Raw genomic sequence first — 231,224 nt, forward strand, 5'->3', positions numbered from 1 at the left:
CGGCCCCCAGTTCCATCCCACAATTTTCTGGTGTTATCGGGGTTGCCAATGGAGTTTTGTCTGGAAGCAATTAAAACAGAGCATTAGACATGCACTAGATCCCACATTTATAGAAGTGGTGTTTACATTGTGTAAAAGATCACATAAGACGGGAAAATTATTAGGTAAGGAAACACTGGGAAAACAGAATGAGTACTAACGCTGCTTGCGGGAGTGGGGAATCCAATGATTGTGCAGGGAAACTGTTCATTAAGTCTGACAATACCCATGTTTGGTTGCATTTATTTATTTCATAAAATTTATATGCTGCTTGATTGTAGAAAAAAACCCTCAAAGTGGTGTATAAAGCTATTTGTCCCCTCACAGATACTTTTAGCTTTTTAGAGAGCATCAGAAGCACATAGTAATTTCAGTCATTCTTTCTGCAGCAAATCAAATGATCTGCACAAACTTCTTGCCAAATAGCTGATAAGATGAACTGGAACATTCTTTATGTAGGGTGGGGGTTAAAGCCAGACCAAGCCATTATTAGAAACCTTAGCAACTCTTTGGCAAGCCACATGTGAATGGGAGCAACCATTTATTTCAAGAGTTTTCTCTGTGATCAATACCTTCCCACCTCCCCTCCTTCTTTTCAAACTTTTCCAGTAAAGATTAAGAGATTAAACTCTAAGGAGAGTGAAGGGATAGCTGGATAGCTCAGTTGGTAGAACATGAGACTCTTAATCTCAGGGTCATGGGTTCAATCCCCATGTTGGGTGAAAGATTCTTGCATTGTAGGGCATTGGACTACATGACCATTGTGGTCCCTTCCAACTCTATGATTCTATTATGCTTTTGCACACCAAGCAATTTCACATTTATCTGGATTCCTAAACATTTTAACATGCATCATGGTCAAAACCTCTAACAAGTAGCGTTAATACCAAGCAGATACACCTCAAGGAAATGGCAGGCCATACATTCAGCAGTTAAGAGTGCCTGCTGTTTCCTATTTTTACGGTGTTCTTTCGTGTTACAACACGATAATCAGCCTAAGTGGGTAGCTAGTTTGATGGAATCACTTTGTGGCTGAGCACTTAGGACACAATCTACTGCAACTTCCTTTATGTCACAGAAAGTGTTTTAACTATATCACTATCAAACTTTCCATGGAAGCTTTTGAAATGACTGAAGAAATAAAATCCGCACAGAACTTTCCCACCAATAATAAGCTGGTTACTCCAATCAAACAATGTCCACTGCCTCAAACCCTCGAGAGCCGCTGTCCACCAGTGTAGACAGTATTGAACAAGACTAACAGTCTTTCACATTGATTCTGAGGACAGGAACATTCCCAAGGAGATGGGAACAGTTGAAATCCTCTGTGTTCCATTACAGCATATGGAAATGTGAGTGATATTCTGGGCCAGTATGAGGTCACACAACAAATTCACAGCTACCTCCATATTCCATCTCATATATTCTATCCCACGTACACTTAATACAAATAGGTGGGTGCCAGGAATCTTCCCCCGTGAGGTACTGAAGACCTTAAAGCATTGGCTGAATAGGAACCAACAAATGGAGAAGCAATGCGGAGAATAGAGGAAGCCAGGGTTCAAAATGGAGTGGGCATGCTGTGGACGTTGTGGTTGGGCAGAGAGAATGGCACAAAATCATGACCACATAGGAAGCTGCTACCTGTGTATGACTATGAATTCCACTATTACCTACTCTTAAGGTGCTTCCATATGGAGGCTTTATATTGTGAATGGGTCATAAAGATCTGGTTTTTCTGTCTCTGTACATTCAACACTTTAGCTTGCAGTTTCCTGTTTTTTCCCTGGATATTCATTGCTACTCTGCTTCTGGCTGTCATTCACAATAGTGAGCAGAATTTGACAGACTGGGTTGTGCTTTGTTTGCCTTTCATTCCTCCCCTCAGTCAGTGCCCAGATCTACAGTGCCCAGATTGCTTTGAGGGGAGAAATATGCTTCAAAGGTGCTTTAAATGTATAGTGTGCACACAACTTTAAACAAGTCCCATTGTTTAAAAACTTGGCCCCCTTTTTCTATTTAGCCATTAATTCTCAACATAGATATAAGTAGTCAAATGAGGGAAACAAAACAAGGCTTTTAAAATAACAACAACAACAACAACAACAACCAGAATGACATGTTTGAGGGCAGTGATAAAGTTATGATGATGTCTTCAATAAATTTAATGTCACAGGAAATGCATCAGGAATTACACTTATGTAGGTGCTCTCAGTGATAGGATGCAAAACTGCAGCATGGGGTTGTATGCCCATGTACAAAGGGTAGATGAACATAATATTGACAGAAAGGCAAATGAGAGAGAAAATGATTAAGAAGCCATTAGAGAGACTGTTCATAAGGAGGCAGAGTTGCAAGTACATCAGAACAGAACAGAAACATGACATGAGCACAACTGCACTCTCCCCACTTGTGACCCCCCAGCAACCATATACTGTCTGGCAGTGAAAGGAGAACATCAGTCATGGATAGTAGCCATTGACGGCCCTATTCTCAATAAAGGTTCTAGCAAGGTTAGAGAAGGTTGCCAACCAATCTGCGGTCATTTTCACATGAGACGCTAAGCGCCAAACTGTACGTTATGCATAAACTTGTGTAATAAGTAGCTCTTACTTCACATGAAAAGCCACCTCAGGAGGAGGTGAGTGGGAACAGAGAAGTGGCAGGTGGCTTTCCCACTCATTCTTTTGTTACCCCAAATTCTCTCTCTCTCTCTCTCTCTCTCTCTCTCTCTCTCTCTCTCTCTCACACACACACACACACACACAGTAACTTTTACAGCATCAGTTTCAGAGCTTTTATGGCACAAAACTTCAATCCTAAACATTCGAGTAGTATCTTGTCATTTGGCTCTAAAAAGGGCTTCCAGATGTCTTGTGCTTTGCTTTGGTCAAATGCAAAAGACATTCAAGCAGGCCAGGATGTGGGAGAGAGATTTAATGTGCATGATTGCCAATGTAAGTTGCACATTTTTCCTGAATACTAATTTAAGCCAGAGTCATAACTGGCATATATGAGATAGCCCTAAATTTGGAGAAAGAGAGTTTAAAAATGAGTTGTAAATGTGTACTACAGTAGGCTCTTGGTTTGTTTAGTGAAAAATGGGTGGAGGTGTGTTCAAAATAGCCACTCAGACAAAATCTAATCTTAACACTTCCCTCAAAGATGTTGATAAATCCCTCACAATTTATCTTGCACTACAGCAGTAATCTTTTCATAAGGATAAACTGCCTCCCTGTCTTTAACCCTTTCTTCAGAGACCAAAACGTAACCACACATATAATCATAGAGCCAGAAGGGACCACGAGGGTCATATTTTGCCCAGTATGGGACTCGAACCCATGACCCTGACATTAAGAGTCTCATGCTCTACCAACTAAGCTATCACATTATATCATGTATCTAAGTCATGATTATGATGACCAAAAGAAAAGAAGGTCTGTTTCATCTGTAGAACAAAACACGGCTTGGTCATTTGCAATTTTAACTCATTATTACCATGATGTATATATTCAACCACTTGGTATAAACTGCTTGTCTTTATTGTCTCACTCAATTGTATTGCCATCTAATAAAAGGCTTAACGTGTTCAATTTCTGCATAGAAAATAAGGCGGAATCAGGGGGAAAAACATTAAAGTGGAAGGGGAAACAGCAGCTCTTTAGGCCTCTAGGAGTTCCTATTGACTGGGGTCCAAACAACTCATCAGTCACAGTGTTGACTTCCCGCATTGGCTAAAAACACTGACAGGAGCAGGCAGACTTGCACATTTCACATAAATTGCTTAGAAGGGTGACTTTCTTTCTAGGATGGCTAGAGGCTTACCTTTTTTAAAGAAAAAGAAGAAGAAACATTCAGTGTATGGGGCATCTGCATGAGGCTCTGTGGCACCTGTGGGTGTGAGGCTGGAAATCCCTGGAACAGAATCAGGCCCAAATCACAACTATTCAGTGACAAAGTCATTTACATACTAACTTCATTCCCTATGGGGGGAAGGCACACCTAATCAAATGGCTTTATCTATTCTTATTCTTATTAAATATCAACAGTCATATCAAATTCAAATTATACTGTCTACAAACTATGAGCACATGCGTCTACTGGCTGTTTTGTTTTTCTTAAAGTTGCATTGGAACTAACCAGATATTCATCATCTTTCCTAAATTACCACCGTCATTATCATCTAGTAGTATACAGTACCCTACTAGGAGAGACACAACATTTAGGTTAGCCCAATATACTACTTTCTTCTGTAACTTTTTCTTACACTTTGGACCAACATGCATACACTATTTTCAAGCCACATGGAAAGTAGATTAAGAGCTTTGCATTCTTCCAAGGCATTAAAATTGGGAGAGAGATTTCTTTCCTGTGAATACTTTTGAGTCTGCCTATCCAAGCAGGCACATGTGGCTTATTGTTGCATACTTGGGGTTATTTCGCAAGTAGCTGATAATGAGCAAATAAGCATTTGCGGATTCAAAATGTTTGCCTGCCTATGAAATAATATCCAGGTCCCTGCTTACAAAATTATTTGGTTTATTTTGTTTGCCATGATTTATAAACAGAAGGTTAAATATGCTAGATATAACACAAAGGCATTCTGTGGTCACTGCATGCACGGTGGGGGTAAAGAGTTGCCAAAGGGTATTATGTATTTCATAAAGCCATAGATAATGTCGGGGTAGCATCTGAGATTTGTGAAATCCAACACTCCACCTGCTTCTGGACTAAGTTCATCAAAATTATCGGGATCAATGATTCTTACAGTGTAGCACAGAAATGTCTGTCAGATAATAGAAGGAAAGGCTGAAGTTATTTAGAACAAGCAGGGATGAACAGCAGATTGAGGTCCTTCCCTTGCTAGAATCAGTGCTATTGAACTGCAGTCAAAAGCAGGTCAACTACTGCAGTTCCAACACAGCACAACAGTGTGTCCTGTGTCCCATTACAATCCTGCTAAACCTGACCCAAGGCAAAGACACAAACTGGTGGCCCCTTACAATATCACCCCTAGCAAACCCAAGCAAAAAAAGGTTTGAACCAAATGCTTATTATTGAGTGAGTGAGTGAGTGAGTGGGTGGGCATGCACACTTCTTGTTGTGTTGGAGTCTTGCGGGTGGTCAGAGAACGAGGTCACAGAGGAATAAAAATGTAGAAAAAATTACCTGCACTAGACTTGGGTCTTGGAGAAAAAGTTCCATATACATGATGCCAGATTCGGGGGGGGGGGGGGTTAAGCTGCTGTGGAAATGTGGGAAACTGAATTTATAATTGCAAGAATTAAAAACAGAGACAAAATGAAATTGACAGATCCGTCCATTCTGCCTATACATACTGTTACCCTCTTATCTTATAGATATTAAACAGAAATCTAGCATATGATCCTCTATGACTGGGGCTGGGGGGAGCTCAACATTGTTTTAAGCAGAAAGTTCAAAAAGCTGCAAATGTAAAAACCACAAGTAAGATGAATTAGGAAACATTTGTAAAATCAACAGCAAACAGCTGTTCCACACAGTTCCAATCTATGAAACATCATAGAACAGATGTCCTTCTGACAGAGGACACAGGCTACCTCAGTTGCATGTCTTGACTGTATAACTGTTAAACTGTCATGGGAGATGCCAAAATCTGTCAACATATTCCCACCTGCTTCCTCCAGCATTAATATATTGACAGATAGATTTTCCCCTCTAAGAATTTATTCACATTATAGAAGCCTAACTAACTACCCAGCAATCATTCAGTCAATCAATCAATTTACCAAGCCATAACATTTCAGTTTTCTGCCCAGCTGCCAAGAAAAGAAAAGACAAAGTTCACATTTCACCAACAGCAGCAGCAGTTAAAAAAAGAAAAGCCTTCTAATGGTTCAAACAAAAGTATGTAGGTGAACAGACAACTTTTTCCTCTGCTCTCTACTACTAGATTCTACCCACACAACCAAAAATCCTAGGGGTGCAGTCAGTATTCATTTCAAAATGAATGAAAATCTGTAGTCAACAATGGGACCATTTTAAAACATACACATCAATTATTATTATTATTAATCAAATTTATTAATATTAAATTTTTACACTGCCTTTCATCTGTAGATCTCAGGGTGGTGCACAGTATAAAAATACAAAATAAAAACACGAAAAACAAGAAGAAAAACAACACAACAACCCCATGCCCCTCTGGAGAAGTCAATACTTTTATTATTTATTATTACATTTATACTCCACCTTTCTTCCACGTTCCTCAAGGAGATGTGCATTGTTCTCCCCTCCCCTTTTTATCCCCCACAACAACCCTGTGAGGTAGGTCAGGCTGAGAGGCAGGGACAGGCCCAAATCACCCAATGAGCTTTTTAGCCAATTTGAACCTGGGTCTCCCGAGTCCTAGTCTTAACACTTTGCATGACACCACACCACACTGACTTTTTATTATTGACCATTTGCAGGCAGGAGGGATCATCTTTCCCCAGCAGTGGCAGAGCTTCTTCTCTCAACAACTGTTACAGGGTGGCCTTCATTTTATTTACCCAGACTGCCGAGGGACTTTGCATTGTTTCCAAGGCACTGTGTGCATATAGTCATGGTGGCAAAATGGCATCCACCAGTGGTCTTTAATAGCAAAAATGAACAAGATAACAAAATAAACGGGATGGGGGTGAGGTGGGGGGGAGACTCTGGCCCCCTCAGACCCACCCCTAAACACTGAGCTCTGTCCTGTGACAAGAAATTTGCATTAGACTCCAGCACTGGGCCTGTTCTGGGCCTTACATCCTGAGTAGTACTCTCCTGCCATGCTACCAGCTTTTTTCCCATTTAAAGTGCTGGCAATCCTATGCATAGTGAACATAACACATATTGTGTAAGGAACTCGCTCTTCCCCCAGTCCACCCACCTGACTATGTGAAGGAATGCTCTTTCCTGCAAACACAATTCTGCATGGAAAAAGCTGGTTGTGATAGGGAGAAGGCCAAGCTCTCCCCTCAGTATCAAGTTTTCTGTGTGCAGGAATAATGTCTTCCAGGGTCCTTCTGCTACGCAGGGTGAGGCAGGTGCCTCTGGTGGCAGCAGCTGGAGGTGGGGAATGTTGCCCAAGTGTTTGATGACAGAATTGTGTGTACCAATACAGGCTGCGGTGGTGGATGTTGCCGTCTCATTGTCAGTGTTGAAGAAAGAGTCAACTGCCAATCTGGCCGACGTCTGCACGTTGGAGGATGCCATCTTCTCCTATGCCTCAGGTCACAAAACATCTTGGCCTGACCCCGATTTTATCGTATGCAGTATCATTTAGTCATGTAAGCCCCATTTGCAGTTCTGGCATGATAACTGTTATCACCTCATCTGCTGTTTCCAAGAACAAGGCCATAGTTATAGGCTATGCTTCTTGTCGCTTTGTGGCTTAGAGGGAGTTTTTTGTGCAAGTTACTGGTTTCTCACTGCAATTGCTTCATGTTGAGGCTACAACAGACGTTGAGCAGGTATGTTGCAAAGCCATGCAATATGAACCCCTACCAAATTTAACTACTTGCAGCCCACTCTTATGCATGTTTTCAACAGGTCTTACTCGTCAGCAATTGTACATAGAACATGCCAGCATATCAATGACTCCTGTTGTGTTGGGGAGATGCCATGATCCTATAAATTACTGCATCATATTTAGGAGAAGTGGGCAATTAAGGAGAGCGGGGATCATTAATCAACAAACACGCTTATCTCTCCCCAACCCCACCCTCTTGCTGCAACTTTCGTGTAACTTGCAGTGTGTGTTTTTGGGTGATATGTGATGAGGTATGCTCCAGGAAACCTTGCCTTATTTTCTGATAAGAGAATTAGATCTACAACACCATCCACCCAAAGCTAAGCATCCTTTTTTATATTTCAATGGTGCATACTAAAAATGTGCATACTAGAAATGTTGGAGGCTGCCATACCAAGTTAGACCAGTGTATTCTCTACACTGACTGGCAGTATCTCACCATGGTTTCAAATGAAAAACTTTCATAGTCCTACCTAAAGATTTCAGGGATGAACACCTGGGACCTTGTGCTCTGTCACTGAGAAAGCCTCTTGCCCATAACTCTCTCACTGAAATTGATACAACTAATTGGTAAATAACCTTTGGCTGGCTTGTGCCCTAATTAAACAAAGACTTTCCTTCAGAGCAGCAAAACTATGTGTATGCCAGCGGTCACGGTGAATAGATTAAACTTGATTATCAGCATTGCATTTCCATACCAAAACCTAACATTTACTGACATCACTACCAGTTGGGAGAGGAAATTGTGCGGTTGGGATGTGCAGCTGTTGTTGCTAATATTCTCCGAACAACAGACCAAGGACATAAAACCGTTATTTTCATTGATAGATTTTACATAAACAAACACACCAACCACTCAAGTGCTCATAAAGTTTTTCAACGGAACAGCTTGCCTGGGAAGCTATGGAGCGTTACAGCCATCCATGCCTAACTTTGGCAGTCATCTCAACTGACAATGGTCTTATTAGACTCCAAACCTAAACATGCTCACTAGAGAGTAAGTCCCATTGACCACCAGTGAGACTTGCTTCTAAGAAAATTACATGCATGCATCTGTGCTGTTACACTGTTACAGTGCAACAGGAAATTGGGAAAGTTGCTCCATAACTTTTCAACACAGGTTAGCCCACTGGATGTTCACATAGCAGTTATGGTTTCAGAAGTCCACACAATGTTGCAAAAAAAAAAAAAAAAAGGCTGAGGGGCCACTATGCCTTGAGTCCAGCTTCTCTTTACAGCCAAAGTGATCCTGTTCTTTTGTAAGCACATAGGAAAAGTACAGAATTCAGCTTTCTGAAAATCAGTAGTAATAAAAGTTTCTATCCCTCAGTAGCCAGAGGTGTTACTGAATAAAATCTCCGCTGCTTGGGGATGGGGCCTCAGTGAGCACAGTAGTTTCTTTTCCCCTCCCCACAACAAAAATATTAAATAAATATTAATACAGGATAATTTGTGATTGGAAGAGGAGGTAATTACATTCACTAAACAATGTTCTTGTGTGCCAACATTGACCAAGACAATTTAGATTATGTGCAGCTGAACTGCTGCCACTCAGAACAAGCAATAGTGGCCTAGATGTACAAATAATGTGCCCAGGCATAAGGCAGCTTCCTAAGACTGAGCAATAAAGGAATACGCTCCAAACAGTTAGTCACTGACACTAGCCTGAACACAGCACTCTGAACAAGCTGTAGTCTTCAGACCATCTACAAAGGCAGTACCCTGTAGATTACATATCTTGTCCTATGCTTAGGGCTCTCGGTGGCTTGCTAAACAATTTGCAATTGTACAACGGAAGAGAACAAAGAGCAACCTCTCTCGATGTTCCACAGAATGTCCCGAATAGCCAGACCCTTAAGCAGCTGCCCACAGCAACCCAGCTGGCCTTTGTGATGTGATCAGTCTCTCACTAGGGCAAGAGGAGGCGGCGTAAGCTCTCAGCAACGGTTGCTCTGTGGGCGCTGCCTGGCAACTCTTCCCCCTTTCCTGATAAGAGCTAAAAATGGCAAAACATAAATTTGCCTAGTTCATGAAAAAGTATTCCAGACTGCATCAAACAAATAACAGACCCTTCTAATTCCAGAGTAACTGTTTATGGTACTTGACCTATCATTGAAGAATTCCACAGTGCATCAGTCAGAGATTGTAGCAGCACCAGCAGGAGCACAGAGGGGAGAGGGGGTTTGTAGGCAAGCTAAATCAAATATATAGTTTTCCCAATTATACCTCACTGCCTTGTTACAACCAATATTTACCCACGGTGAGCTTGCAATTAACTTACAGTTTTAGCATCCTGCTGCTATGGTGTTTCTCTTGAATAGTTATTTTTTTCAAATGGTTAATGTACTGCGTATAAGAGGGACAGATGAATGGAAGTGTAATGTGATCTTCAAATCTACCCATAGCTCTCCCACCCTCATCAGGATGCAAGGAACACTGAAGATGGCAGCCCTTGCTCCCCCCCCCCATTCTATTTCCCTAAGGGTACTATATTTAGTAACACAAAAAATGAGTTGCTGGCAGAACTGCGAAATCAATAACATCCAGCCCAAGCTGCAGCAAACATGTTGCTCATTCTTGTCTTGTGGTGGGCTTGTGGTGACTTGCATGCAGGTGAATGGAACCCCTTTGCAGCTGCTTTGCTCCTCTTGTGCAAATAGCTTAGCAAGCCAGGATTCAGCTCCTAACCAGGAACCCAGATAGGATCCAGGAAGTTACAGGCAACTTACCTTAGCATCTGTGCTGGGAAGCTAAAGGAAAACACTGTAAAGGCCGAATTACTAAGGGTATAGAACAGGTCTTACCGAAGCAGAACCAGCATGGCTTCCGCAAGAGTAAACCTTGTTCCTTGAGTGCCAACAAACATTGCCACAAGTTGATCCATCAGATATTGTGTACTTAAAGATTGTCAAAAAGCTGCTGATGAAGTACCTCACCAAAGACTCCTGAATAAGCTTAACAGTCATGAAGTAAGAGGACAGGCCGTCTTAAGGATCAATGACCGGTTAAGAGACAGGAAGCAGAGAGCAGGAATAAATGGGACTTTTCTCCTAATGCAGGGTTTGGGGAAAGTGGAGTCCCTAAATGACTAGTATTGGGTGGTACCTGTGCTTTTTTATTTAATTATTTTATTTAATTATCTAGAAGTCAGGGTGAGCAGTGAGGTGGCCAAATTGCTTTGGATGTTTAAAGGTGATTGAAAAGATCTCCAAAGGGAGCTCTCCAAACTGGGTGAATGATAGTAAAATAGTAGGTGTATTTTAGTGTAAGTGATGTTCACTGGGGCAAAAACAAACAAAACACAAACCAACAAACCCCAAACTTCATATATAAGCTAATGGGAGTCTCAGCTGCTGTTGACTGACCAGGAGCAAGACCTTGGGGTTGCAGAGGACAGCTTGATGGAGATGTTGACTCGCATGTGCAGCAGCTGTGAAAATGGCAAAGTCCATATAAGGCAGCATTAGGAAAGAGGTTGAAAATGTAACTGCCAATGTCATTAGGCCGCTAGACAAATCTATGGTGTGACCACACTGGGAATATTATGTACAGTTCTGGTCAGACTTCAAAAGAGACATTGTAGAGCTGGAAAATATTCAGGAAAGAACCAGAAATGATCAAGGGACTGGAGCAATTCTCCAATGAGGAAAGATTACATTTGGGGCTTTTTAGTCTGGAAAATTATTTGCTTCTTGGGAGAAAAGCGATGACAAACCTAGAGAGCATCTTAAAAAGCAGAGACATCACCTTGCCAACAAAGGTCCATATAGTTAAAGCTATGGTTTTCCCAGTAGTGATGTATGGAAGTGAGAGCTGGACCATAAAGAAGGCTGATCACCGAATAATTGATGCTTTTGAATTATGGTGCTGGAGGAGACTCTTGAGAGTCCCATGGACTGCAAGAAGATCAAACACATCCATTCTGAAGGAAATCAGCCACCTCATGAGAAGAGAAGACTTCCTGGAAAAGACCCTGATGTTGGGAAAGATGGAGGGCACAAGGAGAAGGGGACGACAGAGGACGAGATGGTTGGATAGTGTTCCAGAAGCTACCAGCATGAGTTTGACCAAACTGCGGGAGGCAGTGGAAGACAGGAGTGCCTGGCGTGCTCTGGTCCATGGGGTCACGAAGAGTCGGACACGACTAAACAACAACAAAGTCTGGAAAATGGCAAGTATGTGGGTGGGAGAGAACATGACAGAAGTGTTTAAAGGTATGCATGGTTTGGAGAAAGCGGGTAAGAAAACGTTTTTCTCCCTCTCTCATAACACTAGAATTCATGGGTGTCCAATGGAGCTCCATGTTGGAAGATTCAGGACAGACAAAATAAAGTACTCCTTCACATAAGAGGCATAGGCAAATTCATGGAGGAGTGGCTGCTAGCCATGATGCTTAGATTCTAACTTCACTGCTGGAGGCAGCATGCCTCTGAATACCAGTTTCTGGGGATCACAAGCGGAAGAATGCTGTTGTATTCATGTCTTACATGGTAGTTTCCCATAGGTATCTGACTGGCCACTGTGAGAATAGGATGGTGGGCATTTCTTAATTTTCACCTCTCCCTTTCAAAAACCACTATTAATAAGAGAATATGTCATTGAACATAGATGTGAGCTGCCAGAGAATTTTTGCTTTTATTGTCTTTAAATGTTCAACTCTGGTCCTTACAGATGGGAATATGAACTTCAGTTGTAGGACGGGACTAACAAGAGTCCTGGCCTATGGTTTGGTAATAGCTGGAATGTATTTAAGACTCAGGCTGTAACTTGTGGAGAAAAACTGGAACAGGTTTCTACTGCCAAACAGGTAACAACACACACACAAAACGACGGCAAGAGAATGTGCAATCAGGCATGTTTGTTTATTGATCCTATTTAACAGGATTCAAAAGGAGGACAGCTAACATATACAAAAATAAATATGACGCCATTAAATTAGAGATATGTTAAGGTTTTTTCCAGGGACTGTTAATGAGGAAAATAAATTCCACCTACCTAAGTCTCTTATTTTGTGGGGATGGATTGGGCTGTAAATACAATGTACTCAAAAAGTTCCCTTTTGGAAGAAACAGTTGGGAGAGCAGCACTACAGTTGGAAACTGGACCACGTAGTGGAAGGAGAAAAATAAGGCAGGAAGGTGCGTATGTCAGTACGGAGCAAGCAATACAGAGCACCAGTTGACCATTCACTGTATACTTAATATTGAAGTGTGGGAGAATTACTACACTTGACAGTTTTCCATTTTATACGGGTTCTATGCTGCCTGTCACAGTGGGAGCACACAACAGATGTCGGATGACTACAAGGCAACTGCCATAAGGGAAACTGCCTCTTTGGACAGCGATTGTGTTAATTTTGCACATTTCCACGGGAGGAAGGAGTTTAAGTGAAAGTAGAAAGCTTGGCTCTGAGCCTTTCCATTCTTGTTGGGAGAAGCCCAACCATCTCTCTGCTGAGCTCTAGCTCAGTTTCAATGGCCTGGACGGCATCTGTGTGCTTCTCGCAGTAGTCTACCAAAAACGAGTAATATTCCAACGAGGTCTGCATGTTCTCCAACTGTTTCTTGCCATCCGAAGTAATAAGCTTGCCATAAAGGCGGGCAATATGGAACTTGGCCACCATTGCAGGGCGCAGGACATCCTCCTCTAGGGTCTCGGGGAAAATCTTATCAGGGTTCCTCAATGAATCCAAAAAGAGTTCATAGTATTTCATGGCCATCTGAGCAAGAGAATTTATTTTCTTTATTGTGTGGGAGTCAAGTTCCTCTAGCTTATTTCCAATGGCCACTTTTAAATCCATCATCTCGTAATAGGTGTCAGCTAATTCAAACTGAAGCTGCCTACTGAGCAGAAGGTAATACTGAGGGTTTAAGCCAGCATATATGGGCTCCAGCATATCTATCCTGCGCTTGTGCATCTTGCAACGCCTCTCATAATCTTCTTCAAAGAATGCCAGCACCTTGAACAAGGCACTGTGATCCTGAAGAATTTCAATGTGGTCAGTGACATACCCATCTACCTGAAAGAAATCTTTTGCTTCATTGACATAATTCTGACCCACTAAGAAGACTTCTCTAGCTTCTTTGAAGTCTAGTGGAAACACACAGCTCACTTTTTCTTCCATGGCCAAAATAGAGTCACACAGATCACTAGTTCCAAACAGAACAGCCTTCTTCCTGTCCTCTTCCTTCTCATCCTCCTCTTTCTTCTGCTGGGCTTTAAGCTCCGACTGCCTGTCTGGATCCAGCTCCCCAATGTTGTCCTAAAACAAGAACGCACAGTGTGAAATACTTCGCCACGAGATGTCAAAAAACTAGATACCGCCAATTTGATAAATTAATCACATTCACAGTAGCAACTTCTGTTACTCCTATGTTTGCATGACAGAAAAATACGTTTTGGATTTCTAGAAATTATTTAGTACTTCCATATATGATTCTTATTTATTTTGATAATTCAATGGAAACACAAGCTGAGCTTATAGCAGCAACTTAGTGGAGGAGGCATGTTTTCAACAATTCTCCAAGCAGTAACTCTGAGATATTTCCTTGACTTCATTTAAGTATTTCACAGCAAGTGGTTGTCATTCTTGAAATTTTCGTTAAACCACTCCCAATATATTTGACATCTTGTAGGGTTCTTTTTCCTTTCGTATCCATTCTTAGTACTACAGTGGAACCTCGGGTTGCGGACGTAATCCGTAACAGAGGCACATCCGCAACCCGCAGCGTTTGCATCCTGAAGCACTGTGTCTGTGCCGGCGCAATTTGGCGCTTCTCCACATGCGTGAGTGGTGAAACCTGGAAGTAACCCGTTCCAGTACTCATGGGTTTCCTGTGGTCCTCAACTCGAAAACACGTAATCTGAAGCAGCTGTAACATGAGGTATGACTGTACTATGTTATCAGACAGTAGGAACTGCTTTCCCAAATTGAAAATCTCAACAGCTTACGTATGCTGCTAATATTTTACTGTTATCTTAATGGTGTTTTGTGATTCATAGTGATATTTTCTTTTCTTTTTAATTGCTTTGGGGTCACTTGGGACAAAAAGCAGTATATAAGCACCACAACAATTTAAGGAAAACCTAACAAGGCAGTGGAAATTACACAGCTGATTTTTTAAAAGATGAGATGCTGACATCTTCACGGCCACTGGGACATATGGGAATACCTGCCTGCTTGCCTATCTCAGCTGCTAAATAGCCACTCTGACAGGACAATAATAGGCAAGTAGAAAATTACCGAAGAAGTTGAAGTGTAAAACTGTGTAAACACAGAGTATGCACCAATGGCAGACTAGGTTTAACAAAGAAAACTCTGCTTTCTTGATTAGGTAATGTATCTAGCTCCTACTGAAACCATTTGGATGCTATCAGTAAAACAATCAAGGCCCATGATGCAATCAAGGTGATATGGTCAAAACTGGCAAACACAAGATTAGGTGTTCTACTGACCAAGCAGAATATTGCTTGAAGGTTTAAAAATTAAGCAGAGAGTCCAGCACTCAACTGATTTTGGTTCCTATCTCTGTACACACAACAACCTTGTGACTTACACTTACTATAGCCTTGAGTCTCAGCACCACTAGCAGCTGTTGCGACTACTGTGTTTAGTTACTCCTGCAAATGTTAAAAAGGTTATTTGCGCTCCGTTTCTTGATTACCTCGAGCAATTTCCTGGCTCCCTGCAACAAGTTCAAGCAGTACTTAATCCAACACCTTGCAATTTCAGCTCTTCTCTGTCGAAGGTCTTGCTGATCTTGTTCTGTTTCATCTGGTTTAAAATATTACAATATTCATTAGGCTAGTTGACAGATTTTGAAAAGCCATCTCCGGTGGGGGGGGGGGAGAGGGATAAGTTAGCCACTTAAAATTACCTGAAGGACTACACAGAATTCAAGTAACTAATACTACTGGAATCTATTAAATGGTTATAAGGAGGAAGGTTTAACTTTTGGTCATAATATTTTCTAATCCTGAAGCTTTTCCATACTGTAACGGGGATCAAACAGCTTCAAGATACTTCTACTGGAAATGGAGGGAGACATTTAATTTCAGGAAAACAGGATGTAAAGAACATCTTAGAACACAGTTTTCATAACATAGTTAAAATAGTTTAAGCATTTCTAGCATTAACAACCCTAAAAAGTAAAAAATGAAACAGCGAGGTATACTACCAATACAACTTATAGCAGGTTATAGGCAGCTGCAAAAATATAAGAAGTGGGACACCTGGAATGTCGATAATACATGTGAAAAGGATCTAAGGGTCTTAGTAAACAAGCTTAACAGGATTCAACAGTGTGATGCAGCAGTAAAAAAAGCTAATGCTATTCTAGGCTGCATCAATAGAAGTCTAGTGTTCCTTTCAAGGGAAGTCTGTTCTTCCCTGGGCAAACCACACCTGGGGTACTGTGTCCACTTCTGGGCACCACAATTTAAGAAGGATATTGACAAGCTGGAACATCTGGAGAGGAAGGCAGCCAAGATGATCAAGGTTCTGGAAACCAGGCTTTATGAGGAATGGTTGAGGGAATTGGGTATGTTTAACCATGTAAAGAAGAGATTTAGAGATATGATAGCCATCTTCAATATCTAAAGGGCTGTAACATGGAAGATGGAGCAAGCTTGTTTTCTTCTACTGTGGAGGGCAGGACCCAAACCAATGGATTCAAGTTACAAAAAAGAAGATTCTGACTAAACATCAGGAAGGACTTTCTGAGAGTCAGAGCTGTTTGACAGTGGAACGGACTCCCACAAGAGGTGGTGGACTCTGCTTCCTTATAGGTTTTTAAGGACAGGGTGGATGGCCATCTGTCATGCATGATCTAGTTGAGATTTTTGCATTGCAGTAGGCTGGACTAGGTGAGTCTTGGGGTCCCTTTCAACTCTACAATTCTATGAACATAGGAAAACTGTACATCTTCTCTCCCTCTCTAAAGTTGAAATATCGAAAGCTATTTCCTCGGCACCACCACTATGTTCCAAGTCTGCACCGTTAAGTTTCAAAGCTGTACAAGCCCATTAGAGAAGTGTAGCCTTGCTGAAGGGCACCTCTTCACCCTCTCACATTGCAACTTCTTCCCCCAGTCCCACAAAATCAATGCAGCACTGGAACGGACAGCAAGCAGAGAATTCAACATTGTTGCTAACCCATATAACTCAAAGCCACTACAGTGAGGATTAAAAGGAGATGACTTACTGTCCTCTGCAGATGGCACCTGTCCAGCTTGGCCAAAGATGACACTGGCAGCTGCTAAACAATGCCTGGACTCCATGAAACATTGCTGTAAGGAGAAGACATGGTGGCATTTGATCCTGGCACGCAGTAAGATATTTTTCTCTTAATATTTAAGAATGAAATAATTCAGTTGCCCAATTGTTTGCCCAAATGCGTGATCTTTGAAGGATCTGGGGATATAATCTGGCAACGCTGTATAGTAAGAAAGCTGAGGACAAACAGGTAAAGGTCTTCTAATGAGTCTCCCCACCCTTACATACACACTCATATCATAACAAATTTGAGGAATAAATTCCTCTAATGCACTTATCCTGAAACAAGACCCTTTTGTTATTCATGTTTTTGGCTGTGAGTTCGACATCTGTAAATGCCAACAAAGCTAGGAAAGAACATTGACTTACAAAATGAATGAGGCAAGTTAGTCATGACTTTCAGTCCCATGGATTTCAAAGGGAACTTAAGTGCAATTAACTTAGTGTGGAAGATTATGCAACCCAATGCCTGCCAATAAGACTCATACCACAGATAACAATAGCTTTTTGAAAGCTGGTCAAATAGCAACTCTGACATTGGTAGCACCTTAACAAATTAGGTACACTGAAGAAAACATTGAAGTGACTACCTTTGTGAGATAATACTGAGACAAAGTAGCTGCATTGAGAGCCCATTCTACTGGATAGTAGCCACTATATTCAAGCTGCCGTTTAAGGGTGGTATGGCAATACTGTGCAGCCTTCTCAATCATCTCCAGGTGCTGGTAGACTTGGGCCAGATAATATAACGTATGAGTATAGACTTTCTCAAATCTGGGGAAACAGAGGGTTTAGATTTAATTTTAAGACAGAAACACCCCTCCCAATCTCTGACTTTACAATTCAACATATACCTTTTTGATCTTTCTTGGTCAGTAAGTTTCTCTTCTTCATCCATAAAATGTTCACTGGAATCAAGCGGGGGATTCCCATTCTGCAAAACATAACATATACGAACTTAATAAATACATACAGTGGATTTGTGCTCTCTACAGGCTGCACTTTGGTACTGCAGAGAATATTAAGTTAAGATGCATCCAGAAATATGTTCTTATTGCACAAAACATCTAAGTATCAAGACATCCAACCAGAAGACATATCTCTTTCTTAAAAATCCGTTCTTCCCTATTGTGTTGTAGAACCTGTAATCATGCATCTCTAACTGCACATTCTTCTAAAAACCTGTTCTATCCTCTTGAACAGTTACTTCTCCTGAACTCTGCAGCACTGACAGAAAGAATGTGATGCTTTTAAACAAGACTTTCAGTAAATGTAACAATATAGAAAAAAAGAAAGTTTACCTCAATGAACAAACCAGAAACTCTGTAAGAATATGCATTCAGAAATTTTTGCTTTATGTGCTACTCACTGCACTCAAGACGAAAGTGGTTGCAACTAGGTACAAGACATCACACAGAGGTAAAAACAACACAAGAGAAATATATCCCACTGAACGAACAGCATATTTAATATTGAGATCCAGTTATTAGTTCAAGCTCTTGAACAACTCTAGAGCACAAAGTAGTCACATGTCCCTGTTATAAATTTATTTCTCAAGCTTAATTTGTAGCTGTTTTTATTCTCTTTGCAAATCACTAAGGCAGCTTCTTTTTTCTGCTTGGGAACTGGCGGGATAGTGGCAGATGCCATTTTGAGTTAGCCCCAGCTCTACGCCAATTAAAATGGGGCTAACAGAGATAGAGGAGTTTGCAAAATCAGGGAGAGGGCAGCAACTGGTCCCCAAATACCCCTTTTAATGTTTCACCACATTTCTACCTTTAATAAGTCACTTTGAGGGCATAATTGCTGAAAAGCAAGATAAAATTTTTAATAACAATAAATAAGACCCATATGTATAGTTAACAAATCCAACAAAAGGTTTCTGGAAATATGTTCTGAATACAAATCTGGTTCCTCTAGCTCCATTTCATTTTAGGTCTTTCTGGAGCTGCAAACCCTTCCATCGTTATAGGTGTGATTAACAAGTCTGGACTCCCACGATTTCTTTTGCCACCACTACCTCACCTCTTCGACAGGGAGAACTGCAAGCGCTTTCAAGTGAAACTCAGACCAGAGCAGCTGCCTACAATCACCTTTATCTATCTCCTTGTCACTGAGTTGCAGCATTCAACCTGTCAATTCATCAATCGTTTTGTTGCCCTATGTCTGCATGTGTAGCATAAACCACTGGCCAAGCACAGAGGAACACCTGCTCCTTGCACTGTCAAAGTATCTGGTTAAATAACAGGTTCAGAATTAAGAAGCTTTATTAAGATCAGGGACAGAGAAAAATGGGGGAGGGGAGAGACAGTTTCATAAAGAAATAAAAGCAGCTTCCTCTCTAAATAACCTATGACATACAATATCACAATGGTATCTTAAATGCACTTGCAAGGGGGAAAGGTCACCCGTCATATTTGGAAGAAGGCAATAATTCTTATTTTCAACCAAGCAAAACTAAGGGAAATGAGTTGACAGGGCATGAGACATTTAATCTCAAATCAAGGATGATCAAGTGGGACTGGACACACCTCCCAAGGCAGGGTTTTGACACTAGGGAGATGGCAGGTTTAGCATGAACATAAACCAGCACACAGGAAGTTGAGCCACTGGTACCTAGATTCAACAATCCAGGAAGAATACTCTAAATGTGACAGGTAGGTTGTTAAGAAACAGAGGAACTACACTGGATTAAACAAGAAGGCAGGCATGTTCTTCTCAGGCCTTTCTCCAAAGCATCATCATCTCTAGTCAAAAGCAAATTCAGCAAAATAAGACAAGAGCGTAAATATGAAACAAGTGAAATATTTTCAGCATCACTTTTTAGAATTTGCCAAAGTGCAGCACTCCACTGGTTTCATGGAAGCCATGTCGGAGAATGAACAAACACTGGAAATGCAGAAAGGCCGTGCAGTGCATAAATAGCGCCCCCGAGGGTATAACAAAGGTTCCATTGTGCTAATGCTATGGCACAGCAGAGTCAACAACTTAGAAGGCTGCTTGTTATGCATAAGGAGTTTAGCTTGTTATAAGTCCTCCTGAAATACAGAAAAGCTCTTTTTTAGAAAACTAATTCTGCACTGCATTTTAGCCATACAGCAATAAGTCAAAGTGTTTTTAGAATTTTCCAGTTATTATAGCTAATAATGGAAGTGTCCCTAAGCTGTTTTATAGATGCTTTATGTGGTTACAGAGGGATGAAAGCACAGCTGCCATTGTGAGTTGACACTGATTTTCTAGTCAGCTGTTTGCACAGAACACTCTGCATAAATGCCAACCATTTTGAATCTATCTAAAAATGATATCTGAACAGTAGATATATTTTTCACTTAGTACTATAATCATTTTTCAGAATTCAGGCATGAAAACTCCTGACAACACATATATTGTATCAAAATGTCTCATTTTATAACATGAGAAAACAGGCCTCTCAACTTGCAAAACTCAGTAACAATTAATCCAGAAAGCCTGTTTATTATTTAATGATTGCAACTCATTGATATTAGAACTTGCAATTTTTATTATGCCTTGAGGTGCCACCACATTACAGAAACATAAGACATGCTCATACAACACATTACCTCTTTCATGTACTGATTATATAAAGCCTCTGCAGATTCCAAGTAAGTCTGAGCTGTTTTAATGTTATCTCTTTCTGACCACAGGATGCCCAGGTTATTCTACAAAAGAAGAGGGAAATTGAAACATTTTTTTGTAAAGCTATGAATAGCACAAATCCACCATCACTGAATAGGGAAGAGGGGTCACCCCCTTACATATTATACAAGAACCAGACTTACACTAGACTTATTCTGCCTTAAAGACACATACTGGGGAGCCAGGCCAGGGATGTGCAGCACATTACCTCAATATAAGCTATCCTTTCCAGTGCCTAATATTTATTTATTGAATTTTGTATCCTGACATTCCTCCTAAAGGAGCCCAGGATGGGAAACATGCAAGCAATAAAACAATTAGTATGAACATGCAAGAAACAGAAGAAGTTTCAAGCTAGTCCAAAAGGTTACAATTCTAAAACTCAAATCATTTTATTATTGGTCACTGGGAGCCACAGTGGTCTAGTTCTAACACCATTGTAGTTTGCGAACAAAAGCCATCTGGACTAAATGTCATCATCCCTTCCTTGCTACTGCAGCCGTGTACGCCCCATACATTTAAACCTCATGCCTTTCCCCAAATAATTCTGGGAATTGTAGTTTACCTCTCACAAAACTACCATTCCTAGCACCCTTAACAAATTACTGTTGGAAGAATTTTTGGGGGAAGCCTTAAACATGCTGTGTACACACAGCCTGATACTGCCACACAAATTATTTTGATCCACAGACTCTCTTGAGTGGAGTTACTCAGCTCTCAAACTGCAATAGTAAATAATCACTGTGAGCCCATGAACTGCAAATTTGTTTTTCATTTCTTGAAGTAACAGTGTTACTGCCTTGCAAACCAATATTCCAGAGGATAGTCTGCCATCACCACCAGCTCAACCCTCCCTTAATACTTTGCACCGCAGCACTGCATTTCTCCAATCTGACACATGCCACCCCCTTGCACTAAAACAAGAAGAATAGACACATAGCTGCAGCAGCAACAAAACACAGAAAGCCTTCTGGTTTTCCAACTCTGATATGCAGTTTCAACAATACTTCTATAGAATGGGTAACAGTTCAAAGGTTAGTCTTACAAAAAGGCAAAACAATGAGAAGAGTGGGGAGGAAACAACTTCATTCATTGATGGATTAAAAAAGTGTGGACAGTTAATGTTTGTTATGTAACATTCCACACATCTTTTGGGGGCATCATCCAATACTTCAATAAGAGTTCCAAAGTGCCAAATCAAATAACTTGGATCTTGAGATCCTGTGAGTTAAGTTACTGACAGAAATCTCTGCTCAAAGAAAAGGAGAGAAGGAAAGAATATTTTTTGCCGATTTCCCCTTTCCTCCCCCCCTTCTAATAATGGAGGAACACCGGAAGTGTGGGAAGAGGTGCAGGAGGATGAGAGAACCAGCAAACGTTGCCTGCTCTCTTCCGCTAGCCATTAGATCCGACTTTGGATCCAAGCCAACATATTATTCGTCTTAGATGCCTATTATGCATCGACTAGATTTCATAATGAGGAGAGATGCCGCAGAATCGATTAGGCTAACAAAACTAAAAACACAGCCCTTTCCGTAAGGAAAACTGCACACGTCAGGAAAGCTCATTCTCCCCAGTTGATTTCTGACTTCCAAATGATGCCATCTCCCAGGACAAACGGTGACTGCCCAGGCCCAAGAAAACCTTTGCTGTTAAGACGGGTGGGCGATGAATGTACACATTGCGCCACGTGCCCGGGCTGATGTTTAAATGCCCCGGCAAGTATGCGGCACTCTGAGGTTTAGGAACCTGCATTATCCCAAACAGCGCGAGCGACGCAAAGAGGTTTGACGCGCGTGTGCTGGGGGGGGGGGGGCACACGTTCATGCACCGTTTCTTATCCACCGCTCCTCGCAGCTGTGGGTCTGAGCCCCCTTTTGGGGTGAGCTATTGAGAGGGGGGGGGAGCGACCGACGACCCCTTCCTTCCTTGCCCCACCTGGGCCTGGATGTAGAGGGAGACGCACTCCCGGGAGAGGCGGTGAGGCTCCAGCAGCTGCGCGCACTTCACCAGGTGCTCCTCGCCGGCCGAGTACTCCTGCGTGTCGGTGTGGTTGACCCCGAGCTCGTACTCCACGGCGGCCAGCGCCACGGCGCGCTGCCGCTCCCGCTCGTCGGCCCCGGCCGCGCCTCCGCCGGCGCCTCCCGGGCTGCCTTCCGCCTCCTCGGAGCCCAGCTGCTGCTTGATGCCTTCCAGCAGCTCCCGGGCGCTGTACTTGGAGCGGTACGGCTCCGTCTCCGGGTCTTTCTTGGACTCCACGTAGGAGAGGTTGACGGCGCTGCGGAACTTCTCGCACAGGGAGGCCCACTCGGCGGGGGTCGCCATCTTCCCACTGAACGGGCTGCTGCGCTTTCCTCGCTCGTCTTTCGCCTCCTCCACTCGCTCTCTCTCTCCCGATCAGTTGGCTTTATGCCCGCCCAGAACCCTCCCGAAGGGTAGTCCGCATGCGCGTCAACCTCGTTCCCTCAGTTAAAATGGAGGCGCGGGGAGCGGGTGACGTCACAGGCGGCCGAGGGACGGAGGAGAAGCGAGCAGAGGCCGCGGTGGGCGCCAAGGGCCGCGCGCGCGAAAAGCACGCGGCTGCAGAGGGAATTGGGCTCAAGCGTAGTTTTGTGATTATCTCCGTGAGGGGGAATAGGGATCTCCCAGTAACTCCTGGCACCCTACAAGCTATCGCTTTGGAAGGATAATTTGCGCGGGGGGGGGGAGCAACGACTGTTGTTTAAAGTATCCTTAAGGGGTGTCACGACACTCTGTCGTCTTTGGTTGAGTACTGGATCTAAAGATGATTTTTCATAGCCCAGAGATTTACAGTGGCTCCTAACTTGGAACACAAAACCCTCAAGAAGAGGGGAGGGAACCCAGGAGAATCCCCATGGTTTAATATTTAAATATAAAATATTTATCAGACTGGTCAATAAACTTGGGAAGGATTTTTTCTCCACACTCGAATGTTGTGATTTTGCAATCTTGTGTTGCTTTATTTACTGATCAATGGCACTTCCCTTCTTATACTCCTCTGTATGATGCATTTTCATGCTTTTAGAGGGCTTTGGGCAAAAAAGCAGTACATAGTAGTAGTAGTAATAATAATAATAATATTATTAATAATAATATAGTGTATTATTAATGTGTATTGTTATTTTATTACCTACCCTTCACCAGCAGGTCCCAAAATGGGTTACAACAGTCTAAAACCAAACATCAAAACATTAAAAGCCACCCACACCCAGTGTGGCTGGGGAAACCCAGCCAGATGGGCAGGGTATAAATTATTATATTATTAAAAAATATGTGCAGCTAATAGCTTGTTCTGGAGTTTAGTGATATAAATGTGCCCTTTGTGGGCTGTTGGGTGAACCAAGGCTACAATTTTCAATGCTATTTCAGATTCACAGGGTTGTGATAATGGGATTGGCTGAGTGGGGGGGTGGGTGGGTGGGTTGCATTGCATTGCACTGCAGCCTACCTCTCCCACTCTCAACACTAGGTGTCCACCACAGCTTGTGCTGCTTACCAAACCCACCTACAACTGTGACCCACAACAACCCTTCCCCTCACCAACCCCACACACTTATCCATTAGACCAGGAGTGAGGAGCCTGTTTGGCTCCAACCCTGTGGGCCTACTTTGACATATGGGCAGGGCAACCCATCACATGACATAATTGCAATGTCACATAACTGAAATGTGATTGTCCCACTAACACATCTTGATCTGAAATATCAAACGGAGATTCCTAAGCCTGCCCCAGGCCGATAGCTTCAATGTTCTTCAGTCCATCCTCCTGCTCCCCACCCCATGTCAAGAGGTACAAAACAGTGCCAAGGCGCACCAACCCCACCTCTTCCCCACAAAGCTCCCACTTCCCTCCAGGCCTCACCAAGTCTCCCACACTCAGCTGAGGCCTTTTGCAAGCAGAAGACAGGTGAGCTGTGGAAGGACACTCATGATAGGACAGCTCCCTGACAACCGTACTGCTCTCCTGTCACTTCCCACCTCTTTGCCTTCTGTCACCAAAGCTGAAACAACATAGTGGGTAAAGTGGGCAGCGGAGCAGGACATCTGATGAGCAGCTGCCCTGGCTAGTTGTAACTTTATCCAAAGCTTGCCTGGACCTCCCACTGCCACCTCCCTCCAAGGCTACTACAATGGCCTGACACCTCTCAGAAAGCTGTAGGTTGTGGTGCCATCTGTCAGCAGCCAAGCAAAGTGATCATGATTATGGCCTTAAGAGTAATGTAGAAGATTGGGGTTGAGCACCACTGCATTTAGTACAGCTGGCTCCTGATTCTACACCACCATCCACTCACATTAACTAGCACAAAGGGATGGCATAGCAGCCCTTGGGTTGGATCCGGACTTTGCATTCTGCAAACACAATGGCTCCTTTTGTCCACAGCTTTTTGATTGAGTGGTGAAATCCTGCTAGTGGAATGGGGGAGAGGAGAGAAGGAGGCAACATTTGTCAAATTCCCCACTCCCTGTGCAGTCCCCTAGAACCACATATTGTTCCAGAGGATCCTCTAACCCCACCCAGAGCAATTTTTTTCAGGGGGAATTAAGCAAACTCTGGACCCAAGTCCTTATTGCAAAATTACCTAGTAACATTCAAAACTAGAACGATTCACTCCCGTTTCCCTACCCCAACAAGTGAGTTATGTGGCCAGAATTGTATGAATGAGACAAATCTAAGAAAGCAATAAAAAGCACAAAGGAAAGTGTAACCAACTTTACTTCTGATAAAACAAGTGATTTAGTCCCAGCTGTGTATGACATATTAACAAATGATCAAAAAGCCCGGCTATGGCTTCTTTTTTGGCCCCTGTTTCTGAATCTGTCATGCCTGTTGGAGCCGCCACCTCGCCTTCCGTTCCTGAAATCCGAGCCACCACTTCGGCCGCTGTCACGTGATTCTTCAAGCTCGGGCAATTCCGTTGCCACAGAAAGTTGCCAGCGTCTTGTATCCTGCCATGTTTGCTAATAAAAAACAATTTTTTTCTACAATCAGCACTGAATTTACAAACCAGTATTTGCAAACATCACATAAAATAAAGGGATAGAAGTTTTCTGAGCTACATGGAAGATTCCCACCCACCCCCCAAGGCATCAAAGTAAGTTAAGAAAAGTATTGTTATATTGGCTCTTGACACCTCAAGGTAACCTGTTATTTCCTCCTATGTTTCTTCCATACAATGACCAACAAAAGTTGGTTTAAAGGAAGTTTCAAAACTTCCAAAAGCAAGCATTTCTGTAAAAAAAGAAGCCATGTTTCTTACTTTAACTAGTGTTTTGATCAGTTTCCCAAACTTGGGCTTCCAGCTGCTTTTGAACTACAACTCCCATCATCCCTAGCAAGCAAGACCAGTGGCCAGGGGTGATGGGAACTGTAGTCCAAAAAAACAGCAGGAGATCCAAGTTTGGGAAACAATGGTTTAGGTAACACTTTATAAATGCTATTCAGCCATTGAAAAGTTAATTACATTGCCTCTAGTTATTGGACATAATCTGATAAAATACATGTTTTAACCACGTGGTGGTGTTCTGAATGGAATCAAACCTTGGGCAAGAGGTATTTAATGATAAAAAAGAGTAGAAACGATCAGGTTCCATTTCACCCCTTGATTAAATTTCTTAAACCAATTTATTCCTTCCTAAAATGCAACATTTCCAATTTAATGTTTTTATAATGATAGCAGCTCATATTTCTTCATTTATGTATTAATAATGAAGTGGAAAATACTTAAAAATCCATTAAGTAGCAATTTCTCACCTGTACTTTATTTAGTTCAGCAACAGGAATATCAAAGCACACACCCTGAATACAAGAGAGAGACACTGACCGTCAGGCATTAAACAAAGAAATCTGCAACACTTTGAAGAAGGCAAACTTATTAGTTCACATATTAAGATGCAACAGTAAGTGCCTGACAAAGTGCCGGCATTTGATTTGTATAAAAAAATTATAGAGCAGCGTTTAAGTGTTCAGGTACTGGCGAAGGCCAAGTATTTTACAGACCAGCATTAAGAACCAGAAAAGGCTACTAGTTTGATGAGGACAAACACAGATGGCTGGTTTTTCAATAACTAAACACAAGTCAAATGGAGAAGGAGGAAAGGATTTGTCAGCCATTAACATTAACAGAAGTAATAACTGTACAGTACTTGAAAAATTTCCTGCAAATATATGAAGTCTACACAAAGAAGTGCTTGTATTTTATTCCGTCACTTATAAAGCAGATCAAATAACCCTTACTTCCAAACATTTTATAGATGTTACAACATGCTCTGTAATCCTCATTCATAGTAATTCTAGAGTACATAATGTTTCTATTTAAAATGTTTGAGAACTAGGACTTATTCACAGCCACATAAAAGTGATGATTCAACTCTGCATATTTCCAACATAATATGTTCTATCCTACGACAACACTAACTCTAATTATAAAATTCATCCTCAAATCATTTCACCAATACCATTTTGGTTTTCAAGTGCAAAACCTGTGCTTTGCATGTTTATCAGAACAGATGAGGAAAACCAAATACTATAAAATGCTCAACTAGCAAATACCTACAAAATGTCTAGGTCAATATTTCTTACCGTCTTCCCCTTAAGAAAGCGCATTCGGGACACTTTGCTGTCAATGTCCTCACCCAGCTGTTCTTTCAGACCTCGCCAAGCATAGCCAATGGTGTGCATTTCTACTGAACACTGAAGTGTCATGGTCACAAAACCCTTTAAAAAAGCAAGCAGCAATTGACATTTACAGTAACAGCAGAGGGATATAACCGGTTAATTGTTAAGAGTTTTTGATAAAGGTCTTTACATTACAACTAATGGCTGCTAGGTTGTAAGCGGGGCAGCCTGATAAGAACATGTGCTACCAATCCTGAAAGCACCACACTGGCTGTCAGTGAACTACCATGCCAAATTCAAGGTGTTAGTAGAGTACTAGCATATATAAAGCTCTAAGTGGCTTGGGACCTAAGTATCTAATAGAGTGCCTTCCCCAATATCAACCATATTTGGACCTTACAATAAGGGAAGGCCTTGTTGGTGTTGTCAACGGGGGCTATCTGGTAGGGGGTGATGCACGACAGGGCCTTTATATTGGGAAGATTTGTCGAATCTCTGTTTGTGGAATGCTTTCCCTGAGATTCTCCTAGGACCTTCATTATACAACTTTAGGCACCAAGTGAAAACATTCCCATTCAACCAGGCTTTTGTCTGACTGACATCCTATATATTGTGTTTTTGAGAGGGAGTTGGGGTTATTGTTTTGTTTCTTGTTTTTATTGTGTTTTGTGTTTTTATCTTGTATTTTTATGCTGTGAACTGCCTTAAGATCCACAGGTGAAGGGTGAGGTATAAGAATTTGATTATTATTAATAAAAACAACATAGGGTACAAAAAGGGTTCCACAATAATTCAGTGAAACTACCAAATAGACTGCTTAGCTTTTATAAATCCAATCTATATTTAATTTCCTTAATACATCCTCATTGGGAGGCCAGTCATACAATTAGGGCCAGTGCAGATATAAGCAGCATTCAAATTCCAGTTAAAAGAGAATCCTGGATAACCTTAACAGTAGTTAATATTGTTGCCATGACAAAATTCAATGTCTATGAATGTGTGTGTTTTATCCTTGGTGGTGGGAGGAAAAGATCCCCTGCCAAAGAAGGAATTACAGGGCCCATGCACGATCACTTAATTATGGCTCAAATATTATTTGTTCATTTACTTAGCTTGTTGCATTTATATCCCACCTTATCCTCCAAGTTCAAGGTGGCGTATGTGGTCCTCTCCCATTTAATCCCCACAACCCTGTGAGGTAGGCTAGGCTGAAAGGCAGTGACTGACCCAAGGTCACTGAGTGAACTGTATGGCTGAGTGGGAACTTGAACCCTCCCAGGTCCCAGTCCTACACTCTACCCATTATACCACACTGGCTAGTCCTTTGTCAAAAAGAAAATGTATTGGTACATTCAGTATGTCAAGAGGGGGTGTGTGACCTTGTGGGTGTGGCAGTTTCGCTGTGTTCTCACCCAGATAATGGAGAGTCCTTTCAGGAAAGTTTGACTAGGATTATCCTTAAAACAGATCTTATATAGACTATATAAATGTTATGCAACTGCATGCATATTTACCGCATCCGAGTTGAGCAAAGAACGCTGTTCAATGGAAGTAGCTCCAGAAATATGAGCCAGTGCGGCAGCCAGAGCTTCCACTGCCCCCTTTTCCTCTATCAGCCGTTCAGCTGCCTGTCTGAAGTGGTCAATGGCAGATGGAGGAACGGAATCCAAAGATCTGAGCAAAAGATTAGTCAGTATAAGTAAACTGCTGAAATGAGAAGTGTACATTTCATAACACAGGAGATACTGAAGCTTAAACAAGACTGCAATCCTGAATACACACTGGAGAGCAAACCCCACTATTTTGGGGCTTACTTCAGAACATGTACAGGATTGCAGCTTTGGAATTCTAGGGTTGTATTCAATGGCTGACAGAAGGTGACTTGCATAATCTTCTCCTCTTCCCACTTTGCCTTCTACAAAAAGATTCTCCAGAGGTTTAGGGAGCTCCACTCAACAGTATATGCTGAACTACAACAGAAATGGGTAGATAAATCATTTCCCTCTCCCCATGTTGTTCAGGCGAGTGCCCTCACTCCCCAAAACTCTGCGTCAGCCTTTTGAGGAGCATGCAGAACACAGAGGGGGAAGACCAGCTGGATGCAACCTCTAGATTATTACCCAAACTTCCCCGTATGCCTCCAGTAATTTGTTTCTTGGTTTTTCCTGACAAATTCAGATCAAATCAGTACACCCCCCCACATACATATCTCCACAGCTGACAAAAGTGCTGATTATCATGCTGCAAAGAAACAAAAATGTGCAACAGTGCTACTGTTCTTGTGAGCTAAAATAGAAGGCTGTGAAGCAGAATCTGTAATCTGTCTTCATTAAGTCAATATCCTGATCTGATCTTGGACAGATATGGTTAATGGAAACTCGTGACATGCGCTGGACACTGCATTAAGTTCAAAATATAAACAAAGAATGAAGTACCTGAGAGCATCTTTACTGGAAGCCTTAATAATGTCCGTTGCTGTAGGAACACCCACACGTTTAAATGTAATCCCCTGAAGATAAGAGTAAGAGTATGTACATTATTCAAGTGAAAAGCCACCCTTGGAGACACATGCCAATGGCTTAGATATCCAACATATAAATGACACAAAAAAGTTGGAAGATGATAATTACCGCTTTTTGTTCTACTTGTCTCAGCTGATAATCTTCCTTGCGCTGATAGAAACAGATGCACATCCCAGTTCGGCCAGCTCGACCTGTGCGCCCAGAACGATGAATATAGGACTCTACATCCTTCACAAATGAAAAGTCGTGGGAAATGCTTATATTAATCTTACGAAAAAGCTACAGAGAAGCCAAACATTCACATTTACTGACATGCAAGAGTGCTTAGCTATGCAAAATGAAAGACAGATTGCACGAAACACTATATGTGGCATCCACTGTTGTGTGTCACTTTAAGTAAGCTACCTCTGGCCTGCAACATGAACATACAATTAAAGGGGTTTCTCTCCTTTCCACTAGGAACTAGTAATTTACCTTTGGTGGTGAACTTTGTATTACCAGATCAACCTCTGGGATATCTAAACCTCGGGCAGCTACATTGGTTGCAACCAGAACTCCAAATGATCCATTGCGAAAGCCTTTCAGTGTAACTTCTCTCTGCTTTTGTGGAATATCACCATGCAAAGACTGTGCATCCTAAGTACATAAAACAGAGTTAATGGGAGATTATTGGCAGAAGTGACAAATGACAAGGATCAGTTTCCTTCCCACCCCAAAGCAATTTAAATGAGCTCTGACAGATCTTGGATGCAAGAGAATATTTTCCCTGAATTCTGACATACCCATTTTCTATTCCCCCCCCTTTACATGAAAAGTGTGATGTCCAAAATATCCATAGCTGCATGAATACATTCATGCAGAAAACAGGATACTTGCACTGTGAGACTGCCAAAATGGCATCCACTTCAGCAAGACACCCTTTCCCACAGTCAGCTCAAGCTAAGTTGAATTTGTAGCAATCCTTTACAGAAATGAGGGTCATTGCACCTGTTTTATTGAGGCATTCAGGGCCAGTTCAGTTGCTTCTTTTTTGGTCTCACAAAATATGATGGTACGTCCATGACTACCACTGTAGACTTGAATAACGTCTCCAATGACTGCAGCTCTCTGGGACCAATGACATTCAATAGCCAAATGCTGTCAGAAAATGAAATTAATGCTGGTTAGCAATAAAATAAGCTATGACTAAAGGCTAAATTAGTTGAACATTCATCCCACTAAAATCAATGGTACAAGTTAGGCTGGAATCTTAGCCCTGTTTACCTGGGAGTAAGCCCCAGTGAATTGAGTATGACTTGCTTCTAAGTTGACATGCCTAGGAGTGGGCCATAAGTTATGACTTAAATGCAATTGATTTCAGTTTGACCGAAGTATAACCAACTTTGGATCCAACCCAATTATCTTTACTGTGGGTTTGCTTGCTTTTTAAAGAAAAGAATTACACTTGGTACACACAAATTTAATCTTGTTTCACTGGAAGAAATTACTTACTTCTACATTCATTGCAGTCTTTTGAGTCTTCTTTCCAATAAGATCAATTTGCTCATATCTAGATTTCATGTATTTCTTTGCTACATCATAAACCCAATGCGGGCAAGTTGCAGAAAAGAGTAACGTCTGTGGATTGTCTTCAGAATCTTTAACACAAAACAAATATTGTGCCATACAAAGTTAAAGCAATTAAACTAATTTCCATGATTAAAAATAAAGGAAAATCTATAATCATCGTATCCATAATAGAGGCAAAATGCCACTCAGAATAAGTGAAGAAATTACATTAATATTTGTGCACTCTTACTTCCTGATAATTCTCAACATGTGCACTCAAGGTATTACTATTCAACAGAAGCAGATGCAGAGTATAAAATAGAAACCCAAATGAATGCACATGTCTTGTATATCCAATGTCTCATGCTTTACTTGTGAGCATTTTCTTGTTCTACTTTTAATAAGCTCCAATTTAAAAAAATATTGAAATGCCATTAGGAACACAACCCCATACCAAACCTTTTTAGAGCATCATTCCCTTTTAGAAGCAATGTGTGACACTGGGTATTTCAAAATACTTAAAAATAACTTTTATATCTAAAAATAAAGTATAATAATTTTAACCCAATGTACATATAGCTCATTTTTTCATTTATATGCTATATTATGCACTGGACTCAAATTATATTTAAAGTCCTCTGACACTGAAAGAGAGTAAGACTAAATTGCTTTCAAATTTAATCCTCCACTACAGATTGACCAATGCTCCATAGTACTTTCAATTCAGGTGAGAGACTAAGGTGGACTGTACAGTGTCTGCTGAGCAAACAGATCCAGATACAAAAGAGCTCTATGGCTTGACATGACAGGTGAACAGAAGAAGTAGTTACCTTTTTTATAAGCATATGCTAAAATTTCCTCTACTTGTTCCGCAAATCCCATGTCCAACATCTGGTCAACTTCATCCAGGACAACATGCTTTAGATTGGAAATGTCCAATTTGTTATTTTGAAGATGGTCTTTAATTCGACCTGGAGTCCCAACCAGGATGTCAATGCCATTACGCATAAGGTCAACTGAGAAGGAAAGTTAATGTTGATTATGTATTAAATTGCTGAAGAATTAGTTTCACGAATTGTGACAAAAGTGTCATGTGAAGATGAAACAGCTCTGCAGCACATTTCTAAAAAACGGTTTCCTGTGACACATGATCATATCTACGACAATGTTTGCAGGAACTACTTTGGTAGCGCTCCAAACCTTCAGGCATGCTACTCTCCAAAATGTGTAACTATTCATTTGGACATTTGTCAGTGCTTCCATTAATCCCTTTGCTTTAAAATATAATCTAAGGCTGCCATCCTATGCTTACTTAACCTGAGAATGAGCTGCACTGAATACAGTGGAAGTTAGTTCCACCCAAGTAAAAAGACATAGGACGGAGCTGTAATTATTTTCTTCAGTTTTTTATATCCCTTCCTAGCTATTAAGCAACACTGATTTCCTATAGGTAAGTTTCAAGTTTCACCACACACCTCTGAACACAAGAAAAGTGAAACAGTGAAGTACAGTCAAACCTCGGTTGTCGAACGTAATCAGTTTCGGCAGCCCGTTCGACTCTCGAAACCATTCGAAAACTAAGGCACAGCTTCCGATTGGTATCGGACATTCAGCTTCCAAAAGACGTTCGAAAACCAGAACACTTACTTCCGGGTTTTCGGTGTTCGGGAACTGAAATGTATGGTAACGGAGGCGTTCTGGAGCCGAGGTTTCACTTTACTTCAGACTGTTGTGTTCTGTTTTGTTTGAAAGGGGGACCAGTACCACTTCAGTTTTTTAAAAAGTACTTTTTAAAAGCAGTGATATAGAGTGAATGTGTCTTTAGCACCTAATAACACACCACCAATGCTAATATTTATGTAACAAGCAGTAATAGAGCCTAATCTAAAGGTAACACTATTTATTCACATTTTAATGGTATTTTCTCCTCAATCACACAGATAACCTTCTTTCTTGCTTTTTTTAAAGTACTACTACCACAAAAAAACACTGTTGTGATTTCTTACGTTGTCCATTATATGCTGTTCCTCCATAGAAGCAAGCCACAGTGAGTTTCCTTGTGACATCTTTGAAGTCTCTGGCTACTTGCATTGCCAACTCTCTGGTTGGAGTGAGGACCAAAACCTAAATATTTTGTTGAAATGCAGTTAGTTATTTGAGTGTTGTAAACGTATAGGCTAAAATATTCTTTTATTTAAATCTTCAGAATTTTTGCAAGTTTATTTTTATTTGAACATACACAATTATACATGGTGGGAGATATTCAGAGCTGCATAGGTGAAAATCTCCTCCTCCTACCTGCCCAATCTGCTCTGGAGGGTCTCCCAACTTTGTGGAGCACATCTGGGGGCATGTGGGGGTGGCAGCAGAGGTGGGGGAAGAAGCAAAAGTCAGTTTCACTCACCTTTGGTGTGCGGCCTCTTTTTCTTTCCTGGGGATCTCCCTGAAGTTTTTCAATTAAAGGAATGGCAAAAGAGAAGGTTTTCCCAGTTCCAGTCCGAGCTTGGGCTATCACATCTTTACCATCAGAAATATGCTTGTAAGTCTTTACTTGAACTGGAAACAGGTAGGTAACTCCACGGGCTGTGGAAGAATACAGTTAAGGCTTTTATATAGAAATGTGTAAAATCATCAGTATTCAACAGCTGACAATTGCTTATACGAAAAGAACCCAATTCATAGCATGAAAGTAATTCAAGTGTTTTTATTTAAATATTGGAGGAAACCGCTATGATTCTGAGATCTCTTTCCTTGGTGTTCACAGCCAAATTAGAATGCATGAGGGTATTTGTAAATTTTGACTATTGTTCCAATGTGCATCATTCTGTACTTACATGGAATCTCATCTACTATTGCTCAGCCACTGTTCTAAGACATAATGAAATAACCAGTCCTGGTGAGAGCAAGATGAAAATGGGCAGGGGGGGGGAAGAGGAGTGTTCTGCTTCAGACTGTAAACATTTAAAGAACATACCTTTGAGAAGGTCAATTGTTGCTTTAGAGAGATTAAAGTTGGCAAAGTCTCCTTCCTTTTGCTCTTCAGTCAATTCCTGTTGGGATTTTTTTAATGCAAAAGATTAGTTATAGAAAATCAATTTAAAATATTCCAAAAAGTGCTAGAAGTGCCGGAAGGAAAAATGTTTAATATATCTGGTAAATGTTTTCACAGATTCGAACATCTTGGGGGGAAATAAGGAATGGAAGGCAAGAGATACAAAGATATCCTGTACATAAGGCTCTCATAAACTTGTAGTATAGATGAACAAGAAAAGAACAGAAAGCTCAGTACAAAACACTTACAGCAAGCCCATTATATTGAAAGTGCATTGTCAACAGACATAATTTATCAACAGAACAGCTAAACAAGGGCAAAACACTGATGATGTGGCTCAGAGACTGCACTACATATTTGAACGGGAACCAAGTGACAATTCATAAAGGAAATTATTTTAAGTTCCTCATACAAAGTCTGGTAGCTTCCGAATCAGACCACTGGTCCCTCTATCTCAGTATTTACATGGATTGGCAGCAGCGTTCTGTGTTACAGAGACCTTCTTCTGGGTACCCCACCTTCTAAAGCAACCACAGACATTTTGACTGCATCACCTCAATTGTGGGACTTTTGCTAGGGATGCTTTCCAAACACTAACTCTTATGTCTTTTCACTGTCAACCTTTTACACATCAGATGAGCTGTTTTTAAATGAGTCTGGCGCTACTCATCTTGATGTTACTGCTGTTTTCCCTACTGTGGTGTTTACTGTAGTTTCAGTCCATTTAGGAGTTAGCCGCCCCTACGTTAGAGTATTTTTTGCCATAGCATCTACAAGAACAAGGCCCTTTATCCTCAAACTGAACTCAGAAAATGGACACCTTCAGCCTGTTTACCCAAACCCTTGGGTCTGTGCACTTGGAAGTCCCAAGGTTAATAAAATGCCCTTGCCTCTCCAATGTATGGAATATTTGGACAGAACTTTCCAATGCTGGAAAACATAGATGTGTGGACTAGACTGGGAAACATTCTACTTTTAATTATTATTATTTCATCTATACTTCCCTTCAGGCAATATCTTAAATAAATGCTGTTTCCCAGGGTGACCCACAACAAAACCCCACCAAAAAGTTTTTACAATAACAAAAATGAAACATCACAATTAAAACCAGCAATTGATATAAATAATTGAAACAGTTGAAACTTGGAACCTAGAGAGTCTGGGAGAAGTTTAAAAAGTCTTCATCTGGTGACAAAAAGATTATAAAGTTGTCACCAGGAAAGCCTCCCTGTAGAGCAAGTTTACATTAACAGGGTGTCACACCAAGGAGGTACTTTTTCTCATTGCAATCTACATTTCAGGTAGTGATGGCACAAAGATAACAGATAAACTAAGCCCCCGGGCATGAAAACAAAGAAAGGAATTCCTTCATGTATCCAACTCCCAAACCATGTTAGGACTCAAAAATTATCAACACTTTGAATTGTGCTTGGAAAAGGAATTATGACTACACCTTGCCTCAGTACATGGGTTAGTACACTTACCTTTCCCAACTTCTGCACTGAAATTCCATTGAAATTAAGTATACAAAATGAAAGGTCTGAAGGTATCATCTCACCTGATCTTGGTCACTCTCACATTCCGTATTTGATTCTTCAGCATTACCCTGCTTTTTTGAGTTGCCAACCCCATTAGTGGCGGAGGATGTTGTATTGTGTTCCGCAATTATGACTTCAATGTCATCAAAAACTTCTTTCTTTTTCTTACTTTTCTTTGGCTTGGGTGGTTCCAATTCTGTATCAGACAGTTCATTCTCCTCTGTTGGTGTTTCTTTAATTTTCATTTTATGCTTTTTAGATTTTTCCTTTTTATCCTTCTACAATAAACAAACAACCTTAAATTAATATACACAGACATATCTACCCCTCCCCGGCATGGAAAAACACATTTCCCCCTATATTATTTGAAGCTATGCAGTTCACTGTGTTTGTATGAAATTACATCCTTATGTAAAGTCCCACTGACCTCAGTGAGGCTTACTTCCGTTGTCTTTTAGAAGTAGATGGGATTTTCTATTATGTAACCCTGGCTTTAATGTATCTACGGGGGTTTGTTTGCTTGTTTGGCAAGATAAAGTGAATAACAAACTTAATGAACAATAATAACAACGTACTGCTTACACTGCAATGCAGCTCAACCATGCATCTTTCGAATTACACGCAAGTAACTAAGAGCATAAAGAGCCTGCTGGATCAGGCCAATGGCCCATCTAATCCAGGATCCTGCTCTCACAGTGGCCAAGCAAACACCCGCGGGAAACCAGGGAACAGAGCAGGAGCTCCCGTGGTTTCCAGCAACCGGCCTTCAGAAACGCCGCTGCCTCCAACTGGGGAGGCCGAGCTTGGCCACCGTGCCCAGTAGCCATGGATAGCTTTATCCTCCCGTTGCATAATCCTCTCAGAAAGCCATCCATGTTGGCGGCCATCCTCACTGCCTCCTACAAACTATGCACTGCGTGAAGAAGCACTTCCCCTTTTAAAAAATAAATAAATAAGATTAGGAGTGCTTGGTTTTTTTAAAAAATAAATAATTTCGGCCGGGGGGGGAGTTGGAGGAGCGAAGCAAGACTGGCGAGGCCCACGTTGTTAAAGGCAGCCGCGTGGCAGCGGCTCGCCCGCACGCGCTCTTGCGCTTCCGAGAAGCGAGAATTCGACTACGCGGCCGCCGAGGGCCGCGGCTGAGGAATAGAAGCCGCCTTTGGCTCCTCCTCCTCCTCCTCCCGGGCCCGGCTCGCCTCTCCACTCGCGGCCACGAGGCCCAGCCGGCCCGGCGTCTTCTCCCGTTCTCCCTCTCCCCGGATACCTTGCGCTTCTTGCCGCTGCCCTCCAGGGCGGCCTCGGCGTCCATCGGGGTGCGGGGCTCCATCTCTTCCTCGCTCTCGTAGTCTGGCCGGGGGGCTGCGGGCATTTCCTGGGACTCTTCTCCGCTGAGGTGGTGGCACAAGCGGCTGCTCAAGGCCGACGCCGGGGTAAAAGGAAAGAGCCCCGCCCCGGCGGCGCTGCTGACGAGGAAGCGAGGCGGCGCTTGGCTGCGGGAGGCGGCTCTTGGCCAGGCCCAGCCCCGCCAACAGGGGGAGCGAAGCGTGGGGAGGCCCGGGGCTGAGGAAGCCGACCGGTCGCTGGTGGCGCGGGAGGAGGGCAAAGCCCGGGAGCGGACGAGGCCCAAAGCCTGCAGGGCCGGCGAGCGGGCGCAGTGCTGCGTGAGGCAGCGGCCGAGGCAGCCCATTCCCAGGCGGTGAGTGCGACTGTCCCCGGCTAGCAGCTCCCGCTGCTCCGCCTCCCCCGAGGTGAAGCGCGGTAAACGGACACTCCCCCCCTCGGTGAGTCATCGCCGTCTTTCTCCGCGTTGGCTCTGCTGACGCCGCCGCACTAGGTGGCAGGCGAGAGGGCGGCCTCGAGGGTGAAGCCGAAAGGTTTCCGTACCGTTCAGCACCGTTTCCCTCTGGCCCGAGTCCTGTCGCTGCTGCCGGAGGCCAAGCAGTAAATCCCAGCGGTGAAAAGAAGAGAGATATGTGGCAACTTGGCTGAATCAAACTGGGCTGGCACCCCCCCACACACTTCTCGATTATGTGCTGCAGCCACCACCGCCACCCCACTTCCCACGCTTTAAAGTAACCGAATGTCTAAACTTTAAAATGAGTAGGGTTTTGGTAAGGAAACGCCCCCCGCTTCGCTGAAGAATTTGCACTCTGCATATGCCCAGAGCAGGGGGGCCAACTTGAATAAAATATAGAGGGCCCTGCCCCGCATAATTGAATCACAGGATGAGGCGCACACACAGTTTGAATGGCAATGCCCATCAACTTGGGGGGGGGGGCTGGTCCTCTCAAATATTATATTTGGGGGGCGAAGACCCCTCCGCCCCTTGGAGTTGGCTCTTTTTTTAGGATCATGTATTTCCTAAGCTGACCTGATTCTAATGATACCTTAGGAATCTTAAGAATTTCTCAGAGACAAATCTAGTCTAGCATCCTACTGCTTCCCACAGTAAGCAACCAGGCAACGGCTCTCTTCTATACTGTATGTCCTCAGCAGCTGGTATTCAGATACACTGCCTCTGAACACAGATATTCTAGTTAACTGTTGTGGCTAAAATCAGCTAGACTTGTACCCTGTGAATTTGCCTAATTCCCTTTACAACGCATCTGAGCCAGTGGCCATCATCTCACCTTGTGGCAGCAAATTGAAATAAACTTGTATTATATGAAGATGGGACTTCTTTCCTGACCACCAAATTCACTGGAATCACTGCACAGCTAAGGGTGTGTGTGTGCATGCGTGCGCACTAACTCCTGGTTTGAGGTGCATCAGTAAATACCCTTAGGATCATTGCTTGGACTGACCTAGCACAGTCATGGGACTCTTGGAACAAGTTGGCATCCTAAATGGTTTGTGGAGACAATTGGAATGAAGTGCAACTTGAGACCATCAATTCTGCAATATAATTTATTATTAGAAATAAAACATTAGAAAAAGTCACTGGGAAAAATGCTTATTACAAAGTTTTAATACATCTTATTACGGAATATAATGATCTTACCTACTTTAATGTATACGACAGTTCAAAGAATTTACAGTAAATATATTAACATATTTACAAAGGAATTATCAAAACCTGATAAGAAAAATTAAACGTTCATGACTGGAGTCAACTGAAGCAAGGAGCTTCGTGTCAGAGTCTTTCCATTATGTATAGTCTTCTCTATGCCTTCCAAGTTCATGAGAAAACTTCGTCTTTTCTTCAGTCCATCTAAGATGGCAGAATTCGCAGATGCCAGACTTTGTGTTCTAAAAATTATTATTTTGTAAAACAGAAGATTAAATAAGAAACCTATTTTTCCATATTCAAACATTCAGAGTGACTTATTTCTCCATAAATTACCAAAAGAAATATTGGGTGGCTAAACAAGTACAAAAAAGTCATCTTTATTTTGAATCAGCTCAAGAATATTATGGAAATTATACTATTTATTTCAATTGAAGGGTAAGGAATATGGAGTCATAATACGATGCAGCCAGCAAGTGTTCCTTATACATCATCCTTCACCAACCTGATGCCCTCCTGATGTTTTGGACTACAACTCCCATCAGCCACAGCCAAAAACATCTGGAGGGCACCAGGTTGGTGAAGGATAGTATACATTATTTAACTTGACAGTTTACCCAGACCCACTTACTGGGATATCTTTCCTGGCCTTTTCTTGCCTTCCTGCAATACCCGATTTCCGCTTTTCTTTAGCAGTGCTGTTCCTGAGCAACAGAAGCAAGTGTACAGTGACAGTACTGAGAAGAGGACTTCTTCCACCTGCTGTGCTGCAGTAAGAGTACTCTGTACTACCACCCACTATCTCTGCAGACACTTGGGCATGTCGTAAGGTCGCTTACATCAGGATTGACTGAATACAATCACCTACCTTTGCCATTCAGAATTTGGTAGTGGTATACATGATTTGACCATTCATACACACATGTGACAATTAGAGCATTGTATTTAAAAGGTTGTTTAAGTGGGCAAAGTTATTCATGAGGCATTCATGAGGACTCCTTGCATTCAAGGACAAGGAAAATGCCATGTTTCATTATAGGACTGTGCTTTCCCAGCCTTGCAAGGTCCTGAAAGGCCCATGTGAACAGAGTTGAGAGTTATCTATGCCAATAGGCAATCTGCATTTTTCCAGTGCAGAACTGAAGGCCCTGTTAAAAAACCCCTTAAAGTACGATTCACATATGTGTACAAGAAATACCATTAACATTCTTTGTGTTTAAGAAAGTCACTTTTAACAGTTGTTCTTACCTTGGAGAATCTATCCCGCTGTCTTCTGTTATGCTGTGGTTTCCCGTCCCTTCCAAGTGGTTTTGCTCATACTGGACACACTGATCTAGAACTGCAGCATCAGTTTTATCCAACAACTGTTGCTTTCTCGTATCATTTGTCTTAATTTCCCAGCCTTTTGGCGGCAGCATCAGGGATGCTAATTTTCCACCCACTTCATTTACTGACTTCTGCCAAACTCTGGTCTCTGCCTCATGCACATCATAGAAATCAAACAAACAGGGTTCAGCAGCATCAGGTGTCTGCCCACGTTCATAAACATCCTCTCGCTCTTCATTGCTTTTGTAGGCAAACTGAGATAGCTGGTGGCACACACAACTTCCTCCTTCTAGGCTCATCTTCTGATACTCTTTTAAGCTATCCTTAGATCTAGAAAAACCAAGGAATTCATTTTCTTCACACTCACAGGGACCAACGCCATCTGTATCAATTCTGTACCTTGAGAAATGAGAACTAACACGTCCATTTCCCAACACAGTTGAGCCCAGTTCTTGTTCTATGTTGTTCCATTTCCCTGGATCTGAAGAATTATATGGGAGTTGGCTGGATTGCGGCTTGGACAAATCCACATCATGTTGCTCTTCATCACCATGATATAGAGAACTACAAGTGTTACCATCATCCAATTCTTGATACGGAGTCGGTTTATCATAAGTGAATCTTTCATTTTGTGGGTTAACAGACTCAAGCCATTTGTTCATGTTAGTACACTCACTCTTTAAATTATCATTTTGTCTGTGAGCAACAATATTTTCAGATTGTTTAAATTGTTGAGCATCTGCCTCACTGGGAAGATGGGTATCAGTTAGTTGGAGTGCTGTTTGACCCAGCAAGGCAGTTTGATCACACTGGTGAGTTTGACTGGAGTTCTGAGGATGCATTTTCTCCACTACTGCTTCATCCACAAATGCAGCAGAAGTGTTAGACACTGCCTGCATCTCCATACTTTTTGGGGCTGCCCTTCTATGCAAATTACCTTTGCAAGCTGCACTTTCCTCCAGACAACTATATTTGACTTCTTTTTGTAAAACCTTGCATTGTAGGTAATTTAACTGTTTCATTTTGTCGTCTTCAGCATCACATTTGATGCTGACTGATTGCTTAGCTTTACAGTCCACAGTTCTTGAGGAATCCAGAGACCAGGACTGTGGGAAATTCTTCTCTGATCTTGGAGCTCCGAACTTTACATCATAGTTTTTCTGACTCCTATGTCCTTTTGCTGACCTATTCCCTTTACAAGAAATATCTTTAAATGGATTAGTAACTTCTTTTTTGTATATAAAGTGAGATTCAACATTGATTGCATCCTCACACAACTGCTGATTGCAAACTGTAGTTTCATTTGTAATACAAGATGATGGATGTTCAATACAGTTTTCCAGTTTGCTATTAGCTGGTATTTGGTCATCACTTTTAAACTCCCTTGGTGACTTATTAACGTGCTTTTCTTTGTTGGACTGCAGTTTCCTGCGATGCTTTGCAGCTTTATTTTGTTTCTTCTGAGTGAACCCTTTGGGAAGATGTTTGTGCTTCATTGTCAACACTTCTGTAGAGGTTCCTTTACTGATATATTTTTTCTGCTCCTCTATTTTTTGCATCAGTGCAGTGTGCTTGGTTAAGTTGTCCACAGTCAGCACAGGGTTAATGCGTTTGATAATTTCATGTTCAACATCACGTGGGATATTATCCAAATTATCTTCATCCCTGACTGGCCATTCTTCAGGAGGAAACTGGGCGGAAAATGAAGTGTGCACTTTTTTTGGTTTTTCTTTCTTGGAAGTGTTGCGCCAGAAAAGGCTAAGACCAAACTTCTTAATCTTCTCCTTCTCTTTCCCTGACTGCATATAGTGTGCAGCTCCACAAGAACGGTTCTCAACAAGTGTACTGGTGGCCTGATTCTGAACTGAAAATCTGGATTCACAAGACCCTTTTTGACTTTTCCCATTAGGCTGAGGGCTGATATGTTGCTCATTGACTGCAGTCTGCCCAGGGAAACAATGGCAGGATCTGCAATGGGATGCAATAGGGAAATTATTTTGTAGAAGTTCTGCAGCATCTTCCACGCTTACAAGGTATGTAACAGAAGGCTCTTGAGGGCAATTATCTTCCAAAAGGACCCTCTTGTTGTTTTTCATAGCATTATTACAGATAAAATATGTATTTGGGGTCACTATGAAATATCCTTCCCCAGTGTGATATATCTTCCGTTCTTTAATTAGCATCCCAAGTGTACTATATAGAATATCATGTGTGGGAGTTGCAATACCTAGAATAAAAGGGATGATATTATAGTATTAGTCATTTCTGTGGCATAGTCAATATGAAAAATAGTTTATAACTATTACCACATTTCTGGGTCAGAACAAATTTATGCCGTAAACCACTGTTGTAGCCTGCTCCTTGTGTGTGCTTTCTCAGAATAAATTACTGTTGTGTTTCATGGGAATTGTTCCTGAGTAAGTGCACATACAACTGCAGCCCCAATCTTTTTCCAAATGGAAAAGAGGGGGGGGGATTACTTACAGCGAACTGATTTCTGACTTTAATTGCTTACAGCTAACTGATTTCTGACTTTAACTTATTCATATGGATGCACCATAGATTTTTATATGGAACAATTGTCTTCCTTTAATGCTAAAGGCAATATGTCTTCTCCTGGTTGGACAAGAGGGGGCAGCAAATACACACTAAAGCGGTTGCTTCAAAACATGAACAATAAAATACACTTTTTAGGAGGAAAAAAGTGAGTGTTATGGTGCAAAAAATACGGTACTTATTTAGAATGCTTCCAAACTGAAGGTTTTTCAAATGCGTGACCTGCAGACAAAATCCATCATCAATGCTTACAGGCTCATTGGAGTCTCCAGGGTGGCTAGTGAAACCCCTACCACACAAATTACTGAGCCATTTTTAGGATTAAGAAGCAAACACACTTAGTAGGGCAAAGGGGGCTTACTCAGCCTTGACACCCTACAATACCCTTCAGATTAGTAGCAAATTTTGACTCAAGAGTATGGGCAGTACAACAAAGCAAAGCGAAGTGCAGAATTGGCAGTTTGCCAATATATTTGCAGCCAAGAAAAGTGCTTGGACCCAAAAGTGGAAGTGCAGTCAGGTTCTGATTTCTGCCACAGTCCAGGAGGGAAAGGCACATTCTGCACAGATGTAGCTAAAATCATTGTTTTAATATGAGCCACCTCTCACAACTTCATTTCCCTCAATTAGACTAAGCAAAAGGCAAGTTTACTGCTCCAGTTCAGCAAAGGGTGATTTGTAAAGGTGAAGCCTCATAACATCCATTTATTTGTAAATCAGCAAACTGCCTGCAGTTATGATGAGTGGGACATACATGGAAGGAAGACTGACACAGGAGTCTCTTGTGGGGAGGTCCTTGCATGCTCTCCATGCTGCAGACACAAAGTGTACAAGGGCAGGCCATTAAGTGCCGGTATTTACAGCTGTCTCCAGCATGCTACTTTTGCCACACAGAATGACTGCCATTCATTCTGATGAGGGGGAAGTAAAAAGAGGTGTATGGATCTGCTCCATCTCTAGTGGTTTCAGCCGCTGAGAATCAACCCATCTCATATCTGCACTGCTTCATCCTGGGTTCTGTTCTCACTCATGATAAAGCTGGGGTAGGGGAACAGAACCTGTGGCCCCCCAGAGGTTGTTAAACTACAGCTCTCATCTCTGACCATTGGCTGTGCTGACTGCAGCTGATAGGAGATGAAATCCAACAAAGTATGGAGGGATGCAGGCTTCTCATTCCTGTGCTCAAGTGTGAAGGAAAGTTGGATATTATATTATTAGGCACCTCGGTGCTGCCTAATGAGGGATCTTTTTAAAAAAAAAAATCACACACACTAAAGACTACTTATATGTTTTTGGATGCAAATATAATATACTGAAAATGGAAAGTGTTACTGTGACAAACACATGTATCATGTAGGTTTGCTCATCTGGTATATTCTTGGCCCACATTGTTTTCACACAACCATCTTTATGCTCCTGATATCTAATTCCCCCCAACCCCCATGGAATTTTGATGACTGCAAGCTGGCAGCCCAGATTTGTAATGCAGTGTGAGTTAGAACACTTAGATCCTGTGTTTTGTTTTTCATCTGCTGATTTACAAAGGGAATTCTAATTGCTTTCCTGGTCCCAGACAGCATGCATTCTTTCACTCTGCTAGCTGCAAACCCCCTTGAGTCCAATGTTTATGTGAAGTGTCAACAACCCATGATTTAACAGATTACCTGGGTAATGTTTCCCCAGCTGATCCAGTAAGGTTTCCTGTGTAACGGTAATTTGAGCTGCATTCATATCAGATATAGCACAACACAAGACTTCTGCCAAAGGAACAAACTGGGACTGTGAAATGGGATTCATGTGCACTGGCGATACATCACCTAAAAGGAATAGAGAGGGGTGGGGGGAAAAGAAATGAACTTCCTTTCTACTTTGGAATACAGTATTTCTCTCCCCCCCCAATTGCCCTTTCAAAATGTTGGCTTCTTTTAGCTTCAGCATGATGGATAAATGATCATAGTTCTAAAGAAATAAAAGCCATTTTAGCAATTATTAGCTCAAAAACAAACATCTTGAAGCATGTTAAGCAGATGCTGCAGGCAGATATGTGTCTTCGGATGCTTAGACCATCACTTAAGTTCTCTGGTTTCTCCCCAAATACATACCATATGAAGTGAAAACACTAAGTTTTCCTTGGAACTATGTGAAACACTCAGTCTGTTTAAACATTTTAGAAGGTGTTACAGGACTCTTCCCAAGACATTTATGCGATTCAATGAGTAATGCAATATAATTGAGGTTTAAATTAAATGTAGCCTACTCAAAACAGCTGTCTTGTGTTAACAGCTAGGGCAAGAAAAGGTCTCTTTAGGATTATTTTCTCTTTAAGTCAACAAAATAAACAACAGTCCCTTTTGAAGAAGTTGTTAAACACTTCTTGACCTCTGTTTTACAACTGGCAATGGTTCTGTTTAACAGAATGTGTTTAGAGAAGTTCCTAAGAATTTCCTCTATGACGTTGCTAAGCTACTACCAGCAGGTGTATAAATCAGTGTCAGCTTGCTTTGTGTGGAACGGGAATTCAAGAAAAAAATACTGTGAATAGTATAGCATTGGTGCTAGTTACTGTAAATGGAAAAGCTGGTTTCACATTTCTTGCAAAGCACACCTTAAAATGGCTATTTTCTATCTTTGACAGTATTACAAAGTTAGTTTTCCAGGAAAAGCCAAAGTTCCAAACAAGGTAGACCAGCATCAGCATGTGTGGTGGCATAATTTCTTCCCAATGACGCTTCTCTCGGGCTATTGTTAACACATTGCTCAAGCCCTCATATTTATCAGCTTGACAAACACAGCAGAACCCATCATGAAAGGGCATCTTGAAAGATCAAGATTATCCATCTGTTTATAAAGGTTAATCTACACAAATGAATTGTATAGGGGATAAACACACACATCACAACAGTTGGGGTCATTGTTCATATCCATAGCTATTTTGGATTGCAAACACTTTGAGCAGGATGCACCTAACAAGTCCCATCAGCAGAAACCCTGCATGAGGACTTCTGTTTGCACAAGTCTGTACCATCAGCTTTCAGAAGTACCATCTTTACTTAGAAAGTATTCCACTCACTGGTGTATCCACAAATCTAGTTTGGTGTCTGTACAAATGTGAACATAAAGTCATATCTCTGCTTCAACAATCCTATAAATATGTTGACCTGGCACCAGAAACCCATGCACCTAGTAATTCTTGGTTGGTTACCAACAGGAATATAGTGCTTACCATTCTGTGGTGGCAGAAATGCCTCCTGGCATGGCACTTCTCATAACAATATATTTAAAGTTTAACAAAATATTTGTTTTGGCCCAGAACAAAGGAACCTGGCACCCATCAGGTACAGCAAATGCAAGCCCCATTGATGCAAAAATACAGCTCAACCTCTACAGTGAGCAAAGTAACTTTTTAAAAAAAGAACCTCACAAACTCCAGCCTAGGCAACCTGCCAAAAATTCATGTATTATTGACCCTCAAATGATTTTACCAGTCTACTCAAACACAGATAATTGTTTACACATGCGAAATCTGAGAACGCATTTTCAGAGCATATACCGAAACTCAATGTGGGAAAGTCATCTGCAATACAAGAGTCAGATAACAAAACATAGGGAACAAAAAGTCTCCAGATACGCTTCACCAACATAAAAAGATGTTTTGTTCTGTCCTTGTAACTTGAGTGTTGCTGGATTAATGGTGCCTTCACTGGGCAGGTAGCACATTTCTGTCTTCCCTTCAACATTCCGATTCAGATGTAGAGTGAGTCGGCGCAAATCTGTTATGGTCAACAGATCTGCTGTACACTAGAGCTCAACTTTAAGGTTATTAAAGCTGAACATACTTGGTAGTTCACAATACTGATTATGCTTAGGAGCAAATTACAGTGTGCAGCCTAAATCAGTTTTCATCAGCAGCACAAAGATAAATAGGTCATTTTCATTCAGCTATCACAGGCTTCCTCAACTTCAGCCCTCCAGATGTTTTGAGACTACAATTCCGATCATCCCTGACCACTGGTCCTACTAGCTAGGGATCATGGGAGTTGTAGGCCAAAAACATCTGGAGGGCCAAAGTTGAGGAAGCCTGAGCTATCATGACTCCAACATCTCTTTCCTGGCCAGGAACTACCAGTCCAGACTCTATTAATGCATAAGTGAAGTTAGGATTTCTTGTCCCAGGTACATCACTTTTAATTGAGTCATATTTTCCATTTTAATACCCATTTACCCAATTTTAAGAGATTCTTTCGAGCACCTCCCTTATGCACTGAGTGGTAATGAGGACAAGCAACTTTTCTCAAAAAAGAAAAGGAAGCAAGCGGACACTACCAGAGAGCCACAGCTAGATTGTATGTGTGAGGAATAAATATAGCCCTAGCCATTAGAAATTAACGGCGAATTCTAACAAGTTTTGCAATGTAGTGGTGAGATTCCCAAGTCACATAACAGAACGGTTTGCTAATTATGTCATTTGGACCACTGCAAAACAATAAATGCTTAGAGAAATATAAGCTCCGGCCAGATGGTAACTGGAACCATCAGTGGCAACTTGACATTATAAGCTGAAAGGTGGAACACTCCCTGTTAAAAGGGCAGGATGATTTTAGTGAATGATCACTTTTAGTGTGCCGCTATTGATCTTAACTTTTGTACTTGCATGAACCATATTTGTGTTAATTTTACTGCTGCAAATCACTGACTTGGGTAGAAAGTGGCAAATAAAATAAATATATAATAAATATGTGGTGGTGGTGGGAGTGAAGTGGTAGATTGTCAACCAATTACAAAGCAAGACATGTTGCAAGGGGGTGTCTTTCTTTTTTTGGCCCAGATAATTCATATTTTGTAAAGCCGTCCACCCCAGTGAAAGCAGTGAGGGAGAACTGACTATGACAGCGTCAATGTGGTGTAGTTGATGAGCCCAGTCCTGAAGCCTCTTGGAGGAATGAAGAGACTCCTTTGATTCCAGCCCACAGAATGTCATTTCAGGCCCTCATGTTAGCTACTGCAGGCAATGCCAGAGGACCTTTTCGTGGGTGTAGTAGATGTCCCTTGCCCTCCTGGGCAAAGCTCCTTTCCACCAGCCGAGAGGCATTTCTGCCTTATCCTAACACTCTCCAGCAAGCTTTGAATCTTAGGGAAAGGATGGCTCTGTAAAGTGTAGCTTCCTCTTTCTTGTTTTTAAATTGGCTGTAGCATTTGTATAACTTTGTGAAATTGCGTTTTGTGCATTGTATCTTTTGAGGAGGTGGTGCTTCTATTTATTTATATCTGGACATCAGAATTAATAGTTTATTCCTTACAGGACCAGCTTCCTGGGGTGGGGGGTTACGACTGAAGATCAGGATGGAGCACAAACTTGACAGTGTCCTCCTTTCTACCAAAAATGCTCCATTCTACACAAGACCTCTGCCTGTTTGCCTCTAGTTCTTCCACTGCCTCAGTTCTTCTAACACAATGTTTTGCATTGCACTCAAATCCAAAGAAAGTCACACTATGAGGTCCCATTGAACTTAATGGGACATATAATAGCAGCAAGTAACAGGTCCTCCTGATTTCAATTGTATATTAAGCTTTCTTTGGATTTGGGCCACATTTAATTAGTATTTTAATAATGTAGCAAGTCTTCTTTTGAATTTGTAACTCAAAGAGCTTCACAAATGAGGAATCATATTAAATAGATGCTCCAAGTCTCCCAATTGGCTAGGAGTTTTAAATGAAGCTGTAAATTCTTCCAGGCCAGTTTAGGTCCTGGGCATTCCATTGGTGATCACTGTTAGGACTTTCCTGCAGCAACTTGCTGGACCGATTCACTGCAACCTTGCCCTCCTTCCTGCTCTGCCTGTCACTCATTCTACTGCTTAACTGCTGCCTTGGACTTCAACTTTGTAGAGTCCATTTGCTTAGGATAAATGGCAAACCCCAAAATTCCTGCTTATGAGCTTCCTTCCCACTACATTCTCTTCACTGCTGCAGTGTTTGGTTAGCTGCTACATAAGTTAGGTTTGACTTCAGTTTCATGTAAACCGCTTAGTTTTCATGATTATAAATCTTGTTAAATATTTTTTTTAAAAAAAAATTGGCACCAGATCATCCAAGTAAATTAAAATAACCAAAACCTTCTACTGTACCATGACATAACTGGATTCGATGACTTATAAAGCACCATGTATTAGATAAGGATGCTTTTGCAATCATTTCGGTTATTAAAGTTGTGGTAAAAGAAGTATGAGAATGAAGCTTAATCGATTACAGTGGTACCTCTGGATGCGAACGGGATCAATTCCAGAGCCCCGTTCGCATCCTGAAGCGAGCGTAGGACGTGACTGCGCATCTGCGCGTGCCGCGTTTCGCCGCTTCGGCGCATGACATCATTTTGAGCATTTGCGCATGCGTGAGTGGCAAAACCCGGAGTAACGTGCTTCGTTACTTCTGGGTCACCGCGGAGCACAACCCGAAAATATTTAAGCTGAAGCGTATTCATCCCGAGGTATGACTGTACTTGGGCATCTCTGCTCAGTTAAACAACTACCTTGACCACTGTTCAATTGCTTGCTTGAATGTATTTATGCTTAATTCCACATTTTTAGATTACATCAACATATGATGGCATGTCATCGTGTTGCAGATTGCAACACCACACTTAGTCCTTTATTAACTCATCTGCTAATTAAAAGGGAGAGAGAGAAAAGGTGCAATGAGAGTATTCACAGATCTGTCCGGCAGTGATAGGCGATTTATTAGGTGACTGGCTTTCTCTTGCCTCACCAGTCAAATGGATCAAATAAATCCTTATACTCCATTAACAGGAGTATAGGATTAACTCAGGATTTAAATAGGTGAATAATGACTGATGCCAATTCCATCTCAAAGTTAATTCCCAACCAACCAACCCCCATTTACTTTTTAAAGACCATGGCTTTCATCCCCACCCCACCCCCGGCCACCTCTCCCTGTGGCCAAAACTGGTTAGTTTTGTTTTATTTCAAACCAAGAAGCACAGATTTAAAACAAACTCCCTACTCTGTTAATTGTCACAGGATGTTGTTCTTGCCAACAGCATAAAGAGAAGGCTCAGATCAATTCAGGAGCTTAAACAGTATGTTACGATGTAGTATACCTCTTAAGTTCGAAATGGTGTGAACAAACAGGGTTGGTTGTTTTCATTTTGACCTGCTTGCGGGCCTTCCCTGGCTAGCCTTTTAATGAGGCAGAAGCAACCAGCATTAGCAAAAGTATTTGGAAGACTGTTTCAGCAACTATTTGATCCATTACAAGGATATTCTGTGGATTTCAGACGATGTTTTTCATAAGAGTATCATTAAAACGTACGAATGCATGAAATGATTATGAATGGTTTTCAAAACAAAAGAGGACTTCTTAAGTCCAGCATTAATGGGCCATGAGTTTTCAAACCTATGGCTCGTTTGCCAGGTGGGTTCAAAACACGGATGAAAGGCAGGCAGTCATGGAAGGAATCCAAGCAGCACAAAAACACACAACCGTCTGCTCATTTGCCATCCCTCATTAAGCTCATGCGGTATTGGTAGACGACATGTCCCACGGAACAAGTGGCTAGAACAAGTTTCATGAATATTTCGGCATTTAAGCAAAGCTCAGGTGTGCTGCTAAAAACACACACATTTCGCTTGCATTTTAACATCCCAATGTAATGCTCCTGACTGCACGTGCTGCCCAAATATTCAAAATGATGATATACATTTTGATTTCCCATTACCAAAGCTGTCGCTTTCCCTCATTATCAATTACTTCTTTCTTACCCCCCCCCCGTTACCCCCCTATTACTTGTTTTATGGTGTTTTTTTTAACTAATGCAGAAAATGCCATAAAATTTAAAAGGTGGCCACTGGCAAAATCTTATTTCAAACAGAAATTATGAAAGATGAATATTAAAAAACTGGCACTGAAATTGAATCAATCACTGCCAGTGCTACTTGGACCAGGGAGGGGGCCGTTTCTAAACCTGTTCCCAACTTTGAAACCAAACCAAGCCAGCATTACAGTTGTTTACTAACAACAAGCCTTTGTGGCATATAGCAGCAATTTCACTATTACGGTAAGCATAACATACCACAAACATCTATCATCAATAACCTAAACCCAGCACTAATTACAGGGTCACTAGTTGACATCCGTTAATTTTCTGCCTTTTAATTATTATCCTCTGCAGATAAAGGTTTAATTTCAAGACCAGACAATTAAAAGGTGGTTAATTCTTAACCAGGTGAAAATTTTCTCAGTTCCTTTAACAGAAGGGCAAAGAACTGGTTCATGAACATATAAATATTCCCCACAAATAGTGGCTAGGATCTAAAGTGTTATGGGATAAGGTATCTTCTGGCACCCCTGCCAACCTTGGTTCTCGTGCTCCCCCAAAACAAACTGAAAGTTGGGGGACCCTCAAAAGTTCAGTGCAACACAATGGGCTGCAGTCAAAAAGGGAAGCTGGATTTAAATGCAGAGAGGGCATTTAAATTATGTTTAGAGGACGCTCCCCCACTTACACAATTTTCACTTTTGCATGCAGGGGACCAGAACATAACCCCCACATAAGTGGGGGGATGCCTGTACTGCAGGAAACAGTGTGCTGCACAATCTTTCTCTCTTTTTTGGCTAATTAATTTCTTATTTTAATTTATATTCCCCTCCTCCAAGAAGCTAGAAATGGCACACACGGTTTCCTCCTCCCCATTACCATTTTATCCTCATAGCAGCCCTGTAAGAAAGGCTACCCTGAGAGGTGATGAATGGCCCATGGTCACCCAGTGAGCTTCATGGCCAAGTGGAGAGTTGCACTTGGGCCTCCCTAATTACTGATGTACTTTCACTCCAAGAAAACAAAGGAGACTGAGAGAGGCCATGCTATATAACTCACTGTTTTCCCCTCAACTCAAAAAAGGTTATCTGGTGCCACTAAGGTTGTATCAAAAGACGGCTAGCTTATGTAACCACTAAGCACATTACTGGCTGCTTTTCTGTGAGGACCCCTATTTCTGTCGTTCCATGTCAAATATTTTATGAGAGCTCCACCACACACACAGAGTATGCTTAGGCACATTGTTCTGTGGCTCTGCTGCAGCCCTCAGGAAATCAGTTTGGCACAAGTAAATTGTGATCTAGTCCTGGGCAAGGCAAAGGAACTGTTTGTGTGGTTAGCGATCATATGAACCAGTCCTAATTCTGAATAGGACTAAGAAAGCGTAGCAGAATAGGAAAATGAAGCACAAGCCATCTCACAGGACTGATATCTTTTAAATTACTGTGTCAGCAACTGAAAGGGGCCATTGATTTTTGAAGAAACCTAAAACCAAAGTACTCCAGAGGATATGCAGGAATACCTAGAACACGATACCAAGCAATAGCTAAAACGAGGAAGGAAGGATTATTTGGGCTCAGCAATCAAAATATGAGGCACAAAAGTCAGCGGCAAACGATTGTGTTCCTGAAGCTTGTATATAACATAGGCCTTGTTCTTGCCCTTAAGGATATATTTGGGGTGGGGGTGGTTAGTGAAAGGAAACACAGGTTTAAATTGAAACCATTTCACTCAAAGCCCAGCAAACATATGGAAAACGTTATAAGGTAAAAGCCACAAGGGCAAGTCACAGGAACGTGTTCAACAGGCAACTGGATGTTTTTATGGAATGAGGCAGGAATGAAAGACATCACAGGGAGCGGGGAAACACAAAGGAACAGATGTAAGAGGAGGAGATGGCTTACTGGGCCAAAGGAGTCTGTCCTGTGTAGCTTGGTATGCAGCTCTAATGTTAGTCCTGAGCTTTGAAAGCACAATATTTTCAACTGTTGTAAAATTAAAAGTGTGGGGAAAGCACCTTGGCTTGGCTTGCCTGGACAGCGGTGGAATGTCCTGCACAAATCCTATTCTTGTAGACAGGAATGCCACAAGAGCATCGTAATGAGGCTTGCACAGGAGAACTTCTCTGTGGATATCACCATGGCCCACAAAACATAAAAAACAAAGCAGTATTAGAAATAAGCCAGGCACCAGGCACGTTTTGCTACTGGTGTGGGTCCAATTGCAACCATGTGGAGATCTCTGGATACCAGGTTGACATCTCCATCTGGCTGGCCCCTCCAGCTTTCTTAAGCAGGTTAGCAGAAGAGCTTATTTATTGCATTTATATCCCACTTTTTCTCCAAAGAGTACATGGCTCACCCCCACTTCTCAGTTAATCCCTACAACGACCCTGTGAGGTATCTTAATAGGCTGTGATTGGCCCAAGGTCACTCAGAGAGCTTAATGACTGAGTGGGGATTTGAACCCTGATCTCCCAGGTCCTAGTCCGGCACTCTAACCACTACACCACGCTTGCTTCCTAGAGTACTTCTGCTATGGGGCAGCTATATAAATTACGCAGTAAATAAACATGGGGAAAGCAACATGTCACTTAGAGAAGGATCTGAAATATTTTCCTTGAAGCTTGAATTTGTTTTATTCTGTATTGTTTTATTTGATGTTTTAATGTGCTGTAAACCGCTTTGAGATTTTGTCTTTAAATTACAAAGTGATATAGAAATTTATTATTATCATTGTTAATAGAAGCAGCAGCAGCAGCAGCAGCAGCATTATTGGGGGAATGGTGCCTAAACAATAACCCAGGTTTAAGATGCCATTTGGCAATTAGCTTATCTATCTGAGTTTCTAACACTGAAACAAAGGTATTGCCAGCAGGGCTCTGCAATTTTGAGGTCCTTGTGGTTTCTTTTTCCTTAACTTTCTGGAAGCTATGCACTCTGCCTTTCTAGTGCAGAACTTCATATCTTCCTATTTTAAAAGGGATGGAGAAGTAGAAATATTATCCTTCTGTGCAAAGCTACACTCCCAGTACATTACGCAGGTGCTGGCTATCGTGCCACTGGCACTGGACCAAGATGGGGCTATGAAGAATAAAACAGGGAGGGGAGCACACTATCGTCTGGAAGGGCCCTGAAAGGACTCTCACTGGATAAACAGCTCTCAGCTTTCACTTCTGTAGAAAGTTATTGTTCCAATTTTTCCTGTGCGAGTGTTAATAATTACCACTTTATAAGCTGAGGTAGTTTGTTGTAATATGTATACACCTCAGATCCACAGGCTCAAACAAGCCTGTAAATTGACATAAAACTAGGATATTGCTTAATGATTAACTGCTGTGCATAACACATCTGTTACCTTTTTCTAAGACCACTCTACGGACTCTACGGACTGCCACATTACCATGTCAAAAGTGATCCAAGATAATCAGTAATCCAAACTCCAAAGCACCCTCCTCTGTGCTTTGTTAAGGGAAGCCTCAGTATAGTAATGTAATCTAGGGGTCGGCAAGGCTTACTGGGCACGGGCCGGATCACTCCCGCGGAGATCCTCCATGGACTGGACCGGTGCGGTGTAACGCCAGAAATCGCATCTGCGCATGTCCACGGCGCCAGAAATCGCTTCTATGCATGCCCAGATGCCAAAAATCTGGAGCCGTGGAAGAGAGTCCCCACATTGCGCTGGTTTAGCGAAGCGCACGGGGACTTGCTGAGCAGGCGGCTCAGTTTGGGGGTTGCTCGTGAGCCGGTTAAACAGCCTCCATGGGCCACTTCCGGCCCATGGGCCTTAGGTTGCCTACCCCTGCTATAATCCAACTGTAATTTGTTATGGACATGCATGTATGAAAATATTCATGTTGCAATAAAAGAAAAGGTAAAGGGACCCCTGACCATTAGGTCCAGTTGTGACCGACTCTGGGGTTGCGGCGCTCATCTCACTTTATTGGCCGAGGGAGCCGGCGTACAGCTTCTGGGTCATGTGGCCAGCATGACTAAGCCGCTTCTGGCGAACCAGAGCAGCGCACGGAAACGCTGTTTACCTTACCACTGGAGGGGTACCTATTTATCTACTTGCACTTTGGCATGCTTTCGAACTGCTAGGTTGGCAGGAGCAGGGACCAAGCAATGGGAGCTGACCCCGTCGCGGGGATTCGAACCGCTGACCTGATTGGCAAGTCCTAGGCTCTGTGGTTTAACCCACAGCGCCACCTGCGTCCCTTGCAATAAAATACCTATCGACTAATGAAAACACCACAAAGGGTAAAAGGGTAGCTGTTTCTTGCATGTAACAGATAAAGAAAAAGAGAAAATATTCTAGCAGGCAATATTCACACAGGCAAGAAGATAGGTAAATCTTTCTCAAGTGACATGGAGAAGAAATCAGTGTAACTCTTAAGGAGATTATTCATTTAAAAATGAAGCCTTGTAGTGGAAAAGTATTGGTGCCTCTGTTGCAGGGGCGCCGACTTATAAAAAATATTGGGGGGGCCCATACCGGGGTCCTGCCGCTGGTTCGCTCGGGTAGCCGGGAGAACGCAGTTCGAGGTGGCGGTGTTGGGGAGAGACCCTCGCTCAGGGCGCCACTAGACTTGGCGGCCGGCGGACTATCTGGGGGGTTTTGGAGCGTATTTCGGCGGAGTGATTGGGGAGGAGGGGGCTTGTTGCCGGATTCTTCAGCTGAGCCGGAGATCCGCTGCTGGGGGTCCCTGGGCCGAGTTGTGAGCATGGCCTGCTGAAGGGAGATCCAGCCGATTGCGCGACGGGGACGGCCGGGGCTCTCCGGCTAGGGCGCGCGGCTGGCTGGCTGGCGAGGGAGCAGGTGGGGAGGAGGCGGGGGTCCTCACTCTCTTAGGAAACGCACCCGCGCGCCCGATTGCCACGAAGTCCGAAGGGTGCGTGTGTGGAATTAAAAAGCAAAAACGAGATACGGGCAGGGCAGGCAAAGAGTTTTCCGCAAGAGGATGGAGGGCAGGTTGAAGAGAAAATCACTCAGGATGAGACAGTCAAATCAGCCATGATAAAATGGGCTCAGGATATTGGGTATAACATCATGTTTGAGGACTGGGAAAGGTTATGGACCACCGGAATGAAATTCACGGCATGTAATGCCTTGAAGGAAAATATTATGAAAATGATTTATAGGTGGTACATGACCCCAGTCAAGCTTGCAAAAATATATCACCTGTCTGATAATAAATGTTGGAAATGTAAGGAGGCTGAAGGGACATTCTTTCACCTCTGGTGGACTTTTCCAAAAGTGAAGGCCTTCTGGGAAATGATCTATAATGAGTTAAAAAAGGTATTTAAGTATACCTTTCCCAAGAAACCAGAGGCCTTCCTCTTGGGCATTGTTGGCCAGAAAGTGTTAAAGAAGGATAGAACTTTCTTTATGTATGCAACTACAGCAGCAAGAATACTTATCACAAAATATTGGAAGACACAAGATTTGCCCACACTGGAAGAGTGGCAGACGCAATTGATGGACTACATGGAACTGGCTGAAATGACTGGCAGAATCCGAGATTTGGGAGAAGAAACAACGGAAGAGGACTGGAAAAAATTTAAGGACTATTTACAAAAACAATATAAGTTGTATGAATGTTAAAAATTTACACGATTCGGAAACTATAGCTTCAGCAATTAGATTTGGGAAACAGGAAATTATATTTTAAGTAAGAAAAGGTCAAAATCTAAGGTAATACTATGTTTAATTTAAGATATAAGTAACTGATGAAAAGTATGTTAAATTTAGAGGTATAGTATTTGAAAAGTACAAAATAAGGTACGAAACAAGGTAATAATTTGCTGATATCTTTATTATAAAGAATGCAGGGTAAGGGAGATGCGAGGAAGTCCAGTTAGTTATATAAAAAATGTGTTGAATGGTTGGTTTTCTTTTCTCCTTTTTCTTTTTTTCTTTTTCTTGTTCTTTTACTTTTTTCTTCAGTGTATGTTTCTAACTTTGTATTTGAAAACTTAATAAAATATTTATATATATAAAAAAGAGAGAAAATCCTTTCGCTTTTCTGGGGCTCAGGGAAGTCTCAGAGCCGGAGGTTGGGGAAGGGACCCCCTTTGCTCTGCCCTCTTCTCCCGTCTTAGATTCGCATGGGGGTCCCCGCCCGAGCTTGCCTGGCCACCGGGCCACACAAGGGCCGCGCTCTACGCGGCACACCTTGCTAGCCGTGCAGCTGTCCTCCGCGGCTGCGGAGCGGCCCTGCGCCGGTGCCCAGCCCCTCTGGGCGCCCGCTGCGCTGCCAATGACAAGCGGGCGACGTCGCGGGCGGGGAAGGCGTCGCTTTCTTTCCCGATCCTGCATCCTCCCAGTCTTCCAGCCCTTTTTTGGGTTGGAAGCTCGTCTCGTTCGCCCTTCTCCTTTCTTCACCCTGCGCGCAATTTTCCTCCCTCGTCTCCCTCCCCATTTCTCCTTCCTTCCTTCCTTCCTTCCTGACTGACTGGCTCTGGCTCTGACTCGGGCTCTGGCTCTGGCTTTGGCTCGGGCTCGGGCAGCCACAGCGTCGGCGGTGTTGGCGATCGGCGGCGCGGGGGGATGGCCCTCCCGGGGGAGCCGGCGCTGCTCAATGGGGTTGCCAAGGAGACAGGCCGGCCGCACTCCTCCCCCGGCCCGGCGCCCCCCGCCGCGCCGGTGCCCGTTATCGAGCTGGTGCGCGCCGGGCGCCCTATAAAAGCCGCGGACGCGCCCACCGCCGCCCGAGATTATTGGGGGGGCTGAGCCCCCCCAAACGAATTTTTGAGGGGGCTCGGGCCCCCTCAAGCCCCATGGAGTCGGCGCCTATGCTCTGTTGTGCTTTAAGTTGTCTCACCTCATCATTCTATATATAGGGGTTCACTGCCCACTGACCTTGCCACCTTCTAGTCTGACTCCAGAACTGGCCATTCTTACATACTTGTTGCATAGAATGATAAATGTGAAGCACTTAATAGTTGGCATTTTTCTTAAGAATGTTCGTGATGTTATTACAATATTAGGAAACTCCTACAGATATGATTAGCCAGAGATTCTACCAATATCAACCTCAACCTTATTAAGATGGTAATCAGAGGCTGAAGCAAGGAAGTAAGGAGAATAACTCCCAAATAATCAAGGCACTTTTGCCTTATCCTGTTTCATCTGGACATAAGAAGTCACACAAGAGCATCATCAGTACAGTTCTTGAAACTCATTCATTCTACATTAACAAACTAAGATAAACAGAGTTGTAGAATTAAGCAAGAAACCTGGAAATACTAACTTTCAGCTACTTTAATTGGGAAAGTTTTTTTTAAAACAAAGGATGCTGTGCAATCGTCTTCTCAATGGATTTTCAGCACTTGAATATGAGACCACTTGCAAGAAATTCCTGAACAGCTAACACTGAAGGAATTGTATTACTTGGCGGTTAACTTCAGCAGGACTCTGTATGGGCACCAGAGTCTCCCATATGGATCCAATTGCAGGATCAAGGAGATAGCTGTTAAGTGAAAACTTACAACAATGTTTATAGAATTCTGCATTTGTAACCATTTCCTTTATATGTTGGCTTTACTTAATATGGCACCAAGAGTAACACACCAGAGGGTATGGCAGAATATTGCTACATTTATGGGAGCAGTAATGTTTTCTCTACAATACTGGGTTTACTATGCACACAGGTGTCACCAAACTCATACAAGCTCCCCATTTTGCAGGGCCAAGGGAGATTAATATTCACCAAAGTGAAACCACACAAATATAAATATTTAATTGTCTAGGTTTATGTAGGAAGTCTTTAAAAAATTCTTTTACTGAGGCGAGGCAAAAGATTGCTAACATCTCAGTGGTTAAAACAAGAATATTTTCATCCTGCTTGAATGCCTTTTTTTCCTTTTCTTTAAAGAAGTTAGCTGTTTATCAAGAGGGCACATGAGTGCCCCCGGAGGAGCATATTTCTCTCTGAAATAAAAGACCCTTCCTCTTTTTCAATTAAAAAGCAGTATGCTCTCCCTAGCTCCACAGAGACAGCAAGAAAGGAACAGATTAACCTTCGGAGCACCTACATTGTGTGACAAATCCTTGTTTACCCTTCTCCCCACCCTCCATCTCCCTGCACACAATAGCATGACCGCAAGGTTCTTTCTGTGAGCTAAGGAACCCATTAGGTATAAAGCAATGAAGAGATTACAGTCAAAATGGCATCCCCAGCTGACAGGAAACATTGGAGGATTTTTGTTTGGTTTGGGTTTTTTTTAGCTTCAGATCACTTAAGCCAGTGTTTCCCAACCACTGTTCCGTGGCACACTAGTGTGCCGTGAGATGTTGCCTGGTGTGCCGCGAGATGTTGCCTGGAGGGAGGCGGGCGAGTCGGGCGGCGAGAGGCGGGGCGGCGAGGAGAGGCCGCCCAGCGCGGGGCTCTCGCCGTCTGCCTGCCTGGCTGCCTGCGAGCTCGGCGGGCAGCGCCTCCGTCCGCAGCGCCCGCCTCGCTGCTCTCATTCCCTGCCCCTGCCAAAGCTCACCCAGCCAAGCCGCGCTCTCCTTCCTGCCTCGCTTTGCTGCCTCCTCCCCCCCACCCCCAAAGCTTGGAGGTTCCCCGGCAAGGGGGAGGGAAAAAAATTGAAACTTACACTTTCGTGCGTCCCTCCCAGCGTGACGCTGCGCGCTGACGTCACGGGGCTGTAATGGTGGTGTGCCTTGAGATTTTTTTCATCAAACAAGTGTGCCTTTGCCCAAAAAAGGTTGGGAAACACTGACTTAAGCCTAAAAAGAAATGCCTAGTCCAGGTGCTCCTTTCCACTGGTTTCTTTATTTAATAAAACCTTGGTCCTCTAATGGATAACAGCTTACCGTATTTTTCGCTCTATAACACGCAGATTTTTTCTCCTAAAAAGGAAGGGGAAATGTCTGTGCGTGTTATGGAGCGAATGTGTGGTCCCTGGAGCCGAAAAATAAAGCAAAAATCAAACCGCGCTTCAGGGAGAAGGGAGCTCCGTGAGACAGGAAGTTGCTGCTTTCCTGCATTCTGCCTCAGGGTCTTACTGCCCACCCTGCTCTGTTTCGTTGCTGTGTTTGCTCAAACGGAACAAAGAGCAGGGAAAGCCCCTCCCCTCCAGGCAAGAAGAGAGGAAAGCAGAGCGTCCGAACAAAGAGCAGGGAAAGCCCCTCCCCTCCAGGCAAGTAGAGAGGAAAGCAGAGCGTCGCTCTATCCTGTCCCTGCTCCGGAGGGAACAATGTATGTGAAGGGAAGAGAGATTACAGGTTCGGCTTAAAATTCTGATTTAACTTCCTGCTTTTTGTTTTTGGGGACACACAGCATTCAAATATGCTTTCTTCCATTTAAAAGGATGAAATCCTTAAACAGTGGCTGGCTTGGGTGGGTGGGTGGGGGAAAACTTTTGCCTTCCTTTCCTCACGTTATAGCCCTCTCCTGCATTCTTAGCCTTCTGTGTTTTTCCTTCCCTCCCCACTTAAAATGTGGTTACAAAGCATGGATCCACATGGATCCTCAGGATCTTTGCATTGGGTCACCCCAAATTCACCATCAGAGCACACAGCACGTCCATGGCTACAGCCTGCCCCCCCAAAATCACACACCCATTGTTGCCTGGGGCTGCAATGGTGCAAAAACGTGGTTACAAAGCATGGATCCACATGGATCCTCAGGATCTTTGCATTGGGTCAGCCAAAATTCACCATCAGAGCACATAGCATGTCCATGGCTACAGCCTGCCCCCCCCAAAAAAAATCACGCACCCACTGTTGCCTGGGGCTGCAATGGTGCAAAAACGTGGTTACAAAGCATGGATCCACAGGGATTCTCAGGATTTTTGCATTGGGTCACCCCAAATTCACCATCAGATCACATGTCTGTGGCCACAGCATGAAGCACAAAAATGATACGTCCACTGTTTGATTCAGAATATTTTTTCCCTTGTTTTCCTCCTCTAAAAACGATGTGCGTGTTATGGTCAGGTGCGTGTTATAGAGCGAAAAATACGGTACTTCTTGCCCTATGTTTCTTTGCCAGAGTTACTGTAGTCAAGGGCTTCTCACCACACAGAAGGACAGGAGTTTGGAATTATGGAACGAAGGGGCTGAAAGAGAGAGAAAGGAAGCAATATTTTCTGAATGCATGCAGACCCCAGATGTATGCTTGGAGGCTGTTTAAAAAGAATTTAGATAGTGAACCGTTAACATGCAGTGCCTCATTAGGGCCATTCAGTCTACACTACCACAAACATACACAAGAGAGCGAGTTTTTAGTACCAGAGAAAGTATTACACACCACAGTGCATCACATAGGGATAGTCCCCATGTAGAGCAAATTCTACCTGGTAGCTGTATCAGGTTCATCAGTTCCAGCCAGCGTCCTTTGATGTTGCATTCCCAAATGTTATATAAGGTCTGTGTTCACTCTTCACACATTAACTGTTCATTACACATGCAGAAGGCACTACCAGGCTTTTTAAAACAACCCCTAATACTTATCACTCATTTTTATATCGTATCCAACACTGTGCATGGGGTCCCACTCTTTTCTCTGCATGCACACCCTCAGAATCTGCTCCAGAGGGTCCTCTAGGGAGAGGAACATTCCATCACAGAAGTGGAAGCCTTCTGCACAAGCAAAACAGCAGTGAGGTATACGACCCCACGTGTAGCTGGAACATAAGTAGTCTCTCAACCAAGCCCTGGGCAGATCCAAACTCCTTAGCTTGGGTATGTTGGTCTAGCATCAGAAACCCTAAGGCGAGAAAACTGGCTGTACATGAGTCTGGAACTGGAGAAAAACACTCAGCATGTGCTCAAAACGCACTTCCTTACTATCACACGTGCTTTAGGGCTCAGAGCATCCTTAAACAAACAAAAAACCTGAAGGGCCCAGAATCAGCTTAAAGCAAAACCTGGCAAATAAAGAGTCCAGGTTTTGGTTGAATCCGGCAGAGAAAGGAACGGAGCCAGGATCGGACCCACAAGGTAAAGGGAGGAACCAAGAGAGAATCTGACGGAGCTTGGCACGCGCGCTGGCTTCTTTTCGGAGCCCCAGCTGCGCAGGTGATCTGGTGAAGCTGCGCCCCTGGCTTGGCCAGCCGGCTTGCTTTGCGCGCTCGCTCGCTCGCTTACCCACAGCCCTGATGAGGAAGCCCTTGGGCGGGCGCAGCGCCCTACGAAGCCAGGCGTCGCGGAGGAGCTGCAGCGGGGCGGCGGGGCCCTGCAGCAAGAGCACGCCGCCCCGCAGCCAGCCCTGCAGCCACACCCGCGACACGGCGCGCGCCAGCCCGCCGTTCCAGTAGCAGGCGGCGTTGGCGCGCCGGAACGCCTGGAAGACGGCCGCGCCGCTCGCCTCGTCGCCGCAGCTCTCCGCCTCGGGCTCGCCCGGGGCAGCCGCTGCTGCCGCTGCTTCTCCCTCCTCCTCGTGCTGCTGGTGCTGCTGCAGGCGGCGCAACACCAGGGCCAGAGAGCTCGGCGCCAGCTGCACGGCGCGCCGAGGCGGCCGCGACATCCTGGAGGTGCCTCAGGCTCTGCCCGTTATTCCCGCCGCTACTGCGGTCGCTACCAAGGGAACCGAGCCCTTCTTGGCAGGGGGCGGGGAAAGAGCAGGCCTGTCTCCACACGGTGGGCAGGGCCTGCCGGAGAGCCGCTGCTGCGGCCCGACCCCCCTGCCCGCCTCTGGAAATGGCAGGTCCTGCTCCCTTTCAGTCAGGCTCCGACCCTATGAGCGCGCGCGCGCCTGCCTGGGAACAAGCGCCGCCGAAGCCGCAGCGGGAACTTGGCTCGTTAAGTTGCGCTGAACATCCTCGTAGGGCCGTAGGCAAATGAGGTCGCGCGCACGTTTTCTTCCCAGACTGCCAAAGGGCAGGTCCTCACCAAAACCATTCAGGACCTTGCGCACCAGTATATGTATCCTGCTTTTTTTTTATTGGCAGCACCATCAGCCAATTTTTAGCTGTTTAAAGACCAAAGGGTCCTTGTCACAATACTTTGACACATCAGACATGCATAAAACAACGCAAGTGATGCAAAATGGGCTAATGCTGGGAACAGAGATGTTTATGTACCTTCGCCATGACGAGATAATTGCATGTTCTTAGCTCCTTTTTTATTTCTGTGTGATTTTTGGAATTGGGAATTGTTTTTCAAGTGTTCGGCTGATTTGCAGAATATTTCAGCATTCTGAGCTGAACTTCAATTTAGTTGTTTGGGTTCTGTGAGCATCCTTCCACCATGTTGGTTTTTTAATGTATATATTTTTTTAGTTGAGATTTTTACAGTTGAGATTGAGAAAGAAGTGTTTTGTGATGACGACCATAATAAAAACTTTGTGTTGCTGTCACTCGTATTTTTATATCCAGCTGGAAGATTACATTCTTGAAAAACCAGCATGCACATCTTACGCTCCAAAGCTTTTGCACTTTATTACATCTGCACTTCCATTAAATTAATCCCGTCCATTTAGGAAGCTATCGACATAGTACATTAGGATTTTAAAAGGATCTTTATATGAAATTGCTCAGATTTTCTTACACAATAAGAAGCTTTAACAGCTGTTTAGTTGCAGGATATACTTAGTGGCATAAGGGTAAGTAGTGATGTGTTACTCAACCATTCCTACTTCATTTATTATTTTTCTACCTACTTTTAACATCAAAACTAGATACGATAATATGCTGGGAGAAGAGTAAGAATGGGTGTGTTATTTGTTGTTGTTGTCGCCCCCCCCCCCCGATTTTAAAATCATAATGCAACTCAAATAGAACAGACCCAGTTAACACTTGGGGGATGGGAGAGAAGCAGGGTATCTTTGCCTAGGTTGACAGTTAATTAAAACTATAGTCCTATGGGAATAAATCCCAGTGAACTGTGCAGTGAGATTTATTTCTGAGTAAACATGTATAGAATTGCACTGTAATCTTAACCAGATTTACTAGGGAGTAAGCCCCATTAAACTCAGTAGGATTTATTTCCAAGTTTGGCAACTGAAGGTTTTTGGGGCTTTCACCACTGTGAGCTCTGGAAGCAAGCTTTTAATACAACTGTTTAAATTTTATTATCCAAAAATGTTAATAATTGTATTGGTTTTGAGGATTTTTGTTTTTATCGTATATATTGTACACCACCTTGAACATCCTAGCACATGTCCACTGCATAATGTAAGCTGTCACCACAAGCACCAGTGTCTTAAGTAGCAAATACAACTGCCTGCACATAAAATGAACTGGCCCTTACATGTTCCAGTCCTAAATGCACTTATGGTGGTATCCAACTAGGTTTACTCAGAGCAAACCAATGGGCCTAAGTCAGTTATGTACTCATGTTCATTAATTTCAATGGATCTACTCTGAGTAGGACTAGCATTGGGTACAACCTAGTTTCAAACAAGCTCTGTGGCAGTCAGTAGCCGTTACTAAGACAAAAATATGCTTAGAATCAAAATGTTAAGAGATAATGATCCCACTGTGAAAACCACAATCTTAAACCTGCTTACTCAGGCGTAAGCACCAGTGGATTCAATAGGACTCACTTATGAATAGACATAGTTAGAAGAATGCTGTAAATTTAGATGTAATAAGATGGTGCTGAGTTTAGATTGTGCTGGAAGTTGTTCAGATGTTTTATTCTTTTTGCAAACCACTTTGAGGGCTTTTTTTTTTTACAATCAGGCAGTATATAAATTTTATGAAATGAAGTAACTTATTTGTAAAGCTGCATTATTACATCTAAACAGGATTTTAAACTGAGAAAAGGCCAATCCTATGGCACACTGTGCTAATAAAGCAGTTGACATAAATACTGCTGCTGAAGGGTTAAAGAAACAGCATTGGGCGCTGAGCCAGTATCTTGTGTTTGTGCCCCATTTGTCAAGTGGGTGGTCATATGTCCTCCTAAAAAGCTGAAGTCTCAGCCCTAAGCTTATCTATTCAGTAAAAGTATCCAGATACATTTTAGCTTCCAACAAAGGGAACAGGGAGGCTTTCCAATTATGGCACACTCCACATTTGTTGTGGATAGATGCTTATATGGGTCAGGTATGTCCCTATATTTAATGATACTTGCCAAGTATTACAATTGGAAAAATAAGAAAAAGAACCAACACAAGTATTTCTGTTCTAATCAGGACTTAGCACAGAACGGAAGAAAGGTAATTTTTTTATACACGTGTTTGGTTTTCTTTTCCTCTTATAGTTAAATACAATGATGATACTTCTTTTGAAACATAGCAATCAAGCCACCTCCCGTCTTTCAATCCTTTAGTTAAAAAATATTTTAATAATCTAAGTCTGCACTATCTAGTACTTTGGTCTCCAATAATATAGAAGTTGAATTTGTGGCAACACATTTGGCTTTTTTATGCAAATATGGCTGGCTGTTAGCCAATTCCTTCTCAAGTGTAGCTGAGAAAATGGGATAATTATTCTGTAGGCTTTTCTGTTCTTCAGATGACAAGAAAGCCTATTCAAATCACTCCTTCTACTGGTGTGTCCTACATGCAGATGCACTAGATCAGTGCTTCCCAAACTTAGGTCTCCATCTGTTGTTGTTTTTTTGGACTAGAATTCCCATAATCCCTGACCACGGTTCCTGTTAACTAGGAATGATGGAAGTTGTAGTCCAAAAACAGATGACGACCCAAGTTTGGGAAACACTGTAAAAGGCAAACTGGACCATTAGGTCCAGTTGTGGCCGACTCTGAGGTTGCAGCGCTCATCTCGCTTTATTGGCCAAGGGAGCCGACGTACAGCTTCCGGGTCATGTGGCCAGCATGACTAAGCCGCTTCTGGCGAACCAGAGCAGCACACGGAAACGCCGTGTACCTTCCCGCCGGAGCGGTACCTATTTATCTACTTGCACTTTGATGTGCTTTCGAACTGCTATGTTGGCAGGAGGCGGGACCGAACAACAGGAGCTCACCCCGTCACGGGGATTCAAACCGCCAACCTTCTGATCGGCAAGTCCTAGGCTCTGTGGTTTAACCCACAGCGCCACCCAGGAAACACTGTACTAGGTGCCAAAATGTGAAGCGGTGAATATGCATACAAATACCTAACCCAGAAATAGTACCTCGGGTTAAGAACTTTGCTTCAGGATGAGAACAGAAATCATGCTCCGGCGGTTCTCTACTTCTTTCCTTTAATTTTAATCCAGAAGTTTCACCCCAGCCATATGGAACACAATCTGAATATACTCTTAAGTGTTTTTTATATAATTTTATGATGCTTGGATCAAATAAAATAATTAATTGAAAAACTAATGTGTAAAGTATGATAAACCAGCCAGTTTTCCTTATCCAAAAGCAAAATAAGATAATTCTGAAATGTTAACTGCCAGTAAATATTGCTAAACCAAAAGGACTCTCTTTCACAGGAAGGTCCCAACACTTCAAAACACTCATTATCAAAGAAAAGTGGCAAAATTCTGCAAATTAATACTTATTCTAACCAGGTTCTTAGAAAGTAATTTTTCTGTGTTTGGCTTTGTCCCTCAAAGGAGTCAAGTTAATAAAAAAAGAAAGGCGAAGAGGGGACTAATTTTAATTTAAAGTAGAAGTCTCTCACATTGCTCTTTATGTATGATAGCAAAGCACTCAGAACAAGAATATGCAGCAAACAATTCTCCCTGAAATCCAGACTTCTCTCTCTCTCTCTCTCTCTACTATTGGTAGTGATTGAGTAAGTAGTGATCCTTTTAAGACTTTTCTTTTTCTTGTAATCTGGATTCAGTTTCAAAGTTGGGACATCAGTATGTGCCTTTCTTTCCTTTCATTCTTAATGCAATTTACGAGAGGCATTTACGCTTATTCATCTTAATGGTCTGCCCTCTGTTTTTCTATCTGGCTGATTTAATACAATTGCACCTAATGAATGTCAATGTGGAACTAGAAAGGTAGAATCCATGGGTTATGTCCTTTTATATTGTAATTTGTATAAAGGAGGCCTTAGAAGATGACTTTTCCTTTTATTAAGAACACAGCCTGGAATACCTACACAACCATCTTTTTGTTTAAGGGATCACCCTCCTATGCCCCCGAAAAGTTCAATTTTAAACTTTGAACACAAATTAGGAAGCAGATGGTAAGGAACTCTTTGGCTCCTCTGTGATGATCATTATTTTCGTTGTGTAATTTTTAAAATAAAATTTATATACACTTTGTTGTAGGAAAACTTCTAAACTGTTTATAAGAAATACAAAAAGTATCAATAAACAGCTGAAACAATGAAGCATTTTAAAATAATTAAAATTAACCAAAAAAAAAATTAAAAGTATGTCAGCATCTACATGTCTGGATAGTCCTGCATAAACAAAGAGTAGAGCGAAGGGTTCTACCTGATGTCGAGCGTTCCAAAGTGTAGGTGCTGCCACACTAAAAGACTGAATATTTACAATTACTGAGCAAGTATTTTGTGGCACCAGTAACAACACCAGTTAAGGTCTTTTTATACTTGGACTTGGCCTGGTAACAAATCTGCAACCAGTGCAGATCTGCGAGCAGAGGTGCCATTCCTGTCAGCAACTGTGCTGCAGGTTTTGCACTAACTACAGTTTCCAGGCCAAGCACAAGAGAAACCCCACAGTAATACAATATTTAAGTCGCCTGAACTTCTGTGGTCAAGTTCTCTGGGTTCAGGAATGATCACAGCTATCACATCAGGTGCAGCTGGTAAAAGCACTTCTCGTCACTGAGGCTATTTGCACCAACTATTATTGGTCTGTGAATTTAATAATAATCAGAATAGATTTGATAATTTAAGAGTCCTATCCTCAACAGAGATTGCTAAGAGTGGGTGGGTGGGCTAGCAAGCCTAAAACAAACTTCCTCTATCAAAACAGGTAACTTCTTTATATGAAGATATGATGTACCTCCTTGCATGTGCAATAGAACCACAACTTAAGGACAAGCAAAACGAACTGGGTTTTCCATCAGTTTAGAAAACAAATTTAGCATAATAAACCTATAATAGTGAAAAGACACTAACTGCAGCAGCTGTTACAAGAAGGGGGGAAGCAGTTAGCTGCAGCATCTTGGAAAAGAAGGTACGCGCTACAAGACAGGTATGCACCTTGCTATAGCCCTGGATTCACAATTCTGATATGAATTCCATAACAGAGCCAACTAATTTGGAGCACTGCTATAGCATAAGCATCAAACGCATTGTTTTCAGAATTTATATGCCACCCTATAAAACCAAGATCTCTGGGCAATGTACAGTAAAAAGCAATGCATGATATCCAGTGTTGTGCAAATGAACATGACAATACTTCCCTCCCCCAAGCCTCTCACACAACCCCCAAATTTGCTTCAAAGGCTCTCCCCACCTTGGGGGACTACAAGGGGAAGAAGGGGAAGTTCTACTGTGCAAGCTGAAATACCATTAGATGTCACCCAAAGTAAATCTGAAATGAAAGCATACAATCAAAGCAAATTAAATACAACATTAAGAACAGAGCACACAACACCTCCAAGATGTGAATAGTCTTCACTGCAGTGTGTTGGGTTTTTTTTTAGGAAATGCGCAAACTTTGTGGCGTTTGATCTGCAGTGGTTATTTCACACTTACAAATCATCACATATGTCCATGTGAAGCAGCATTCAAGGCTTTGTCAGAAGTCTCTCTCCCCTGTCCTCCGTATAATCCTTTAAAATTCAAAATGTCAGCCTACAAAGGGGGCTTTCCCATTTTTAAATGTCACAGGAAACAGGAAGACAAATATGCAAACACGTGAGTGAAAGGAGGGAAGAAGCAACCCAAATCTCACTAAAAGACATTTACATTTCATAGGCTCAGGCTTACAGAAGCCAGACATTAAAACTGCATGTAAAAAAAGTTAATCCCGAGGAAAAACAAGGAGGACCAGAGGCAGCAAAATAATTATGCAAGGTTGCGGACTACAGACTCCTTACTTCCACCCCACCCCCAATCACATATTGTTTGCTGCAGATGTACCAGACCTTTTATTTAGGTCAATCACAAAAGCTGCCAACGTTACTACAGTACTGAGATAGAGTTATGGGTAAGAAATTAGGCCAACGAATACAGTTAATTCTGTACAGTTAAAGGGATGAATAATAAAGAGGGGTGCTCTAATCGGACTGCTTTTTATGTTTTCCTCTTCATAGGTTGCAACAGGTCTTCATGAACCATGAAACTAAATAGGTAGCAACTAAGCAACAAGCCTTGTATTTAAACAAACAACCAACAAAAGCTTTGAGCATTGCGGTGCCCCCGTTTTTTCCATTCTGTGTATGTTTTAACTGCATGGTGCTCTCAGCTTTCAAAATACCGGGCACATAAAGAGAAACTCCCACATTCTACAAATCAAAATCCAAGGCGTTAAATTACCATTAAATTCTACACACTTAACTTGGTTTGATCAGAGCTTAGGAAGGCAGTGACGGTACACCGAGTAACAATCAGTGTATAGACCTTGCTACTGCACTGGTAGAAAGCCCAACTGCTGCAACCTTTTCCTCATCGGGGAGTTGCTCCACCTACTTTAACATTTTGGTTGCCATTTCCTGAACCTTTTCCAGGTCTATGGTATCCTTTCTGAGGTGCAGCAACCAGAACTATACCTATTATTTCAGGTGCAGCTTTATTTTCAGTACTTTCCCCAAGGTTCCCTAGCACAGAATTTGCCTTTTTCTCCACAGCTGCCACACACTTGGGTCAACATCTTCACTGAGTAGCCAACTAAAACCCCAAGGTCATGTTCCTGCTTAACTTGAGTAAAGCTCATGTACCTACACACTGTCTCTTAAATACCACCCTCTGTTTTCACAACAAAAGTGCTGTCACTTCTTAAATTTAGATCTTTTAAGAAGTTGTGTGAAATGTATGTAATACTTTACTCACTTGGACTTTTTGAAATCTTAATGAATTAACACTGGAAAATAAACAACCAGTTTAATGAGAGCCAATAAAAAAGTAGTAGCAATCCCCACGCCCACCCCCATAAAGCATTATAGTGACATCTACTGGCCAGTTATGCAATTGTACATTTTCATACTTAAGTGTCTGGTATATTAACGCAGTAATAATAAAAAATGTATAACAAAACCAATCTGTATTTTCATATAAATCCCAATTTACCATTCTGCTAAGTTCCTTACTATTTTTCTTAATCACTGGGCACCAAAACAGTAATAAGAACAACTTCCAAGTGAGAAGGTTTGATTTAAAGGGAAGAAACTGTGACAAGAAATTCAAAATTTTCTTTAAAAATCTTTACTTGCAAAATTAAGCAGCATGCTATGATTTATACCTGAATTTAAAAAGGCTAATTAGACTGAAATAAAAACCTAAGAATAGCATTTCTATAAATAATGGGGGGAAAGTCTTCACTAGACTTTAAAAGGAAAACATTTGGTAATTAAATACTTGCTACTTTCCACTAAATTGATGAACTTTATTAGCATTCAAACTATAACGAAGTTTGCCCTAAAACATATTTGCAATGCAAAATTATTTTCACTCAAGGAGTGTCTAATAAATTGAGAGCTATGAATTACAAGCAATGCTTTGAAGCAGGCTCGCACATTTATAAAACTTTTTACATCCTTTGCTTGGACTAAGGTATTTATACTACTCAAATCAAACATGCACCACTTTCATACACTCCAGTTTCATGATTTATATTACATTATGTGACATCATATTCCCCACAGCAGCAGCAAGTTTGTCATACATTTGCTCCATTTTCTTTGGATTTCTGATCTTCAATCTTCACAATATCCTGTAGAAAAGGAGGAAATACACTAATGAAGGGTTATATCAACTGAAGCCCTAAGTAACGTATAATTTCATATACAGCATTATTCCCATGCTAACAGCAGGTTTTAATCACCTGTCATCAGCCACTTAGTGATTAATAAGCATGGATCTTTGTGTCTTGTGCTTGAAGTGCCAAACTATGACACTATACACTTAAAATGAATACCTGAATACCTAGGAAAACCAGATTTCAATAGCTGCAAATACTAATACAATTTCAAATACTACTCTTTTACATAATGTGAAATCACAGGTATTTGCACATTTTTAATATGCTAGGAGACAAAAACCAAACCTACTACTCTTTTCTCCCTCTTCTTTCCCTCTCCCTCACCTCCCCTCTCCCTCCCACATACACACTTTCAATGCCAGGGCTGGCAAGAAAGTAATATAACTGAAGCAATATTTCAATTTCTTGAAGTTCTTTTGGGTGTTATCTTCCACATGTGTGACAGTATCCATTGGCTCCAAAGGATATTGATTATATTGTTCCTCTTGCAATGTGGCTTGACTAAAGAACCACAGTGGGGTCTCCAAGTAAACAGTCGGTGTCTCTTTAAGGCTTGTTTTTTGATGGAAGTGGGTATTCATCATATAAACATATGAAGAGCCCTGCTGATCAGGCTACAGTCCAGCATCTTATTTGCACAGTGACCAACCAGATGCCTAAGGAAAATCTGAAAGCAAGATTTGAGTACAAAAGCACTCTCTCCGCTTCTGATTCCCAGCAGTTGGAATTCGGAGGCAAGCTGCCTCTTAAGAGTGGAGGGGAACATAAGCCATCAACAGCTCTATTTTCCATGCATTTCTCTAATCCTTGTTTAAAGTCATCTGAGTTGGTGGCCATCACTACCTCTTGGGGGAAGAGAGTTCTATGCACTATGTGAAGTACTTTCTTTGTGTTTGTCCTGAATCTTCAAACATTCAGCTTCGTTAGAACCCACGAGTTCTAATATTACGACAGGGGGAGAACCCAGTTTCTCCATGCAATGCCTAATCTTATACACCTCTTTCACAGGGATGGGGAACCTCAGGCCCAGGATCCAAATACAGGCCTCTGTGTGGCCTTCAGAACACCCTCCAGGCCACAGCACCTCCATGGTTAGGCAAAGTTTAATAAAGTGCAGTTTGTCTGGTTGCACAAGCAGGCCTCGCTGTGCCCACGCAACAGATTAGTTGAATCCCAACCAGAATGAGAAAAACATTTACCTTTTTAAGAACGCTGTGTATTTCATCCATAACTGTAGTCAAACTTTTGATTGTCTTATTCAGCTGCCCCTCAAACTGCAAATTTGTATCTTCTGATGCCTTCAAATTCTCTTGCAGCTGGCCAGCATCTTTTTTGACTTCTTTAAGTTCTGCAGACAGACCTTTATTCAGATTCTCCAAATTCAATATAGTCTTTTCATCTTCATCTGAAAACCCCCAAAAAAGATTTTAAAACACTTAATCTTTTACTTTCGGTTTTTCTATATTCCTTCAATCATTACAGAACAAACAGCGTTAAAGATGCCATGTACCTAATTATACAGCTGTATCACCTAGCAGAGCTCGTAATGCGATTTGGTAAGATGTGTCTTCTTTATTCAGGCCAGAAGACCTGAGTATTCATACACTCCACCCAATTCATAGGAATTATAATTGTTTGGCTTTAAAGTATTTTTCTGTTTTAATAATAAACCTTTCTGAATGTGTGAAGCAATAATTCAAATCTCACTCTCCCACCTGTCTTTTCTTCTAGTGACTGAAGCTTTTGTTCCATCTCAGCTCGGGCTTTTTCACTCTTCTCTAGTTTCTGCAAGAGACTCCCTACATCCACCATAGCTCCATTGTAAACAATGAGGCCAACGTTTTCTTCTGAGCTTCTTGGTTCTTGTTTTATAGCAGGTGATGGTAGCAGCAGCCTGTTTCCTATATGGGATTAAGAAATATCATTAAAATCAACATGTCTGGTGAGTTTTAAGACTCCTACAGTACATGTCTGGTGAACTTCAAGACTCCTACAGTAGAAAATTAGCAAAGTCCCACGTTTTCTCAAGAATTTCAGTGTACTTGCATATTCCAAGAGTGAAACAAAAGTTTCCCTCCCCCACATCCTCAGTCCCAACATAAGGAGTAAAATTCCCACTCAAAAAACTTTCAGATTGTCCATAGTGTTGAGATCGTCATGTTGGCAAAATATGGGAAAAACAAAATAAAAAAATTCCTTCCAGTAGCACCTTAAAGACCAACTAAGTTAGTTCTTGGTATGAGCTTTCGTGTGCATGCACACTTCTTCAGAAGAAGTGTGCATGCACACGAAAGCTCATACCAAGAACTAACTTAGTTGGTCTTTAAGGTGCTACTGGAAGGAATTTTTTTATTTTGACTATGGCAGACCAACACGGCTACCTATCTACTATGGGAAAAACAGGATGGGATCCAAATGTGCTGTGTGCAAGCACACAGGGACTTCTGCTCATTCAAAATGGTCCCCTCTCTGAATTTCACTGCTGCAGCCTTTACTACCTACCACATTGAAGAAAGAGTACATGCTATTAAAGTGACACAGGCAGAAGATATTTCACCATACATAATGGTAGACATGTCTTCATAGCTAACAAAATTGTGTCACCTAGCATTTCTTCCTGTGGAGTTTCAATTTCTTCTTGATTTTCTTCATCTTTAGAAGTATCTGTCAGTTTTCTATAAAAGCAAGATTCACGAAGCACCACCTTATTAAGCAGCTTCTTAACCTAAGATAGCAGGAGACCAAATTCACATTAATGGTTTGCTCAACAAAGGCATGATTCTCATGCATAATATAAGCAATACATTTTTACAATATAAATACCTTAAAAAGGAAAAAAAAATCAAATCTCAAAGCTTGAAATATTTTACAGCAAGAGAGTAATTTTACGTAAATTCTTGACAATAAAATTCTTCTGTATGCATGTGGACTTCAATCATTTATCATTTTTTTCATCATGAACACCCCCTTGTTTCCTCCCTTTTCTCTAGCAAAGAAAATACAGATGTATAAAAAGTGACTGGACAAGTCTTATTTCTCTTTATTATACTGCAGTTAACCAGAGAAAAAAACCCCAGAGTGATGCAGACTGAGTGCTGCAAGGCCTTCCCTTTTCTTCATTCCCATACAGCTTTAGCAACAAACCTGAGCTCGTGAGAGATGCAGTCCAAGTGTGTACAGTATCTCTTCCAAATCCTTTTCTAGAAGGTATCCACAATGGCATTGATCAAAATAAACGAAAGCCATCAGAAGATCGCGGTTAACAGTTATCATCTGTGTTTTGTCTCTTTCCTAAAAAACACATTTTATAACAATAAGGCTTTCCTCCCTTTTTTTTTAATCCATTAGTTATTTCAGTATTAGAAAATATGTGAAGTACAGCTTCCTTAAAGGCATGTGCATATATATAAATTTTCTAAAGCTCTACAACACTAAGCACTTTCATAGATGGTTATACAATTTATGAGGACAAGAGATAGGAGCAGCAGGATCTGACAGAATTTTTTTCCAGGAGTTAGTTCCCACACTGATTACAGGTCAGAGCTACTAGTATATTACGTAAAATGGAGACAGTTTTCACCTCAATTGGTTTTTGACACTATCTCCAGTAAACAAACCCTTCAGGAAACAGAACTTAAGACTGATGAAGACAGTTTTGGCAGACAGGCTATTCCTTCCTAGTTCTCTAGCATCTTCATTGATTCACAGTTAGGAACTCACAGCACTAAATACCTTATCTTTAGAAGCTCTCTCTTTGCAATGCCGGTTTCCCTCTCTTCTGTCATCTCGTCTGTTCATTTCCTCATCATCCCTATCTATGGAAACAAACATTACCTTCAGCATATTCATATTACGTCAGCGCTTTATACTGCTATTATACATATCTTAGAATGAAGATGCACACAGCTCACGTGATGTTATGGGCATCTTACAACATAGAAAGAAACAGCAGAAGTTCTGTTAACACGCATGTGCCAAAGATATTATTTCTCTTCCGGACCACTTTGGTTCAATAATCTTAAGTAATAATTGTAGTTTTATAGATTGGATTTTCACATCAAAAGGTACAGAAGTATTGTACACAGTCTGTTACTCACTGCAAATTCACTAGTGTAAATCAACACACATAACTGAGGGCTCTACAGTTTTGCCTTTGTCTGCACCTGCCACCTTTTAGTTAGAGTAATCATCCCCATATACCATCATCTTCATCTTCAGCATCCTCTGCTTCCATTGGATCGTATTCTTCCTGGTTATTGTCATCTTCCATTTCATCTTCATCTTTAGCATCATCCTTCCTCTTATCTTCTCTCTGTAATTAGTTCATAAATATTAACACAATCCAACAACTGGCAGCAGTAATTTAAAAACCTTCAAGCCACACAAATTGGGGGTGATATCCATCCAACTATGTCTGCCCAACTGGGTAATCTGTTTCTGCTTGTGTAATGTGACTATCCCTTCTTCTCCTCTACCCTGTTCTCCCTTGTATATCTCTAAATCCACTATAGAAGAACCCTCAGCCCTCTGGAGCAAATTCTGGAGTGCACAGAGAGGAGAGGAAGGGGTAGTCCATTCATAAAACACTGGATCTCACCCTTGGTGCAAAAGGTTCTAAAACAAATCAAAGAGATCTGGGATTCAATCCCACTCCCCCAGCAAGAGGACGTGAAAATGGATGATGATATTGCTTACGTTTCTGTATTTCCTATTTGCCCTGAAGAGTGAACCAACAATCAGAAAATTATTAAGCTGAAGCAGTGCTCCAGTTGTTGTCATTGTCTGGGGTAGGGGAGGATTTATTTTTTTCATATAACAATTTGAACTCCTTGTAAGGGGAGGAAATCAGTTATAGAATTCCTATCCGGCAAGATCTGATAAAATTAACCAGCATGAGAAATAAAATTAAAACTGATGATATTTAGTAACAAGCCCTTCCTCCACAAACGTTCTTAATCCATCACCTGATTAGTTATTTCTTCTAATGGCCACTAACCTTCCTGTCATCCCTCTCATCTTTTCTTTCTCTCTCATCTCCAGATTTTCTTCTTTTAGGCTTTGGGTCATCATTTTCATCATCTCGCTCTTCCTTTTTCTCTTTCTTCTCATCTTTTTTGTTCTTTTTATCTTTCTTATCTTCCTTATCTGGAAGCGACAAGAGGGATCTGTATATTCGGACACCAAAGTCCCTTTGAAGCATTTCATTGAAAAGTTCAGCAAATAATGAAACCTGCACAGGAAGCAACAAACTAGAATTAACAAAGCACCGAAACAGAATTACAAACAGTACACTCGCATAATCTTGTTAAAAATGTAATTAACTCTGCTTGTACTTTCGTACATTTCATTTCCTTCAACCTCACTGTGTACTATGCCCCACCCTCAATATACCTACAACTCAGGATAACATTTTATACAGCTGAAAAAATGGACTACTGTCCATGAAAACTCATGCCATAATAAATTAGTCTTTAACATGCCACAAGACTTTTTGCTGGTTTTGCTAGAAGTGATTAACACCTGAGAAAACAGTTACATAACATTCAACTTCAATACAAGCAATAATATCAAAATCCCTGTTCATTAAAAGGATGCAGAAATAAAAAATTAACCTTGCACTTGAAATTCTGCAGTTTTACAATCTTTTCTTTTCCTTAAACAAAATTCTAGTGAGGAAATTCACCATATCCTCATTTTACAGAAACGCAGGCTGAAGTTACATAATATGGAGTTGCCCAACTATATCCCCTGATTCCATTGCAAAGTTCAACTTTCTTATAAAGTAGGCCCCACTTGAAGATCGCTAAGCCACTGCATGTATGGTGCCAGGCTACAGTAGAAGAGAGGGATACAATTGTCATAATTTATTTACTGTTAACAGGAGCACAGAAGTCTAGCTTGGTGCAAATCCAATTCAAATGAATGGAGGTTTCACAGCTGTACTGCTGGTAAACAGTGTCCTTTTTTCTTAATCTGACGTAAGTAATTGAGCTGGCCCTGTCTCATCACAGAACCAAGATGGGGGCATAAAATCAAAAGCTTGAAGAGGCTGCACTCTTAAGAGAACAGGGGCGCCTTAATTAATTGTATCCAATGCCGTGTGATCAGAAGGCTGATCACGCAAGCAGTTATTCAGAAATAGTGAGGGGAGAAAGTTAGGTGAAGAGATGACCTCAAAAGAATGCTCTTTGTTATCCTCCAGCCTGTAATCCAGAAGAACACTAAGAGACATAATACTGCAGTCAAACTTTCCGCTTTTGGCTGCCCAGTTCGGATGCACAATGATTGCTGGCTCATCAGGCAAGATGTATCGCCTCTCTCGACGTTGGCGTTCCACTTCCTCTAAGCGTTTTCTTTCTTCTTCCTAAAGAGTTGAAAAAAGGAATTTGGAGTGGAGACGTCATAGTATGAACTTCAAATATTTACTTCTTGAGCGGGGTGAAAAGGCAGGGGGAGTGGGGAGAGCCACAAACTCAGTTGTTTACTGGACACTTCTATTCCCTTGCCCTATGTGAATGTTATATGCATGCTAGCGAGGACACTCCATGACAGAACCTGGAGAGGCAGCCTAGTGTGGGAGTGACTGGGGAGACCCAGGTTCAAATTTTCACTCAGTGATCAAGATCCTCTGGTCAATTTCTCTTACCCTAAGACACCTAAGATTAAGGAGATGAGAGATGATGCATCCTGCATTTGAGGAAAAGGAGAGAATATTTCTTCTCTACAAAGCAAAGGCCTAACCAACACTACGTTGTGGCTGGAAATTTATTTAACTCTAATGTAACTTAACAAGCCCTGTTATTTAGTGTTCTTGGCACTAGCAATGTTTATTGCAACAAGGAAGATTCACATGTAAATAGAGATGTAGACATAAATGGCTTAGCAGCTCCTTCCCATGCTACCACCACCTTCCCTCAGGGGCTAGGTAACACTAGAGACAAGACCCTGTAGCTTTTGGATTGGTATGGCAAGAAGTTATGAGAAAGCAGCCCACCACAACTACCGTGTGCATGCATAAGATCAGTCCTTACTCTCATTATGAAGATCTTCCTATCACACACAAACACACCTGAAGTTCTGCTTAATAATGAACTAAACATTTACTAGTGAACATTTTCCACTAGTAAATCCACTAGACAGCTACCTCTTTGTCATCTTCAGATTTCCTCTCTTCCTCCTCTTCATCTTCCTTTTCAGACTTCTCCAATTCTTTCTGTTCTTCCTTCTGCTCTTCCACTTTGAGTTGCTTTGTTAGTCGGGCTATCAGCTGGGATTTCAAGCCCTTTGAGCTAAGAGTTCGGCTTTCTAATTCTTTGCGCAAGTCATTAACCTAGTTGATAAATATTACAGTGAGCCTTCAATTCACAATTTAGTACTTATATAATCAAACCTATTCAGAGACAAGTACATCTCAAATTACTGAAATATAAGGCAAGCAAAACTTGGCAAAAATCACAAAGCTTCATTTTGTAAAAATTCATAATACATTTGCCCCAATATAATGTGTATCAGTGATTTTCAAAGATTTCACTCATTTAAAAAGATCAAAGCAACACAAATTCTCAATAGCTGTACTACCTTCAGAAAAGAAACAATACTGCAATATTTACTAGACTTTGTAATGTAATGTAAACATCCTGAAGTCTTCAGCTTACCTTCATTGCCTTTGGGTCAAGTTTGGACCAATGAGTAGGAGTAGAAATCTCTTTTGCTTCCCCATCATCCTTCTCCTCTTCATCCTAAAAAATGAAATGAAGTCATCATCCTTCAGAAAGCTTCAAAATGAATATGATTCTTTCTTAAATTCTGCAGCTGACCTGGGCAAGGCCACAACTGTTTCATCAGACAGTCTTCTCCTAAAGTTACCATTTCAACAAAGCCACATACACACATTCTACTAGTTTATAACAGTGCCCCTCTCATCAGCCAATAAGAGCCATCTCTGTGAAACACAAAAGGGTGATAAAGAACAACAACACAAAGCTCATCGGGGACACACAGACACTGCTGGTCACCACCAACCACACAGTGTATGATATCCCCCAATTTTCAAACCACCCAAAATACTCCTCATTTTGTTAGACCTTTTTACATTTACCAAGTTGCCAATCAGCCAGATAAGATTCTTTTAGGCTATGTTATTTCAATGTCTTGCCTATTTCAAAGTACCATTATTAAAATTATTTTTTAAAAGGCTAACACATGGGAGAAAAAATAAAAGTTTTTTGTTTTTTGGTAGAACGGCAAAATGCTTAACACAACTTTTAAAACTGAAATCTTAACTCAATAACTGGTCCCAGATTCCAGCAACTAGTTCTAAGATTACAAAGATTTGTGCACGGAGCACACAGCTTAAATTCCACTTGTTGCGTCAGTATACACTTAAGTTGGTACACTAGCTGTAATTAAACACAAGTAAGTTCTACACTGCTGAAAGCTGGTTTACCAGTCATTGTTACCCATTATGTTCCTCCTAGGTATGTTTGCGGTGTAGCATGTGGTGTGCATTTGTGCCTGTGTTCCTGCGCCTGTGAGAAGCAGAAATAGAAAAAGGGATTAGCGTTCAGTGCCTGTTCTCCATCAGCCTCCTTGCGTTCACCCTGAAGCTTCTCGGCCAGCTGCTGCTTGTATCCTCGGGAGAGGGTTTCCCACTCTGAGCGGGTGGGAAGGCAATGCCAAACATCCGGGAAAAATAAAACCACTGTCTCCACATGAGCTGGAACCGTACGCCCCTTGTGGGTCTCCTCAGGGCGATGGTAGCGAATCTCTGCAAAACGGTACCTGTTGCAAGGGAAGAAGCATGTTGGAAAAAAATTCTACAATACATTTTACAGAGCCTAGATCACTGTAGCACATCAAGTAAAGCAACTTTGCTGCGACAACCTGAATTTTTTCTAAAGAAAAAAAATATGAAAGCCATATGTTCTCTTTGAAAAAACTTGTGTACGATGCATTATAAGACATCTGCTAGGGAATAAATTTAATACTAAAAAAGCTGAAGGCAATTGTTTTTGCACTTGGCACTAAAATGTGCCATTTCATCTGACTCGGGAGGAAATAAAAGATAAAAGTTGAACTCTTTTTTTTGTATTTATTGTTGGAAGGTGCTCATTCACAAAGCGATCGACAGCTGATTAACACAAGTAGTAAATCGACCAAGAGAAAATATGGCTGCCCCAAACATCTAATTATTTATAAACACGAGAATAATGAAATGAAGTTTCCTTGGCGATCTCCTCCAGCTATGCGTGAAATGAAAGAATATTTTAACATACAAGCATTGCAAAGTTCAAACAACAAATACAAACACATTATTTAAAGTTCATTGTTCTTCAAACCTTTTGGCACCAAAATCACATTTGCGTTGTCAACTAGGATATCACTTTTGAGTAGTTGCCTGCACAGCTACTACCAGCTGCTGATAAAGAAGTGGTTGATTTTGCCCAAATCATTTCCATGAGGATTTTAAGCATGCTGCTATTTCATCAAAATGTTTTTAAGAATGTAGTACTTACCATTGTGTGCATACACTTAAATCAATCCCTGTTAGAGCCCTGCAACAACGGATGGCAGTTTTAATCAGCACAGATGGGTCCTTCTCCGGCTCAGGTCCATCCAGTGAGGGAGACCAGTGTCCACCAATAGCCATGGCTTCATCTTTACCTTTCATACCTACTAAAAACTAGAGAAGAAAAGGCTACTTAGCACTTTCCTTCCAAGAAAAAAAAGATTATCCAAACTGCAAAAAAAGGGTAGACTCCTATGCTGCGATGATTTCCGACTGTTCAACTGGACTCCACATTCTTCTTCTGAATGCCCTACAGCAGGCTTTCTCAACCTCGGCCCTCCAGATGTTTTTTGGCCTACAACTCCCATGATCCCTAGCTAGCAGGACCAGTGGTCAGGGATGATGGGAACTGTAGTCTCATCTGGAGGGCCGAAGTTAAGGAAGCCTGCCCTACAGTCTCCCAAAACCCTGGAGAGTGATGAAGTCCATTCTGCATTGGATACAACCCATTAAAATTACACATACCTGTTTGTCAGTTTACATGCCATCACAAGCAGTTATCCCTAATCTGCAAGAATGACAGCACAATTCTATACATGACTACCATGGGCATAATCCCAGGTAAGTGAATACAGTTTTGCAGCCTAAGTCTTGCTCAAGAATGAGTTCAGTTTCTTTTTTCCACATTGCATTTCAGTAATGGAATAGGTTTAAACATCATTACTCATTCATTCTGCAAGACTTCGGAACAGTTTGTCATCATATAAAAATGCTTTAAACAACAGATTAAAATAATATTCTATACTGTAAAATCAGGGGCTTATAGAATTGTATAAACATTCACTGACATAACCTTGAGAGTTTAAAAGTATTTTAGCCAGAAACATAAGAAGGTATTTTCTTGGAAGTAGGTTCCAATGGAGAAAATGAGAACTTGCTTCATAGTAAATATGCATAGGATTATACTGATGGTTTCACGGTGTCTATGGGAACCCCCTCCCCACCACATTTCTCTCAAGGTGATGTTATTTGCTTTCAAGACGCACAAAACACTTTACTAGCTTGGATCTAAAGATTCTGTTGTGTGAACAAAGTCTCACGGAAGATCCAGAGCAGTTTGGGAGCAGGGGGCATTGGCGAGAACCTTCTCTCCTCCTGCTCATTTCTCCAATGCAACAGATCTAAGTCCATTTTAAAAAATGAAACTAGTCTTATAAATGGTTTGGAAGACCACATGCTTCAGCAGTGCTGAGAGCAAAAAACATGCAAACCATGTTAATAATTTGGATGGGAGACTACAGGGGGCCTCCTGTAAGAATAATATATAAAACACATTTCAAAAGTAATTATTTGTGTCCATATAGGAATTCTATGTCCCCAAGATAAAGAAAACTATGTGGAAAGCTTGTACCTGCATTAATTTTCCAGCAAAATTTTTAAGTTTATGTTTGTTTGCTAGAAATGCATATTTTTACCTTTATGAGTCTAGCGGGATGTTGAAAACCATCCCGAAGCTCTTGTGGATCTTCAGCAAGAGCACATGACTTGTGATAGAGATCTTCCATGCTAGGACTGGCCATGAGCATCACCTGTTAAAGTAATATGACCAAAAAAAAGACAAGACAACGTAACGAAGCTATGATTCAAAGCTTGGTATCTTACACTTAACTGCTAAACTCAATAGGACTAGAATAATGCATAAAATCAAAAAAAGATACACCTATTTTGAAGGGTTAAATATCCGAAAATATCAATGAAATCATCACTTGATTTTAAATTTCTAACAGCATCTAACATGCCCAAAGCACAAAATAAGACTTGTCTAAATTAGCAAGTAGCCTGCAGATCCAAAGCTTCTTGAATTGCCACATACAGTTCATTGCAATCTTGCCAAGATTTTATGCACACACAACATGAATCAAGGGCCCAACTAAAGAATCCATGGAAAGATGTCACCCACTCTGGAAAAAAATAGTTGAAACTGAATCTGGTCCAACTGAGTTTACTGTTCAGTCAAGATTTGCGACAAAGGTAACATCACTGAAAACCTATGCACATAAGACAATGGGAATCCCTTCAAAGAAGCATTTCCAAACATTTCTATGCAAGCAGGAATGATTTAGGTTGTTGGACATACCTTTGCACTGTAAAGATGATCAGCATCTGGTGGATCCAGTACAGAAGTGTTCTTATCCAAAGGATCTACCTCTCTATGCATTACATAGAAATTGCAGTAGTTTCCTAGCTGAAATGGTCTTGACATAGGAAATGCATCCACCCATGTAAACTGAGCATCAAAGAAGTCACTTGGGATGTACAAGTTCTGATATCGCCGTCTCAGTTCCATCATATCACAGCTAAGGCTTTAAACAGTAAGAAAATATATTTTACAACAATAAAAAGAGCTGGGGCTTAAAAGCAAATTTGTAGCAAGATGTAGAATGAGAACTGAGCTCAAACACTCTTTTTATAGTTTTGCTTCTACTTTTGACATTACTGAAAAGTAGCTCCATTTTGTGTGTGGATTTTACTGCTCCTTGTAGTATTGTCTGTTTTTCATCCAAGTCCTCAATTCTAATCTGTTTATATAGAGCTGTGTGAAACAAACGAACAAGCAAACAAAACAAAGGCTGGTTTTTAAGGCTCTGGGAAACTGCCGTCACTGAGCTAGCACAGTGGGCCCAGCTCAGGAAGCTCCCAAGCCTTGGAAGTGAAGGAGTTGGACAATCTCCTGCACATATGACTGGCAAGAGCTCAGATATAGCCCACCTTATTACAGTCACAAGGGTTTGTGGTTGGGTGGAAGAGCAAACACTCAAGTTGTATATGGAAAGGAACTCTGCATAAGCTTTAGTTTGTTCATGTCAGGGAACTTCCTCAGTTTGATCATACATGCTCAGGGATTGCAGAGCTCATAGGAACATACAACGAGGCTGCTGGATCAGGCTAATGGCCCACCTAGTCCAGACTATCTAGGTCAACCAAATGCCTTTGGGAAACCAGGGAGCACAACATGAGCACCAGAGCACTCTCTGCTCCTGTGGTTTCCAGCAAGTGCTGTTTGGAAAGCTCCTTTTTTTCTCAAGGCCAAAGAGCTTCCCCTGAACTGTGCCCAATGGGCTGCAGCTGCAACAATGCACAGTTCTTTAGAACATCAAAAGCCAGCCTTTGGAGGCTTTTGCAGAGCTCAGAGCCGTTAGTGTCCACATCTTGGAAGAAAAATACAGTAACTTAATTTTGGGTAATTTGGTTTTGTTTTGTTTTTGGGTAATTTGGTTTTGTTTTGTTTTTGCTTGTTGAAACGTTCTCTGAAACAGAACATGCAAATTTTGAAACAAAAGTCAAGACTCACAAAAGTTTGGTTCAGCCCTTTGTGGAAGCTAAGGTACTTTTTGTCATAGCCATTAAACTTTTATCAAGTATCAGAAATATCCAAAAAATGTTTTAATCAGTCAACAAACAAACAAATAAACCCAACCAACACCATTTTTTGTTTTAGGGCAAGTTGCTTTTCCAGAAGCTGTTGAACAGTTAGGCAACTGTCAGAGTAAATGGAAATCACTACAGTCCAGCCCTGATCAGGCTTTAGCCGAGGTTGGGCAGAAACTCCCTGTTTTATCATGATAAACTGAAAGTACACTCTTAAGGTGTATACCCTTAATGTATCATATAATAAGGTACTATAGATTTCTCAGAATTCTATAGCCTATACCAGTCATGAAAATACTGCATTCCCTTCACATTTTCAAGCCTTTGTTCTCCCCTTCAAGGGTTAGAAACACGTTCTTTCAAATTAAAGTTGAGATTCTGAAAGCACTGAATTCTGCACCCAACTTGCAACATGTTACAGATTAGCTAATGCTTTATTGCCAGGTAAACTGTTTCAGCTCTCCACTTTGCAACATATCTGGCTCCAAAATTCCTGCACAATGTCCACAGCCACCCTACACGCTTGTAAAAATGTGTAATACAAAGAGGGTCATTGTGCAGCTGAAAGTTTAAAAAGCACATCTCCTTAATTTGCACAAAATATTCTGTCTACAGTAGATGGAGGTGGATGGAGAAAGAACAACATTCAAGTAAAACTGAGTTACTTTTAGTAACTTTAAAGTCAACAAAAATGAAGATATGTTTCAATCTCTTGGGTTTATTTAATGCATCCTTATTTCATGGCAGTAAAATACCTTCCACAGAAAAATATGAAATCGCAATTTGACACCAAGATAACATACCAGTCTAATGAGAACTTGGAAAACTGGACCGTGTAACGGGGTACAACACGTCGGGGTCTTCGGGGTGATCGTTCCCTCTCTCGCCGAGGTGATCTTTCTCTAGAGCGTTTTCTCTGGGGTGATCTTTCCCGTGACCTACGTCTCTCACGCTCCCTTTCACGACTTAACCATGTGTGAAATATAAATGTCTTGTTTTAGCGTCTACCATTATGAACGCAGAGCTCACATGCCTATAACTCTAGAACCAACATCAAAACATACAGAACTTCCATTCTCAAATCATCATTAACAAAACTGAACAGTACTTACATTCAAACTTCAAATACTTAAATTATTTGCTGTCTGTAATATGTACAGAAAATTGAGAGGAATTTTTGTATCACACCTTCTGTCATCTTTTCTGTTAGCCATGGGATCTCCTCTGTCATTTCGCCCTGAAAATCTGGGTGGTGGATCTAATCTCCGTGCTGGCTGAGGCTGTGAAACTATTCGAACAGGGGGCTGCAGCAAACCAGCTAGGAGGGGGGAAAAATTCCACAAGTTCTTAAGAATTTCATATCAGTAAGCAAATTATAACACAAAAATGTAGCTTATTTCTTGAACTATCAGTTTTCATGCTTTTTTAATAGCATAGAATATTTGCTCATTTGTTTTGCAGAAATGAATGTGGCAGCAATCCAACAATCAGCTAATAACAATAGGTATAAGCAACATAAGGTTTCTCATATTTAATCCAATGGGATGCATTCATTTAACTCTTCAAATTATATAGGCAAGATGATGAATTTTTCTTCCTCAATGCAAGCCTCATCATACTGGGATATGCAGCTAGTTTCACTTTAACAGAATTCAAGTGGAGGGACACTGAACAAAATGGTTCAAGAGAACATTATATTGACTGAATGCTTTAAACCTACATTACTCAGAAAATATTAACATGCTGGAAGATTTTGACTCAACCATTCAGTTTCCAGCAATGTGGGGTGTAAATCAGCGTCCATTTCAACAAAATACTGCTCTTGCTGTTTATTCTGAAGGCCAGTCCTCACTGTTTGTTCTGAAGGCTGTTTGTTCATCACATGCCCCCTGCTTAACACTTCTCAATATCTGATAGGGAAGCAAGTGCACGTAATCAGGCAGTGACTACATGCTGGAGAGTCACTGTTAATCAGTAAGCATCCAGAGACATGCAGCTTGCCCTCAAGCATGACTGTTGTTCACAAGAACACACAAGATGGGGAGGAAAAGGTCACAAATAATTGCCAAGTAGTCTGAACTGGCCCTCAAATCATCAACAATCTATCATTTCTGTTGCTATAACTCCACAATGATTGCGTCATTAAGCACTGTGAGAGGGCAATGCCATAAATTACAACATGTACAACAGATAGAGGTTACTCTCATCAACTGGGCAATCCACAGTTCTCTGCAGCAAAGGAAAAGAGGTCTATAGATTAGACCTCAAGCTGTAGGAAAGAAGACTGAGCAACAGTACTGTACTCAAGAAAATGTCTACCAGAGCATATAACAGCATGCAATTGTGCTAGATGTCACACAACAGGATGAGCCTCAGAAATAGTGCAAGCAAATACAAAGTCCACAGAGCAGGAGGCCTAAGAAAGAACATGCGGGCAAAGCAGATTTAAAACCAAACCAAACAAGGTAACTTCTCCTTAATTCAGATTGCTCAAGTAAAGTCCAAAACATCAACAGTTTCTATGTAGACACTAAACAGGTTCTCTTGAAGGTTAAGGCTCTATATGAAAGACACCCATCTTTTTTATTTACCTCTTCAGAAACCACAGAACTAGTCAATTTACCAGCCCTAATGCCAACCTATTTTATGCAAGAAGTAACTGCAAAGTGATTATGAATTCTGGTGCTACAACTCTTTTTATGGAGGCCCGTGGAGGGGCTCATTTTTATTCTTTAGAAGGATGAAGCAAAGTATTCTACAGCTGATGTTAAAATGCATATATATTATGGATACTAACAGGCAACACAAACAAAGTTTAGACCATAGTTATAAACAAAATCATAGAATATCCACAGAGAACCTTGATTACAAAATGTGTGGCTGGGTTCTACATTCCAATGCTATAATAAACCAGTTTAACATTATGAGAATGTGCTATGGTGAATGTCAGGTTTATGAGCTACATTCCCACCTTTTGCACACAAGACTTCCCATTGCAGTTTGCAACAAGGCAGTTTCCCATTTCATCTGAATATGGGAATGCGTGGTTTATACATTTCATAGCTATTTAAATGAGAATTGAACCTGGTTAAATAACTATGGTTTGTAAAAACAGTTTTCCATACTGGGATAAAATTGGAAATTGTGGTTACAAACAGCAATTGGAAGCTTTAACAACTATACCTTGCGTGTGTGGGAATATGCAAGCCTGAAGTTCCCATAACAACATATCATGGTTTATTCTGACTTCAGAATGCAACATCTCTCTTGCACTACAGCTACTAGGCAAACTGAAGACCATATAGCCTTGATACTATTCAGTCAGTTATATTCTTCTACATTTTTTTAAAAGAAAACATCCAATATATGTCAAGTACTGAAGAAATACCTTTCTGCTGTGGCTGTTGTAACAAAGGCTGTGGTTGTGTCTGAAGCAAAGGTGTAATAGAAGCCGCTGATATCTGTGCCTGTAGCAGCGACTGTGGCTGTGGCTGCGGCTGCACACTGAATGCAGTCTGCTGTGCAATAGGCTGAAGTACAGGTGGAGGAGTCTTGAGTAAAGGCTGGGTTTGAGTCTGGTTCTAATGAGGAAAAAGGGAACAACTTGTGAATCAGCTTTACACTAAAGGTGCCGACAAGAGTCAGACTGAGTGGCTGTATATACCTGATTTGGTAGAGTCTGAATTCTCTGCGCATTCCATTTGAAAGGCATATTAGGGTTATATGTTGCTTCTACCAAAACTCTGTCTCCTACTTGAGGACTCTTCCCTTTCACAGCACTGCAAAATGAAAAGAGTCGCATGATTAGACATCACACTACCATAATTCTCAATAAACTTCTTTCTCTATATTATTTCTCATGCATTTTATCAGTATCACCACTTCTCCACGTATGGTAGAATTAAGTTACCTGAGCTGGAAGAATACATCTTCATCCACAAAACCAAACGTGTCATGTAGCTTGGTAACTACTCCAGTAAAGACACGCTGCTTCTGTGGTTGGCTCTGCTGCTGACTTGACCGAGGTGCTGGATAAGAAACAGTTATCTGTGCTGCTGGCTGAGGAGTAGACAGGCTAAGGCTTGTTGGCAGTGCCACAGCTGGCTGCGTGCAAATAAAACATGAAATTATGTAAGCATTGACAATCTTCTAAATAGTATAGCTGAAATAATGATAATAATAATTTGTATTTTTTCAATTTATTACCCATTCTTCACCATCAGGTCCCAACAATTTAAAATTCAATATTTAAAATGTTTTTAAAAATTACATCCACAGGAATAGGGTGGGGTCTGAAAACATGTCTCAGGTGTCAAAGGCCACACACTCTTTTCATTATTTTGAACTAAAGTTGCATTGTACGAAGTGCAAAAAACTATATCTTTTTACATTGGGGGAGAAAAAAACAGATAAACCTTGATTTTTCTCCTATCAAACCGCAGTTGCATAAGCTGGTTCAACCAATATATCAAAACCCCACCTGCTTATTATGGTAGCCATTTCTTCCAAACCATTTCCTCAAACCGTAGGCTTATTTGTATTTCTATAAAAATAACCTCAAACATGAAAACTGTAAATGCACATCAGAACACAGAAATGCTTTCAGACTAGCACCAATCATGATCTGGAAGCAGAGATTGTTTTTCAGTTGCTATGTAATTGATGTTTTCCAAGAACATTTCCAGATTTTGAATTTTGCTTCTATTATTTAATTTGTGTCGATTATCTTTTCAGTAACCTATTCTTTCCTATGCTATATTTTGACCTCCCTAAAGTGGTTATGCACATTGAAACATATGTTTAAAACGTTTTCTGAAATAATAGCACACAGACAAAAATATGAATGAATATCTTACATTGCTGCAAAATGTTTCAGAATTTTCAAGTGCAATATAGGCTACCTTACTGGGGGGGGGGGATGTACGTACCTTTTGTCCACTACTTTTTATGAACATAAAATAATTACTTTCCTGTCCTAAGAAAAGTCTCTCCAAATATCTGTATACTACTTATAGCACAATCCTATGCAGGTTTACTTAGAAGTAAATTTCATCATATTCAATAGAGATTACTTCGCAGTAAGTATGCACAGAATGGCAGCCTAAGTTTCTAGTCTTAATCATCTAAAAACTTAAAAGCATCAATAGAAGTCTAAGAGAAAATATGCATTAGAAATACCCCTTCTAATAACATGAAATTAATATCTCTCTATAACAGTAGAACTACAAGGGCACTTATATTTTGGTTTGGGAGGGGGAGGTAATCAAAGGGATAAAGAACACATTGGACTGAACTACCAGTTGTCTGTATTACATGAGACATAATAAAGGTACCATTATGTTTAAAACTTTAAACAAAAGCAGAGCTGACAAGTGCACAGGCAAATTTATTATACAGTGATGAAAGCTTTAATAAAACTAACCTGGGTTAGAAGAGTTTGCTGAGGTTGCTGCAACTTAAAAAATACAAGACCATGAATTACTTTTTATGCTTTGTGCAAGTCCAGCTTCCTCTTTAGCCATATTTAGCTTTGAGAAATAGCTGCAAAATGTTTTCATGATTGCCTATACCTGAATTCTAGCATATTATTTATCTATACAATAGCTGCTCTTTATGCAGTTTTGGCCAACACTTAGCTTTCCTCTCTTGCAGAGTAGTCCAAACTCCCTTTGGGCTAGGCTCAGAGGGGATGAATTAGGTGGTGTCCCTCTGCTCAGCAATACTGGTCTTCCACCAGCTGCCACCACCAGGAGGACAGAAGCATCACTTTGCTGCCAGAATGGGTGTATGGAAGGAACGGCGTTTCCGTGCGCTGCTCTGGTTGGCCAGAAGCAGCTTAGTCATGCTGGCCACATGACCCGGAAGCTGTCTGCGGACTAAGGCCAGCTCCCTTGGCCCATAGAGCGAGATGAGTGCACAACCCTGGAGTCGTCCACGACTGGACCTAGCGGTTAGGGGTACCTTTACCTTTTACTAGCATGACCCCCACCAGCAGGAGCCAGCCGAAGGTTCCAAAATGGAGTATTCTGGAGGTGGGGTGGGCTGAGCTGGCCCAGGGTATGTTGGATCCTGAGCAGATATCATTACCATTGTGTGATGGCATCAGGCTGCGTCAAGTTCAGGCTCCTGCAGCTAGCACCCTACCCCCACAACTTTTGCCCTGGCATGGTAGGGCTGTGGATACAGCAGTGACTCCACAACTTCATAAAACCACACAGACCAGTGGCTGGGGTTTGGGATTTTCCCTTTTATGTAATACAGGATGAATCAAGGCTAAAAAAGGCAGTGACAGGGCAAGATCACCATGTATCAACAGCAGATGTCTATTGTCCAAAGATGAGTCCTTGAAAGCACATTTTCCAACACTACCAATATAGTTATCCCATCCACAAATTCTAGATTATAACGTGCCTTTATTTTGTGGCGCATTCCGAATTGCCCCAGTGGCTGAGGTTTAGGGGGAAGATGTGATACAAAGGATAAAGCAAGACCAATCCTCCCCCTTCTTAGTATCCAGGACAATATATGAGGGTTGGGGTACATCCACTTCCCTCATTGCCATACTCAGACCAACTTCTGTCTCCTCATTACTCTTCTCAAAGAACCCAGCAAATGAAGTTTTTTTTTGACAACAATAAAGATCAGTTTCATCACAGCAGAAAAACAGTTTCCATGATTCCTTAGTTAAGTCACTACGGTTCTGTAGAGATTCAAATATAAGGGCACAGCAATTTGCACACGTAGGGTTGCATATCACACTGCATTTGCAGAGATCTGCTCACAGTGACACTTTCCCTTCTTCTTCGTCTCCCCACATGTCCTCAGAATCTGCTCTGAATTGTCTTTCAACCCTCTGGAGCAGATTCTGAGGTTGTGGGCTGGGGAGGCTGAAAGAGATAAGAGGGGAAAGTTCCATTGAGCAAGCAGAAGTCTGCTGTGCTAGCAGAACAGCAGTGTTGGATACAACCCACTATGAGAAGGTAGCTATTTGGGTGGGGAAAATACGCTGGAGAGCGTGAGTGTGTGTGTGTATGTTTTAAAAAATGTACATGGTCTTACAATTTGTTAGCATATATTGAAATTGCTCAATCTGATGTGACACTGGGGGGAGAAATATAAGACTTCATTGTTGAATCTCCCACCACGTTATGAGTGTTGGAGGATATGTTAAAGTGAGGCTACGTTAAGTAGGGAGGTATATTGGTGGACAAATGGTTTTACATGTCATTTAATGTGAACATTTCAATCATTTATGTATTTAACGACATAAAACTAAAATACATTTTTGGGCTAACATCCAGAACTGGAAGACTACGGACCAATTCAGACAGAGCAAATAAGAGACTGACAATATGCACACAAAGAGGTGAACAAACCTGCTGTTGTACACTATAGAGGGTCTGCTGTGGTTGTGAATATTGCTGAAAAACAGAATCAGAATTGATAACTAGACAGTACTCCAAAAAGATATATCTATATACTACAATCTCAGAGAAATGTAAATATGGCAAAACCAAACTGTAGAAATAAAGTTTAAGACAAAAAAGATGATACTTGCATTTCTATTATTTCATCAGCTGAACAAAACAGTATTGTATCTTCTCTGAAAAGCATTTGTTTTTTAAAAATCAGTCTAGATATTACAACATGAACTAAATTAACAAATGCCGAGTACAATCTGCTATGAAATATCCATAAGCAAGCCTTAATGAAATGAACAGGAGCTTCGCAAGATCACAACACCCAGTTATGTCAGCTGCAGATTAAATATTCTAGTTCATCAACACATCCTAGTTTGACCTAATTTGGATTAAACCACAGGGGACAGATATGCTGTAATGATTTTATTAGTGGCAAGCAAAAGGAGCCCTGCATGAACCCCCTGTGAAGAGTGCCCCCTACTTTTCTGCAATTTTTCACATCACTTTGCAAATATGTGAAGGTGAATTAGGCCAACACTCCTTCACTCAAATCTAGTTGCAGTTTGCTAGTTATAACAGAATGTCCACACATTTGGAAATACATCCCATTAAAAACAGTGGCAAGGACAACATCTGCATACAGCTGCAGTTGATCTACACTACCTTATCAATAGGATGCACATTCTCATCTATATTCTGTTGCAACTGGTCACACATAACTATGAAAGGTGGGGTACAAATTCAATATATAAATAGAACTGGATCAGGACACAAGTCACTGCATGCCAGTACTGTGCATCAAGAAATCACCAGCATTGTTTGGCTGGGAACATCAGACTAATTGCTTTCGCAACAGGCAAATGTTTCTTCTTTTCCTCAAGAATAAAAGCAATGTGAGGGCTGTGGTACTTTCAGTGACATCATCACGTAGCCAAATCCAATCATGTTGCTATAGTGAAGATCATACTGTGAGGAACGAAATTATGCTATAGCAGCAGCATATCATGTTTGAGAGTTTTGTATAAAGCGACTAACAAATAATAATAACAACAACAACAACCATGAACATACTTAAGAACTAGGGAAAGCCACTAAGGGGTATGTGAATGTGTTTAGGGACTTGCCAAATCCCTTGAAAACCTACCTTTCTCCAAAAAATGTTTTAAGCATTAAAATTTGACGCATCACTAGTTTTTACTCTAGTTTACAGAATTGTGATTTAGTGTTTTATTAGCTTTTCCATTACTGAAATTCTTTTTGGGTACCCATTGTTAGAAAAAGCCACTAACAAATAACATTTGTCCCTACTAAAAAAGATTTCCCTATTTCTGAAGGTATGTGATATTTTGAGAACACCAAACAGAGGCTCAGTATAATGACTACAAGAAAGCTCTAGACATGACAGGCTACATAAAAACTATATAACATTCAGTATCTAAACAATAGTAAAGTCATTTTACATATAAAAATCTCAAAGCAGATTATAAAGTTTATCTGGACCTCAGCTTGTTTTACTGAAGTTGCCACTCACTGGCTGCACAAAAATAGGAGTCAGCAGATGCAGTTCCATTTACCTGCTGTAATGCGGCTGCTGCGGCTGCAGCTTGCTGTTGTAAAGCAGCTGTCTGACTGAGTTGATAGTTTGTTGGTGTCTGAGTATTGAGGCCTGCTGCTGCTAATGCAGTTTGTTGTGTATATATTGTAGGAGATGCTCCAAGTAAGGATGGTTGCTGAACACCAAGAGCAGCTGAAAATGTAGGATTTAAGCATTAGGACATCTTAGTTTGGGGTGGGTGGGTAGTACAGTCTCATCATGGTCAAACATGGGGTTTAACAGAACTAAGGATTTCCTCCTGTAAGTCAAAGCTTGTGGGGAAATGGCTCTTCCTTGCACCCCAATATACAGCACATGCACTTTTTATATAGGAGCTGCTGTTCAAATGCAGAAAAGGTTCAACTTTACTTTAGTTTAGAGCCAAAGAATATTATAGCTCATGTTTACTACATGAGGCTTAACACACACAGTTGGCAGGATAGATCCAAAGCAACAAAGCAATGGAGTCTTCAGCAACTCTTCACTTGGAACATAAAACTGAGAGCAATAATAAAAACCTAGCCTTAAAGCTAATAGGTATATTCAGTTATAGGAAATTAAGGATGGAGTATGCTTTACGCCAAGACTTCTTGGTGTGCCAGATCACAGGCCATTTTCAAACCACATTGCAGACTTAATGATCTGATACTAAATATAGATGAATTCTGGATCTTTTGAAGCCAAGGAAGAAACATTTTGAGGAAAATAAATGCAATACTGGCTGATGTATCAAACTGTAACTTAACCATTTAAAGATATAATGTGCTACTTAACAGTTAACAAAACAGTATATGATATAAATCATTCTGCGTTTATTCAAACAATTGTTACAAAATATATGTAGAATAAAAATGGAGCTGAAAACTGATGCACCATAAGAGTATGCAAGCACCTGCTATTGCCAGCTAATAGATGCAGCAGGGGAGAGGGAAGAAGAGAAACTATAACATGGTATATTAATTGGGCTTAGTATCAGCATCTAGGCCTCACCATGATCATGGAAGAGGTGCTGCACATGCTTAGAGGGGAAAGCCCAGAAGTAATTATGCAATTAACAATTTCATTTCATTTCAGGCCTCACAGTTAAAACTGCTCATTCTCAAATTTTACTGGTCCTTCAAGCTTCTGTAATTTAGATCTCATTCAATTTTATTTCCATTTTACCTAAGGGCACCAACAGAAAGCAACATATCATTTGTAAAGCGACCATATATTAGACAAATTCTGATATGTTCAGCTAAGCATTCTTAGCCTTGAACTTCATGCTCCAAACTCTTAAACACAGAAACTTTGAAAACAGAGTTGGAAAAATACCAGCTGAAGGCCCAAGTCTGTAAAAATTATCAGGTTCTTCCCTTTTAAGCAGCAAAGAAACCAACTTGGGAACAAGGAAGAAAACCATGCTTCTGAAGAAATGTAGCATTCCTGTTTTAATAACTTGTTTGAATGTGGTATACTGCAAAGCATAGTTGGCTCAACAACTAACAAAATATGCTACTTACTATTTCAAGCTAAATCCAGTCTCTGTATAACAGGGGCACCAATATGTATTCAAAGCATGATGTATTCAAAGCAAATTTCCTGCCCTTTTCATATAAACACAATGCCAAAGAATTGCTGAGTTTTAGGGATGTCACCTAGATAAAATTATTAAATCCACATATATGTGCATATGAAAAATAAATACTACTAAAGAAAAAAGCACACCATCTTTATGATAATGCATATGTGTGTGGCAAAATCTTAGAAGAAGCATTCCTCATCTGTCACATCAGAATAAATTATTCATTTAAGGTGTTTGATGGCATGCATTTTTAATGAACTTATTAAAAAATATTTTTTTAAAAAAAATAGTTCTGCTAATTAAACAGGATCACCTTGTTGGCTGGACAAAGCATTTTAATCAACCCAATTTATCAATTAAAACCCTTTAAACTATTCATTTTATTTTGGTTTCCTCTGACAAAAAGTATGAAACCTTGCAGAATGTCAGATTGAAGCTAAGGCAGTAGTTACTGGTTAAAAAGAAATATAAACGCTGACCTGGCTGAGATACTGCAGTGGCTGTAAACTGGGTAGCCCAAGGGGGATTCTTCTGTCCTCCAAACTGAGCCATGATGAGCGACAAAATTCTTTTGCTGTTTTAGTCTTCTACAACTGTGACCTATCAAAATAAATAACTTTATGAAACCCACACTAACACTTAAATTATTTTAATGCAAGTCTACTCCAGATTAGGCAGACTGGTTTTCAGTGCGTGATGTGGCAAATAACGTTTTAAAGTAAATTAACAATAATACAATTATTAAACTAACCTGTGGTTGGGGAGGATTGCAGAAAAGTCATAGGCAAATAAACACCTGGATGTTCTAAGTAAATGCATAAAAAAACCTGGTTTGTGACAAAAGTTCAATACGTAGCTGTAACCAAGACTTCTAGAAACTCATCTTTCAAGGTGTGGATGCATCTGCAACATAATATGGCACCTTACCAAGAGCAACGCTATCGCTTTGTTCACAGAAGTTTAATGGACTTGCAGACTTTAAAATGGCACCGCAGTTAAAGAACAGGTCTTTGCACTGTAAATATCAGCGATTGTGAACCTAGGGGAGTCCAGCGACTGGAGCTGCTGCGCGAAAGAGCAGGGGAAAAATACCAGGTATACTGAAACACTTAGCCTGAGCCAGAAACGGAGACTGCATTCCAAAGCAATATGTATTCGGAGAATAAAGATGAAAAGCAATCTCTTGAAAACGGAAGTTTCCCGAGAAGTTAGCGCGGGAGAGAGAAAAAGCAACGTCCACTAGAAACCTGCACGTAGGCAGACCGAGGTCGCGAGCACCTGACAGCCAGCTTAACTGAGCTCAGTCCAACTCGCTTCTTAGCAATCACACGTCCAATTGTCCTGTGTGAACCACTTGCAAAGAAAACCTCACCGACAGGATGGAAGATAAATTGTATTTAATGGGATACGTTTGGGGGGGGGGCCACACAAACAAGGCCTACAAATAAGGAACGAGAGAATGCGAGTGGAGGAAATTCACGGAGTGAAACAAAGAAGTAACTATTGGGTGGCTCTCGCGCTCCCCATGCATACGAGGCACGCGGGGTGGGGGTCGAGAAGAGGTGGGTGGAGGGCGGGCGGGGACACAGACAAGAGGCCTTTGAGGGCGAAACGGCCAGCCAGCTCGCTCGCTCTTCCTCCTCAGGTGGAGGGACAGGGGCCCGAGGAGAAAGCGGCGCGGGAGACGCGCCGCCTCCTCCTCCTCTCCCGCTACAACAATGAGGGGCAGAGGCCTGCCTGCCGCCCGGGAAAAGAGCCTCCCTCTCTCGCATTGCCCAGCCCACCCAAGGGCCGCTGTCGGAAACCTCAAGGCTCGTCACTTCTGAAACGGCCAACCCGGCCTCGGCGCCTTTGACGCGCCTCAACCCCGACGACCCTTTACCTGGCGCGGGCCGAATGGGGACTCACAGGGGCCATTTCAAACTCCTCCGGCACATTCCCCACCCCCTCCGACACCCCGCGCACACGGATAATCGAGGCACGGCGCATGCGTCGAAGTGGAGCGCGAGCGCGGACGGGTCGGAGGGGGCGATTCACTCGGGCGCCGCGCACCTCGGTGACGTCTCGAAGTGAGATTTCTCCGCCCCTCCCTCGCACACGTGCTCCGGGAGGATGGGGTCGCCGTCTCCAAAACAAGGAAGGGAAGTAACGGCGCGCGTGCGTCAAGGGAAGCACCCTCTCTCCCCCTAACGATCGAGAAACGAAGAATCCTATGAGGAAAGCCGTCATTCGATTTGCATTACGTCGTATTCCGTCGCCAGTTTGCTTGGCGGGTCATAACAGCAGCGCCATCTTACTGTAGAGTAGGCACCTTGAGGGAATGTCGAGGTTGAAAGGTTCGGGCCTAAAGAAGCGCCTCAGATTCTGCGCTGCCATGAGGCAAACAGAAACGCTTCCTGACGCCCGCTGCCTACCTGAAGCTCAGAATGCACCCCAAGCGTTGAAAAACCACGAGCCCAAAATAGAAAACGAAATGTTACTGCTTTAATATTTATATGTTTGGGCCAATCTTATAAATTTCCAGTGCTCAAATGCGCAGTGTCACGCCACGGGAATACTTCACATTTTCTCTCCAACCGCCAATACTGTAGTTTAATTATTTCAGGTACAGTTAGAAATGCCACTTTAAATGAAAGCTGGTGGGTTATCCAGTGTTGAGCGTTCCGTGGACTAAATAAACAGAACGCCACAAGACGACAAAAGAACAAACCACACTGATTTCTGCCACAATATTAATTACTGTACAGTATCAGCAACAGGAATACGGTTTTATTTTGAAAGCACTTAGCTACAAGAGACACATATGCTTTTTCCAAAACAAGCATTAGTTGCGAAACGTGCTTATTTTTGCCAGCTATTTAACTCTTTAACGGCAGAGGAGCTGTACCAGATGAAGAAAAAATCTCAGCCAATATAAATGCCACAAAGCATAATAGTACAGCTTTTCAGGACAAGCAGCTGGTTCATCTGTCAAAGAAGTCACCCTTAGGGAATCAACAAGGTTTCAATTTGTGGTTTCCTCCCCTAAAATAATACAAAATAACTGATCAATTGTGTTTAGCTTCTGTGCAATGGAATAGTGCAAGTGTGAAAATTAATTTAGCAATGTTCTCTTCTGTCTTAATTGCTTATCACAAACTTCCAACAGTGAAACCATATCCTGTCTTATCTTTCCAAAGCTAAAAAGCAATTTAAATTAAAATAAAGAGTGGCGTACTATGCAATAATCCTGTTGATTCTCCTGAACTTTGCATTGGCTTTTGATGTCCTTCTGGACAGGCTGGATGGGTCAGAGATTGGAAAGAAGATGGTGCTAGAGAGCTACAGTTCCACTTATTGCCATCTATTGCTATGGGACCTTGCACTGTTCTGCCATGTCTCCCAACATGTTTTGAGGTGACTTCAAATACAGATGACACTCATCTCTATTTAGAAATGTAGAAAACTGCCTGGGTGAGTAATATTTTACTAATACTAGTAATACTTCACTAGACTGGGCTTCAAAGAAACAAGCTAGAGTCTGGGGTGCTCCTTGACCCATCTGTGTTTTTGGAGGTACACACTGCCTCTGTGGCACAGTTTGGAACAATAACAATATCAGGACACCTCTATTGTAGCCGCTTACATGGACAGAGATACCCTGACCTCAGCAATCCATGCCCTAGTAACTTGATTACCTGCTAATAACAGATTAATGTGCTATAATATATTGGGCTCCCTTTGAAGAATCTTTGGAAACTGCAATTAGGCTATAATACATTATACCTGGAAAGCATAAGTGCTGGTTTTGATTTTCAAAAGCTTGGTTCCAGGATACTTTAACACTACTTGTTTTCACATTTGTCTGCATGTATACCAAGATACTCAACTGAGGTGTGGTGGGTAACTACAGCGGTAAAGGCCTACTTAGTGGTGGCACCTTAACTGCAGCATGCTTTCCCCAGGAGAACTTGCCTGGTGTGTCATTTCAGCACCAGATGAAGCCCTTTTAATTTTCCCAAGGTTTTAAATAGTCTGCAAATTGTTTTTAGGCTAATTTTGTGTTTGCTTTATTTCTTATGTCTTATGTTTTAATTCTTTGTTTTTTAAGTTCCTAAAGTAATTGTGCCTTTAACAGGAGCTTCAGATGCAGAAATCACTAGGAGTAGCTTCCACTCCAGACACTGAGGTGGAATTTAGTTGCATCTGCTAATGCCTGCAGATGAAACAGCTGTTAAAAGCACAGGAGCAGATAAAAGTGGGGAAAGGGCTATCTTACCTGTAGCTTCAAGCTATTACTAAGATGCATTTGTATGAATGGATAAAGTGCTCCTTTGCTGTGTGTACTATCCTTCAGAAGAGAAAATGCCCAAGAAATATAGAAAATAAAAAATTAAGACAATCAAGTGCAAAATAGAAGTATAAAATTTATTTGAAACCATCCACAATGTTCTGTGTTATCAGAAATGATACACTTTGTAATAATATTTTTTTTTTGGAAAAAAAATCATGACAAAAATTAATATATTTTCAATGACAGCAATTTATCTTGCCTTTTTAGGACATTTTTAAAGGAACATTTAAAAGTTTAAACAGATATGACACATACAAGAAAAAAACCAAGAAAAACAAAAAACCAGAACAGACCATCTCCACAACAATAATTTTTACACATATGTTTCAATACAATTTAAATGCATCTTGCTACATAAACATGAAATAATGTACAACAACTGCTGTGCACCAAAAAGAGTAGCTTAGTAAGATCTTTCAAGTAACATGCAGTCAAAACTTACGTCTTCAAGTACTGCTGGTAAGCGTTCCCTTGTCTGCAGAGAATATTCAAATATATTTTCCCCCACCCAATGAAATGAAGTAGCTTTAATCCTTTTTCCTGTAAGTATTGTGAAATAGTGAAGTGCTTTCCTCCCATTTATTAGTAACTTAAAATAATGGTAAATGATAAAAATGTATTTGCCTTTTCATTTTTCAACCACTAGATCATCTAAATACAGTAGAATGTTCGAGGGAAAATCCACCAAAATCAAAGTTATATCTGTTGAAAAATAAATATTGTATGCACCCCAGTTTAAAAAAAAACACACTACACACAAGAAACAATACAATACAGGGAATATTAGTCAACAACAGCTCAAGTTTCTTCTGCTTGAGCATAATGCATTTTCCTATTTTTGTTTTTAGGCTACTGAAACTGAATTTTTGAACATGTCTGCTGTGATTATTTTATGTATTACATTTTGGATACAATCCGGTGAGATTAGTCACAAGTAATTCTTAACGAAATCAATGGGACATGCAACCTGATTATGCATTTTTAGTCAGAAGCATACTAGAGAGGAAGTCCCACTGAACACAATCTAATTCACTTCCAAACAAACATGCTTAAGCCTACGCACATTTAGCTGGAAGAAAGCACCTTTTAACTCAATGGGGCTAGCTTCTGAGTAGATATGCATAAAGTTATTCTATAACCTCACTGATTTTATTGACACCAAGGCTGTAGTCCTGTGCACAATTTACTCCCGTGTAATCCTCACTGAACTCAGTAGAATTTAGTTATGAGTAAACATTTCCTGGATTAGATTGCATAACTGCATTCTTAAATTTACTTAATTTAATTCAGTGGTACATTTCTGAATAAATATGCCTAAAACTGCAGCTTTTACTAGACTGCACCCTTGATTTCTGATTACCATAGCCATAATATAGTATACACCTTTATTCACACAGCAGCATTTCTGCTTTTCTAAACAGCATTCCTCCAACTCCCCTACTCTCCTGATCAAGCTACTTTTGAAACTTGAGGCAAGAAGGTCCTCTAGATCACAGTTGTACTTCTGACATATTTTTGCAATGTGAAGATTTATTAAAAAAGAAAAAAAAGACAGCACTTCAAAAACTGGAACTATAAGGTCTTAAAATGTCTAACATCAAAATGTTTTGTTGCAATTACAATGAACATTAGATTTGTAATATTTTACAAAGCATTACCAGCCTATCTGGCTTCAACATCTTGGGCACTAGCTACATTCAGCATTGAAGGACACAACAGACAGAATCTCAAAGCTGCCATGTTTTGCTATAACTCTAAAATGGCATTCACAAATGCAAGAACATTGTATAGTCTTGCTAAACTGCAAACATTTATTAAATATTGATATACTATATAGCAGAAACCCAACTATCATAATTGCTTAATTAAAGCGTGTCTGTGTAGCTACATAGCATTGTAACACTAGGCTTCTTTTTAAATGATCTTTGATTACCCTAACATTTCAGGTGCCTCTCAAGCCAGCTTGTATTTGCAGCCTATGCCAATACAACTTTTAATTCTCATTCATAGTGCTGTTTGCTAAATGAAACTATTTTTAGACAACTAGTAGATTTTTGCTCAATTTCATTATTACATTTTGAGGTTCTGAAATGATGGCTACAATGGCCTGTACATAGAAACAGTTGAGCAAATTGCTAATTTGCTTATAGACAAACGAAATAGCCACTTCCTAGAGTTCCAATCACATAATTGGCTATAAATCCTTCATTTGTGAACTTTTACATATCACAACTACAGGTTTGGGCAATTTATTTTGTTTTCTAGCATCACCATGTTAAGGTGTCAATCCTATAGTTATTTGTGAACACGTGTTAACTACCACTGTTATTAGAATAAACTGAAAATTACCTTCTACAAATGCTGTTTGATTTGCAACAGGGAATGAAGTTGGGTAAAATGCTATTAATGCTATCTCAGCAGGTCAAGGAGTGTGTAACATAGCTGTTCAATTAAACACTTGCCAAATTCTGAAATGATTCAGTCTTACCACATTCTGCTAGTATTATGACTCCTACCATCCCATGGAACAAATCAGTCACCCTGTTTTTTCTTACAGAAAGAATTGGGTAAGGTATGTCTACAGCTGCAAACCTATGTTCTGGATAATAAAAAATGTGTTTATTTTAATATCCCATTTTTATTCTGTTACGGAACTCAAGATACTGAATATGCTTCCTAGGGAGTCACCCACCCAAGCACTGACCAGAGCCCGATCTGCTTAGCTTCAGCCTCAAATTTTCAAAACTGAAACCAACACATAATTGTTACTTGGCCTGTAGTGAAAGAAAGAAAAACTTCAAAGAAAGAATCCTTGATTGATTGCAGAACTGATTTATTTTATTTTTGTTCCCTTGGAAGAATGTTTTTCATTTATACTCCAAATGCCCATTTCACCCTGCAAGACGGACATAAAGAACTGGTGTTTATAAATGAAAATCCGTCTTTATTTTCAGCTTTTGAGAAGAGGCTTATGTTCATTAAATTGAAGATCATTACATTAGAGAACACTTTTTCATGCTGCAACAGTACTTGTGGTAGTCATGGAGACCTACGTAAAGCTGCAACAGCACCATTTTGTGTGTGTGATGTGAATTTTTGAAGGTTTAATTAAATTCTATCAATATACAACACTTGGTTAATTACACTTAAAAGGGGAGTAAGATGAAGATGTGGAGAATACATCTGTTTATAGGGTGAAAACTGATTTATTGTGGTAAGCTTTTGGGTAGACAAGAAGCCTCCCATACCTCTTAAGAGATGTTCTTCAATTACCTGACTTTGAAAGGGACAACTCAAGAGCCACTTAACTATGACTCTGTGGCTCAGGGGTTGGGTACAGCAGTGATGTCTGCCATGTTGAGGGAGCGCATTGCCAGTAACTCTCCCAGCAAAAGTCATGTTTGCCTTGGCTGCTAGCAATACTCTCCTGGCATGGTCAGGACCACGGTTAGCTGTACAATTCTGAAGTCAGGGAGTTGTCTAGTTACTGGGATGATACAGCCTTATGGTAACATACAGGTAACTGTAGGGCTAAGTGAGTTATAGCAACCTCTTTTTAAATAGTGCCTGGCATTATGTTGGACTTTGTGTGCAACAACAGTGAGCTTCCATATCTTTCTCTAATAAAGAGGTATGGTAGTCCTCTGCCAACCCCTCTAGGAAAAGCAGAGCTGGACTGCTTTGGCGGAACTCAAGGGAAGGGATCCCAGGGTGTGCTCTGCTCCTGGTAGAACTCTGACCCAGTTAAGCTTACTCCCTGCTCATCGAGCCTGGACTTGAGCTAGCCTAAGTTTTCTATAAAGGGAGCTTGTCTACACTGGTGGCATGTTGTTGCAAGATTGGCAGCTTTTGATTATTTCATAAAGGATCTAGTTGCATAGCCACTAACTTGGGACAGGGGTGGGGAACATTGTTCTTGGCCAAGTGAGCCTAGTTTGTGCATCACACTAAGCCAGACCAAATGTCTGGAGAAAACTAAAGCATGAGCCCAGTTTTGGGTAACCTGCTAAGCCAAATCACCATTTAGCTTGGCATGGCGCAGCAAACGCAGTCTCCTATCCTAGTACCCATGAGTTTGGGTTAAGTTATGGGTTGGGCTTAGTGTGATGTACAAACCAGGCTAGTGGCACTCTCTGGTCTTATATTTTTGATGTGGACTCAAATAAAATTGTAACAGAAGTCTCTATGCCTTAAAAGTAGGAGGACCACGTTAACAAGCTCAACTTAGCCAGTCAGTTACCCATCATAATTAGCTTCCTGTAATCATTAACAATATAGAGGTCACTGCTATTACAATATTATGCTAAGACACAGATTTATGTACTGATCTATACAGAGGGGTAACACAGAAAAATGGGGGTATTCAAGGAGCCACTCAGATACAGAAAAGTTAACATATATGGGCTCCAATCAAGGGAATGATGATTGCACTTAAATCCCACTGAAATCAATTTCATGAGCAACTTAACCCCATTAACTTTCAAGGGATTTAAACACTATTTTTTGCAAGCACAAGCTCAGTATAATTTGTAGAAAAACCAGACACCACAAAGTAACAGCAGCTAGTGAAAACCACCAACAGTTGCCCGATTTTGAAGGATCATCAGTCACCATATAGTGCTTCTGTTAAGATCCTTGTTAGCTGCTTCCTTGGGGGAGGAGGCTAAGAAGATCTCTAAGTACTGACCTTCAACATTCCAGGAACATAGAACACTTTTCATAGTAACTGTCTGTAGCAAATCAAAGAAGAATGATTATGTGGGAAAGTGGGTCTCTTTTTTACACATTTAGGTGACCCAACTGCAAGTCCCGAATTTCATGTTTTAAGAAATCCTGTTCTAGATAGCATCCTGTTTTTAATTCAGATTGTTGCTGATGCAGGGATGCTTTCAAGTAGGAAGTTTAAGGGTGCACCAAGGTAGCAAGAACAGTTTGTGGAACCTTAAGCAAGATAGCAGTAAAAGCAAAAAAAAAATCAATGGAGAGACTTGATAATACAAGCAAAGTTTTTGTAGAGCATGGTAAAGCTAGGCTCTTAGCTTCCTAGTCTGAACTAGTAAAGGAGAACACACAGAATTTATGCACCTGAGACCCTCCCCATATTAACAAATCAGCCAACTATACACCATGTACAAACCTTACTTTAGTGCCAATAACATTTTTTTATGAGAAATTGGTTGGATGAGCTAGGAATTTAATAGAACAAAATACCACAATTCACAGGACCAAAATGTGATCTATGTATCTCAAGCACTTTGCAGAGCCAAAGCCACTGATAATTTGATCAATAGGAATTATAGCAAATCAAGGAAAACATGCATCTTTTACCATTCCATTCCATTCCATTCCATTCCTTTCATTTCCTTGTCTCTAGGCTCCTGAACTAGCTAGCATGGAAGGTCACCAATGAAAGCAATAGGAAGAATCTTAGACTAAACTGCTTTAAAAAGGGATTTGTGTTGCTACAGCAGTCTGAAGATTTTGCTGCTTGTTACAGCCCCAAAGAATCACTATTACAAGACAATAGTATTACAAACCTTTGTAGCTATAAGCTCATTCACAAAATTACATCAATTTCTATGTAAAAATGATAAATATTCTGAAATGCTACAATAAATAGCACACAGCTGTATATACAGTAAGTAGTTGCCAATTTGCACACCGCATGCATGGTTGATACCATCTGCTATTAAAACTGCAGTTAAATCAGATATTATAAAAATGTAGTTGGCTACATTGTATCTATGTGTAACAGTAATAAGCAAGAGTATTTCATAAATTTATTCAAAAATAATTAAAATATACCACTGAAATCAGATTAAACACTTTTATTTCTTAATTTCAATAATATATTTGAAATGTTTTGGTAACCTGATGAATCTAAGGAAGTTTTATTAGCTGCTAAAAAGGATCATGCACTTCCATCTTAAACTCATTATATGGAAGGACAGCCCAATGAAATTAACAGGACTAATTAAAATCAATGGGACTTCCAAGTAATGGATTTAGCATCAGGTTGATAAGTTACATTTTCAATACATATGGTTTTCCTATTTAGCATTGTCATTTTAAGACCTGCTTTCTTCTCCAAATAGAACAATACATTTTCCACTAGTAGCCATGTCAAAACTATGCAGTTCACCAGAGATGTTAAGAGATATCCTAATTGGATGGGTCTATCCTGCTCTTAGGAACGCAGGTGGCACCGTGGTCTAAAACCACTGAGCCTAGGGCTTGCTGATCGGAAGGTCGGTGCGACGGAGTGAGCTCCCATTGCTTGGTCCCAGCTCCTGCCAACCTAGCAGTTCAAAAGCACGTCAAAGTGCAAATAGATAAATAGGTACCGCTCCGGCGGGAAGGTAAATGGCATTTCCGTGTGCCGCTCTGGTTTCACCAGAAGCGGCTTAGTCATGCTGGCCACATGACCTGGAAAAACTGTCTGTGGACAAACGTCAGCTCCCTCAGCCAGTAAAGCGAGATGAGCGCCACAACCCCAGAGTCGTTTGCGACTGGACTTAACTGTCAGGGGTCCTTTACCTTTACCTTTTATCCTGATCTTAAGCTTTTGGTGATGTTTATTAGTTAAACCATCTAACTTTACATAAAGCGTGTGTGTGGTACAGTGTTTACCAAGAATCACAGGGAAATTCATTCATCAATGTTGTATCTGTAGTAATGTGTACACTGCAAATTTTACACAGCAAAATTTACAAGAACAAAGATGTTCTTGCTATAGTAGCATTGTAAGCTGGGTTTTCTTTAAATTTCTGAACTGGGTAAAACTGTGGCAGAGTGACATTAAAGTTCTCTATACAGTGGTACCTCTGGTTGTGAACGGGATCCATTCCGGAGTTCCGTTCGCAACATGAGCAGAACGCAATCCACGTCTGCACATGCCACGATTCGCTGCGTCTGCGCATGCACGTGACATCATTTTGTGTGTCTGCACATGCGTGAGCGGCGAAACCTGAAAGTCACACACGAGGTATAACTATATAAGCAGCTGGTAACCCTTTCAGGAAAGTCCTTTTTGCAGAAAGATTGTATAAACAGCGATACTAAAAAAAACCCAGCCTTGTACAGATGAGTAGCTGGAGGAATTCACAACCCTATTTACTGTATAAACAGCTGTTATTTTTAATAACTTTTAGGCTCACAAAAAATATACAGATTTCAAAATGCAAATCTAAGGCACACAAAAATACCATAACAATTTAATGTTTATAGATATTCAAGAAGCAGAAAACTGCTGGTACAAAATGATGGTATAATATTGACTTTAGATTATTTACAATCCCTACATATCTTCTGTTTGAACTAATCATAATCTTTGAACTAACAAAAATGCAGCATATGGGTGGGTTTTTTTCTTTTTACAAAGTTTGTTTGCTTTAAAAATAGAATGACTGGGTTGAAATCTCGCTCTTCTTATACACTTTATAAGAATGTTATAATTCTAGCTGATTCAATGGGCGTAAAGATTGGGGAAATGGTCTGAATGGCATTGCCATGTGACCAACATTGCTGAGTGGTAGGTATGGGGGTATAATCTAAAATGCAATCATGCTGGCACACTCTCAGATATGTTCATAAAACCCCTCCAGGGTTTGCAGGATCATAGATTAGAGCCACAACTCTGAACAAGTTCGGCTTACTTGGGCCCCACAGAAATCAATGGGACTTGCTGTTTGCTAAATTACCACTGATTTTAAGGGCACCAGTTGTTAACCTGGGCAGAGCAGAAAGGGGCCCCTGCATCTAGCACCCATTTTATACATAGTGCTGCTGTACCAGATCTGGATAACTTGACAACAGTTTTAATCACTAATATAACACCAATCACATTGGTGTATGTGTGAGAAGCAGGAGCCAGATGTTGTCCAAACACCCTGTTCTTGCTCCCCACTTTGCCTAACAAGTTCTCTCTACTAGTGAGAGTGATGATAATCTGAAAGATGGAGAAATGGAGGAGCCCCATGAGTGCAGGAGAGGGAATTTCAGTTCTCTTCCAATGCTCTTTAATCCCTGGATTGGCATAAACATCTAACATTTTAAAAAGTAGCTGCAGTGATATAATTGGGATGAATTCCACGTTTACATTTCTGTACGACCAGAATCATAGGCAACTAAGGGTAAACTGAAGAATTCACATATATGTAATTTTTTCCAAACCAAAAAGATTTTCAGATTGTACACACAACCATGGTAGACATTTTAAAAAAAACAAAAGCACCATGTCTAGAGGATCTAGACATTATTTGTTACAGCACCACTACAATATCAAGTATGTTATCAGTAAAACTTCAAGCTCTGGTTAGACCTGTGGAATTTATGTACACGGTGGAGAATCACAAGTGTAACCAAAAAGCTTACCCTTATGGCCTGCAACCATTGCTCATACAAAACATGATAATTCAGAGCCCACTGATTTGAGCTGACAGGTCCATACCAAAAAAATTCCCCATCTCTAAAATGTAAACTGCTGATCCTTGATAAGCATGATCCTTATCAAGGCTGATATTTTGATTGTGGTTGGCTTAGTCAATTGAACTAAAATTAAAGGGGGAATAGAGAAAAGGAGTTGGATGCTATAGTGTTCCAGATCTGGAGTGTCTATCACACCTAATGTTTAATTTACGATGCATTGTCATGAAAAGGTAAATCATTTCTAAGGTGCAATTCACACAATCTATGTATGGGCTGTAACCTGTTTTTACATAGGTTTGCTATTCAAGTAGGTGTGATCAGTCCCATCTGCATTCCTTCATCAGTACTGCACCATCAGTTGTTCTGAGAACATTCAGTGCCCTGTGGCACCCATCTATTTGACCTGTTAGTAACCCCTGTGTCTGGGCATTCCCAACAGTTAATTAAATCCCTGGCATCTAGTCACCAGAAATTAGATGCTGCTGCCTAGGAATCTGAATGTCCTTCTTCCAGGACTAAAAATCTGGTCACCTAAAAATCTGAAACTAGTTGCTAGAAATGTGAAGGTTTTTTTCCAGCTTTGCTTCTTGTCAGAGCTACTAGAAGAGCAGTGTGGGCCATTACTATCTAAGAGATTTCAGATATTTGCCAAGATTGCTTCTAATGTGAAAGCTTTGTAGCAGGTTTATGCCTATTCAAGGCTCTTAAGCAAACCAATCAGTTCAGCAACCATGCTTCAAGGATGAAATCAGTAAGCTCTGGCATAAGCTTTACAAATGGGAAGTTGCCCTGTAGGACCAAGCGTCCACAGTTCCTGTGTGTGGCTGAAATTGTACCTGCATCTATAATGTTTGGGAACGTACATGGCCTTAAGAGAGCATACGAAGCAGACTTTATTTGTCACACTGCTATCATGCTGGATGAATAAGAAACTGAAAAGGGGGGGGGGAGTGTACAGACCTAATGTGTAGTTTGAACTAAGTATGCAACCTAAACCAAAAAACTTATCAAGTCAAAAGACTGTAGATAGCACTGATAACCTCATAATGTAACGAGTGAGAGTGAGAGTGTGTTCATGTATTAAAGACCAAAGTGCATTTTAACTTCAGAAGATTTTTTAGCAGGACAATGTACAACAATATAAAAACAAAGCCATACCAGCAAACTATTATAAAACCAGAAACTAAAGGGTTTGAATTCTTGCAATGTTTGTGGTACCAGTTGTTGCTAAGGAGGAACCACATGCATACACATGAAAACTGTCCTATCTAGGGAGTTCCAGCCCAACTGGGAAGGGATTTGTTACGTGTTTGCCTGGCAGTGTATTTGGATTTACTTTTCTGGACCTTATTTGGGTATTATATACACTTTAGCAGGGGTGGCTGAATTTTATTTTATTTTATTAAGGGTTACATTCACTTCAGCCATCCCTTTGAATCCTCAAGCCAGCCATGAGTGTCACGCCCCCCTTGCTTGCATGCATAAATGCACATGTGCGTGCATGCACACACAGAGGCAGACAGTCCACCTCCTGGGCACTTCAACACTGTCTTTTCTTTTCCTGCTGCCAAAATAGGTGGGAACTTGCATGGTGGACTGAATCAGGCCCTTGAACTGGGGTGGTTGTGCTTAGCCACCCCTACCCTATAGCGCATGAGAAACAATTTAAATGTGGTGTATACAGAACAGGTTCTGTATGTGATTATTCTCTTTTTTACTAATATTTTCAATATATGGATAGAATGAGCTGGCATCCAGGCATGTATCATGATGGCTCCTCCTGAACAACTGGTAACACAAACAATGCAATAATTTAAGAAGAGCCCTGCTGGGTTAGACCAAAGGTCTATCTAGTCCAGCATCCTGTTCTCACAGTGATCGGCCCCCAAGCAGAGCTAAAGTTCAAAAACACTCTCCCCACTTGTGCTCCCCAGTAACAGAATTCAGAGACATCCTTCCTCTGGCAGCAAAGGGAGTACACAGCCATCAAGCCTAGCAGCCACTGAGAGCCTTATGCACTATGAACTTTTCCAATCTCCTTTCAAAGCCATCCAAGCTGGTGGTCATCATTACATCTTATGACATCAGATCCCATAATTTAACTATGCACTGTGTATAAGAGGGGAGGGGGGCATGACAGATGTGTGAATTTATATGCACCTCTATCATATTGTCTTTCCCAGTGGTGATGTATGGAAGTGAGAGCTGGACCATAAAGAAGGCTGATCGCCGAAGAATTGATGCTTTTGAATTATGGTGCTGGAGGAGACTCTTTAGAGTCCCATGGACTGCAAGAAGATCAAACCTATCCATTTTTAAGGAAATCAGCCCTGAGTGCTCACTGGAAGGACAGATCGTGAAGCTGAGGCTCCAATACTTTGGCCACCTCATGAGAAGAGAAGACTCCCTGGAAAAGACCCTGATGTTGGGAAAGATGGAGGGCACAAGGAGAAGGGGACGACAGACAACGAGATGGTTGGACAGCATTCTCGAAGCTACCAGCATGAGTTTGACCAAACTGCGGGAGGCAGTGGAAGACAGGAGTGCCTGGCATGCTCTGGTCCATGGGGTCACGAAGAGTCGGACACGACTAAACGACTAAACAACAACATCATATTGTCCTCTTTATCACCTTTTTCCGTAACTCAAAAACTTGGAAGTGTTGTAACCTTCCCTCATAAAGGAGTTGCCCTCTTACAGCTGCTGTTTGAGTTGTGACAAACAGAACTAGTTTGAGGTTTTTTACATTCTGCTGGTGTGGCTTTGCTTTTATATTTTGTATAATTTCTTACAGAAGGAAAACTTTTTGAGACTGTCACACATTTAAGTCTTGGATACCCTCCCCACACCATGTTGTCAGATTTATCAGTGTTATCTACTGTCTGTTGACTATCAATAATATTTTGTTTTAGTTTGCACATCAAGTTAACTGAGTTTTAAAATTATTTCTGTGCACTTTTCTCTAGTTTTGTTTTTGGTTGAGGCAAGATCATATTTCTGTTTTGTGTCACTGCAATTGCGTCTCAACAAAAGTTATAATGCAGCTGGGCCCCAAAATGGAGACATAGCACAATACAGACTTCTGCCTACTTGAGACCTTGTTTTTGGCTGGAGATGCCAGGGATTGAACGTGTGACTTTGGCATGCTATGGGTTCCTCTTTTGTGCAAAGTCTGTGTGGAAATTAGAATGAGCCTGTGATCCTACAATTTTCTACCTGGGAGAAAAACCCAATGACAAAGTAGACTTAAGTTCTCAGTAATCACACACTGGTTTGGACTGAATGTTTATAAAACCCTTCATGTGTTGACAGCTAACAGCTGGTGAACATTCTGGAAGATTTAATGAACTCAAATATACTATAAAACAGCCAATACCGCAAATTTCTCTTGTAAATATTTTAGAGTCCTACTTTCCAGAATGTTAATAAGGCAACTTTAGGAGGGCAGTTGCTGATGCAATTAACAGTTCTACCCCCAAGACTCTAGGAACATTTGGTTGTCACGTGTAGCTTGCAATGCTCTGCATGAAAGACACACATGCACTTATTGCTGAAACAAACTACAGCAAATCAATTCTGACAACAAAACACCGTAGCAATACAGGTATAGACAAAATGATCCTTAAGCTCATATTTGCAAATCCGAACTCTCTGTTTTATTAACTGAAACAAACCAAAAAATTCAAGGGGAAAAGGTGGGGTGGGGGAAGAGTCTAAAAACCAAATATTCTTAGTATATGTGTATATGTGTACTGTTGTTGTAGCAGTATGGAACTCTACACAGTAAGAAAAATAACGATTTCTTGGTAGAGAATGTAGAAACCTTAGACAAATGTGATCCTTATACTATTTCAAGTTAACTTTAAAAATAGAAAGTGCTTTTAAATATATATATTTACAGGTTACAACCTCCAACCATCACTAGTGATACTGTTTGTGTGTGGATGTGTGTGGACCATACACGTGCGCACACAAACCTATACAGACATGAAAGATCTGTACAAAGATAAATCATCATTGGTTTGTTATCCTTAACTTGGGCTTCACAGCAACGACTGGAAGCTGTCGGAGCAATGGCACCATGAAGGAAAAAAAAATCAGCTTATCTTTAACTGTTTCTTGTGATTGAGCACCAAGAGCTGTGTATAGCTAATACTGTCTAAATTGATTTTACATCATAAAAGTTGAAGTATGTTAAAATCTTTATAAAAAGCCCATTTGTAGTAAACAGACAATTCAAAGCACCAAAGTATAAATTCCAAAAGGTAATAAACTGAATAATTCAATCAGGATTAATAACCTAGCCAAAATCATTTAACTATACATATATATTTTTTTTTGCTTAAAATGTGCTTGAAAATCACCAGATGTTAAAATATATAAAGTCACAGTTTAAGGAAAAAAATCATATTTTTTTTTACCTCAGCCTTCAAAATGGTTGAGATGAACAAAGAGTAAACCATACAAGACTTTGTTCTTTAACAGCACCTTTAGGGATTATTGTGTAACACTGCTCCCAAGGCAAGGTTGTACAGTTGCTATAAAAACTTATGCCCAATGGTTATACGGCCCGGCAACTCGAGTGAGGGCATAAGTAGACACCGTTATGATGTTATCATGAGTTACTGTTAATGCTCGGCGCGATGGAATTTGGTTGAATTCATTGTCTTCATAGAAAATCTCTCTCGTGGCACTGGCCTGGTGCACATTCCTGTCATTGGGTTGTACATTGGTATTTTCAGTGCTTGATTTTTCCGCTGCTTTCTCCTTTGCTCTCTCGGCCATCTTTGCCTCCCACAGCGCTATCCCATGTTTTGGCTCATTTAAGTTTTTGTGTTGGTAGAAGACTAACGATATCCGTGTGGGATGATTCCGGTTCGGCTTTTTAATCGGAGTTGTGGCGTGTAGCTCACGGCGTGCACATTCAATTAAGATGGAGCCGTGTGATGGTGCTACAGCTACCCCACCTATGTCATTATCCAAAAAATTATGCTCACTGTCGGACCACATTTCCTCTGCTTTTTCTTCGGACTCTGTGCGCTTTAAGAGCTCACAAATTGGGTGTGTATCCTCAGTGGCAGAATCACAATTTGGGTTCTTGAAACCACCTTTTTGCATTGGACACTCCTGGGAAGAACCAATTTCATTTCTGACTATATCTTCTGGAGAATTTAACGGCACTGAGGAATCACAAGAGCTAGCCAACTGTGAGGCAGGAGAGTTTTCTAACTTTATTTCACAATTTTGCTTGCTGACTACTCCTTGTTCAAGTGTGTGGGGCAAGGTATCTCTGAAGGCTGTGGATTCTGAAACAGTAAGGTCTTGAAGAAATGGGGGCACCCCATTCCTCTTCTCATCCAGCAAAATTCCAGTATGATCGCTGATGGACACATCAAAGATCTTACCTTTGGGTGTCACATGAGGTTTGTTACTACTGCATTGCAAATACCCGTAGGGAGTTGAAAAATCTTGTTGATTATTACTCACTGGCATTATACCACCAGCTTTGTGAGTTAATGGAGAGCAAGAATGTAAACTATCCAGCTTTAAAGGGGAGGAAGGAGCATATTGCTTTAGTACAGAGCAATTTTTAGTAGTGTCTGAATTGTGTTTTATTGTAGAAAGGTGATCACCACTCTCCATTTTTATCCCAGGTTGCAATGAATTAGCTTTGCTCCCTAAGAAGAAAAGAACAAAATGTTTTAAATATAAAGCTGTACATTTTTCTGTAGCTGGTCAATAAAAAAAGCAAACTTAATTGTGAGAATATGAATTTCCCTTCAATGGAGGCTTATTGTTTCCAGAAGAGAAGAGGCAGCTGTATCCTGGGCAAGAGTTTTAGCAGTCAGAGCTGAGCTGGAAATAGCACATGTGTATCTTTGGGAGGGGTGGGGGAAATGTGAAGACTGGTTGGATATGGGAATCCAAAACGTGCTAAAGTACCCTGCCTTTGACTAAAAAGGACTTCCTACTGAAGTGGCTGAAATTTTAAAATTTCAGCTGATGAAGTGGCTTGCAAACTCCAGCAGACACAGCTCACATGCACAACAGGTATACATTCTCTAAATATCATGTGAAAATTTACTATTAGTAGTTCTACCCAACCTAAATGCAGTACTTTTTCAGGATAAGAAATTAACAGAGTCAACATTGGTCATCTTCCACTGAGTGCCTTCAGCAACTTACCAATATAGAAATAAAAATAAAAACATTAATAGAAACCTTCCTCCTGTAGGAGTCCAAGGTGATTCACAAAATTTTAAAATACAACCACCACAAAAAACAAAACTTCTAAAATTAAATTTTAATACTAAAAAAAATGTAGCGCAACAGGTGATACTGAAACTGTTGGACTCCAGATTCCATTTGTGTCCCCAAAGTTCAGATGAAGGTGTCTTCGGTTGACACCTAAAGTTGCCAATGCAGGTGTCAGACACACTTTTCCAGGCAGGGAAATGCACAATTGCAGTATCAAGAAGCCCCTGCCTTGTGTTTCCTCACAAGATGCCATATTGTTGGCAGGACAGTGAGCAAGGCCTCCCTCAACTGTCTCAAATCATGGGTCTGCAAGGTATTGGGAGAAGAACTCCTTTAAATACGGGGCCTCGAAGCCATTCAAGGTTTTGTATGTCAGTACCAGCACCTTGAATTGGACCCAGGAGCTCACAGGCAAGCTGGGCAGTGCTTTAAGGATCAATTACATGTGATCCTACCTTGGTGCCCCACTTAACAATCTACCAGCTGCATTCTGCACCAGCTGTAGCTTTTGGACCATCTTCAAAGGTAGCCCATGCAGAGGGTGTTGCAACTTTAGAATTGTGAGACTGTCAGAATACGAATTGCTGATGTCAGGCTGTCGCTGATCCAGGAACATCCATGGCTGCCAAACCAGCCATAGCTGGGCACAGCCACTCCTCACCTCTGAAGCCACTTGGGCCTCTAACAACAGCTTTGAATCGAGAAGAACTGCTCAAGCTGCACACCTGTTCCTTTAGACACCTGTTCCTCCACCCAGAACAGGTCGTCTCCCTAATTCCTGGATCTGAGAACAACTGACCCACATAGCACCTCAACCTTGCCATGATTCAGTCTGTTTATTAAATGTATGCTTGAGATTCTGATTGCGCTAACGTTTTGCTTCATCCCACCCTCATTACCTAACTTATTAGACACACTTGATTGTTGATTTCAGATTCTGAGAGTCAGCCCTACCTTTGATAAACAGATTTCTGCTAGTATCAGGTAACTTTTGAAACAAGGTTTATTGTACCTACCTAAACTTTTTGAAGCTTTATTGGTATTTTCCTGCACTCTGTTTTTTCCCTTTGCAGGAGTAGACAGCTTCTTCTCTGCTAAGGTTTGCTTCTTTGAGTCTGCTTTCTTCTTTTTCGTCGCTCTACGTGGCTCTGCTAGCATTCTTACTTCTCGTGGGAAAGCAGTAAGCACCTGGATTGCCCCAGCTTTTATCTTGGCTTCCAGACCCTCCTCTGTGCCAAATTCATCTGTTTGTGAGATTTTGTAAAGGGGCAGCACATGCAGCTGCTCATCATTGGGTATCACCCCAACCATGCGGTTATCTTCTTTTGTTAATGTACAAACCTAGCCAGAAAAACGGGGGGGGGGGGGGAGAATAATAAAGCATCACTTCTTTGTTAGTGAAGCAACTTTAGCAAAGATGATATTTATGTTTTAGCATGCAGAATATTAATCTACTTGGGGTGCTTGTGTGAAAAATAAGGAAATTCCCCTCTCCTTCAAACATCAAGCCCACATGTCATGGTTTGAATAACATTGCACAATTTTAGAAACACTAACAGCACAATCATTCACATATCTACTCAGCTGCTTTTCACCTTTAAAAAGTTCTTCTATCTAATGACTTTCACAAGTGGGGAACCCCTGGAGCAGATTTTGGGCAGCACAGGGGAGAGAAGTTTTGTTGCACTTGCGGAAGTTGTTCTCCACATGCAATGATTTGGTTCCCTTACCTCTATTAATCCATAAAAACTTTTAACTTTCAACCACGGCAACTTGAAGCGCCCCTTGCAAATTACTTCAGCTTTATAAAGGGGATTGCAACATATCCAAGAACTAGAGGTCTATTTAGGGCAGGAAGCCGATTATTTGTTTTTTCTTGCATTTGTTGCAGCTCTGAATTGCTTTTTATTTTATTGTATAAACGTGGCTTTTTTGGATAAACTTTGCAAGAATGTAAAGAAGAGCATAAACAATTAAGAACACAAGCTAGTCTAGAAATAAGGGTGCATTCACAGCTACAGAGTAACAACCTAAGGAAGCCAAGTAGATAAATTGTAAATGAACAAGCACTTGGGAAACTGAATCCCAATAATGTTGCATACCACAGTACTTCCATTGTGCATGTTGTGTGTATCCTTATGGGCATGAGCACAAAAATCGATGCAAGCTGTGACACCAGAAAAAGGTCGGCCATCCTTAATCCCAAGTCGACAGTCAGGACCCATGTGCTCATTTTCCACCTTTAAAAAAATATATAAAAATTTTTTTTATTCATTCATTCATTTTGTATACCACCCTTCATCCGAAGATCACAAGGAGGTTCACAACATAAAAATACAAAATGAAAACACTAAATACATAATAAAACAAAAACAAATTAATAACTGCCCTCCCACAAATACAAATAAATCTTATCTGGACATAACATTGTATCTCACCAAACACCACCAGCTTCAGGGACAATTTTTCATTTGAAGTGAACAACTGGACTGAGAACACATAAACCCAATTTACATGCCATGGAATACCAAAGGTCACATAAGCATGAGATCACTCCTTTTTTGCCCCTTTCTTTAGCCATCAGGAACTAAAAACCACAATTCCTGGCTTAGCATTACTTCCAAACTAGGGGCTGTGGTTTGTTTTGCTCCAACAAAACAAAACTTGCACACTCCAAGAACGAACCTTGTGTTCACAACGTGGTTTGATTGGAGCAGAACCACCCATAACTCCCAAGGATTATGGTTTGTTGCTCTAACCCACTAGAGGAGAGGACTACAGTAAGAACCATTTGCACACTCATGGTAAACCATTAACCATGGCTAACTTGTTAGTGATTTACCATGACATGCCAACACTGTCATTGTTATGCATTGCTAAATATGAAAGAAAATGCATGACTTATTTGATGAGAATTGTGCTAAAAATCCTTAGATCTACAATCTAATTAAAACAACATCTGTCAGAATTTATTGATCTACCAAACTTCATGCAATACACTGATTGGCAATGAGGATGAATAATATAACAATTAGTTTTTTGACCCTGTTAGTAAGCAGGGGACACAGCAGCAGGAATTTGAAAGCTGTAACACCAGCAGTGCTTTTCTTTCTAGAAGAAAGTCCTACAGTGTTTAATGAGACATACTCCCAGTTAAGTGTGCATAGGATCACAGCCTAGCTGTTCTTTCAGCTAGGCCAGTTAAGGTAACGAAAGGCCTTCAACTAACTTGTGCAGCTTTTCTTTCTACATCACCAGTATTAAAACAATGATTTGTCATAATAGAGATAATGGCGTTTCCTTGATTTTACCTGGTTTTGAAAAGCATCAGGGGCTAGTTTCTGATACAGTGGAGCAACATCAGTGGCTAAAGTTTGCAAATTGTTTTCGAGATGTTCTTCCTAGACAGGGAAAGGAGTCATCATATCATTTTATAGCTTGAGAAGCAGACTAGTAAAACTGTGAAAGCAACATCAAACGTAGATTCAGTACGCTATTTAGTCAGCTTCCTGTGGTTTTGGTTACTAACCCACATGTAAGTTTGCTATCATAATGGCAAAACATAGCAACATTCTTGAGAGTTGCTCAAAGGAAGGGAAAAGCAGTCAGCAAATTAATTGCTTGGCACTAAAAGAAGTTCACAAAAGATCCCAAGTTCACTTTCCATTTCCAAGAGAAAGATCTAATGGAGGTGTTGGAAGGGAGTTCACGTTGGCATTAAAATACAAACATATATTTCTTCTTCAAAGCAAGTACCATGTTTGGAAACCTGCTACATAATAATGAAAGTGTTCCTATGATGCTTTAGAGTGTTCCAAGCATTTCACACACAACAGACAAGTTCACATGTCAAATTGTGCCAAACCATGGCTGCACCATACTGACCTAAGCCACAGTGTGGCTTTGGGTGTTGTCTAAACCAGCTTCACTGTTTAGCTCTCTTCAGACTAATAACAAGCTGTAACCAAGATTTGTTGTCTGGTTTACAATTTGTAAACCATGGACCCAGGTTCATGCTAAGCCAAACTATGACATAGCTCAACAAAGCACATAAGCAAAATAACCTGAGAAGAGCAAAGCAGCCCATGACTACACTCTAAGCCATGGTCTGGTTTTGCAAACCAGACTATTATTTCAGTAATACTTACAACTGTCCTGTAAAGTAGGTCATAATTATAATCATCCTAATGTTGCAGATGGGAGCAAAGTGATTCAAATTAAGAGACAGCAGGATACATAAGGCCGCCTACTGAGTTAATAGGAGAGGTAAGTATGAGAACTCTCTGGGTGGATTTCGGTGATGCTTTAACACAATCAATGCAGCAGAAATGCTTGCCAAAGGGAAGGATCTCCCCTCTCTTCTCCCTGCACCCTGTTCTCACGGTTTGCCCAGCACTCCCAAGCAGATTTGGGGAGGGCGTGGGAGTGCATGGGGGAGGAGACAAGGAGACAGTCCTGTTGTGCTAATGGGACTTGTGCTGCTTTCCATTAATGCAACCACTTAGCTGAATCCTGCCCTCTGGCTCACAGCCAAGGCTATGGGGGGAGAGGGAAAGAAGTGAAAAAGCAAACACACAAAATAAGAAACCGTTTTGTTTTAAATTAAAACATTACATTTGCTTAAAGAAAATTCACTTAGACCTATGCTAATATGGCAAGCACATCGGTTTGACCAAACAACTATTGTTACATTTCTCTGAGCACATAGTGGATATCCTTTCGTTTCTCCTTCCCCACCCCCCAAAAGTTTTTTGTCTACTATCATCAGTCATTCAGCAATCCCTGAACACTGAGCATGCTTAGCTCTCACTGGAGTCTCCCTCATTCCTTCCCTAGTTTTTTACCCTCCCTATAATTTTTTATACGTCGGCAAATCTCAACTTGCAGACTTCTCCAAAACCTTGTTGTGACAGTGTCTATGGCCTGGACACTGAAAACAGAAGGCATGATGATGAATGGCGAGTGCCTTCTCTGTCTTAACTGAACAGTACAGAATGCTCATTGCAATCACATTTTCCCAAGTTGACACACTTTTACGACTTTATTTAGGTTTTGCTAGTCTTGTAGTGGCTCAGTAGTTGAAGCAACATACTTATTTGCAAGACGCTCAGCATGACACTGATCTAGTGTGATGGCAATCTCACTCTCTTCTGTGAGATGGGGGAAACCACGCATATACCCCAAGGGATTCCTCTTTGCACCCGTGGATTATTCCCAGATGACACTCCTTGTGCACATGACACCCTCAACTGATGCCCATGTTGCACAAGCATTAAGACGGCATCTGATGAAGTAAGACTAATCCAGGAAAGCTCAAGCCATAATAAGGGTGTTAATGTTTAAAAATGCTTCAAGACTCTTTGCTGTTTTTGTTGTTGTTACAGCAAAAAACAGACTGAAGAAATCTGGTTGCTCTTACACGCATGCACAATACCATGAACTCCCACACACAAAAATGTTGCTATCTACCCAATATTTCTCTTTGACTGCATTCTAGCCGACAGAGATATCTGGCTTTATAAATCTATGCTATGTGCTATTCTTACCTAAAAGAACAATCTTACACTTCTTTACATTAAACCTCATCTCACTCCGTCCAGTTGCTCAAATGATCCATATCTGTCTGTACTTTGAATCTATCTTCTTCTGCTTTTGCATTGCTATACTTCCTAGATTTATGTCATCTGCAAAATGATCAATATTCAGTATTTAGCTAAAATAACACCTAATAAAAACAGTGACAGAAACAGAAAACAGATTTATAAAGTGATCCATCTTTTTCATCCTTAACATAAGAACTATATTAATTATCACTTGCTTCAGCAGCACATAAGTATTTGAAAACATCTCATCCCACACCGGTCTGCTTGTTCATTAAGAATTGCACAGGAGTCCCTATTGTGGCCCTCTTGCCAAAGGCGATTCACAGTGCAGGGACACAGGGGAGGGTTTTCTCTGTGATAGCCCCAAAACTTGTAACAGTCTCTTCTCTGAGGTGCATTATTCCCCTACATGGTTTTCATTTAGATGACTGGCAAAAACACACCTGCAGACCCATGATTTTGGAAGAGATGAATAACTAGCACAAGGAGAAGGTTTTCACTGTACTTTCAACTTTTCCTGTCATTATTGTATTTTACAATGGGTTTCAGTTTGTTTATAGCTAAATATGGCTTTAATGGTTTTTTAATGTTGAATGCTTTCAATGTTTACTGTGTGCCACTCTGGGGCACTCAGATACAGGAAAATACTGGAAAAAATTAAAATAAACCAAAACCACACACTATCAGCATGCCCCCTATGCAAGCATGAAGTATTCCAACTTTTTAAAAAATTGGGTCTATGGGAAATAAAAACTAATCAGTGGCTGAAATAACTGTTATTTAAACTGACACCTTGAAGATGTTTGAGGGTGTTCAATTTCTATCTGGGAGGGCACATAAACTACAGTCAGCTATGGACTATTGGAGGCATGAAAGGATGGCAATGGTGAAGGAGCCAGCAAGTTAACTGCAAACAAATGGGGGGGGGGAATGTCAAGAAAGACCTTGGTGTATTGTAAACCAATAATGTATGAGTGCTTTGGCACAAACAGCACTGTCGTGGTGCTCAGTCTTCACACAGAATCTATGTAGTAGGGATAGAGAGGGTGAAATGAGGAGATTACATTAGGTATCATGCTACCTTGAATGCTTATAAATGTATATGCCCAAGTGATCCAATTAGCAAAAAACCCTGCACCCTTTTTGCTTTTAGTTCCTAAAAAGTAAAATTAGAAATTATTTTGAGAAAGGCAGGGAGGACACTTACTTGTTTGTGATCATCAGTGAGAAGTCTAAATTTCCTGGGGGCTTTGCTTCTGGCAAACTTACAGCCATTATAATACATACTCCATGAACAGCCAAATGAGAAGGATGCTCCACATGTCTCTGGATCAAGGCCTTGACAGGCGCAGGTACGACTGTGGAAGATTTAAACAAGTGGCAATCAGCCAGCAGTGCAACAAGCTTCTATAAATGCATACCCCCAAACATCTCTGAACAGAACAATGGAAAAACACACATGTCATAGTTCATCAGCGGTTTTTGATAATGACCAATTTGGGTATAAATGTTACTTTTCCATTACTGTGTATAAGAGAGTTCCTAGTCAATTGACCTTCTAATGGGATATACTAAGTTTATAATTTAAGCTATTTAGAGAAAGATATCATGCTTGATAGGTTTGGTTGTGATTCCTTCACAGCATCAGAAGCAGCACATCAAGATGTGGCTCAAGTAAATTAAAATGAAGGGAAACACCACACCTGTCTTCTTGTAATTTCTTTTTTTGCCAGAGATGGAAACAGGAGGAGCAGAAAGCTCATTTTGGTCCTCCCACACTATACTCAAATTGGCAATTAAAAGTTGGCTACATCCTACTCAACTACAAAATAACAGTTTTTCAAGTTTTATGTACTAGGGCTATAATCTGAAATCTTAAAAAGACTAATTACGAGTCACAGAAGTAAATTATGTGGGAGAATTAAAACTTTCATGCATCAAAATATCAGTGTTCTGGAGTGCACTCACTCTTCGTTTAGTGCACATCTTCGGCTAGTTGGACAGCCATATTTTCTGAGGCTCTGGGTCAGTTCCTTGTATAGAGTGTCAGCCAGAAGATGAGGAATCCCCTCCCAAGCCAAAATAAGTATCACAATGACGGCATTTTGGCAGTGATGTCCTGCACGCTGTCGAACCAAGCAGAGCAGTTTTTCTTCATCACTACTTCTTCGTATCACCTGAAAAACAGGTTGAGTTGTTTGTAGATCAAACAGAAAGGATCTAAGGCACTGATGCCAGTTATTTGTTTGCAGACACCCTGCTGTCAGATTTCTTCTAAAGATCCTGTGCTGACCCTGTGTTGGATTTCTTCTAAAGACTGCATATTGCTACCAACCCTTATTTACCAGAATTTTGTTTTATTGGTGTCTTCACCACTCTCTCTAAGTTAGTCACATCTGGAGGGTTATTTGTTACCCATGCCTGCCTCAAGGCACACCAGAACTCCATTTCCTTCTCTTCATGGCTCATGTACAGAGATACATATGTGCTAAAGTGAAGAGGGTAAAGTCAGGTCCTACAGAGCTTCCTCCAATCATGAGCACAGCATCAGACAGGAAAAAGGATTGTACCCCAAATTCAGTGTTCATTTTGCAAAGATGATGGATTAGATTAATAGGATTAACTGGTTTGCACTGTGTTACATGTTTGAAAGCTTGCAGATTCTTTTAAATTGGTAGGCAAAACAGTAAAATAATTATTACTAATCTAAACCCACCAGCGTTGTCGTCCCAATACATCAACTCTAACCAGGTTACAAAACCACAGTTGGAGATGAATTAACAAACTCCATAGTTAGTGTCAGTACAGCAGTTAAAGCTGAGCCACCACTAAAGCAGGAAAGACAAGGCAGAATTTGCAACAAAGTGGAGAAAGGGGAGAAAAGAGCACAGAAACCCATTCCTTGTTCAGTGACTGGACATGTAACATTGGCACTTTGGCCTATAAAAAAAATTATTGATGGTAACATTAAATTTACACACTTACTCAATTCTTCTTTGATAACAGTACCAGTAATGGAGGAGCACGCAAAGCATATGCAAGTCTGGATCTTAGGAGGTTACAGACCATAAAATGCAGAGATACCTACTCACAGGCACATTATGTCACAAATGTGAATGAAATGAAGCAGATGAGACAGAAGGATGTCAACAGAGGGCTTCTGCTGCCTATACCTCCCCTCCCACCCAGCTGAGTGCCATTGAGAACAGCTGTGGTGCATCCCCAGTGGTAGGCTCCTAAACTGTTTCTAGCGCTAATAAGCTGAGCAGTGGGTCTACAGGCCACACATGAAAGTCAGCTAAGGACCCAAAGTGGCTTACCAATTTCCCAAATGTGATCTACACCCACACATTTTAGCAGTTACTTATGACCCTGGAACAAAGGCATTACCAGCTCATTTGTCTTAGAAACAACCTCCTATGCTATTTATTCCTTTGTAAAAGTACCACCTTGAAGTACTAAACAGAGATGGTCAGTACAAATAGATTCACAACCAATTTTAGCAAAGTAGCAGGTTCTGTATTCAACTCTACTAGCAGCTGGTTACGTAGCAATTATTCAATGTAAGATATCAGATTTAAACTGCTAAAATACACCAGAAGCCTTACGATCCAGTCTCTCACTGAGTTGTATTCCACAATGCCATTTTTTTGACCAACACAGACTCTGTACTTTTAATAGCTGCAGAAATTCAACGTGAGCAGGTTTTCAAATCATTGCACATATTTGACAGCAAAAAGGCATAGCAATGAAATTTCTGCATGCCATGCAACTGTTGTAGGTTCTGTCGGGGAAGGAGGCACCCCTAAATTCAACATGTCTCCTCCAAATACATATCATTCTACTTAAAGTATTTTTGTTAAAACATTTGACGTTTCCAAATACCCAAGATTCCCAAACCACCTGGGGCAAGTCTGAATCACACCTTTAAAGACACTTATGTTCCTTTCTGGGCAGAGTGAAAATCTAAGGCCTATTGGAGAACAAACAACTATAATTCACTGTGGATTGCTTACTTGTAGGGCTGTACCTTTTAATTGGTTTAAATGTTGGATTGAGCCAGCTGTAGCTTAGCTGTTAGTAGAACTATGAGTTATAAGTGCATTTATTTATGTATTTATGGCTTTGCTAAAAGAATTTTATTTTTTGCTTGATGCTATGACTGGGAATGAAAAAGTATTAAAACAGGTCTACCAAGTCTACTACTCTTTTTTTTACTGAATTTTACAGAAGGCATGCCAGAATTGTAACTTCACATCTTCAGTAATGAAATCAAAATGAATTTACCCTCAAAGTTCTCTTAAAATGGTCTCTCAATATTATACATCCCTCAATACTTAAAATGAAACCAGTGCTGATTTTCATAATATCACTAAGCCTATAAAAATAGTGGTATGATTGATTATTCTTGTAAATTTCAATGATAACAACAACAACAACAACAATAATAAGAAGAATAAACCTTTATTGTCACCACACCACCTGTGTGCAGTGAAATTAAACTAATTTCTCAGAATTTCTATTATCACCATCACATTACAGTGGTACCTCAGTTTAAGAACAGATCTGTTTAAGAACGATTCAGTTTACGAACTCCGCAAAACCGGAAATAGTGTCCCGGTTTGAGAACTTTACCTTGGTTTAAGAATGGAATCCGAATGGTGGAAGGGCACCGGCGGCAGGAGACCTCATTAGGGAAAGTGTGCCTCAGTTTAATAACGGTTTCGGTTTAAGAACGGACTTCTGGAATGGATTAAGTTCGTAAGCTGAGGTACCACTGTATACTGGAATTCGCAGTACTGCCTACTATCCCAGTAACCACAATGTTCTGCAAACTTCCTGGGTAGAACAGTTGTGGAGCTGTATTGACATAAGGTTTTTATTTTTGAATTTCACCCTACTGTAAATCAACAATGTTCAAACTTCAACATGTGACTGCAGATTAGGTTATTCATCCTTTTTTTAAAAAAAAGTTTATATCCTGCCTTTCTTCCATGGGACCTACAAAATTCCCAAGCAGTGTACCATCCAAGCACCAGCCAAACTGAGATCAGTTTAGCTTCAGACTGTCTCTATATGCAACATGCCTATACTGCTCACAAACTCATGCAAAAAGTTAAATGTACGTCCCATTCTTAGGAATCATTCTTGGTAACTTAATTGTTTCAAATCATGATGTTGAACAAATCCACTTACATCTTCAAGCAAATGAGAATTTTTATTTGGAACCACAAACAACAGAATAACTGAACACATTCAAAGCACTATCTTTCTCATTATTAAAAACATCAAATGCAGAGGATCATGAAAGTATACGATCTCCCCCTCAACTAAAGTTTGAAATGGTACAGTACAGGAAGCACTGAACCATGTGCTACTTCTGCATTTTTAATTGGCCTTTTAGATTGTCTGCTTTTCTGCTAAATTACATGCTAGAGAACCTGCTGTAGGCTGAATTTATCTCAAGGATGTTCTCCTTTTCCACTTTTCCTACACACTGGGGGACTCCTGAATATGAAATGAGCAGGTAATAGATGGCATTTCAACATACTTCAAACTTGAAATACCTTCCCACTATGTTGGTGTTTCATAATGGCATATAATCAGCAGTCATTATGCAGGAGTACTTTTAGGATCTTGCATGATCAAATATTCTAGAGATACTTAAATCTTCCAATGTTATTGACTTGTATATGTAAAAGACTATTCCTTAAATAAATTATTAAAAATATCCGTTTTTACAAAACCACATACCCCAATGTCTAGAATGCACTTATAAAAGTTAATGCCATGGGCAAGCATACTTCCTGCAGCAGTTTTAACTGCTTGGGTTCTACTTACTTGAAATATCTCTTTTAGATTGCTGAAGCAACTGTCTCAACCCTTGGCAGGAGCTCTGGAATAAGGAATAAGTTCTCTGTGAATATATATTACTTGATGTAGACTGTCCCTTCAACATCAGCCAACTAACTAATATGAACGTGCATGGGTTCACACACATATAAATGATAGAATGAATTGCACTAATGTGGAATCCAGACATAAGGTAAAATAGCTTCTCTCTACGGCAGTATAGATTAGGGCAGTTAATTCCAAAATGGAACATCCTGCAGACAAGATTCCATCTGCCTGCAGTGACAGACAGCAAATCTAAGAAAGACTGCAGAGCAGTGGCTTACAATGTGTGCAAGACAAATGGAACCCAGAAAAGACTCCAGTCAATAAAACACTTGAAAACATATCAGTTTATAACAGCCTGGTTCGCACAAAACATTAAGCCACGGTTTGTTTGAATATCTGGACTCAGCCCAGCAGTCTAACCATGGTTTGCTTTCGGCCAGCAAACCACAATATGAAGCTGTGGCTTGTTATTGGCTTAAAAATCATGTCTGGTTTTAGCATTATGCTTGCACACAACCATGGAATGCTTGGCACCCCAACCCAGATACTCAAAGGGACAAGGCAAGAGGAAGCAAACCAAGGTTGGGAGAAACAAATCATGGCTTAGCATTATGTGCAAATACACCAAGTGTGTCATCCGCCAGTATAAAAAGCAACAATGCGGCAAAAACTAAATAGGAATTGAGGTATGCATTAACCAGCCCCAGGGGAAGAATGTAAATTGTGGCAATTTATTTGAACTCTGACACATTGCTCAAACCTTCATGTAGCAAGATCTCTAACCTATTATTCTTCCATCACCAAAGATACAACCATGGATTTAAATTTTCTGGATGTCTGGTCCAATCACTACTGAAAGATTGTGACATGAAAATATAACACAGGTAAGAACAGTAAGCTCTAAATGAAATGGCACAGTGTAGATATGCAAAGTCAAGTCTCTGCTGGCCTGATATGCACAACACTTTAAACCACAATTACACTAAACTGTGATTTTAAGGTGAACATGAAGCATACATGTCTCTTCTATCCTGCTGTTATTGCTGCCAGGAGCTAGGTCGCCATGGTCTGGCTAAGTGTTACCTCTGAACTTGAGCTTGTGATTCATTTCCTCCAAACAAGCTTAGCTCCCAACAGGGGTGGAAAACAAGCAAAATGCCCATGGTTTCAGTAAGGTGCAGCCGCATCCTGCCTGTTACTCTTGAAACCATAGTTTAGTTTAACTACGGTTTAAAGGATGTGAAAATGAGACCACCGTCTAGAATGCAGGAAAGTGCTGAGCACTTCAGCTTTTTAAAAAGATCCTAACTGCAGCTTTGTTTTCTCTCTTAATTGTACCCTGTAGCTTCTTCAATGCATTATAATCCTTATCACACCAAGATGACATTTAAGAGACCAGTCAGATATAGACTGCAGAAAGGACCTTGTGGTTCTATTGAACAAGGGTCTATTGAATAAAAACACTGATCTTCCACACTTTCTTTACAGCGTTAAATTTTATAATTTAAAATTTCGACAGTGGAACAGACTCCTTCGGAAGGTGGTGGACTTTCCTTCATTGGAGGTGTTTAAGCAGAGATAGGTCATCTGCCATGAATGCTTTAGTTGAGATTCCTGCATTGCAGGGGTTGCACTAGATGACCCTTAGGGTCCCTCCCAACTCTACAATTCTAAGGGAATTTGAAATTGGAGACAAACTATAGGAACAGCTCAAAGTCACATGACAGAAAAACAGGGTGAAGCTTTTAGAAGATGGTCAAATACAGACTACTGAGGTTCATCTTGCTGCTTTAGCAGATAATTACAGATAATTTCCAAACTGTATATATTACACTATTCCCCATTCTCACTAATGTTATCTATTCTTGAGACTTTTCATTTCTGTCTTTTATAGCTTGGGACCCAAGTACCTAAATGAGCACCTCCTCCAATATCATCTATCTCAAGTCTTACAGTCAGTGGGGGAGGCCCTGTTGGTGGTGCCCGCCATCTTGGTAGTTCCTCATTTATGGAATGCTTTCCCTGGTGAGGTACATCTCCCTTCCTCATTATTAACATTCAGAAGGAATTTAAAAGCCTGCATATTCACCCAGGCATTTGATGGCTGAAATATACTGCTTCCTGGCAACCTTGAAATTATCTAGGTGCAAGGATATCTGATTTTTTTCAAATGATTTGCATTGTTTTTAATTACAAAATCAATATAAGTGCTTAAAAGTTGGGGAGAAATGTCCCCAATAGTGTAAATACATCCTAAATCATTATAATTTCTTCTCTCTCTCACTCCCGATGTATAAAGGTAAAGGAACCCCTGACTGTTGGGTCTAGTTGAGGACGACTCTGGGGTGCAGCACTCATCTCGCTTTACTGGCCAAGGGAGCCGGCATACAGCTTCTGGGTCATGTGGCCAGCATGACTAAGCCGCTTCTGGCAAACCAGAGCAATGCACAGAAACCCTGGTTAAATTGCCGTCGGAGCGGTACCTATTTATCTACTTGCACTTTGTGCTTTCGAACTGTTATGTTGGCAGGAGCAGGGACCGAGCAATGGGAGCTCACCCTGTCATGGGGATTTGAACCACCAACCTTCTGATCGGCAAGCCCTAGGCTCTATGGTTTAACCCACAGTGCCACCCGCATCCCTCCCGATATATAGATATATGCCACTTAATACTTTTACAATTCTTTAACTGGTGTACAGCATAAAAACAATATAATTACAACAAAAATAAAGCAGTAGTATAAAAGCATCATGGATGACTTTGTTGGATACAACCCCAAAAGCAGGATGAGATTCTTATGGGTCAGGGAAAGCCTGGGCAAAAATATCTGACTTCACAAAACATCTGAAACAACTTATGGTTGCTGCTTCACTTACAGCAAAGGGTATTTCTTAATGCAGGGCAATAACAGAAGATGCTCATTTTCATATCATGACCCTATGACATTCTGTAGGGTACAGTACTACAAGAATTTCCTCAGATTATCTGATTGATCCTACAGGCCTATATACAAGGGCAGGCAGTCTTTCAGGTATCCTGGTCTGAGCTGTTTATTTATATGTTAACAACAAGACCTTCAGCATGGCCCAGTACCTGATGGGCAGCCAGCGCGGTTTCCTCAGCACAATGTAACACATGCCTATCCAGGTATTCCACACAATAACCGAGGAACAGCATTCTGCACTAGCTGCAACTTCCAAACTAATCTCAAGGGAAACCCCACAAAGAGCACATATTTAACACCAATTCAGCAAAAATATAAACTATATAAATATCAAATATTAAGTTTGGCGTTATAGATGACCACAGTCTATAATAACAGAATACAATTGTTTCAATCCATCTTGTCCATTGTATGCTTTTTAATTTTTATGTACACAGCTTGGAAACTTAGTAATTCATTCATATATAAATACTTTAAACATTTTTAAAAATGCAGGAAAAATTCTTTAAAATTTAGTTTTCTTCAGTGTTGTCTACCCTTATATTGAGCACAATGGCCAGTGTTGGTTCTCCAGTGTTGGTTCTATAAGAACATAGCACAACAAATTGCCATTATTGTTTCACCTTAAATTAGTTCTTAGCACAAATTTGAAGCCCACACTTAAGCCAGTGAATCTCTGTGAATGACATAAGTTTTCCTACTAACACAGAAAGTGGCATAGAGTTTACCAGTCCACAGACAACTCTGCTCCAAATAAGCTATTTCATTGTGCTATCCTAACTGCGCAGCTTAGGTAATGCCGCTGAGTTAAAATGGAAGAGAATCAACACAGGCATTCACTTTCAATACTGAAACCACAATACAAAGCTCAGAGCAAAATAGATCTTAACCTATGTGCATAGTTATATAATAAACTGACACCGAACAAACCTTAATTTGCTCTTAATTTTCCAAGAAGAGAAACGGGTTAGTTTACTCAGAAATTAATTTTATTTGAATGGTGTAAATACCTGCATGTGAGCAGGGATAAGATAATGGGAGCAGTGGCATTTACTTTAGAATGCTTCATTATCAGTTCAGGTACAAACAAGGGCAAAAAAGCACTGCAGAATGACTCATTCCAACAGCTGTCACGTTAAATGGTTTATTAGTAAGGAATAACAAATTGATATTCCATGTTCAAAATCAGACGCCAGATTTAAGGCACATAGCAAACTGGAACACCTGGTTCTTGCATTGTTTTAAAATGCAGAGTTCACACACAAAGACAGTACCTAGCACCCACACATACACTGTGAGGAAGGCAGCATAATACCATAGTTTAGGACCCCAAGCTGGTATAGTAGATGCTACAACCCATCCTAGGGATTAATTTGATGATATCCATAATCTTCAGAACAAAGCCATTTAATAAAAACTGGACTAACTATTAAAATAAACCCAATATGCCTGTGTGAACAAGGTGTGGCTTACAGGTGGCTGGTGTAACATAGTGGTTAGTAACATAAGCTGTGATCTGAGAAGTCTACAGCTCATATCCCAGCTCAGTCATGAACTTACCCATTTGGCCTTTGGCAAACCAATCACCTTCAGCCTCAGGCCTCTTGTTTGTATCGTGACAGTAATACTGCCCTGTCATAGAACAGCTGTAAAACTTACCAAGATTAAATCCAGAGGTTCGGTGTGCAGTGACACCAGTATGCTGATAATACCCATGCCACCCTGCATTGTCTAGGGAGGCAATAGAAGTTCTCAGTGTGGGATTGGATAAGGCTAAAAACCCAAGCAAAACTTCAGTCCCAATAGTAATTTCTGTCTTTGGATGTTCTACTAAGCAGCTCGTAAGCTTTTTCCTGCTGGTTTTTGTTTTGTTTACTGCTGCTGATTTTTAATTCAATTCATTCATTCATTCTTGGTTGACTGGCTTAGATTTGATCATTGGTCACATTGTGCAACCTTTTTGATTCAAAGGAGGTAACAAAATTATTTTAATGTATAAATAAATAGCGCTTTGATCACTAAGAAAAAAGCACTTCATGGGCCTTAAGCACCATAGCTGCAATAAAAAAATGAATTTCAAGAATACAAATAAAGATATATTACAATAAAACAAAAACTTACCCACTTGGCAATTGGACACCCTTGGGAGCTTTTTCCTTCTCTGCCTGTATACACAACTACCTCAATTCTTACAGCACTTCCTTTTGCTCCATATCTGTAGAAAGGAAAAACTAGTAAGGATTATGAAATGTCCTAGTAATTAATTCCGTTAACAAGTAGAGAAGCAACAGGCCCCTTCCAAGCTTATGCCCACCACCACTTGGGGAAGGCAGCTATTAACCCCTTCCTCAGTCCTTAGGAATGGACCCAGTATACCTGAAGGAGCGTCTCCACCCCCATCGCTCAGCCCAGACACTGAGGTCCTCCTCCAAGGGTCTTCTGCTGGTTCCCTCACTGTAAGAAGCAAAGTTACAGGGAACCAGGCAGACGGTCTTCTTGGTAGTGGTGCCTTCCCTGTGGAACACCCTCCCTTCAGATGTCAAGGAAATAAACTACTATCTGACTTTTAGAAGACGTTTGAAAACTGCCCTGTTTAGGGAAGTTTTTAATGTTTCATGTTTTTACTATTCTGCTGGGAGTCGCCCAGAGTGGTGGGGAAAACCCAGCCAGATAGGCAGGGTATAAATAATAAAATTATTATTATTACTACCCCTTCTGTGCCACTGAAATAAAAAACCACTTTTCATTGCTAGCATACACTACTTTGACTATAGTACTTTAGAGAACCATTCCTATCTTGTCCTCTTAATCCCAGTTCTTTCTATCCCAACCAATAACTGCTACTAAAAACCAGGGCTGTCATAAATTATCTTAGCTGATCATATGAACTGTAATTCAACCAATTAAATCTGCATATGTTTGCACATTAATATAACAATGGTTTTATCAAATAAATGTTATAGCAGGAACCTTTAAAAAGAGGCATTCCCTCCAGAGAGAGAGACACCAAGAAAAAGAATGTTTCTTCCCCATTTGCAACTGAATGAAAAATGCCCTTTTAAACATTTAAGATCTGCTTTCCAAGTAATTGTGGCACCTTTCCAGCCAATTTAATACATTCTGTTAATCCAACCAAAAAAATTACTAAATGTGGGAGCCCAAAGTAAAACATCTACACTTTACAAACACACCAGATCTTCAACCTAACCACATGGAGAACTCCAACAAAATAAGAATGGGATTAACCTACGTCATGTGCCCTCTCACCAGAAGTTCTGTGCAATGACTTCTGCTTGTGCAATGCGGCTTCCCTCCTCTTCCCATATGCCCCCTGAAATGGGCTCAGGAAAATCCCCAGAACAGCATGCCGGGGGGAAGGAGAGTGTCATTCCGTCTGGCAAGCAGCATTCAGAATGTCTGGAATAGCATGATGATGCAATCCACCCTAGCACTATAGTACTAGATTCATCTGACATGGTGTCCATGAAAGCTTGGGCCATACTAAATGTGTAAGTATGTTAAGGTGACCTCAGTATCTGGAGTATGTGGAAAGCATATCATGATGCAGCATGGGATGCTGTACTTCAAAGAAACTTATTCAAAGAAAGCAATCAGAAGTCCTGATAGGCATACCCAATTCCTTAGGCACACCTAAATGAGAACTCTGGATTGTAGCTGATGATAAGCAACTGCCAATGTGACTTGGCTCTGAAAAGGAAAGCATGCACCTTGCAACTCTTGTTCAGGAAATCATTTGGTCTCTCTCCTTTGTCAAGATGGTATCTGAACTTCCCTCAAGCTCTAGCTGGCTTCCAGCCCAGTACTACAATTGGCCACGTTGTCCTTTATTTACCTCCTGTGACTGACCATCTGCCTTGGATACAGTCCTAAGAAACCAACACAGAAGAGATGACTCTTCCAGACCTCAGCACACCATGTCACATACCCACTTCCTGTCCAACTCCTAACACCAACTGTCTTATGAGAGTCTCAACCCCTTTCCTGAAGACAGAGTCAGCACTCAAAAAGCAGCAGCATTCTAGTTACTATAGCTCAAATACAGATATTGTAGTTCCGACCTAGTATAATCAGGCAGGGAGGCCTTAGGTAAGTACCGCAAGAAAAAAAATAAGTTATAAACCACTTATACTATCATCATATATATTTGATTTATTTTTTGGGGGGGTTATAGCGCTGTGCCTATATTTATTCAACCTTTACTCACTGATATGTATTTTCTCACCTGTCTTCCATTATTTCCCTGACTGCAGCAACACTTGGTCCCGTTCCAAGGTGTGTATAATATGGCCCTTCATCCTTCTCTATAATTTGCTCTACAGAAATAATTAAAAATAGCTGTTAAAATTATTTCATGTACCGAGTACACACATACAGTTGTGGTGTTTTTTTAAAGAGGAGAAAGATAAACATATACAGTAAAATATTTATTAGGCATGTCATACACTCCAGGCTGGAGTTAAAAGACTTGGTGGATCTCCAAGTCTGAGAAGGCTGAGGAATATTGATGGGATTAACAATGGAGCCTTTATCAAAACAGAAATGCTGTGTAATCTTTTGAAAATGTTCACATTTTGAACTAGATTCAAGTTTATTATTGTTAACTGGTTTATCATTAATATAATACTTCATTCCCTTTCAGATACTGAAGAACAGGAGCCAAATGCATATATACACATCAAGAAACTGGGGTTGTCCAATACATGGATAATGGAGGTGGGGGGGGGAGTGCTGCACCGCCAGCCAGCTCGTTGGCGGGAGCGCGGCTTCCCCCGATGCTGCAGCGAGAGGGGAGCGATCTGGAGGGTGTTTCCTGCCTACGGGGGGGGGGGGAGCTATGCGCCGCCAGCCATCTGCACAGGAACACAAATTCCCCCAATGCCGTGGCGCACAGCGGGCAGTCCCTGGGTTGTTTACTGCGCACGGCGGCATCGGGGGAGGTTGCGCTCCCAACTGGATGGCTGGCGGGAGTGCAACTTCCCCCAATGCCACTGCATGCGGGAAATGATCTAGGGCAGGGGTGTCAAACTCAAATTCATCGGGGGCCGCATCAGCAGTTTGGTCACCCTCAAAGGGCCGGTTGTATCTGTAGGACTATGTGTCCACTTTTTAAAGTGGAGGCTTCCTGTGTAGAACGGCCGGCGCCGCTAGAGGGCAGACGTTCTCTGGCTTGTAGGCTGCCGCGCATGCGCTGAAGAGGCGGCTTTCTCGTGTCAAAAAAAAAAGCAAGAATAAAAGGTGAAGGCAGGCGGCCGGCGGCGGCTACACGGGCCACATGACGAGGTCTGGTGGGCCGGATTCGGCCCACGGGCCTTGTGTTTGACACCCGTGATCTAGGGAGTGTTTCCTGACCGCAGCTGCGTGGGGGGAGAGGTTCAACAACTTTGGGCCATCTCCCCTCAATTTCCTAAAATTGACTCCCCAAAAATACGGGGGGGGGGTCTTATACATGAGGGCGTCTTATAGACGGAGAAATACAGTAAATAACATACTGCTTTTACCAAGGACACATTGGAATTCAATGAGACAACCAAAGAGAGCAGTGATAAAGATATCCCCCTGTATTATTTATAAAGGTTGTTATTCCCTAATTATCAACAAACCAACAAAACCATTTTCCTCCCTGATTGTTGCAGAGAAACAGGAAGCCAGCAATTCCCTGAAGTGAAGGCTGAAGAAGTATTTTCAACTGATAACACCAATTCTTTAGGTAACTGGAAATTCTTGGTAAATTCAGGTAATCAAGCAGTTACTTGATTAGTATATGGAGTGATATAGAGTCATCTTTTCACTTATGTGGTGGAGACTTGGACACTCACTTCATCAGAGCAGGCAAGAGGCAACATTTGCAAGATAAAAATTCTAAAGGAATCCTCGGTGAGAAAACTTTCAGAACTCCATGCAAAATGAACCAAGTTACACTTACCAACACAATCACAGCTTGGAAAATCAGTCTGTCCTTTCTTTGTAGGTGTATCGATTAGGTTCTTTGTAGGGGTGTCCAAGAACTTCATAGGCGATTCAAGAAAACTACTGAGTGTATTCTTTGTTGGAGAACACCCTAAGATCCCTGTTCTCTGTGTGTTCTCAGTCTCCAAGCTTCTTGATGTTGGAACTGTAACTTCACTTGCACACTCTGCTTTCCTGAGAGCCTGCAAGGTTTCCCCTGGGGAGGCTAAGCTACAGTTAATGGACATGGTTTGCAATTTCTGGCCCATTTGTTGTTCCACAGCACCGCATTCAAGTTTTGCTTGGTTTTCCTTGCACATTTCATCTGCTCTTTGACCAAAGATCTGAGGCAAAGGATGCATCTGAGCCATGTTCATTGTTTGCTGTACCTGAGAATTCTTGTCTTTTTCTGTAAACATCTGTACATTTTCACTTCCTTGGTTCAAACAGGATTTTGCTTCGAAGTGAGGGACAGTCAGAAGACTATTGGAGAGCAGGCCACTATGGTGCAGAGCATCTGGGGCAGCGCCTGGAGGATTGGTGCCCCGTGCCTCATTGGAGCCCATAGTTTTTATGTGCTCAGGCACCATTTCAAAGCCAAACAACTTGTCTTTCACTTTGTCTTGTGTTGAAGCAGGCAAAGGCCTGTGGTATATTATTTGAGTTTTGGGAAGAAATAATGCAGCTGCTTTTTGTTGTGATGACAAAGTATTCCGATTCCATGCCTTCTGTACTTTGGCTTTAGAAGATCTTTTCCCCAAAGCAGTTAGTTTCGAATCCTGTGACGCGTTACGACCAACCTTGCGTAGTTTAGAAGGCTTTTTCGGTATGTCCTGTAATTCACTAAGATGGCAATCTTGCTGTAGCTGATTTTGTTGGTCAGGCATTACTTGAGGCTTCTTTTTTAATCTTTTCGCCCTCGGTACTGGTTTTTCATTTTTCCGTGTTGGTTGCCTTTGCTTGACTAACAATGGACTATAATTGTTCCTTACAAATACAGATTGTTTCTTCTGCAATAGGCACTGGTCCTGTTTATGTTTTGGTTGCATATCGGGTGGTATTCGACTGAGAAGCGATGTCTTCTGATCTGGGCTTGCTTTGCTTGATTCAATTATTGCTGCAAGTTGAGTTAATTGGGTGGCTACCTCTTCCTCATCCTGGCTATGAATATTTCCCCTAAATACAGAATTACTTTTTGAATTTGAGCCATGGACAGCCTTCCCCTCCCACTTTCCAAGCATGTCTACTCTGCTCCTCCGCTGTTTGACAACACTTGAGATTTTGGAGCATGGCCCAATGGCAGCTTTATGATAAAGAGGGTGTTTCTTGGTAGTATGACCTGAAGTTCCACCAGACACTAACGCAGATAAAGACTTGGTATCTCGTGGGGAGAAATGTAGCCTACGCAATAAGCTAGACGGACCAGTGGTTTTACTGGGGAATTCAGAAATAGCACCTTGACCATTGTAAAGCAAACTCTTAGGAAAGATTCTTCTCTGTGAAGCACCATGAGAAAAGAGCTGCTGGTCTTTCTGTGGACAAGCCCCTTTGATTGCTATCAATGCAGATGACGTCAAGGGACTTTTAGGAAGGGTTCTTCTCTGCGAAGGAGCATGAGGAAAGAGCTGCTGGTCCTTCTGTGGACAACTTCCTTTGATTACTTTCAATGCAGATGATGTCAAGAAACATGAATTATCCTTTTTGTAATTGTTAAATGAATGTGAACTTTGCACTTCTGTGCACTGAACTCTTTCTGGTTTAGCTGGTAAGGCAGCTCCTGGAGGGACTTCCGACAAGCGTGTCAATGCCTCAATAGCTACAACCTGTTCTACAGTTAAATTTCGGTTTTTAATCAGAGATAAAAAAGTTGACTGAAGTGACAAATCTTCAGGTTGCAAATCTTTGCTTGGAGCACCATTTGAAGCACCATCATCAAGGCAGCCATCTTTGTCATGCACGGGAGTGCAAGATGGCTTGTCCTGAAGATCTAAAAGTGAAATAGTTTGTAAAAGTGAGTTCTCAGATTCCTGAATGGCATTAGAGTTTTCTGTCTGCTGTGCTAGAACGCGATCCTTTTCTGGAAGAGCACCACATGTTCCAGTTGTCAAAGTGCTGATATTGTTCAGCTGAGCAGCGCAACCCAAAGAGGCATCCAAGTTGCTTTCTGGGCAGCTGTTTGCTGGATCAGCACCTGTTTTTTTCAGCAACAAGTCACATTCTGCTGGTGAATAAGGAATGCTTTTAATGCCATTTCTAACAGTTTGTGCAAGCAACTTTTTGGGGTCATCTAACACGTTGGAAGAATGGACAGCTTTTGGATCCTTTTCAAAATGTTTCGAGTTCTCATTCCTTGCTCTAGCTCTACAGAGGTCACCGTTCACATGGACGCTAAGCGATGGCTTCTCATTCTGTGCCCACTTCTCCGTTTCTAAGCCAGTCATACTTCCCTTTTCATCTGCCTGTACATTTTCCCAAGGCAGCAAATGGCTTGGTTTCACCTTGGGTTTTTCGCCATGGCCGTGGGCAACACAGTCCATGAGCTCTGGTCTGCAGCCATTGACTGGTTTGTTTTCTAAGTCTCCCTGAAAAACAACACAAAAATAGTTTTAGCCAATGCTGTTAATCCTGAATATACAGATGCATCGGAACTACCCTAATTAACCTTTTTATGGGCAAAAGTATTTAAACATCAGCAATGCAACACTGTAGCAGTGGTAGTGTGAGAATGCAGCCCAAAGGAAGGTGCTTGCTTCCAAATAAAGAAGATTAAGATTGTTTTTCAAGGGTGGAGGTACTAATTCAGTGATTTCCACTGAAATAAAAATTGTGTGCGAGAGAAAAAAAGTTTAGGAGCATGTTATATAAAGTTTTGGTTTTTTCCAATATAGAGAGAGTATACAGTAACTGTAGGTAACACTTGCACCCTGAAGCCTAACTTTTGCCTAACTGAATGTGTGTCTTGGGATTGGTTCAGTGGTCTGTGACTGAGGAAACAGTGTGTACATATTATCAGGAAAAGGGAAGAGGTGGACTACAAGGTATGTTGAGGAATATTCCACCTTATCAATTCTACATTTGAGAGCTATTCAAACATCAGAATATTGCCTTTACCAAACATCTTATTATGAATATTGGAGTCCAAACTCATCCACATTGGTCTATAATGTACAATAATCTGCCTTTTGCCATTTTAAAGTTTTATTACACTATTGTAAATTCTTCATCAGCCATATGTAATGGGGTAGAAATTTTACTGGAAACAAAGATTATCAACCAGAGTCCTTTTAATTGGACAGGTCAGCTAATACTGTACAGTGGTGCCTCGCAAGACGAAATTAATTCGTTCCGCAAGTCTCTTCGTCTTGTGAGTTTTTCGTCTTGCGATCCACGGTTTCCCATAGGAATGCATTGAAAATCAATTAATGCATTCCTAGGGAAACCACCTTCAGACCAGGTCCGGGGACAGTCTGTCCCCGGACCTCTTCTGAAGGCTGGGGGGGGGGACAAGGGCTTTTCTTCCCACCCCCAGCATTTTAAAAAACCCCGGAACAGCGGAGGACTTCTCCGCTGTCCGGGCGATCTTAAAATGCTGGCGGGCGGCATTTTAAAATCGCCCCGGGACAGCGGAGGACTTCTCCGCTGTCCGGGGCGATTTAAAAGCCCCTGGGAAGGCAGGCAGGGGGGACAAAGACTTTTGCCCCCCGCCAGCCTTCAGAAGAGGTCCTGGACCTCTTCTGAAGGCGGGCGGGGGGCGAAAGTCTTTGCTCCCCCCCACCTGCCTTCAAAAGCCCTCCGGGACAGCGGAGAAACGCGCTGTGTTTCTCCGCTCTCCCGGAAAGGCAGGCAGGGGGGAACAAAGACTTTCGCCCCCCCCACCCGCCTTCAGAAGGTGTTCCCTCCCCGCCGCCCGGCTTCGGAACGATGCTCCGAAGCCGGGCGGCGGGGGCAGGTGTTCCCTCCCCGCCGCCCGGCTTCGGAGCATCGTTCCGAAGCCGGACAGCATCGTTCCGAAGCCCGGCGGCGGCGGGAGGAGGCGTTCCCGCCCCACTGCCCGGCTTCGGAGGAGGTCCGAGGACAGTGGGGAAGACGCGCTGCGCTTCCCCGCTGTCCCGGATATTTCCCTATGGGCTGTCGTCTTGCGAAGCAAGCCCATAGGGAAATTCGTCTTGCGAAGCGCCTCCAAAACGGAAAACCCTTTCGTCTAGCGGGTTTTCCGTCTTGCGAGGCGTTCGTCTTGCGAGGTACCACTGTACATTCTGAAGGTTTAGTGCTTTTTTCTGAAGATGGAAAGAGAAGTCTGGATTTCAGACTTGCAACAAAGACAAAATCAACTTTGGGACCACACTGCATATTGTCACAGGTATGGAACTGCATTATTTGCAAAGGGAAGGGAAGGGGGTTGACTTCTGCTATATAAAACGTGAAGAGGTAAAACACCAGTATACTGAGTCACACAGAGATTTACCTTCACCCATTAAAAAAATTAACATAAATGGTTTTCATACCACAACCTACATTCCAATTTATCTTGGAGTAGTAAAATGCCCCTAACCAAGGGTGAAATATCTGGGTAGGCCTGTTTCCCCAAATCAGTTTTGTTTGAAAAACCCCACGGAACATTCTTTTATCCCAATATGTTAACATTAGCTAGGACAAATAAGCACACCAGTGGCAAAAATCAATCAATTCCTTTTTGTCCCAGGCTCTTTAAGTGTACAGAAAGAAAAATTGAAGAAGTAAAGTAGTTAAAATTTGGGGGACACTGGTTTGCTGCTGTGCAGGTGACATAGTGCTTAGCTGGGGGTGCTTTCTATGAATGGGATATTATCAGGGTGATAAGAATGATAGTATGGAAATGTGGCACACAAAGGGCAAAGGCCAAAGCTCAGTGGCAGAGATGTGCATGCAAAAGATCCCACATTAAACCTCCAGCATCACCAGATGAGGCTGGGAGAAATACCTGCCTGAAACCCTGGAAAGCCACTGTCTGTTAGTGTACAGAACAATGCTGAGTTAGATGAACCAATGGTCCAATCAGGTATAGGGCAGCTACCTAAGTTGCAACACATAAACACTATTTATGCAGCAGGAGCATAGAAGACAGACTTACTGATGGGGACAGTTGTCTAGGACCAACAATGCTATGTTTTCAAGTGCTGTAAAGCTTTCAGTGGTGATATTCCTGAAGGTTCGCATTCCTTAAAAGTGTTTCCTGAAAAGGCAGAAGTTCTGTACTACAGATCCCCCACCCACAATTTTTATTCATTTTTGTATGTAATCTCTAGCTTTGACCCAGGAACAGGATGAAACTGAGCCCGAAAGCTGAAGTAAGGCAGCAGTTTCAACACTTGCTCCAGCCTGCACTGTTGCTGTAGAAACAAAGAATCAGCTTCCCTGAAGATTGTGCCTGAAAAGCAACGAGCTCCAGGAATACCCTTTATGCCCCCCCCCACAGCCAACCTCTTCCCAACCCAAACTCACTGTTTTAGGCTCCAAGGCCAACTCTGCATTGCTCCCTGCTACTTCATCACTCCATCCGACTCAAAGTGGGAGAAGGTCAAAAGGGTATGAACCCAGTTCAGCTTGCCTGCTGCCAGGATGCCAACCTGGTCCATGGGTGCTGGTGCTTCTTTCAAGCAACACTGTTGCATCCAAGGGCTTTCAGTTTTATTTCCCCTCAGCCGCTGGCTGGTGATGTGCACAAACAGCCGGCTGATGCTGCGACTACTGCCGACTACTGCCGTCACTGATTCCGTTCCCCCCAGCAACACCAGCAGCCAGTGTCTGGGCTGGTCCTCCACTGTAGCGTAACAGCAGCCAGGAGCCCAGCACTCACTGAGCTGGAGTTAACTCCTTGCAGGCCAGATACAAGTACAGGGAGGCAGAATGAACAAAGAAAAGCTGCCTCCAGTACAGAGGCGGGCAGGCGGAAAGTCTTGCTATGTATTAAAACAGCTGTAAAGTCAAATGCAGCCAGTTTGCAAAACAGTGTTGCGTATAAAACTATTCAAGTCTGCTCCTTGTCAATCACCCACTCCCCCTGCACCTCAACTTCTATATCAAACTGAAACAGATGCTAATCTGCAGGTTCACCTGCAGAAAGTCCCAGCACATCAGAGTACCCTAAAAAAGATGGAAGGGAAATCAAGCCAAGAAAAAAACATGTTATGTTTTGCAACAAGCTGAGCTTATCTCCTACTTCTCTGCATCCAAAAATGGAGCGGGCTGGGTCTCAAGAGGTGCGTTAAGTCCAAAGCAAGCTATTCAAGCAACGGTTACAAGTGAATTTGAACCAGGGGTATCAAAGCACGAAAGGGTAGATTGAAGAAAGTTCTCCTCTTTGACCCAAACTTCATTCAAATTGGCCACATGCTCATGCGCAGTCTAGACTTCATCTGAAGCGACATTCTCACTATAGCTACGAGTCGCTGCAATACAGTTCCATTCTGCACAAATCAGCAGTGGCAGCGCCGTAAGAAAAAGGATTGCAGCCTTCTTTTTAAAATGTGTAGTTTATGACTCTGGTACATTTTGCATGCAAAAAGTGCCTTTCTTTCAAATATGCTCAAGGTGCCAGGAATTGGCAGAGGGGGAATGCAAGCTACTTGTCAAAGAAAGCGCAGGCTCCTCTTGGCCTCTGCCCCCCTTTAGTGTGATGTATACTGCTCAGGTAATATGTGAAGCTCCTCTGGGTCCCATGGAGGAACCACTGCTCCTCTCTGCTCTGATAGGAAACAAGAATGACATGTGAAATAGCTCCAGCGTGGCAAAGCTCAAAGGGTGCTACCCCACAAATCTTAACTGAAAAGCAGGCAACCGAGTTCAACCATCCACAAAGCATTGTTTCCACTACCTGTCTCACACATGGTACACAGCATGAAAGGTATTAGTACTGTTTGAAATAGTCATTTAAGTTCAACTTGAATGCCAAAGTCTCCTGCAGCTATCATGGGAGTAGCTTTGTTCTGTTTTTATGGTGTACTGTATGTTTTAAATGTGTTGTAAGTCACTTGGAGACGTCTGGGTAACAACCAACTGGCAAGTCTAATAAATAACAGCAACAACCTCAGTCCTGAGTGTTCCTGGGCTATTCCTGCCCTATCTTATCTGTCCCAGTTATGGCTCTGTTAGGGTGGGAGCAGGAGAGTGCTTGTGACTTCTGGCCAACACATTACATTTGTTTCAAGATTAAAGCTAAAATGTCCTTTTTCTTAAACTCAAAACACGCTGTTCATTCTATGCTTCCTCAAACTATCATATTTGAATCTTTGTCCCTCCATTCTTCCCACTGCAGACCAGGGGTATCCAACATGGTGTTCTCTCTAGATGTTGTTGGACTCTCAACATTCCTGACTCTTGGCCACACTAGCTGGGGCTGATGAGAGTTAGTTCAACAACATCTGGAGGGCACCATGTTGCTCTATGCTACTCTAGACCTTATTTAAACGGGATAGGCTCAAACAGAAAACAGTATTGTTTTATCAGATCCCTCTTTCTCTCTAAACAAACTTTAAGTGAACCCCCTCCCACCCCAAGAAGTGCACAACCAGAGACTGGGAGGGTAATTGCAATTATTTTGTTATCTGCAAATAGAGAGAGGGGACGTCTGCTTACTGTTCTTGGTGCCAACCATTATGAAAACTCAACAAAGTAATACTTTTCTAAAAACAACAACTAAGACAATCTTGATCAAACTGAAGAGTCCAAATGATAAAGAGGCAACTAGTCTCCTGCTGGGAGAGAGCTTCAGTGGATTGTTAAGTATATTTATATTGTAAACCACCCCACAATCCTCGGATGAAAGGTGGTACGTAATTTAATAAACAAACAAATGAAATGAAAGTTACCAAGCAATATTATACCAACAATTTATAGCTTTTGTTAATGCACAGGGGGAGCAGCAAATGAATGGTCAGTTATCCATTACAGTGGTACCTCGAGTTAAGTACTTAATTCATTCTGGAGGTCCGTTCTTAACCTGAAACTGTTCTTAACCTGAAGCACCACTTTAGCTAATGGGGCCTCCTGCTGCCGCCGCACCGCCAGAGCACGATTTCTGTTCTCATCCTGAAGCAAAGTTCTTAACCCAAGGTAATATTTCTGGGTTAGGGGAGTCTAATCTGAAGCGTATGGAACCTGAGCTAACACTGTATTGGATTCTGGCCAAACCCTACCAGTCATACAGCCAGGTCTCGGTATCAGGTATCAGGACATACAGTTATCCAGATGCTGCAAGGTGCATATTCAGAAAGTGTCTGTCTAGAATTGCAGGTACAGAAGAAAAGCAAGGGATCTGTAAATTCTAGAGCTATCATACAATTAATTACCTGCTGAAAACCAAGTCCCTCTCCCAAAAATCTTGGTCAGAATCGTAGGCAAGGCTGACCTGCCCCTCAAGAGGTATGAAGCCAATTGGATTCTAGAACTCTCAAGAGATCCTTATGGTTAACTTTCCAATGGCCTGACCAAGCTATCAGACAACAAATTGGACTACAACACATTGGCAATGTTTGTGGGTACCAATAGTCAACAGCCTTGGCTTAACAAACCACACAGTACACACAACCTGATAACTCCCACTTTGATGATCCCTTCACAAGAGATGGCAAAAACCACAAAAGGGATACCATTATCTGAACCTATGATTGTTTGTCTCTCTCTAACAAGCCTTAAAGCAAGGTTTGTCATTGGTTTATAAACTGTGTATTGCTAGGGAAAAACAAACCACAATTCCAGATTCAGTTATAATGTGATGTTATGCCCTTCCTGGTTTGTTTACCTGCTCATTCAAAGAAAGGAGCAAAAAGTACACAACTCTGTACACAGTACACAGGCACTCTGCTTGTGCAAAGTATCGTTTGTTAAAGATAAACCAAGAACCTTGGCTTATCATTATGTGTAAATGTGGCCAGTGGCATGCAGGAATCATTTTCCTTTTTTTTATTACTGCATATCTCCTCGCCTTGAAACCCAGAAACAAAAGGGGATATTTCAGCCAAATCTGTTATTTGGTTTTATTTGCAAAATGGCATTTTGAAGGCTATACTGAAATCTTCCTTGTCTCTTACCAGTGCAATGCCATCCTGCTAACCAGCTCAGAATTATGAGAGGGCCTGTGAATCCAGGATTTCACCTTACAGAAATTAAGCCATCTATGACAGTTGGGATGGGTTTCCCCATCTATTTGGCAAGAACAAGTCACTTGCATTTGGTTCAGCCTGGGACTCCAAAACTCAGTCTTGCTTGTTTTATTTGGATCAGTTTCAATTAGTCTCATTTACAGATGCAGAGGGCATACATTGGAGTGGGCCCATGAGCTACAAAACACAATTTGGATCCATGCCCATCCTAACAGATGAAAGCCAACAGGGCAATGCTGTGTTCCTTATTAGCTGGTATTACCAATGCACTGCTCAGGGAAAGCAGAATGCCAGATGGTCTCAAAGCTATACCTATTTGTACCCTGCTAAACAAACATGAAGACACAATGCCACTCATTGACTGCTCTGCTTCCAGCTTTTTCCTTTATGGAAAAAGGCTGTTGAGTGGGCTGCCCAGCAGCTTCAGGCACATCAGAAAACCATTAATAGTAGTCAGAACTTTTACCCAGAGGGAACTAGAAGCTTTGTAGAGGAAACTAGTGGTAGATCTGGTCACATACACCTCCAGCAAGGGTTCATTTACCCAAATATACCCTTTATGTACCAAAGCATATTTAGTTTGCCTTACACTAGGAATGCATTATGAAAACTTCTGCCAGTTTGGTATCAGACGCAAACTTGGCTACCTCACTGCTTGCCCCCTAACTCAAGTACATTTACAAACAACTTAAAAAAAGCATGGGTCACAATATTGATCCTTCTACCTACTGCATCCTTCCCTCTCTGCTTCCTATTCCTTAGCCATTTACACATACATGAGAAGATAATCTCCGACTACCGGCCATGTTGGGTGAAGCTGATGGGAGTTGTAATCCAGCAATACCTGGAGGGTACCACATCAGCAACGCCTAGGATAACCTCAGATCCACAAAGGATGCTGTTTCGCAGTAATCAGTAAAATGTTAAGAACAGCAAATAACAGAATGACGATCCTTTGCAAAAGAATTTTTAATTAAATTAGGCCTAATCATTCAGGTCTTGCTACAAAAACAAATACCATATTTTTCGCACCATAGGACGCACTTTTTCCCTCCTAAAAAGCAAGGGAAAATGTGTGTGCGTCCTATGGAGCGAATGCAGGGGGGAGGCAGGCGGGAAAAGCCCCCAAGAGCCGCACACAAGCTCCGTGCGCTCTTGCGGGCTTTTCAACAGGAGGGAGAAGGGACTGACTGGAGGCATCAGTCCCTTCTCCCACCTCCCAGAAAAGCCAGGAGAAGCCGCGGTCTCTTTAAAGGGATTGCGCGGCTTCTGCGGGCTTTTGCGAGAGGTGAGGGAATCCCCCCACCTCCCAGGAAAGCCAGGAGAAGCCGTGCAGCCCTTTTAAAGTGTGCGCGGCTTCTGCCGGTTTTGCGGGGGGTGGGGGAATCCCCCCACCTCCCAGGAAAGCCAGGAGAAGCCGCGCAGCCCTTTTAAAGGGCGCGCGGCTTCTGCCGGTTTTGCGGGAGGTGGGGGAATCCCCCCACCTCCCAGGAAATCCCGGAGAAGCCGCGCAGCCCTTTTAAAGGGCGCGCGGCTTCTGCCGGTTTTGCGGGAGGTGGGGGAATCCCCCCACCTCCCAGGAAAGCCAGGAGAAGCCGCGCAGCCCTTTTAAAGGGCGCGCGGCTTCTGCCGGTTTTGCGGGGGGTGGGGGAATCCCCCCACCTCCCAGGAAAGCCAGGAGAAGCCGCGCAGCCCTTTTAAAGGGCGCGCGGCTTCTGCCGGTTTTGCGGGAGGTGGGGGAATCCCCCCACCTCCCAGGAAAGCCAGAAGCCGCGCAGCCCTTTTAAAGGACGCGCGGCTTCTGCCGGTTTTGCGGGAGGTGGGGGAATCCCCCCACCTCCCAGGAAATCCAGGAGAAGCCGCGCAGCCCTTTTAAAGGGCGCGCGGCTTCTGCCGGTTTTGCGGGAGGTGGGGGAATCCCCCCACCTCCCAGGAAAGCCAGGAGAAGCCGCAATCTCTTTAAAGGGTTTGCACGGCTTCTGCGGGCTTTTGGGAGAGGTGAGGGAATCCCCCCACCTCCCAGTAAAGCCAGGAAAGCCCTGTGCAACCCCTCCGCCAAGGAGAGGCTGCACATGGCTAAAGGGGAAGCCAAAACAGCGAGCGGAATCCATCCTGCTCGCTGCCTTGGCTTCCTCCATAGCTGCGCGCAACCCCTCCGGCAAGGAGAGGCTGCACGGGGCTATGGGTTCTTTAACCCCACGCAGCCTCTCCCGGGAGGGAGAGGCTGCACGGGGCTAAAGGGGAAGCCAAAACAGCGAGCGGGATCCATCCCGCTCGCTGCCTTGACTTGATCCATAGCTGCACGCAACCCATCCGGCAGGGAGAGGTTGTGTGCAGCCTGTACGCTGCTCTTTGGGGCTGCGGGGGGAAAAAAAGATTTTTTTTTCTTGAATTCCCCCCCTAAAAACTGGGTGCGCCCTATGGTCCGGTGCGCCCTATGGTGCGAAAAATACGGTACACAAAGTATTTTGTAGATCCAGTGGCAGCTTATCGAAACTGTGCAACCACATAGGATCATTAGTGTAGAAATTCAAGTTTATAAACGGCATGTTATTATGATGAGCTATTAAAAGAACAAAGTCAAATGAAGGCGTTCCTTCCTCTTCCTTCAGCTCTACCTCAAAAACTACCACCCAGGTATTTTAACATCTAACACAGGGAACACAGTGAGAGTTTAGAGCAGCCACATTACGTGTGGATGTCCTGGTTCCCACCCTTGGATGAAAGACTCTTAGGGAAATCCCAAAAACTTTACTGATATAATCAACACATGGCCTCATCATCAGATCTACTAACCAGACTTTGAAATTAGCAGGGCGCCAGGCGCATTTTGTACCTAAAGATTCTCCATTTGCGAACACCTCAAAAAGTCTGGGTGCCATTTTTTGCACCTGGCTGACACTCAAGGATTCTGGAAATGTATGGGCTTTGAAGCCTCAAAGTATATGTTAAGGATAGGCAATATGTTATGGAGTTTAACAATAAAGAGTAGTGTGTTTTGAAAACTGAAGTATGGTATCAAAAATTGTAATGTAAACACCAAATTAAACATGTGTTAACAATTTCTGTTTAAAATGTGATGTTAACAATGTGTGACTTATGTGAATTGTGTATTAGTTCATGCTCATCAAAATAATAAATAAAAAGTGTTGCCACCTCTCCCAAATGGTGACTAGACATTCTGTTTTGGTGCCCACAACCCAGGGCCTAGGAGTCATTTGGCTCCTATCTCAGTTTCTAACACTGCTATTAATGGTTTATAAACAGAGTCCTAGGATACCTGGCTAAGCATAAGCAAAGATGTTGTCCCAACACTTGACACACCTCTCCTGCTCTGCTTTTAAAGAGAAGGACCACACAGTCACAAGCGACTGCTCCTGGTGGTGGTGGTGGCAGCTGCTGGGTCTGCTGGTGCATCCTTGGCAACAGGACCTGAGCCCAACCCTCAAACTCTCCCTATGTCCCCAACTCAGCTGCCTCTGCCAAATTACCAGTTGCCTCTTTCGCTGTCTTGGGCACTCTGTACTCAGGAGCCTCGACCGCAGAGTTCTCATCCTCTGACAGATCCTGCCATTGCCACCCTGTCCCAGCTGATGCCACAGGACTCATGACACCTGCCTCTGCCCTCTACCCTGACCCAGCCTGTTTTGAGCACCTGCTAAAGTACCTACTATGGATGCAAAGTTGCTTAAAAAGAGAAGCAATAAGGAAAGTGTTCTTCACTGTCAAAAATCAACACTGTGGAGTCAGAGCACCATTCACCTCAACAAGGCAGCAAGCTGCTGCAAGAACTGGCACCTTTATGGCAAAGGCAAGGGTCAGTTAACTTTTAACAGCAGGTCCTCTTTTACATAAGAATGTTATAGCCCAAATGGGCAGGAGGCGGGTGGAGGGGCAAGGAGTGTAGAGAAAATAGTTGTTTGAACAGAGGTTACACACTTCTCCCGCATTACAGAATCATAGAACTGTAGAGTTGGAGGGGATCCCGAGAGTCATCTAGTCCAACCCCCGCAATGCAGGAATCTCAACCACAGCCAATTATACTTGCAATTTGCCTACTTGCCTGTGACAAGTAGCCATTGCCCTGAGCAGATAACCAAATAATAAACTGCACCTGCCCAATGTCAGAAAAGGCTACACATACAGATTCCACAGTACAGTATCACATTATGGTGGCAACACACATAGCAGAACCACCAGCCCTATAACCAGAGGGAACATAGTTCCACAAGGCTGCTAATACTGCCTACAGTAGACACCTGTAAGGTGTTTGGGGAAGAGATCTCTGAAAGGCTTGCCAAAGTCCTAAAACAGAGAGAGTCAGTAGGGAGACTTGGTTCCCTTAACTGCTCTGGAAAAAAGGAAGCAAACATAGCTTACCAAGCTGACTGGCAGGTAAAGGGAAGTGAAGGAGTGGCTGATAGCCCAAGAGAAGGAAGGCAAAGCTTGCCTCCCCCCACAGCTTCCCAACAAAAAGGTCTATCAGCTCTTTAATATTACAGGATTATTCCAAGATGCCTCCACCAGTGTGGTGTAGTGGTTAGAGTGTCAGACTAGAACCTGGGAGAGCAGAGTTCAAATCCACACTGAGTCCTGAAGCTCACTGGGTGACCTTGGGCCAGTCACTCTCTCTTTGTCTAACCTAACCTCACAGGGTTGTTGTGAAACTAAAAGTGTGCATGCCACCTCAGGCTCCTTGGAGGAAAGGTAGGATAAAAGTATAAAAATACATAAAACAAATGTGAGCACACTGTTGCTTTGTAAGGTAGGACTGGGTCACCTCTACTCACAGCTTGGGCTCTTCCTGCCTCTTCTAGCCTTAAACGGCAGTCTGTGCTTGTATCCAGCTCATTGCTATCTCTGTGTTTAAATGGGCAACAAATGTCCGGCAGTGATAGAATCAAAAACTACCAGGCAGAACAAATAATACACAACTTCTTGTTTGCTCAGGAAAACAGACTCAAATGCCGAGAAAATTCCAGGAATAGCAATGTATGTGCACCTATACGTGTTCTATCTCTGCGTGCAGCCCTTGCTCCTCCAGATTTAGCACCCTTCACAGGTCTGTTGCCCCCTCAAAAGACTGCTCTTTCTGCCCCTCTGCTTGAAATTACCACTAAGATGACCGCAGTGATGCCACCTCTTATTCTATTCAAATGCCTCCTTAAAACATAAGTTTTCTGTGAAGCCTCTACCTCAACACCCCACTTTCCCATACCCTACTGCAACTAAGCCTCTAAACAAGCCAAAGTACACAAAGCTGAAACCAAAGCACACTGCTTCCCTATCTGCCTCCCCTTCTCTCCCCCTTTCATTTGTCAGTTGTTTCTTCCATGTAAGATTTTAAGTTGTAAGCTCCTTGGGGCAGGGACCTATCCTCTTGTACCCAGTGCAAGGATGGATGGCATTATATAAATATACAGTCATTCCACATGGGAAACAAAACATTTTGCTAACTTGCACTTTAAAACGCCACTCATACAAGAAACAAATAAAGCAGGAATAGAACCCAGTATTTATTTTAGACATTTCCTGCTTTTGCTTAGAATAGACCCACTTGTGTTTATAGAACCTAACAATACTGGCTCTGCTTCATCTGACGCACGGAATAATGAATTATGAACAAACAACTGTGAGCACATCCAATGGAGTATCTGTGAGGCTTTAAAAGATGAGACAAATTCATGGAGGACAAGACTAGAAACAGCTACTAGTTATGATGCGTACCTTTCTACCTCCACTGTCAAAGGTCATATGCCACTGAATACCAGCTGCTGGGATCTGCAGGTGGGCAGAGTGCTGTTGCACTCAGGTCCTGCTTTCAAGGCTTCCCAGACATATGGTTGGGCACTGTCAGAGCAGGGTGCTGGAGTAGATGGGCCACTGGCTTGATACAGCAGGCTTGTCTTATGTGCTTATGAGAATCAACTGAATTTTAAAGCAAATGTATGCCGTCATAGTACTCCATTAGAACTGCGCCTGCTATTATGGATTCTAGATCTCACTTACTTGTTCCTGCTTTTTAACTCCCGCTGGGCAGCTGGCCTCAACAACCTCTTTTCCAAAAGTAGATTTGGCACTTTTAGAACTTATTGAAATGACACGGGACTGTGCCACTTCATCATCTTGTTTATCTGATCATTTTCTGATTTCTTCGAGTGCCTTCTGTACTAATAAATATAACTCTCCCTATCCCAGTATGCCACCATACTTGACTGTTACATTTGACCAGGCATAGGCAAACTCGGCCCTCCAGATGTTTTGGGACTACCCATCATCCCTGATCACTGGTCCTGTTAGCTAGGGATGATGGGAGTTGTAGTCCCAAAACATCTGGAGGGCCGAGTTTGCCTATGCCTGCATTTGACCATCCAGTTCATTTAAGTTACAAAAACATTGTACATCATTTAAGGCTGAGGTATCCACACAGCAGCACATTTAAGGCTGAGGTATCCACACAGCAGCATTACTACCTATTTTCTCACACGTGGAGCCATTTTTAAAGAAAACACTCCAATATGTAAATTACACAAGTTAAGGGAAGTTAAAACAATGCAATAACTTCATCAGCTCAGATATCAAAATATGAGTTAAGCCCAAGACCAGTGATACCAGGTTATATCCCAAAGAATTTCATTCAATTGGTTGAAGGAGGGAACTGTAATACACCATTCTATAAGGGCTTAACAAATTTGTTCCAGGCAGAAACTGAGTTTTTAAATCCTGCCTGCTAAGTACTTAGATCAATGAATCAGATGCACAACACAAGCTAGTCTTATTCTAAGCAAAGGAAGCCATATTGGTCTGAGAAAAGGCTTGGTCATTATTTTAGGATGCTCAATTGGCCCTAATAAAGGTGTTGCCCAACTGCAGATTCTTATCTTCACACCAAATGCTAAGAATGGCTTAGCATGCGGAAAGCAAACATCAGAGTGTACTTTATTGCATATTTCTATGCATCTGTTGTGCCTCTTAAAAACTGGTGGATGATACACTGCCTCTGCCATTAGCTGCTTTTGCAATAAGCCACACATCTCATATCATTGCATTGAAGTAAATGTTACTTTTGGTTGATTTCATTGAAGCTGTACACAGATATTGAATTAGTAACCCAGCAAGCTGGGCAGCATGTAAATATAATAATAATAATAATTAATTTACCAATAACCTTTATTAGATATGCCTTTTTCTTTCTATAACCATCTGCCTATTTTAAGTTACACAATTATATTATATTAAGAAGCAATCACTAGTAGCGCTTTGTGAACTGGTTATTTGATGGATAACTTTCTCAACTGTTCTTGAAGGTAGGAAGGAAATGTCAGTTGTAGGGCTTAAGGTAACTATTTTATATTTTTCAAAACATGTATGTTTAACTTTTCTGTATGCTCCTGGCAACTCTTTCAAGGATGGGGGGGGGCAGAGAGAGACACATTGTAAACTCATTTGAACCTCTAATTTACTGCAGCATAAATCAGATACCATCTCTACACTTGACCTCACGTCCCTCCAATTCACTGTGTGACACCAAAACCTCTGCTTTGCTCCTTAGAATCTCCAATTCACTTAGCCCTCTTGGAGAAGTTTAATCATCGTTTGAGATTATCTAGAGGGCATAAGCTAAATCCAACTCCTGGGTAGCATTCTTATACAGTGTATATTAATAAATGAAGTGCTGCCTCCATGGACACCTATATCCCATAAGCAATTGTAGAATGATACCTTCACCTAGTTTCATGATGATTCTGTTCCTAGTTACATTGTCTTTCTGACCTGACAGCTTGTTCTCATCTCTTCCATACCTGCCACTACTCAACAGGAATCTCCAATCCTCACACATCTATTATCCACTGCCAACACACTGATTTAATTCTAAACTTGCCAAGGGCTAGTCAGTATGATGGATGGTATTTTCTTTCCAATACAAAATTCCCCTTCAATCCTCCAATCTCTTGAGTTCCCTCTCTGTCTGCTCCACCTTCTTGCTTCTATGTTCTCCAATGCAACAGAGGACCTTCGCAGACACAAGTATCACAGCCAAATGAACACCATTAGCTCAGCTATGGACCAGCTGCTGAGTGCTATGGGGGACTTTGGATGGTGCGGTAAGCATTAAATCCTTAAGTCGCCAACAGTAAACTTCCTTAAAAATCACTTTTACTATTTTACATATGGCAACTTAATGCCACAAACTGGTTTGTTAGAGCAGACGTTTTCTACATGTTTGTGAGATATATTAGTGGTTTATTAATTTACATTTGAAGCATTGTATAGGGTGGCCAATAAACTATTGAGAATTTGTGAAGTCCATTAAAGTGTAAATCGGTAATAACCCTTGAAATTTGGAAGGGAAAATTCCACAGCTATCTGTACTGTATACCTCAAAGTCTGAAACCTGCCAAAAGCAAGCTAACCGATTATCTTTGAGTATTTAGGAAAAAGCATTTGCGTCTGAAAGCATTACATATTCGTTTGGATTTTTTAAAGTGGTTTTTTTAAAAAAAACCCACCCTGAAACAGGGTACACCTAATAATCAGCACAGATCATTAACATGACTAGTGGCATGCTATGACCACCTCTAAAACAACAGAAATTGAACAGCATGTTTGTGAGATAGATAATACAATATGTAGTTTTAAAATCAGACTTTCCTTTTTTAAAAAAGTTAAGATGTCGTACAACAGGGGTCAGCAACCTTTTTCAACCGTGGGCCAGTCCACCATCCCTCAGACCATGTGGTGGGCAGGACTATATTTTGGGGGGGGGGGGAATGAACGAATTCCTACGCCCCACAAATAACCCAGAGATGCATTTTAAATAAAAGGACACATTCTACTCATGTAAAAACACGCTGATTCCCAGACTGTCCATGGGCTGGATTGAGAAGGCGATTGGGCTGCATCCGGCTCACGGGCCTTAGGTTGCCTACACCTGCCCTACAATATGCATGCACAACAGAAACACCCAACCACATATATCCCATTGAAGAACATTTTTTAAATCCCCACTAATATATTGCACAGAATCAATCCAGAGGAAGTTAGGTCTATCTTCCTCCCCGCCTACATCCCAGAGGTATTAAAGAATTTGAGAATTATAGGCTAAAATTGATAAGATTCATATGAGAGTTCAATATACCGAGCTTTCTCCAGATTGAACACAAAGTCAATCTGTCTTTGTCTATGTTTATCAGTCCAGATAAATGCATACATACTCAGGCAGCATAATCCTATGCATGTTTCCTCAGGAGTATGTCCCTCAGAGTTTAAAGTGATTTACTCCCTCATGACCATCCCGGAAATGGCAGCCTTAAAAGTTCAAAATGCTTAATGACTACTATCTCTAGTCCTCTTTGAACAACTATAAAGGATTATATGCATCCCAACTCCTCACCATATCCAGACCATGACTGCAGAAGTGGATGAAAAGGACAGCTGGGTATTATGACAGTAAATCCCAAGAAAGTGTGCAAAGGATTGGATTGTTAAGTCTGTCTGGCAAAAAAGGCACAGTCTAAAAGAATACACTATATAACAAAATACTAATGCCTGGTGGGTAACACAGACTTTTAAAATCTATTATTAAATACACTCAAGGGCTTATGGATTTCAAAACAGTGTTAGAAACTGATATGAAAGCTAGGAGCTAAATAGCACCTTGAACCTAGGTTATGGGTGCTGCAATGGAGTGTCCAGGCACGTTTTTTAAAAAACTAGAATACAAAGTTGAAAATGAATGAACTGCAACTAAAATATTATGTTCATTATTCACATGGTCTAGTCCTTTCCCTGCCCAGCCCCCTAATATTCTTAAGAGGGTCTCTTCTCCAGCCTTCAGAGAGTAGCTGGAAGTGGGGAGGCAGAAAAAGGTCCTCCTTTCCTTCCACTCTGCATTTTTAATTTGAAATCTTAGGTGCAGCACTGTGCCCAGAGCTCAGAAGCTGCTTGCGCTAATGAAATTCCCTGTCGCAAAATGCACCTAGAACAATGGGAGTTTCGAACACTGTTTCCAAATGAGAGAGAAAAAACAGGAGGCATGCTATGACATCAGATTAGAGCAGGGAATGTCTTATGTGCTGTGTTCTTATCTCAAAACAGTAAGGAAACAAAATTAAATTATCTTTTAGGGCAAGAAAGATGTCACATAGAGCTGAGAAGCCAAGGTACGTGGAGGAGGGAAACAGAATATTAGGAGTAATCGCAACATACAGTAACATGCCCTCATACAAGAAGAATCTAACAACATGAAATATAAAGAACCCAGTGCTACTTGGTCTGATTTAAGCTTGCTCTAAAATTAACAGATGCAAATCAAACTATCTAGATTAGGAGAAGCCAATGTGGTACCCTCTCAATGCTGCTGAACTGCTATTCCCCTGAGCACTGACCAGGCTGGTTGGGATTGATGGAAGTTGCTCTCCAAAACAACAGGAGGGCACCACAATCATTGATCTAAACTTAATGCCACTGTTAAACCTTCCGACCCATTTAAGGAAAGACCAATAAAATAAGCAATCAGCTTCTGGAAAGCACTAATGATCAACAGCACAGTGGAACAGAAGCCCTGGGAAAGCCAACTGGTGGCCTATAGGCTGCAGCAAAACTCTATCTTGCCAGTTTGCAGCTCCCTACCTCAACCCAGGTTGGAGGCAAGTGCCTTCCTGAATCCCTGTCACCTAACATGGGATGCTCATCATGTTGGAAGTGATGTGCACAACATACTGCTTTCAACTTGGCATGTGTCCACAAAAAGCAATAAATGTGCTCCAGGGGTCTTGGGTCCTTTAATTTTGCACTGGGTGCCTGCCAGGTTAGAGGCAGCATCAGCAACTAACTGGGTGCAATTTCTAATCCAGCAAGTGCCCCGAGGGCCTCCACAATGACACCTGTGAAGTCTAGATTGCACCCTTTCAGCAAAGTCAGCTAAGTGCCACTATCCTCAATGTAGTAAAACTGAGACAATCCACTAGAAAGCTTTTCTTTATTTATTTGCTGTTAAGGCTGCCTTACCACAGCAGCTGAAAATAAAAACATAAATAAATAAATGATGCTAGAAATGAATGAGAGCCACACAAGAGTACAATGGAGCTAAATGAATGGCAAAAGAACATCCCAGTAGACTATGCTCAATAGATTGATTGGTTGGCTCCATTGTAAAAAATAATAATACAATTGCTTCTTACATATTGGAACCAGTATCCAAAAAGAAACTTATTTACTTGAATTTACAACCCATTGATTTTGATGGAACTGATGTCCAAACCAGACTGCAGCCTAAATTTTTGGGTTGTCAATTAAAAATGCCAACAAAGTGATTATTTAATTTGCAAGCACACAGCATTGTAAACATGACATTATTTCTAATGACATAGAAATCAACCATGTATTTCAGATCCAAATAAAAAAAGACATAAAATGCTCGCACTTGGAAGATAATATGTTAAGCACAGTGCAAATAAAATTATGAATACTTTTTTTCAAATTCAAGTGTGTCCACACACGCAATTCAAGTATACTTTAGCATCCTAAACACAAATCCAACTATAGCACATTCAAGTAAATAGCACAATCCCATGCACATTTGCTCAGGAACAAACCCCACTAGGTTCACTGGGTGCTCCTGGATAAGTGTGAACAGGATTGCAACCTAATCTATCATAGTGGAGATTTTAAGGATACTTAATTTTCTCCTAAAATCTACTTTAAGTGTCTATAGGTTTTTATTTTTATAAAATAATTATCTTTATACACAACTGCTTCGTTTAAGGACCATATGACTAGTTTCTAAATAAACTGCAAGCTATCACACACAGCAAAATACATGTTAACTATTACTACACTCATACCAAGTATTCTTACCACAAAAGAACAACATCCACAGACCTTCAAGCCTGGGCACAGGAGCTAACGCATGGTGTAGCAGCGAGTTAGTAAGTTTGCCAGGACTTCAGTCACACTACAGAACATGCCGCTATGTCAGAGTTGGAGGCAAACACCCCAGTACAAATATGGCAACATAAACGCGCAATACATTTTCACTTTTGAATCCTGAGACTAAACACATCCGCCATGATCCAGAATTCTGGAAAGCTCCAATGACATTCAGCACTCTGCTTGTGTGGGAGGGGCCCTAATTCTCTACTATGGGATGGGGATTCCCCATCGTAAACAGGGATTTCCTCTGCACGTGTACAGGAATTCCCTGACTCACTGAAGAGAACAGGGTTGCCATTTATATATGCACAAGAAACACCGAATATGCACTAGGGTTTTTTCCCCTCCCGATTTTTGCTTCAGCAGCTCCACGCCACACCAAAACACTTATGGAACGCCGCCCGATTTAAAAACCATTTTCAGATCAACACACACTTACTGAAGAAAATGCATACCTGTAGTATTTTTTTAATTACCAATTGCAGGCCACATTTACCTGAATGTGTCAATTTTACAAAACAAGAAGCAATTCATGGGGGGGGGAATGCAAGAACAACCAACATTTAATACTCAGATATTATCATTCCACGGTTAACATACACACAGCCTGATATCTGTAAGAAGACAGCCCTCCTCCAAGAACCAAAGGGTCACTTTCAACACAATTTCTAAACACATTTACTCATAAATAACTCTTATTGAATTCAGTAGGACCGACTCCATCATAATAAGCATGTTTAGGACCGCAGCCTTTAAGAAGCAAGGATGACACAAGTCATTTTCAGTGCATCACAAGTAATTTAAAATTCTATCCTGCAACACTGTGCACAAAGAGTTAAATCTCTACAAAACGCACTTCATCATACTGAGGGAAAGACAAAAATGTTATGAGCTTTTAATATTCACCCTAAATATGAAAATCAGGAAACTAATACTTTCTAGAATTTCCACCCTTCTACCGCCTATTTCACAGCCAAAAAAAAAAGTGTGTAAGACAGGTTGGGGTTTGCTTTTCTGTAATTATTAATAAATTAAATGATCCGTTATTACCTTTTGAACTCTTTGCTTTCTCCTCTGAGGCCTTTTGTTTTCAGTTAGCACCTAAAGAAAGACATCAAATTGCAAAGTAAGCCTTTGTGATTAAAGCAAATATTTATTTTTAAGCATTGCCCCCCCCACCCGCCTTGTAACATTAGAAGACTTTAAAGCAGAACCATACGGGCTTTTCTCTCTCTCACTCACTGCAGAACTTAAGAAGGAACTGATGAGTAGACTTTAGGCGTTGAAGTCACCGGAATCAAAACAAAAAGAAAACGGGGGGAAAGAGGGTTAGCGAGGAAGGAGGGGGAAAAATAGTAGTAACCTTCCCCCCCTTCAGAGTCGGGTTTAATTAGGCTCTGCATTCTTCACAGCAAAACCCACAAGGTAGCCATCTTGCTTCCTTCTGCTGAAGAACCTTCCACAGTACAGCACTACTTCACGCTGCTTTTTGAGTATTATTATCATGGTGTTTTTAAAAGGAACAGCAGCGGCGGCGGCAGCAAAAAGCAGCACAGCAAGCCCTGCCTGCCAACACTGGGGACGTGCTGGGCATGCCTCTCGAATATTATTACACAGACACACACACACACAGACCAAAAAAAAAAAAAAATCCACCACAAAAAAATATCAACCACCAGGCTCTAGAAAAGGACCAGCCAATAGCAAAGCGAGGCCAGGAGCTTCCAAAGCGCTTCTTCCCTTGCCTAGCCCTTCCCAAACAAAGGGTCTCCTATGTGGGGTTTTTACTCGGAGCAAGAGGACACAAGGGGCGGGCGCAAGCTGCGACATGGACTCCCTGCGACCGTGGATCCGGCCGAGGGGTGGGGTGGGGTGGGGTGGAAATAGGGGTTGGAAAGCTGGAGGGTGGGGGGGGGGCTAGGCGGAAGCGAGGTGTGTTATTTATTTATATATATATTTTTAATGACTGAAAAAGCAAAGCCACCAAACGCCCCCCCCCCCATTCCTGGTTTGCCTTGACTGATAGGTTTAAAGCTGAACGCGAAAGAGAAGACAGAGAGGAGAGATCCAGAGCAAGGGAGGAGGAGGAGGGATCAAGTGAGCCCCGGGGGGGGGGAGAAAGAGAGTGTGCGGACGCTGCGCACACACGCACTCACCAGGAAGGTATTGTGCATTTTGACTTTATAAGGCGAGGGCTACATATTAGTGCTATTTTGGTGTTTTTTTTGGTTAAGAGGGAGGTTATGCGAGGACACCGACTCCGAGGCGGCTAATGCCTCGGTAACCCCCCTTGGCCACGCCTCGGCAGCAATTAATAGCTAATGATAAGGAAAGCGGAGAGACACGAGGCTCTGGCTGTCATCCTCCACCTACTGCCACTGAGAGAGAATATTGCTTCCTCTTGTATGCTCAGAAAGGTGCTAATTTCTTTATCCTTTCTTTAGCATGTCTAAGGTTTGCTTGCTTGCTTGTTTGTTTGTTTGTTGAATCCCAAAAGACTGGGGAGGGGGGCAAGGTCATGGCACCATTCTGGCAGGGGTCTCCATTTTCTACTGATGTGTGTGTGTGTGCACGTGCACACACGCCTTCTCATATATATATATATATATATATATATATATATACACACACACACACACACACACACACACACACACACATAGATAGAGACAAACAAATGTGTTAGAAGTCAGTCCTTATTCACAGCAGTAATCAGATTAAAGGACGGAGTAAGCTGTCTGCAAAAAAACAACAACCCACCAACCTAGAGCTTGTAATCGAGTTACTGATGAGCAAATATTTCACATTAAATGAAAACTACACAGAGAGGGGGTGAGGAAACGGTTTAACCAGCTCAAATGGCTTCAGGAGTTAAAGTGAAATGCCGCCTCCACTTTTACCTCCATTCAATCTTCTCTGTTCTAGAAATGCCACCTGTCATCGGATGGCACTGCTGCCCTGGAGTGACTAATCATGAGAGTCAAGGGGCTTTAGATTGTGTTCCAGAGAAGCTTATTGGAGGTTCCTCAATGTGAAGATCAGTTAAGGCAAACATGCTGCCCTCCATTACCAGCTCTCCTATGCAATGCTCAGCCTCAGGGGAGTGGGGGGGGGGGCACTTCATGTGAGAAATAATGAGGCTCTGTAGGCCGGGCCAGTTGGCTCACGGTGAGCAGGCTGCGCACCTGACCATGCCCTCTCTGAATCCCCTATGAATTTGCAAAGTCCCATGACAGATACACAGTGGGGTTTTTGAACAGATGACTTGTAGTCGACAAAGTTCCTTGAAGGCAAAGAGTTTAAAAACCATCAATGTAAGCAAAGCCCCTTGTATGGCTCGTATAGCACAGTGACTAAGAGACTACAAATCAGCCAGTTTTGCCTCCACAGGAAACTCACTAGGGTACACACCACAGCTTTGAAGTACATCGCTTTCCCCCACAGAATCCTGGGAAAGGTTGCTATTTTAACAAATGACAGTTCCCAGGATTCTTTGGGGGAAGTCATGTGCTTTAAATGTATGGTGTGTACACAGGCTAAGTGGCCTTCCACAAGCCTCTCTCAGCAGTCTCAGCTCATCCATCTACAACATGGACAATAATAATAGTGATGTACCTTACAGGTCCACTGTAAAACAAGTGTGGTGAACCTGTGGCTCCAACTCCCATCAACCAGCATCTTCAGTGGTCAGGGATGATGGGCATTGGAGCCTGTGGCTCTCCAGATGTCACTGGGCTATGAGGATCAGCTAAATGATGCATGTGGAGTGCTCAAAACACTTGAAAGTACAATAGAGAAGATAGAAGTACTATAGAACTCTCCCAGCTACTTTATGAATGCATATCATCTAGCTCAATCAGTTCACAACAAATGTCCATGTATTTATATTCTTCTTGTCCTAGATGCTTCAGGGCATGCTAAACTCACACTGACCTTTCCAAGCCTAGGCAGTGTACTCTTAGCAGCAAACACACACTGGCTACCAACTCCAGTTTAGTCATTCATTCATTGCATTTGTATCCCACCTTTTCAGCAAGGGGCCTAAGGTGGTGTACATGGTTCTCCATCTTCTCACTTAATCCCCACAATACCCCTGTGTGGTAAATTCAGCTGAGAGGCAATAACTAGTTCAAGGTCACCCAGTGAGCTTCATGACCAAGTGTTTCTCAAACTTGGGTCTCCTGCTGATGTTGGACTACAACTCCCATCATCCTTAGCTCATAGGACCAGTGGTCAGAGATGATGGGAGTTGTAGTCCAACAGCAGCTCGAGACCCAAGTTTAAGAAGCACTGCTCTAACCACTATACCACGTGGGCTCTATGATTACAAGAGCAAAAGGGAAGCACCTGCCATTTCCCATTCTTCAGAAATGAGTGATGACTTCCATCCCACCTAGAAACAAAGATGTCACTTGTAGCATAGAAGGAGATTAGTTATCCCTAGATGCAAAGTGACTGCATCAACAGTCCAATGTGGTTAATACTTGTAAAAGGTCAATTTCATATACTTTCAATGCAGGCTTCTGGAGTAAGAATTGTAATTGCAATAGTGGATGACTGCAGTACGAGCACATGATCTTTTGTACATGATGCAAGATTATTTTGCTCTTGGGAGAAGAGAAGTAGCAGGTGTCTTAAACCCAGGCTGCTTCTGAATCTGGGATGGGAATTAGTGCATATTGGGAGTTACTTAAACTTCCCCCCACCCCCCCAGAGAGCTACTTCACAAGCTATGTTTTTCTTAAAAAGAAACAAGCAGATGTGAAACGTATGTATACACTGACACACGCAACAATTGCATAAGTTATCTTTTTGCATTTATGCACAGACTCAACAAAACTGCATCTAATAGAACATAAAGTGCATGTGAAAAATTTTCACCCATTTTCTGGCATTGCATCTCCTAGTTGGCTTGTCAGATGAAAGATAATTAGGTAACAGTAGGAAGTCTTGAGGTTTAGACACACATAATTCAGTCTAAGTGTAGAGTATCAGCCAAGAATTCTCTATCTATGCTACATTCCAGGAGCTACCGTATTTTTCGCACCATAGGACGCACTTTTTCCCTCCTAAAAAGCAAGGGAAAATGTGTGTGCGTCCTATGGAGCGAATGCAGGCTTTCGCTGAAGCCTGGAGAGTGAGAGGGGTCGGTGCGCACCGACTCCTCTCGCTCTCCAGGCTTCAGGAAGCTATCTGCTAGCAGAGGGAGACCCAGCTCTCCCACCGCTAGCGGAGCGCTGCATTAATCCCGAAGCTTGGGGCGTGCGGAGCTCAGCACGCCCCAAGCTTCTGGGTGCCGGCAAGGTCTCCGCTAGCCCTGGGAGAGCCCCGCGACGTCGCACGGCTCTCCCAGGGCTAGCGGACCACTGCGCTAATCCCGAAGTTTGGGGCGTGCGGAGCTGAGCGCGCCCCAAGCTTCTGGGTGCTGGCAAGGTCTCCGCTAGCCCTGGGAGAGCCTCGCGACGTCGCGCGGCTCTCCCAGGGCTAGCGGACCACTGCGCTAATCCCGAAGTTTGGGGCGTGCGGAGCTGAGCGCGCCCCAAGCTTCTGGGTGCTGGCAAGGTCTCCGCTAGCCCTGGGAGAGCCCCGCGACGTCGCACGGCTCTCCCAGGGCTAGCGGACCACTGCGCTAATCCCGAAGTTTGGGGCGTGCGGAGCTGAGCGCGCCCCAAGCTTCTGGGTGCCGGCAAGGTCTCCGCTAGCCCTGGGAGAGCCCCGCGACGTCGCGCGGCTCTCCCAGGGCTAGCGGACCACTGCGCTAATCCCGAAGCTTGGGGCGTGCGGAGCTCAGCACGCCCCAAGCTTCTGGGTGCCGGCAAGGTCTCCGCTAGCCCTGGGAGAGCCCCGCGACGTCGCGCGGCTCTCCCAGGGCTAGCGGACCACTGCGCTAATCCCGAAGTTTGGGGCGTGCGGAGCTGAGCGCGCCCCAAGCTTCTGGGTGCTGGCAAGGTCTCCGCTAGCCCTGGGAGAGCCCCGCGACGTCGCGCGGCTCTCCCAGGGCTAGCGGACCACTGCGCTAATCCCGAAGTTTGGGGCGTGCGGAGCTGAGCGCGCCCCAAGCTTCTGGGTGCTGGCAAGGTCTCCGCTAGCCCTGGGAGAGCCCCGCGACGTCGCACGGCTCTCCCAGGGCTAGCGGACCACTGCGCTAATCCCGAAGCTTGGGGCGTGCGGAGCTCAGCGCGCCCTAAGCTTCTGGGTGCTGGCAAGGTCTCCGCTAGCCCTGGGAGAGCCCCGCGACGTCGCGGGGCTCTCCCAGGGCTAGCGGAGACCTTGCCGGCGCCCAGAAGCTTGGGGCACGCTGAGCTCCGCACGCCCCAAGCTTCGGGATTAGCGCTCCGCTAGCCGTGTCTAGGCTGCAGATAGCAGCCTGCTTCCCGGAGCGTCGGGCGCCCTGAAAGCAGAGCTCCCGGCGCTTTGGGAACACATCCGCAGCATGGGGACCCTTGCAGGAGCTCCCCGCAAGCTTCCCCACGCTGCGGATAGCAGCCTGCCGCCCGGCGGGTGGGGCACCCTGAAGCAGAGCGCCCCTCGCGCCAGGCATACATCCGCAGCGTGGGGAGCCCTGCAGCAGTTCCCCACAAGGCTCCCCAAGCTGCGGATAGCAGCCTGCCGCCCGGCGGGTAGGGCGCCCTGAAGCAGAGCGCCCCGCGCGCTAGGCAGACATCAGCCAGCCCCACAAGCTCGGGGGACAGCAGGGAGGCGCAGCGCCACTATCCCGCTGTTCCTCGACCTGGTTCGGTTTCCCTGACCTGCTTTTGGGGGGGAAATAAAGGGAAAATTTTTTTCCTTTATTTCCCCCCCAAAAAACTAGGCGCGTCCTATGGTCCGGTGCGTCCAATCGTGCGAAAAATACGGTAATCATATCAGCACTGCAGAAGAGATACTCAATTTCTCACTTTCCATGTTGCAGCAGGAACATATCTTTGAAGACTATTTTGCTTAGAATTTTCTACTTCTGCTAAGATGATACAATATACTTCTCTGCCTGTTTGTCCATTGTACTGGCCAGACACAGAGTTTACCGATACAATTGTCTAGAATTCTCAAGATGAAAAGTACTTGTTGCCATACAAACTGAGAGCATTATGTTCAACATACAAATCGTGCACACACACACACACACACACACACACACACACACACCAGAAGTGCCCAAGAAAATGAAACTGACAGCGAAAAAGAAGTTAAAGAATAGGGGGTAGCTCATTAAAAAAGCAGAGAGAAGACTTAAAGAAAAGGGTGAAGAAGCAAAGCTGCTATACAATGAGGAGGTCAGAAGAAATCAAAGGGAGGCATGTTTAGTCTGGGGAAAAGATTGACAGAAGAGCTAGAATTCATCCTTTGCTTGAACTGGCCTCTGCTAAAACCTTTTTTGCTCCTTGCCTTAATCGCTTCCTGTCTTAGCTCCCACCATTCTTTTCTGGTGACCTTAGCAGATGTCTGCTTTGCTCAATAATTAAAAATACATAAGTACCCATAATATTGCAACTACAATGCTCCTGCGAAGAGGGAACTTGCTTATGTACTCAATTACATTCCTATGCCTGCTTTTGATCTTTGGATTAAAAACCCACCTGCCTTTACTGGTTTTTAGCCTTTCTTCATTCACTTAGTTTTGGCAGGGATCCTCACCCAACTATCCAAAAGTATGTTATTTGCCAGCCTGAAAGGACAGAATCTGGTCCTGAACCTACTACTTTGGCCCAAGTACAGCCAGAGAGGGCCCAGTTCTCTCACTCAACTCCAGTGGGCTCAGCGTATGCTTCAAGGTGCTGTCTGAGGCCCATCCGCATTATACATTTAAAGAAGTTTAATACTACTTTGGCTCCCCCCCCCCCCCCAGAATCCTGGGAACTGCAGTTTGTTAAGGATGCTGAGCGTTGTTAGGAGATCCCCTATTCTCCTCAGAAAGCTACAATTCTCAGAATAGTTTAATGATCAATCTATCTTACAAGGGAACTTCAGCTCTGTGAGGAAACTAACAACATGCTTGACAAACTACAGTTCCCAGGATTCTTTAGAAGAAACTAAGGCTGTTTAAAGTGGTGTGATACCGCTTTAAATGTCTAGTGCAGATGGGACCCAGCAGACACAGCTTCACTGCTTTCTGGGCAGTGCTTCCCTTTAAAGCAGCAATGTAGGCCAAGCAACAATGGAGAGCATGGAAGACTACTATGTCCACAAGCTGGCAGCACAGAGCCTCTGGCTGCATACACATCATAAAGTTAAAACAACCCCTCTCCGACCAGAAAAAACGATCCTTAAAACTGTAGTTTACCCCCTCACAGAGCTACAATTCCCAGCACCCTTAAACCACAGTTCCCAGAATTCTTGGAGGGGTGAATGTGCTTTAAATGTATGGTGTATACAGCCTCATTCTCCAGATCTAATTTGTGTGGGGTAACTTCCCCTCTCTCAGAGCTCAAAATTAGTGGGGCGCCAGGCACATTTTGCGCCTAAAAATTCTCCATTTGCAAACACCTCAAAAGGTCTGGGTGCCGTTATTTGCACTTGGCTGTTACTCATGGATTATGGAAATATATGTGCCTTGAAGCCTCGAAGTATACGTTACGGATAGACAATATGTTAAGGAGTTTAACAATAAAGAGTAGTGCAGGCTTCCTCAACCTCAGCCCTCCAGATGTTTTTGACCTACAACTCCCATGATCCCTAGCTAGCAGGACCAGGGGTCAGGGATGATGGGAATTGTAGTCTCAAAACACCTGGAGGGCCGAGGTTGAGGAAGCCTGGAGTAGTGTGTTTTGAAAACAGAAGTATGGTATCGATATTTTTATTGTATACATCAAATTAAACACGTAATAGCAATTTCTGTTTAAAATTTGGTATTAGCCATGTGTCACTTATGCGATTTGTGTACTAGTTCATGCTCATCAAAATAATAAATAAATAGTGTTGCCAACCCCCCACAAATGGAGACTAGATTTTCTGTTTTGACACCCACAACCCTGGTCCCAAGAGCTATTTGGCTCCTAGCATTTCTATCCCAGTTTCTAACACTGCCCTCCCTTCCTCCTCCACCAGATTAGCAGGAAAAAGGAGCCATCAAGCCTCTATACCATGGGGGCCCAAATCCGGTCTAATCGCCTTCTAAATCCGGCCCGCAGAAGGTCCGGGAATCAGCATGTTTTTACATAAGTAGAATGTGTTCTTTTATTTAAAATGCATCTCTGGTTTATTTGTGGGGCATAGGAATTCGTTCATCCCCCCCCCAATATAGTCCGGCCCCCCACAAGGTCTGAGGGACAGTGGACTGGTCCCCTGCTGAAAAGGTTTGCTGACCCCTGCTCTACGCAAACTCAAAAGCAGCCATGTGTCGCTTGCTTTTGCTCCAACCAGTTTTGCTTCAAAAGGTGTTTATTCCCCCCCCCCCAGGGTTATCTGCCTAAATAATGTTATTGCCAAATAGGACAAGGAAGATAAACTGCTGGAACAGCTTGGCCACAAGATCAAAGCACAACGCTTTGCAAGAACTCAGCTCCTCCACAGGCTAACTAAAATAATAAGCCAAGCTACTTAAGATGCAGCAAGATAACCCTGTAAGTGTGAGTGTAATGGAGCAGGACGGATTTAGGCTATTGTCTTATCCTTCAAATATCACCATAGAAAGCAGGGGCTTCCAAAGTGGCCTTTGTTGATAACCACAGGCATGGCAGCTAATATACTGTACATGGTGCTGCCCTTCTCATCAGTGGTTCACCCTATCCAGAGCTTTCCTCTTTGCCCTTACAACTCCAGAGGGTCGACTCTCCATCACTAGTTCTGCCGCACTGCTCACTTCTGCCCCTGCTGCTGTCAGCTTCTGCTCTTGTTGCTGCCATGCCCTTCCTGACTCTTTGCTCCACCTCTTTTCTTCCTGTTTGGCCCCTGTAACTTAGCAAACTACCCTCGAGGTTGCATCTGGGAAGCCATCCTTTGAAGGTGTCAAGTATTTTGCAGCATGGTCCTAGCAATTTCTACTTGCAAACCTACTTTTCTAAAGAAATGATCTAGTGCTACTATGTATACTATCTATTTAATATAAGACAAAATGAATACAGGGCAACATGGTGTAAAAGAGGAATATAATACACACTATACCTAAATCAGCCCTTGCCTTGTTTTGCCTTTGTTCGACTGTATCAAGCAAAAATTGCTGGGCAATTATTGCTGTGTTTTGCAGCCTGTAAAAAGTACATTATCAATTCACTAAAAAGCAACGAAGAAATTTTCTTCCAGCTCAAGTTCAAAAGCCTTGCCCAAAATTGTAGGGTGCCATGTTTTCCCTAATTTGTCTGAAAAAGCATGCCGTTTAATTCCCAGCCTTAGCACTGAACTTGATTCAACTGTCAACTGAGACTCTCTTGTGCTGCAAGAAAATGTCAATGGTTATCTGCCATAATTTCTGTTTGTGTTAGACACTAGATACCAAATGAGACCAGACTCAAACAAGGTAATGTTTATAGATCACAGAAACCATTTTGAGGAATCAGTATGTAATTTAGGATAGCAATGCTGCTGTTCAAAAAAAAGTAGAGGTCACTGTGTTTTCCCCTCTGGCACTTCAATTTTAAATATTTTTTTGGGAAGTTCACACATAATGCCTATTGTGAAGGAGCAAGCATCCTGGTACTCCACCCCCATTCCTGCTGCTGCTATGCAGCCAGAAATGAAGCTGTAGAATGGCTTTGCATTACATCTGAATCTGGACCTTTCTCCCCCAACCACACACTTTTTTCTAGGGATGGCTGCTCTTTTATCTTCTATATGTACCTTTATAGTTAATGATGAGTTAAACCTTTGTCCCACATTATTGTCCGGTTTCTCTTAATGCTGCACAAGACTCATAAATTTGGTATTTTAATTGCACCTTTATGTGAGTCATGATAAGCATTCACAATCAGCGAGTCAGTATGCTGCTGCCAAACCTTATTCAATTATCCATGTTCTTGAATGTAAGGAGTAATTGATATTTCCCCCAGCTTTCTTCCACAGCATATTGAAAACTGAATTCTAACAACATGCACAATTAATGCAAAATATACTCCCACGCTTATAGGGTCTTAAAGTGGATCCAGGATCCCTACACTGGCTGTTACATTGTTGTTGTTCTAAAACACCCTCCCCAACGTAAAGGAATATCCCCTGCTGAGAAGAAAACTCCCAAGGAATGCTATCTACCATCCAGTGGAGTCTGGCAGCGTAAAGAAAGATAAGATATGCAATTCAAGGGAGGCAAACCATAATCTACTTCTAAATCATCATGATCTGAGCGGAATAGTTTTAGAGCAACTGAAGCGCTTCTTTGCTGGCCTGTTGGCTTTCCTGTAGCTCCATCCTCTGGCTAAACCTGAAAGGCAACACACAGGCAAAATTCCTTGTTTGACACCAGAAGTTCACAACTCACTGCAGACTCAACAATTGATCTGCCACAGTTGCAAAAAGGGTTTAACTCTTTCCACTTGAATATAGCTATTTTCACTACTGTGCTACCAGAAGCATGTCCTACACTTCCTTGTAAAAAAAGGGATTAGAAACCACAGCTGAGGCTGTTTTGCATTTGGAGAGATCAAAGCTTTAAAAATGCAGCAGTTCTATTCACAGGGAAAAATTCAGACCAAGGCAGCAAGATCCACTAGGATGTTGATGGTCTCATGATCCCTCTGATCTATAAGCCTGGCTGTGATTTTCTACCCTGAAATGTTACACACACAATGCCCACAAAGAAACAAACTCTATGCAATTACAGTGGAAATAGGAAAAAAATATCATGAAATTTACTGGTCATAAACACTGTATTTCTGAATGAACTCTGTTATTAGAACTGCAAAAATCTAACAAGTATGTCTCTACCTTCAGCACTACTTAGAACTTAGTATTAAACCAGTCACTTAAAAAAAAATCACAATGCTTGAGGTTTCCACATATATATATGGGAGATGCACTAACATGGAAAAAAAGATGTCCAAAGTCATACTTGTTTTCTGGACCTCTGGTTCCCATGCATATGTATGGTATTTATATAAAAATAAGTTCCACTGGATTGATTGATTTCAGTGGGCCTAAATGCACTTAACACAATCCTGGACTGAGGTCTGCATCTTTAACAGTGCCAGGATTTAGTAACATTTAAACTAAGTTACATAGTAATTTTTATTTTTTATTTAATGACTTTATGGTGCCCTTCAGATGTCATTGGTCTATAATTCCCCTGATTTATTGCCCACTGGCCATGCTGGCTGGGAATGATGGGAGGTGATGCTCAAATACAGCTGGAGAGCACCAAGCTGAATAAGGCTGCGTCATGCCCATTTAATGAATCATCTTTTTCCTTACCTCTGATGGTACAAAGGGCAGCATTAAGGGCGGCAGTGGCAGTGGAGGCTTCTTCAGTTCTTCACATTTTCTCTTTTTACATATCCTGTGACTAGTTTTGCGTTTCCTGCAACAGCTGCATTCTTCACAGTTAGTTTTCCGCAAACATGGCTCGCACACTCCACATCGCCTTCGCTTCTTCTTTTCTAGCACAGGTTGCAAAGATGCAAGCGAGACAGGAAGGCTGCCAGTTGGGTTCCCACAGGAGGCAGTCTCTGAAACTACAACTAGATTAGCACCACATTTCCCGATGTCCTGAACAGAGTTTGCAACAGTCCCACCACTTTCCAACTGCAACAATGGATCCTGAGGTTTTGGAATGGATTCATCTAACACACCTGTCTTGGTATCTGTATCCTCTGCAGCAGCTGATGGAGGCCCTGAATTAGCATCTTCAGACAAGTTGGGAAAACTTTCCTTAAAGGTGTCGCTGCTTACCAGAACGGAATCTGCTGTACTTTCTAGGTTGAGGGGTGCAACAGGCACAGCACCTGAATCTAAAGTGAAAGTGTCTACGGCGATCTTTTCAAGTGTCTGCTCAAGATCTCCCAATATAAAACTAGTCAAAGAGGTATTAGAAACCTGTTCACATGCTAACGTGCCATTTGTTTGGTCACATTCTAAATAAAGTTGTCTGGAGTTGAAATAAGAATCAAGTGCTTTACTGCTTAGCTCCAGTTCCAAGTCCTTTGGTAAATGAGATTCCACACAAAGGCCTGGATCTTTTAAACAGCCTTCTGATTCAGAGATGCAGCATGAGGCAGGTTCTACTTCTTGAATGGTAGGCTCAGGATCCTGATTGAGCTGAGACCCTTGTAACACACATGGGTCATCTAAATGCAATTTCGAGATCAATTCAGAGGTAATCAAAATGGCAGCATCAGGATCACCATCAGTTAGCACCAAATCACAGGTAGTTTTGGAGTGAGCCTCTGTGGAAAACTCTGACCTTTCTACAAGTTCCTTGGAGTTTGTTTCCGAGGAAAGGCTTAATGCGGAATCAGAATGTGAACAGGTATACTGTTTGGGGGCAGGAGACCCATCCAAACAACTCTCAGAATGTGATTTCACATATGCTCCCGAGTCATTCTCTTCATGTACCTTTATAGGAATAGCAGAGTCAAGATGAAAAGGTGCAGGGGCAAGTTGAGTGAAATTTTCTTCACAGGTACTCGGAGGCAAATATTTCAGAACCTGCTCTGTGGGCGCAGGTTCTGTACACTGGCATGCCTCCTTTAATATCTCTGGATTTTGGGTACCTGGTACATCACCATTAGAAGCAGAAATACCTTCTTCAGAAGGTGTCTCTCCCTTTTTGGCTTGACTATCACATTCAGAGCAGTGGCCTTCTGGATCACACAGATCCGCCTCCTCCTCTGCCTCCTTGGGAGAAGATAATGCACCAACCTGGTTTAAATCCTTTCCAGCCTCTTCTGCTTCCTTCCTTCCTAATACACAGGAGGTTCTTGATTCAGGTTTCTCTCTTCTCCCTACACGTTTTTCTGGGCCACCTTTAGTTGCTCGCATGATTGTTGGCGTCTGGAACAGTCTATGGGGAAACGGTTTCCTGCGGAGAGTCATGGCAAAGCCATTGTAGCTCAAAGGAGGCTGGTTACGCAACAGAACATTATCAGTTAACCCCAGATCCATCCAAGGTGTTCCAGACAAGGCTTTGGTGACGCTGCTCCTGAGAAATCGGCATGTTGCATTCAGTGGTGGTTTCTCTTCCTGTGGTTTTTTCTTGCCGTCATTCTTTTCTTCCAGGTGCTTTTTGCAGTTTGCTGAACTTTCTGCTTTTGGAGAAGTTTTCTTGGCATCTTTTGTTACTTGGCAAGATTTCTTTTTGACTGGGCTTGATTTCTTTTTGCTTATCTCTTCCTTTTTAACTGATCGTGAAGATCTGGCATCACGAGCCATCTCTGTCAAGCAGCAGATGTGCAACTAGGAGTGGACTTAAAGATCATGGAGTCTTGCAAATGTTCTTCAGTTCAGCAGAAGCCGGCATATTCACCTGCACTGTCCTTGTAGAGCACAGAGCTGAAATAGAAGATAGGAGTTTAAGATTATTATGGAATATATTTACGTTGTTGTTGTTGTTGTTGTTGTTGTTGTTGTTGTTGTTGTTGTTGTTGTTGTTGTTGTTGTTACATAGAACCCTGAAAAGGCACTATCTTTGCATTATTTCTCTGCATTCTTACAAATTGGGAAGAGGGAAGCAGAGTGACATATCTTGCCTAACGCTGCCTAGAGAGTTCATGGCACAGAAAATATGTTAGCCAGGGGCTTCCTGGTCCAAACCTCAGTCTCAATCTGTTTGTTTGGCCACTATGCTACAGTGGCATAGTGTCTAAAAGTCACTAACAAGTTAGCATTGTGAGTGGAAAGGGCCATAACTCAGTGGTAGAGCACATGCTATTGTTATGTAATCAAAAAGTGCCAGCTTCAATCCTTGGCATTTCCAGGTATTTCTGGAAAGATTCCTGTCCAAAACCCTGGACCTCTTCTGCTAGTCTGTGCACAATATAGAGTTAGATGGACCAACAGCCTGATCTGATACAAGGCAGCACCTTATGTTTAAACAAGTTTATTCAAATGCTCAACTAAAACACAGTACACTTGTAAAACAGTTGCCACATTCTGTGTAATATTCCAAAACTGCTTAGAATATTTTGAGTTGTCCTAGAACTTTGATCCTGTTTACATTCGGTATTATATTGATTTCCTCATACTACCAATACTAATTTTTTCAAAATAGCCACATCCAAAATTTGACAGACTAGTCCCTCAGTCTGGGGATCTACAGTAAGCTTGCAATTAATATGCAGGTTACGTTCTAGAGATTGTGCCTAAAGCCAAAATATTGCATACTCAAAATACATTGGGCATAATGATGGATGGGCTTGGCACAGCTTTTTCCTGGATTCCCACCCCCTTTATTTATTTTTAAATTGCCAAGCATGTAAAGCTGAATGTGTACAAGTTAAATGTGTGTTAAGTTGCTGGCTCACTGTATTTCATTTCCCAAATGTGTCTCTTTGATCTTAGCAACATTTCCTTTTGGCATGGTCACTACATTTTCAGATCTAAAACAAGTTTGAGCTTATGCATGTTTACTCATAAGTAAATGCCACTTGAACTCAATGGAATTGCTAGCAACTAAGCATGCAAAGGATTGTAGACCTAAAATCTAGTTAATTCCCCCAGGATTTGTTTCCAGAAATTATTAACTTCCCTGCAACCTCACCAACAGTGATAAAAATCCCTGCACACTTTGAAGAAAGCTAGGGATATCCCTGTTGTATTTTAGGCATGCTCTTTTGTTTGGTTTTGTTTAAACCCACTCTAAAATATGTGCTGCAGTGATTCACTGAGATGGGAAGCAAGACTCGGAGGAGTTTGGAAAAGTACATTTAAATAATGCCAACAAGAAAGATTAAAGGGAGGGGGGAATGCAACGTATCGTCCTATCCAGCTAAGTTAAATGTATTCTAGAGTCCAACAGTGCAATCCTATGAAAACTTATCAGAAAGTCTCATATTGTCCTCAGTGAAACTTGCTTCTGAGTAGACATGTACGGGAGTGCATTGTAAATCCAACTTATCTGAACAGGATGACTGGGTATACAGGTTACAACTACAGTGGTACCCCGCAAGACGAATGCCTCGCAAGACGGAAAACCCGCAAGACGAAAGGGTTTTCTGTTTTGGAGGCGCTTCGCAAGACGAATTTCCCTATGGGCTTGCATCGCAAGACGAAAGCCCATAGGGAAATGCTGGCGGTCGGGAGCAAAGACTTTCGCCCACAGCCGGCCTTCAGAAGAGGACCTCTTCTGAAGGCCTGCGGAGGGCAAAAGTCTTTGCTCCCCCCCGCCTGCCTTCCCCCCGCCTGCCCCGGGCGATCTTAAAATGCTGGCGGGCGGGAGCGAAGCGTTCGCTGCCGACCCCCAGCATTTTAAAATCTCCCCCTGTCCCGGGGAGATTTTAAAATGCTGGGGGTCGGGAGCGAAGCGTTCGCTGCCGACCCCCAGCATTTTAAAATCTCCCCGTGTCCCGGGGAGATTTTAAAATGCTGGGGGTCGGGAGCGAAGCGTTCGCTGCCGACCCCCAGCATTTTAAAATCTCCCCCTGTCCCGGGGAGATTTTAAAATGCTGGGGGTCGGGAGCGAAGCGTTCGCTGCCGACCCCCAGCATTTTAAAATCTCCCCGTGTCCCGGGGAGATTTTAAAATGCTGGGGGTCGGGAGCGAAGCGTTCGCTGCCGCCAGCATTTTAAGATCGCCCGGACAGCGGAGAAGTCCTCCGCTGTCCCAGGGTTTTTTAAAATGCTGGGGGTGAGAAGAAAAGCCCTTGTCCCCCCCCCCAGCCTTCAGAAGAGGTCCGGGGACAGACTGTCCCCGGACCTGGTCTGAAGGCGGTTTCCCTAGGAACGCATTAATTGATTTTCAATGCATTCCTATGGGAAACCGTGCATCGCAAGACGAAAAAACCGCAAGACGAAGAGACTTGCGGAACGAATTAATTTCGTCTTGCGAGGCACCACTGTACCACATAGTCACATCCACCCATTGATTTGTGTGCTAACAATTCATCTGGTGTTGAGCTTTTGATGGCTCACCATGCATAGCCAATGACATTAAATACCATTACAAGCCTCTTGTGCATCAACATTTGCATTAATAAAAATCATTCCATGTGAGGAGCTGCCACATCAAGAGTCCTCATTTGAGAGTAATTTATAGTAGCTGCAATGTGGTAATCATTATGCTTGCTCCAACCATCGGGTGTGCAGAGCTTCTTTTGGATGTGCCAAGGAATTGCACATTTCTCCTTATTTTTCATATTGCTTTCTGCAAGACACTTTTTCTTGCACAGTTCTCTCTTCAATACAGTAGCTGAACCCTTCCACATGGAATTCACAAACGCTCATCACATGCCTTAAAATACGATGTACAGACATATATATGCAGCAAGTTTATGTTGGACAAAACGGTTCCATTTCCACCTAAAGATGTTGAGCACAAGAATCCAGCTGTAGCTGACTCCCAAAGAAACAAATATAAAAGGATACATAGCACAATCTTACGTAGGAAGGTAAGTCCCACTGAGTTTAATGGAGTTTAAAGCTGTCAAATGCAGCTTTTCCAGACTGAGCAGGATAAAGAAGAGGAAGAATTGCTATGTAGCCAGTAGGTGCTATAGATTTGCAAATGCCCCCATCACTAATATACAGTATTTGTCACCTAAAATACTATTCTTCAAAGCCCTATTAATCATCCATATTTGAACAAGGTACTCATTAGATTTACTCAAAAGCGTTGCAATCAATGCTGTGAACTGTTGAGGACTGACACCGTTTTTGATACAGATAGGTAGCCGTGTTGGTCTGCCATAGTCAAAATAAAAAAATTCCTTCCTGTAGCACCTTAAAGACCAACTAAGTTAGTTCTTGGTATAAGCTTTCGTGTGCATGCACACTTCTTCAGATACACAGATACCGTTTTTGATAGCGTTCCCAACTTGAACACATCTTCTGCAATTGCTTTGTGTCATTATGACAATTATTCTTGCATCTTACTAATATAGGAAACTGTCTTATACTGCGTCAGACCATCGGTCCATCTAACTCAACATTGACTACAATGAGCGGCTGTGGTTCTACAATATTTCAGGCAGCAGACATTCTCAGCTGTACCTGGAGATGCCAGAGACTCAATCTGGGTCCTTCTGCATATAAAAGAGATGCTCCAACAATAAGCTATGGCCCTTCCTCATGGTCTTGCAATGACCACTTTCAAACAGTACAATTTACAGGATCACAATCCATTGCAGCTTGACACAAATATTTAAGAAGTATGATGAAGACGAAGACAACTTCCACAACCCTCCATGCTGCATATGTGCTTTTGGGTCAGCCTCAGACACATCGCCCATGCATTCCAGTGCCAAAATTCAGAAGCCCTTCAAGTGTCCAGAAAATGTGGCAGTCCAAAGAACAAGAGAACCAGAACACTGGTCTGCAATATGACAAACTTTAACAAGAATTTAATGATGCAAACATTTATTTAATTAAGTGAGGGGGAGGAATACAATTTCTCCCCCTTAAATAGAAGAGCACTTGAACAATGAAGCAAGAAACAAGGGGGTTGAGAAATCCCCTTCCTGTAAGAATATTGGTCAGGAACTGCAAAGATAAGAAATCTCTAGCTCCAAGGCTACTGAAGTAGGAAGCAAGCTCTTGTCCCCTTCCAACAAATGGATAACTCTTTCTCATGTTGCCTTTTTGTACGTATTACATATGCACACCCAGAATGATTTCCAGTTGTATACAGCATTAAGGTAGCTAGGAATTTAATGTAATACTTCCCAGAGTTTGGTGGAGGCAGTATAATCCTGGCAAATGCTTATCTCATCAAGATAAAAACTAGAATCCTCCCTATTCTTGAGGAACGTTCTCGCAAGATGGATGTGTTGTTTAAGTAGCCATACATAGTCTTACAGTAAAATCCTAAGCATGTGTGTACTTTGAAGTCCCATGGGCATTACAATGCAATCCTCATGTCTACTCAGAAGAAAGTCCAACTGAATTCAATGGGACTTGCTCCCAGGTAAATGAGGTTAGGACTGCAGCCTTAGTCTCTAATAAGAGTACTTAGGCAGTGCGATCTTACACGTGTTTATACATAAGTAAATCCCACTGTGTTCATCTGAGTTGAAAGTGTACATGTATTAGATTCCTAGATGCAGAACTTCTAACATAATTGTGGAGAAGTCAAGAGTTTCCAAAGTCTGACCAGGAAAGGGTTAACCTACTGCCAAGAGAAGATGCCACTGATAGTAACTATCAGAGGCACAGGGCTATGCTATGCTTAAGCCAAAGTCACATGACCAATTGCCTAAGAAAAGGACAAGCTAGGCTTAAAAGAGGGGGAAATTTTTTTAGAAAGAGAGTTGTATTTGGAGTTGGGGGAGGGGGGAAATAGAAAAGGAGAGTAAAAGAGAACAGAGCTTCCTATGGGGCTTAAGGAGAAAGGGATCACGTATTCCCCAAATGTAGCTAACCAAATTAAAAACAACACTGAATTTGAAAGGGGGGGAGTATCAGGCACTGAATTGCAGCAATTGTAATTTTATGCACAACCTGTGCAAGTTGTCACTTCACACTCTGTCATTTCCTCAGCACATACAGGCTTCACTATCTGGGTACCAGAGGTATGAATTAGCCTTAAAAAATGAGCTGGGGAGGGAGGGGAAGTGGGCAGCCAGGATATTAGTTTGCTAACAGTGCAATCCTCTGCATTCTTGCTCAGAAGTAACTGGATTACCAAGGCTGAGTGGGATTTGGGGGGGGGAGAGCTAGGGGAAGGGTAGTACCTCTGGTGGGGGGAACATGTCATGTTCCTCCTGGGGTAATTTGTCTACCTTTGGTCCCCACCCTGCACTCACCCGTGGCTCCTAGAAGCTGTCAGCGTGTGACAGCAGCCATACCCCCAAAACAGCTTTAACTGGCCAGCTAAGCCAGGTAAGGGTAGCCAATAGATCATTCAGTGAGTCCGGAACTTTCCCTGCATGCGAAGACAGCCTCTGGTGAATTGAGCGGACGAGACCCATAGTGGGACCAGTGGTCAAGAAGGCAGTTTCTGCACATGTTGTAGAGGGAGGTGAGGAGCAGATGGGGCTTGTCAACCTGGAAAGGTAGCCCAAATTCTGACCATAAACCTTGCAGGATATCTTCGTGAGATCAAAATGGTAAGGAGTAAACCCTACACAAATACAGAGTACAGTGGTACCTCGGGTTACATACGCTTCAGGTTACAAACGCTTCAGGTTACAAACTCCGCTAACCCAGAAATATTACCTCGGGTTAAGAACTTTGCTTCAGGATGAGAACAGAAATCGTGCTCAGGCGGTGCAGCAGCAGCGGGAGGCCCCATTAGCTAAAGTGGTGCTTCAAGTTAAGAACAGTTTCAGGTTAAGAACAGACCTCCAGAACGAATTAAGTTCTTAACCCGAGGTACCACTGTACAGTCCCTAAGGCAGTTGGATGGTGCCTCATAACCTCCTTCTGGCAACTCTTGCAGCCAAGCTGGTGCCAAATGTATTACTCGGCTTTCCTTTGGACCACATCAGCAAGGCTGGACAGACTAGGATCTCCATACACACTGCCCAGACTTGCGACTTTGGTACTGATAATGCAGCGGTTTGACTTCACCCCTGGAAGTGCACTCCATTGTCTCTCGAGACAGATGGATGCCAAAAGAACCACCAAGGCTGAGAGAAGACTGGCTCCCCTCAGGTAAACAAGAGAATTTGTGGCTGATGTGAGGTCAAGACAAGGAAGGCCACCTAGACCTTCTCCATTCTTCTGGAGCCAGATAGGCAGGTTGGGGTAACTGGGCCCCCCCATTAATCACCATCCATTTTAAGCAGACTTTAGCAACTATGAATTTCACAGTAAAACAAAAAGAAAAAACACCATTCCTAGTGCTGCCATAGTGCAAAAGCATGGAGCCAATTCACAGATCCTTACGGCTCCTCATAGTTTTACACGGTCTCCCCCCCCCCCAATAAATAAATTGATTCATTCATCTGTGTCTGCATATGTGTCCTGTGATTTCTTCGTGGTTTTGTTGGTCCCCTGTGCAAAAGTCATGAAAACCCATGGAGACCCTGAATCAGTGTTTTTGCACTAGAACTGCAATTTTTTACTATGTACCAGTGTAAAGCTGATGATGTATTTTTAGGAAAAACATATCAAATCATGCTGATTCAAGAAGGTAACATTTAATTCTACTGGAACCAATTTTTACTCAGACCCTGTGGAAAAGCAAAAAGCATGTGTGGCTAGGCGCATTTTCTGTTTCTATCTGTTGGAAGTGAGGAGGGAGTGGAAACTCTGTTACTTTCTCAAAATTCCAAAATGTGTCCATGGGCCCATAAAGACTGATGAACCCTGAACTAGAAGCTAGTGAGCTTCTCCCTCAAGCTGGCTTCATCACAAAACATATCTGAGCAGCTGCCGGGGCCATAGGCGCCGACTCCATGGGGCTTGAGGGGGCTCGAGCCCCCTCAAAAAAATTTTTGGGGGGGCTCAGCCCCCCCCATAATCTCGGGCGCCCTTCCAGCAGAGCGCCGGGGGCGGGGGCTCCTGCCTCGCTGCTTCGCAGCACCACCGCCACTGCCAAGGCACTGCCGGGGGGAATTTCCTTCCTCCTGGCGGTTTCAGCCCCCGCGAGAACAGGGGAATCCCGACTGGCCACACCTCCCAGCCAGCCAATCGGCTGGCTGGGGGCGTGGCTTGCCCTATTTAGGGCCGGAGCCACTTTATTTGCATATTCATGAGCTTATTTATTATTCATGAGCTTTCCCGGGCCCCCCCAATATTTTTTATAAGTCCGCGTCCCTGGCCGGGGCCCACCAGTGATATCTGCTGTGGGATCCCCTTTTAAAAAATAAAATAAAAAATCCAGCACTCAGCACTCTAAGGTCCAGGCAGTGGTGTCAAGAGTTTATTTAGACTCATTGCTGCTGACCGCTATAGTCGCCAGTGGAGGCACCAGAAGGCATTTTGCTGTGGGTTCGCTGAAGCTCAATGCATCTGCTTGCATAAAGCGAACAACTTACAGGCACAAGTGTGTTTCAAACTGACATCGACTCTCACAAGGAAAATCCTAGACCAGATCAAGCCTAAGAGAGATGTTTTCCTTTGCCTTATGCTCTCTCTGTGGCCAAATACAACCCTAGTTTCATCGGAATACAAAACTTCCAGTAAATCTACGCACTGCTTCAAGATTTAGTACAATTACTCTTCTCACTAAGCAATCCTTCAGTACCAACATCTCTTTTGTCACTACATCCAAGCGATCTATGCACAAAGCCATTACACATAAATTACTTGACAATGGGCTGTGGACTACACTGACAACTTTTTTAATGAGTTCCGTCCATTTTCAAATCTACATTTTTATTTTAAGCCACAATGACTGAATCTCTCGAGTTTCACAACTTGCTTATTACATATGTGTTTTTAGAAATGGAACATTTTCATTTGGCTTTGGCAAACAAGTGCTTGTCAATGCAACTCCAATCAAACCATTTGTTCCCACAAGATTTTAGAACCACTTTATGGGACCGTCCAGGAATAAACACCGTAAGCATGTAAGAGAGAGACACCTTTGGGTGTTCACCCTATTCAAACGTGCCGGGAAGAAAATGTTCAGAAATGTTATTCATCCTGCACAAAGTGCAACATATCAAAAATCCAAGCAGCTGCAGGATAGAGCTGCTCCAAACACTTATATCCCTGCTTATATCACAATTAACAAGCTATTGCAAATATAACATTATGTGATCTGCCAGTAAGAGCTGCTTTATACCAGCATTCCAGCGGTGTCCACTATGAGAAGCACATAAAGTGGGAAGGAAATACACATGCCTCCGAACATGCGGTGCGCAAAAGGGAACGGCAGCCAATCACAGCTCCCCTACCCATTTCCCCAAGCGCTTGAGGACACGTGTCTCCCTGTCACAATTCATACTGGAGTAATATGGACAAGTTCAAACGGCAGTTTCCTCTGCAATAAATGCAACACTTGGGTATTAAAACCAGGAAGTGTATACCTTGAAAGCAGCAGGGATTTTCCCTGGTGGGCTCAAAAGCGCAATTCCAGACACTGCGCACTTCTTGCAATTGCTGCTGTCTGTGATGTGTCAGATAAGTCAGCGTGTGTGCATTTACAGACACCGTGCGGACGGCAGGGATCGGATGCACATCTGCCCCCTTTTCAAACAACTGAAAGGCCCACGCCTTTCTGCAAGGAGAAATGCAACAGTCCCCCCCCCACCCCCGCAAAATACAAGAACCAGTGTGTCTTGCTAAAAGCCTCTCTTGCTGTCAGGACCCTTCAGACTGAGGAGATTCTGCAGCCCCCTGCAGATCTGGTTTTTTAGGGAAGCAGAACAGGGAACTGCTGGCTCATGACTCAGGCTTATGCAGTGTGACAAGAAGACTGGCTTCCCTCCTGACTTTTTGCATCTGCACGTACTCCAGGGGCAGTTGCATTTGCAAGAGGGTTCGTATGCAAATGGACAGCCTCCTGCGCTCAAATGGTGACTCCGGAGGCAAGTATGCAGAGGCAAGCCTCCTGCCTCCTGCCCGCTTCTCCTCCGAACTGGCTTTTAAACCAGCTGCCCTATTGAGCAATACTACTGACATATAGAGAAACTCATGCCCCCCCCAAAGCGAGATATCAGCAGAGAGAGGGGGAAGGGGGAGGACCAAGCCGCTGCCTCTGCTCTTGTTTCAAGCAGATGGCTTCCTGGAGTGGGATTTATTTCTGCAGGAGGTAGAAGCCAGCGGTGGCCTGCAGCTCTCATTGTACAACTGCTCTCACAAGGGCTGCCGAGGAACCAAACAATGGGTTAAATTCGATTTTAAATTGACGACAGTGCGATGATTAATTAACTCTACTGAGATCAGCCAAGATGCACTGCTGGGAAACCGAGATATACAGCAGACTTTAACCCGTTGCGTGGGTTTTTTTTTTGTTTTTTTTTTGCATTTAAAAAGCAGTAGTAATGCAGTTTAAGCAAACAAGGGGGTGGTGGTTTAAAAAAGGCCAGCTCGAGAAGTTGCTGTTTGTCCTTTCCTTTTCCCCAAAAAGCAAACGCTCGAGAAAGAAAGCCAGTTTCGTTAAAACTGTCTCGCCCCCAACCCCTTTGTAGGCAGATTTGAGGCAGTTTTGCTTGCCTGGCGGGTTTTTCCGGGCAGACTTGGGCTGCTTCAAGGCAAACTTGCACTAAGGCGGTCACAGGTCGGACCTTATGGAGGATTTTTGGTGTTTTTTTAATTAAAAAAATATAAATGTGGGAATTTTGTTTTTTTCCTTTCCTTTCCCTCCCGCAGCCAGCAGCAGAAACTTCCCTGGGACTTTTCTCAGGGTTCCACCAACTTTTAATTGCATTCCGCTTCTCCACGTCTATCCTGGAGGAAAGTGCAGCCAACTTTTCGGAATGGGCTCTTCTCGCCAGCCCGCTGGGCAGACAAGGAAGGTTCGCGTACTAAGCGAGGCTGCTTCTCCAACCATCCCCTCCCCACCCCGACCAGCTTCTCTGGGAACAGATCCCTTAATACGTACCAGGCTCGTTGCGTTGTCAATAAGATACAGTACTAACAGGAAAAGGCGCTCCGTGCATGACTTTGCAATCCACAGCTGCAAAAAAGCAAGGAAACTTTCATGGCTCATCCATGAAGGAAGGAAAATAAGCACCTATGTGGAACATGGAGACCCCCCGCACCCAGCAATGGGGGAATAAAACGTGCTCTTCCCGGAAGGTTAGTATCTTCCCCGGACAGACCCTCCGAGAGGGAGGCTCGGCTGCGCTTTGCTCTGGAGCTGGACGGAGCCCTCCTAGTGAAAAGTAAGATGCGAGCTGGATCGCCACTCCGGAGTCGGATTGCTTACCTCTCGACCCCGGACTCTTGGGGCCACTGACTAGCGCAACTTCAAAAGTTTCACTGAAGACGCCCCTGAACAGTATAGTGCTTAGGTCAACAAAGGTGGGAGGAAAGAGGAAAGAAGCAAGCATAAAACTGATTTGAAGAATCAAGCATAAAACTGTTCTATGATTCAAATGCATCTAATGATGCAAAAAAATTGGCTAGAATATACATTTGGCTTATTTCCTGCAGTTTAACACTGTTCACATGTGGGACAAATATTCCCTAGTGCTAAATGGCCTCTAGCATTCCGCAAACTCCAAATATATCAATTCTTATTAATAACGGTGATAATATTTGTTACTTGCTTGTTGCACACAAACTAGCAACATATTTAAAAACATAAGCACGAGTAAAAATACACTACAGAAAGAACAGTCACAAGAAGCACATGCCATTTCTACAAATACTCAAAGCCATCCTCCAGCAGAAAATTTTTAATGGCCTTTTATTTAAAAATTAATGTATGTACACAATATTCACTCAAAAGTTTGATCTTATGCATTGTTGGGAATGATTATTCCTATTTATTTAAACTGATTTAGGCATGCCTAATACTTCTTAAGATCAGACTGTAGAAGAATTAGGTGCTGTCAGTGCTCAAATTATTATTGCCTACAACAGAGATTTGATACAGGCACATTGGGAGTTAAGGACCTCTCCCTGTAGCCACCCTTATTGACATAGGCATACCAGCAGAGTATCCAAAGCAGATCCTAAGGTATAGGCAGGATAGTACAGGTAGGTAAAGGGACCCCTGACCATTAGGTCCAGTTGTGGCCGACTCTGGGGTTGCGGCGCTCATCTCGCTTTATTGGCCGAGGGAGCCGGCGTACAGCTTCCAGGTCATGTGGCCAGCACGACTAAGCCGCTTCTGGCGAACCAGAGCAGCACACGGAAACGCCGTTTACCTTCCCGCCGGAGCGGTACTTATTTATCTACTTGCACTTTGTCGTGCTTTCGAACTGCTAGTTTAGCAGGAGCAGGGACAGAGCAACGGGAGCTCACCCTGTCGCGGGGATTCGAACCGCTGACCTTTTGATTGGCAAGTCCTAGGCTCTGTGGTTTAACCCACAGGTACAGGTGTTCAAATAAATAGCTTTGGCCTAAACCATTTATGGCTTAAAGGGTTAAAACCAGCACTTTTAAATTGGCCTAAAATGCACTGGTGTCTTAGACTGGCTGGATGCAGAGGAGTAGTGGGAGACATCAGCTGGGGAACAGTCAAGGGACAAAGGCTCAGAGCTCAGGGACTGGTGGTGGGATGGCAATGAGTGGTCAGAGGGAGAAGATTGGGAAGAGGTGGTGTTGGAAGCTGAAGAGGCAACAAGGTTTAGTGAGTAGGAGGAGCCTGTGGCAGAAAGAAGTCCAGAAGGAGAATCTGAGGAAGAGGGAGGGCCAAGAGGCAGAGATAAGTTAGTCTGGAGAAGAAGCTAAGGTGTCTCCCACTCCTGCTCCAATCACCTCCCCTCACCCCTGGTCTCCAGAACTAGAAGAGGTATGGAGGAGAAAGAGCAGACAGGTGTGCTGGCAGAATCTTGGGGCGACCTGGGAGAGGAGGCGGCTTTAGACAGCTGTGGGAAGGCAGGGACCCTCAGTCCCCACAACTACCTCAAAGGGGAAAAACCTATGGGAAAGAGTTGCTGTGCTCACTAAGCATGGCACTACTGAGCAGCCTGGTTCTTCTAATAAAGTGTTAACTTAGTCTGTGTGATTTATTGCTGACCCACTCCTGACAACAGGCAACCACTGCAGCTGATATTATAAAGATGCTGCTCACCTTGTCCCCAATAGTACTCTGGCCGCCACATTCTGAACCAGCTGAAGTTCCTACAATATCTTCAATAATGCGCACATAGTAAGAGCATGGATCACTGTGGAAAAGTCGGCCTTCTGTATATAGTTTAAGCCAGGAGCATTCCTATTCTAAGATTGCCAACCCAATCCAATATCAGCTGTAAGCCACCTTCCAGAACTCGGAATCTCCCTAACCACAACACCTCAGTCTTGCTTAGATTAAACCTCAGCTCATTTGCTCACACCCATTCCAGAACTACTGCCAAGCCCTGGTTTAGGATTCCGACAGCCTCTTTTAGATCAGAGGGTGCAAAGGAAAGGTTGACTGATAACAATGCAGTATAAACCTTCGGATGGCTTTCCTGGAAAATTCATGTTGTACAGCTTGCAGCTAAAAATGGACTCTACAAGCCAATGGCCACCAGACAGAGCAAAAGTCCCCCAACACCATTTTCTGGGAATGACTATTCAGGAACAACCTGAACTATTGTAATACAGAGCCTCCTAAATCCCAATAATTGACCCAGGATGTTACAGTTGATAGTACTTACTGAAAGCCTCTGAGGTCCAGGAGGATTGAGGTAGCATCCTACCCCTGTCCACTCTATCTTGAATCATCCACCAGGGTGATTAAGGTTCCTTCCATCCTATAAATAACCCTGAGCCCAGATTGGACTGGATCCAAGTAATAATACAAAACTGCCTAGAGTTGAAAAGCCACAATGTGCTCTATCACCTTGCTTTGTAAAAAATGCAAGTTAGACAGAATGGTATTTGTTAATTGCCAAATAATTTAAAGTCAGTTATAGGAGAAGTCTCACTTTGCATCCTTGAGATAGGAACCGCTCCTTATCTTAGGGAGGCACTCACTACCTCCTAGGTCCTTGATTTCACAACCATGAAGGGGAGGATCAAGGGGGAAGTTAAAGGCCTCACTACTCCAAGCTATTTAACCACATCCTCGGGTAAAACAAGCTGAAAAGTATCTGCCCCAACAGTGCAAAATAGTATTCTGATCCCATCCATCTCTGCACACCAACATGCATGCTCAGGTTAAAGATTTCGTGTAAAACTGCACACATCATTTAGAGCTTATTGGAAGAAAGTAGCTGAGCTACAAATTTAAGAAAAAAACCAAGCACTTTGCATTCTGCAACATTGTGGTTGATATGACCACCATCAAAACAGCAAAAAACTTACAGTACATGCCTCTTCTGAGCTAGAAGTAAAAAGCCAGTCACAAAGACCACACAATCAATGCCTGATCATACAGTTCAGTTCTCTCTGCTTTTATCATCACAGCAATCCTGTTAGGCTGAAAGGAGGAGTTGCCAAAGTTCACCTACCGTATTTTTCGCTCTATAGGACGCACCGGACCACAAGACGCACCTAGTTTTTAGAGGGGGAAATCAAGAAAAAAAATATTAACCCCCCCCCCAGCCCCAAAGAGCAAAGAAGCCAAGACAGCAAGCGGGATCCATCCTGCTGGCTGTCTTGGCTTCTGCCATAGCTGCACAACCTCTCCAGCCAGGAGCTAAACCTCTCCAGCGCAGCTAAAGAAGCGTGGCTAAAGAAGCCAAGGCAGCGAGTGCGATCCATCCCGCTCGCTGCCTTGGCTTCTTTAGCCTTACGCAGCCTCTCCCAGCTGGAGAGGATGTGCGGCTATGGCAATTCCTCCACCTCCCGCAAAAGCCCACAGGAGCCGCACACCCTTTAAGGAGCGCGCTGCTCCTGCAGGCTTTTCTACGAGGAGGGAGAAGGCAGCGTCAGTCCCTTCTCCCTCCTGGGGAAAAGCCTGCAAGAGCCGCGCGAAGCTTGTGGGCTTTTCTTGGGGGCTTTTCCTGCCTGCCTCCCCCCTGCATTTGCTCCATAAGACACACAGACTTTCCCCCTTAGTTTTTAAGGGGTAAAAAGTGCGTCCTATGGAGCGAAAAATACGGTAATTAGATTTGAACCCTGGTCTTCCTAGCCTAAACACAATGCTCAAACCACCACAATTTATATACATAGCCTCCTGCAGCTGTTGAAACCAACCTAGATGAAGCTACTCATGCACATAAACAACAAGGATTGCCTGTACTACATAATTGCATCCAATCCCACCAATTAAAACACAAATATGCTTATTAGAAGCTTTCTACTGGTTTTCTGTTGTCCATTTGCAAAAGACAAACAGCGCTAGATACTTAAGGTAATTTAACATCACCAGTGCCAGTTACCAATTTTTGTTTTACCCCATGCTTTTGACAGCAGCTTGATTTCCATATATTAGTCAGGTGATAAGCATTTAGAAACTTCCCCTGGTGATTTATCCATACCAAATTGTGGTTAAAAACAGACAAATTCAACAGGCTAGGCTTCTCCTCCCCCCCCCCCGGGTAGCTGGCAGCTATAAAGTAATTTAGGACAAATAATATAACTCAGTATATATCTAACCATTGTTTCCTATCATAGTAGAAAGTATTCAGGTGAGCTGTGAGAAGGCACCACACCTTAGAATATTCATAACCACATTCATATTTCCATATGGGAGTACTTTGCTCTCACTTTGACTTCAGTCGTAAAGCATTACATTGCTGTTGCCCTCAGATTTAATTACTGTTCTCTTTGTTCTGTAAAGTAGTTGCTACATGTTTATCTGCGCTGGGTATGACCAAATATTTTGCCTGTTAAGAGGGCACCCTAACTAAAGTACTTGCAAAAGGGGATGGGAGGTGTAACCATAGATCAGAAGGTGGTGGTTGTTTTGTTAAAATTTATATACCACCCTTCATTTGAAGAATAGTTAGTTAAAACAAAACAACAACCCCCAAACATCTATACTAGTATGAACTACTAATGAAGCATGACACCAGCTTACATCACATTCAGATATAAAGAGAACTGTAGAGCCAAATATTATTTATAGGACAAGTATAGTTTGTCAGTTATGGGAATTAATACTGAGATTACAGTACCTTGACACCTTGTTTCTTATCCCATTTATAACCCATTTTACAACCTTGATGCTTATTTGTATGCATGGTTTTATCCCTATCACATACGTCAGTAAATGTGCATTAATGGATCTGATCCATACACACAACATTTGACTGGGTACCAGTTTATGCCCACAAAAGCATCCAGCAGAAAACAATTAACCACTGACATCACCTTGCAGACAAGGATTGCCATTTCACTGGAGGCAGTGATGACTGAATGAAATAAGTATATACAAATTATATAGAAAACTATGATGGGCAGAATAATAGCACTTTTCGCTTTTCACTAAGCCTTATGTTTTCAGAAATGTGCAGGAATTGAGTGCATTTATTTATTTATTTATGTTATTGAGGAATAACCTTTTGAAATGAAAATTTCCCAAGGCTATTTCACATCTACTTATTTATTTATCAATAAAATAATTTATAGGCTAATACAGTTAATGTAATAACACTTGAAACTAGTGTCTAAACCAGTGTCAACAGCAGGCTACAACTGTTTCCAATTAAACCAGTAAAAAGCCATAGCCTTTTTAAAAACAGAAATGAATGACAGTTTAAAGTCCAACTCACCATTTAAATAAAGAACAGATTGAAACAGAAACGTATTTAAAGCCCACCTAAATGCAAGCAGGGAGTGGGCTTGACACACCTCTCCATGATGAGTGGGCAAGTTTCATAAATGTGGGGCCGCAGTTCAAATGACATGTCCTTTTCTTTTTTTTAGTACTCTATGCAATTCTACCAGATCTGCCAAAGGTTGGAAGACATGGTGTGCTATTGATTTAGCCGGAAACTCTTTTTTATGGCAAGAGCAGAATAGCGCAAAGACCTTTTATAAAGTCAAAAGTATGAGTGTGAGAAAAGCCTTGATGGAAGAATTAAAGGTGATGGAAATTCTAAGAAAGTGCCTCACCCTGAGTGAAATATAAAGCAAGAACTTCTCATAGGCCCTGCTTAAATTTTCAACAGTGTGTATTTTCTCTTCTTGCAACACTTCCTTCCTATAAAACATGGGTAGGCAAACTAAGGCCCGGGGGCTGGATCCGGCCCAATTGCCTTCTAAATCCAGCCTGCCGATGGTCCAGGAATCAGTGTGTTTTTACATGAGTAGAATGTGTCCTTTTATTTAAAATGCATCTCTGGGTTATTTGTGGGACATAGGAATTTGTTCATCCCCCCCCCTTCAAAATATAGTCCGCCCCCCGCCCACAAGGTCTGAGGGACAGTGGACTGGCCTCCTGCTGAAAAAGTTTGCTGACATCTGCTATAAAACATACTCCCATGTACATCAAAATGATGTCTGTACTACAGCAGCAATTGCCACGTTGAGGGTCATGCTCCATTAGTGGGTTAAGGGACTTCTGTGAGGCTTCCTAGGAGGACAGGCTGTAGTTTAAGAGACTAGAGTGTTATGTGGGAAATGTCACATTCAGAAACTAGAAACAGGATCACGAAACCTTTAATTTTCAGCACGTCAGTCCCACAGAACAGAAAAAGGTGATCTACTTCAAATTGCATAAGCAAACCAATCTCTCCAATGAGCTGTGTTTCTGCAGTTTTGAAACAGCATCCTTAAGAGTGGAGTATGGTCCAGTGAGCAGCTTCTTAGGCTTGGACTTGAATGAGTGGGTTTGTCTGCTACGGATGCACTAAGCAGCCTGGGATAAATCCCTTTCCCTCACCTTCAGATCCTCATCTGTAAAAAGGCAAAATAAGTTACCTACCTAGTGCATAACTTCAAAGGTTAGACATAGCAAGGGTCAAAACTGACTGCAAGGTATCCCCTTAGAATTGGATCTAAAAGACCCCCTTTGCTGTGTTCCTATATCTGTTGATGATGCAAAGAAGTTTTATCTATCCCTTACAAGGAACATCATTGTAAATACTGAAATGTCTTTACTGTTTTAAAGTGTTAATTGCCACAATCTTTTATTTGTTCACTTTGAATTTGGAGATTTGTATGGCATGGCTCAAACTGCATTTTAGCTATCTAATCTTTGGCTATGTACACATTAGCAGCTTAAAATGCAGCAAACTAATTTCCCCCCACTGTGTTTCAAATACTGGTACTTTTAAACATTGCTGTACACAGCAGAGAGAGAGTGGGGACATCTTCATTTGATGCACATTACCTGACCTGTATCTCCATGTCCCCTGTCCCTCCTGTTCAATAGAGCTGTCATCTGCCCATGCACAATGGCTGTCTCAAATGTACACATCTCAGCTTGTGGCTTACGTTTTCAAACTGGATGGAAGCTGGTTTGAGGGAAAGTGCACCAAACACAAGTATTTATAAAGAAACAGAAAAATACGCATGGATTGTGGCTAAATATACCAGTGGTGGGAGCACACTGGAGCTGGAACGAATGGTAATGTGTGGACAGCCTTTATTTCTACCTCTTTCATAAGGGCTTTTTGAAGGGGCATAAATAGAGATTATAAAAAAGAGTAGTTTTGTATCACAGTGAAAAGTTAAAGAATTTTTTTTAACACGGGTGGCGCTGTGGGTTAAACCACAGAGCCTAGGACTTGCCGATCTTCCGATCTTCCGATCGGCAGTTCGAATTCCTGCGACGGGGTGAGCTCCAGTTCCTCGGTCCCTGCTGCTGCCAACCTAGCAGTTTGAAAGCACGTCAAAGTGCAAGTAGATAAATAGGTACCGCTCCGGTGGGAAGGTAAACGGCGTTTCCATGCGCTGCTCTGGTTCGCCAGAAGTGGCTTAGTCATGCTGGCCACGTGACCCGGAAGCTGTACGCCGGCTCCCTTGGCCAAGAAAGCGAGATGAGCGCCACAACCCCAGAGTCAGCCACGACTGGACCTAATGGTCAGGGGTCCCTTTACCTTTAATGAAATGTGAAGGTGATGGTTACAGGGTGTTCCACCTTCAGAATCCACTTTGGACAACACCTTTATTATTAATTATTATTATTAATTGAATTTATATACAGGCCCATACCAGGGGGTCTCAGGGCGGTTCACAGAATAAAATCAAGATATAAAATCACAAATACATAATAAAAACAAAAACTATAATGTAATCAGGAAATTCTTCATTAAGGCAAGATGTTACACAAAGGGAGGCAGGCTTTTCCCTTTTTTTTAGTACTCTGTGCACTTTTTTGTACCCAGATCTGCCAACTGTTGGAAGGCATGATACCGAGCTGCTTGGTGTGCTGATTTAGCTGAAAACTCTTTTCATGCAAAGAGCAGAATAGCACAAAGACCTTTTATAACGTGAAAAGCACAACAAAGAATTCTGGATAACGCCAAGGCTTGCCACAATTTTGTGCCTAGTAAAGGGCATTACATAACTGCAATGATATATATATATATATAAACCTGCGGCAATTGCTTTTTTAATGTGTCGTCCCTCCACCTCACGCGCGGCAAGGCTATGCAATGATCAACTCTGCCAGTGGAATTTCCGCCCGTCCTGCCGTAGTTAAAAGCCAAGAAGCCCGACCGGGGGGCGGGGGCTGTTGGGGGAGAAGAGGGGGCGGCGGAACATCAGAAAAGAAGGCGCATATCTACGCGCCCTTCTCAACCGCGGGATCTTCCTTGCACTGCAAGTGGGCTGGACTGGATGACCCTCGGGGTCCCTTTCCCACTCGACCTCCCCCTGAGGCCCATTCGGGGACGCCTGGCCGCTCTCCCTTCCCACTTCCCCTGAAGCCACACAGCCGGCCTCCTCAGTTGGAGCGGGCGGAGAAAAGGGAGCCGAGGCGGCCGGTGGGAGGAGACGCGCCGCCGCCGGCTGCCGAGCGAGCTTCTCCCGCCGCCTCCTGACGCGATCACGGGGCGCCGCCGCGGGCCTGGCCGAGCAGCTCCCGGAGGCCGTGGCCCCCGCACCATGCCCGGGGCGCGGGAGAAGACGCTCCTCCCCGGCTTGCAAGGCCTCCGATAGAGGAGCCTGTACGAGGAGGCCCGTCTCTTTCCCTTTCTCCTCCTCTCCTTTCTCGGCGTCCGCGGCCGAGCCCCGCCTCTCAGCCGGGCTGGGCGGAGGCAGAGCCAGCCCGGCAGCATGTGCTGAAGGCGCTGGGTGCTGGCCGAGCCCAGCCGCGTCTCCCTCTTCCCCTTCCTCCTCCTGCCGCTGCGCTTGCGAGGGACCCAGCACGGCCCGATGGCTACGGAGGCGGCGACGGCGGGGCCCAGCGCCCGCCTGCCTTCGTCGCCCGCGCGGAGGGACTTCTACTGGCTCCGCTCGCTCCTCGCCGGAGGTAAACACGGAACAATCCTCTTTATTTGGTGGGCAGGGGTGGCGAGGCGAGGGGGCCGGCGGTCGCTTGGTGCTCGCACGACCCCCCCCCCAAACAAAAAGAAAAATCAGTGTTTTTGGACGCCCGGCTGCGTTTTCCCTTTTCGAGGGAAGCTCGGAATCCCTTTAACTCTGATCCGTGGAATTCCCACGATACGCTCGTCTTGGGTTTTTTGCTTACACGCGCCCACCGCGCTGCCCTTGACTCCGTTAGGCTCTCGTCACTCTTCAAGGCTGCCTACTGTAGAGTTGAGAACCGAGGCGGAGCTTGTTCCTTGAAGGAGAAGCTATACTTATAGCCAGGACACCTGTCCCGGGGTCGGATTCTGCTCTGCTTTGCCCCGAGTCCTCCTTCCTCCCCGAGCTTTCTTGGTATAAATAGTAGATCGAACCGAGTTGATACGGCAGACTTAATGAAACTCTGATAGTGTCTATTTCCTAAGAACTTGACATGCATACCTGTATCTGTTCCCTAGGTAAGAAAGAGACATAATGTACTACAGGCAAACATCTTGAACCCTGCTTAATAACTGTTATCAGATTAATTGTAAGCAGAATCAACAATAAGCATAAGACAGCAGCTTGCTTTCCCCCCTAACCTTGAAAGATCTGACGTTCAAAGATTATTTAAATGACAGTTGTAAAGTGGTAAGGAAAGAATAACTGGAGGTACCACTGTATTGCATCCTAAACTGCTTGCGAGCTTTTGTATCATTTGTAGTTGATCTGACTTGGAAGTTGAATGATACAGCACAGATGCCTCATAAGGCTCGGTGGTATGGTGATGGTTGAGAGTTAACATCTTGATACAACTTCTTTGTGGGAGGTGGACCTTTAACAGAAGAAGTATATAAAAGAGCTGATCCATAATTACTGCTGAACTGTACCAATATTTAGTGATTGATTTGGAAGGGCTGGAGTTGGTGAACCTTATGAAAAAGTATTTGATGCTTTGATCTACTTGGCAAAGATACCTCTATACTTGCAATAAATTAAATAAATAAGTACACTACCTATAATGGGTTCTCTGTCTGCTGAATCACATGCCCATATTTCAAAAGAGTAGTCCTGTTGTAGCAAACACTGTTGTTAAGGTTTTCATAAGATTCTTTATTGTTTTCATATGACCAGGAGTGTTAGGTTTTTCACAACTTGGAGGAGATATTAGGAAACAGAATCTCCACCGTAAGGTGAGGCATTCCTGGAAATGAACATCAGCATATATAGTACAATGAATCAGCTTTATGTTGCTAAAAGAAAATGGAACAGAATGGGAAACCTTGTGCATAGATTGCATAACATGACTACTTTGCCAGTGAAGATAATGCCCACTGAGTGAGGGAGTCCATGCTTTACAGGTATGGGATGAACCTTGAAAAGATAAAACTTTAAAAATAACTTGCTGAATGTTTGACATGCTGTAACATTTGGCAGTCAGCAAACAGAGTTGTTCATTTTTGTCTCTGAAAGGTGTTGCGGGATGCTGTGCCAAAACAACCATTGCGCCATTGGATCGAGTAAAGATTTTGTTACAAGCCCATAATCGTCATTACAAAAATCTTGGTAAGACAGTTTTCATGTATTTTGCATTCTTGTATTTGTAAGGGAAGTATATTTCATTTTCAATTTACTGCAATATTGTCAGCAAATACAGCATTTGGAGGCAAATTTGTGTTTAATCCCTGTGCTTTTCAATGAGATTTCAAAGTTACCGTAAATTTTGCAAACCTTGAATTTGAAAGATAGGGTTGATACTGTTTTTTTCTCCACGGGTTAGATATACAGGCAGTGACCATTTTGTGCAGCGGTTCCATTCTCCCTCCCCATGTGTCATGTAGCGCATATAAGTGCACCCTGCCCTGTTACCCCCCACTCCGCCCCCGTTATGCCCGTTTCCCTTACTCCTCCGTTCTGACCCATGTGTTAGTGATCACACATCAATTGGCTGGGCCTTACATGGTCACTGGCAGCACTTTATAAAAATGGCCGGCTTTCTTTAAAATTAATGTTGCCAGGAATTCTTTTCAGAGCTGGAACCCACATTTAGCCTAAACATGAATTTGGAGACTCACTTCTTCATGATTCTCCATATATTTTTTATAGTGCTAGTCATGCGCATAGCCAGGAAAAATTGAAGGTATAGTTTGACTCCTGTATTCTGATTCACAGTGAATGGAAGCCAGTAAACCCAATAAAAATTCAGATCATTCTTAAAAGCATGGGGGAGATGTTCATGATGCCATATTTTAAGGTTAAGCTGCTCTCATTTGTTCCCCCATTTGGTATGACAGAATCAACATTGGCTTAGTATGATTACCAGTAGCCTTGTCTGAGGCCCTCAGCTGTGGGGACTTCACTCATTCTCCTCTCCAACTGCACATTGTCATTGACCTCACATGGATGTTGGAAAATCCCATTGAGTTATTTTACTCACCAAGGAGTGAACATAGTTGTACTTATTGTATTTACTTGAATCTAATGTGCACCTTTTTTGGCCAAATCACGTTGAGAAAATTAAGTGCGCATTAGATTCAGTGGCACATTTACATTCGCCAGCAAATACTTTTTTTGGTTTCAAGGTTCTGAAAATTGTGGTGCACATTAGATTCGATGGCACATTATACTCAAGTAAATATGGTATTTCTGTGTAGCTATGTGTAAGATTGGGAGAATAGAGGCACACTCCTAGTTTGCACACACTTCGACTTGATTGCCAAGTTTAGCTGAAATTGGTAAATGTTTTAGCACAATGTGATGAAAGAAGTTCTAAGGACACTATATTAAGAGGTCCTAATATGATATTACTTTGTCCAAATTGCCAATATGGTATAATGTAGCCCCCCCCCCCAAAAAAAAGAATGCTTCTGTGTTTATTATAATTTTTAGATCAGTTTTAAAATGTTTTGATTAACTAAAAAGGCGCCCCATTTAAATCAGTAGATTAAAAAAAACCCTATTTTTAAATACATATCCTGATAGAAACTGCAGTTAGTGAATACTCCCTTAACAGGTGTTTAGTTTGGAATGTGTGTGAGAGAATGGGGAATGTTGCTAAGAAAATCTGATATAGCACTTGTGTGCATAAACTAAAAACAGAGGGTTTTCTGTAGAAAGGTAAGTGGAATGAAAATGCAATCTTTTTATTTGATTCTAGCATGCTGAGGGTGTATTTGTTGCAGGCTTGCAAACATTCTAACTACATGTGTCCCTGAACACAGCAAGGTTTGTAGAAGTTAGGTGAGGCTGAGTAAATATCAGCACAGACTGTTTGAGCAAAGTCCTCCTCCACTGTTTATATGCCATTATCAGATGTCATTTTTCCTTCCTCCCGAGTTTTGAGATCCGACTTTCCCTTTTTATTTCTTCTTCCAGTTACTATTTTGGGGGGTTGTTAATAGAAATTTTGATTTAGTCTCTCATTTGTCCACTCACCATTTCTCTTTACTTTCCGGTTCTGTCAGCCTGTTTCTATCATTCCTCCTGCCTAGCTTCCTGAACATGCTGTTTATCTTATGATAAAATCTTCTTGTACTTTGTTGGATTGTTTAGCTATCACTTTCTGTTGGTTGGTCTGATCATTTTCTTTTTGTTTTCATCCTTTATTCATCACAGGCGTGATCTCTACATTGCGTGCTGTTCCCAAAAAGGAGGGCTACCTGGGATTCTATAAAGGAAATGGAGCAATGATGATTAGAATATTTCCATATGGTGCAATTCAGTTTACAGCATTTGGCCAGTATAAAAAGGTAGCTGCATTTAACTTTCCTGATGTCAGCTGTACTATCTGTGGTTGGTTAATATGTATAAAGTGACATATTTATTATGTATAACTGCCAGTTGCCTTGTTTCTTTCCCCCCAAAAGAGTGATTTGAGTAATGCAATTACTTCCAGTTTTTTATGTTTATGCTGTAAACATCAAGACTGTTACCTCTGCAAGTCTAATTAAAAACTAAAATTGAACAGTATAACAGTAATGATGGGTTGAGTGAGGCCAAATAAACTTGAGCCCAGCAAGAGAAATTAAAGGAGGAGCGGCAAAAAAAAAGCACTCTTGTTAGGGGCCTCGGGATATACCACAGCATTTTGTGGTCGGACATCACTTGTATAAATTGAAATATATTATGAGTTGCATAAAACTTGTTGAATTTCTTAACACCAGTTACCCTCTCTACATTATGGACATTTATAGACCTATAAATACGTTATCTATTTAAGCAAATCATTTTACATTTCATTCTATATATCATTAAAATGTCAAATATGTCTTTGTATGTAAATCACATAATCTGCACAAGTTGGCTCTTTCCGACTTCGATATGAAATGGAGCAATGGGAATATGCAAGTACAGTGGTACCTTGCTTTAAGAACAGCTTAGTTTATGAACAAGTTGGTTTAAGAATGCTGCAAACCCGGAAGTAGGTGCTTTGGTTTGTGAATTTTGCCTTGGAATAAGAACATGTTTTGCTTCCTGTTAAGTGTGTTCCATTTGTAAAGTGAGTCCCCCACTGCTTTGGGAAAGCACATCTTGGTTTAAAAACGGACTTCCAGAACAGATTAAGTTTGTAAACCAAGGTACCACTGTACCAATTTCTAAATAACTGTTTATCCCAAATGCTTACATATGGTATAAAATGGATAACAGCATGTATAAGAGTAGTGTTTGAGATACAACACAGCCTTTTCTTTAGTGGTGTTTACCCTTGGAATTCTCTGCACCTGGAGAGCTGCCAGGCTGCTTCTCTTTCCGTAGATCAGTGGTTTTCAACTAGTGTGCTGTGGCACCCTGGAGGGCCTTGAATGGTGGTTAGGGGTGCTGCATGGTGCCTCTGGGAAGCACCTCTCTTTGGGGTGGCGGGGACAAGGGGAAGGGTGTCAGCTCAGAGACCAGTGACGATAGCAGCAGCAGCTGCCCAGAGGACTCCCAAGGAGAGTGGAGGAGGCTGAGGGAACACTCCACAAGGAAGGGGTGTTTGAAAAGGGGTGAGAGGCTGCCGGCTCTGCGGGCAAGGGGTGACATAACTGGGCTCCTGAGCTCCTCAAGGGTGCCGCAGAAAGAATGTACCGTATTTTTCACCCTATAGGACGCACCTTTTCCCCCTCCAAAAATGAAGGGGAAATGTGTGTGCATCCTATGGGGCAAATGCAGGCTTTCACTGAAGCCTGGAGAGCGAGAGGGGTCGGTGCGCACCGACCCCTCTCGCTCTCCAGGCTTCAGGAAGCTATCCGCAAGCCTTGGGAGCCCACGGGAGTTCCCGCCAGGCTCCCACGGCTTGCAGAGAGCTGCTTGCATCCCGAAACTTGGGCGCGCTGAGCAGTCGCGCCCGGGCTTTGGGTAGCTCTGTGCAAGCCGCGGGAGCCCTCCCGCGGCTTGCAGAGAGCTGCCTGTTTGGGGGCTGGGGTCGGGGGAAGCTCGGGCTTCCCCCGCCCCAGCCCCACGCCTGGGGGGGGGGAAATAATTTTTTTTCTTTATTTCCCCCGAAAAAACTAGGTGCGCCTATGGGGCGAAAAATACGGTAGTTGGTCAAGGGAGCTGTGGACCCAAAAAGGTTGAAAACCTCTGCTATAGATCAATGAAGGTTTTCCCCAGCTATTGGGGATATGGAATCACTGCTATTGGTGCACTTAGGAACTTAGTACTGGAACAAGGGGTGGAGGGGAATCCTGAGGTTTGCAGAATTGCAATGCATTTTTCAAACATACAAAAAAACCTCCCAAGTAGCAAAAAGAAAAAAACAAAGACAATTAGCTGTCAAAGGATATGATGCACCCCCCCATATTTGATGCGCTGTGTTCACTTTAATCAAAACTTTGCTTTTGTAAGACATTGCAAAAAAATCAAAATCAGAAATTGGAGCCCCCAAAGTGGTGCCCGTCAGATGCCTCCTTGGTAACTGCCAAGTCTCTTTACGTCTCTCATTATTTAATTACTGGTCTGGGGACTTTTTCCCCTTGTTTGTTTAAATGGGAGGATTGTCTGCTTTGGGGATGTTGCCTGCTTTATTGTTTGTTTTATTTTTTGAGGTGGTTTAGTCGTTTTGCCTGGGTTCCTTTGTTTGGTTATGACAATGGGAGGGATGTCTGAGCATTGCCAGCTTTTCTGTGCAATGGGTACTTTGTGGTGCCTGCAAGATTCTTTTATTTCAAAAGACTCTCCCAGGCCTGAAACAACTTCTGATCTATGGGAAGAAAGCAAGTTTATGACAAATCCTAGCACTACAGGAAACCAATAAATAAACAAACCAATAAAATAAAAATAAGACTGTAGTACTGTCAGACAGCAAGAACTGGCATTGCTATAACATAAACCAAAATGAAAATAGTTTATTAAGATATCAGTTGTATATAAATACCTTAAAATAAAATAAATATAAGGGTGTTGTTTTGCCACCCTGGTTGCCTTTGGGAGGAAGGGTGGGATATAAATTAAATAAGAAATATAGTAAAGTAGTGTTGAGGCTGTTATTTAAAATGTAGTCAGAAGCATTAAACCATTTGTGTTTGTTTTCAGTCTGCTGACCAGTGAAGCTCACTTAAAGTGTGCTGAAGGATTATTGTTTTTTCACTCTATATATTTGATCTTTTCATAGATGATAAAGCAGAAGCTTGGCATTTCTGGGCATATTCACCGGTTAATGGCTGGATCCATGGCAGGTATTGCCTTCTTATGTATATTTAACTATTCTTTTGTTTTGCTTGCTAATCTTTAAATTGCAATTTAGTAATCAAAGTCCAAGCTAAAGGCTGTTGTCTTTAATCAGTTAAAGTTAATAAAATAGATAATAGAATCATAGAATTGTACAGTGGTGCCCCGCAAGATGAATGCCTCGCAAGACGGAAAACTCGCTAGACGAAAGAGTTTTCCGTTTTGGAGGTGCTTCGCAAGACGATTTTCCCTATGGGCTTGCTTCGCAAGACGACAATGTCTTGCGAGTTCCTGCTGGTTTTTTCCCCTCCCCCCCTTTTTCTAAGCCGCTAAGCCGCTTATCAGCTGATCCGATCAGCAGATAAGCCGCTAAAAGCCGCTAATAGCGCTAATCCGTCATTGGGCTTCCTTCGCAAGACGAAAAAACCGCTAGACGAAGAGAATCACAGAACGGATTCTTTTCGTCTTGCGAGGCACCACTGTAGAGTCCAAACGCCTGCAGTGCAGGAATCCCTTTATCCACATGGTGCTTGAACCTGCGACCCTGAGATTAAGAGTCTCCTAACAGCATCCAAATCCATTTGCATGATCAGAAGTGGCTATAAAACTTTCTGAACAAGAAAGCTGTGGTTTACATGCTCTCCTACTCTTTCCTGATGGCTGTAGCAAGCAGGGCATACACAAGTATATAGTCAGAATTCCTTTCCAGTGGTAGCCACCTATGTGCTTCTGAGAAGTTCACAAGAAAGCCATGTGTTCTTCACCTTTGGATAGTCAGAGGGTCATGGTTGCATTTTTGCTTACCCTAGCTATTAGCCAGTCATAATTCCACATTTGTATAGCCCCCTTTTAAAAAAGCCATTTAGGATGTCTTGCATGATGAAATACTTGGATTTTATCTTTCCCAAGTCCATTGCTAATCAATTTCATTTGGGTATTCTTGAATGCTAGTATTAAACAGGGAGAAATATCTCCCCACCCCAATTATAGTTTGTTAGGCATCAAAACAAGGTAAATGCTCCTGAGGTCTATTTTAACTACGTCATAATCCTCATGGATTGAAATAGTTGGTTAGAGCATCTTTTCCCTCTACATAACAGTACACAAAACTGCAATATGTGGAAATAATTTCACAAGGAACTACATATTTATGGTCTCTGAAATTTATGTGTAAGCCGAGGAATAGAAAGGGGTAAGAGAGAGAAATAAAAAGGAGAAGGAAATAGAAAGGGAAATTCACTACCAAGAAATTATGGGGTAGCAATAACACTTTTCCTGGTGTAGCTGGCAGGGCACATCTAGTGCAGATGGAGATCTAATGTATTATATAAGAAATGAGCACATGAACAGTCTTCACATTTTTAGGAATACTGCAAGAGTGGCCTGGATAATATTAATATGGAAGGAAGAGTGAAAACACACTGAAATGCGCAATCTGAATGTGAATTTGAGGTTTTGTATTAGTGGTGCTAACACCAATGTAGTTTGAGCATTAGAAATGCAGAGAAAACTTGTGAAAACTTCCATGGTTCTTGTTTCATTTCATTTCACTTTTAATTTGTATACTGCCTTTCTTTATTACTATACACAAGTTGGTTTACAAGCTGAAGAAACAACAAAGATCGCACAACTTATTAACAACCTGATCCAATACAGAAATGTCAGAATTAAACATATTTAAAATAGATTTGTATCAAATAAAGTAATATTCAGTAATCCATTAGAATATAATACTACACAATAAAATAAAATAAAATATCAGCAAAAAATAATTAAACAGAAATTCACTCTTAACAATTATAATAATTAATTTCTAAACTCTAATCAGTTAAAAATGAAAGCAAGTCACAGTGCATAAATTAACACAAAACAAATTGAGAAGTAAAGACACAAATTGAAAAGCAAAGACGCATAAAATTACCCCCCCCCCCATAGTCATCCTTCTAGCACTAGGGGGGGAAATTCCTTTGCATCAAGGCTATTGGGGGGGGGGAATGCCAAGAAAAGTCTGTTGTAATGCGTCTTTTCGAAGTAGCAAAGATAAACATTATGGGGAAAACTTTCCGCCCTGGATTTCCTGAGTCCTGTGTAATTCAAATCTTGGTAGTAACTCTTCATTGGTGGATAATTGCCTTAGTCTCCTTTAAGGAAAAAACAACTAGACTGAAGCAGAGGGGAAAACATGATTTCAGCTATTCAAAACACAAGTGCCCTTCATCCCAGGCATTTTGAGAACAAAGGGATTTAAGCCTTCCAGATGCAAAAGCAGGAAAAAGTACCAAACACATATGGTTATGCTGGCTTCATTTCCTGGGGGTGGGGTGGGGATAGTGTGCTAGTTTAAGCATATGAAACATGCACATTTTAAAAGTGTCATTCCAAGTTGCAGTGATTTTAAGGAAGCAGCTTAGGTCTTAACCAGAGTGTGACTTAACTGATTCCTGAAAGTTCTGCATGACGTCATTCATTCCTCTTTGCAGCCTCCCTGACTTTAGCATGTTACTTGCATAAAAATTATCTGTGTTCCCAACTCTTTAGAGAAGTTACTTATAAGCATGAAAGTACAAGTCCTCCAAATGTGAAAACAAGGTTGAGTTTAAAAAATCACCCTCTATTTAAAGGACCCTTTGTGTTTTTCTGTTAGCGATGTTCTTGATATTGGCATGTCATAACTGTGTTGCCCAGTTCAGGTCGTATTTGTGTTTTTTTTGTTTTGAAGGTATAACTGCAGTAATTTGCACTTACCCTCTTGACATGGTGAGAGCACGTCTGGCATTCCAAGTAAAAGGGGATCACACATACACTGGAATTATTCATGCATTCAAGACCATTTATACGAAGGTAGCTTGTTTATCTCTTTTGTTTTAGTGCTATTGTGTTGCTGGTTTCTGAGGCTAATATTTTTTTTAAAAAACAAGCTTTTAAGGATCTTGAAACAGCTGTTCTGTGTAAACATCTCTCACTCTGTGAGAGATGCTGTTTGTGGCAGAGTGAAAAATACAGTTTTGAAAATGATACTGCTCATGAGATTTGATAGTGGTTCACAACATAAAACAATAGAAACATTTACATTTTAAATGTTACGATTATCTGTCAGCCCTCTTGTGTGGCTGTGCCCTAGAATGCACCCTAAATCATAGTAACAAATAAAACCATTCCCAGTAAACAGCAAAATCGGCAAAACAAACTGAACAAGAGCATGCAATAGTAAAAAAAAGCATACTCTTAAGTCATCAACTCTTTGGAAGTACAATAGAAGACACAGTTTTGTCTTTTTGGGAGAGAGTTTCAGAGCAGTGAGGCTGCCTCAGAGCACTAAACTAGGTGCACACATGCTTAATAAACATGTATAGCTGTGTACCTCTAGGAGCAACTCCACCCCCATCATTCTGAGATCCACAACTGGGTTTGTCCCTGAAAGTTTGGATCAGATCACAAAATTTGCTTATAAAGAGACACCTTCTTTTTTAAAAAAAAACCTGACCAAAAGGAAAAGACTGATTTCATTTACATGTGCAAAACATCACTCTAATCTAATGTATATGTGCACTTTGTACTCAGTGCAATTAAATATTTGTTGTTTGTTTGTTCTTTTCATCATTGGCTTACTCCAAAAGGAAGGTGGTTTGCAAGGATTTTATCGAGGGCTTACGCCAACAGTTGTAGGAATGGCTCCATATGCAGGTGAGTTGAACTTGAATGAGAGTCTTTCCCAGTGAACCACTTGGTGTTTAATTTTGATTCGCAAAACTGTTCACATTGCTGCTGTTAAAATAAAAATTGCACATGTTTAGTGGTGCTAGGATTTGCGTAGATACCAGCAGAGAAGGTTGTTGCCGGGAATTTATTATATAATTATAGTGACTTGTTTGTGGAACGTGCCCCCCAACTAGTACAGATGTACACTGAGAGCCATCTATAAAATGCTCTACTGACTGTCCTTAGTTGTCCTAACAGTCTGAAAGATCTGCATAAGCGCAAAATCACTGGTAAAGTAAACAACTATTACAGACTGTTAACAAAAATGGAAATATGCATTCTTATAGCCACATGGAGTCTCTTTTTTCTTTGAATTTTAAACAGTGTTCTTGACATCTATTCCACTATGCATTCTAGTATTTATAAGGGTTGTTTTTGCACCAGTCTATCTGCACTTGTATACTCCTCAATTCTGAAACCAATTGTACGGTTCCTGTTGCCCTTTGTCTTGACTGCTGGTGTTGATTTTGAGTATCTCCTATCACTTTTATCTTTCATTTGTAGTGGGGAAGGTAGTTTTCTAATATCAATACATGTTTCACTGCACCTGGAATAGACTGAAAGGTGTAGCATGGCGTTTACATATTCATTTCCTTTCCAGAAGCATTTTAACTCTTCCCCATAACACCCGTGTGAAGTTTTTCTCACCTGCCTATCTATCAGTACTAAGTGCCTTCAAGAACCCCAGCCTGGTTCTTATCATTAGATCCCCCTGCTGAGCCCCTCACTCTTCCAAAGTAAAGATAGAACTCTTCTCATCCTTAGGCACCTATTTATTTTTTATTCTGGTTCAGGGTTCCTGTCACCCTTCTTAATTTCTGGCAGGTAGGGACCTTACCTACTCTGTTGCTTAGTATAGCACCTCTTTCTGACTTTCCACTGTACAAATTACCCATAGACAACCTCCTGTCCTCCCCCCTTAACTCTCTCTCAGACTGGTTCCCTTTAGCCAGAGCTTACCAACCTTCCTTCTGCTTGCTATTTCATTTACCACAACTACTCCCCTGCAAAGTTTCTCAGCCCATAGTTACCCATTCTTGCCCTCTCCTATTCACCATCAAGCTTCTTCCTCCATATTTGGCCCCCTGCTTCTGTATATGCACATGGTCTCTTTCTTCCATACACACATTCTTCTTCCTTCTCCCTCCCTCCCTCTCTCTCTCTCTCCCTCTCTCTCTCTCTCTCTCTCTCTCTCTCTCTCTCTCTCCTCACACACACATTTACAGTGGTACCTCGGGGTTAAGTACTTAATCCATTCTGGAGGTCCGTTTTTAACCTGAAACTGTTCTTAACCTGAAGCACCACTTTAGCTAATGGGGCCTCCAATTGCTGCTGCGCCGTCGGAGCACGATTTCTGTTCTCATCCTGAAGCAAAGTTCTTAACCCGAGGTACTATTTCTGGGTTAGCGAAGTCTGTAACCTGAAGCGTATGTAACCCGAGGTACCGCTGTACATGCTTCGGTTCCCTAGGTGCTACTTTGAGGCATTCCTCAAGGTCTCTCCAAAGCACCATAGGAACTGTGGTGCCTGGTGCACCTCACACCCCAATTAAAACTCTGAAAATACACAACCCAACATAATTCCCACATCCCGGATACTTTGTGCCAGATTACGGCGTTGGTGTCAGATGCAAGTGATAAACAAAAACAAAGATTGGTTCTTCAATACATACTTGACAACAATTTCACAATGTGACTATCCTCAAACAGAGAAGATATGACTCAGCTATGACTAAGCCAGAGCTTTCCAGACTTTTCATGTTGGTGACAGACTTTTCGTGACACAGTAACACAGTTTTACTAGCAAACCAGAGGTTAAACTCACCCCTTTCCAGCCCCGGGAGGAGCATGGGGAGCGTTCACTTGACATACCTACACACTACAGCCAGCACACTGGTGTTGTGACACAGTTTGGAAAGCTTTGATAAGTATCATTGATTTTTTTTTTTCCTCCATGAGGAAAGAGCTTGGTGCAAGCTCTACACTCCTTTATATATATATATGAGTTTTAACTGTGCTTAACCTTTGGTTGGATTGTGCCTTTGTTGTCGATGTAGCTTGTTGTGGTATTGTTTCCATTAAAGTTACATTTTTCCCTTTCAGGTTTCCATTAAAGTTACATTTTTCCCTTTCAGGTTTCTCATTTTTTACCTTTGGTACCTTAAAGAGTGTGGGACTTGCCCAAGCGCCTACCCTGCTTGGGAAGCCTTGCTTAGATAATCCTGATGTCTTAGTTTTGAAAACTCATGTAAATTTGCTGTGTGGTGGCATAGCTGGAGCAATAGCACAGACAATATCGTAAGTTTTTCTAGTATTTTATACTGCACTGAATTGTTAGGCTAGCTTGCATTAGTATTGTAAGTAAAATTCCTACCTTGGAAATCATGAAATTTTAATTTCGTCATAATCTAAGGCATCAGCCACACCTTTGCAGTATGGAAAGAAAGCCTATTGCTCAATTTAAAATGGGGCAATAATGCCCCAGGCAAAAAGAAACTTTCATACTATAATAGTAAAGAACAGTATATTATGGCATTTGACACCAGAGATATCTATTTTCAGGTCTCGTCCTATGTTTTGTGATTGCATTTTTAAGGTTTCAAACTGTTTTTTGTATTGTATCTTAAATTGTTGTAATCCACCTTAGGCTGAACCTTAGGCTGCTGATGATAGATGCTGCTGACAGCATATTGTATTCTGCAAAAGTTTTTGAAGGCTGCAACTCTTATTCATTATGACTTCCTTCAAAAACATTTGAACTGATCAGTTTGTTTATTGATAAGAGTGCAGTCCATTAGGCAACTGCTTTCTCTGTCAATTTAGTAAAACTGTACTATTCCAGCTGGAAGTTGGAAAATTATAATCTTTATACAGCAGTGATAATGTGAGTTATAATAACTTGTATAGTTGTTAAATTAAACCTCTGGGAGGATCAGAGAATGGTTGGAGTACCTCATACTGCCAATTTGCTAAGCCAAGCCTATCTGCACTTGATCAATGACTAGAAGTCCCATGTAAGAGCAGTGCACAAATATAATAAAAAAAAACTAAAAAGCTAGACCCCAGAACATGTTGTTTTCCAAGGAAGGGTTTTCAAAATCCAACTTTAAATGTGAGAAAGTAAAACAAACCTTAATAAGGCTACAATCCTATTCCCACTTGCCTAGGAGTAAGCCCTATTGAACTCAGTGGGACTTATTTCTGAGTAGAAATGTTTAGGATTGCACAGTAAATATGTATTGTAACATACAATAAATGTTTTTCCAATATAGTATTTATGAATTACATAGGCTGGCATTCGCATTAAAATGTATTTTAATTTTCTCAGTTTAAGTATTAGAGTGTGAAAATTAAAACACATTTCTCTGTATCCTGACCTATCATTCCTTTTTTCCAAGGAGCTCATGGTAGCATAAATAGGTTCTCTCCCCATTTTATCCTCACAACAGCCCTGTGTGGTAGGCTAGGCTGAGAATTAATGACTGACTCAAGGCCACCCAATGAGCTTCATGGCTGTGTGAGGATTTGAATCTGGCTCTTATGTAACACTAACTGCTAAACCACACTGGCAATGCAGGGTGTTAAGAATTTTAGATGCTGCTTTAAATATTATAAGTCAGAATTTTTTAAAAAATGAGCTGCAAAGGTGTTCCACACAACTTGATGCCAGTGAGTTCCATTATTTCCCCCCTGGCATCTCCTTTTCACATATAATATGTTAAGTTGTGTGATGGGCAGGTATGTTACTTTTTTTGTACTTTAAAATATTGGGACTTTGTTGGGACAAAGTTAGTTACTATGGTGTCAGTAAAGGAGGTGTAAGCATGTGCTTTCATTGAGAGAGCTGAATACGAGGGATTTAAATGCTTAATTTGGGCTGGATTGTGGCCTTTTTCTGTTTACTTCATCCAGTGCAAATGTGGTATTGAGCCTTAAACCTTGTTTTTACACAAACCATGTTTAGCTTCAGAGATTATATTTCTATGAAACTGAATACATATTTGTTTGATTTTTTGTGTTTATTTTTCTGATAACTTTAAGTAGCATAAACTTGAACCTCCTATTTTCTTGTAAAGGAAACCCTAATGTAAAGAAGTTCATAGTTCTGTAAAAACAGTTTGTGCTTAACATGCAAAAAATCATAGGCTCTATCCTCAGCATCTCCTTTCTAAAAAAAATGTGTGGGAGATCTTCGACATTGGAACTTGAGACCTAGAACAGCTGATTCTAGTCAGAGTAGATACTGTATTTACACGAATCTAATGTGCCATCAAATCTAATGCGCATCTCAATTTTCAAAACCTTGAAACCAAAAAATTATTTGCTGGCAAATGTAAATGCACCATCAAATCTAATGTGCATCCTATTTTTCGTGATGTAATTCGGCCAAAAAAGGTGTGCATTACATTCGAGTAAATACGTTAATACTGGGATAGGTTGACTAACGATCTGATTTAGTATAAGACACCATCATATGTTCCACACAGTTCTTATTTCTCATATGAATTTCCTTTAACTGTATTTCATTGTGCAAATACTTTCAGCACTGTGGGTTTTTTTTTTAAATTTTTAATTTATTGTACAACAAAAAGCAGACAATACACAGAAAGAAAAAAGCAACAACACACAAAGAAAAACAAACAACAAAATAATGTAGGTTCAACACAAAGAGCTTGTTTTGGGGGAAAAAAACCATCTTTTTCTTCCCAGATATCCTCTTGATGTAACACGTAGACGAATGCAGTTGGGAGCAATACTTCCGGAGTCCGAAAAGTGCCTGTAAGTTTAGTTTAGTGCCTTAAATGAAATTGAAAACTGATATCTTATTCTGCTACTTTATAATAAAGGTAAAGGTACCCCTGCCCTTACGGGCCAGTCGTGTTTGACTCTAGGGTTGTGCGCCTATCTCACTTAAGAGGCCGGGGGCCAGCGCTGTCCGGAGACACTTCCGGGTCACGTGGCTAGCGTGACGAAGCTGCTCTGGCGAGCCAGCACCAGCGCAGCACACGGAAACGCCGTTTACCCTCCCGCTATAAAGCGGTACCTATTTATCTACTTGCACTTAAGAGTGCTTTCGAACTGCTAGGTGGGCAGGAGCTGGTACCGAAAGACGGGAGCTCACCCCGCCGCAGGGATTCGAACTGCCAACCATGCGATCGGCAAGCCCTAGGCGCTGAGGTTTTACCCACAGCGCCACCCGTGTCCCTCTATAGCTCTTTACAATTTTAGCATCCTTTTCTTGTCCTTATAATAGCTCTTTACAATTTTAGCATCCTTTTCTTGTCCTTTGGTTAAAAGATATATATTATTTGCAAAGTTACGAAATTTATACCAGTCAAGGATGCATTTTGGCAAATTTCTACAGTGGTACATTCAAAAAAAGTGGGTAGAGATTTGTTCTCAGTGTATGATCCTAATGCATCAGTTTCCTTCCATCACGTCTTATCTTTGATGTAGAGATGGGACTTTGTCAGTTTTTAATAGGCTGTGTCAGTATATGAACCATAGTGGACCCAAGTTTTCAAAAACAGCAGATGAAAGAGGTCTAAGTTGGTTTCTGGACTGTGTCCCTTCAGACTACAGGTGGGGATTCATTCACATAACAGTTGATGGCGTCTCCATACACAACTGGCATGTCAGGAAGAATTCTCGCCTTAGTCACCCTTCCGAAATGCTGGTTGGTTCTTCCATATAACCTGCACATAGAATTGAGATTCAGTCCCTTCAATCAAATCCCATCTGCCGTTTAAAGTGATACAGTCCTGAAACAGGCTTCCCATTGCATTTCCACCCCTCCAAAATGATTAACAGTTCATTATGTTGTGCACATCAGAGGCAGTTCAACTGTGCTGTAAGGAGAAGTGGCTGCCACAAGTGACTGGTCTAGTATGCATTCTGGGGTTGCAGAATAGCAGCTCTGAGCCACAGGCCACAAATTAGAAATGAAGACTTCTTGATGCGTTGTGGCTAGAGTCCTCAACAAGCCTTTGGTGATTTTTGTCCTAATCATTATCGGACTTGAACTTTTAAAATATGTTTGTATTGTTAAATTGCTTCAGGGTGTTTTGTGGAAAGCGATTGATTGATTGATTGATTGATTTGGATGTGAAGGCCCAGGACTTCCCATAGACTATTCCTCATATCCTGTTTTCATCTCTCTCTTTAAATTGCTGACAAGAAACAGCCTGCTACAAAACTAAGGCAGTTATGCTTTTTGAGGTTGCAACCCTATACAGTATGCATTTACCTGGGAGTGAGCTCCACTAAGATAACTGGATCTGAGGAAGCATTGATAGAATTGCTCTGTAAATTTCATAAATATGCCAAATACAACAATCTTACTGGTTTATTACTTTATAAATAATGCATTTTGTTACAGTACAGGTCAGATAAGAAAATGAATGTTGCATAGACTTCCTAAGGGAATAAACATTTTCCTCATGACTCCAAATTTTCCAGAAATTTTACATTTTTGGGTAGTGCTCTATGTAATTTTTACTTATTTCCGTGTAACTTTTCCGGGAGACTTCCTGATGGATTGTGTTGCTTGTTATGGTGGATTGTGTCCTAGTTCGTAAGTAGGAGATGTGGGACGGTTGGATTTTCACCCTAAAGCAACAAATATTTGTGCCTTTTCTGCATGCTATATTTCTTATGTCCTTTCTGTACGTTAACAAAGAGACCTAATCCACAACTTGACAAAGTTTTGCACCCTCCTTTTAACAACCACCTTGCTTTCCCCCCCCAAGTCCAATTTCCTGTGCTGCATGAGTGAAAACATTTTGTAGCAATTTTTAGTAACCAGTTTGTAAAATTCAAATATTGTGTAGTAGTTTCTAGATTTTTAAACCATTATTGAAAGTGAATAGTAAAGCTTTCATTTTAAGTATATTAAAATCTACTCTGTTCTGTTTCTAGTACAATGGTACAGACACTGAAGTATGTTTATGGAAATCATGGAATACGAAGAGGATTATACCGAGGATTATCCCTGAATTATATTCGGTGTATTCCTTCACAGGCTGTCGCCTTCACCACCTACGAATTTATGAAGCAGTTCTTGCACCTCAATTAAAGACTCTTAAATTTTATTGAAAAACAATTCTTGTTTTTGTATTGTATTTATCTGTGAAAATTCCCTTGGGAATCACTGGTTCTTATAGTGCTTTCTTTACCAGAAGCAGTATAGCATGTAAATGGGACAGAAGTTGAATAAGTTCTTTGTTATGCATACATACAGTGTGGAAGGTCACTGATGGAAATAAAAATAAATTGGGGAATTTACTGTGAAAAGTAAACCAATTTTAGAAGTTCCAAATGATTGTTTATTTTTTAAAAAATCCATTTCAATAGGTTTGCTTTCATTTTTTTAATTGGAGAGTTTAAGTATCTGCTTTTCTAAAGGGTTGACAATATACCTTAACTAAAACATAAAAGTAATTGTAGATCCGCTTGGAAACCCATTTTAATGAATTCACTTTGACTTGCTTTCATGCAATTAAGTTTAAGGTTCTGCTGTGCTTCTGCAGTTAACATGCCAATTACTTCAGAATTTATTAATGTAATCTCATTCATGGATTACAGTCCCTTCATTTTATTTTCAGATTTTCTAGTAGCTAGAAAGTATATAATCTCACAATTTATTTCCATGATACAGATCTCCCTGAGTGGGAACTCAAAAGTGGTGCTCGGTTTCTTCCAAGGGGTTTGCAATACTTATTTTTTGTCTTTGAACTGTTCATAATGCTGCTTTAGAAACTTCTGTTAGAGGTTGGAGTAGATGTGATATAGAAGATCATGTGATGTTTTGGGGCTTGCTTTTAAAATTGGGAAAGTAGTTATCTAAGAGTGTGTTTAGGCCTTTCCTGCAGTTTATCTCCCCCCCGCCCTTGCCCCACAATAAAGCTGATACAAGCTTTATGGGATGCAGGAGAGTAAGAAACAACATCTCTGAACTTCAAATCAGCCACATGGAGTTCTTGGATATAAAGCAAACATAGGTGATTGCTGTCATGTACCTCCCATTTCATTTCTATTTTGCCCCTACAACACTTTGTCATTAAGCTCTGGGAACTGTTTTCAAGAAACTAAGTCTAAAGCCTTATTAGACTCCTGGAATTCCATGACCTTTTGGATACTGGATCTTACTTTTCTATATGACACACCTCCCCATTCTAGTCATGCCTACTCAGAAGTAAGTCCCATTGAATTCAGTGGAGCTCTCAGGTAAACGGGTACAGGCAGTAGCCTAAAGAAGCCTATCTTATTAACCCAGCACTATCCAGCGGTTCTCAACCTGTGGGTCCCCGGATGTTGTTGGACTACAACTCCCATCATCCCTGAGCTCTAGCTAGGGGTGATGGGAGTTGTAGTTCAACAACATCTGGGGACCCACAGGTTGAGAAAGGCTGCTTGAAACCCTTTCATGCCATTTCTGACTTCTCTCTGATGTGTCTGTATCACCTGACCCCTCTGCTTTCCATGTGTTGGAGGGGGAACTTTTACAGTGGGGCGGCTTCCTGATGCATATATTCACCCTCCAATGCATAGAAGGTGGAGAGTCTGGGGGAGGGGACATGCGGGGGGAAGAGGTACAGTCCTACTCCCCCCTCTCACAAACATGAGGAATTGCACAGATGTTATGTGATTGATTAATCAGGAAACACATTTAACTTGTTTTAAGCTGCTGTTGATTTGGGTTTGATTTATGATTCAGTACTTCTACAATGGTAGGGGGCATGAGGAAACAGAAATGAACTTTATGGGTCCAATATTAAAAGTACACAAGGCTATTGAAAGTTGAGGTTCTCCTACAATTTATAGCAGTCTTCACGAAGCTGGGGCTGATGGGAGTTGTATTTAGCACCAGGTTGGTTAAGGTTGATTGATAGCACTTCATCCAATGCTGTATCTATGAGTAAGCAGAGTCCTATCCTCGCATGGGTTTTGTTTTGGTAAGATTGAGAGCATCTAAAACATTTTACGTACGGACCAAGATGCGCACACTTCTGCTGGAAGGTTAATGAATACTTTTACTACAAGGCCACCTTTCTGAAACAAGCAGGAATTTGCAGCTTTAACTACTTGCTATGTTTCCCCCATGCGGCCTGTATTACAAAGATGAAGAACCTGTTCTTCTCCAGATGTTGTTGGACTCCCAACTCCAGTAAAAACAGTGATCCGGGATGAAAGTTGTAGTCAGAGTTCTGGAGGGCCATAGGTTCCCCATTCCTGCTGTGCGCTGCAGTATATTCTACTGCACTGAGTGATTTTCTTCTTCTGTGCCTTCTATTATGGCTCCTTTGGTAATAGGATGCAACTTTATTAATTCTTCACTTATCTCTCAATGTTGAAAAAAGTCTACCCAACAGTGGGAACTTGGGCTTTTCAGTAAAGTTCTAGCCACATTGCATGATGACATGGGGGCGGCATATCCTATTTTGCTGCTTGAGGCTGTCTGTGCCACACCACCACCCCACGCTGGTGCAGAAGCATCAATGCTGATTTCCAGTAAGATTTTGCAATGCTGGCATTGCTTCTCCCCCAGTGGTGGAGGTGGCAGGGCTTCCACCCTGAGGTGGTGGCATCACCCCACCTAATGGCTGGCCCGGCCCTGAGATTACAGCTTTGCTGTCCACTGTTGGTTTGGCTACATCTTTTTTTTCAAGAGGACCTGCCCACTTTTTGCAACAAATCCTACCTATTTTGCCTATTGGTTTTATGGATAGGTCAGTTTTAGGAAGCTTGGATAAGTGTCTTCCCTTTCAATAGCAGCCTTCCAATTTCACCTTCCTATTGCTAGGAACAATGTGTATGTCTTGGTTATTTTTTAAAAATGGGTTTATTTGATTAAGCGAGTCTGATTTTGCCAAACTTAAATGCTAAAGCTTTTGCAACACTTATCAAAATGTTTTATGTAAAGCAATATAATTTATTTTTTGTAAATATTGTATATGGAGTATGAAACTGGTAAGAGCTATGTTACCAAATCTAGCAGCAGCTGTAAAAATCGCTTTTAGTAATAGTCCATAGCTGGGACATAACAAGTTCTGTGGTTTGGCATTTTTTATTTTATTGAAATATGTGTCTTTTGACATTTGATATTATTATTGTCCAAGAGATGTATATTTTATTTTAAACTGAAATGTCTTGAATAGCAATATAACTAAGCATACCAGCCAATATAAAAGCATGTGTTTGGAATTTTATATTTTTTTTCTGTTTTATGCAGATTTAAAATGTTTGATGAAACAATATTAAAGTGACTGCAGTTAATCTCTGGCCTTATTTGCAATTTTTTAAAATGAAAACTTAGAAAGGTGTATCTTCTAAACATCTTAAAAATTTTAAAAAGTATGATCATTAAGAAGACAATCAAGGCTTTTATACAAAAAAACCCATTTGCATCATGTGCCACAAATTACCCACCAGAACTTATTTCTAAGTAACTGCTCAGAATGGCAATAACGTAGTTGACAATATTGCTTGCTTTTCTTGGGCTGACTGTGGAGCTTTCTTTGATTCTTGTAATCTGCTTTTCTCTTGAATGTTTGGCCCCTTTCCAGCGGCTTAGTAAAGTTCCTATTGGAGAATAGTGCGTAGATCCTGTATTCACTAAATTTATAATCAAACACCTTTTTAAAAGACTGCTTTTATAACAATGAAATGTAATGGATTTCATGTGACAATTGTGCTTTTGAAAGATACTTAGCAATTTTTACTGCAAATAAGAAATGTTAAAAAGTTTCTGGCCTTTTCATATTCCTTTTCCCTAATTTAATAGTGGACAGACTGTATTCAGACATGCTAAACCTTGGTTTTAGCATTATAAGAATGAGCCTGGCCTCCACGCTGGGCTCAAATGTGTTCCAAATGGCTGCAAGGAGGAGATAAGAACCCCGCCCCCTCCATTATGCAGAATATCATAAGCCATTGCACACAAAACACCCTGCTGTTCAATGCAGGGATAGCCTAGCTGTTAGAGCATGAGACTCTTAATCTCAGGGTCATGTGTTTGAGCCCCACATTGGGTCAAAGATTCCTGCTTTTGGAGGAGGTGGGACTAGATGGCCCTTGTGGTCCCTTCCAACTCTACAGTTGTATGACTGGGGGGAAAATCCTACAAGCAACATTGGTGGCACGTGTATCCCACACCTGTACAGTATATATGTCCTGCAAATTTCTATTGCAAAAAAGTTTCCATTGAATTGGGGATTTTTTTTCGAAATCTGTAGGCACTGGGGCAATTCAGATTGCATCTGCCATGACAGTGCGGTGCACCCATCAGGCTAAACATAAATCAGTACTTTTGCTTTGCCATCTGTGTCCATGCACAATGGGGATTTTTTAAGTGAGCTCAGCTATTCTGCAGCCCATTGGCACCTGGGCAACCTACTGAGGGGGCCACATGCCAGTTGCGGACAGGGCCAGAGGAAAAACAATGAACATTTTATTGTTCTGTAGTAGGATAGTTTCTGCACCCATCCCTCTCCATCCTTCAGATATTGGAGGCGTCTGAAGGACCCATTCAAGCAAGCTAAAAACATTCAGGGAGGGTATGAAGCAGGGCTGGTGAGGTATGTGGCCTGGGGAGAGTGGGGTTCAGAGAAGCTTGAGGCTGCATTTAGCCCTCGGACCTGAGGTTCCCCACCTTTGTCTGAGATGTCCCTCATTCTGGAATAAAAATGGCATCTGCTGCCTAAGGCCAAGCCATACTTTTGACCCTCCTAGCTCACTATTGTCAGCCCTGCATGGCAGCAGCACTCCAAGGCTTCAAGCAGAAATCTTTCCCAGCCCTACGTGGAGACAAGAGGGGGTCTTTTTCACCACCCCTTCCCTAAATATTTCTGGTGGCAATTTTATATAAAAGTAGCCTAATCAACATCAGGCCAGTAGGTGTGCCTCTCAATCCATGGTGAATTACAGTGCAGGCATAAATCGCAAAACTGTAGACATTTTTTTAATAATAATTTTTGTTAAGTTTTCCATTTTAACAATCCAATCAGATCACATTTCATATTCCAAATTATACAAATACATCTCATATAGTCCAAATATTCTGCCAAATTATAAATTTTTGTTGGGGCTTCCCATGCTTCAAGTTCAGTGGGGTTCCAATCATCTTACGTTTCTACTGCCTTGAGATTCCAATACAGTAGTTCCTTCTTTAAATCTTCCTGTTATTACCCTTCCTTGCAAAACTGTAGACTTGGAAGGGAACCCAAGGGTCAACCAGTCCAACCCTCTGCAAAGCAGGAATCCCAACAAAAGCAGCCATGACAGACGGCTTAAAAAACTTCCAAGGAAGATGAAGGGCCAGATGAGCCAGCACGAAAGAAAAGCGTGGCAGGATTTCACTGCAGACGAAATGGGGAGCAAGCAAACGACCATTGCTCTTTGTTTTGAAGAAAGCAATTCCTTCCCACCCACCCCGCTCGTATTCCAAGACGCTCTCAATAAGCACGAGGAAGAAACGAGTTTAAACCGTTCTTGCAGCTCGGAAAGCGGAAAAGAAGAGACACCCGCCGCTCGCGCGCAAACAGGAAAAGCCCCAAACTCCACCCCCGGCGCCTCATAGGGGAGCGCGCTTGTTACGCCTGCGCCCTCGCGGGCTGAGCGGGGGAGGGGGCTTATTAGCTCCCGTCCCGGCTTCTTCCCCCCCCCCTTTTTTTTCTTTCCCCCTTCCCGCTTATGCTTTTGGCGCCTTGGAGATGGCGGCGAGGAGGCAGGAGAAGAAGGAAGAGGCGGCTGAAGTGACTCTGGAAGAGCTGATGGAGAGGAGTTTCTTCGAGGACCCGCCTCCGCCGCCGAGGTGCTTCTTGGCGGGGACTGAGCTGCAAAAGCGCGCGCCTTTCGAAGCGCTGGCGGGACGCTTCTCCCCAAGGATCCCGCTCTCTCCTGGTTGTGGGCCCCCCTCCCCACTTCTCCTGCCCTTTAGGCATCTGGAGGTTGGGTGGCGATTGGGGAGCCTGTGATTAGAGTCCCACACGTGGCTCAACTCTGATCCGTCCCAGCTAGCATGGTCGATGGTCAGAAATGATGGGGGTTGTAATCCAATGATCATGGTGTGGCAATTATGCAACAATGGCTTTTGAGGAAAAAGAGAGAGAGAGAGAATACATATGCGCGCGCGCACACACACACACATATGTATGTATGTGTACTGTATATATGTGTGTGTGTGTGTGTGTGTGTGTGTGTGTGTGTGTGTATGTGTATAATCTCTAATAACAAGGGGTGATTAAGCCATCCTTTGTCTGCCAATTCTGCAAAGGATCCTCTGAAGTTGTTTTCCTCCCATCCTGGTATATTTTCAGTTTCAGGACCTAGTGAAAAAGCAGCTGGAGGAGGGATCCTTACAGAGGAAAAGCTGGAAGTAGGGGTTAAGGTCCCCTCTTAGCCCCCAAGTTCTCTCCTGCAAGTGCCCTCTCTTCCCTCTGTGTGTACAAAGGCAAACATGGGTTTTGGAATGGTTTCCCCTCTTTATGTTCCATTGTCTTGTTTGGCCAAATTACTTTCAAAGGTGTTAGCATTTGAAAGCAATTTGTCCAAATAATAGAAATATTAAATGGCTAAGTACTTGGAGAAAAATTGTCTCTTGTCTAGAAGTGGACAAACGTAGTGCTGCTGTTTCTTTCTACTTGGTGCTTTCGCTTCCATGTCTTAAGTGAGATTCACAGATCTTAGCCCTCAGTGGTATCTAAGCCATTCTGTTATTACGAGTGTGTGCCTGACTACTGCCTTGTACCTGTATGTATTATCATGCAACTGTAATTTTAGATTCCCAAAGAAAATTGTTGGCTTTCCGGATACAGTACTCAGCAAGGGCCTGAACAACAGATACTGTGTGTTACATGTCCAGGAAAATGGTGCTCTGGAGAAACACCTGACAATTACAGCTTCTCAGCTTGATGATTTGGATACAGAACTTTGCATCCTAAGACATGACTGGTAACTTCTGTGTGACTATTGATACTGGATAATGGGCAAAATGTTCTTTATGGTTGTTATTGTACAGTTTCTAATTGTGGTTAAAAAGTTGAAAAATTAGTTCTATGGGACAAGGGATCAAAATATTTCTACTTCTTAGTTTCTCCTATTAATGTCAGTAAAGGGAAGGAAGCCTTTGACTGTCCCCCTCCATGCTTTTTTAGTACATTAAGCCTTAAGGTGTCAACATTTTTTTATAGTAGTGGGGACCTCCAGTCCAGTCTCCTGCAAGTTCCATAGTAACTTGGAGCAGAACTTTTAGTGTGGCTTCTCCTGTTCTGTGGAATACCATTCCTATTGAGGTACAACAGGCTCCCACTATCTTCATTTTCGGGAAACAATTGAAGACATTTTTGTTCTTTCAGGCTTTCCCAGCTAGATAAATGGGTCTTTTATCAAAAATGTCTGTTTGTTAAAGTTTTAGTTTCATTTTAAATGTATTTGTTGCTTTTGTGTTTTTTACTGTTGTTAATCATTTTACTGTATGTGTAAATCACCTTGAGACAGTAGTTTTGAAGGCGATTAATAAATTAATTCTAACAGGAATAATAATTGGGCCTACTAACCCTTTGAATTTGGCCTGTGAGGCCATTTGGGGCAGACCATTCCCCCCTGACTTAATATGATATCAGGCATTGATACTTGTTATATCCAGTTTTAATTTCGAAGATAAGGGAACTCTGATCTAAAGGCAGAGCTGCCTGCCCTTTGACCTTAAAGGAAGTATAGAACAGCACATGTGCCTGTTTTACTCCAGTACATCACTGTAAAAAATTATCCTAGCATTAGCAGTGGTCATTTAAGTACACATGGACTGAAATCTTTTATCCAAAGAGCTATCTAATGTTGTTTTGTTAATTGCATTTAATTAATTGCCAGTAGTTCTGTCAGAACAATTCTAAGACCAGCCAAGGGGTTGTTGGAAGCAGTATAAGCAGTGCTGCTCCACTTTCAGAGAGGGAGGCCCACTGGTGGGATGCCATTCACTTCCCAGGAGGGCTCCTTCTATACCCACAGAAAGCTTTGTAGGAACGGATGGTGGGGGAAAGACAAGTGTATATTGGGCAGTTGTACACACACAGCATCCTACACCCTCTTTCCCCCTGACATGCCCCTGCCCTTAAGGGTACATAGCTCCCTCCTGTTGGAGTGAATACGAGAGACATTTTAAAACGAAGTACCAAAGGAAAAAATAGACAAAAAGCCACCAGAACTGGTTGCTTCAGCTCGTGTGACTGGCTAACTAGCAATGCTTCCATCATGGTAGTTGCTTCCCTATGGAATTTCCTTCCCCAACCCCAGTCACCATAGAATTGATCCCTAAAAGGACCACTACTGAATTGTTCAGAGATTATCTTCTCTGCTTCTCTACCTGTCTGTGCCCATTTTCACTGCCTTTCTGTAGAAGGCCTTTGTAATTGCGAGAGTGTGGGTTACAATAAGTCCCTGAAAAATCGTTATAGTTTTTCTTGAATACATGATCACTTTCCTTTCCTTGGTCTATAGGTCAGTGCAAAAATCACAGATAATTTAAAAATGTGTGCGTATCAACATTGTAATATGTCACATATTTTTCAGGATTTCTGTTCCAGTGCAGCCTGGAGATATCATTCATCTAGAAGGAGAGTGCAACGCGGGTGTTTGGATAATAGATGCAGATGGAGGATATTTGATTCTGTATCCAGATGTATTAGTCTCTGGCACTACTGTATCAAATAGCATTCGGTGTATGAGGAAAGCTATACTGAGTGAAAAGTTCAAAGTAAGTTGGGGAAAACATTGTATATTAAAATGGTTTGTTTCATGGGCATTGATAACATCTGTATTAAGGGCATTGTCAACTGTTGTTTTAAATAAAGCACCTAGTATTATAAGTACTTCATACATAAGAAGTTATAAATAAATTTATACCAGTAAAGAGCTTCAGAATGCTCTGGTTCACTATACTATGTTCCCTATTTACTATAGTGATAATCCAGTAGTCTCCAGAGTGCCTTTGGGGTAATTGATGAAGACAAAAATAGCAAATAGATGAACAGAGTCAGTATTTTCTGGAGTTGGAGAAAGAATAATTTTAATGTGGATTTGTCTAGCGATGAACATATGGTTATATATGTGTTAAAATGCATGTTTTATATAGTCAACTTTGCATATCATCCCAAACTTAAGTGATTGGGTGGAAAATAAACCTCAAATTCCCAGGGTATGATCTGAAGACACATAAGGCCACCACCTTGTTGAAGCTAAACAGGTCTGGCTCTGCTCAGTGTTTGGCTGAGTGACTGTGTGGGAACTACATATTGGTACCATGATGGAATAAAAGTGGGCCTTTATTTTCATGATGCGAGAAAGGTGGGGTATAAATGTAATAAAAGAAAAATAAATAATGATTGGTGGACTTACATTGATAGCTTATATTCAAGAGGGAAACATGGCTCCTTATTAACCTCCTAACTTGATAGTTAGTTTAATTATGAAATTGTCCTGTTGGTCCTTTCTTCTTTCTTTGATATTTGTTTTTTAAACTTAACATACCTTGCTTACAGTGTTTACTCAAAAAGTAGTCCTACTGTATTTAATGGGACTTATGGTATAGTAAGAGTGCAGAGGATTGCGCTCTTAAGATGGGACAATGCCACTAAAAATGCAGTATTGTACAGATTAATTAATGTGTAGTGCATGTACATCTCTGCTAATATTTTGGGGTGGTTTCATTTTTCCCCCAGGGATGTGAGCCTGGTTTGCGTCCTATGCTAATAGGTACAATCCTTCATGAAATTTTCCAAAAAGCAGGAACAAATTTTACACAAGAGAAATTGCAAGAAATTGCCTTCTCAGTAATTCATGGACCAAAGTACCTAAAAGAGCTGTAAGTATTAGCTGTAAGAGATGAAGCGAGTGATATACCTTTCTCTTAAGAACTTGTTCTTTTTCTTAGCTTTAATGCTTAGCAAAGGTCACTTTGCACAGGGATAGTGGGAATTGCTGATATTCTTACCTTTTTGTCCATGTGATTGCTTGTGTGGACAAAAATGCACTGCCATAATTGTTTCAGAGTATGTAAATAGGGTGACCTTTTTGAAGCAAAGTAATTCACTTGTCATTTTTATAGTTGTATGTGCTACATTTTGGAAGGATAGTTCCCTGTAGTTACATAAATAAAACTTCGGAGCGTTACAAATGCCTAAACATGTGGATATTTTTCTCTGAGGGACCACAAATAAAAAATAGATATCTGTAATGTAGAGATCTTTTCCGTTTCCTCCCTTTTTCTCTTCTGCTATCTGCCATGCAGCTTTTAATATGCTTTCCTCCTTTTGCTTCCGCAGGTACCAGTTAAATCTGAAAGAGAATGATATAATGCAAGAGATAGAAGAGTACTTTCACTCTTTCATTAAATGGGCAGAAGAGTTCATATACAAAGAAAACCATGTTTGCCAGCATAACATGCAGATAAAATGGTACGGAACTATTCACCCTAACACACTGTTGTAGAGTTGTTCTGCCAGTGCTGTAGGTGAACTTAGTTAGCTGTGTCAGAATTGCAGAATCTCTGGACTGCAAAGGACCAGAAATAAAAAAAATATATATATGTACAACTTCTTTAACAATTGAGCTGGGTTGTAAACCTCCTTTCCTGGCACAGAATCTAGGGCACTTATAAACAACATGTTGAGAGGGGGATTTGTGGGTTAGATCCAGACTTGCCCTTTTGCAAGCAAAAGTGCTCCTCCTGTTCATGGGATATTTCCAGTGGAGACCCCCACCAGCAGAAGGTGGAGAGATTTTTGATAATTTCTCCCCTCTATGAATCCTGCTCAGGGGCACTGCTTAGGAAAAAAAGGGGGCTGAAGTGTGCAATGTACTGTGGTAACGCTGTTTTGAAGAAGAAGAAGAGTTTGGATTTGATATCCCGCTTTATCACTACCCTAAGGAGTCTCAAAGCGGCTAACATTCTCCTTTCCCTTTCTCCCCCACAACAAACACTCTGTGAGGTGAGTGGGGCTGAGAGACTTCAGAGAAGTGTGACTAGCCCAAGGTCACCCAGCAGCTGCATGTGAAGGAGTGGAGACGCGAACCTGGTTGCCCAGATTACGAGACTACCGCTCTTAACCACTACACCACACTGGCTTTTGGCTTCTGTTAGTTAAAGTATAATTAAAAACACAAACTTTCTTACGACTATGTTTAGTATTTCAAGTTTCTCTCCTTGGGCTTGTTTGCTATAGCTATTGCAAATTAGCTACTATTGCATTTCAACTCAAATTCACCAGACTTTGTATTTTCAAGGCTTCATTATTCATATTTTTTGCTGCACATTCTTTGGTTGCTTGAATCCCTTGTTTGTTGACAACTCAAATGCGGCTAAGCATTTCAGCCCACTTGTTCTATTACTTGAGAATGAAATCATTTTTCTCATCTGTAAGAACAAAATAATAGTAAGAGGAAGCACTGCCTTTTGATTTGTTTGGAAGCAGTTGCTTAAGAATGTAATATGTTCTAGCCTGTTAAAGGAATATGGATTTTGTCCCTTCAAGTACATATTTAAGGAAAGCTATCTCTTCGTTTTCGGAAGTAAACCTTTCCGGTTAATACACTTAATGTTTTTCTCTGATAGGCCAGGGGATGAAAAAGATGACTCCTGGTGCACTGTCAAAGTTACAGAAATCCTGGATGTTGAGGAGAACATTTGGTGCCCCAGGTTTGGCTTAAAGGGTAAAATTGATGTTACAGCTGGTGTAACAATTCATCGCAGATCTACAACTCAGTCCAAGATAATGCCTCTGGAGCTTAAAAGTGGCAAGGAATCTAACTCTATAGAACACAGAAGTCAGGTACAAATAGGAATTATAGTAATTAATTTTAAAGGGTACATGAAAGGCGCTGACTAAATATTAAGTTTTTAAAATGTTTTAATATGTTCTTAATTGTTTTTAAGCATCATTTGTGGTGGGTTCAGAAGGTTCCAGAAGCTGATGCTGTGAGGCAGTTGCTCCTTCCTATAGGATTTGCTCTGCAGGGTTCATTGGAGTTCAGTTGGGTCTCCCATGATCCTTAACATCAACATGAAACCTTTGGCTGAAGTTGTCACCCATGTGCTGATAATACTGAACTCTTTTTTTTATCATCAGAGCCAGGTGTTCCGGTCGTGATTTCCCTCAGTTAGTGTCTGAAATGGGCTGAATGATTGTGAATCAACTTAAGCCCAGTATAAATAGTACAGAGTTGATGCTAGTAGGAGCTCAGTAGACTGACTAAAATTGTACATTAAGGGGAAACTATGTAGCTGGAGGAAGGTGGTACTTGGATTCCTAGACATGGTCTGTGCCCTAGGTTGTTGTTTATCAGATTTTTTTGTTTGGTTTCCTGTGTCTGCTGATGAAAAAGGAAATGAAACTGCTGTCATTCATGTCTTTGACAATCCAGATTAGGAGATTGGGTTACTGTAGTGTATTTTATGTGGGGCTGCTGTTGACGATACTGATAGGCAGAAACAAACTATTTATTTTGAAGCATCTGCATTTCTTTCTGGGTCCATTTCAAGGCTCTGGTTTTGCCTTTCAAAGTTTGTGTTCTGGTTAGTAGCACCTACTGTTTGATCTTCCTTAAGTTCAGTTGATGAGGTCTTCTAGAGGCTCTATCTTTCTTGGATGCAGGGATTTATTTATTTTTTGGTGGTGTCCAAAGATCCGCATTTCTTTCTGTCTGTTGCTAAAAGCAGAAAATGAGAAGCCAGCAGAGTAGGAAGAATAGCAAAATCGTAAGTCTGGTTGATAATCTGGCTATAGGCCTGGCTGTTGTGCTGCACTAAATAATTAGGGCGGCTTCTGTGAATATATTCATTGCGATAACTGGCTTGACTGATTAAGTCCCTCGCATGATGCAGTATGCCATCCCCAGGAATTGTTAGTGGGACTATAGTTTCCTCAGCTCTGACGCCCATATTACTGGTCTTGATGCAGCCCTTGCGTGCTTATTTGCTAGCGATACATAATTTGTATGCTCACTGGTGGGGGACATATTGTGTGTGATTACTGCAGCAAGAAACTGCAAAGTGGTGCAACTTGGTTGATACCTACATTTAACATTCTATTTTAATAGTTTTGGATTCTTCCCCAGGTGGTTTTGTACTCCTTGTTGTGCCAAGGAAGACGAGCTGATCCTGAAGCTGGATTCCTCCTTTACCTTAAAACTGGGAATATGTTTCCTGTACCTGGAAATCGTATGGATAGGAGAGGTAATTTTCTGCTTGGAAAAATCCTTGGACAGTGTTGTGTTTACAATATTTCCATCTCATTTTTTCAACAATGCAGTCTTCAAGGGTGCTAGAATTTTTTTTAATAAAAAAAATGCAATTCAATAAGGAAAAACAGATAAAGCAGAATTCAATAGTTTAAGATTCTCCCCCTCACCACAAACACAAATTTGCTGTCTCTTACAAAAAGCTCATGTAAAAAACAGATTTAAATTGGCACAGAAAAATTGCAAGTGCCAGATGAATTTTTCTGGGGAGATCGTTCCAAAATGTGGGCCCTGCTACTGAAAAAGCAAAGGGACTCAGAACAGAGCATCCAGTGACAACATCGGCAAATAGGAAGTTTTTACAGGAGAAAGAAAGCCTTCAGCTGCCATGGTTCTAGGTTATCTAGGACTTAATTAGTCAATTTCAGCACTTTGATTTGTGCTTGGAAACAAACTGGTAGCCAGTGAAGATCTTGTATTTGTTCAGTATGGCAAGGTCCCATTATCAGTCTAGTGAGGTTTTATATTAACCAACTGAAGTTTCCAAAACCTTTTCAACAGGGAGTCCATGTAAAGCCCATCTCAGCAATTCAAGCTGGGAACTACATGGGCATGGAAAACTATGGCAAGTTCGTCCTTTCCCAAGGAAAGACAAAATTGGTGCACCAGTTGAGTAAAGGCCTCAAATTTCAGTAAATGCCCAAGACAGCCTCAGGGTAGCATGGTCTCCTTTGGAAGGAAGCGTGAGGTGTAAATATAGAAAACAAATAAATGAAATAATGAGTTCTAAGCTTCCTCATAGTCTTGGAACTGCTGTGGAGGGGAATGATCCCTACTCACCCCCAGCCCCAAAGTTGAGAGGAAACTTAGGATTTGTGCAAAGCAAGTCTCTGTCGCCTCACTAGCACCATGCCATCCAGCTTCAGATTGGAGGGAGAGGCAGAGATGTGTCGTCTTGTTTGTGTTTCCTGGGCACTCCGAGTGGCCAGTGAGCGCAGAGCCAAAGTAGTTTTCCTTGTGCCTTTTCCCTAAATATTTGAAACTTGGGGGGGACGGACCTGAACATCATTTTTGTTTCTCCCTCTGCAGAACTGATCAAACTAAGAAATGAGTTGGCCTTCTATTTGCTTCACACCATATGCAAATCTGACACTGGGAAGGAGCGGACACAGCTTGCATCTTTGCCTCCTCTGATTAATGACAGTAAGGCGTGCAGCTATTGCTCTCAGAAACAGAACTGTGCACTTTATAGCAGGTAAATTCCTTTTTAAAAGCCTGCAAGCTTTTTGCAAGCTGATCTCCGTTTAAAATGGCTGATGCTGTGGTTTCATTAAGGCTCCGTTTTCTACATCACAGTTTTGGACAAGGCTACATTAGATCCAGGTGTGAAATAATTGATTCTTTTCTGTGTTCGAGATTCTGTGTAATGTCAAATGTAATATTTTGGATCACGCCATATTGCGTTTGATTTAGTTTTCCAGCTGTGAACTATACCAAGCAGAAATGTAGGCATGACCCTAAATATGATAATGGTTCTACTACGATAGTGCATGCTGAAATGGTAGCTACCCTAAAACCAGAGAGAATCTATTGATAAAATCCAGGGAAAGCAATAGAAGTAGGTTTTCAGGGGGTAGAAGGATGCAGGTGCACTAGTGTAAGTCTCCCTAAGAATTTATATGAAGATAGCACAGACATAATTCAAATTGTAGCCATCTATGAAGTTTCTTAGCAGAATTATCATAGCCGTCATAATTGAAATTAGAGGAGGATACATGTTGTGTTCTGTTTTAGGGCTGTGGAACAGCAGCAAAATCACTTTATTTCTCCGGATGTGCTTGCTGCTGTTGAAAATGAGACCCAGCATCTGAAGCCCTCGCACCTGGAGTATTTCCATCTCTGGTATCTGATGCTAACCTTGGAGTCACAATATAAAGATGGAAAGAAGGGCTGCAGAAACATATGGATGATACCTGCTGCAGAAAGGTATTGGTGATTTTGTAGGGCCACTTTCAAACTTCGCTTTAGCTACCGAAACTGTTGACATCGAGTTTTTCAGAGTAATGGCAGCTAAAAATGTAGATGAAACTTCTTTCAGTTTCCTTAAAGCAAAGAGTTATACGGGCTAGCAATTGTGTACCGTGAGCTTTCCCAAACTTCATTTGTTTTTAATTTTTGTAGGGAGAAACACGGAGACTGCATTGGAAACATGATCAGGGTGGAGTGCGTGCAGAAGGTGTCCGATGGACTGTATTTACACTGTTTCCAGCGTAAAAAGGGTTCTGCGCCTGCAACAACTCTGATGATAGGAGACAGGGTTGTTGTGAGTGGTGAAGCAGACAGCACTTTGCTTGGCTTGGCGATTGGTTATGTGCAACAGGTCAACGGCTCCAAAATCTCTTGCTTATTGGATAGGTAACATAGTGCTTTACTTGTCAGGAGAGTTCATGTAATAACATGTAATAACATATTGTTCTTGTGTCAAACATGTATTATACAAATGCATGCAGTTAGAGTGGGCTTTGTCTCCCTGCTGCAGGTACTTGCAACTGGGAAATGTCCATTGCCTCCCTATCCAACCTGGTGCCCTCAGCATGTTTTGAATTACAGCTGCCATTAGCTCTAGACAGCATGGTCAGGGGTGATGGGAGGGCACCAGTTTGGGAAAGACTTCTCAGTATATTTTCTAATACTCAGGGTCTTAGAATCTAGTGATAACTTTTTTCCTGCCTTCCAGGAACTTGTCACGTATCCCGAAAGACACTATATTTAGGTTAGACCATGAAGAAGGAGCTTTTGGCACAGATGCTCCATTGGGAAACCTTTCTAAATTGATGGGAAATTCTCCTGCAAGGTCTGTTCAAATTTATCTTCCTTCCATGCCTAACATTTCTAGAAATGTGTTTTCAATTTTTGTTTATTCCTTTCCCTCTCAATCCTTCCTTTTAGTGAAAGGCTTCGTAATTTAATAATAGACTTTCAGAAACCACAGTTCATCCAACATCTGAGCTCTGTCCTTCCTCCAGAAGGAAAGGAAACTGTTGCGAACATTCTAAGAGGTACAGTAGATACATTTTTTAATTTTAAAAAATCCTATTAAGGTCTGGTTATATTAGAAAATTGGATTTCTTGCCTAGAGATTCAGCGGAAAACCTTGTGACTGAAAATTTAAGGCACTGGATGCCATGCATTTTCAATGAATCAGCTCATTGAAAGATAAAATAATGCTCATTTGCTGAAGCTCTATAAATACTTACTTTGCTGGAGTAAGAATGAAATACTGTTCCTGCAGTCTTGTAGCCTGGCAAATCCCAAAGCCTGGGCATGTAAAAACAGGTGACGACTCTCAATAAGATTGGTACTTTTATCTGTATAATTCATATCCCTCCCTTTTGTCCCAGGGCTAGTTATATTTAAAATACGTAAACCAATCAAAAGTTAAAAACTCTTTACACAATTCATTAAAAATGCTGTTATTTAGAGAGTCTGTGGCTGAGCTGGAATATGAACCCAAACCCAAGCTTGCTTCTCCTCTCAGTGAATGTCATGCAGGTGTGTGTGATTTCTCTTCCTAAAGAGTACTGTATGTCAGGGAAGGCAACTTCTCATGTGGTTAGAGGAGGATTGTTGAATTCATTGAGAGATTGAAGCTTTCTAAGCTGAAGAAGCATTCTGAATTTTGCCTGAAAGCAAACAAAGAACCAATGCGTGCTTAACAGCTCTTTGTGGTGGCATGCCTTATCCCAAACTTAATGGAAGTTTTCTGTTGACTTTTCAAGATGTGCTCTGCTGCAGTAATGTTCACGTTCAGAACTTTGCAAGCTAGTCAACAAAAGATAATCTTTGCTGTTGAGACTTTTTGCTAGTCATTTGTGGCATATGGATTGCCTTAAAGAAGAAATGAAGTTATTTTGTTTCCATAAGTTTCTCTGCCTGGTTGCCTGCAGGCAATTTTTAGCCGAAACTGAGTTGCTGCTTAGAAGCCCAGGTTTAAAATGTGTGGTCAATGAATTTTGAAACCAATACCAAATTTGTAGCAGGCTTGTTCTCCAGAGTATTAACTGATGTAGCAGGAAGTTATGGGAATTCCAAGCAAAGCATGAATGAGATGATCTACCTTACACTTCTTAATCAGGTTGTAATCCTCTGCGCATTTACCTGGAGCAACCCTTACTGAACTTAGTGGAACTAGCTGGGTAAAGGTGCATAAGATTGAACTGTGTATTCTGCCCCTGTACATGCAAATATAGCTAATGTTTTGATATGGTAAAATAGGTACCTCAATAGTCCCCCAGGTCCTGGTAATTATGTTTAAAATGAAGGCAGAGAACTTACTGTATTCACTTATTCCCCCCCCCCCCCATAAATCAAAGGTCTTAATAAACCCCAGAAACAAGCAATGAAACAAGTGCTGCTTTCAAAGGATTACACACTCATTGTCGGGATGCCTGGGACAGGAAAAACCACCACAATATGTGCTCTGGTAAGATTCCGGAAAGAGGGAACGTTTGAAAAAACGGTGTTAATGAATTTTGTGCATGCAGTCCATAGGACTGTAATGATTGAAACACCCAAAATGTGATGTGTAAGAAGTTTCATTAAAAAACAAACTCTGCTCAAGCAGTTATATGCTTAATGTAGATATTATATATGGCATGTTAGGAAAATGTGCTCTCTGAAGAGAGAATGTTTCAAAACCACAAATCTGCACTCAGGATTTCCACTGGTGTAAATAAAGTACTTAACTACTAGTTTATTAATACGGGAGGGTGTGTCAAATGACACCCCCTGTGTGTCTTAAGAAGTGTGTCAGGGCTTTGGTGTACCCATGACTTGTATATACCTCTCGCCAGCTGTGTTTGGCATGCATAGGAAGGGGCTTTGTGCATGTTTACATTTGGACATAGAGCTCTACCACACATTATTGGAGAAATCCTGATTGGGCCAGGATCCCGCTTCATACGGAATATCTCTGCACAGACATCGATACACGTAAATCCCCTTCCTGTGAGTGTTGAATGCATGGGCAGTAGTGATTGTGCGCACTCCCCAACTTTGATCAGTGTCCATAGTCTCAAGACCAGCCTCCATCGCACCACAGCTTCCCTAATGCCTTTCTTAAATGTAGGTGGTGGTGATCTGAAAAACACGCACACTCCATACATGGAATTTTCTTCTACATTGACAGCTGGGTTTTAGAATTGGGGGAATGACTTGTACGAAAATGCAAATTAATGCACCCCTCCTTTGTCTCCTTTCCCACATTTAGGTCCGAATTCTTTATGCTTGTGGCTTCAGTGTTCTCTTAACTAGCTTTACTCACACTGCAGTTGACAATATCCTTCTGAAGCTGGCAAAGTTCAAAGTAGGCTTTCTGCGACTGGGTAGAGTTCAGAAGGTTCATCCGGCCATTCAGAAGTTCACAGAGGAAGAGATCTGCAGATCCAAATGCATTAAGACTGTAGCTGACTTGGAAGAACTGTATCGTAGTCAAGTAAGGAAAATGACTTTCAGGGTTTTAGAATCTCTGAGATGTATTTCAAAAAGGACTACCTGGAAAATGAACATCTAGCTGGAGGTGTCTGCCTGTCTGCAGTGCATTTAGTGCTTTATTTTCACGGCGCTTATGCTTTGGTTATGAAGCCTCCCCAGATTTGAATCAAGGTACAAATAAAATGTTTGTCCATACCAATTTTACTTACATTGAAAAAGGTAAATGTATTCATGCTGTGTTGCATCTTTTGAATTTTGTATTTAATATGCAAATATTCATAATACAGGCTTTGTAACTGGGAGACCCATACCACTAGAGGGGGCTGGTTGTGTTGTACAAAGGCAAAATACACTTTCAGCCTTGGGTTGTTCTTTATGGAATAGTGTTTCCCAGTGAAGATGTTGGCCTTCCCTGTGAGAGACATTCTTCCATCTGAAAAGCAAATCTCAGCCATCAGATTTCATCATAAATAATTTACAGACACATTATCTCCGCATTTGCAAACCACTATTTTTACTTACTATTTAAATCGCAATAAGGACGTGGCTGTGGTGCACGGGTGCTCAGCAAGACTTGACCTTACTGAGTTGCTTGTGATCAACTTGCACCCCCACCCCTAATTTTACTCCTCAAAGGTCTATACCATGATGAACCACCCCAAACGCTCAGGTTAAACAACCATAAAAGCAAGAACTGCTTTTTAACAGCGCATGTATAGAGTGCATTTAATGATCTATAGAGTCAGCAGTGTTGCATTGTTTAGACATAACTGTTCTAAACTGAAAACATTTGTACATTTTTTTCATACAAAAGTTAGAGTTAGAAAATACAAGGTTTACAATGGCATATTGAAAAGAAGTTGCAGGTTGTGGGTGTGGGTGTGGACATTCTCTGGCAGCCCCTAAGTGGTAGAACTTCCCATAGAGGTGTGTCTGGCATTTTCATTATACAGCTTTTGGCAAATGCGGAAGACATGCCTCTTCACCCTGTCTTTAGACACTTGAAGTGTATTTTTTAGGGTCTACCTTACTTTGTGACTGCAAATTATTTTAAACTGCTTTTAACATTTAGAATCATGGTGTTGGAAGGGACCACAAGGATCGTCTAGTCCACCCCTCTACAATGCAGGAATCTTTTGTTGTAACTCGCCATGAGACCTTAGGGTGAGGGGCAGGTAATAATAATAGTTTTTACTCTCTTTCTAGCCTGTAGTTGCCACAACATGCATGGGAATAAAGCATCCAATTTTCACCCGTAAACAATTTGACTTCTGCATAGTGGATGAGGCTTCTCAAATAAGCCAGCCGATCTGCCTGGGTCCACTATTCTATTCACTTCGGTTTGTGCTAGTGGGGGACCATCAGCAGCTACCTCCACTTGTGCAAAATGCAGAAGCAAGGTAAGAGGACATCCTGCTAACAAAGTAAGTCATGTAGTATGATCAACACAGGGACGCGGGTGGCGCTGTGGGTTAAACCACAGAGCCTAGGACTTGCCGATCAGAAGGTCGGCGGTTCGAATCCCCGCGACGGGGTGAGCTCCCATTGCTCGGTCCCTGCTCCTGCCAACCTAGCAGTTCGAAAGCATGCCAAAGTACAAGTAGATAAATAGGTACCGCTCCGGCGGGAAGGTAAACGGCGTTTCCGTGCGCTGCTCTGGTTCGCCAGAAGCGGCTTAGTCATGCTGGCCACATGACCCGGAAGCTGTACGCCGGCTCCCTCGGCCAGTAAAGCGAGATGAGCGCCACAACCCCAGAGTCAGCCACGACTGGACCTAATGGTCAGGGGTCCCTTTACCTTTTTATGATCAACAGAGCTTTGTGTTAGCCACGGACTGACTTTTTTTTTTAACAGAGATCTTGGCATGGGTGAAAGTTTATTCAAAAGACTGGAACGAAACAAGAATGCCATTGTTCAGCTGACCGTACAGTACCGAATGAACAGGTCGGTAGTTTAAGTAGCTATTGTTTAGTCGCCACGTATTATAAGTGTTCAAATTTGACATTGCTTTGTTTTTTGAAACCTTTTAGTAAAATTATGTCACTGAGCAACAACCTGGTATATAATGGCAAACTGGAATGCGGCTCTGAGAAGGTGTCCAAAGCCATAGTTGACTTGCCAAATTTAAAAGACTTGAAATTGGACCAGAAGTTTTCTTCAGAAACTTGGCTAAAGGAAACACTTGATCCAAATAACCCTGTTTGTTTCCTTAACACAGAAAAGGTAAATTTTACTTGTTTGCCCTAATAAACAGTTATTTCTATGTTCACGCTATTCATTAGGAAATTGAAGGTGAAATGCTTTAAAAATGTCCTGTCTCTGTGGTAGTCCCTTCCTTATGGAATGCTTTGCCCAGGGAGGTTCGTCTTTGTAATCTTTCCAGGGCCAGGCAAAGACATATTTATTCTGCCTGTATTTGGACAACGCCTGGAAGTTCTGGCTTTAATGACTATTTTCTAGTATTAGTTCTTCTGTTGGCTGTTTTTGTTTCTAAACCCTTGTAGTATATCAGTATTGTTTTAATGAATATTTGTTCTATACATTGTATGTTTGTGTATTATTTTTTTGTAAGTTGCTTCAAGTCTTCTTTTGGTTGTGTGACATGATGAGTAAATTTGATGAATTAGTATACTAACTTCCAGTATGGCTCCTTCCTCTTAATTGTGTGGGCTTTGTCACCTTTAGCATAACCAAATCACCTACATGGAGATTTTTTAATATAAGTAAATCCAGTACATCTTTTTTTAAAAGCTAGCAAGCAAAATTGAACTTGCTTTGTTACAGATTAAAATGTGTAGGATTTTTCTTTGGTGCAGGTTCCAGCGCCAGAACTTACAGAAAAAGGTGGTGTAAGTAACATGACGGAAGCCAGACTGGTTCTCTTCCTGACATCCATGTTTATCAAGGTATCTGAAGGATTTTTGAAATGGTGTGGTCAGCTCTGAAAACTGACATGCTTTGGCCATTAAACTCCTGATTCTGTATGTATACTGAGTCACTGTTCAGAGATATGCTTATTTGAGTAAACTGCTTCTATAGCATCCACTAGGGGACACATTATTTAAAAAGCTAAAATAATGGTTCTCCAGTATTTCTTTCTTCTTCACTATATAGCACCTAGCTGTTGGAGTGCATTATAAGCAATTACAGTCTGCATTTAAAAAACAACAACAACCCCACACTATTTATATGGGCACTTGTTGACCTGGTTTCCACATAACTTTAAACCATAGTTTAAAGGAACCAGTTTTGATTCACTTTTGTAACTTTATATTTAATATTGCATTTTTGTTTCTTATTTGTTTGACTTCAAGTTAATGCCTAATTATTTTGTGTTTATTATACTCCATTTTCCACGAATGTTTCTTGATAGCATATACCCCAAAACAACTCTTTTGCTAGATTTAATCATTGAATGTCTGGGATTTATTTTTTAGGCTGGTTGCAAGCCCTCAGATATTGGGGTCATATCTCCATACAGACATCAGTTAAAGATAATCACAGACTTGATGACAAATTCATTTATCAAGAATGTAGAAGTAAATACTGTGGACAAGTACCAAGGAAGAGACAAAAGTATCATCATAGTGTCCTTTGTAAGGAATAATGCCGATGGAAATGTGAGTAGGCTGTATTTTAGAATCACTGAGCAGTTCATAATCTGGAAAGTTAAGATTTGTCCATCTGAAAATGTCTTCTTATTTAGTTGTGCTTGGAAAACACAGAAGTTGGTAAGAAAAAACTGACTACAAATTTATTCCAAAATGATAAGAAGTGCAAATATTTTAGCTAAGTAATTGAACAGTTTCATGGGTCCATTATGAAATTTGGAGTTTTGTCCTTTTGCTTTTCAAAAGAAATCTAGACCACATCCCCTTGTGAGTGTGCACAACCCCTGTTACGGATGATATCCTTTGCTGATGGGGAGAATGGAGGATTGTATCTAGCAGCTGCACATGCTTGTCAGCCACACTTTCAGCCAGGAAGTGAAGCAAACCCTATGTGCATACAGTTCCTCCAGGTGAGGGGAGGAATTCTGATTGGCCCAAGTTCCTCCCATTGCAGGGAGGTACTGTGCACATAGTTCTTCACACACTGATGGAATGCATGGATGGCGAGAGGCATGGCTGCAAGGCGAGACCCAGCTCCCTTCTCAGTGCATGAAAAATGTTTGGATGGATACCCCAAAGATCAGAAATACACTGCTTTTCTTTTTGTTGGTGGATTGTGCAATGAAGAAAGCAGATTGCTCCCTTCTTCTGATGGTGTTCTGTTCTGCTTAGTTTTATATTTGAAATATAAAACCTGGCAAGCTCAGTCAGCTGCAAAATCTTAAGGCTAGGTCAACTGCTCTTTTCTTCTGATAGCTTGGAGAACTTCTGAAGGACTGGAGACGTCTCAACGTTGCTATCACAAGAGCAAAACACAAATTAATCATGCTGGGTTGTGTGCCATCCCTGTGTCACTATCCTCCTCTGAAGAAGTTGCTTTGTCATTTGGATACTGAAGCGATGATATCCTTTTTTTGGTAGTGCGTCTCTTTATTTGTTTATTTAATTGATTTTACCATTGCAAATAAATCTCAAAATGGCTTACAAAGATAGAAATAAAAATACATTTAAAGCATTTCAGTTAAAATAATATTACAGATATCACCAATAGTATAGAGCAGCAGGATTAGTGCCACTTGTCAGGGAAAGGCCATGGAAATAGATGAATTTTTAGTGTTGGAAGCATACAATTGAGCAGAAGGGAGGACACTCGTCCAGAGACATCACTACAGAGAAGGCCCACTTTCGTGTTGCCATCAAATGGCATTTTGCAATTTGTGGCACCTTCAGCAAGACCTCCTCTGAAGATCTCTGGGTTATACAGATAAAAGATTTATTCAAGCGCAGCATTAAAATTGATTGTACTTTTTTCTTTCACACGTTACCAAATATATTTTCCTTAACGTTACTTACATTTTCAGCCTTCCATTAGGGGCATGTGAAAGTGTGTATCGTTGTAACCTTCTGTGACAAGGGGGCATCAAGGTGAAAATCCTCATTCATGTGCTGCTGAAAGAATCGATTGCATTATAAGCTTGGGAGTTTCATATTGTCAAATAGATTTAATTCCACTGTCTTTTCTACATGTTAATGTCTCGACATAGTTCTTAAAATGTTAGCCATTTTAAAAATTAAACTTTGCATACACATCTCCAGGCCTGTTCAGGCATCTGTTTGAATCGATCTGCAAACCCAACCCCACCCAGTATCCTGGTGCATGTTGCCATGTTGATTTAGTCCCTTTCCTGTGCTCAGCAGGGGAGTTCAACAAAAATCTTGGATTTTCTTGAACAAGAGTAGAACTTTCTGCACAATCACAGATCTTAATAAAGACCTTTTAATCGCTCAAGGTGCTCTACTTGCTTTTAATGAAAAGCAAGTATAAGCCACTGCAGCCTCTCTCTCTTTTTGCTCTGTACAGTGAAGGCTTGGGATTGACTGAGTGGGTAGGGTAATGTGCACTAGGATGTGGGGTTGGGGCATGTGTGCATGCTTCTGTCCCCTGTCCACAGATACCATTTTTTGTGTTCTGGCAAAAGAATGCCCGAACATATGTCATGAACATGTCTCATATTTTCAGGTTTTAAATTTGCTGCTTTTATTCAGTTCTGCTGAGCAACTCAGATGTGTGTGCAGTCTTGAACTTTGAAGTAAGGTATGTGGGGGTGGGTGGGGATGTATCAGAGAAAAGTTCAGAACATTATTTATTATGTTTATATCACTGCAACTTCAAAGTGGCTGGATTCAGCCCTCTGTATGTAATAAGGTATGAAATCTTAGAGGCAGCTATTACAAATTGAGGGGAGTAGTGCCTTTCACCAGTAGTGTACTACTGCCTTTCTCTCATAGCTCTCATCAGTTGACAGATTTAGAGCCATTAAAATATTGTGTGCATCTAGTCTTACAACTTGATCTTTATTGTTAAAACAAGACTTGTGAATGCCAAATTCTAGAAAGATTTTCTTAAGAGACTGTTCTTAAAAAACATTATTTAAGCATAAAAGGTCTTGTTAACAAGGAGCAGAGCTTAAAGCTATGTGGCCATCTTGCTTCACAACAATCCATGTTCTGTTTTCTTTATTCTTTCTTCTGTACAGCAACAAAACACTGGAATGTGAGATTACTAATCAGGTTGCTTTCGTTTTTCATACTGATTTTTCCTCGTAACTTGAACTTTTGATATTATAAGTAACTCTATTAAGTAGATTTTACTAAGAAACACCTTTTGAAACTGCTTGTTTGTAATGTTGTAACTCAGCTTTTTGGGAGACAGAACTACAGATGGATTCTGAATTTATCTTGCTGCTAATTAATTTATTGCAGTGTAGTTTCACTTTTCTGTATTTTTTAAATGTTTCATAAAAGTTACTTGAAATGACAGCTAACTTAGGCCTGACTCTTTTTAATGTACAAGTTTGGAAAAAGGTTTGTACATATTATTGCATTGGAAATAACTCCTGTAGATTATAATTCCATTTAAAGACCGGAATTCATTTCTATATATAACCTGTATAAATGTTTGTACCTGATATTTGTACCAAGTTCTTAAATTTTTACCTGTTTTGTAGTATATATAATAAAATAAACTTGATTATACATTTGCATTACAAATGTTTTATCTAAACTTGCAGTACTGTTTACCTGTAATCGCCATTCACTGCAACCAGTACAAATCTGACTAAGTCCTATTGAACTCCGTTCTGAGCACACCTGCATAGGACTTCCCTGTAAATGAAGCCATGAAACTTATTGTCAACAAGCTTCATCTCTGACTTGACTAGGAATGCGATTGCACCCCTGCCACCCAATGTTAACGGCTGGAGGTAGTGAGGATGTGGCATTGA

The 231,224-nt window shown here is 41.8% G+C and overlaps 7 protein-coding genes and 3 long non-coding RNA genes across 15 annotated transcripts; 4 read left to right on the plus strand and 6 right to left on the minus strand.

The window, feature by feature from the left end:
• Window positions 1-12,419: 12,419 nt before the first annotated feature.
• Window positions 12,420-22,915, minus strand: KIFBP (kinesin family binding protein). Its single transcript, XM_081193138.1, has 7 exons — window positions 22,445-22,915; window positions 20,431-20,529; window positions 17,704-17,783; window positions 17,440-17,623; window positions 16,779-16,863; window positions 15,241-15,350; window positions 12,420-13,838 (listed from the first exon to the last, which is right to left on the minus strand). The coding sequence occupies exons 1-7, from the start codon at window positions 22,829-22,831 to the stop codon at window positions 12,960-12,962; spliced, it is 1,824 nt and encodes a 607-aa protein (XP_081049264.1). The 5' UTR covers window positions 22,832-22,915; the 3' UTR covers window positions 12,420-12,959.
• A 2,308-nt stretch (window positions 22,916-25,223) lies between these two features.
• Window positions 25,224-37,505, minus strand: LOC308584657 (nucleolar RNA helicase 2-like). The gene is made up of 15 exons (XM_081189522.1): window positions 37,068-37,505; window positions 35,824-36,081; window positions 34,188-34,263; window positions 33,618-33,796; window positions 33,220-33,337; window positions 32,044-32,229; window positions 31,157-31,302; window positions 30,653-30,802; window positions 30,140-30,301; window positions 29,774-29,893; window positions 29,579-29,652; window positions 28,658-28,817; window positions 27,108-27,242; window positions 26,280-26,324; window positions 25,224-25,486 (listed from the first exon to the last, which is right to left on the minus strand). Exons 1-15 carry the CDS (start codon window positions 37,488-37,490, stop codon window positions 25,298-25,300), a joined length of 2,421 nt encoding a protein of 806 aa, XP_081045648.1. The 5' UTR covers window positions 37,491-37,505; the 3' UTR covers window positions 25,224-25,297.
• Window positions 37,506-37,605: 100 nt separating this feature from the next.
• STOX1 (storkhead box 1) lies at window positions 37,606-62,345 on the minus strand. 2 transcript variants are annotated; one of them, XM_081189521.1, is made up of 5 exons: window positions 61,621-61,718; window positions 60,499-60,590; window positions 44,357-44,509; window positions 40,059-42,363; window positions 37,606-39,052 (listed from the first exon to the last, which is right to left on the minus strand). In XM_081189521.1, exons 3-5 carry the CDS (start codon window positions 44,487-44,489, stop codon window positions 38,893-38,895), a joined length of 2,598 nt encoding a protein of 865 aa, XP_081045647.1. In that variant the 5' UTR covers window positions 44,490-44,509; window positions 60,499-60,590; window positions 61,621-61,718; the 3' UTR covers window positions 37,606-38,892. The 2 variants fall into 2 exon arrangements, with proteins under 2 accessions (XP_081045647.1, XP_081045646.1); XM_081189520.1 differs by lacking the exon at window positions 60,499-60,590 and having other exon boundaries at window positions 61,621-62,345.
• Window positions 62,346-69,383: 7,038 nt separating this feature from the next.
• Window positions 69,384-95,822, minus strand: CCAR1 (cell division cycle and apoptosis regulator 1). 4 transcript variants are annotated; one of them, XM_081189577.1, is made up of 25 exons: window positions 95,674-95,822; window positions 94,271-94,391; window positions 92,208-92,380; window positions 90,589-90,633; window positions 88,635-88,661; window positions 87,123-87,316; window positions 86,877-86,991; window positions 86,601-86,793; window positions 84,401-84,530; window positions 84,016-84,177; window positions 81,921-82,146; window positions 81,259-81,372; window positions 79,791-79,957; window positions 78,846-79,056; window positions 77,931-78,014; window positions 77,420-77,605; window positions 76,448-76,639; window positions 75,272-75,505; window positions 74,476-74,587; window positions 74,008-74,090; window positions 73,420-73,566; window positions 72,880-73,000; window positions 71,991-72,176; window positions 71,475-71,680; window positions 69,384-70,227 (listed from the first exon to the last, which is right to left on the minus strand). In XM_081189577.1, the coding sequence occupies exons 2-25, from the start codon at window positions 94,341-94,343 to the stop codon at window positions 70,174-70,176; spliced, it is 3,435 nt and encodes a 1,144-aa protein (XP_081045703.1). In that variant the 5' UTR covers window positions 94,344-94,391; window positions 95,674-95,822; the 3' UTR covers window positions 69,384-70,173. The 4 variants fall into 4 exon arrangements, with proteins under 4 accessions (XP_081045703.1, XP_081045700.1, XP_081045702.1 ...); XM_081189574.1 differs by having other exon boundaries at window positions 88,635-88,667; window positions 95,674-95,821; XM_081189576.1 differs by having other exon boundaries at window positions 88,635-88,667; window positions 95,700-95,801.
• A 122-nt stretch (window positions 95,823-95,944) lies between these two features.
• On the plus strand, window positions 95,945-104,711 carry LOC308584797. The gene is made up of 2 exons (XR_014007011.1): window positions 95,945-100,900; window positions 102,971-104,711. It is a non-coding gene; the product is annotated as an uncharacterized lncRNA (long non-coding RNA).
• Window positions 104,712-107,937: 3,226 nt separating this feature from the next.
• TET1 (tet methylcytosine dioxygenase 1) lies at window positions 107,938-187,419 on the minus strand. Of its 2 annotated transcripts, XM_081189543.1 has the most exons (14): window positions 187,286-187,419; window positions 179,131-179,210; window positions 178,804-178,878; window positions 166,633-168,708; window positions 155,350-155,400; window positions 133,203-135,807; window positions 131,502-131,592; window positions 129,380-129,473; window positions 120,381-120,589; window positions 119,620-119,770; window positions 116,121-116,210; window positions 114,912-115,049; window positions 113,826-114,150; window positions 107,938-112,229 (listed from the first exon to the last, which is right to left on the minus strand). In XM_081189543.1, exons 4-14 carry the CDS (start codon window positions 168,586-168,588, stop codon window positions 111,100-111,102), a joined length of 6,840 nt encoding a protein of 2,279 aa, XP_081045669.1. In that variant the 5' UTR covers window positions 168,589-168,708; window positions 178,804-178,878; window positions 179,131-179,210; window positions 187,286-187,419; the 3' UTR covers window positions 107,938-111,099. The 2 variants fall into 2 exon arrangements, with proteins under 2 accessions (XP_081045669.1, XP_081045668.1); XM_081189542.1 differs by lacking the exons at window positions 179,131-179,210; window positions 187,286-187,419 and having other exon boundaries at window positions 178,804-178,893.
• A 616-nt stretch (window positions 187,420-188,035) lies between these two features.
• SLC25A16 (solute carrier family 25 member 16) lies at window positions 188,036-205,935 on the plus strand. The gene is made up of 9 exons (XM_081189802.1): window positions 188,036-188,163; window positions 189,672-189,764; window positions 191,814-191,947; window positions 194,791-194,854; window positions 197,566-197,687; window positions 198,464-198,530; window positions 200,740-200,902; window positions 203,315-203,383; window positions 205,523-205,935. The coding sequence occupies exons 1-9, from the start codon at window positions 188,067-188,069 to the stop codon at window positions 205,677-205,679; spliced, it is 966 nt and encodes a 321-aa protein (XP_081045928.1). The 5' UTR covers window positions 188,036-188,066; the 3' UTR covers window positions 205,680-205,935.
• Window positions 200,909-203,177, plus strand: LOC308584798. Its single transcript, XR_014007012.1, has 2 exons — window positions 200,909-202,358; window positions 202,398-203,177. It is a non-coding gene; the product is annotated as an uncharacterized lncRNA (long non-coding RNA).
• A 5,191-nt stretch (window positions 205,936-211,126) lies between the features above and the next one.
• DNA2 (DNA replication helicase/nuclease 2) lies at window positions 211,127-230,991 on the plus strand. Its single transcript, XM_081192321.1, has 20 exons — window positions 211,127-211,415; window positions 212,384-212,554; window positions 214,172-214,355; window positions 215,320-215,462; window positions 215,923-216,054; window positions 217,212-217,428; window positions 218,714-218,831; window positions 219,926-220,091; window positions 220,631-220,822; window positions 221,018-221,251; window positions 221,574-221,690; window positions 221,786-221,895; window positions 223,210-223,319; window positions 224,106-224,330; window positions 225,536-225,729; window positions 226,184-226,273; window positions 226,360-226,552; window positions 227,146-227,235; window positions 227,767-227,949; window positions 228,697-230,991. The coding sequence occupies exons 1-20, from the start codon at window positions 211,315-211,317 to the stop codon at window positions 228,859-228,861; spliced, it is 3,135 nt and encodes a 1,044-aa protein (XP_081048447.1). The 5' UTR covers window positions 211,127-211,314; the 3' UTR covers window positions 228,862-230,991.
• Window positions 215,686-223,187, minus strand: LOC308586072. The gene is made up of 2 exons (XR_014007742.1): window positions 222,094-223,187; window positions 215,686-215,935 (listed from the first exon to the last, which is right to left on the minus strand). It is a non-coding gene; the product is annotated as an uncharacterized lncRNA (long non-coding RNA).
• Window positions 230,992-231,224: the final 233 nt, after the last annotated feature.

Source organism: Podarcis bocagei (assembly GCF_964188305.1).
Source record: "Podarcis bocagei genome assembly, chromosome: 4".
Taxonomy (NCBI): domain Eukaryota; kingdom Metazoa; phylum Chordata; class Lepidosauria; order Squamata; family Lacertidae; genus Podarcis; species Podarcis bocagei.

What these genes read in the sequence shown, in the direction of transcription:
- STOX1 (XM_081189520.1), bottom strand. Translation starts at nt 61,999, where the DNA reads ATGTCGCGGCCGCCTCGGCGCGCCGTGCAGCTGGCGCCGAGCTCTCTG. An exon ending in CTTCCTCATCAGGGCTGTGG is followed by an intron (nt 44,510 to 61,620) that starts GTAAGCGAGCGA and finishes TATTCCTTTTAG; the next exon opens with GTGATGTATCGCCAGTGCAC. An exon ending in GCTGGGGAAACATTACCCAG is followed by an intron (nt 42,364 to 44,356) that starts GTAATCTGTTAA and finishes CTTTTATTCTAG; the next exon opens with GTATTGCAACTCCCACACAT.
- KIFBP (XM_081193138.1), bottom strand. Translation starts at nt 22,831, where the DNA reads ATGGCGACCCCCGCCGAGTGGGCCTCCCTGTGCGAGAAGTTCCGCAGC. An exon ending in CCCTCTACATCCAGGCCCAG is followed by an intron (nt 20,530 to 22,444) that starts GTGGGGCAAGGA and finishes CTTCTTTTGTAG; the next exon opens with AATAACCTGGGCATCCTGTG. An exon ending in GGTGCCATCTGCAGAGGACA is followed by an intron (nt 15,351 to 16,778) that starts GTAAGTCATCTC and finishes ATTTTAAACCAG; the next exon opens with ATGAAACAGAACAAGATCAG.
- TET1 (XM_081189543.1), bottom strand. Translation starts at nt 168,588, where the DNA reads ATGGCTCGTGATGCCAGATCTTCACGATCAGTTAAAAAGGAAGAGATA. An exon ending in TGCCCTTTGTACCATCAGAG is followed by an intron (nt 155,401 to 166,632) that starts GTAAGGAAAAAG and finishes GTCTTTCTTTAG; the next exon opens with GTGCTAACTGAAAACAAAAG. An exon ending in AGGGAAATAATGGAAGACAG is followed by an intron (nt 129,474 to 131,501) that starts GTGAGAAAATAC and finishes TCCTTTCTACAG; the next exon opens with ATATGGAGCAAAAGGAAGTG.
- SLC25A16 (XM_081189802.1), top strand. Translation starts at nt 188,067, where the DNA reads ATGGCTACGGAGGCGGCGACGGCGGGGCCCAGCGCCCGCCTGCCTTCG. An exon ending in AGGAATGGCTCCATATGCAG is followed by an intron (nt 198,531 to 200,739) that starts GTGAGTTGAACT and finishes TTTCCCTTTCAG; the next exon opens with GTTTCTCATTTTTTACCTTT. An exon ending in CCGGAGTCCGAAAAGTGCCT is followed by an intron (nt 203,384 to 205,522) that starts GTAAGTTTAGTT and finishes TTCTGTTTCTAG; the next exon opens with TACAATGGTACAGACACTGA.
- CCAR1 (XM_081189574.1), bottom strand. Translation starts at nt 94,343, where the DNA reads ATGGCTCAGTTTGGAGGACAGAAGAATCCCCCTTGGGCTACCCAGTTT. An exon ending in AATCTGAAGATGACAAAGAG is followed by an intron (nt 76,640 to 77,419) that starts GTAGCTGTCTAG and finishes TCAACTCTTTAG; the next exon opens with GAAGAAGAAAGAAAACGCTT. An exon ending in ACAAAGAGCATTCTTTTGAG is followed by an intron (nt 75,506 to 76,447) that starts GTCATCTCTTCA and finishes CTTCCTGTGCAG; the next exon opens with GTTTCATTATTTGCTGAACT.
- LOC308584657 (XM_081189522.1), bottom strand. Translation starts at nt 37,490, where the DNA reads ATGGGCTGCCTCGGCCGCTGCCTCACGCAGCACTGCGCCCGCTCGCCG. An exon ending in GTGAGAGTGACCAAGATCAG is followed by an intron (nt 34,264 to 35,823) that starts GTGAGATGATAC and finishes AAATCCCAACAG; the next exon opens with GAATTGACTGAAGAGCAAAA. An exon ending in TACAAAGTTCACCACCAAAG is followed by an intron (nt 29,894 to 30,139) that starts GTAAATTACTAG and finishes TCATTTGTGAAG; the next exon opens with GATGTAGAGTCCTATATTCA.
- DNA2 (XM_081192321.1), top strand. Translation starts at nt 211,315, where the DNA reads ATGGCGGCGAGGAGGCAGGAGAAGAAGGAAGAGGCGGCTGAAGTGACT. An exon ending in TACTGAGTGAAAAGTTCAAA is followed by an intron (nt 214,356 to 215,319) that starts GTAAGTTGGGGA and finishes TTTTTCCCCCAG; the next exon opens with GGATGTGAGCCTGGTTTGCG. An exon ending in AACTGTGCACTTTATAGCAG is followed by an intron (nt 220,092 to 220,630) that starts GTAAATTCCTTT and finishes GTTCTGTTTTAG; the next exon opens with GGCTGTGGAACAGCAGCAAA.